The 256,118-nt window shown below is 38.0% G+C and overlaps 11 protein-coding genes, 3 long non-coding RNA genes and 2 other non-coding genes across 32 annotated transcripts; 7 read left to right on the forward strand and 9 right to left on the reverse strand.

The window, feature by feature from the left end:
• Positions 1 to 7,611: 7,611 nt before the first annotated feature.
• LOC105094218 (natural killer cells antigen CD94) lies at positions 7,612 to 12,049 on the forward strand. 4 transcript variants are annotated; one of them, XR_004134082.2, is made up of 7 exons: positions 7,612 to 7,832; positions 9,153 to 9,245; positions 9,391 to 9,453; positions 9,633 to 9,784; positions 10,557 to 10,663; positions 10,743 to 10,943; positions 11,471 to 12,049. XR_004134082.2 is itself a non-coding variant. In XM_031444100.2 (6 exons), exons 1-6 carry the CDS (start codon positions 7,826 to 7,828, stop codon positions 10,810 to 10,812), a joined length of 492 nt encoding a protein of 163 aa, XP_031299960.2. In that variant the 5' UTR covers positions 7,612 to 7,825; the 3' UTR covers positions 10,813 to 11,456. The 4 variants fall into 4 exon arrangements, 3 of the variants coding, with proteins under 3 accessions (XP_031299960.2, XP_031299959.2, XP_010984498.2); XM_031444100.2 differs by lacking the exon at positions 11,471 to 12,049 and having other exon boundaries at positions 10,743 to 11,456; XM_031444099.2 differs by lacking the exon at positions 10,743 to 10,943 and having other exon boundaries at positions 7,613 to 7,832.
• Positions 12,050 to 19,599: 7,550 nt separating this feature from the next.
• On the forward strand, positions 19,600 to 31,903 carry LOC116150360 (killer cell lectin-like receptor subfamily B member 1B allele A). The gene is made up of 7 exons (XM_031444098.2): positions 19,600 to 20,005; positions 21,524 to 21,625; positions 25,569 to 25,667; positions 26,170 to 26,241; positions 27,059 to 27,210; positions 28,120 to 28,247; positions 31,469 to 31,903. The coding sequence occupies exons 2-7, from the start codon at positions 21,526 to 21,528 to the stop codon at positions 31,593 to 31,595; spliced, it is 678 nt and encodes a 225-aa protein (XP_031299958.1). The 5' UTR covers positions 19,600 to 20,005; positions 21,524 to 21,525; the 3' UTR covers positions 31,596 to 31,903.
• TRNAA-GGC (transfer RNA alanine (anticodon GGC)) lies at positions 22,339 to 22,410 on the reverse strand. The gene has a single exon. It is a non-coding gene; the product is annotated as a tRNA-Ala (tRNA).
• Positions 31,904 to 36,617: 4,714 nt separating the features above from the next.
• KLRK1 (killer cell lectin like receptor K1) lies at positions 36,618 to 50,683 on the reverse strand. Of its 3 annotated transcripts, none has more exons than XM_010986198.3 (9): positions 50,574 to 50,683; positions 46,717 to 46,873; positions 45,556 to 45,661; positions 43,859 to 43,957; positions 40,870 to 40,962; positions 40,606 to 40,641; positions 40,086 to 40,237; positions 39,504 to 39,607; positions 36,618 to 36,917 (listed from the first exon to the last, which is right to left on the reverse strand). In XM_010986198.3, the coding sequence occupies exons 3-9, from the start codon at positions 45,596 to 45,598 to the stop codon at positions 36,800 to 36,802; spliced, it is 645 nt and encodes a 214-aa protein (XP_010984500.1). In that variant the 5' UTR covers positions 45,599 to 45,661; positions 46,717 to 46,873; positions 50,574 to 50,683; the 3' UTR covers positions 36,618 to 36,799. The 3 variants fall into 3 exon arrangements, with proteins under 3 accessions (XP_010984500.1, XP_031299955.1, XP_064335109.1); XM_031444095.2 differs by having other exon boundaries at positions 45,556 to 45,702; positions 50,574 to 50,682; XM_064479039.1 differs by having other exon boundaries at positions 45,556 to 45,702; positions 46,717 to 46,830; positions 50,574 to 50,592.
• Positions 50,684 to 59,562: 8,879 nt separating this feature from the next.
• Positions 59,563 to 75,693, reverse strand: LOC105094220 (NKG2-A/NKG2-B type II integral membrane protein). The gene is given in 14 exon segments (XM_064478790.1): positions 59,563 to 59,851; positions 60,150 to 60,250; positions 61,940 to 62,091; positions 62,661 to 62,714; positions 63,239 to 63,340; positions 63,775 to 63,885; positions 65,695 to 65,725; positions 71,034 to 71,148; positions 71,447 to 71,547; positions 73,232 to 73,383; positions 73,912 to 73,965; positions 74,436 to 74,457; positions 74,459 to 74,556; positions 74,923 to 75,693. Coding segments are annotated over 14 exon segments (1,398 nt in total). The 5' UTR covers positions 75,110 to 75,693; the 3' UTR covers positions 59,563 to 59,733.
• A 7,383-nt stretch (positions 75,694 to 83,076) lies between these two features.
• LOC105094254 (killer cell lectin-like receptor subfamily I member 1) lies at positions 83,077 to 95,615 on the reverse strand. 3 transcript variants are annotated; one of them, XM_064479040.1, is made up of 8 exons: positions 94,023 to 95,615; positions 90,582 to 90,871; positions 87,645 to 87,737; positions 87,427 to 87,525; positions 85,817 to 85,968; positions 85,374 to 85,477; positions 84,733 to 84,827; positions 83,077 to 83,924 (listed from the first exon to the last, which is right to left on the reverse strand). In XM_064479040.1, the coding sequence occupies exons 2-8, from the start codon at positions 90,796 to 90,798 to the stop codon at positions 83,896 to 83,898; spliced, it is 789 nt and encodes a 262-aa protein (XP_064335110.1). In that variant the 5' UTR covers positions 90,799 to 90,871; positions 94,023 to 95,615; the 3' UTR covers positions 83,077 to 83,895. The 3 variants fall into 3 exon arrangements, with proteins under 3 accessions (XP_064335110.1, XP_064335112.1, XP_064335111.1); XM_064479042.1 differs by having other exon boundaries at positions 87,427 to 87,495; positions 94,023 to 95,610; XM_064479041.1 differs by lacking the exon at positions 94,023 to 95,615 and adding an exon at positions 93,236 to 93,415.
• A 6,030-nt stretch (positions 95,616 to 101,645) lies between these two features.
• On the reverse strand, positions 101,646 to 126,594 carry LOC105094222 (C-type lectin domain family 12 member B). 2 transcript variants are annotated; one of them, XM_064479045.1, is made up of 11 exons: positions 126,453 to 126,594; positions 123,426 to 123,579; positions 120,572 to 120,661; positions 108,432 to 108,629; positions 107,906 to 108,025; positions 106,322 to 106,420; positions 105,340 to 105,459; positions 104,187 to 104,258; positions 103,893 to 104,044; positions 102,955 to 103,061; positions 101,646 to 102,014 (listed from the first exon to the last, which is right to left on the reverse strand). In XM_064479045.1, exons 4-11 carry the CDS (start codon positions 108,463 to 108,465, stop codon positions 101,870 to 101,872), a joined length of 849 nt encoding a protein of 282 aa, XP_064335115.1. In that variant the 5' UTR covers positions 108,466 to 108,629; positions 120,572 to 120,661; positions 123,426 to 123,579; positions 126,453 to 126,594; the 3' UTR covers positions 101,646 to 101,869. The 2 variants fall into 2 exon arrangements, with proteins under 2 accessions (XP_064335115.1, XP_064335114.1); XM_064479044.1 differs by lacking the exons at positions 120,572 to 120,661; positions 123,426 to 123,579; positions 126,453 to 126,594 and adding an exon at positions 110,056 to 110,293.
• Positions 118,227 to 128,258, forward strand: LOC135319310 (natural killer cells antigen CD94-like). Of its 3 annotated transcripts, XM_064479049.1 has the most exons (8): positions 118,227 to 118,415; positions 119,875 to 119,946; positions 120,447 to 120,542; positions 121,387 to 121,482; positions 123,539 to 123,652; positions 124,320 to 124,471; positions 126,924 to 127,030; positions 127,405 to 128,258. In XM_064479049.1, the coding sequence occupies exons 2-8, from the start codon at positions 119,877 to 119,879 to the stop codon at positions 127,505 to 127,507; spliced, it is 738 nt and encodes a 245-aa protein (XP_064335119.1). In that variant the 5' UTR covers positions 118,227 to 118,415; positions 119,875 to 119,876; the 3' UTR covers positions 127,508 to 128,258. The 3 variants fall into 3 exon arrangements, with proteins under 3 accessions (XP_064335119.1, XP_064335118.1, XP_064335120.1); XM_064479048.1 differs by lacking the exon at positions 118,227 to 118,415 and having other exon boundaries at positions 119,432 to 119,946; XM_064479050.1 differs by lacking the exons at positions 118,227 to 118,415; positions 121,387 to 121,482 and having other exon boundaries at positions 119,432 to 119,946.
• Positions 128,259 to 129,642: 1,384 nt separating this feature from the next.
• On the reverse strand, positions 129,643 to 156,864 carry LOC105094224 (killer cell lectin-like receptor 2). 2 transcript variants are annotated; one of them, XM_064479046.1, is made up of 9 exons: positions 155,221 to 156,864; positions 154,290 to 154,394; positions 152,824 to 152,992; positions 151,663 to 151,752; positions 150,010 to 150,246; positions 148,210 to 148,352; positions 146,536 to 146,639; positions 143,722 to 143,869; positions 129,643 to 129,755 (listed from the first exon to the last, which is right to left on the reverse strand). In XM_064479046.1, exons 3-8 carry the CDS (start codon positions 152,936 to 152,938, stop codon positions 143,731 to 143,733), a joined length of 828 nt encoding a protein of 275 aa, XP_064335116.1. In that variant the 5' UTR covers positions 152,939 to 152,992; positions 154,290 to 154,394; positions 155,221 to 156,864; the 3' UTR covers positions 129,643 to 129,755; positions 143,722 to 143,730. The 2 variants fall into 2 exon arrangements, with proteins under 2 accessions (XP_064335116.1, XP_064335117.1); XM_064479047.1 differs by lacking the exon at positions 155,221 to 156,864 and having other exon boundaries at positions 152,824 to 152,940; positions 154,290 to 154,718.
• On the forward strand, positions 135,234 to 139,886 carry LOC135319312 (uncharacterized). The gene is made up of 3 exons (XR_010377795.1): positions 135,234 to 135,445; positions 136,846 to 137,082; positions 138,634 to 139,886. It is a non-coding gene; the product is annotated as an uncharacterized LOC135319312 (long non-coding RNA).
• Positions 140,884 to 143,728, forward strand: LOC135319311 (uncharacterized). Its single transcript, XR_010377794.1, has 3 exons — positions 140,884 to 141,596; positions 141,772 to 141,860; positions 142,176 to 143,728. It is a non-coding gene; the product is annotated as an uncharacterized LOC135319311 (long non-coding RNA).
• A 2,724-nt stretch (positions 156,865 to 159,588) lies between the features above and the next one.
• MAGOHB (mago homolog B, exon junction complex subunit) lies at positions 159,589 to 166,534 on the reverse strand. The gene is made up of 5 exons (XM_010986203.3): positions 166,364 to 166,534; positions 164,080 to 164,138; positions 163,289 to 163,399; positions 161,376 to 161,458; positions 159,589 to 159,951 (listed from the first exon to the last, which is right to left on the reverse strand). Exons 1-5 carry the CDS (start codon positions 166,455 to 166,457, stop codon positions 159,852 to 159,854), a joined length of 447 nt encoding a protein of 148 aa, XP_010984505.1. The 5' UTR covers positions 166,458 to 166,534; the 3' UTR covers positions 159,589 to 159,851.
• A 29-nt stretch (positions 166,535 to 166,563) lies between these two features.
• LOC116150359 (uncharacterized) lies at positions 166,564 to 181,154 on the forward strand. The gene is made up of 3 exons (XR_004134078.2): positions 166,564 to 166,643; positions 176,763 to 178,932; positions 180,743 to 181,154. It is a non-coding gene; the product is annotated as an uncharacterized LOC116150359 (long non-coding RNA).
• Positions 171,014 to 205,419, reverse strand: STYK1 (serine/threonine/tyrosine kinase 1). 5 transcript variants are annotated; one of them, XM_010986215.3, is made up of 10 exons: positions 205,358 to 205,419; positions 185,244 to 185,392; positions 184,661 to 184,795; positions 181,975 to 182,241; positions 181,149 to 181,330; positions 179,375 to 179,458; positions 176,985 to 177,193; positions 175,335 to 175,375; positions 174,562 to 174,658; positions 171,014 to 173,363 (listed from the first exon to the last, which is right to left on the reverse strand). In XM_010986215.3, exons 2-10 carry the CDS (start codon positions 185,305 to 185,307, stop codon positions 173,159 to 173,161), a joined length of 1,284 nt encoding a protein of 427 aa, XP_010984517.1. In that variant the 5' UTR covers positions 185,308 to 185,392; positions 205,358 to 205,419; the 3' UTR covers positions 171,014 to 173,158. The 5 variants fall into 5 exon arrangements, with proteins under 5 accessions (XP_010984517.1, XP_010984513.1, XP_064335113.1 ...); XM_010986211.3 differs by lacking the exon at positions 205,358 to 205,419 and adding an exon at positions 205,124 to 205,166; XM_064479043.1 differs by lacking the exon at positions 205,358 to 205,419 and adding an exon at positions 204,674 to 205,082.
• Positions 205,420 to 208,801: 3,382 nt separating this feature from the next.
• YBX3 (Y-box binding protein 3) lies at positions 208,802 to 231,621 on the reverse strand. Of its 2 annotated transcripts, XM_031444088.2 has the most exons (10): positions 231,141 to 231,621; positions 227,191 to 227,254; positions 226,147 to 226,180; positions 223,657 to 223,746; positions 221,770 to 221,892; positions 218,588 to 218,791; positions 213,630 to 213,727; positions 211,865 to 212,036; positions 211,195 to 211,293; positions 208,802 to 209,376 (listed from the first exon to the last, which is right to left on the reverse strand). In XM_031444088.2, exons 1-9 carry the CDS (start codon positions 231,421 to 231,423, stop codon positions 211,228 to 211,230), a joined length of 1,134 nt encoding a protein of 377 aa, XP_031299948.2. In that variant the 5' UTR covers positions 231,424 to 231,621; the 3' UTR covers positions 208,802 to 209,376; positions 211,195 to 211,227. The 2 variants fall into 2 exon arrangements, with proteins under 2 accessions (XP_031299948.2, XP_064335121.1); XM_064479051.1 differs by lacking the exon at positions 218,588 to 218,791 and having other exon boundaries at positions 231,141 to 231,618.
• A 9,165-nt stretch (positions 231,622 to 240,786) lies between these two features.
• LOC116150415 (U6 spliceosomal RNA) lies at positions 240,787 to 240,889 on the forward strand. The gene has a single exon (XR_004134175.2). It is a non-coding gene; the product is annotated as a U6 spliceosomal RNA (small nuclear RNA).
• The last annotated feature ends 15,229 nt before the right edge of the window (positions 240,890 to 256,118 follow it).

Here is a 256,118-nt window from a genome sequence, read left to right on the forward strand (position 1 = left end):
TTAACACAGTATTCTGTCCAGAGATTCATTGAACTTGCCCAGTCTATATGTCAGCCTCTTCAGTGTCATGTGTGGGTAAGGTCACTCAGACACATTTTCAATATGGAACCGTGTGTAGAAGGGTCCAGTAAGAAGGGAAGGGATTTTAGAAAAAAAGTTTTTGAAGAAAGAATTGAGTATAATGTAATCCGTATAGTGACATGGGAGACACAAGTCTCCAACCGCTTATCCACAATCCTGAAACCAAAATATATATAAAGCAAAATGTTTTTATTAGTTTAGTTCCAAAACCTGAACTAAGCTAATTATCATTTTGTTTGTTTGTTTGTTTTATGCATTTTGCTGAGGAAATACTGATGTGCTTGGTTATAGGGTAAACCACCAAATTCCACTGGTACTGTTAATTTATATATGTATATGCACATATAAAGTACAAAATGGTGAATCTTAAAATACATTTATCCCCAAGGACTTTGGATACAAAATGAGGGACTGTATCTGTATCTTACATACCATTTAGTTTTCATTTCTGACTCTTTAAAAATTGGCGAGAAAATGTTGTATATAAAAGAACAATCTCTGATGTATTCTGCTTGAATTCTCGCTCTCTTTTGGCTCTATTGGTGTCACCTGTTTAATCACACTTAGCAAAGTCTCATGTTAACCTGGATTAGAATAACATTTTCTTATTTTTAAAAACACCTTACTATTATTTGTAAAATAAGTTTTAACTTTAGCTTGTGTTCCTTCTAAAACTGACATTTAAATACAATACAGTCATTTAGCTCTGTGCCATTTTTGCCATATTCTAGCTTTCTTTTCCCCTCATGCGAAGTGGGCGTCTTGGAAACTCTCTTCTAATCACTGTTTTGTCATGGTAATGGTTCAGGAGGAACTCAGGGAGAAGCAATTCCTTTTACAAAGTTTTATACAAGCAGGACCCCCAGTAATGCTTGTACAGTGTTCTTTAATACCTGCCCCCTTAGCAGGGTGAGGGTTGTCCTTTAGTGTCCTTGCTCATTCATTACCTCCATGGATACAAAATATTTACCTCTAAGCACTCTATCAGAAGAAAATTCACGTTAAAAAAAAAAAAGGTCTCGTGTCAAACACAACTCTGGTGTTTACAGTCTCGGTGAGACTTTATGAGTTATTTTTCTTTGTGTTTGGCTCTTTCTTCTTCCTTCCTCTGCTCTTACTGGGTAAATGCTGTTATGATTCTGAATTTAGTGCTATTTCCTGTGGTCATGATTGTCCGAACGATCATGACACAGATAGTAACAGGTAGAGCGGTACCGATCACCACATCCAGGCTTGTAAACCTCACTTTTGGTCTCCTCCTCTCCTCCTGGAGCCTTATCTTCTGTTCCTTGACCACATGAACTGTTTCAAATCTACTATCTTTTGTAGCAGCAACTTGGTTGTTGTTTTTGTTTTTTGGTTTTCAGCAGACATGCTACCCCCTCTGCCCAGCGTTCACTCACCTCCTCCCCAAGACTGCTTGGTCGCATGGAGGCTTGAGCAGGTGTTAAGTGTTATTTCAAGCAGCAGCAAGTCTGCGGTTGGAAATATTCTGTGCTCTGCAGTTCAGCTCTACACACAGAGCGCACTGAGCTGGTGGCTGGGACTGACCGAGAGGTTCGGGTCATGTCGGAATCCGGACGTCATCTCCAGTAAAGATTACTACCCTCCAAGCTTACTGTAATTAATAACCTCTGTTCTGAGAGTAGATAGATAATGTTTCCTGAGGTTTCTGAGCACTCACTAGGTATTAAATACTTTCTTTGTTTATACATTAAGCCTTTCTCAAAACATATTTCTGATAAACTGTTTAACTGAATTTTACCTTTACAGACGATGGAAATGAATCGTAAAAGGGTTCTATGACCTAGTCAAGTTTACCAGTCCAACAGGAAGAAGAATCAGATCCTTGAAGCTGCTGATTTTTGACATCTCGCATTTAGCAGGTTGAGGAAGGTGAGAGAAAAATCATCGGCTCAGGATCAATTAACAACTAAATTTCCTTGTCAACTGCATTAAAGTGAGCTCTCGTCAGGAGTTTAAAAACAAAAAAAGAAATTGGTTGCGGATACTCAATAATCTGCCTTTACTTGGTCGTCTCATTTAGCTCTGTGCCATTTTTCTAGATTCCCTGTGCCTTATTCTCATCTGATTATTCCCCCGGAAGCCACAATTTTCATGCTGCTGAGCGCTTGTTGTTGAATCTGATCTCAGTTGTTAAGAGACATTCAATTTTTTTACGAATCTCCTTGTTGCCTGATTCCATTTATATATGCATACGTTCATGAGTGAAAAAAGCAATTATTTTAAAAGTTGGCTAGGGAATGGTCCTAGGAGTTGTAGATATAAAAATAAACAAGACAGGTGAAACCCTTGTTCTCATGATGCTTTTTCTGAAAGTCCAGACAGAGATGGATAAAGCCTAGGCAGGCACTCTTTTAGAGTCAGAATTTATTAAACTTCACATTAAGTTTCCTCCCACATCCACTTTTTCTGCCCTCTTGGAACTGGGTTAGCAGAAATTCAATTTGTCACACAAAAGAGGTCATAGCAATTTCTGGGGGGTTTTTTTTGTCCCACCTGTTCTTTTTTTTTTTTTTTTTGGTTTGGTTTTGTTTTGTTTTTCATAGCAATTTCTTAATTTGAACATATATTGTCTTTTTTTTTTAATTGAAGTATAGTTGAGTTACTTTGTTTCAGGCGTACAGCAAAGTGATTCTGTTTTAAATCAAAGAGCCATTGGGAGAATAGAAGGGTATGTCTTAGATCAGTAGTTATCCAGCATTATTATTTATAAAGTACTTAGAAGAGTGCATGGCACAGAGTAAGTCTGTTGGTGTTTGTTACATAAATGCATACATGCATGAATGCAAATTACTAAGAAAATTCTCAGGCTCAACACTCATACTTCTCACCAATAAGTTGCAAAAAATACACAGATGATAACAGAGCCTTTCCCCCTTCTGTTACGTGGTACAGTAAGCGTGCAAAATATCAGAAACATTCATTCCAACAGTTCTTTTAGCAAATAGAGTCCATGTTGGTGTTTTCTGCACTGATGGGAAATAATCTCTTCTCCAGGGGTGTGTGACTTCCAGCTCCTGTGAACCTTTATCATCATCAGTAGCGATGCCGCAGACGGAAATCGACAATGAAGTTTTGATATCAGAAGTGACTGGAAATAGCCCTACAAGCAGCCACCACAGGAGACCATGTACAAGAGTGTAATGAGGCTCAGGGACTCAGTGTGTTTGAACACCTCTGATTTAGGAACACTTAAGTCCAGCTACTGTTACAGTTTTCCGTCATTGTTTCCCCTAGAGTTGCAACTGCCCACATTAATTACAACTTTTAGCCAAAGTAACTAACTTTTATTACAGAGAGACAATTTCTAGGTGAATAATTAGAAACTGTCTATTATGCAGAATCAGTTTATCAGACTAGAGGAACTCATGAGCACATATAACGCAACTTCCCAGTGTCCTACATGTCAGTTTTACATCTTCAGGTGACAAAAATAAACACATTTGTTAACAAATTTATTTTTTAAAAATATGTATGTGCCTTTCACTGTCTTCAAGCTATTTTATAACCCTCTAAGTTATAGAAAACTGATGTGATGTAAGATTTTGTTAGATTCTGGCTGTTCTCAACAATAAACTGTAACATAGTAGGATTCTCCATTTGAGTGGTTACGTCAGGAGATTATCAGAATGGCTTTGGTTCCAGTTTGTTTCAGTTTGTTAATACTTTAAAGCATAATCGATCCTTTTATAATAAGCATTATTATTTTATAAATAAACATTTATTTTAACAAAAGTAAAATCCATTTAGAGGGAGTATCAGTAACACCAAACATTAAAGTGCATTAGTGGGCCACTTTTTGTTCAAAAGAGACAGAGATGATAAATGCCTATCCTGGTCCTTGGGTTTCCTTATTACTTGATTGGTGTCCAGAGAAAAAGACTGGGTTCCAAATCCAGGCAACAACTGCAGTGGCAGAAAACAAAGTGTACTGTTCACCCTCCTGTTCCTTAGTCCTCATTCTCTTAATTCCTGTTCTCAGACTCTCATCTTGCTCTGAACCACATCTGCTTGTTGCAGAAAGAGAAATGACCATGATATTGGGAAAAAAAAAAAAAAAGCAGCAGAGCTTGTTTGAATAGATACATATAATAGTGTGCATATTTCTCCTTATCTATGTGGACAAAATGTACCAAATCCTCAAGAAGGTAACACAGAGGATTTTTAAGTCAGACTCACTAGCATCATCGGAGATATTACCCAGTGGTAAGCTTTACTAGCAATTTCAATGTGGTACAGACCAAGGGTGAGAAATCCAGGCTTTCAATGCAGCTTTCCAGGTCCTTCCTTTCTGTCTTGGGATGCACTGTAGTCCAGACTAACAGATTAACATATGAGGTCTCCAAATGATGCTGTGGCTTCATCACTTACACAAAACGAGATGCTTTGGCTATGATGCATCTCCATCTTGTACTCAGATGGTTATATAGTTTATGAGACATTTTCTAGGAAGCTACGCTTTATAAACTCATAGGTTCCAGTTCCATCTTTTTTGCTTTGTTTTGTTTTGACCGTAAACAGTTTTAGACACCCCAACACATCCTGCTAAAAGTAGTTCATGATAAGGAGCTTGACAAGCAAAACCTACCAGTGCTTGCTAGTAAGTTTGTCATTAATACGTGTTTACAAGGAAATATTACCAGGTCAGGATCCTTCTTTTTTCCTCCCTTCCCCATAAAAGGAATTTGCAGCCTTGTGCTGGCAATTTTCTTCCCATTAAGAGAATGAACATATTTTCCAAGCAGTGAGATCAAAATAAGTTTCTCATTTGGGATCAATGGAATGTATACTATTGCTATATTCGGCAACATTTTAGTATCTGGATTACTAGGCAGTGAAAAAAGCCTCACTGTTCATACCTTAAATGGATGTTAGTTTATTTTCCCCAGCAGTTTGTTCAGATTTGAATGATCTTTTAGGTACTGCAGTCATCACTTGCTTTGAGCAAAGGCAGTCGTAAATGACAGAGGAGAAAAATTGCAGTTGCCTGCAGTGGACACTAAGGGAGAGGAGATGCTGCAAAGAGAGATGCAGCTTCTGGATGCATCTTGTATAAGTGATGCTGAACATCGCAGTGGAATTTCAGTCCGGGTTCTCTCTGCACCAGGTTCTGATAGAGGTCTGAGTGAATGTTTATTTGAGAGACGTGTAGATAAATGCAGAAAAGGGAGTGTTAACACAGGAAGGGGGAGGCAGAACAAATTAAAGGTCACCTTCTTAATCCAGATACTAGAGGAGGAGAATGGAGCGTCACACTGTTGAGTGTTTCTAGGAAATGGGAATAAAGTTCAAAACTGCATCACATTCAAGTCAAGGCTGCTGGACTAGATCAAATCCTGAAATTCTTTGGTTGAGGTTCATTCAGCTGAGAATCCCCAGTACTGCTGGACCCTGATGGGGGGGGAGGGCAGGATGGCTTGCAGCAGTTCTAAGGGGGGAAACCCTGCAGACACACAGTTACAGACATTGACGGGCCACAGTTTACAAATGTTCTGAGGGGTATGGGTGAGGAAATGGTAACTTTTACTCCAAGCAGAGATAAGTAGCAGGGAAACTGGAACAAAAACAGTTCAAATGCCTTTGTACAGAAAGGAACCAATCAACCGGGGTTGACAATTCAGACAGAATTAGAGGAAGTCATTATCTGCCTTTCTGTCTATTATCTCTTGTGTGTGTGTGCACGTGTGTATTCAGTTATCTTATTTGTGACTTGAGCCTAGAGTTCCCAGACTGAGTGCATCTTTGATGGATTTTTACTTCTAAGTCAATAAACTGAGAGAAAGAGGGAGAGAGAAAGAGTGAGTGAGAGAGACAGAGAGAAAGAGAGAGAGAGAGATGTTAAGTCTCTAAGCATGGTTCTGAAAACTTAGAATAATTTCCAAAAGAAGATGGGCTGTTAGTGTTGGAAGTATAATAATAATCCTTTTAATATATTCTGCCAAAAATTTGTATCATCTCAAAACTGAAGCTAGAGATAAAATCCTAAACTCCTATTAAGACAATTTTCATCAAAAATGAGCAAAATTAGGTAGCTTTTGCTAGTTCAGTAGTGTACAACTTTAAAACTGAAAAAAATAGATTTCAGGAAGGCATAGGATTATTTACAAGTCACTTCTCTCAACTTGGATTTGCATAAAATCTGGATGGAGAATTTTCTTTTTTCTTCTTTTTTCTTGATGAAGAATGTTCATGTTTACGTTCTCCAGTGAGGATTTATATTGTAGCTGTTTAGGTGATTCAGTGAAAGCTGCCCAATGTCCCACAATGCAAATTAAAAAGATAGAAAACTTTTAACTTCACGGAAACTGAGAAAACAAATTACAATCTTTGCTTTTTTGTTTTTCTCCTTCTTCTTTTTTGGGTTGGAAAGACTGTATTTTGCAAAAAGGTTCATCTATGGTAATACTGTAATGCTTAAAAATAATATTAATAACAACAAAACTTGGGAGTCTATTTTGTGTGCGGATGAACAGTAAATTGTATTTTCAGACACTTCATCGTTGATACAATCTCTGTTCCCGACTCTTATTCTGCATATCTGCCCCACATTTGAAATACCCACTATTAAGGTCACTCTTCTGAGGACAAAATGTGTGACTTGAATTATCAGTATATTATCTGATTGAGATAACACAATAAACGATTACAATAATTAACATATTAGCAAAAATTAAGATAATCGGGCAGCTGTGTTCATGTCAAAGGACTCTAAGGGAGTGGACCACTGGAGAGTCAAGTATTGAAAGAAACTTTTAAGGCTAATGTGAATGGGGCATCGAGTGTGGGCTCAGACCAGCTGAAGGAGTTGCAGAGCACAGGTGTGTGTGTGTGTGTGTTTGTGTGTACATGTGGGCGTGTGCACTCATGGGACAGTCATGGGAAGTCCCTCTGGTTCTACCTTTTTTTAATCTTTGCTTTCCATCCCTGGGTTAATAAGACAGGATTCAGAAGCCCAGAATGAGAGATGGAAAATTCCAACCACTCTGCACTAAAGAAAATAAATGAAAATCAACAAACATACAGACACAGAGGGAAAGGCTTGACTTGAAATGTACCACGTGTGTGCCCTAGAGAAAGACTACCCGGGTTTCAAACTGAAGTGACCTTGACCAGACCTTGGTCTAGTACATAGCTTTACCTTAGTTTTTGCATCGGTGAAACTGGTATATTTATATATCTTCATTATTAAGTCATTTTCAGGAGTAAATGAGCTAATATATGCCACGTGCTTTAAACTGTGTTTAACTGGCCCAAGGGAAATAATAAACTTTTCTCATTATTAAAAAAGGAAACTTCTGTGTGGAATTTTACTATACTAAGTAAATTTGCCTTTGGTTTAGTCCTATTTCCCCTTGTTTTCCAAGTAATTGTTAAAGATGACTTTGATGTTCAAACTGTGAAGTGTAACCTCCCTCTCGCCTTCTTTTGTGCCTGTCAAAGGGTTGGCATTGCGCAAGGTGGGTGAGGACTTCCTGTGTTGCGGTTCCAGAAAAGTTTTAGAAGATAGTGATTTTACTGCTTCTTGCTCGTACTACACATCCGTGTCTCATCAACAGATGGTACAGGCACACTGAAACACACAGCTTTTCTCCTCAATTTCTTCACTCACCGCTTGTAGGTCCCTTGGGCTCCCGCTCAGCTCCGCGATGTGACACCGCACTTCCCGAACAGACGCAGGTCGCGCCTTAACCCGCATCGCGACATCGGGACAACATTCCACATGGCAGGTACGTGCAGCCCAAGTCATAAAATTAAAAAATTAAAATAACCAGGAACGACATCTCATGGCAATGCTTTAAGAAAGAGTTCAGGCAACGCTAAAAAGCGGGTCTTTTTAGGCTTCCCCTGTATCAACACTTTCTACTTTAATTTCATTTTTCTAATTCTTCATTCTGTAACTCAGGAACATTAGTGCAGATTTTCCAACAGGTTTATAGAGTGGGTTCTGAATGGGATGGCTCTGATGGGAATCTGAATTTGCCAGGAGAAAATATAAACAGCAGAATTCCAGCATGGAAATAAATATAGAATGCTAAATGTTAACAACACGATGTTTAACAGTGTTTTTTTTTTTTTTAAGTGTATCATTTGTGTTGTGACATCTCTAAACCACCCAGATTCACAGTTTGACACAGTGGACTGTTGTTAATGACAGCACTCTTTGGGAGTGTGGTAATGTTAATGCAGAATCTTCTGATATTAAATTGTTTGGGCAGAAATGCCTATAAGCAAGTAATGTTTGGTATGAGAAAATGTAATAAATGTAAAAAATGGTTTCTGTAAATAATGGTTGCTTATGTATCATAATTCAGCGTGCTGTGACATGAACCCAGGTCCCCAAGGTCCCGTACGTTGGTTGGGAAATGTCTCATCCTACCAGGACCGGCGTATGCCTGTGTCTTCTGCTCTGGGTACAGCTTCTACAAAGCCTGGTATTTCTCAAAGCAGTGAATACATTGAGATTAGCAGAAGGGCACAGTCCCACGTAGTATTATTGTGACAATGACAGAATATGTTGAATGAGATACTCTGAACAACTGGACAAACTTTCATTTGATTTCTGACCTGGACACTTAATAGCTTTCATACCTTGAGAAAGCAGCATTATCAATGGATCCTAAATTTTCTCCTCTACCTCATGGGAATCATACTCTCCATCTTGTGATTTTGTTGTTGTTGTGAAAGTAAGAATTTGCTATATAAGCTGATAAAATAGAACTTAGTGCCCGTGAAGCTCTTCTTACTACAGATATCTAAGCTTCTCCGTCAAACTAGAGAATAAATGGTAAATATATTTTATTGAGACGGAGCTGATGGAGGAGAAAAGGTGTGGATAATCTCACTGAAGAACAAAATACATCATATAAAAATGTTGGTATTCGGTGGACTTCTGAGTGGGATGTCTTCATTTCCCCACGTTTCATGGGCAAAGTGAGAGGGTCATCCAACCAAAGAACTTTTTGGATTCTCTTACTGGTTTCTGCTTTTAAGAACTTCAGCTCCTGGGTTTGTTATTCAAATTATTACCCATCTTTCTTTCTTTACAGCTTTTCAGACCACTCCATGGAGGTTGATTTCAGGGATCTTAGGAGTACTATGCCTTTTGTTGATGGCTGCTTTGGGAGTTTTGTTGAAACATTGTAAGTTTTTCTGGGCAAGGCTATATAAAGATAGAAACTATGATTAAACTACTTTATAATAATGCTTTTATTTTACTAATGTATAGTGTTTTGTTATTTCATAAACTTTTGTTTGATGAGGTCAATTTCTACTCATTTCTTACAGCATCTGCTAAACAAAACGATCAGCCAACATTCTCTCCAGGACCCTCCATAGATCTCCAGGAAGGTAGGGTCATATCTGACATTAATATCCCCTGAAATGTGATGTGTGTACTAAATTCTCAAAGAATATTTGTAGAAAAATAAATAAATAAATAACAAATGTTTTTTTAATGAGTAAATAACACTGAAAAAAAAATGAATCTCCAATGCATAAGTCATGTTTTATTTTTTTTTTTTCCTTAGGATCTGACTGCTGTTCTTGCCAAGAAAAGTGGGTTGGGTACCAGTGCAACTGTTACTTCATTTCTAATGAATTAAAAACATGGAAAGACAGTAGCAATTTTTGTGCTTCTCATAATTCCAGCCTACTTCAGATGCAAAGCAGAAATGAACTGGCATGTATTTAATTCTGATTTTCTACATTTTCTTTGACCTAGGAACATATATTATCTAAGTAAGCTGAATACTTTGATTCAAGTCTTTAATCAGATAGTAAATGAATGGTTATATTTGAACTAAAGTTCTTATACTTAAAAGTAGTCACAAAATCGACACAACATTTCTCCAAGATTTAAATTACAGGGATGTGATAGATAAAGCACAAGAAACTTTTCAGGGAGAATTCAAGGAAGCAATAATAGGTCATTATTTTTATTCAAAGAACTTTGAATTTTTAGTTCTTTAACTGAATTTATAATTCATTTGTAATTATATAGCTGTTGTTATTCTTGGTTATAATGTGGAATGAATGTGAAAAGTATTATAAAACAATTACTCAATTCTTAAGAAAAAGTGAACATTTTCTCTAGTTGCCTGCAGATGTTGCACTAAGATTTATCTCTCAAGATACTGTTGATTTGGGATCAGATTTGATTGTCGATTCCCTGTGAAGGAAGTGAACTATGAACTCTACCTCTCTTGGTAGCATTTTTCATTCCTTCAAGTAGTGAGATTTTGTGGTATTTTTTTCCTCCATAAATGAATGGGTTCAATGAATGAGAAATATGAGGCATGTGACTAACAACACCTTTTAAATTAGAAGTTAAAACCGATTTTAGTTTGTATAATTGAAAAGCTGAATCTGATACTGGGCACAGAGCTTCTTAAAACGACATTATCCCTAGAGTGGATTTAAAGTAGATTAATGTGTTTGTCTCTGTTTCCAAGCAGCACTTTCTGAGCCCCAGTTCGTACCTTTACTGGATCGGACTCTCTTACAGTGAAGAACATCGTGCCTGGCTGTGGGAGGATAATTCCACCCTCTCCAAAGATCTGTAAGTTTCTGGCAGTCAAACCTTTTCTCTGTTCTTTCTGAGTTTATCCTAGATCTGACCAGAGAATATTAATATCCAGGAACACTATGACTAAGATACCCTGCTCAAGGCATGAAAATACAGAAAAGAGAATAGATGAAACCGAATAACAACTTTAGCCCCATCCATAACACCCAAGTGTACGCCCAAGGAATGTGAAGTTAGTGTACTTGTGACTCTAGAAGAGATTTTGATATATGCCTTTTTTCCTGCCCGGGTACCAGCACTTGGACATGTACATGTAAGTACACATTCTCACACATACAGAAGCAGCCCAGGAAAAAACAACATATCCATTATTTTTCTTAATTCGGTGGAGCCCAATATTCTCAGCATCCTCCCATGTTTCAAATATTCTGGGCTTATTTTATGTGTATTTGTAACCATCCAATCTAATTCTCATTCATAAACATGGAATTGACAGCATCATACAATGACACATTTTATGCTCTGATATTTTTCCTAGCCTAGCTAATACACCTTTAAACAAAATCAAAGTCTATAAAATATCAAAACCATTAGAAACCACAGCAAAAACAAAAAAACCTGCAACCTCAATGCTACTGATTACTGAGGCAATAACTGAGTGTAACATTATACTCTGAAATCGTGAAAACTAACTTGAATGGGAAAAAAAAGATAATGACTCAATATGGTAATCTCATTCAAATGCTTTTAAAAGTTCTATCATTTAACAACAACAAAAAATCATTCTAGAACATTCTCATTTCCTTTTCCCATACATTAAAAATTTCTTCTTCATTACAGATTTCTATTATCCCACCCTGTAAATCCAAAAAGCTGCATAATCTATAACCCAAGCTACAGTGTTTTGGATGAAAACTGCAGAAGTAAATATCGTTACATCTGTAAGCAATGGCTTATTTAGTTGTTTCATGGGACAGATGGGGTTGGCAATAAAGATCCAGTATTACTTAGATAAGCAACATATTATTACTACTTACCTACTTCTGGAATCTGTAAAGTGTTTCAAAACTGTGTCTTTTCATACATTTTTCACATATTTGAAAACACTTGTTTAAAAAGTTTTTTTTATCAAGATGTAATTGACACACAACATTATATTAGTTTCAGGTGTACAACTTAACAATAACTAGACACTGTCTCATTGACATCCATCACCATACATAGTTAGAATTTTTGGTTTTACTATGTGTTTTAAAATTGATGAAACTTGTGTGCCTATCCCTGAAATTGTAAAGAGTCAAGATAAAGAATTTCATAAATGTTTAATGTATATGTTAAATATTGAATGTTATAGTTTTATGAATAGGTTCTTGTAAAATCTCTTAAAAATTTAAATAAAACTTAATTCATGCCAAATAATGCATATCAACACCATTTCAATCCTTTGTATGGCATACTAAATTGGGAAGTCCTATCCTCATTTTTTTTCTGGAAGTGAAAATCAGTTTAATGTTCTTTGTTAATTCTTTCTGGATATCTCCATGTGTTTGAACGTAGAGCTGTAAGGACCCTAAATCAGCATCCTCATATGCATCACTTGACTTCAGAGGGGAACACATTAGTGGGTCTTCTCTTGCTGCTACGGAGTTCTGCAGAAAAATTTGAAGTCTTTGGCCCAGTATGTGATTCTCAAATGATTGCTTTCATATTGTGGGAGGGGAAAGGGAATCTAAGCCCTGATCACACAAACTTACAATACTTATTTCTTCACTGCACAGATCTGTCTTGCCTTATGCTTATCCAGTAGGGGAAGGAAAGAAAAAAAAGCTGCTGTTCCATGTGCTTTAAAGTGTTTAATCTCTAATCAGTCCCAAAAAGTCTTTTCCTAAAATGTATGCATCAAATACTAAACAATTACCCTTTTTTAGGCCAGAATGGGGGACTTAGGGAGCAGCCCATTTTATTGGTGGTTTTCTGAGTGGGTCAAAGAAGGGGTGGGAACACAATGAGTTCTGATACCTGTGACCTGGATGGGACTTTCCCAACCTCACAGATTTCAAAAGCAATGAGGAAACAGAAGGTGTTAAATATGACAGATGATGCTTAATTTCAGAGAGTAATCTATGTCAAAATTGTCGTCACTGAGGGAAGAAAATTCCTGTTGCCCCCCAATTATAGCTCAGATTTTTTTTTTTTTTTTGGCTCCCATATCATTTCAGGGTATTTATGATGGAAAATGCTGGCCTGAATGAGGGACACTGGTTACCCATGGCAGAGTGTCCTTCTCACAACTGGCCCCATCATATTAGTCAAATTCAACCCAGGACCATCTGATCCATTTCATTTTTATTATTCTTCCTCCCACCCTTACCTGCATGCTGCTTTCTTTCATCCTGAGAATATCTTTGTAGCCCTTGGCATAGGAAAGATTTTTTTATATAAAGGTTTCACACAAAATATTTTTCCCCTCTGACATGACATTCCCGATATATTCTCTGGGAAGAGGTATTTATTCTTCTTTTGCTCTCATTTTTTTTTTTTTGGTATGAAATGGGCTGATGTATATGGAAGGAGTTAGCTGAGGGACTATCTCAATGTTAGATACGGAACAAAGAGAAGAAGGTGAAGAAATGTGCAAAAAACACACAAAAAAGACAAAATGATATTGCTAAAAGTCAGTTTGTTCTCTCTTAATTTCATCTTGTTACTTTGTGTTATCTGTTACCTTGAATGTATGTAATACATGTTGTGTTTCGGTGCATAGCAAATTGTGCTAAATTTAGAAAATTTAAACAAGTAGAGCCTCTATTCAGTTAAACCAAGAATCTATAAAGAGTATACTTTATAGATTATCTTGGTTAAACAATAAGGCTTCTAGGAAGCTTAAAGGCATTTTTGCTTTGCCATCTCACAGAAGATTTATGTAGAAAAGCTCAAAGAGATTTATGAGTTGTGGGGTTTGTGAATGGAGTGAACCATGGTAAGATTCATAGGGGACCCCAAAACATTTTTAAAATAATTATATCAGTAGAACCAAGGCCAACTAGAATTGGAAATGGTAGCGACAGTAAAAATGCATGTATGCATACATACATACACACATATATACATACAAACGTGCGTAGATGAGAATTTTGGCTCCCTCAATTATTTGCAAGTAGGAAGCATGCTAAAAAAATTATGAAGTCACAAACAAGTGCTACCTTTCATTAAAAAGAAAGGATTATTCAGAGGAGAGAACCAAGATCCTGGAGAGTGGATCCAAGAATTATGGAGAATCACTATTCGGTAAGAGCAGCACTGAGTCCCAATCAAGTAAGTCCCAACATTTGCTCAGCTTAATTTCAGAATTACTATAAACCAGTGACTCCTCTTTTGTGTCTCTCATTCCCTCATACCCCACACAAATATTTTGAACAAGAATGTCTACAAAGTTTATCTTTCTTTGGATGCTGGGTGCCTAAGGGGAGAAACTCTAGTATTGTTAGTTTCACATGTCTTCAAATTGAGAATAGATGTGCTCACGAAGCTAAGTTTAAGAAGCTACACCTGGCAAGTATCATCCGCATCCGTTCCTGGACCTGACAGACTTCTAGACTTTGAGCTGATGGTGTGATGGAATGAGGTTTTGAAGGAGTATATTTTGCACGTGGGAGGGGCATAAACCACTTGGGGCCAAAGTCTGGACTCTCATAGTCAGCTTCCTAGATGAATTGCTATATGTACTTTGTAAGACCATCATCTCAATTAGTATGAAGCGCATATATCACCCAAAAAGTTTCCTTTTGCGCCTTTAGAATACCTTCCTCTGCCCCTTCCCCCAAAGGTGACTGCTGTATGGCATTCTGTTATTATAGATTTACGTTTTCTACAGTTTTATATAAATAGAATTATTAGTATCTACATCTGTTGTCCTGAATCTTTCAGTCAGTGTAATTGTTTTCATATTCATTTATGTTGTTACATGAGTCACATGATTTTATTGCTGAGAATCTTCCAGCCCTTGAACAAAGTATATGTCTTGTATTCATTATTCTTAAGTTTTTCTCAGTAATGTTTATAGTTTTTAATATGCAGATTTTTAAAATATTTTTATGAGATTTCCCCCCAAGTATTCCACTGTTTTTCATTCTATTATAAATTATATTTTTAATTTCAATTTTTGGTTTTTCATTGCAAGAATATACATACAACTGATTTTGTATGAAATTGTTGATTCTAGCAGCATTTGTATCCATTCCATTAGATTTTCGGTGTAGGTGATTTTGCCATACCTTTATTGTTTCTTTTCAAAGCAAAATGCCTTTATTTCTTTGTCCTGCCTGATCACAGTGGCAAGATCCATTCAATATAAAGTTGAGTACACGTGGTCAGAGTAGACACCCATGTCTTGATCTTAATCTTAGAGCATAATGTTCATTTTAAAAAATGTTATACTTAATGTAGCTTGCGGAAAACCATCAAGAGTAGGTGTGTTTTTATCAAATGCTTTTTTTCTACCTCTGTTGGAAACAATTACACTGAGTGAAAAATTCAGGACAATAGATGTAAATACTTATATAATTCTACAACAGAACTCTAGGGTTTATTTGTCTTGCACGGTTGAGACTTTGTGCCCACTGATTAGCAACTCCGTAACCACCCCCAACCCAGACTTGGCAACCAACATTCTACTCTCTGCTTCTGTGCATGTGACTGCTTTAGACACCTCATATACATGGACTCACGCAGCATTTATGCTTCTGTGACTGGCTTATTTCACTAAGCTTAATGCCCTCAAGGTTTACCCGTGTTGTTGCAAATGGCAAGATTTAATCCTACACGACCATCTTTGCAGTCAGACTACTGGGTCCAAGACAGGCTAGACAGAAGCAGGCCCTCTGGGTAGCTCCTGGAAAAGTTGGGGCAGGGGACAGGAAGCCCACCTTTTCTCTTTCCTAGGGAGAAGCTGGGAGTTGGAGATTTTTGTTTACTTACTCTGTGCTAAGCTGAGGGGAAGGGCTGTGGGCTATGGTGACTGCCAGCCTGCCCCACTGTCACTGATCTCATTGGCCCAAGTGGCTAAATTATGCTATTAGCGCTCTGAAACAGGCTAGAGAGAAGCCAGTCCTCTGGGTAGCCCTGGAGAAGGTGGGGCATTTCCAGTAAGTCCTCCTCTTCCATCCCTAGAGAAAGCTGAGAGCTGGGAGCTTTCCCTTGATTTTTGACACTGTGCTGGTGCTAGAAATTATAGCAAAACAGTGTCTCAATTTTCCCCACTGGCTTCAAAGTGGATAGTTTTGCACTCATCTAGGATGCAGTATTCCTCAACTAGTCTCTGAATTTCTCACAAAGGGAATTTATCCACGAATTGTTGTCGAATCGGCATGTTTACAGCTGAAAGTAGGATCAAGGGCTTCTTATTTTGGCAGCTTGCTGCCATTATTCTGCTCATTTGTTTTCTTAGAAGTATAAATTAAATAATCATTTATATATTTATCATTTATATTTCCAGCCTTCAGTGATACAACACAGAAATACTAATTCTGTTGATAATGTCTATCTAAATTAGATTTGGATTGCCATCAAATGCAATTTCACTGGGTTGTAAATGTACAAAATGTTACCATGCGTTAGTGGAAGAAATTGGGACTGGATCCATCTCAGGATTGAGAGTACTTGCCATTGTAAGCAATGCCATAAAACATCTCCACGTGGTACTAACTGGGACTTCCAACGTTTTCCGATTACCTGCCCAGGCTTTCTGAACCATTGCTTTAGAGAAGCTTCTAGCTACTCTAGCAATATGAAACTATGTTGTACAATCTAATGTGATGCTCTTGGTTTTTACTTGATCCAGTAAAATTTTTACTTGGTCCAGCACTTTTTTCAGCTACTGTAAGTTACGGCTGTTTGTTAAAACACTAAATAAATAACCATGGGGCTTCAAGAAAGCAAAAGTACACATGGAGAACACAGTAACCTCAGGTTAACATTTTAGAATGCTTTTTCATTGAAAACTTAATGAAATATACAGGCTTTTACTGGTGAAGGGTAGGAAATAGATTTTAGAGTTAAGTATCTAAAAGAAAGAGTACTTTAATAAATAAACACCCTGTTTCATACTGCAGAGATGGTTGCTTGATTCCAAATGTCCCCCCAACGCTCCCCCAAATCCATAGAATCTATAAGGAAAACAAATGAAGCCACAAAGATCCATGCCCCTTCGGTATCTCCAGAGACACAGAGCGCCACACCTTCAAATTATCTATAAGCAGAGAAAAAAACTCTTAATAGAGCTTTTGCTCCAGCTGCTACTGAAGCCTATGGTTAGGCTAGTGAAATTAGTCCTTAAAATATTCTATAAAAAATCAAAAAGAGAACACAGATGAAGTACCAAGATTATCAACCTACAAAGATAAGACTGAAACAATAAATTCCAAAATACGTAACATAGGTTGGGCTTGGTAGTTCCTATCTCTGAAAAAGGTTTTGAAATGTAAGACAAGATGTGAGAAACTTGGGAGAGCATCTTTCTTCCTTTGGAGAAGCAGATAACAAAAATAGGGCAGTACCTCTTTGAGATGTAAGTGTGAAAGCAAAGGAATAATTTGGAGGGTTTGCGGATTCTGGAGAAATGAAAGAGGAAACAGTCACGCCTTTGCTCTCCCCATTTCTATATCAATACCGTCCATGAAAGGAAAACTGCAAAGCAGAGGGCAGAGCTGACAGAAGAGGGAGCTCTCTATCCAGGGACCTTGCCCATTAAATACATAAATAGGAATAGAAAGAAACAGATCACGTCTATGCAAGACTGCTTTAACAAGTCAAGAATGTGAGTAAAATGTTTTCTACCTACAAAAATTCATCCACCTCAAATGGGAAATAGCCATAAAGCTGAAGGAAACTGTAATATGATGCTGCAAATTAAATTAGAGGCCCTCACACCGTCATAAAAAGACAGAAATGGAAAGAAAAGATTGAAGTAAAACAGAGGTTGATTGAACTCAGGAAAGTCACAGAATGCTGAAAGTAAAGTGATGCACAAAGATTTTCAAGGCAAAAGCAAGCAAAAAACAAAAACAAAAACAAAAAACAGGGATTCTAAGTGAGGAGGACGATTCTGATACTACGTGAAGAAGATATATGCTTAAAGAGAATTAAGTGAGACAAAGAAAGATACTTTACAATGTTAAAAGCCAAATACTACCATGAAGATTGAATAGTTCTGCATCTATCCAGTAAATAACAGTGACTATATAATATAAAAATTATAGGGGGCGCAGGAAGAAATACATGACCGCACAGTAATAAAAGGTGACTCTAACAGGCAATTTTCAGTATAAGACAGCAAGTTTGGACAAAAATAAGTTATATTGTAGATGATATAAATAATATAGTCAGTATGGTAGATGTTTTGTATACATATTGACCACTATACACTGATACTGGAAAAATATATGTTCCTTCCAAATGCACCTGAAACATCTATAAAAATTGAATACATAAAACTCTTGAAAAAAGCAAAAATGCAAGGATACTTTCTTAACGGGATAAAGTACATACATATACGTGTGTGTGTGTGTGTGTGTGTGTGTGTGTGTGTGTGTGTGTGCGTGCGCGTGCACACACGCATTCTAAAGCCAGCACTTTATTTTGTAGAAAAATCCTTGAGGCATTCCCTTGAAGTCAGGAAAGTGGCACAGATGCCAATTATTTACACTCTTCATTAACGTTGTTCCGGTGGTGTTAGCCATATAACTAAGCTAGAAAAACAATGAATAGGAAGATTTAAAAAGCTCTGTATTTGCACATGACCTGATAGGATATACCTGAATGAGAGAATCAATGTTAAACCTAACTCAGTAATAAGTTCAGTAAGTAAGCAAGTTGTGAAATCAATACACAAAAATAAATAGCACTCATTTACATGAATAAAACTAGTTAAAGACCCAAAGGATGACCCTGTTTATAATAACGATCAATTAGATGAAATATTTGGGAATAAATTTAAGGAATATTCAAAATCCTATGAAAAAATGTAAAACACTTCTGAAAGACAAAAAATAGACTTTAAAAATGTAAAACTGCCTCCTGATTTGGGTTAGGTCCTTTTCTTAAGTTAATTTATAAATTTGAAGTGGTATCAATAAAAATCCAGTAACTCCTGGATCTGGGCAAGTTGACACCGAAGGTCGTATGGAAAAATAAATGCATAGAATGTGACTGCAAAAGTATAGCTATGAAGAAATCTTAGACCTACTAATTACTAACACACACTTCCAAAGCCTCCAGTTAAAACAGTGTAGTGGGCAAGCTAGAAGAGAATAAAAAGGCCAGAAACAGTCTCAACTAATATAGGAATTTAGATTCTGATAAAGGTGGTGTTCTCAAATCAGGGGCTTTTTAATAGATGCTGAAGTGTAGTTGACTTACAATATTGTATTAGTTCCTGGTATACCGCACCGTGATTTAGTTATACATAGAAATATATATTATTGTGGACTTTTTGATGATGGCCATTCTGACCGGTGTGAGGTGATACCTCATTGTAGCTTTGATTTGCATTTCTCAAATAATTAGTGATGTGGAGCATCTAAAAGGTTGAAATTAGATAAATACGCAGCTAGAAATCACTGGAATACAACACTTACTAATATTAAGAGAAGGCATGTCTCCAAAAAGTAATGTTATTGGTGACAGTGGTAAAGTAGTGGAGATTTTAAGGTCTAGAAGCTTAGACAAAGCTGAATTTGAATTCTTGCCTGAGTCTTGAGTATATTTGAGGCTTTGAGTAAATAATTTTATTATCAGAACCTCCATTTTTCATCTGCACATTGGGAATATCCTAACCCATGAATTGGCTCCCTCGTCTAGAGCTGGACGAGTTCATAAGCGGCATCTCAGAAGTGTCTCTAAAGAAAAGCCATTAAATGTGCAATGCAATAAAGCACATTGGAAATAATTTAAAATATCTGAAGCTACTTTCTTAATAATCAATGAGGTATTCAATTACGTCTGTGCCAATGCAAGGCTTGGGTACAACTGGCCATTAGTGCAAATTGGTACCTTGCGTAACTGAAGTAAGACTGATGAAATGCCGAATCTGGAGATGATACAGAGCTAAGCGGAGCATCAGTAAAAGAGTTTCCTGTGTGGTTGCATCCACTCTTAATCTTGACATTTGCACTCACCTATCAGAGTCTTTTATAGGACAGACAAGTGTATTCAGCCTGTGTATTTCTTTTCTTGGCTTATTTTCAGGGCTCTTGGTCCACACGAAGGACCCTCAAAATTCTTAAATTCAAGCTCTGGCGATAAGCATTAAGATCTTCTTCCTCCCGGGACACACGTACGTACTCTGCGCAAGTTCAGACGTTTTCTTCTAAAAATCAGGTATTTGTAATTTCCCAGACTTCTTCTACTTCTCAACATGTGTTTTTTAGAATTTTGAGGAAATTTAGATCGAAGGAATCTAAAGTTACAGATCCAAAGACAAAATGATATATCCACAGGCAGGTATATTTATTTTCTTCCAAATTAAATACATATAATTTTATATAATTATATATATAATTTTCAGTCACTGTGTCAACATATTTACACGTCTATGTACATCATTTGGTAGAAAAGGGAATAAAAGTATGGGTGACAGAGAGGGGAAAGAGGACAGAGAGGAAAAGAAGGGAGAAGGGATTGAATAATGGAGAGATGCTGGGAGGAAACTCAGATGAGAGGCTATAGTCTTAAAGAAGCTATTCTAATTATTATTATTTAGTGTAAGTAATTTCATTATCATCACTGTTATTATGTGATATGACACTTTATGATACCTAGAAACTTAAGTGGTGTAAAATAGAGGTTTAAAGAAAAAATGAGGAAAAAACTTCAACCGTGATAAAGCATAATTAACCTTTTCATAGGATGTGTTTTGTGACTATGAATAACTTGGGTATATTATCTTCACGCAAGAGAGTGAAAAAAAAAAAAACTTACTTGGATTCCTCTCTAATTTTTTTAAATGTTTTAATCAGGAAAAATCTTCTTCCAAATTTTTCCCAAATTTACATTTATTTAGTACACAAAACATTAGTTTTGAAGGTACATTTAACTGTTTTATGCTTCATATAGAAATCTAATAAACTATGACAGCAGTAACAGAAATTAATAAGACATATCAAGAATCTTATAATATAGTGGGACGACATTAATGAAAGCAAGATAAGAGGAAATAGATACAGAACGGTGACAAATAAAGAATAATGAGAAAAATTAGAAGAAGTGAATTATTATTGAAAAACCTGGAAGTATCATCAAAGGTGGTGGAATCTGATTTACAGATTGAATAAACTAAAATTATGACAGCAAATATAGTAGGAAAAATATACCAGACAAGGAAGAACTCGAGCGAAACATTGAGGTTGGAGAAGTGCTTAAGTTATGTTGAAAAAGAACAGGTGTATCAATGGGATTATGGGGGAAATGGAAATAGATGTAAAGGAAATGGAAATAGACTGAAAAGAGAGCAGGAGCAGGTGAAGTTGTGGAGGAATGTGAATGCCAGGCTGTAAAGATAAATTTCAGTCCACAGAATTCAGTAAAGTCATCAGATCATCTTTGGCATTTTTTTTCCACAGTAAATGATATTTATAGATTTGCAATTGTGAATAGACAGTATTAAAGCGACCAAAAGTCATACACCATACCAACTCATTAAGTAATGTTTAAAAAAATCGTATTTTTTATTTTAAAAATATTTTTGTGTTTGTAATTACATTCTAATCACTAGTTATTCAAGTTCATTCGCAGCACTATTTTATTCAACACCAATTTGACTTATTGATTCCACGATTTACATGAATCAAAAACATATTTTTCTATTCATTTGTGTGTGTGTGTGTCTCTGCCCCTCAGTAATGAGTGAAGTAGGTGTAACCTATTCTGAATTACGGCTTCAAGATTCATCTCAGCCACAGAGAAGGCGAAGACTTGAAACGTCTAAAAAAAAAGGTCAAGGTATCTAAGCTTTCTACGTCTTACCTTAAATTGTACTTAAAAATATGTGAAAGTATGCATTATCATGCTCACAGGCACACAGGTGCACACATGTAATTTAAATGTGTATCTTTTACTAAACATGGAGAATAAGCATTTTTGCGGGAAGACTGACTTTTTTCCCTATGTGGGTGCATAAGTTTAACTATGCTGTAAACATTAAATCAATGTTTTTAGAATGAGTGAAGTATTTGGGGATCGAAATATGTTGTTTACCATTTTCTGTCACTTTAAGATACCAATACTATACAATAGAATACTTGGGAAATAGGGGAGTGAGAAAATGTACAGATCATTTCATTATTCTAACACAGTCGCCATGACGTGGGGATGATTTTTCTTGATTTATATATTTGCTAGCACAGTGTGTTCAAAATGTATCTTTTTCAAGTGTCATGTTTCTGTCCTGACATACACACTCCAGTGACCTCACTTCTCTGGTATATTTGATTATGTGGAGTTTGACTTTCTTCCTGTTGTTTGAAATTTTCTTTTCTTTGTATTTTCACTGTTGCTAATTTGCATTCCTTGGATGTTTTAAATCAATACGTGGAATGCCTAGAAGTGTGCTATGTATTAATTTATTAGTTCTATTTTGTCTTATATGAAATGGATATTCATGACTTTGGCTAAAATGTATTACTGTTTTTTTCTTTTTTTTTTCTTTTTTAAATTGGAGGTCCTGGGGATTGAACCCAGGACCTCATGCATGCCAAGCATGCGCTCTACCACTGAGCTATACCCCCACCCCAGATGTATTTTTAACTAAGACCTCAATTGGTAACTTCCCAGTTTTTCAGATTGTTAATTATTATAATGTTATTTATAATATACACATTTACTATGTGTGATTCATGAAGAAGTATCTTTAAATTTTGCTGAATATGTTTTAACAGTTTTTAAAAAGCCGTTTTACACCTTACACACTCTGCCTTTTATGTGTTCAGAAATAGTTTTCCTTTTTTATTTCTGATGAACAGTTCATCTTACCTGCGTATGTGCATCTTACCAATGTAGTTTCCACTGGATTTGTATGGGAAGACGTTATGTACGATATTATTATGTGTGTGTGTGTGCACGTGTGTGTAAAGTAACATAGCTCACCACTGTTCTTGTTTTCCCGTATGTCAGAACAGAATGACTTAGTCATCATCCTGTCTTTTAAATTTATGTTTTACCTGACAATACTTCTTGGTTTTTTACTGTTATAAAGTGGTTTCATACACGGAAATCAATAACAAAAGAACTCCACAGGGTGAGTTTTGGTTTTATGCCAAGTATACAAACATAAACAGAGGGTCGTGGTGGTTAACTGGCATCTTCCAGACGCAAAGTCTGTAATTACTGGAGATCAGTCTTCAGCTGAGAAGCCCAAGGCCTTTTCTCTTCAGAAGACTCTCAACTAACTTTTCAATAAGGAGCTCGATGTTTTTCTGCTTTTTCTAATTTTAACTAAATTTCTTAAAATACATTCCTTGATATAGATCTCACTCAGGCACTTATACCTAGGGATTAACATATGTGATGGCAAATGTTTCCCTTCACATTGTGAAAATAAGTGTTTCTTTAAGCATTAGTTGAAGGCAGTTCTGGCCTGTAGCTTTCACTGCTTATCAGGTAAAGGCCAACAGTTATTCGATATGTGGTGATGTGTTCATGTCCATAAAAAAACTGGGAAAGAGTAGATTCTTAAAGGTATTATTATTCTAAACTGCTACATAATTAATACCCAAAATTATACTTTACCAAAAAGAAGAAAAAAACATGAGATATTAATTTTTCCCAAACATAAGTAAAATTTGGACTTGTGTCTTTTAAATCATGGTTACAGACACATAATTATTTGAGTGCATACAGAAAGACGTTAAAATAGTATCATGTATTATTTAAATAAACTTCCAGTTTTTTAAACAAAGTGCAGGTTTACTCTGTAGCTCTTGTTTTTACATGATAAAAAATGTTTCCTTTCCTTATTCTTCACATATTGGAGTGACTGTAGACGGTAGGAGATTCAGCCTACCTTCTTATCTTTCATTTTTACATTTACTCCCTAGTGACTTACCCAGTCTTTTGGCTGTGAATATCCATGCTAATGACTCAAAATGTATATCCTTCTTGGATCTGTCCCTTGAATCCCACACTAACTACACAGTATCCTCGTCTAAATTGTGTCTGAGATGTCAACTGGAATCTTAAACCTGAAGCCCACACTGAGCTCCTGATACTACGCCCTCAGGCGCTCTCTGACACTCTCCATCATGATTACCTAAATGTTTGGCACAGATCTGATGGCTGACGTGAAAGATGTGGAACTCAACGAGAGGAACACAGGTTGGCCACAAGACCACTCTTTTTCACTGATTCCACTTTGACACGTAGATTTGGGTAATGTTGAAGACTCAGAAGAATGCAAACTCAAGAAATTCAAGTTTAAGGAGTTTAAAAAGATTTATATGTACTGACAAACTTTGAAATAGAGGTGTGGAAGGATTGAAAGTTAAAAATCATCTGTATGATCGTAGTGACAGTCTTTTATCTGCTGCATCGGCTGTACTGACAAGTCCATGGAGGGAGTTACTCATCTCTGATTCCACGTTTTTCATTCATACTATGTTCTTTCCATTTTGTGCTTCTTATAAATTCCGCATCTCTGCTGAAGCGCCCCATACATTTATCCCATGTCCATCCTCCCCACTACATGCTTTAACCTATCAGTCATTGTTACTTCAAATTCCCTGCCTATACATGTCAGCTGATCCATTTCCTGATCCCATTTTCAGTGTTTTATCTTTTTCAAATGTATCTTGCTCAGTGTAGAGTCTATTGCTCAGGGGGGCAGATTTTCTGTCCCCTCCTCTGTGGCATCTGCCCGGTACTGGTGGATCTTGTGTGTAAGGCAGCTTCCTCTCCTCTCTCCCCCAGGGTAGGTCCTTGGAACATTTCGGGACCCTGGGCAGAAGCTGGTTTTCTGCTCCTTCTCTAGAAGCAGGTGGCTTCTACCTATTCTCAGTACGTGGTGTACCAGGCTAGATTTCTACATTTCCCCCCAGTAACAGCTGAACTCTCCCTGGAATGGGTGAGGCGGCAGGTGGTGGTAATGGTGGAGCATTTCGTACTTCCTGCCCCAACGGTAGCTTGTTTTTATTGGGGTCCTGAGGTCAGGACACCCGCCGCATCAGACAGGCTCTATGTTTGTCCCTCAAGGACCGCACTTATCTCCTTGCGCTTAGACAGGGGTCAGGGCAGGGGCGGCCCCCAGCAGATCTAGCTCTGCGCCTGCGCAAACTGCGGCCCCGCTTCACACCGCAGAAAGGCGGTCTCTCAGGCTTCCGGGGGGGCCAACAGGGAATAACTGGCAATCGAGAGTGAACTACCATTGGACTAGGGCTACAGGAGATTCTAAAGTCTCGCGATGGCCTGCTCTTAGCCTTGAAGATCTGCTGAAATTCTTCACTGCTTTACGACCGCTACTTTTCCTCCAACGCTTTGCCAAAGGTGAGGTAGAGTTTGTGTTCTGTCTTTCCAGCAAAGCAGGGCTTACCAGCTCTTTACAATTCACTTTGCCTGATCGCTTTTTAATGTTGTTTTTTTTTTTAATGGGGGTGGTAATTAGGCTTATTTACTTGCTTATTTAAACAGAGGTTCTGGGAATTGAACCCAGGACCTTGTGCATGCTAAGCATGGACCCTGCCACTAAGCTGTGCCCTCCCTGCACCTGATCGCTCGTTGAATTCAGCTGCCTCGTTCCCTCAGAATGAGCTATGATTTTGTAGATTACCTTCCCTTTCTCTGTTTTTAGGATGCGAGCTGTATTGTTGCATAGTTTGCTACACCTGAAACAGAAGGAGAACTCTGAATAAGCATTTAGAAGCTGACGCCACGGGTTTTTCATCTCTTTCTATAGATCATCCTGCTCCATCTTCTTCATGGAAATTCGTTGCAGTGTTTCTGTGGATCATCTGCCTGGGACTTCTTTTTTCTATTGGATACTTAGCCATTGAGAGTAAGTCACAATGTAAAAGAGAAGTCTGCTTTTCTTTTACTCACTTAGTGAAATCTGTTGAAGAGAATACATTGTTCTGATCAATTCAATTCCTTACAAAGTGTAACATTCTCTGCACAGAACTGAAGATAATTTGTTGGAGACACATCAAAATATTGTTCATTTTTAAGCATATCATGAATCTTATTTAATGCCTTACTATTCGTTCTCATTTTCTTTACCAGAAATGCCTTTAAAATTTATTTTCTATGAAAAACTTTCTTACCTTGTTATCAGAACAATATCTCCTTCTACGATCAATTGCCATACAAATTTATTGTTCATGTATTGTAATTTGATTTTTATGATTATAACTCTATTACATTTGAGTTCTTTGAAGCAACTGATGTTTCATTAATCATTTCTGTATTTGCAAATTCAGTACAGTGTCTTACATGTAGGAATGTGTTCAATTATTTTTTTCTTTTTGAGCTTAAAACTGACCTTTCTGAATTCTCTTCAGTGAATAAGAAGCCATTTCAACTAGAAGGATGTCCAGGAAATATCTCCTCCAACCAGGAAGCAAATAAATCAGGTAATTTTGGACGAGTCACTAAGTCATAATTTGATTTGCAAGAGAGAAGAGATAATTAACTATTTCCCTTGATAAATATAACTGGATACATTTAAGTATATATACATCAAATTTCCTTGTATGTCAAAGACTATTTCTCTTATAGTCTTATATGTATTACTTATATACTTAAAATGACGGTACTATAAAATGATGACCTAAGGTTAAATGAAGTATTTTGACAAAAAGCATCATCCTTTTTTGGATATCTATTACGTTTCATTTAAAAATTTCTTATTGTCTAATTTTTAAAGTATACAACTTAAAAAATATATATATACATATTTAGTTTTCATTGTGAAAACAAGAACATTGTATTGACAATTTTAATAGGTAGATATATTGGATATGGTTCCTGATGCATTTCTAACTTTGCGATTTAAAAGAAACTGTTTCTCAGTATGCAACATATGAGTCTTGAAGACTAAAATGTTTTCAATGAGATGAGTTCTTGATTTAAGATAAATCTAACAGAGAAAAAAATGTGACAATGAATATATATATGTTCATGTATAACTGAAAAATTGTGCTCTACACTGGAATTTGACACAACATTGTAAAATGATTATAAATCAATAAAAAATGTTAAAAAATAAATACAATGTTGCAAGGAAAAGAAAAAAATAAAAGAAATCTAACACTACATTTGAGTGCACATAGTCTATAATGTAAAAATCAAATGATGTTCTTGTTTGTGGACAGCAGATTTGCTATGTGAACCTAGGGATGTGATTTGCACTGATGGAAGTCATTCAGTTATATTCTAATTTTTTGATAGTTTGCAAATATCCTACTTGTCCCAACAACTGGCACCAGTATGGAGAAAACTGCTACCATTTCTCAAGAACTCTGCTTCCTTGGAAACAATGTCACCATCATTGCTTCCTTTCAGGGTCAAGATTTGTTAAATTGAATACTGAAGAAGAGCTGGTAAAGACAAGATTTTGTTTTGTAAATTTCAGTATCGGAAAATGTTAAGAACGACAGAAATCACTCAAGTTTTACATTCTCCTCAACTCCCTTATCTACTGCAGCCACAGAAATCTTTGCAATTTTCTAAATTTGATTGTGTACCTCATAACACCTGGGTGGCTTTCCTCAGCACTTGGGGTCAAGTACAAATAACATGTAGACAAGGTCACTTGCAATCTGGTTTCTACCTATTTCTCTGGCCTCCTTTGCTGTTAAGCACTCTCCATCACACTGTTCTAGAGAAAGTGTGCCGTGGTCTCCAGCGGTGTTGAAGCTCTTAAATTCATCACGGTCCCCCATGCTCTTTTATGCCCTGGTGCCATTTACCCATGACAAATTCTATCTCCTCCACCTCTCACCACAAACTATCTTCTCTCGGCTAATACATCCTCATTTTTAAGATTTTATCTGAGTAGATGATGCCCTCGGGAAACATTCTTGGTATACTAAAATCTGTTAAGAATCCCCTGCTAATTCTGCTCCTCTGACACTGTATTTCTTCTCCCGTAGCACGTGTCACTACTTACTACATAAGCTCAGTGAATACTGTTCTGTTTCTGCAGTGCCTAACCTGAGTGACTACAGCTTGAATACCTTTCACTCACTTTGACAATCCAAAACCTAAGAAAGTCCCTCGAATTTAATGAGTACTAAAAAATAATTGCTCAGTGAATAAATGAGTCATTAGCTATGGACATCCAGCCTGTGGCTGAAGAATTTAGGATTAATCTCTCCAGAGTCTCAATACAATGGAACAGAGAGTCCAAAGGGAAGTTTATAAATGAAATGTGCAAATTTAAACCATTATATTCCTCTTTTTCAGGGGAAGTTCTACTTTCTGACTTATTTTCCTCTCACTCTCTGCAGAATTTCATAATAAAACTGTCAAAGATGCAATGTGATCTGCAGAAAGATAAGTTTTTCATCAGTTTATACTACGACAACCAAAAACTGAAATGGGTTTGGCGAGATGGCACAGATCTTACCCTGGACAAGTAAGTCTCTTGCTGTTTTAAAATTTCAGTAAGAATATTATTATTTTCTTCCAAATCTAAATATTTAGTGAGGAGGTGGACAGGTGTTAGATTTGGTAACAAGTGTATCCATAATAGATCATACCAGGAAAAGACAGGAAAAAGACAGAAAGAAGGGAGTAAAATAGTTACTGTACTAAACTAAAAGTTTTACTTTGATGACTCACTCAGATTGCTTATTGAGACATTATCATTCTGCATGTTGTTAAAAGGTGATTGAATACGTAAACTTGCAGAAGATTATGAAGTGATACATATCAGGTCTGTCATTTTAATTTCAATATAGTTTGACTCCAAGATGTGCACATAATGAAATTTTCTTCAAGTGTACTGCTTCTCTTGGACTCGCCCAGTGGACTTCGCGTTAGTTTACTGTCATTAACAAACCTCCGCAAACAGGGTGGCTTAAAACTCCGGAAATTTATTTTCTCGCAGTTCAGGAGAGCAGAAGTTTGAAATTAAGATCCAGGTAGAGTTGGTTCTTTCTGGAAGATCCTTTCTCTTGAAGGAGCAAGCTTAATGTTTCCAGGGAGAAAATTAATTGTTACTGATGATTAAAAGCAATTTTCTTGCGCTGTGTATACTGTAGCACTTGTTTATCAAAATGCTAATGTATAAAGGAAATACGGTAAGCCACTGTGAAAATACAAGATACTCTTAACGTGCCAGAGGCCACAGAGATGCGAGCCGGCAGTCCCTGGCATCATTCAAAGATGGTCAGCCTTGCGTGTCTGCAGGTCCTGAATCCTCAGATTCAAGCAACCATGCAGACGTGGAGGGCTGGCTGTCCGAGGCCATTTTACATAAGAGATTTGAGCATCTGCGGATCTTGATATCCTCAGGGTCCTCCTTGCCTCTCCCACCTGTTACTCCGGGTACAAAAGGATGATTGTATATACCTCCAAATTCCACTACTTCTCTGCATTTCTGTGTGCCCATTGCTGTCTTATAAGGATATTCTCATTGGATTCAGGGCACAGTCCAATATGGTTTCATCATGATTCTAACCTTAATTACATCTACAAAGAATCTATTTCCAAATGAGGTCACATTTTAAGGTTCTCGGTGGACATGAATTTTAGGGAGAGTCTGCTCAACCTACTACATAACTTTCAAAAAAGATTTCTAAGCTTCAATTCAGATGATTTTACTAGACTATCTGGAAGTGGGAGGTATAAGATGGCATTCTAGAAACAAATTCCATGAAATTATAATATATAGCATAGTATTAAATCCACTGCGCTAGGATGATACACCTCAACTCAGTGTCACTAATATTTTGACCGTGGCATAGAAATTTATTCTCTGGACTTCCTCATACATCATGAAATCGAATGATCAAACAATCGAATGAAGTGGGGAAAAGAAAAAGCTTCTGACTGTTAGTGATAAAATTTGCCAAAATAAGTGGTTCAAATATTAACAATAAAATTCTTCTACTAGTAAGTTTGAAAAAGCCAAACATTCTTCTAAAGTTCCCCTGGAAATGTGATAATTATCTACCATTACTTTTATATGCAGTTAACTATCTTATCATCAGATTATATAGATGCAGTGATGGTGGAAGATTTAAAACAACGCAATAATTCTGATGCACCATACAACAAATATCCCTGTATCAGGTGCCCACATATCTACTCCGTTCTGTACTTTGTTGTGCAGTGAACACACTTATGAAACTTAGTGATAATTGTACAGCAGAAAAGAATGGATTTTGAAATGGAAATTTTAAGATGCCGCCTTGATGCGTTGTTTTTCAAGATCATGTCTTTTCAATCTCCCATTCCAATTTAAACATTCATTTCGAACACCTGTATATATAACGCACACATACACACACCCAAAAATATTACAAAAAGTGTTCATAGTGTATAAAACAGGTGAAACGTCCCATTCTGTTATTTACAAGGTGCTTGATTCACTGTGTTTACCATTTATCATTCAGGTCCATGTTTCTCACTTATGTCTGTGCTTTGTTGATATTTTCTTCTTCTAACCCAAATTGCTATTTGTTGGCCTTTTCATTGTATTTCACTTCATCTCCTACAAGCACATCCCTCTCTGATTCCGTATGAGTCCCAGTGTGATCGGGTGGATCACTCTGTATGTGAAAGCCGGTTTAACGCCGATGGTTTCCCAGTTTTAAGTTCCACAGGTTAATACAGTGAGTAACTGACAGCACAGATTCTGAAGCTAAACCTCTTGGATTTATGTCTTGGTTCTGCCGCCTGGATCATCTTAGTCTTGTTATTCAAACATTCTATGTTTCGGTTTCTGTTCCTTCATCTATAAAATGTGATGAGTGATAGAACCCACTTCATAGGGAGGTTGTGAAAAATACACGAACTGATGAATTTAAGCACGTGGAAAGTGGGTGGCACATAAGAACTCAAAAAAGGCATTCTCTTACATCCCTCTTCTTCTGTTGCTTCCTACTCCAAATCTTAACAGTAAATTAATGTCAAATAAAAATTTAAATAGAAGAACCTAATTTAAAAATATGATTTCTACTGTGAAATCTTATGAAGAAAACAGGCAAGATTTCTCCCAGTATACCCACACTTAACAGACGTGATTTTCTAACATGATTTTTGTTCAGATGAAAACTTCAGATTTACCTAGAATTTTAAGTTCTAGAATATTCACTTCTAATTTCAGCACTTCATATATTAAAGGCATGCTCTTCTTCAGGAATTATGTCACATATTTCATTAGATCTTTTCAAGTTGCTCTCATTACTCATCGACATAGTCAGATATTTTGCTCTTCTGACATGATTTCCTAGACTTACTAGTATACAGGAGTCTGATCCTTACACTGGAGCAAAGTAAGATTTTCCACGAGACAATGAATTGTTATTAATGATTAACAATAATTTTTGTACTGTATGTACAGTAGAATGCGCTTATCAAAACATCAATATATAAAGGCAATACAGTGAAGACGCAAGATACTCTGAAATTGCCTGAGTCCACAAAGATGAGAGCCAGAATTAAAGGCATCATTAGCATCACAATTCTAGATTTGATATTCGATTTTAGATAACACTTACATATTCACTGATTGTTAGAGAACTAAGAAAACAACACTTGTGCTTTTTTATAAGTATGTCAAAATATGATGGAGTTTAAAAATACAATAAAGCAATTTCAACATTTAATGGAAAGTATTTTCTCTTCTAGGCTTCCAGTTCCTGGATATGAGAATGCTCATAATAAATGTGTACACATAAAATATGGCCAGATAATTACTGAAGATTGCCAAAGTCGTGGCTATTGTATCTGTAAGAAGACCATGTATCCAGGCTAGGCAAAATACATCAGAAAGAAAAAAAGAAAAAGAACACCTGGAATTTCCTAGTGTGACGACTTCAACTACATGAAATATTTATTTAGCTAAAAGTAGATGTCATTAAACATTGAAGTCCATATGTTATTCTTTAACTTTAATTCATAATATGTAACAGGATAAATATGATTAATAACATACTAGTTACATTGGATAATACAAAGAAAATAAAGAATGTGATGGAGCATTATTGAGATGGGAGTATTAAGTAAATCCTTCCATTACTGGGTGAGTGGTATTAAATAAATCAAGTTTTCAGAAGTTCAGGTCTTCCAGTACTTTCAAAATAAATTTTGTTATTAGTTTCAAGCTTCTGTTTAGGTTTATAAAAAACACCAGTATTTCTTTGCCTCATAATGGTCATTTATGAGAGGAATGGATGGTTAGGGTAAGAAGATAAAACCACCTGATAAAATGAATTTTGAAGAAAAATTACATTTTTGATAAGATAGAAAACAATGGTTTTCAAGTGGAGATAGATAAGAGATGTTAAAACTTTGTTAGTCACAAAAGGTACAGAGTGTGAAAAGGGATAATCTTCACTGGAGGGGAGTAAACAGAATTTACTTCATTCAAAAACAAGGATGAATTTCCTGCCATTGGCCGGGCACTGAGCTTTCAGTGCTGGAGACACCCAGTTGTACAAATCAAAGAGCTGTTGTCTGCTTTCAAGGAACTTTCACACTAAAGGGGAAGACAGACATTAATAAAGTAATCACACTGATGAAGACATAATACAAATAAAATATGTTCTTAGAAACGGGGGAAAGATAGTTACTTAATTGTGACAAAGAATTTGATCTAGCCTGAGAAGTTAGGGAAGACCTTCCTGATACATTTATGGACAAATGAATAATTTTATCAACAAAAGAGGGAAGGGATCCATGAGAAAAGAGTGCCTCAGAGAGAAAAACAAACAGCAGGTAGAAGGAAGGTCAGGGTGGTTGGATCCCTGAGCTGGAATAGGAAAATGATCTAATACAATCTTAAAGGGGGAAAAAGAAACTGGAAAACACAGAGCTTTGAGAATTGTGAGAAAGATTTTGACTTCTTCAGGGTATTCTCAATCTTTAAACTCACCCAAGGTTTATATCTATTATAAGATAGACTTGAACAGGGAATTCAAATCCGTACACAATCACAAACAGGGTAGATAAAACTACCAGATGACATGGGGCCACAGACAAGAAGTATGAGCTACCTCAGGAGCACAGCCCCTCTGAAAGAAATACAGCAAAATAAAATTTCTAGTTCATACAAAAAATAATAGCACAGATTTAACAAAAATTAAAGTAGTCGTTCTAAGAAATCTTCATGGAGATAAAGGAAAATGTTGGTAACATAAAGCAGAGACTCAGCAGGCAGTTTCTGCTTCCAGATAAAATGCAGTGAATAAAAAAAGTCAAAGCAAACAAACAAAAAAGGATTCTTTAAGAAGTTTTCAACATGCATGTTTAAGGCATCAGAGATTTACGGAATGATCACAAACCCAGCTTAAATTCCAGAGCTGGGAGCCCAAGTCAGTGCCCTGCCACTTTGTTACTGTTTTTTTGGATCAAAGCTTGGCCAAGACAGAGAGCCTGTGGCTGGAGAAAGAGAAACTGAAAAGCCTTTAGTGGTCACGTGGACTACAGTGACAATCCTGGAGATGTGAAGGTCTTCACACCATCACTTTTCCCAAAGCATGTCATAGTCAAAACGCTGACAACAAAGACGAAGAGAAAATAGCAACAGTAGTCAGAGAGAGAGACACAGAGAAGCGAGACCCCAAGCAGTTAGCTTCCTAGAAATCATGGAAGGCAGACCTTGACGGTGTCTCACTTCGAAACGACAAACAAAAAGAACTACCAAAATAATAGGCTCTATCCAGTAGGAAATATCTGTCAAGGAATAAGGTAAAATGAAAGTATTTAAGGAAAATCAAACTTCGGCAATTTGTTGACAGCAGCAGGTCTGACAGTAGTGGAGGTAATAAGAAATGATGCCTCTGACATATGTGTCTACGTATACTGGTCAGATTTACTGATGTATTAGATGCAGCGTGGAAGAGAAAGAGAGTATTTAAGGATGGCTCCAGGATTTTTTGTTTGCTTATTTTAGCTTTTTATTCTGACATAATGTCACATTTACAAAAAGCCTGGAAAAATAGTACAAAATATTACTCTATATCCTTTATCCAGACTAACTGAATGTTAAAATATTGTATTTGCCCTCTCTCTCTCACATCCTTCCCCATCCTTTCTCCTCGATATATGTCTTTATGTCTAAGAAATTTGGAAGGCTATTTGTCAACATTCTATTAAAAAGTGAAGCTACTTTTTTGAGGGGTGAAATATTTGTATTGTTAATGGGCAGGCTTGTATTCACCTTGAACTACTTTAAATAAATTTTGAATGCAATACTTTTGGACTTTGCTGTCAGGCAGACTTTGGACTATGAACGAAGAAGAGAGCTCATATATAATTACAAATGCTCAGTGTGGAGTTTTTACTTTCTCCTCCTTCTGATCAGAGGTCAAGACTAGTGCAGCAGAGCCAAAACTTGACCTCTGTTCATCTTAGGTTTTTCAGGTGGGTTCATTCTAATGAAAAGATTAATAAGGAGAGAAAGTTTATTAACACATATGGTGCACATCACGTGGGAGAAACCTGAAAGGAAGTGGGGACTTTGAAGTCCAGGTTATATAGCATCTTCACAAAAAACAATACATTTGTAGAGAACTGACAGGGTTAAAAACAGTTCTAAGCTTCCCAGGGTAGCAAAGTGTGGGAAGGGAAATATATGGGAGGAAAGTAATGGAGTAAGGTTTGCAGATTCCTCTGGTGCTGTCGCTGGGCTGATAAGGGTCCGTCTATAGTAAAGGAGAGTTTATATCTTGCCTTTAGGCAGAAGGAGGTGGTGTGATCTTTTCCTGTGTTTGCTGTTTCTGTGTTTTTTGTTTTAGGTGACAAAAGGAAACCACCTATAGGTTTTCCCCCAACAGGTTTATTGAGATATGGTTGACATATAACAGTGTGTAAATTAAAGTGTATAATATGATGATTTATACACATATATTTATGAAATTAGCATACCACGATAAGGTTAGTGAACACATCCGTCACCTCACATAATCTCCACTTGTTTGTTGTGATGGTGAGAACATTTCAGATTTACTTTCTCAGCAGCTTTCAAATATACCGTCCAGTATTGTTAACTGCTACAGTCACTACGCTGTACAGTAAGTCTCCAGAATTTATTCACCTTATAATTGGAAGTTTGCACCTTGTGACCAACATCTTCCCATCTCCCCTCCCCTTGGCCCTTGGCAACCATGATTCTATTCTCTGTTTCTATGAATTCATCTTTTTCAGATGTCACATATAATAGAGATCATATAGTTTTGTCTGTGTCTGGCTTATTTCCCTTAGCATAATGCCCTCCAGGTTCATTCATGTTGTTGCAAATGGCAAGATTTATTTCCTTTTTTATAGCTGAATAATATTCCATGGTTTACATATAACATTTTCTTTATCTATTTATCTGCTGATGGTTGATGGACACTTAGATTGTATCCATGTCTTGGTTTTGTGAATAATGATGCAATGAACAGGGGGTGCAGATATATTTGAAATAATGGCTTCAAGCTTCTTCTTAATTATCTTTAGCTTAGAATAGTTTTTATGTCAAAGAGGCCTCTTTTGGGGTGACATATTCTGGTTTGTTTCACTAGCAAGGGTCCTTATTACATTTCCTGAAGTGTAGGATTTATTTATTTTTCCTTATATGAGATTGTAGCCTTTGAAGTTCCCAGTTTTAGAGAACTTTTAGGTTAGGTGACCTCTGGGCCAGGACTGTTTCCAGGACTCCATGACAACCAGCAGAAGCTAAGGTTCCCCAAGTTTATTACAAACCTTCAGGATGAAAGCTAGTTTCTGTGGCTGCTTTTCTCTTAGGATTTTCATTTTCACTGAATTCTGAGATTCTACAGAGTTTTTACCATTGTTGGTTTAACAATGTTTTCTCTAAGCCATAATATTTTATAGAACAAAATTATAAAACTTTTTTTGTTACTTTCAGTGGACCTAGTATCTTCCCTTTAGTTCCAGAAACAGAAGCATAGCCCAGTTTAAATTGCTTTTTTTCCCCAAAGCAAATGTACAGGATTTTTTGTATATTTTTTTATGACTTAAACATTTAATAATAAAATCTTCAAGCAAATGTAACAAAATGTTAAATTTTGTTCATTCTTGGGGGGTGGGTCAGTGCATACTATGTATTTACACAATAATTTAAAATCTAATATGGACCAACACATTCCTTAGCCCTTGATTGACTATGTAAAAAAGAAATAATATTCTTCATGGCATTTGATACTAATTTCCATCTACAATGCTGTTCAAGCCACTTCTTCATGCCTTTCCCCAAAACACAGAAGGCAACTGCACTTAAAATAAAATCCAAAATTATTAATAGAGTGGAGAAAGCCCCGCATCATTTAGCCTCTGCTCCTCTCTCCACCATTTCTTATCCTCCTCATCTTCTCCATCATTCTGTTTCCCCCAAACCTGCTTTCTTTAGAGTCACAGACTCTTCCAACTTCTCCACATTTGCAAATATTATTTCCCTTGCCAAGAATTCTGTTACCCTAATGTTGTGCCCAGACATTTTAGTCATTCTACACGTTTCAACTTAGATGCCTTTTTTTCTTCCTAGAAGCCTTATAGGTCCTCTACAAATTTGACTTTTTGTTTCCTGTGCTTTGTAGTAGTCAGGGCCATAGTCTTATTACACAGAGTAATTCCATTTCTGCCGAACACGTCATGTGCGATATTAAATTAGTAGTGGCGTTTTGAGATGTTGAGGGTGTCTTTGTTGATCTTTCAACTTTTACTTTGAAAATTCTCAAATACATCAAATTTAATGAACCACCATATACCCTTCTCCAAGCTTTAATTTTATATTATTTTCAAAAGTTTCAAGTTTGAAAAAAATCTAAAAGCCTTGTTAGTTTAATAGTTGTGCATATTTAATAAAATTACAATTTAAAACTTAATTCAACAATAATTTATTAAATGTATATGAAAATTAACATAACTATTGGAGGCATTTTCTTCCAAGTTTTCTTCGAGGAGAACACTCAGAGAATTTCTTTTGATTCTTTATATTTTATAAATTATAAGCTTTTATACACTCCTCTGCATGCAGATGTATGTGTTTGGATTTAGGCAATTTTCTGTATAAGCTTTAAAATTTGAGCCATAGACTGCACATGTTCCGTTCTGCATTTTAACCATTGTTAGCCTAGATTGGAGAGAAGGACAGATTATATTCACAACTTTACTAATGCATACATATAAAAATGAAACAATATTTAAATAGAGGTACTGAAGTAATACCATTTCAGGAGATTCTAAGACCATGCCTGCCCTTTCTTAATTCATAGGTATGCAAAATATAGCCAAGTCAGCTAATAAAAGTAAAAAATGCATTCTATTATAAATTATGTGTTGCTATTTTTTTATAGATTGGAAATTTGTTGATTTAGAAAGTCTGGAATCTCTTCATATATGAAGTCAAAGAAGAAATGAAAAAGAACATCAAAAGTGTCTTGAGACAAATGAAAATAAAAACAGAACATACGAAAATTTAGAGCATGCAGCAGCAGTTTTAAGAGGGAGGTTTATAGCAATAAATACAGATATTAAGAGGAAAGTTCTAAAATAAACAAATATATATACAAGAGAGTTAATAATATATATCTAATATTGTCTATATTATCTAATAATATATCTAATAAACAGCATGGTGACTATAGTTAACAATATATGTACCTGAAAGTTGCTAAGAGAGTAAATCCTAAACATTCTCAAGAAAAAAATCTGTAGTCATGTGAGGTGATGGTTGTGTTAAATAACCTTTTTTTGTGGTAATCATTACATAATATATATGTATATCAAATCATCCATTATACACCTTAAATGTACACAATGTTATATGTCAGTCACATCTTGATAAAGCTGGAAAAAATAGTACAAAGTGTGGGAAGAGAGAAATGAGAGAATACTTTTACAGGAATCCTATACTATACATGAGTGACATAATAGCAATTGATCAGTTAAAGATATGTGTAATAAAATTCAGAGCAAACTTTGAAATGAAACAAATAGTAATACCTAGTAAGCCAAGAAAATAGATAACATTTTACAATAAATTAAAATATTCTTAAAAGTCCAAAAAAGGAAAATAAGAATTAATAGCAAATTAGACAAATAAAAGATAAATAGCAAGAAAATACACTTAAACTTAACCATATAATCACACTAAATGTAAATGTTTTAAACTTCCAATTTAAAAGTGCAGAGACTGTCAGATTATGAAAAATCAGTCCAACTATATTCTGTCTACAAAACATATAAAGATATAGTATAAAGATACACATAGGTTAAAAATAAGAGAATGCAAAATTATGTGCCATATTAACACTAATCAACTGGAGTAGTAATATATATATTAAACAAAGTAGGATTTCATAGCACAAAATATCATTAGGGAGACAGAACTCATTGCCTAATGACAGAGCCATAAATTTATCAATCCTAAATATTTATGCACCTAATAATAGAACTTCAAGATACATTAGGCAAAAACTATTTAAACTGGAAGCAGAATACATAAATCCATAATTATAATCTAAGATTTCAATAACTCTCTCAATAATGGATAAAACAGAAAATCAGAAAGGAGATATATGACTTAAGCAACACTCTCAACCAACTTGACTTAATTGAAATTATAGAACACTCTACCTCAAAATGATGTAATACACATTCTGTTCAAGTGCACATAGAATATTTCCAAAGATAGACCAAGTCTTGTCCATAAAACTTATCTAAATAAATTTAAAAGGAGCCAATTCATAATAAATATGTTTTGTGATCAAAATGGAATGAAATTAGAATTAGTAACAGGAAGATCTCTGGAAAATCCCCAAATGTTAGAAACTAAATAACACAGTTCTGAGTAATTGATAGTTCAAACTAATGCAAAAAGGAATTTAGAAACTATTTTGAACTAAATTAAAATGAAAACACAGTATCTCAAAATATGTGGGGATGTTGCCAAATCATTTCAAATATTAATAGCATGGATGCTTCTGTTAGAAAAAAGGAAAGGTCTCAAATCACTATGTCAGCTTTCACCAGAAGAGACTAGGAAAAGAAAAGTCCACCCTGAGTAAGGAGATAGTAAATAAAAATAAAAATGAAATCAATAAACAGAAAATTTTAAATAAATGGTAAATAGGCACAAAAAAAGATGTCCAGTATCATTAGCCACTAGAAAAACACAAGTTAAAACCACAAGGAGATACCACTACACACCTATGATAATGACTAATATTTAAGAGGCTGACTATAACAAGTGTTGACTAGGATGTAGAGCCACTGGAACGCTCCCACACTGCTAATAGGAATGTAAAACTGCACAACCTCTTTGGATAACAGTTTGAGAGTTTCTTAAAAAGCTTAACATACATCCGTCATATGGTTCAACCATTCCACTCCTAGATATTTATGTAAGAGAAAGGAAAGCCTGTGTTCCTACAAAGACTTCCATATAAGTGCTCATTGCAAGTAGCTTTATTTGTAATAATAGTCAACAACTGGGAACTATCCAAACATCCATCAACATAATGTTACTCATTATTATTGATATTGGCTGCTCCGCTCCACTAGTTCCTAAATTTAGGCCCTAAGAGGTTTTTTGTTGAATCTGTTAGAATATGGGGATGTCCTGGCATTGCGTGAAGGAAAATGTGATAGTTGAGTGATCATAGGGGCAACTGAGGGACAAATCCACAAACAGAGACCTCCTGGCACAGAAACTTACTGATTAGCCGAGAGAATGGAACCATCTTCCCACTGCCAGGAACCATTCGCTGGAATTTGTACTAGTCCCAGCCAATGATACGACTTCACCAATTTAAAGAAGTCCTGTTTGAAACCACAAATAAAATCAATGTTTACTTTGCAGCAACATGGATGGACCTAGAAATTCTCATTCTAAGTCAGAAAGAGAAAGACAAATAACTTGTGATATGACTTACTTGTGGCATCTAAAAAGTGACACAAATGAGCTTATCTACAGAACAGAAACAAACTCATCGATGGAAAACAAATTTATGGTTACCAAAGGAGAAATGGGTGGGGGAGGGATACATTGGGAGTTTAGAATTAGCAGATAAAAACTACTATGTATAAAACAGATAAACAAAAAGGTCCTACATTATAACACAGGGAACTGTATTAATGTCTTGTAATAAACCATAACATAAAAGAATATGAAAAATAATATATGTATAACTGAATCACCCTTCTGTACACCAGAAACTAACACATTGTAAATCAACTACACTTCAATAAAAAAAATTTTTAATCTTTTTTTAAATTAAAAAAAAATCAAATACTCAACCTGGTCCTCTCTGCTATATATCTTCAAGAGACTGGAATTTTGATTCATACAAGAAGCTTGGCTCTGGTACCAGCTTTTGCTCTCATTAGAAAATTGGTAGCAGTTATTTCTGTAACATATCCAGTTTTTTGGACATGGACCACAGTAACTTCCTAGAAAGATAGACTATATCATTAATTCTGCATGTCTCAACATTATAGAAGATTTTATCTAGACAGGTTAAATATTTTTTTTATTCCAACCCCAAAATTCCAGATAACTAACTCATGACCATTCCCAATGACATATCTCTACACATTTATATATAAGTATATGTATAGAGAGAGAGAGATGCCAAAACTGTGTCCTTTGCTTTCCACAAGTACTTCCTCTTTATAAATAAGTCAATAAATCTACAATGAATTATGGATAACAACTAATCACCTTCAGTCTTTTGTTAATGCCGTTGTATACATGCCTGTACCCAGCATGTACCAATGCAGTAGTTTGTGCTTCAAAATATTAGAAAATTTTCACTTACCTGTCAGAGAATCCGGAGTTCCTTGGTTGAATAATGCTGTTAAAATAATCATAGTTATTTACAGGGTTTGTGTTGTTCGTAAGTGGTAAGTCCACGCAAAAGTGGGCTGACAAATTTCTAAACTAATAGCAAAAATGTAAGCTCAATGAAAAATAAATTCAATATTGCTGGCTTATATTTCTGCGCTTCTGAATACGAATCAAAGTAATGCATTACGATTGTTAGATGAACAATGCTGCTATTTACTTCTCTGTTACCACTTACAATTTATGATCATGGCACTGCCTAGCATTACCGTTACAAGGAAACGGATCGCCATGGCTACAGCAACGGATCTGGCAAGGGAAAATGGAGATGCTGTCAAAGAAAAAAAAAAAAAAGGAATGAGAAAGATGAGGAAAAAAGATAAAGGGTTCTGGTAGCTTCATGTTTAATACAAAAGCTAGAAGTGTTTGTTTATGGGAGGGAAGCGTGATATTCGTGCTTCTCCTTAATTATTTTTCTCAGGAAAGGTAAAAAAAGTACTTTGTAAGTTATTAAAAAATAAGAGTATAAAAATGTAATATCCCTTTCTACTCCTCTCTTTAAATTCCCTAGTCCTCCCTTAGAATAAATCACAGTTCTCATTTTTAAAACTTAAAATTTTCCATAAAGGTACAATAAGAAATATGGACAGTTCCCTCCAACTCCCTTTTTAAAACACATATTTAAGAAACAAACAAAATATTCGGTAATATTTCCATTTAAGAAAATATGCTAGTGATTATTCCATATCATGTCTTACAAAATTATCAAATTTTTATGAATATCTGTTTACACTGTGTTTCACTGGTAAATAGGCAAAAACTAATTCTTGGCAGATTTTTAATTTTTACAATACGTATTTAAATTGTTTCTTAATTTTTGTTATTAGGTACAATGGTATGACTAACATTTCATACACAATTGTGCATAATTTTTAGTACCTCCCTAGGGGAAATTTCCTAAAGGGCAGCTGCTGGGCCAGCTGGCATTTGCGTTTTAAATTTTTGAAATGATTGAAAGTTCTAGTCCAAGGAAGCTCTACCCATTTATATAGAACCAAAAATAAATTTAAAAGCCTGTTTTCTCACAACTTCATCCACACTACATATTACTCACATTTTTTAAATGTGTAAATCTGATAAGAAATATTGTTTTAAAAATTTGAACTTTGTTTTTCCTGTTATGAATAAGATTAAACATCTTTCATTGTGGTTAAATACTGTTTTTATTTTACTTCTCTGAGACTCCTGTTTATATTAAATAGCTGATTTGTTTCTTACTTTTCAGGTTAAGAATATTAGTTCATTTCTTTCCATATGTTTTGCAAATACATGTCTCAGGTACTATTTCTGTTTTAATTTTATTTATGGTAATTTTGGGGTGCTAAAATGGATAATGGTTGACTTGATCAAACTTTCCTTTACGGCATATGGTTCTTATGGCTTATGGCTTGTGATCTGAATAAAAATGCCTTCATTATTCTGAGTTTATAAACTTAAGTTATGCCCATGCTCCTTCATAATATGATATGATTTCCTTCTTTCTTTGGTTTATTTGGTGTGTGTGTTTGTGTGTGTAATAAATGATGTAGGAACTTAAATTTATAAAAAAAATTCTTCCCAAGTGGGCACTGAATTTTTCTGACATATTTGCTGAATAAATCAGTGTGTTCTCATTGATATGAAATCCTACCTTTAGCAAATAATACATTATAATTTATATTTACATTTATTCCTATATTATTTAATTCATCCCTCCATGTAAACTAGATGTAAAATTTTCTTAGTTTTATAATACACTGGAGTCTTTGATAGTGCCCACATATTGTCTTACATTTCTTTTTCAGACTATTTTCCCCATCATTACATTTCATATGTGCCTAAAGAACTTTAAACTCAGCTCTCCAGGAACCTGTCACTTAAAAAATATGGTACATTGGTTTTTCAATAGAATCACAGTAAAGGTATATGTAGAGAGATAATTTATATCTTGAAAATGTTGGCTTTTATCCTTGAATAATTTCTATTTCCATTATGCATGTCTTACTTTATGTTCATCAGTACCACTTTAAGTTAATAATTTATTTCTAGAGTTTTCAATTGAAAAGTTTATTTTTTCTGATATTTGGTTTTATAAATATGGCATTTTTCCTTTGTCACATTTTCCTTGTTTTTGTATTTAGTATGACAGTTGATTTTTATATCTGATTTCAATCAAGTCCACATTATTAGATTTCCTTATTGTTCATAGTATTTGGGGGTGAGGCTTTTGAAGATTTTTAAAAATATTTTAAATCCCATATTTTTTCAAATAATATTAATTTTGCCTTTTAATTCTAATTTCATATCATTTATTTTTTTCCTTTTCTTGGTTATTCATGTTGGTTAACAGCAGCAGAACAGTCAATATGACCCAACAGTAACGACAGTAAAAGTTCTTGTCCTTTCCTAAATACAATGAAAATGCTGCTAGCATTTACCAATAAGCATAATGACAGCTTTTGAAAATATATATATATCAAAGGCAGTATTTATATTTTAGAAGTTTTTAAAATTAAGCTCTTTTTAATTAGGAATTCATACTGATTTTGACCTGACACCTTTTCAACACTATGCATGTGATCATAAAATATTTCCCCTTTGATTATTACATATGGCACATTTTCATTCCCATAATTAATCATTGTAAAGTGATGCTATTTAATAATTTGCTTTTTAACATTTAATCAAAGTTTATAGGTGGGAGAAGCCTGTTGTTTTTCCTTCTGTGTAAACTATTTCAGGCTTTATTTTTCATGATATTCAGGCTTGATAAAGGACAGAGAACGTATCTCGTTCACCACTCAGAAACATTTCTGTGAATAGCAATCAAGGCATCTCTTTCAGACTGTTTAAGAACATAGCTGAAGGGTATTTTGTGTTTCTTTTTGCTTCTGTTTTCCATTTCTATTTACTCGTCCCTGAGGTTAGTTGCTGAGCAATCCCTTAGAAACTGCGTGTCTCAACTGTCATCGTCATGATCATTTCATCATTTTTAGGGCATGAAAAGATCCTAAACTCAACAGTTTCTGCTAAATTTTATTATATCTTCCAAGAGCATATCAGAGTTAACCTCAACACTGCTCTCCTCATGAAGGTAAAGGAAACTGCGTGCTTATCACCAAGTTGATCACAGTTTCTAAGATTCACCTCGGCATACTGAGAGGAGACAAGCAGAATACAGGACTCACAGTTTTCTCCATGTTTGCTTGTGTGTCTTCCCTTTTTCCGCCTGGCAGAAGCACCATGCTTCACCAGTTCAGGGTCATAATTATCAGATTTACTCATCTCTGGAGAAAAACAGTTCAGGCCAATATGTCATGGTCTTTCTGCCACTTGAGTCATTAATGTTTAAAACTTAAGTAGCCATTTCCATTCATAGCCTTTTTAAAGTATAACATCAAATTATTTTTCTATTACTTTGTTATTTTGACTTTCATACTTTGTAGTATAAATAAAATTATATTTATTCTATGGCAAAATATCTTTAGCAAGATCCTACGTATGATTAAAATGAGTCAATTCTTAATGTGCAATGAAATATAATGTGCAATGAAATAAAGACACTGTATCATGAGAAACTCTCAGGGGTCTAGGGAGTTAGACACATGTTTAATTCATAGAGCCACGTTTACTAAGTTAATAACTTCACAAAATGAAAGAAGAAGAAAGGAAAGAAAGAAAGGAAGAAAGGATGGAAGGAAGGAAGGAAGGAAGGAAGGAAGGAAGGAAGGAAGAAAGAAAGAAAGAAAGAAAGAAAGAAAGAAAGAAAGAAAGAAAGAAAGAAAGAAAGAAAGAAAGAAAGAAAGAGAGAGAGAAAGAAAGAAAGAAAGAAAGAAAGAAAAAGAAAAAGAAAGAAAGAAAGAAAAGAAAAGAAAAGAAGAAAGGAAGGAAGGAAGGAAGGTGGGGAGTGAAGGGGAGGGAGGATGGAAGACAGAGTATTAACTCAACCTGGTATGGCTATTTTAAAAACTGAAAGATAATAATATGCATATAGTGTTAATAATGTCAATCACATGGTTAACAGTAAATACCACTGTGTCTAACTTTCTTTAGAGTGAAGTATTTATAAAGAATAAAATAGTAAGCTCTAAAATTTTAGGATAAAGGCAAGTAAAGAATCTTGCCTCTGAACAAACAAGTGAAAAATCATTTTTTCTCTTTTTGAAATAGTATAATCATTACTGAATATGTAAGAGCTTCTTATAAATGAAAAGCTAATACAAATTATACCTTTTATACCTAAAATTAAGCCAAAACATTGTTTTAGTTTGTACATACAATATGTAATTTAATTTAAATTTCATCATCAAATGTGTGAAAAGGGTAGGTATTATTCTGTGGGTGAAGTAACTGAATCTTAGAGATGGCCAAAGTCATATTGGTTATGTAATATAATGCTACCAGCTGAGTAATATATAATATTTTAGTTTAAGAATCACTGTCAAATATATGTCACTTGATTTGAATGTCACAGAAATCCACTAAGGTAATTGTGGCATGTTTTACATCTCTATTTGATAGAAAAGGAAACTTAAGTCCAGAGAGGCTCAAAGCTAGAGACTGGTAAAGTTTGATTAAAATTCAATTCTAGCTCCAAATCTTAATGCTGCTATTATTCTAGGCTGCCTCAAGCTGTGAGATACATGACTTTGGGTGGTTAATGGAATGAACAGGGAGGAAACGTTTCAAATTTTTGACGACTTGATACAGTATTATTAAATTTAACTTGTTCAAATATAACATGAATATACTATGAATTAACATAAAACAGACATGAGTGAATCAGAGTAAGCTGCTTTACTATAACTTATATGCTTGTCTCAAATTCTAGGTATCTTGAAATTAAGCAAACAGGCGAAACTACATTCCCGCGGCAAGGACCTACCGATGCCGTGATGAGCCCAGCGATCTCGGATAGACTCCATCATATATTATGACTGCTCATCCACCGCAGAGATGAATCCAAAGTCTTCATTTTTTAGAAAGAATTTCTGAATAAAATAAAACTGGGATTTTTTTTCTGTTTCCTCTTCTGTGGTGAATTGATAAATTTAGATTAGAAAAGTGAGAATCCAGAAAATTTTCACTCATGCATATATAAAAAAGGAAAGAATAGAAATGATAATTCATATAAAGTTAAAAATCAACTTTTAAACTTTCTCTTGCTGTAAAATAGTGAACAATTATTTCAAAATGTTAAAAAAAATAATAGTTGTTTTTAATTTACCTACTTTAAGATATTTAATCAAAAATGTTTTCCATCACTCATATTGAATATTAACACATATGGGTTTTTTTTAAGTCTTATTTTATTTGGTGGTAATTGCTTTCTTTGCAAGGTAAATCTGAGTAAGATATATGAAATTTTGTTGAATGATTCTTCCTAGTATGTTTTCATTCAAGTTCTGTCCATATCATTGTCATAATTTACTATAAGTTATCATCACCATCATAATTAACAAAATTAATCCCACATTTGCTTATATAGTAACATCTTAATGTTGTCTAGCAAAGCTCCCAGGAAAAGAATCTATTTAATAAATATGCACAGTGCATAGATTTTTTTAAAAAGTTAAAGCTGTTTTATATTTGATCATGATCGTTGGAAACAATGAAAATAAATTGTTTTATTTTGCAAGTAAGGTTGTGTGTTACAGAACGTAAGCTTTCGCACAAGAGTAGAAAACTCATTAAGTGTGAGAATTTAAATTGAAATTCAGTTCTCGAATCCTCAATGTAAAGATTCGTTCTTCTAGTTTTGTTTAGAGACAAGGTTCCATCCTACAGCAACATCCTAATTTTTGATTCTTCAACAAATACATCTTATTTACCTACCATTGAGTAAAGTGAAAAAGAGTACACGTTAGAAGTAATAAAAATTCTTTGCCTGCAATGTGAATTCAAACACTTAAACAATTAGAATCACTTTATGGTGTAAATATTTTTAGACACTTTCCTGAGGTTAAAAACCTCAAGAGTTTATTTCTTGAATAATAGTGGTTAGAAACACATACTCACATACACACCAACACACACAGACACACACCTGATTGGAAAAGGACGGTCCTGATTCTTGTGGATAAGAGCCTTCTGGATAATTAGACATGTCCTGAGTTCCCAGTTTAGAACTGAACGAGAGATATCTAACCAGTTTGGATCCCTGAGAAAGGTGCAGCAAAAAATGTCATTCTTATCTCTTCTTTCTGTTGAAAAAGCACAAACCACACTGCTTCCGCCTTCTCACTACACAGAAAATTTCCTTTTTTAGTGGAATAAATGTTAGGTCCTAACATCATTTTATGACTTAAAAATGGTGAAATCAGTGATCGGAAATCTCCAAAGTTTTAAGGAACAAATGGTGGAATTATATAACCTCTTTCTAAATTTTTTTCAGAAGTGAAAATTTTGTTATAAAATATGGTTGTAAGTACTGTGTGAAAAAAGACAGAAAAAAATTTAAAAACTTCTTGGTCATCCTATGCATAGGCTTTTGTAAGCTTGAGTGGAATTAAGTATGCTTTGTCATAAAAGTTGAAACCACAGAGAGAGAGTTTTCATATATATATACTCTGACATACATGTATATGCTCACATAAATACATATATGTGTACATACATGACATTTTAATAATGAAAATATTAAGTGTATACAAAACTAAAATTCCATGATAAATCATCATATGCCTACTTTAATTCATTATTAATTTATGGCCAATAAGATTGTGTCTATGGTGTATATGGGCGCCTCAGATCTGTCTCTGCTCTTCAATAGGACTCTTTCCTCCTTCTTCCTTGGGGACATTACTTTTTGGATTTCTCTTTATTGCTCAGAACAATAGCACCAAATCTCTTGCCAGAATAGCAACATAATCAACTAATGCCCTAATGTTCTGATTTTTAGCTGCGTCTAATTTCCATTACATTTAAAAATGATAAGGAAACTGTCACAGCCAAAAAGAGTTTAAAGAGACAGAGTGACAAAATGTAACATGCTATCCTGGATGGGATAAAGGAACAGAAAAAGAACATTAGGAAAAAAGTAAAGAAATCTGAATAAAGGATGTTCTTAGGCAATAATTAGGCAATAATTTTTAGTTAGTAGGACGATTCTATAGACACTATCTATTTACTATTTACAATATGTGTGAGATAAAATTAACATAGGCAAAAGTTGATTCTGCGAAGTTTGATAAAGCTATAATAATTATAATGAAATCAGTAGGTTATTTTAAATCTTCCTGTATGGGTAACACAAAAGTCAAATAGTTTTACAGCAGAGAAATAGTAAATTTTAAGAAAGAAATCATTATAAATTACACAAACTTTTCTAAACTATAGGGAAAAAAAGAAGAGTTGCTATTTTTTTCTCTACAATGAGAATTACCTTGATGTCTAAATTAGATGAGAATGTGTTAAGATAAGAAAAGGAAAAGTCAATCTTACTTATGAAAATTATTCCAAAATCCTACAGCAGTACCAAACCAAATCGAACTACATCTATATAGTGTATAGAAGACCAAATTGAATTTATTTGAGGATTGTAATAGTAATGTTCCTTTGGAGGAAAAATTGTTAAAGGCAATTTGCTCCAAACAATAAAGAAATAGAAAAGAAAATGATTGCACCAAGATGGAATGCATATTTACTTCAACAGCTTTGAATTCAACAGCTTTGAATGATAAAAACAATCTTCAGCATATTTACCAGTATCTATATAAACGTCACTTTTAACATCAAGGCATTAGTAGTCTTTTAGAAAATCGTGAAAGCAAAGTGATCACTAATACCACTTCTTTTTGATGTTATTGTGGAGATTCTGCAGCACATTTAAGACCATCATAGAAGACTAAAAATATAAGGACTTAATTTTTTTTGCTGATGGTATATTTATCTACAAAGATAAAAAATATTTCATGACCAGTTAACAGGAGTAATACTATATGACTGAATGTAGCATTAATTTGCACAAACTATTATGTTTAAGGTCAATTATAAACAGAAACAATTTATTTTTAATATACCACTAACTTAACAACCACAACAGAAACACTGTAAGGTATTTACGTATAAATCTAACAGAAATAGACAAGATCTATGTGGAACTTACTGTATAATTTTATGGAAATATTTTCAAAAACAACTAAATTTTGATAGGACCATTGGATCTAATAAAGATATCAATTATCCTACAATATTTTAGAGATTCAATTCTGATTAATATCCCAGCTTATGCTATGTTCATTAATGCAAAATCCAAGAGTAGAACTATCACTTTTAAAGAAGAAAAGGTAAGGGGCTTGTCCTACCAGAATTAAGACCTTTGCTAAAGCTATGTTCATTACAACAAAATAACATGGTAACATAGAGAAATCAGGCAAATTGAAAGAGAGAAAAGATACAGACAAGAAAGTCATATGCATAGATGAAAAAATAAATGAGGCAGCACTGCAGAAAAAGTAGGAAATGAGTTATTATTAGGCAATTTCTGCTGTGAAATTTTTATGCCAATTTAAAAACATAAACTTGGATTTCAACTATATATACACCCTATGCAGAAGAATTAGGAACTTAAACACACAATCCCAGTGTGCATAAAAAATAAGTAAATATTGGTGTAATTTAGAAGATTGATTCAGTATACATTTTATTTATTTTCATTTATTCACTACATTGAGATAAAATATAAAGTAAGATAAAAAAAAAAATCAGCAGAGGAGGGTAAAGCTCAGTGGTAGAGCACATGCCTAGCATGCATGAGGTCCTGGGTTCAATCCCCAGGATCTCCATTAAATAAAAATAAATAAATAAATAAATCTACTCCCCCCAAAAAATAATATTTAAAAAAAAAGGAAAACTTCATACAATTTTAAGGAAAAATAAGGTTATCAAACTCAAAATTCTTAAAGATATATCAAGGAAGGAAGGAAAGCAAATTCAGTGATATGTTTCAACTTGAACAATAAACAAGTTTATTCAACACAGTTTTTGTAGTAACAACTATCTGCTGGGTGCTTTTCTAGACCTTGAGAATGTTAAACAATCTAGACAAGATTTCTCACCATCATGAAGTTTACATTTTAGTGTAGGTGATAGAAAATGGACAAGAAAGTGTGAATCAAGTTCAAGAGCAAACGAGATAACTGAATACAAAACAAGTTGAAGGAAAAAAAGAATAACGTTATCTTCTTACATTTTTATACCAATGTTCTTTCCAGATAATCAACATTTTCCATTGTCCATTTTACATAGTAAAATTAGATCTCTACATATGAAATGTAAGCTGACATTTTCTTGCAACCACATTTTTAAAAAAATATTTGGTTTATAAAAGGAAATGAATGTGGGCTTTCTATGGGGAAATCTAAATCACACTTGCTTAAAGAGTTACTTTTATGTTAGTAGCTTTAGTTTTCGCTGCAGTTAGGTGCCTCAAGTAAAAGACCAAGAAAAAGAGAAGTGAATATGGTAGAAACAGAATATCTGAATATTCTGCTCATTTCATTTAGTTCTAAGAGGAACTTACAGTCCTGTAGGAAAGTCACAAATATCTACTTAAAAGTACAGTTTCTGGAAACAGCTACCATGATGAAGTTAAGAATGGGGAGCTATGGTGTCATATGTAAAGCTCTCCCTAAATAAATTGATGGAGTGTGGAAAGGATTCTCTTTTTTTTTTTTTTTGAAAATGGGGGGAGCAAAGAGTTTTTAATTAATTAGTTAATTAATTAATTGAGGTGTAACTGCCATGTAATATTATATTAGTCTCAAATGTGTAACCTAAGGATTTGATACTTGTATATATCACAAAACGATCACCACAAAAGTCAAGTTTACATCTGTCTTTAAGGATTCTTAAAGAGGTATATTCTAAGATGAGTCAGGATGGTGAGCTTAAAAAACTTACTTGTATAAAGAGGTAGTATGTACAAGAAATTCCAATTTCTTTCTCAATGCTGAGCGTATATTCTCACCGCATCTGTCACGGTGGAGCATTTATTGAGGATTTGCTGAACAGTAGTAATGCTTCTGTCACATGAGAAATTGCAAAAGGACATGAAATAGCTTTCAGAAAACATACTTTCTAATAAATGGTATAAAACCAATATAATGAATTTATGCAGAAACAGTCATTTGATTCCAAGTACGTTTCATATAGACATATTTATCTGACCTCCTAAAACTATTGGAAAAAGAAATTTACAATGCTTTGCAAACAGCCTGTGCTCAAGTACTTGAGAATAACCACCAGCACCTCAACAAACTACTTAGAAATTATATTCGTTAAGTGAGAATAACCACCAAGGCTGAATCAACTGGCCTTCTTGGCCAGTAGGATACAGTCTGGCTTACATGGCTGAGCATGTGTTAAGTTCTTCCTGTGTACCATAAGGGGAGGAGGTGATGAGGCCACAGTGTAACTTGGTGGTGAGAAACCGTCCTCTGGGCAGGATATTTGCTTCAAGCTGTGACCCTAAAACTGAATGTGGTTGAGGGTGTTTACCAGACTGGTGCCTAGAAACGAAAGCACAAGATGTCTGGCTATGACCAAGTGAACACTTTGTAGTCTTGACTTTTCTGTAAATGTGTCTGAATTGATAAAAGACATGACAAAAGGACTCTACAACTCTCATGAGCAATGATGTAAGTAAACGGGACAGGGAGAAACAGAGCTGAGTCTGGATATACACGAGCATGTTGAGGCAGAAGTGGAAGGCTGATCAACAAAAGAGGGAAAAATCTGCAAATGTACTTGAAGAAATATTTATTCAGAACCTAAATATTCAAAACATTCAGCTAGGTATTACACACTGGGCAAGGAACATATAATGCCAACCAGTATATTGGAATAGAATGAACACAAGACAGAGATTTCATAAATCCTGAGTGTATATTTCAGGTGGAAGGGAAAAGGAACAGATGACCGTCTTGGCAACTAACCAGTATTGTTTGGCACAGTTTCCTGAGCTGTGAATGGATAAATAATTCTTGGACCCTATCTCAGTTGAAACGTTCTGTAATTCTAAAAAAAATGAGCAATTCTACCAAGATATCATTTCTTTCCCAAAGAAATATTTTTATTGGATTAACTTAGCCCATGCTAGGAGATGTCATTTTTCATTTGTTTGTTTAATATCAATCTATGTGATACAATGAAACATAAGTGTTTTCCCCTCTTGTGGTATTATCTTAGAGTCTGTGAATAAACAGCCACATAAATGGTAGCTCTTTTCAAAACGGCTCCCAAGTAAATCACATGCATGACTTACAAGTTAGATGACTTCAGATTTCGCTTAGCATCTGAGCTATTTTTCTTTGTTTGGTTGCTTGTTTGCCGTTTAACGTTACACTTCCTGCCACAGTAGTAATCTCCACATCCATCAAAAAAAGAAGGATGCTATTTACAACTTCTGCATCTTGCATCCAAATGGATTTTGTGTTCACTCCAGTATTTTAAATACCAAAGAATACTAGAATTTTGTAGATATCATGAGATTTGGACATTGCTTATCCCAGGCACCCAAGGAAATAGACCTAAGAATAAGATAGTACTTTTTCCAAGGAAAAAGACTCATTAGTTGCAGATCTAGGTAGAACCAGTCTCCCAGGTCACATTTTTTTTTAACGCACCTCTTATCAGTTGGTCAAATTCTAATTGATTTATTGTTTCTTCATTTATTCCCAGTAGATTCATTTGTGTATTTAGGAAAAAAAAATGCATTCAGTTTAAACTCTGCAATTCTTACATTACCTTCTTGGAGAGTTTGAAAATAACCACTATAAGTTTACAATGTTCCTTCGATGGAGTTAGTTAATCTCCCAGGACCCTTTTAAACTGCGTTATTTTTTTTCTCCATTATTTTCACAGGATTAAAACAACAAAGCACAACAGAATATAATAAATAAATAATTAGTAAATAATAATTACAAATAAATATAAAACTAGTAAAGTAATTGTATTTCCATGAAGACTGTTTCTTACTTATTGCTTGAGCTAGTATCAGTTAAGGACTTCTGTGCATCAAGCATATTGTTTGGTAATGGATACACATAGTTCAGTAAAGCATAAAGCACGGTCCCTACCATGTAATTGTCCATAGTCTATTTAAGGCATAGATACAAGCACATGGTTCTAAATTAATATGTAATTTATAGAAGATAGGATTACTGGGTATACTTGAAGACTGGACTATAAATGACAATTTCACAATGGATTGCCAGTATCAGCTACGAGGAAATCGCGTTAGGAAAGATGTCCTGGTTTGGGTGATTTTGGGGGGAGTGTTAGATATCAAGTTGAATGGGGCTAAAACATACCAAGAACTGAAGATGGAAATGACAGACACAGAAGAAAGAGTCAATAAAATGAATAAAGAGACCAGTATGCAGTCCTATAATGTTGATTTATTAGGTGAGGTTATGAATATCTGGAGATGGATGGAAGCTGGAACAGACTGAGATGACAAAAAGTGGGTGTGAGTGAGAAGAAAATGCTCATAATCTAAGCTGTGTTGCTTGAATACTACCAGGTAGTCAATTAAAAAACCCTTTGAGGAGTTTCAAGCAAGGATTGACAAGGTCAGATTTCCATGCTTTGGGCAGACAATTTCACCTGTTCAGAGGACAGTCAATTTGGTATTAATGGGGATAAAGAACAAGAACAATAGTTAGGGGCAGGAGAAGTCAGTCTTATTTTTACCCAAAACTGTGATGTTAGGAATGGTGAAGATGACACTAATTAGGGAGGTTACTGACATAGATGATGCCATTAAATCTGACAGGAGGTGAAGATGACAGCGGTAAGAGGGAAGGGCTAAGAAAGATGTATATCCTTCTAGATTTTACTGAATGAAATGATAATGGTGCCATTTATACAGAGGACACTAGAGTAAGCAGCTTAGGGAAAGGGGTGATGACCCTAATATACAGACAGAACGAGGTTTAAGTCCAGGGGGTACTTTTAATTGATTTCTAATTGAAAATACAAATAGACCTTATGGGACTTTGTTTTATGATTCAAAACACAAAAGCTCACTTTCTAAGTATCTTTAGTTTTAGACAGATTGTTTGAAAAATACTCTGTGGTTTACAGAATTTTCTCTTAATAAGAAATATCAAGATGAGTTAAAAAAGAAATTTTAAAAAGTGGCGTGTTCTCAAGGTTAACATAAATAATCATTATTTCACTGAAACAGTGTTCAAGTAGTAGCCCCCCAAATATGGTTAAAAAGCGGAAAGCAAAATATTTCTGTGCAATTAGATGCTATAGTTTTAGATTATTAAAGACACATGTGTTTGTATCTTTTAGTCTCAGTGCAGTGATGCAGTCAAAAGAATGCAAACCATCTGAAAAACACGTTCAAAATATGTACATTATTTCTGTTTTTTTAACACTCGGAAGTGATCAAGTGCTGGTCAATAAAAGTCCGTATCAGTTTTTCTTCTCTCTGACCTATTGCTCATTTCCTTCCTGTCTCTTTAGCTTTCTAGTTCTTTTTAATCTTCCTCACTAACCCCATTTATTTCTAATTTAGGAACTTTGGCCTTTCTTCTCCCACAGACATGAATCTTATTTGCCCAAATAGAGGGATTTTTTTTTTCAAATTTTGTCAAATGTTATCCTCTAGAGTTGTTTTCCTCTACACGCTATTAATATGTTTTATTTCTTATTTTCGTCTATTTTTACTCGTATCATTAATTCCACTTTGTTTATTTTGCTTTTTATATTTCTTAGCAGAATATAAACTATGAAATGACAGGAAGTTTGTCTTGTTCATTGATGTATCTTTGGCACATAAAATAATGTATGATACATTGTAAGTGCTCATGAAACATTAGGAATGAGTTTTATGTGTTTTTCCATCATTTATTTGCATTTATTTGACAGAAGTGTTACTGTTATATGTTATGTAGATAAATGTTTCTAGTCTTTCATTTATTGGCTCAGGCGTTTACCAGGTTGCTTACAAAGTCTTCTCTTGCTCTAAGTTTATACAAATATTCTGTAACATGTCTAAATTGCCTTATTCATATAATTTTTGTTTAAAGAATAATATGACAAACACTAGTGTACCCACTATCAAGCTTATAAAATATATTGTGAATAGATGGAAAGTTTTTATGTGCTCATTCTTAATTTAATTCTCTCTTTTCCCTTTAGAGGATCCCTATTACCTATATATTTATATCTAATAGATATGGCTATGTCTTGCATGTATTTTAAAAGCAGAAAAACAATGTGTAGTGTGCATTTTTGGAATTATTTATATTGGCTCAAATTTATATTTTTGACATTCCTCGATATTGATATATTTAATATTGTGCAATTTTATTCACTTTTCTCATAAAATATAGTCTATTCTGTGAATATAGTACAATATTTTTACCTATTTTCTTTTCTAAAAGTATTTTGGTTCTTCCTATTTTTTTCCTTTTCATTATTACTCAAAATTCTGTCTCAAATATTCTTCAATATCTTTCCTTAACCACATTTACAGGAGTGTTTCTTCTCGAGTATGTACTTACCAGCTGTTGAGTACTGGATAAAACTTCACAAGTATTGACAAATTGCTGTCCAAAGCTTTTGTATTATTTTCACTCCAAGCAGAAGTACATGACAGCTTCCATTTTTCCACACCATATCCACAAGTTGAAGTCTACAATCTTTCAATTTCTCTAACATCATGGATGCAAAATTTTCTCAGGAGGTTTTAGTTTTCCTTTCCATAAGAGTTATTTATATTTAACTTTCATAATAATATCCGTTATTTGGGTCTACTTCTCTGTGAATTGTCTCTTCACATATTTTCCTAGTTCATTGCTGCCATTTTATGAACTTACGTAAGTTCTTTATATGTTCCAGGTAGGAATCTAGTGTAACATGTATCCAGTGTAAGTTAGTAAATGTTTCCTAACCAGTGCTCTGGTGGAGGGGAAGACCTCGTTTGTAGTGTTTGCCAATTTGAGTTCTGGGAGTACACTGACTGTAATCAATTTAAATCTACGAACCTAATATCACTGAATGGAGAATTGGAAAGGGAAGAGATTTATCGTAGAACACTATCGTGTAGCATTTCCACAACTCAGACATCATGGATGCACATAACTTCATAAGCACATAGTGAATGTAGCAAAATAACTACAAGGTAACATTTTGAGTATTTATCATTTTTATTGTTACTATGATTTACAATATTTTGTTTATGTAATTGAATTTTAATAATGATTGTGTTTAACAACTTGGTCTCAAAATTCCTGAGATTTAACACTAATCTCTTTTGATCAGCTGTGAGCCTGGTCCAGCACACCATTCACTGATTGTATGATTTGTGCTAGTCTGGGTGTAACTTTCCAATTCTAATGATCTTTTATTGCCCAGAAAAATAAAGTTACCTATTTAATTAGTCCTTTATATTGTCATTTGTATCTATGATTTGGCTTTTTGGAAATATGATTATTTCACCACAGCACTGGAGCAAAAGAATATAAGATTGGATGTACTAGAGAAGATAAGAGGAGCAACCTGATTTTACCTACATTGCCCTTCCTCCAAGGTAACACAGCTTAGGGCCAAGAGAGACCTTCTCAGCCCATGATATCTTTCATGAGGAAAAGTAAAAGAATATGAGTGAGCACCTAGCTTTCTCAATTCTATGGGATGCTCCCAAAGAGGCTCATTTCTCTCTTGCCTCATCCAAATGACTAAATCATTATGTGCATAACTGGGAGTGAGAAGAGGATGAGATAGCAGCAAATAGGACTCTCAAAGGGCATTAAAGGGACGCAGATCCTATTAACTGCACCAAACACTCTATCAAGAAGTCTGCTCATGAACCGCTTAGTCACAACTGGTCCACAGACACCCTTAGAAATAACCACACTTCACCTGCAAAACACCCACACCCAGTGGTTGTCTTGCTGTGGGCACTCTCAACTGCAGCAGAGAGGGTGAGCTTTGGCAGATGGCTCATGAGCACATGCAGAAACCCAGTCTGAATCTGAAGGCCAACAAGAGACCACAAACATGAACTTTAGCATCATGTTTGTGAAAACAAAAGAAAAAGCTTTCAGCACCCAGCCTGGTGCGTTGCAAGACTGAGATAAGGTGTACAAACGTTAAAATTCTGCCACAAGAGGGAGCACAAAGTGTGGAGCAGGTGCAACCATAGAAGGTCCTAGAAAGCCTCAGAATCACTAGCAGTTTTGGTGGAAGGTAATTCTCTCCTGTTGTCAGCTAGTAGAAGGGAGAAGGTGACTGCTACTTGAAATGCAAAGACAGAAACATGTAACTTCAAGGAGCATGAAAAAATGTCACCACCAAAGGCTCACAATAATTTTCCAGCAACCAACCCCAAAGGTATGGAAATCTATGAATTAACCAATAAAAAATTAAAAATAGCTGTTTTAGGAAGCTCAGTGAGCTACACGAAAAAAAGAAAGATAATTCCACAGTGTAAGGAAGACAATATAAACAAAATAATAAAGTTAACAAAGTGATAGAAATCATAAAAAGAGCCAAACAGAATTGAAGCATACAATAAATTAAAATACAACAGAAGGCATCAACACCAGAATGGATCAAGCAGAAGAAAGAATCTGTGAAGGAGAAGACAGGACCTTTGAAATTATCTATTCAGAGGAGAAAAAAGAAAGGACAGCAACAAAAAAGTGAACAAAGCCCGCGTGACACATGGGCTGTCATCAGAAGTACCAACTTGCAGATTATTGGGGTTCCAGGAGAAGAGAGAGAAGGGGAAAGAGAGCTTACTTTTTAAAAATCATGTCTGAGAGCCGCCCAAGTCTGGTGAGAGATTTGGATATCCACATTCATGAAGCTAATATGTCATGAACCAAAATCAAAGAGATCCTCTCCGAGACACATTATCATCAAACTGTAAAAAAACAAAAATAAAAACAAAAACAAAATCAAGGACAAAGGGAAAAACTCTTAAAAACAGTGGGAGAAAAAGAAGCTAGAAACTCACAGGGGAAGCCCCAGAGGGCTGTCAGGGGTTTTCCAAGCAAAACGTTACAAGCCAAGAGAAAATGGGATGGTTAAAGTACCAAAAGTCTGTCTTGGGAAGTACTGACCACCCTAAATACATATCTTACAAACAAAACAAAGCAGAAATCCAAGCATGCATTGTAAGGAACTAAAAATAGAAAAGCTAAAGTTAAGTGAAATTGAATCCAAATGAAGTAGAAGGAAGAAAACACACAAAATCAGGACAAAGAACGGAATTACAACAGAGAGCAACAGCTGGGCCAAAGGTACTCTCACTGAAAACCTTTAATAAAATTGATAAAACCTGCTGGAAAACTTGAAAATAAACAAATCTTTTATGTCTAAATAAATAGAGAGATACCATTACAGTTTTTACAGATATTAAATAGATAAAAAGCAGTATTGATGAATACATTTTAATACCTATATAAAATAGAAAAAGTCCTAAAATGAACACTTTGCACAACAAATAGAAACTTAAGTAAACCTAACACCTATGCAAAGAAATTAAGTTCATTATGTAAATCTTCCTACAACGAAGTTCTAGAAGCTCAAATGGCATTGGTAGTGGATAATAACACTTAAAAATGTAGCAGTGCTGTTACACAAAGGTTTCTGGGTAAAAGGAAAAAAGAAAAATGCTTCCTAACACAGCCTTGATAACAATCTATCAAGCAAGTAACATAAATAAAAACTCAGTCAAAGCTTTGTGAACATGGATGAAGAACAAAAGCTTAATCTAGATATGATGTATGCACTGATTTTTTTAAGAAGGATGATACAGAAGGATCATTGTAATTTTATTTCAGAAATGCAAGATCAATTTAACATATGAAAGAAACAAAGGTAATTTACTTTGTAATCATTATAGAGAGAAAATATTTATCATTCCAATTGATGGGAAAATAATACAAATGTAACATCTATTGATTAAAAATTCATCTGAAAAATGAGAGTATGATGGGATTGCTTTCATGTGAGAAAAATATGATTAGAAAAAAACTTAAGACAACCCTCTTATTTAAGGATGAAATATTTTCCCCTAAAATGGGAAAGGATACATGTAGGACCCTTACTTTACCTTCTATTCATTGTTGGAAATGAAACCCTAACCAGTAAAAGTAAGTCAAGGAAAAAAAAATGATTGCACGTGGAAAGAAATAAAGTGTGATTATTTACATATGCAGTAACTTTTTGTATAAAAAATCTAGAAAAATACACATTTGAAATGATAAATTAATACCTAAAATCACAGAAATCATTGTCTATAAGACCAACATGTAAACATCACTGTATTATTGTCTATACCAGCAAAAATTACTAAAAATTTTAAAAGAAGGACCCCATTTACAGAAGTATGAGTGTGAAATACCCATGTGTCTTTAAGAATATAGAAAACTACAAAATGTATCAAGGAGAAATTAAAGAAAACCTAATACATGGAAGGAAAAAATATAATATTGTTTAGAAGAGTCAATATTGTGCAGATGACTATCTTTGAAGATTTCTTTAAAACTTAAATGTAGTCCCAAACGTAATTCCAGGAGTTGTTTTCTTTGAGACAGTGTTATTGAGGTATGATTAACACAGCATAAAATTTATCCACTTAAAGTATAAAATTCAGTGATTTTTTAATAGTCATTGAGTTTAGAACCACCAACACTAACAAACTCTAGAAGTTTTCATCACCCCAAAAAGAGACTTTGTACCAGTTAGCAGTAATTTTCTAATCACACCTCTCCTTGGCCATTGGTTACCATTAACCACTTTCTGCCTTCATGGGTTTGCCAACTGGATATTTTAAATAAATGGACTCACACAACATGTGATCTTTCAGAAAGGCTGAATACCATAAAAATAACATGGAACAAAAAAAGCCAGACACCAAAAGTAATGATAGCTGTACTGTTTTGTGTGTGTATATCATATTTCAATAACAGTTTCGAAAAAATATTCATCACTGGAGCAAATAGTACAATTCATTTTAAGATTTCTGCAGTCATAACATTATTTCCATTTCATGAAAGATACAGTTACCCAGCAAAATCCTAACTCACATGTGTTAATTCTCTAGCTTATGCTTACAGTTATATATATGTAGAAATTCACAGCTGTCTGATCTAACGCCACTTGGGTTTAGCATAGCACAGTTACGTTCATCAGGTGATGAGTCTGTTATGCTGTAATGGATAAAAATGCATAATTCTGTTATATCATATGAGGGCATTCCATGAAACAATAATATTTTTCATGTAACTATAATAAAAAATATTTTGAAAATGGGTAATGATGTTTTCTATACAATTTTAGTAAGAGTTTGTGGTAGTCCATTCTTTAATGTTTGTATCAACATTTCATTAACTTTCAACATCTTTCTTCTTTCTACAATGCAACTAAAACAAATGTTTTAATATTATTCTTCACATTTTTCTTTTAATATTTTTCCTCCATGAGATAGCATTATTTTTAACAACTTACTTTAGTTTGTAAGTTGAACCATTTGTCCACATCCACGGATGATCATGGCCTCGACGGAAGACTCCAATCCATGACATAATTGATAGAGATTTCAGAAATTTCTATCCCAAAATAAAGAATTGTCACATAATTATTATAAAAGCTTTTATTGTTTTTCAAAACGCAAGTAGTATATTCTTTCATAGGATCCTTAGTTTTCTGAATAAAATGAAGACTGTTACATTCTAGTCTAACACTAAAGATACATTAAAGTTGAAAATTTTATATTACCAAAAATATTAGCCAATGTCTGTACTTTTGATTTAAAATTAACTCAAACATCTATGCTTAGCAGTTTCATTGTTTTTCTTATGTTAATAAGAAAAATTCTGACTCATGTAATTTAATTGTTACTCATGTTGACAAAACTAATATAGCAAAGCTTTAAATAATTTTTTGGTAATGTGACAGTCATTTCTTCGGATACTGTGATTAAATCATTGAATTTTTCTACTGTATTTCTCAGGATTTAAGTTTTAGAAAGAAATTAAAGGATTGAAATTGAGGATAATAAGTGACATGAAAGCCAAAGGTTTGGTTTTCTGGGTCCCACACCATATTCTGTGACTTGATAAACCCCAAATTGACCTGTTTCTGTACCGGTGGAACCCAGTGTTCCGAACAAGAGGTCAGCGACTCATTTCTCTCTGCTACTCCCTGCTAAGTACAACTGTAAGCACTGGAACTAATGAGGGACCCAAGTGAAGGGGAATTCTGAAAGGAGGAAAGAGAAGGTGAAATGATTTGGGAACCCAGAACGAGGGAACAACGATTAGGGGCGTTTTATAATCCCCACCCAACAGAAGAAAGTGACCTAGACTAACTTTTCCCAACACCCCGCCCCCTCCCCCAGCTGCCGGAGGAGGCAGAGGTGACCCTTCCTCCTCTGTGCTGAGGGAAACCCTGTCCAGCAACAGCAGGCGAGCCTGACCAGGTGGCCCATCAGGACACCTGCTAAGAAGCAGCAGCCAGAGGAAGTGCTTCCCCTGCTCCCACCAAGAGACACCAGAGCTGGGGGTGGGGGTGGAGACGGGACCAGCAAAGGGGATCCCATGACTAAAAGGGCTGAGCCCAAGAAGCCTCTTTATCCCAGAGGGCATGAGGCTCCATCCCCAACCAGAGACACTGGATTGAACGGATTTTAAAACGTTATGTTTACATAATGAGCAGTGGAAATTAACAAACTACACATACATGCAATAATACGGAGGAACTGCAAAAATATAGTGTGTGTGTGAGAAGAGACAGGAACAAAAATGCATATTGTATGATTCCATGTATATGAAATTCACAAACAAGCAGAGATTCTGTAATACTAAACGTCAGGACAGCGGTTAAAAAGGAGGGAGGAGAAGTGATGAGAGAATACACAGACGCTGGGTGCTGGGGACAGGAAACTTCTTTTTCATGATCTGATGTGTATTACATGGTTCTATTCATTTTGTGATCAGTCTAAACAATCATATGTTTATTTTCCTTGATGTATGGTAAAATTTAATAGCAAAGTTTATTTTAGGGAAAAAAAAGCATTTATTGAGGCATAAGATTTCCTATGAAAAGCAAGAAATGGAAATTATTAAATGTGCATTAAAGTTGTAAACATAGAATTAATATATTATAAAGTCAAACAATGGAATATTAACAGACTTTAAAAAACTACAAATACGTACAAAACCATGAATGAATTCTACCAATATGATACTGACTGAATCAAGCCTCAAATAAAGTGTTTGAAACATTTAATATCTTACCATTTCTTCCTCATTATCTATATAAAGCAGGGTAGAGTTCTTAGATGCACAGGCCATCAAACTTTCTTTCCATGGTTTTTTTTCAGTACTAATGTAATAGCAATTGTTGGAATACGTAAACCCCTCTTTTGGACAATGACCACAATGATATGCTGAAGAAAAATTATAAAATATTATCCAAAATTTGAATTTTTAAAATTAAAAATTAATTTACATTGCACAGGTATAAACATACAAGTAAACAACATAGCTATGCACCCTCAAGGCTGGATATATAAAACAAACCACACTCATACACACACACAGAGAAGGTCAGCCTCTCATTCCCTAATTTATGTGCCCATAGAAAGCAAACCTACAAACAAAAGTATCCATTCTCTACATATCCTGAAAGTCAATAAAGGACACCACTTTTTTTGGAATAGTAAAATAATTTATAACTTACATTATCGCAGGAGGAAATTTGAACCAATTGGGGACAATGGGTATGGTGAATTCTTTTTTAAATTAGTATGTTAAATGAATTCACTCATTTTTTAATGAATATTCCTGCATATTGTTGCATATGAAGAACACTCTCCTGTAATTTATGAACATTTATTCCCTGAATTTATAATTTATGATATTCCCCTCCAAAATCTATTGTTATTTTTGTCCAGCCTAAGATAGAGACAAAAATACAAATTGTGCTAATATCAGAACTTTGACTATGATTATGTACCTTTCTGGAGCCTTGTTACTGGAGAGGAATTATTCTGCTCTGGTGTTATAATGCCTAGAAAAAATTGAAGTAATCTTTTAAAAATTAATATTGATCAAAATAAATCATAATTATTTTAATTTCTTAGTTTAAAAAGTGGTGTTGTTTAGGATTAGAATGATCTAGAATGAAATTAATTTTACCAAGAAAAATAAATAAAGTAATGAACATTAGAGGGGAGGAATAATCCCAAAATCTTAAAGGAACAGGCTTCACCACTTCTTACAGTATTTGGTTTAACCAATCTCAAGAATTAATTTATATTTCTCAGTAAGGTTTTTCAGTTTCCTAAAGCATGTCTTTGAGTTATGAAATAAGAATATATATATATATGTATATGTATGTATATGTATATATATATAAAAAATATTCTCTACAAAGTATTTATACTTTGAATAGTTTCAGAATAACCATTCCACATTTAGCCTAAATGCATATATTAAAATGAGAGTTCTAGTCCGTAATAGAATGAAATTTTAGAGGCACTGACTATCATTGAAATGAGAAGTTCCATTATAATCTTTCAAAAATGTACTTGCATGGAGTAACAGCTATCATTTTTACTATGATATACATCAAGACAAAGCAGAGGATTCCCAGGATCTCAGCAATGAGCTTCTCTGGAGGTGACGGTGACTCTGCTGGGAGAGAAATGGAAACACTGAGATAGACGTGATGGAGGCAGTAGTTTAGAAAGTTTACCTACAAGAGAACCCACATGCACAGGGAGTCATATACATAAACTTGGACCCCCAACTCGTATCTACCACTGGCATCTTTAGGAATATACCATTGCATTTTTCAGCAAGATAATGTTTCATGAATTGTTGATCAAAGACTACAAATTACAACAATGCCAGAATAAAATAAGTCCTCAAATTTCGTACTGGAATACTGTATTTCAAACTCAAGCTCCGATCCTCGCAAATAAAAAGTACATGAGCCGTTAAATGCTTTATGTTTGTGGTGGCAGTTACTGTCATTTCCTTGAGGATCCTGGGAAGCATTTTGGAAGTTTAATTCCATGTAGGTATTCTCCTGTTCAGCTATGAACTGGAAATTTTCATGCTTTCACCTTTCATTCGCTGTCTCCTTAAGTCCTTCACCAGATTCGGTGCCAAGTCGTTTTCTCTTTGGTTATCCATCTCTGCAGCTGTGTGATGTCGAGGACGGTGTTCTATGAAAACTGTATTTAAGTGGTTAATAAATGATGTATAGAATCACAAGAACCCTAGTGTAGTCAAACTGGGTGCTGTGTGAGGTAAGTAATAGCACTCATTTTGCAGTTGAACAATGTAAAAGTCTGGTTTTAATTTCCTTAAACTTCAAATGTGTTTCATGACAGAATAAGTAGTTTTTAAAATAATATTGTGTTTGATACAAACTTATCAGTTGGAACAATGAAAATTAAAAAATTAGTGAGGAATAAAGTTCACGAATAGTGATAGCCATATTAATTTAAACTCAAATTGCACAGAAACATTTTAAAACTGTTAAAATAACTGTGTTAAAATGAAAATTCATCAAACATCTATCAAAATTCATCTATCAAAACTCAACAAACTGTACACTTGAAATATGTATAGTTTACTGTACAGGAACCAATCATAATAAAGATGTTAAAAAAATGAAAATGCCATACTAGAAAAAAAAAAAGATGTATCAATTTTTATGACAACTTTAAAATTCATTAATAGTTAAAGACTGAGTGTTGTAAAGATGAGGGAAGAGTAGATTTGGCATACATAGTGATTTCTTGTACTAAATTGCTTTAATTAGTGACTTACATTCATTTATTAAAAGAGAATAAAGTGCTATCAAATGATTTTTTCATTTTATTTGGATGATTCTGGAGTTCTGAGAAATCATTAAAATTTTAAACAACTATTTTATATGTTAAAATATTACATGACACATTAAACTATCCAAACTTAACAATTAATAAAAACCAAACAATATAAAAAACAATTATAAAATTCTTATTTTACACAAGTAATTGTCAATTAATAATGGCTTAGATAGGAAACCATAAAATAATAACTAACAGTGTCAAACATTTATAGAAGAACAATGTTGGTGCAAACTTCTAGAAAGATCCTATGGCTGCCAAAGTCCATGAGGGTAGCTTTAGTTGTGTAAGCAACTGTAATAAATCAGAGAATTCAGTCTATGGGGTCTGCAGTCAGTGAGATCTAGGTTAATTCTGGCTTTGACATTTATAATGCGTCATCTTTAAAAAGTTACTTAGTGTCTAGCAACCTGGATTACTAATTTGGAATGAGAATAAAAATATGTGATATAAAACATGTAAAATATAATATTAAATTTGCCATCTTATTTTATTATTTTAATATAATTGCCGTGTTATTATTTCTGACTCATATCAGTTGGACAAACACATAATTTTTTAGGAGTCTGTATCTGTGTGGTTTTTTTTTTGGAAATCTTTTGTTCAAGCTTTTCAAAAGCATTTGATTGTTTACAACTCAATTTAAATGAGCATTTTACAGAAGCTACCACATCCTGATTTTTATTAAAAATCAACTGCTTTTATTTAATCTAGGTGAATGAAGAGTTACATTTGCCCTTCACAATTTGATGAATCCATTTTAAGAATCTGTTTTTAAAGACTGGGCTAAATAAATATAAATATAAATATAATTATATCTATATTGATTACAAAGTCCAAAATTAACTGTTCCTTGTCATGATGCTTATGAGACTTCACTTTAAATGGCATTGATTTACAAACCCAGTTACGGTATGTGTGTATGCACCTGAATAATCTCCCCAGGCAAGAATTTGAATATTTTCAGAAACCCTCCAATGTATTTCATATTTTATTGTTACTTTTTACATTGAATTATTCAAATAAAGACACCAGTGTCTCTTTGATTTGATTGTAGATCATTGTCCCTAAGTTGTACCACATCTAGCATTTGTTATTTCCCACTAAAGGAGACATGTGAATAGAAAGGAGAGAAACAGCACATACCTTCCGTAGGCTGGAGTCCTGCATCGTCAAGGGGGAGACCAGGTTACCCTTGTAAACAAACAATCTCTGTGGTCTTCACAGACTGCCCTGTGAAGGCCCGGAGGGAGGCAATAGTGGAAACAAGTCGATTTCTCATCTCTGTGTCACTTCAACAGGAAATTCTTACACTGGGGTGTTTTGAAGACAGTCTACCTCATCACATGTCTCCAGAACATAGGAGACTTTCGGCTTGTACTGTATCATTTAGTTTGTCCTTTGGCAAGTGCCTCTGAAAAATTGTTTCCATAGATAAAAGACACCGAGGGACAAAAGACTTGACCACCGTGCTGTTAACCTCCTTCCATCTCAATCACAAATGCTGAAGCTTAAGGCTTGTGAAGAGTATCTTCAATGTTTAAGTTCTACTTTTAGACAAGATTGCTAAATTTTTGCTTTACATATTTCTTTTCCTTATATTCTCATTACGTCATTTCTGTTATAAAGGAAAAAATTGGGGAAAATTAAGATATAATTCCATTAACAATAGGTATTTAAGGATACTTGTCACTAATTCTGAAGACTTGCTACATTTTTAACTTTATTGTAACTGCCATAAAGACATCAATGACCAAACGTACTTCTCACTTTCTCTGCCCTACTTCTTAAAATACCTTTAATTTTCTTATTCATAAAGAAGTTATTTAGAGTTCCCTTGATAAAAATAAATATCTCTGGAAAGGATAAAACATTAAATAATATCAAACTATATCACCAGGGCAGAGATTGAAATATTGAATATCTACTATTTATATTATTCATTGATGATCCTCCAATCATAACTTGCTGTCTGTATTTTAATAGGAATATTTGTTGTAAAGAACACGGCCCAAGTTTATGTAGTGGGAAAACAATGGTAATTTTTAAAAATTGCACTTCACAAAAAAATGGGGAGGGCAGAAAAATTAGACTTTTAAAACAAGTTAAATAACACATGAATATCAAGACATAAAACATTAAATAAATTATCAAATTTGCCTCAGATTAACATTTTTTTCAGCAGTCCTCATCTGTATCAAGAAAAGGGGGAATGTTTATCTATTGTACCTAAGAATATTCACTTTCAGTATAATCTCAGTGTAATGGAATCTAGGACATTGAATTTAGACAAACTCTTAATTTTTAGTTTTCTAAAATCTAGAAAAATGGAATTTAAATTCATAGTTATGTCCTTGTAATATAGGTTAATATCTGAACTTTCTATAACAATAGCTAATGGCTAGCTATGTGGTTATTCCTATTAATTATATTTTATTATATTTTCATAGATTAAATAAATAATCTACTCTCCTCTATTGCTCACATAATACAATTAGAGCAGGTGAAGCGTTCACTAGTGATGCCAAACAAAGTAAAATTCACTAATGTTGCCTTTTTAAACTTGAGGTACTTATACCTACTATCTCTATAGTCATACGCTTTGCTGTTTTCAATTAAATAAAGACATATATATCATGTCCTTTGTTACATGCAAAAGTATGAGTTCACCCTTCTGGCATTTAACTTGAATAAAATCTATGTTAGGATGATTCAAAGCAATGAAAGCTCAAAATAATGAGCAGTTTGAATTTACTATTTATGGTATGAATATATGTATTTGTGAGTATGTCTAATAATGACAATACCTGGTGACGTGAGAGAGAGATACGTTGGAAATCAGTAACAAGGGAAAATGTCCCTTTAATATGATGGTAGAAAGATTTCATTTTCAAGGAATCTTTTTAAATGGAGAAAATTAATTACCAACTGACTCTAACTAAAGGAAATATTTAAGGATCTTCTAAACAGGAAACCCTCATTCTAGGTGAAAACTTGGATGTGCAGAAAGGAAAGAAGAGTTGAAGAAAAGAAATTATGTGGATATATCCAAATAGATATTGAGGGGTAAATACGAATGATAAAGTTTCAAATTTTAAATACATGTATTTGTATTTGAATTCAAGGGAGCAAATATGACATAAGCAGTAAATAAAAAGTAGAGAGTCGTTAAGTCTTTTCACTGTTTGAGAAGGGGATGGAAGTACTAACTTATTAGACTTTATTGAGTCTAAGTTATGCTGAAAATGTAGGGCACTAATAAGACTATTTAAAGCATATTAAGTGAACAACTTCTTATAAAGGAAAGTTAAAAATATTTATTGTGAAGGACAAGAAACAAGGAAAACCTTAAATTCAAAGAAATGGTAGTATTCATTCCAAATTAATGATAGCTATATTATACTTTAAATTTAAATATATATACTTACATATAAATGAAATATATAAAGCATATAATTATTTTAAAATTATGTTAAATATATATGGAATAACTTTCCATTTAAATTCTAAGAACGTTTTTGCTTTTAAATATTTTAGTTAATAAGTTATGTACATAAAACAGTTATATTAATAACTACTGTTTTGATGAGACACTTTTTAAACAAAAGCATAAAGAGGAAAGTAAAAAGATGAAAAAAGATACTATGCAGCCCAAATCAGGAGCACTGTTACAGTTAGGCACCATCACTGTGTAAGGCAACGACCACAACAGAAGTGATAAGCATGTTTCACAGCGATATACTGAGTACCCAAACCACTAGCAATTTTTTTTTAATTTATATGTACTTAATAATTTCAACATGGGCTTGAGAAAAGTGCCTAAGTAAATAATCATAAATGGAGACTTAAATCTCCCTCACTGCTTATCAAGCAAGCAGATATGGAAGTAAGCTATAGAAAGATTTAAACTAGGCAATTAATCAATATATACATACCCACCTCCAACACACACCCACACATACACTCACACACCCACACATACACTCACACACCCACACGTACTCATATAGAATACACATTATATCTTTAGGTGCACAGACAAAATTTCCAAAAATACTCTATATACTCATATGGTCAATTATATTAATATAAAATACATAGAACTGTGGCATCACTGAACTGTGGTTCACTTCCAGCCAAGTTTGGCACATAAGCACTTAAAATGTGGATATTCAAATTTAAATTGTAATTAATTACAGAGAAATAAAAAATGAAGATTGGTTCTTCATTCACACTAGCCATATTCAACAGAGATTTAGAGCATTTCCAGCTTCACAGAAATTCTCTAACTATACTTTATCTCAAATAGAGGTCAATAACCCCAAATTTGAAGATCTTTATCTGGATTTAAATTCAGTAATAAATTTCTAAATAATATATGGGCCAAGAAAATAATCACAATGAAAGTTCACAATTTTTATGTGAATTAAAAGGAAAATAGAATAGCAAAAATCTGTCTTGTGGAAGATTAATTGCCTTAAATGCATATATTACAAACAAAAAGAAGAATGAAAGAAAGAAGAAATCTGAGTATGCATCATAAGACACTAAAAATGAAAAAGCAGTTGAGGTGAAATTAAATCAAAATGATCTGGATGAAGTAGAAGGAAGAAAATGAAAAACAGTACAAGATGATGACAAAGAACAAAATGACAGTAGAGAGGACAAAGGCCAAATGTATTTTCATTTGAAAGACTTAATAAAATTGATAAATGATGGCTGAAGAAAAAACTGAGAAGACACGAATCTTTTCTATCTATAATAAACATGACAATACCATTATGGTTTTCACAGATGTTAAACAGAGAATAAAGCCACATGAATATATTTTAATACCTACATGAAACAGAGAATCCCTAGGAAATACGGACTACCAAATGCAGTACAACTAGAAATCTGAATAAACCTAACATGTGTTAAAGATACTGGGATCATTGTATAAACCTCCCTCCAAAAAAAGTTCCAGAAGCTCTTAATGGCATCAGTAGTGAAAAATAACACTTTAAAATACAGCAGGACTTGTACACAGATTCTCCAAGTAGAAGGAAAAGCTGAATGCTTCCCAATAGAGCCTTGATAACAAAAACTGTCAGGTCACATAATATTAATGAACTCAGTCTAATCTCTTTGTAAACATGGATGAAGGAAAACATCTTAATTGAAATATGAAATATGCACCGATTTTTAATAGAAGGAAAATACAGAATGATTATTGTGGATTTATTTCATAAATACAAGATTGGTTTACATTTGAAAGAAACAGTTACTTCATAAACATTATTTAAAACATTTCTCATCCCATTGAAAGAAAAATAATAAAAACGTAACATCATTGACCGGCTATAAAGTCTATTAGAAAAATATGAATACTATAGAATTGGATTCATATGAGAAAGTTATGACGAAAAAAAACCTTAAAACAAACCTCATACATAAGGATGAAATACTGAAATATTTTCCCCCGAAATAGGAAAGGATACACATAGAACCTTTACTGTACCTTCTATTCAATGTTGGAAATAAAACCCTAATCTGTAAAAATAAGTCAAGAAAGAAAGCAATTGCATCAGGAGAGAAGACATAATGTGTAATTATTTATAGATGCAGTAGATATTTATATTAAAAAATCCAGAAGAATACGTATTTGAAACGACAGAATTAATACATAAAATCAGAGAAGCCATTAGAAATAAGCTCAACCTTGAAACCTCAACTGTATTTCTGTTTACAGCAGCAAAAATTATTAAAACTTTTTTAAAAGATGCTATTTACAAAAGCACGACTATGAAATACCCATATTTCTATAAGACTTCAATATTGAAAAATACAAAACACAATAGAGAGTAATTAAAGCAAACTTAATTCAAGGAAGGATAAAGTATACTATTGATTAGAAGAGTCAATATGATAAAGATGACCATCTTTACAAATTACTTTAAAAAGTAAATGCTGTCCCAATCATAATTCTAGGAGCTTTTTTTATAAACAGCTTTATTGAGGTGTAATTTATATAGCATAAAATCCATCCATTTAAAGTGTATAAATCAATGATTTTAAATATATTTACAGTTTACAACAATCACCACTATCAAAATCTAGAAAGTATTCATCAACCACAAAAAGAAACACTTCACCCATTAATAGTCACTTCCTTTTCTCACCTCCCCTTAGCCTTGGTAACCACTAATCTACTTTCTGTCTCCATGTTTGCCTGTTTTTCGTATTTCATGCAAATGAGCTCATAGAACAAATGATCTTTTAGAAAGCTTGAATGCCATAAACATATTGTTGAGCAAAAAAAGCCAAACATAAAAGTAATGATAGCTGTACTTTTTGGAGTGTATATAATAGTCCAATACTTTTTGAACAGTGTTTCATTATGAGAACAAATCATGTAACTACTTTTAAAATTTATGCAAACATAATATTATTTCCATTTCATGAAAGATACAGTTACCCAGCAAAATCCTAACTCACATGTGTTAATTCTCTAGCTTATGCTTACAGTTATATATATGTAGAAATTCACAGCTGTCTGATCTAACGCCACTTGGGTTTAGCATAGCACAGTTACGTTCATCAGGTGATGAGTCTGTTATCCTGTAATGGATAAAAATGCATAATTCTGTTATATCATATGAGGGCATTCCATGAAACAATAATATTTTTCATGTAACTATAATAAAAAATATTTTGAAAATGGGTAATGATGTTTTCTATACAATTTTAGTAAGAGTTTGTGGTAGTCCATTCTTTAATGTTTGTATCAACATTTCATTAACTTTCAACATCTTTCTTCTTTCTACAATGCAACTAAAACAAATGTTTTAATATTATTCTTCACATTTTTCTTTTAATATTTTTCCTCCATGAGATAGCATTATTTTTAACAACTTACTTTAGTTTGTAAGTTGAACCATTTGTCCACATCCACGGATGATCACGGCCTCGACGGAAGACTCCAATCCATGACATAATTGATAGAGATTTCAAAAATTTCTATGCCAAAATAAAGAATTGTCACATAATTATTATAAAAGCTTTTATTGTTTTTTAAAATGCAAGTAGTATATTCTTTCATAGGATCCTGTTTTCTGAATAAAATGAGTGTTAGATTCCAGCCTAATACTAAAGATATATTAAAGTTGAAAGTTTTAATATCACCAAAAACAATAACCAGTCTCTATACTTTTGATTTAAAATTAACTCAAACATTTATGCTTAGTAGATTCATTGTTTTTCTTATGTTAATAAGGAAAATGCTGACTCATACAACTTACTCGTTACCCATGCTGACAAAACTAATATAGCAAAGCTTTAAATAAATTTTTAGATACTGTGACAGTCATTTCTTTGGATACTGTGATCAGATCATTAAATTTTTCTACTATGGTTCTCAGAGTTTGGGTTTTAGAAGGAAATTTTAAGGGACTGAAATTGAGGATAATAAGTGACATGAAAGCCAAAGGTTTGGTTTTCTGGGTCCCACACCATATTCTGTGACTTGATAAACCCCAAATTGACCTGTTTCTGTACCGGTGGAACCCAGTGTTCCGAACAAGAGGTCAGCGACTCATTTCTCTCTGCTACTCCCTGCTAAGTACAACTGTAAGCACTGGAACTAATGAGGGACACAAGTGAAGGGGAATTCTGAAAGGAGGAAAGAGAAGGTGAAATGATTTGGGAACCCAGAACGAGGGAACAACAATTAGGGGCGTTTTATAATCCCCACCCAACAGAAGAAAGTGACCTAGACTAACTTTTCCCAACACCCCGCCCCCTCCCCCAGCTGCCGGAGGAGGCAGAGGTGACCCTTCCTCCTCTGTGCTGAGGGAAACCCTGTCCAGCAACAGCAGGCGAGCCTGACCAGGTGGCCCATCAGGACACCTGCTAAGAAGCAGCAGCCAGAGGAAGTGCTTCCCCTGCTCCCACCAAGAGACACCAGAGCTGGGGGTGGGGGTGGAGACGGGACCAGCAAAGGGGATCCCATGACTAAAAGGGCTGAGCCCAAGAAGCCTCTTTATCCCAGAGGGCATGAGGCTCCATCCCCAACCAGAGACACTGGATTGAACGGATTTTAAAACGTTATGTTTACATAATGAGCAGTGGAAATTAACAAACTACACATACATGCAATAATACGGAGGAACTGCAAAAATATAGTGTGTGTGTGAGAAGAGACAGGAACAAAAATGCATATTGTATGATTCCATGTATATGAAATTCACAAACAAGCAGAGATTCTGTAATACTAAACGTCAGGACAGTGGTTAAAAAGGAGGGAGGAGAAGTGATGAGAGAATACACAGACGCTGGGTGCTGGGGACAGGAAACTTCTTTTTCATGATCTGATGTGTATTACATGGTTCTATTCATTTTGTGATCAGTCTAAACAATCATATATTTACTTTCCTTGATGTATGGTAAAATTTAATAGCAAAGTTTATTTTAGGGAAAAAAAAGCATTTATTGAGGCATAAGATTTCCTATGAAAAGCAAGAAATGGAAATTATTAAATGTGCATTAAAGTTGTAAACATAGAATATATTATAAAGTCAAACAATGGAATATTAACAGACTTTAAAAAACTACAAATACGTACAAAAATGTGAATGAATACTACCAATATGATACTGACTGAATCAAGCCTCAAATAAAGTGTTTGAAACATTTAATATCTTACCATTTCTTCCTCATTATCTATATAAAGCAGGGTAGAGTTCTTAGACGCACAGGCCATCAAACTTTCTTTCCATGGTTTTTTTTCAGTACTAATGTAATAGCAATTGTTGGAATATGTAAATCCTTCTTTTGGACAACGACCACAGTAACATTCTGAATAAAGATTATGAATTAGTATTCAAAACAATTTAAATTTTTAAAAATTAAAAACTAATTAACATTTTGCATAGGTATAAACATATATGTATATAACATAGCTATGCACCCTCAAGGCTGGTACATATAAAACAAACCGCACTCATACAAACACTCACAGAGAAGAGTCAGTCTCTCATCCCCTAATTTATGTCTCCGTATAAAGAAAACACAAAAATATCCATTTAAAAAATACCCGTTTTTTACATGTCCTGAAAAAATCAAGAAGTGCAACCACTTTTTTAGAAAAGCACAATTATTTGTGTGTTACAGCAGGAAGAAATTGAGCCAATTGGCAACAATAGTATCGTGATCACACTGTTACATAGGGAGAAACAACTCTCCTATAATCATTATTTATGAATATTTGTTGCCTGATTTTATAATTTATGTTCTCCCCCAAAATCTATACTTATTTTCACCAGCCTAAGATAGAGACAAAATAGAAACTGTACTTATATCAGAACTTTGAATATCATTATGTACCTTTCCGGAGCCTTGTTATTGGAGAGGAGTTATTCTGCTCTGGTGTTACAGTAGCTACAAAATTAATTATGATACAAATTAATACTGATCTAAATAAATTATAATAATTTTAGTTTCTTAGCTTGAAATTTGGCTTATTGTTTAGGACTAGAAAAACCTGGAATAACGTTGATTTTACCAAGGAAAATTAATTAAGCAATGAAGATTTGCTGGAAAAAAATATTTCAAAAGCCTAAATAACAGACTTCATCATCTCTTCCAGTATTTGCTTTAACCAATCTCAAGAATTAATCTGTATTTCTCAGTAAGGTCTTTCACTCTCCTAAAGCATGTCTTTAAGTTATGAAATCAGAATATATGTATATGTACTCTTTATAATTATTCTGTGTTGTATACTTTTGACAAATTCAGAATAATCATTCCACATTTAACCTAAATGCATACATTTTAATGAGAGGTCTATTCCATGATATTATGAAGTGTTTAGAGGCACTGATGGTCATTAAAGTGAAAAGTGCCCTTACAATTTTTCAAAATCTCACTCACAAGGAGTAACAACTATCATTGTTACCACTGTGACCATCAAGACAAGGCAGATGCTTCCAAGGATTCCAGAAATGACCTTCGCTGGGTGTGATGGGGAATCTGCAGGGAGAGAAATGGAAACACCAAGAAAGGAGTGATGGAGACAGTTGTTTAGAAAGTTTACTTACAAGAGAACCCACATGCACAAGGAGTCATATATATAAACTGGGACCCCCAAATCCCTATCTGCCATTGCATTCCCAGCAAATATAACCCTATATGAGTTGTCGATAAAAGACTACAAATTACTATAATGTCAGAACAAAATCAGTCCTCCCATTTCACTGTAGAATACATTATCCAACTTCAAGTTCTGTTCCTCAAAACAGAAAATATGTGAATTTATCCCCCACTCTTTCTCCACACCTCTGCACCCCACCTGCATATTCTAGAATAGTTCCATTGTGCGACTATGAAATGTTTTACCTTTGTGGTAGTAGTTCTTTTCATTCCCTCGGAGATTCTGAGAAGCATTCTGAAGGTTTAGTTCTGCGTAGATTATTTCCTGCTCGGTTATTGAAATGGCACTTTTAGTGCCTGTATGTTTTATTTGCTGCCTCTTTGAGGATTTGGCTACATTCAGTTCTGCATAGGTTACTCCTTGGTTATTCATCTCTGCATCTGAGTGATGTCAAGGACTGCGCTCTAAGACAAGTGTACTTACCTTAAATGGTTTATGTTGGAGGAGGTGCCTAGCACAGTAAAATGGGTGGGGTGAAGAGGATTAGTCCTCACTTTGCAGTTGAAGAATCATAAGGTCTGGTTCTAAATTCCTTAGAGCTTTAAACAAATGTCTCATAGTAGAATACTTTTTCTTTTTAATTTTGCATTTGATAGCATATTATTGGTTGGAATAATGAACAGCAATAAATTAGGGAGGAATAAATGAGTTCGTGAATAATAATGCCCTCATTAATTTAAAGTCAGATTTCACAGAAATATTTTAATACCATTAGAAAGCCTGTCTTAAAAATTAAAATGCTGTATTAGAAAAAAAGAGACTCAATATATCTACGAAAATTTTGAAATCCAGTAATGGTTAAAGACTGAGTACTCTAAAGGTAGGGAAATTGTAATGTTGGCATATATAGCAATTTCCTGCACTAAATTACACTATTTGGTGACTTACATTTACTTATTAAAGGGGTTACCAAATTGTCTTTTATTTTCAGTGATTGAGGAGTTCTGAGAAAACATTAAAAATTAAAGAAATATTATATATATTGGAAAATGTTACATGACACACTAAACTTATATATAGCCTAACAATATTGAAAATAAAACAACAGAAAAAGATTAAAAACACTTATTTTAAAAAAGTAATCGATTCAGTGACTAAGATGTGAACCCATAAAGTGATAAACAAGTATAGGTCATTTGTGGAAGAACACTGTTGTTTCAAACTTCCAGAAAGATCCTGCGGATGTCAAAGTTCATAAAGGTCGTTTTAGTTGTATAAGTGATGGTAATTACTTATTTAAAAATTACTTGTAAAAATCCAGAGAACATAATTAAATAATTCAGTCAATGGCTCAGTAGTCAGAAATATCTGGAAATTAATTCCAGCTTTGAAACTTACATAATTGTGACCTTTCAAAAAATTATTTAGTATCTAGTAATCTATTTTACTACTAAAATGGAAGTAATATTATGTAAGTATAATGCATGTAACACTGAGCATTCAACCTCACACTTACAAGTTCTCAATAAATATTAGTTTTATTATTATTTTATTCACAACTTCCATGTTACTATTTCTTATTTATATCTGTTAGAGTCTGTGAAATAACTTATTAAGCAGGAGTGTCTTTAATTAGTATGGTACTTTTTTTTGCAATTTTTTTTAATCCTTTGATTATTTATAATTAAATCTAAATTAGCATTTAGAAAGCTACCTCATCCTGATTTTTATTAAAAATCAAGCTGCTCTTACTCAATCTAAGTATATGTGTGAAGAACTACATTTGGCCTACGCTATGCAATGAACTCCTTTCTAAGAATCTATTTATAAAGATTGAACAAAACATAAATTAACACATTATTACACAAAAACCCCACATTCTAGTGATTATAAAATCCCAGACTGTTCCTTGTCATGATGTTTGTGGTTTCACTTAAAATTATATTGATTTACAAACCCAAATATGCATGTGCAGATGCACTTGACTTTCTATAGACAATAATTTGAATACTTTAATAAATCTTCCAACATATTTCATATTTTATGGTTGCTTTATGACCTGAATTATTCAAATAAAAACACCAATGTTATACTTTGATTTTGTTGTATAATAATTGTTCCTCAGTTGCATCACACCTAATAATTGTTATTTCCCACCAAGTGAGGTGGGCTAGTAGAGAGACAGGAAAAGAGGGACACATACCTTCTGTTGGCCAGAAAGTCGTGCATCCTTTAGTGGGGAGTTCAGGTTACTTTCATAAAAGAGGTCTGCTATAGCTGGGTAATAAAAGGAGAAATTTAAAAACATAAATCTAGGACAAGAATAAGCAATGTCTGTGACCTTCACAGACTGCCTTGTGATGGCTAAGAGTGAAGCAAGAGTGGAAAAAGTAGATTTCTCATCAATGTGTCACTTAAGGTTTGAACAGGAAATTCTAACACCTAGGCTATTTTAAAGTCAGTTTATCTCATCACACACCTCCAGAATATAGGAGACTCTGGGCTCCAACTGAAAGGACAAATGGACCGCTAAGTATGTCATTTAGATTTTCCATTCTCAAATGCCTCTGAGAAATTGTTTTCATATTCTACAAGATATGGAGAGACAGAGATTTAACCACTCAGGCAGTTAACTTGTTTCCATCTCAATAACAAACAATGCAGATTTAGAATATCTCATTTTACTTTTAAAACTAGGTTGCTAAATCTTGGCATTTCATACATCTTTTTCTTATATCCATATTATTTCATTTCTATTGTCATGGAAAAAGTTCTAAAAGTTATATTCCTTTTAAACATGTATTTAAGAATATTTGTCACTAATTATTCTTAGGAATTAATATATTCCCAACCATACTGTACCTGGCACAAAGTCCACCATTTTCAAAATACCATCTCTATTTGTCTGCCCTGCTTCTTACATTCAGTTTTATTCTTTTCAAAGAAATAATTTAATCTGCAGATTTCTTCTAATAAAAATGATATCTCTTGAAAAGAAAAAGCATAAACAATATTGAACTATATCACCATGACAAAGGTTGAAATATTAATAACTACTCACTATATCATTCATGAGTACGTCTTCCAATTATGTCTAGTTGTCAGGGGCCTGTTGGAAAGAGTAAGTTGGCACAGAAACACTGAGTGAACTGAAGTTGAATGGGGAGTCTCATAAAAAGAAGAGTTTGAGCTGGTTCTAAAGAGGCATCCACAAATGTTCAGGAACCATGGTTTTACAGGGTGAGGAATGCAGAATTTCTCAGGAATTGCAAACCTGTTACCTGTGGCCTGGGTCATTGCCAGCAAATAATCCACAGGTTTTCTGAATTCTCATAGCCTTTCTGGGCATGTGCATCTCATGGCCATCACCCTGGACTAAGAGAAAGAAGGTCTGATAGACCTAGGATGTGGCTTATGTGACCCAGAGTTCCTGGTGTCTCTGCACACCATAGCCTTTGTTGTTTTGCTGACCCTGTCCTAGGGTTCCAGGGAAAGAAGTGAGCAAATCAACATATGTATCCAGATCTTCTGGTTTGTGGGGCCTTTTGATTTTAAAATTTTGGAAACTATTTTTTCAAAATATAAATAAAATGTCAATTCATAAAAAGAAAAAACTATCAATGGAATTGCAGTTCACTGAAATGAGGAAGTAGGAACTATAAAGAGGACCAACCAAAATTAGACAACTCAATTGCCAAAAACCTAGCTAAAGGCAATGAATAGCAGACTAAATAATGCAGAAGAACAAATAAATGATCTGGAGGATAGAATAATGAAAATTACTCAATCAGAACAGCAGACAGAAAGACTAATAAAAAAAAACATATGAGCAACATATGGGATAATACAAAACACACCAACTTACACATAATAGAGGTTCCCAAAGGAGAAGAAAGAATTTTCTTTTCTTGAAAATAGAGAAGAAGCAAAAATCTTTAGGAGATGGTAAAACACAATAGGAAAGGCAAATATATGAAAAATAGAAGATCACTCAAATAAGCCAGTATATAGATTGAAAAACAATAAAAAAAATTTATAAAAGTGATTTTAACTACAATTAACAGCAAATGCATAAACAAGAAGGTGTAAAATAGGGTGTAAAATCATAAAATTTGGGGGAGGGGAGTAAAAAATGTAGGTCTTTTAGAATGTGTTTGAATTTATATGATTATCATAAGTAGGTATCGTTATGGGTTAACATACTTGAAAACTAGGGTAACCACAAATCCAAACATATCACAGATTCACAAAAATCAAAAAGAAAGAAACTCAAGCATAATACAACAAAAAAACCATCAAACCACAAAGGAAAAATTAAAAACAAGAAGAAGAAAATAGCAAAGAAGAACAAAATCAACTAGAAAACAAGGTTTAAAATGTCAATGATTATATACTTATCAATAATTAATTTAAATCTCAGTGGACTAAATGCTCTGATCAAAAGACACAGAGTGGCAGATTGGATAAACAAGAACGTACAATATGCTGCCTGCAACAGCCCCACTTTAGGGTCAAAGACACATAGATTGAAAGTGAGAAGATGGAGAAAGATATTTCATACAAATGGAAATGACAAGAAAGCAGGGGTAACAATACTCATATGAGACAAAATAGACTTTAAAACAAAGTCCATAAAGAAAGACAAAGAAGGATACTATATAATGATAAAGGGCTCAATACAAGAAGAGAATATACACTTGTTAAATTATATGCACCCAATACAGGATTACCTAAAATATATAAAACAATACTAATAGGCATAAAGGGAGAAATTAACAGGGATACAATAATAATAGAAGACTTTAACACCTCACTGACATCAGTGGACAGATCTTCCAGACAGAAAATCAATAAGATAACAGAGATCCATAATAATATGATAGACTCGTTGGACTCAACTGATATCTACAGGACACTACATTCTACATGCATAGAATACACATTTTTTAAAAGCACATAAGGAACATTCTCTAGGATAGACCACATACTAGGACACAAAACAAGCCTCAAATTTAAAAGGATAAAAATTATTTCAAGCATCTTTTCTGACCAAAACAGTATGTAACTAGAAATCAACCACAGAAAGAAAAATGAGAAAAAAAGTTCACATGGAGACTAAACAACATGCTACTAAAAAATCAATGGGTCAACAATGAAATCAAACAGGAAATCAGAAAATACCTCAAGACAAATGACAATGAAAAGACAACCTTATAAAATCTATGGGACACAGTAAAAGCAGTTCTGAGAGGGAAATTCTTAGTGATACAAGCCTTTCTCAAAAAAAAGGGAAAAATCTCAAGTAAACAAGCTAACCTACCTAAAAGAATTAGAAGAAAAACAAACAGGACCCAAAGTCAGCAGAAGGAAGGAAGTAATAAAGATCAGAAGGGAAACAAACAAAATAGAGATGAAAAATAGCAGATCAATGAAACCAAGAACTGGTTGTTTGAAACCATAAACAAAATCAAAAACCTCTGGCCAGGCTTACCAAGAAGAAAAGAATGAGAACCGAAATAAACAAAATATTTTGAATATTTGTAGTTCTTTTGATTACAGAGCAGATAAAATTATATGTGTATGTGAGTTGGCCCCTTTTATTTTCTGCTCTGTAAATTGTTCATTCTCTACCTAATTTTCTTCTATGGTTGTTTATTTTTTCCCACTTTTTTTTCAAAGAATATTGAAAAATTTGAGAACATGTTCACAATACTAATTAAAATGTCACATGAAATATGTGACACAAGGAGGGTTCAACATATGCAAATTAATTAATGTGATGAACCATTTGTTAGTGTAAAGAAATGCAACAGATTTCTGTATGTTAATCTTGTATCTGCTACCTTGTCAATTTATTTATCAGCTCTAGTAGTTTTTGTGCAGTCTTTAGATATAGTATTATGTCATCTGTATATAATGACAGTTTTACCTCTTTCCTTCCAATTTGGATCCTTTTTATTTCTTTTTCTTGTTTGATTTCTATGACTAAGACTTACAATACTATGCTGAATAGAATTGGTGAGAGTAGGCATTACAGATTTTAGTGGAAGGCTTTCCACTTTTCACCATCAAGTATTATGCTGGCTGTGGGTGTGTCATAAATAGTTTTTATTATGTTGAAACATGTTCTCCCTGTACTCACTTTGGTGAGAGTTTTTATGTAAATGGACGTTGAATTTTATCTGATGCTTTTTCTGCATCTATTGAGATGATCATTTGGTTTTTGGCCTTTCTTTTGTTGATGTCGTGTCTCACATTGATTGATTTGTATATGTTTAACCATCCTTGTGTCCCTGGGATGAATCTGAGTTGATTGTAGTGTATGACCTTTTTTTGTGTGTTGGATTTGGCTTACTAACATTTTGTTGAGAATTTTTGCATTTATATTCGTCAAAGATACTGGCCTGTAATTTTCTTTTTGGGGAGTGTCTTAGCCTGGTTTTGGTATCAGGGTGATGGTGGCTTCACAGAATGAGTCTGAGGGTGTTTCCTCCTCTTTAATTTTTTTGGAAGAGTCTGAGGATTGGTATAAGCTCTTTGTATGTTTGGTAGAATTCCCCAGTAAAGGCATCCAGTCCTGGACTTTTGTTTGCAGGGACTTTATTACAGATTCGATTTCACTTCTAGTGATTGGTCTGTTCAAATTATCTATTTCTTCTTGATTCAGTTTTGGTGGACTGTATTTTTCTAAAACTTCTCCATTTCTTCTAGGTTGTCCAATTTTTTAGTTGTGTTATAGTATTCTTTTATGGTTTTTGTATTTTTGTAGTATCAGTTGTAATTTCTCCTCTTTCATTTCTGAGCTTATTTGTGCCCTCTCTCTTTTCTTCTTGGTGAGCCTGGCCAGAGGTTTGCCAATTTTGTTTACTCTTTCAAAAACACAACTCTTGGTTGATTGATTTTTTTTCATTTTTTAATTTGTTTTGTTTATTTTCTCCCTGATGTTTATTATTTCTTCCCTTCTGTTGACTTTAGGTTTTGTTTGGTTTCTTTTTTAAGTTTTTAAGTGATAGACTGGGCTGTTTATTTGAGATTGTTCTTGTTTTTTGAGGAAGATCTGTAGTGATATGAATTTCCCTTCTGTTACTGCTTTTGCTGCATCCCATAGATTTTATGTGGCTGTGTTTTCATTGTCTTTTGTCTCAAGGTGTTTTTTAATTCCATCTTTGATATTGTCATTGATCCTTTTTTTTTTTTTTTTTTTTTTTTAGTAGCATGTTGTTTAGTCTCCATGGAATCATTAGTTTTCTCATTTGTTTTTCTGTGGTTGATGTCTAGTTTTATTCCCATTGTGGCCAGAAAAGATGCCTGAAATAATTTCTATCCTCTAAAATTTGTTGAGGCTTGTTTTGCATCTGAGTATGTGGCCTATCCTAGAGAATGTTCCATATGCACTTGAAAAGAATGTATATTCTGGGGGGGGGGGGGTGGATGTGATGTCATAAAAATATAAATTAAGTTTAGCTGTTCTATTGTGTCATTTAGGATCTTTGTTGCCTTATTGATTTTCTGTATGGAAGATCTGTACATTGAAATTAGTGGGGTGTGAAAATCTCCTACTATTATTATATTCCCATCAATTTCTCCCTTTCTACCTGTTAGTCTTTACTTATGTATTTAAGTGCTTTTATATATAATGCATATATGTAATATTCTCTTCTTGTAATGATCCTTTATCATTAAGTAGTGTCCTTTTTATCTTTCTTTATGGCTTTCACTTTAAAGTCCTTTTTGTCTGATATGAGTATTGCTATTCCACTTTCTTTTCATTTAAATTTTCATGTCATCAATTTGTCATTTCTTTTTCCATTCCCTCACTTTCAAACTATGTGGGTCTCTTGTAGGCACCATATTGTAGGCTCTTGTTTTATTATTCAGAGAAATTAGCTGATAGCTTCATGGGGTTTAACTTGTATATGACTCTGTTTTTCTCTTGCTGCCTTTAGAATTCTCTCTTTATCCCACTGATCATAGATCATCATAACAAATATAATAAAAATGAAAAAGTTTAAAATATTGCAAGAATTGCCAAAAACTGAGAGAGACATGAAGTGAGCAAATGCTGTTGGAAAAACAGTGCCAAGAGGCTTGCTCGATGCAATGTTGTGACAAAGCTTCAATTTGAAAAAAAAAAAAAAATGAAGTATCTGCAAAGTGCAATAGAGCAAAGCACAATAAAATGAGTTGTGCCTGTACAGTCATGTTTTCTAGTGTATAAACAAGCCTATCTAACAATATCTACTTGTATTTTGGACCTTGTAGATGATATATCATGGAAATTCTGGATTTTATTATATAATCAGTGTGTCAAAGATCATGGAATGACTTGTCAGACACAAGATTGGCTTACTTACTTGAAAGAATAGAAAAAATACTTTATAGAGAGGTGTGCCCAAGATACTAGCTCCAAATGGACAGCTGCTGTATTAAAATTCCACTTAGCATTTTCCTTGTAAGAAAATGGTGAAACAAGGACAATCCAGTGGTCAATACTCCACACCGTCCATCTGTTTTTCACTGTGACGAGTGGATTTCAAGTTGATCAGAGTCTTGGCAGAATGACACAAATTAATTAGAGTAAGAAAAGAATGTGAAGATATTTGCATACTGCCCCAATTAGCAATAGAGTGAATCTACTGCAAATGAAATTCTCAATAAACAAATGGACAAGATGATCATCTTGTGGCTTTTCTCTAGCCTTTTGAACCCCATTCCACTGGACAAGGAAGCAGAGACTTGCTATAGAGGGTAGAGTTACTGATAGCAGTTTTCATGGTAATATTAGGTTGTTGAGGATAAAGAGAGCTATGCTTGGAACACTGGTGATTCATTCGGGAGCTTTCCAGGATCCACGTCTTCAGTGATAATATTCAATGAGTAACACCTGTAATACTACGGAGATAGGGTTTTGGATACAGGGGCAATAAAGCTTTGGGTCATGTTACCAGTTAACAAACCCAAATAGCAAAAATAGACATGGAGTAAGTAATTAAGAAGGACATTATAATGATCAAGTTTGGCCTCATAATCAGCTACAGCTACACAGACAGCGACTCTGCATATCATCTCCTTCCTCCCTACCTTTCACAGTTCCCTTGTGTAAGGAGGACTGTTTGTATAAGGAGTATTACAAAGTTCCAAACGGGGGCTTACTCCATACTCCATGTAGGCTGAAGGATCTTTGTGCCTTTCCTTTGTTAGACATGAGACAATGTTTATCAGTGTGAAAGGCAACAATGCATGCTACCTGCGGGAATAAAAAAGTAAAACCTGTAGGTTATTCTTGATTTGTGATCCCTCCCACCCAATCTCTTTTTCATCTCTTCCTACTCTGCTCCCCAGGCTTCCCTCTTCTGCTGTCTACCCGGTGGATCGGTCAATGGGCAGCATACAAAAAAGGAAGGCAAGTGCCAGAGCATTTGCATATTCTCATAATGCAAAGCCACCTTAGTCCATTTCAGATTACCAACAAGAAGTCAATAAAGGCTGAGTTAGGAAGAAACGTGCAAAACTGGCTCAGAGCCACTGCTGGCTAGCTTCCATGCTCCACCTCCAAGCAGTGAAAATGGCTTCCCGCTGTTGCTAGTCTTTAGTTTCTTAATCATTCTTTTCTTGAATTTTATTTATTTCTTGTTTTTCTCTTAAACCTGTCCTCACCACTGTAAATCTCTTGAACCATCTGACAAAATGCTTGTTTCATGCCAGAATCCTAACTAATACAGAAAATCTTCTTATCTTTGTATCACTATGATTTTGCAAAATACTTTAGTTCATAAAAGATGTTTGCTAACTTTACTTAATGAATCAATATTAATATGAACTGTGATAGGGAGAAGAAAACTCCCAAGAAATTTGTGGGTGGTAAACTTTCCTCCCTCCCAATACAGTTTAAATTCAAAATTTAAAGTATTCTGAGATTAGTAAAAATAATAATAATAATAATTTGTAACACTTTTATAAAAGCAACAAATAAACAAAGTATTTTGTAAATTTTTATTAATTAGGAATCAATAAAAACATGTATTAATAAAACAGCTCCTATGTATTAAACTCACAGATATAACTCTTCTCAGATGAACAGTTATTACTAAAAACATAATTTCCTTCTGCATATGCACAACTATGGTTCTCCATTTTCAGAAATTTTAATCTGTAAGAAAAAAATTAAGAAACCAAGTGTGGTTCCAAATGTAGATTAACTCAACCTTAAAATTAGCAAGAACAAAAAAAATAAGAAATAACAACAACAACAACAACAAAAACTAGTCAAGACAAGAATAAAACACCGTGAAGATTGATCGTCTTTAATTATAAAACATTAAATTTAACAGAAAATATTGGACAGTACCTAATCCTATACTGTTTAAGCAGAATTATAAGTCCACTGACAAATGGTAAGAATATGATAGAAGATCATAGGTTTATAAAGTTGCCTAAAACTATGCACAAATTTCTCCTAAGAGTCCAGTAAAGTTAAAAATGTGAAGATCCTAATGGTGAGGTTATTTAGAAAGAGCTGGCATCGTTCTCTGTTATAGCCCACAGGCTGTTCCTCAAAAAACATAATGCTTTCTTTTTTCTTGGTTTCACTTCATGCGCCTCACACAAGTAAAACACACACACACACACACACACACACACACACACATTTCCTTATACACTCAGAAAAGTTTAGTTATCAAATCACTGTACTTACAGGCTTTCGACTACTTTGGTGCCATCTTCCCATAACCAGGACATACCGGTTTTATTGATTTTGAGACCTACCCATCCTCTCATTTGAAACATTGACAGAATTTCCTACTGGGAAAAATCATAAATTAGAACTGTGGGCCTATTATAATCCACTTCTTCCTGGCTCAAGGGTTACTGATAGCAGGTCTCCCAAGGACTTGCGTACATTCATTTAGTATTCATTAGATTTTTCTCAAGACATTGTCTCATTTGTTGATGTGGTTTTCTTCTAGCATTAAACGTTCAGATAGTGAAGGTTCTCTAATTTCTCCCTAAGAAAATTGAGTCAAAGTAAGGAAACATACACTTCTAAGAACCTTCAGATTTCCCAAATTACAGCGCTACCTCCCACTGCTTTCCAACCAAACATATAGTATAACACAAAAGCAGACGTGTCTGCCTTACCAGCTCTTCATCGGTATCTATCTTTAGAAGGTGGGCATTCAGCTCTGCACAGGCAGCATGGCTGTCTGCCCAGCTTTTGGGTGTATTGTAAAGATGATAAAAACTGTTTCCAAATCCAATCCAGTGGGTTGAACAAAGATCACAGGAACATTCTAGAAAATGTAAACAAATTTGTACTTTGTACCATGAATATCTATTATTAATTACTATATCTTTGAGTTTTTTATGCAGACTGATATTTGATATAAAGCAAAACTTCATGCACTTTTTAATAATACTTCTGGGCAATTTTTACACAAATCATAGTTAATAATACTTAATGTTTAGCTCATATTTTATATTTTTCTACTTAAAATTTAATATAAAATTTTGCTATAAGGAAAATCCATTTCAAATAAGATTATTATCATTTTTGACATGATTAAAATTATATTTGCATATTTAAAAGGCTAAAAAACAGATAATCTTATGAGCACAAAAAAAATTAATGAACTATTCCAACTTTGTCTAAAATTTTTATTATGATTTTAAACATACCAACCCAGATCACACAGGGAAAGTAACTTAAATTCCAAGTGTGTCTGCCTAAGATTTTACAGAAAGGTCTTTATACTCAGCTAGAACTTGAGCTAATAGAGAGATTATTTTCTTGATATCCTCCAGCTTTACACAAGAAACTAACTTTTAACTCTCTTGCTCAAGTTAAGCAAAGGCCTCATTCTCTGTTTCTCTTGCAGCTGTTCAGTCCAGACTATATTGTTATTAAGATTGAAAATAACCCCAAATAGTGGTCACTTCACAGTCAGGATACCACTCTGGTTTCAAGCTTTCTCTCCATTTTTGGCCCCTTATGACTTCCTCTGTTTTATTGGAAACCTAGATGTTAAACTAAAATTTTAATTAGAAAAAAAATTGTATCCTTCTAGACATTTGGAGCTGGGCAGAAGGAAAATGTAAACTGGCTTCATTAACACATAAAGAGAGATGCCTGAGCTGGGAGTACCATCCATTAGATAAAAATTAGAGCAGAAACTCTACCTTTTTCTCTGCCTCTCTCTCTCTCTCTCTCTATTTTAGTGCTCAATTAATGATGGAGATTCGTATAAATTTGCAATAAGTGAAAAAAAGAATTAAAAACAAACAATTTTCTATATTATGGCCGTTGCACCTGGATGTATAATAAAAATTAATGTAAAATTTATATGCTTGTAATTTCATAAATGCTAGAGGAATCACCCCAGCAGAGAAAGCTGAAGGGAAGGCATGGCTGATGAGACACAACTCCCTTGCTTGTCGCTTGTTTTCTCTATTCTTTTGACCCCCTTCACCTCTCTCTCTCGCTCCTTCCTCAATATAATTTACATTTTTCTCTTAATAATAATTAAAGCACAAGCCCTACTTATGTGCGTAAGACTTCAGGACTTTTCACATTCTCCTACATCATCTTTCTTATTTTTCCCAGTATGAGTATTTCCTTCATAAAACACTGAACATGCAATGACATGGCATTCGTCTTTCATGATTCACTCAGACTTTTTGGATGTCAGGAAAGCAAACACTTAGACCCAAAAATCAATGTTAGAAATGGCCTGAACAGAGTAAATACTCACCACCATTTGGAGAAGATAGAGTGGGAATAGGTGAGATTTTCCCATTTTCGTCTTCTCTGCGAAAAAATTCTACGGCAAAAATCATGGTAGTAATTAGTTCTGTTTAGGATAAAATAATTAAAACAATGTAAAAATTCAGTCTTGATAGCAAAACATTGAAATGTATTATGTTGCTGACATACTGATTGTAATAACAGATTATTTGCTTAATTACTTACTATTTGCAAGCAGGATCCCAAATGTCGCCATCAAGACCACACACAAGACCCCTAGACTCCCAGCTGTCACTTGCCATGCTCTAGATTGGTGGTCTAACATTAAAGAAAACAGAAATAATGATTAAGTGTTATCATTTCCCACAAGTCACCAAATATAAAATTTAAGACCATTACGTTTCACTCTTAGAGGGCAAACATTCATTTTCTAATTCTTGAATGTGTTTATCCTGAATAAAACTGTTTCTCAGCCACATCATTGAGAACCCTAGTTTACTGGTATCCAAATTCCCTTCCTATTAGATCCTTCTTGACCTCTCTTCTTTCTTATCCTGCTGAGGCCCAGGGTATGTCACCTGAACCAACGTCACCAGCATCTTTAAGCATCCTTTGCCTAGTATTCTACAAATTATCAACTCTGAGCAATCAGAAAATATTCTCACTGCTAGTAAACTTAGAAGTGAAATATACCTAGAGAAAATAGTATTATCATGCAAATAAAAATATTAATTCCTAAATTCCATGTGAACACTAACATTCATTTGTTAGCCAGTTAAACAAGCAATATATTAGTCAAGGGGGAAAGAACAAAATACATTTTTTCTTTTCGTTGATAGTAAAAAATAATTGTGATAAATTTTATAAAGAAATAGGAGAATGTTCATCAGGTTTTACCCTACACATGAGAATGGAACATGCTTCTATCCAAAAATGAGGTTGTACTGAAGGTTGGAGGAAAGTAAGAGTTAATAACGTCTTTCAGTAAAAGGGGCATTGGTGGGAGAATGTTTTCCTTTCAGAGAGGCAGCATCTCAAAATGCTCTTAGGTGTCAGGAAGCTTGGTGCATTCACGGAACTGAAATCACAGACTAGAACTCTAACTCCATAGAATTATAGAGCAAAGGAGGGAGTGGTTATAGAGAGAGCGCCTGTGGGACTATAGGGTTATTATTTTTTTAACTTTATGAACAAGCAGACATCTTTGTAAGAACTTGTTTTAAAAAATCATGATTATTTTGCTTGAAAGATAAAGAAAGAATCGAATGATGCCTAGAGTGAAAGATGAGATAATCTGGGGAGTCTGTTTCAGTAATCTTGGCAAAAACAGATGGACTGCAACCCTAGAGAGGAGAAGCAGGTTGGACTGAACACATTACACTTCATGATGACATGTATGTGTCCAAGAGGAGAGTGAGGAGTCAAACTTTCCTTCCAGGTTTAGAGATTAAGCAATGAGGGGGCTAAGTATGAACACGTCCACTCTTCTGAGTTTTGTCCAACTTCTGCCCAAAGTCCTTTTTTGATTATTAAAAAATTATCAAAATTTTTGGATATTATATCAATTATAATTGAATCTCTATGCTGTACAGCAGAAATTGACACAACATTGTAAATTGACTATACTTAAATAAAAAAACAAAACAAAACAAAACAAGCCTCTCTGAACATCTATCCAAACCCAAGAATTTTCTCTTATTTTACCAAGGAAGTTGAGGCCATGAATTTCCTTAACTTGCCCATCCCCACACCTGTGTGTGTATATATATAGTATATATATATATAGTATATATATATAGTCATATGTTCCTACCTTATTGTCCTTGTCTTCTTTTAGCTTCAGAGGATGAGCATTTCTCTATGGCTCAGGCAAAATCTTTCACGTGTCCTATTCCCTCCATGCCACCCAGTCTCCCCTAGAACATTTATTCACTAAGGGGAAGTTTCTGTTTTTTGCCAATTTCTTCATCATTTCTTTTTATAGACTTTGTCAGATTAGTCTGTACATGATCTCTCAAGATCTAATATAATTCTCTGTCTTTCTTGGTTCAAGTGTTTCACTTTTTATTGACATTTCTCTTACTTTTTCGGAGAAAACTGTAAACATGTTTTCTGGACTCATTTTATCCCCATTACTAAATTCCTTCCAATGCCCTAACTCCTAGTTGTAGTTCAGATGCTTTGCCCCATAATCAAGCAAAAACCCCAACTGCTAAACCCAAGGAAATCATTTCCACGTATAATTTATGAGACCACTGGTCTTAATTTGACATAGTTTATTTTCTCCTTCTCTCTGGACATGTATTCACACATACCTTCCTCAGTCTTCCTCTACTCAAGTCTCATATATGGCTTTTGTCTGTGATAGACTTTTCACCCACACGTCTCTATTTGCAATCTTACCTACTCACTTAAGTCTTTCCACCCTTTTCCATCCTCTCCCTGGAGACCAGCCTTTTAAATCTAATTTCATTATGGACATTGTCCTCAGAACTAATCAAGGGACAATTCAAATGCCATGTATGATCTGACTTTTACAGGATTAAATGTGACGCTTCTTAATGGTAGATACGATGATTAATTACTCAGCCACTTAAGCTAAGAGCCTTATTATCATATTCTACTCATTTCTCAGCTTTACCTCCAATATCCAATTAATCATGAAGTCTTTTAAGCTTTACCTCCAAATTATTCTTTTTTTCCCCCATCATCTGTCTTTCCAAGAAATTCTGTTAGTTTTTTGAAGCTAGGTGGTAATTGCTTCTTCATTTTTGTAGATACTATCTCCAGAGCAGGCCCACAGTACAAATTCAAAAAAATATCTGTGGGATTGAGTTAGACTGAACTGAATTGAAGACTAACATCAATAATTATTTTTTTAACAATTTTAAAATAACACACAAAAGAAGAAACAGAATTTATGTAATAGTTCCTACAAGTATGCAATGCTGTTGGAATTTGGATCAATGCTATTTTAGAGGAAATGAACATAGTAAAGGATTATGTAAGAGACAAACTATTTCCCAATAATATTCTAAAATAATTAAATGGGGTCTGAAGACAGATAACGAGCGCCATTTGGCAGTTTTACAATGATTTTGAGAGAAATAATCTTCTAAACTCAAGAATCAAGATCTAGCAAAAATATATATAATACTGTACCTTTTCTTTTTTTCCTAAACAACCTTTCTCTGTGCTGATGGTGAGAAGATCTGGGAAATTTCAGTTCCATGTAGTTTACTTGCTGTTCACCCGATATTACATTGCTCTGGTTTGTCTCAGGTGTTTTTCGCTTCTGTGGAGATCTGGAAAATTTCGGTTCTGTGTAGATGACCTCTTGTTTGTTTGCAGTACCTTTGTTTTGCTTATTCTTTAGCATTTTTCCTGAAAAGACTTGGATTGCTTCAGCTCAACCTTGATATCTTTCCGTGTTTCTGTGTAATATCAATGTACTAGAAATGTGAAAAAGAGTTAAGGGATCATTGCATCAGATCAATGAATAACACATCCATTTTAATGTACAAGTAAACATTTAGGTACAATAGTAAAAGGGTAAAAAAGGGAGGAAATGAAAGACTGAATCTCTCTCCCAAAGTTGCAGTCCTTATTCAGAAGAAGAATTTTATTCTCCTTTAGTAAGATTATATATTTCATTCTCTCTCTGAATCAGTTTTTGAAAGGAGTAGATTAAGAACTATATCCTTTTTTCCTTCTTAGCATTCTCTGTATGGTGAATAATGTCGACAATGTGTAGACTATGGTTAAAGCATAACTACAATAGCAAAGAATTTTTTTTTACAAAAGCAAAGAATTAAGTATTTAAATTTGACATTAAAATTTTTATTTCAGATCAGGTTGACATAAAGTTTATTGTATCACTGAAATAATCCATTATTCTGTAGATTCTTTAGTAATAGTGGAAAAACTCATCTCTCTCAGGAACTGGGTAAATTCTACATTTGTAAAATAACCATGTATCTTTCAATCTGTCAGTCTACCATCCTTCTTCTACTCAAGCAGATCACATTTGCTTACATGCACAAACTCACACATGCAGAGGTAAACACACAGACACCTAAATTAATGACAATGCCAATGAACCACCAAAAATGAACAAAAGAAATAAAAAGGTATAAAATTCAAAACATTTATCAAATCTTCAATGTCATTAATAAGGACATGAAAATTAAAAGACAAAAACTTCTACCTGTGAGAACACTAGATGACAACTGACACTTTTTGAACTGGCAAATGACTGTGAATACAAATTATCAACATTTATTAAAATGCAAAATATGCAGGAGTTTTGCCATCAATTCTATTTTAAGCAATTTATCTTTCAAAATATTTTTAAAATATTCAAATTTATGCAGCACTGGTTTTTTATTTTTATTTGCGGAGTTAAATTAGAAAAACAAAAAACAAGGAATAAGTTATCAACAGAAGTGTTTACAGTTAAGGGAGTTGTTAAATAAAGTAGGATACATCAGTACCCTAGTACATCATTAACTGTTTAATGTAACAAATAATATTGATACATAAAGCAAAATAATAGATTTGTAATATGGTATAATTTCAGTGGTTCCTCGTAGGTGCAGATTTGGCAGGTTTATATTGCTTCCTATTTTTATCGAAAGTTAAAGACCATGTGTGAAAAGCTACCTTAATTGTGAAATTTTGAGTATTTAAAAATATTGAATAACAAATACTTTTTATACATTGGAACTTTTCTATGTCTATAATTACTTCCTGAAAGTAAATGTCCAAAAAACTGGGATAAAATTATCTTCAAATTAAGAAGTTTTTATATGTCCTCAAATTGTTTTCTGAAGGTTTTGACCTATTCATTTATTCACCAGCAAAAATATTTAATTTAAGTGTATATCGGTACCATAAGAATGTTGCTGTTTAAATATTTGGCACAATTGAACTATTCTTTGTACCCGAGGAGGAAGAAAAATGGCTGTTGTTTTTGAGAATAAATAGTTGAATAAGTATGTTCTAAGAAAAGTTTGAGAGTGGTGGAATCTGATGGAATATTAGTTCAAACTGAAGCATTACATAGACTTAGATCACCAATTTCATAACATATACTTGAACAAATGTCAAATAATCCAAAATGTTAATTGTAAGCCATGAGAAAACAAAATTAATAAAAGATGAAGAGAAAGTATAAGTAAATAATTATAACTTTCTCATCACACACAGACAAGGGAGAGAGGTTGAACTATAGAAATATCATTTTTATTGCTAATGTAAAGATTTTTTATCACAATCATATTAAAAGACTTTTATTTTGTCACTAACCAAAGAAATACAAACTAACGTATTAATGATATACATTTTCACCTGTAGAATCAGTAAACATTGACAAGCCAAATGCAACCACGCTGAGTTGGACGATGTGCAGGGAAATAGGCATTCATTTACTTGTAAGTACTTCTAGTTAATCTAAACCTTTCCCTTCAGGAAAGTAATTTGTCAGAATGCATCAGAATTAAATAATGAACACATCTACGGGTCCAACATTTCAAAATGATGAAAAAATGATAGATTATTTAATAAAAAGAGGCTACATAGTTGGAAAAATAAAACAACAGGAAACTTCTGAGACAAAGGAAAAACAAAAGGAATAGATGGGTTCACACTTCATGCCATTGCTTACAAAATGAGCATGTACCAGAATTATACAAAAATTATTTTTCCTAAACTATCATTCAATACATTGTGAATTGATAGTTGAAATTAACTTTTTAAAAAGCACATAATTTTTAACTTCTTGGGAGAAGGAAATAAATAGAAGCAAGCATACTCACCGACACGAAGAATAAAAATAAACTTGGTGGGAAAATCATAGCTATGAAACAATATAAAATTGCTGTAGGCTGGGATTGAAGTCATAGAATATATAATCTGGTATATAAACCATCAGAGAAGATTCTAGGTTGAAAAATACTCTAATACTTTAATGACTTATAATCTTTTGTTATTCAAAGCATGTGTGAAAAACTACAAAGGAAGTTTTCATGTGACTGCTAATTTGTAGGTTACCTCCCCCACAAAATACCCACTAGGAAGTGAAAACGTTGCTTTACTATGCCATGAACTTTGGTATTTTGAAAACCATTTCATAAATTACAGACTTCTCAATTTTAAAATGTATGAGAAAAATACTAAATTTAATGACTGCTTGATAAGAATATCCCTGTATCAAGTCTGAGGACTTAAAGGGAAAGAAAAACGAACCAGATTTCATATTTATTACAGGTTTCACGGGACAAGAACACCATGGGATACAGAGAAAAGTATACAGATTTGTCAGAATAAAATTTACATTTTTGGAAAAAAATTACATTTTTGACTTTACTGGTTAAATTATAGTAGCTAAGTAGTTGGTAACTACTCAGTGGTAGCTGACATTACCACCCATAGCATGGAGTTTACACTTTGTTTACTGTAGCATGTAGCATGGTATCACACATTCCAGTGCATTATAATAAATAGGGGCACAATTTGAACGACTTCAGGGGTCACCAGCTTGTGGGTGAAAAAGAAAATATCTTACAATAAATTTTCAAATTTGTCTCTGTTGTTAGTTTGTACCTGATAACTGAGAATCATGGTACTTCTATCATCTTCCTCAAGCCTCTCCCGCGTGTTTGAGTCTCACTAAAGTTCATTTTCCCTCTTCTCATTGTCGCTGATGTCCTCCCAGGTACCTCATAATTCGCAGCGATGAACCACAGCCCTCCGATCCATCAGCGTCCACATGCACCATCCTCTTACATGCTGGCCACTTGATTTCTCTGCCTCGCCATCTCTAAGTGACTGTTGCACTCTGCCTCAGCCAACCCCTCCCATCGGAACACTTTTGTCCTTGTCATACCTTAAATGTTTCATCTGAAAATGTCTTGTTAGAGGGGAGGATATAGCTCAGTGGTAAACTGCGTGCTTAGCATGCACGAGGTTCTGGGTTCAACCTCAGTACCTCCATTAAATCAATCAATCAATCAATCAAATTACTTCCCCCTACAAGGCACTCGCCCCAGAAAATGTCTTAGTAAGACTTCCTGACCTCTACAAACACCCTTACATTTCTAGTTTGCTCGTTTGTCTTCTTCCAACATGAAAATGCTTTTATCTTATCGGTATCCCCAGTCCTGTCTTCAATCTAACCTATCAAACTGCGTCTTCCTTCACTTTTCTTCATGCCCACCTTGATTCCGTAATGTTTCACTTCTGCCAAAACACTAACTCCCTTGAAATTTTTTTTTTGTCTCACTTGTTCAACAAAATCATTTTCCTGTGTTTGGTATTAATTACCTGTTTCTCCCTGTCAATATCTGAGAAGCCAAGTGTGTTTACAACAGGTCAGATTTGCTGGATTATAAATTCATTATCTCTAATCTGAAAATGCTTTAATGCAGCTAGGAGTCCTGGTACTCGTTTCAGAGCACTCCTCTTTCACATTCGCTGAAACTAATTTTCTCACTCTTTCTCCATACTTAGCAAATCTCTGACTCTTCCACATCCCCTCTTCTTCTCAGAAGATGACCTACATTACAGGAAAATAAAAGCTGCCAGATTATCAGACTGATCATCTCTCAGCTTTCTCCCTATATATGCAAGCCTCTTATCTGCTCACATGTTCAGCGGAGGTGCTTTTCTTCCTCTTCAATAAGGCCAAGTACAACTCTATTTGAAGCTACCCACTCCTGCCGCCCAAGAACCGGATACTATTCAACCCGTCTCTTTCCTTCTGAATATTCAGTGTTCTTTCCAGAGTATCCTTCCCACCAGCTCTCAAGGCCTGATGAATGAATGAACTTCAGGAGAAGAAACAGGAGAGAGGGGAGGGAAAGTCGAGGACAATCCTGGCACTTACTTGGGAACTGAGTTGGCACTGGAGGTAGAGAGTAGTTAACAGGTGGACATGTTTAGTCTGAGGTGCCCATCCTGAGAGTTTGGGAATTCATCCTCCTCAAACATGGAGTTTAAAATACTGAAGAACAGACTTCACACGACTAGAGCAGGCCCACCCTGCCATGTAGAAAACAAGTAAGTGGGGGCAGCCTCTGACAAAAGCTTTGATTTTGTTCTTGAATCTCTAGATAAAGATTTGAAAATCTTTTTGACTCCAGGTTGGCATCTTTTCTGTTCAGAAGATCTGCTTTTGAAAATGGAAGACAAACCTGTGTTTCTTCTTGTTTCCTGAGTCTGCCTCGAAACAAAATAAAGGCTCTAAGTTAGAATCTTTGCTAAATACATTAGTATAAATTAAGCTAATTAAATATATCAGTGCTCACACTATTTTCATATACAATTGGCCCTCTGCATCTGCAGGTTCCACATCCATAAGTTCAACCAGACACAGATAGAAAATATTTGAGAAAAAAATTCCAGAAGGTTCCAATAAGCAAAACTTGAATATGCTGCAGTGCACACTGGCAAATATTTACACAACGTGTACATTGTATTTTAAGCTATTTGCATAGCATTTATAGTGTATCAGGTATCAGAAGTAATCTAGAGATGATTTAAAGCATAGGGGGGATGTGCATAGATTATATGCAAATATGATATCATTTTATATAAGGGAGTTGTGCATCCACAGATTTTGGCATCCATGGGGGGTCCTAGAACCAATCCCCCATGGATACTGAGGGACAACTGTGTACCCTAATTTAAATCTTGCTAAAATCCCTGAAATATTTCTTGGAAAAAAAAAACCAGCAAACAGAAAATTCCAGCAAAAGCTACTTGAAATCTGTGCATTTAGATTAATATAATATGTATTTTTAGTTCTACAAATTCTGTCCTGTAACAAAATATATTCCAATAGTTAAGATTTTCTTTTTCAAATAAACATCACCAAGTAAATGTATTTCTCAGTAATAAGTCTACATCCTATTGACATCAATACAGCTCAAACTGGACCTATTTCAAGGAATTAAATCTCCCAATTACTAGATTCTAATGTAATAATTCAAAGGTATGCAAAAATCTACTCATTTATGAGCGACTAGGATGTTTTGCAATTTTATTCTCAACTTATAATGGCATATTCTATTCTTCTATATTTTTGCACTTTTTTTCATTAGTCCTTTAAAATTCTAGACTTTCCCCAGACTTCCCAAGTTCACATGCACCTAAGAATTGAAATATCAATCTTCACAATCTTGGGTCACAGGATTTTTCTAGAATTTAGCTAGATTTTTAAACTACATATTTTTTTTTTAACAACTTTGCCAGCCAGAATTTTCAGGAATTTAGACTTCTATTTTTTCTTTCTTTCTCAAAGAATCTGTAGTTCATTTTGTAACACTCACTTATGTTAAGCTAAAGGAATTTTGACAAATCTACTTCCCAAAAACAGAAAGCAAAACAATAGAGCTAAACATTAAACATAGAATTAAATACAAATATTCAGTAAAGTAGCATATATATGTGTATATATTAATCTCCCATAAACTGTATCCTTATGTATAGAAATTTCAAGTTTATAAAGTATGCTTCTTTGGTTCCTTAATTGAAATGTTAATTTAGACAAGTTATTTTTAAAACACATCACCTTCAACCAGAAAAAACAAAAGGGAGGAGGGGGATAACCATAATGTGAGTACCTGTTGACCTTGCATGTTTAATTAAACAATCAAATAGTTTTTAAGAAAACATTATTCCTCAGTGGAATAAGATATTCAATATTTGCAAGATTTGTAAACTCACTTTTAATCATTAACTCACAGTCACAGATTCAAAATTTTAACTGGCATATCCATTTCATCACACCACATTTTACATTTGTCTTACTGTCCTTGTAAGTATAATCAATGGAAATGCATTAATTCGTGGATATTAATGTTATTTCTGATAAAAAGTGGATTGAATTTTGACAGACCATACCAACATAATCCTTAAACTTTAGATTTCCCTGCACAAATGTATAAATGGATAGATTTTGCATGCTGTTACATATGAAAGGGTAGTCTTCTTTTTAACCGTATTTGTGAATATCTTTATTTGGGAGGGGCTAATTAGGTTTGTTTGGTTTTGTTTGTTTAAATGAAGGTACTGGGAGAGGAGCGCAGGAACTCCTGCGTGCTGAGCACGTACTTTACCTCTGAGCCCTACCCTCGCCCGCTGTGAACATCTTTAAATCAATCTCGCTTTCTCTGCTAGGCTCTTATGCACTCTCTTCCCCTGAAAAGCTCCTCATCTCACCTTCTTTGTATTATTTCTGTTCTCAAGAAATATGTTAAGAGCAAAAAGGCCATAGTTTCATCCAAATGGTGGCGAACACCTGCAACCCTGTTGACGTCAGGGGCGGAGCCGCACGTCCATCCCCACCGCGGGCGTGGCAGCGCGGGCGCCGGCTGGGCCTCCCCGGCGTGCGCGGACCCCTGCAGCACCCCCGCCGCACTCCCGAAGCCGCTCGCACACGCACAGCCGTTCTTCTGTTTCCTCTTCCGAGATACAAATACTCGGTTTTTATACGCTTTCAATTTTATTGGTCATATTTCACTGCTAAGTGCTTCCTGAGCATAGAAGTCACACCTCCTCTTTTTTTCAATTCTTCATAGCACCTGAAAGCCTAGAAATATTTTAGCTTTTGAAAACAGAAAGCAAAAGAGAAAAACCAATGAAACCAAAAGCTGATTTTTAAAAAAAATCAGTAAAATTTCTAAAATTCTAGTTGGGCTAACCAAGAAAAAGAGAAGACACAAATTACTAACATCAGAAATGGAAGAAACATCATTACAGATGGTGTGGAATCAGCATAAAGGTAGATAATCCATTACTGAAAGAGAATACAGAGTGCAAAAAAACAAAACAAAACAAAAAAAAACAAAAATCCTAGACTTATGGCCAACTATCTTTGGACAGAAGTTAGCTCTTTTTAATTTGGGTATGTAGCTATGTCTTCTCTTTCACTTCTGATTTTTTTTTCCCTTTGGCCAATCTGCCTACAGGTTTATTTATTTACTCATCTACATTAGCTTGCCAGCTACTATTTCCAGTTAAAATAACCATGTTTGTTTATACACTTTACAACCTCAGTGATTTTATCTCCTTACCAAAGCATTAAAACTAAATCTTGAACTACCTACCGAGTAGAAAAATAAAGACACCACTGTGACCCTATTGGTTTGGAAGTCTACTGACTAGAAGGGATGTTGAATGACTATTAGATCAACTCTCTCTCAAACTCATCTCATTCTCAAATTATTGCCCCAATCTCTCCTTTCAGAAGAACATCTTGAAAAAACAGTTATTTAGACTTCCCTTCTCCATTTTCTCACTGCCTACTTACTTTATAAGTCACTGCAATCAAACTTTTATTTCTCTACCACCCATTAAAACTGCTAAAATCGAGATCACAAGCAATATTCTTGTAGCTAAATTTAATGGACGTTCTTTAGCATTAACCGTATTTATCACTCCATCATTCTTGAAATATTTATTCCATTGGTCTCTAAGACAACATTTTTGCTCACTTTTCTTCTTTCACAGAGCAGTATAACCACACATCCTCCTGTGTCTCCACTAACCTATGTACGTAATTTCAGTATTGGTGCCGTTCAGATTTGGGGATCGATCTCCTTCTTCAGCCACTGTCTTACTCTACTAATCTTTACTAATGAAGGGAAATTGTAAGCTATATTTGGCTGACTTTGTTTTTTTTATATTATATTGTATATAAATTGTATTATACTTCCGCACCATGTCAGCAAAACAGTTACCAGGTAGCTTGCAAAATCAGATATCTAGGTGTAATCTTGACATCTTGTCATAAAGAAATGAAAGGGATATATTGTGATTATAGTGTCTTTCTTTTGGTTTCCAACTGATTGGTTGTTTTTTCCTCCTTCTTTCCAAATGTGCAAACGAACGAAATGAGGTCTATATGCTCACGACGTATTTGAAACTGCTCTCTCCTACTTTGTGCCATTTCTTGTTTTAGTAAATTGCTGCTGAGTGATTTTTGAAGGTGCTAAGGGGAATCGATTATGATTTTCTTTAATAAAAAGCTTAATATAACATTGGCTGGGACTAGAGAAAATAAATATGGAAGAGAGAATGTCTTTTGATTTAACGCTACTGATCTATAAATCAGTGTAAGTCCCTCACACTTTCTCAACTTTCCTTTTTCTGCCTTTTCCGTAGACGTTTCTGAAACAGTGAAACACCTTGGCAGGACACAGGGAAAACTGCCCTTACTTCCTATGCTGGTAATTGATTGTGTATTTATTTGCTTTCTCTTTAGTCCATAGACAGACTGAGAGGCACTGGGGTACAACGTAATTCTAAATATGCCAGAGGAAAGAACTTTACAAAAGTGCCTTTTTTCTCATTTGCTTCTATTTCATTTTAAAATATTTTTAATGTTCTCTTGATGGTAAAAAATAAAGTTTAATTGCTAAACTAATTTTATTGTGAGAATTTTTGTTCCAGCTACATTTGCTCTATGTTGATTAACATATGTCGCACTGACCGGTAGAAGTTTACAAAATAGAAAGATCTGGGCATTCTCTTCTCAATAAACCAGCTGGGTCCTGTTTTCAGAGCATATAATCAGCTGGAGAGTTCACAGATATATCAAAATTATTATATCTAAAATTTACCATTTTGAGCTTCCTCAAATCTTCCCTTTCTCTGTGTCCTCCCCTGAGTGGATCCGTCAGCCAGCTGGCTGTTCAACCATGTCACTGGACTGTGATTCTAAACACATGATTCAAATGGATGAAAAAAATCCCATTTCTTTCACCTCCTTTCATTCAGAAATTGAATGGTTACTGAGCATTCCTTTCTATGCAATGGGCAGTGTCTAGGCACCCTAGACTACACCTTGGTTCCTCCCAATTTAATTCATAACTATGTCTCTATTTGCTACCATGTACCCAAATTCCCCCTTTTTGATTACTATAATATGTTTTTTTTTTGCTAGTCTCACTGCCTTCAGCACTAAGGCCAGTACATTCACGGCCAATGGCACAGCCTCTGAAATCTTTGTACAACACAAATATGATTAAATTATTCTTCTGCTTAAAACACTTGGGTAGATTCCCACTCAGTAAAATTTAAACTCCTTACCATAACTAAACAGTATGCAGTCACGAATGGTTCTTAAATGTGTTTTAGTCTTTGCTTACCTGCTGTTCAGCTGAATTGGATTCAATTTCTTCCTTCTAGTCATTTATAGATGCTTTTCTCTCTACAGAAAGTCCTTATCCATGACATCGATTTCCACCTAATTCCAACTCAACCTTTCAGGTTCAAGTTCTTTATTCTCTTGTGAATGCTGTGCTGGGCTTGATTCCCCCTTTAGGACTACAGTACTAATTTCCACAAATGCCAAGAATGCTGACACATGACAGTTCTTCGGTCTCAGCCCAGAGACCCTGCCCTCAGTTAAAGACATCAGCTTCACCCAAGATCACTGCCCTTCCTATGGGCCACCTGCATCCCGTATCTGGGTGATACCAGAGGTATAAAGGCCCAGTCCTCACCCTCATGGGGGATTATTCTGAATGACCTTCCCAGCATCAGAAATCCCCAAGCAGCTGGCTGAATCTCAGTTGTGACTTTATCACAGCTCATTCTGTTCAGTGCAATTTTTCTTCTTTCCCACAAAGTGTTGATCCCAAGAGCACTTTTGACATAATAACCTCTGTCTCAGATTCAATTTCCCTAGGAGCCTGACTTACAACATGTATTTAAAAATGGAGACTTTTGCTATATATCGAGATATATTTCTAGATATAAAATCCACTAGGGGTCCTCTCCCGATTCGCCCTTAAATCTAAGTTGTGTTCCTTACAAGTTCCCCAAAGAAGATGTTCTTTAACTATCACTGCAGTTCTACTGCAAAACTGCAAAAGACAAGAAACAAGGAATTAAAGATGTAAGTGAAACTGATATATTGAAAATCTGCCAGGAAGACTTTTGTAAGCAACTTGAGAAATAGAAGACTTCAGCCATTTGTTTTAATTAATTTAAACTTTTTTTTTTTGCTTTTTGTTACTATTGATATTTCTTCATATTTTCTACATTTTTTGTATGTTATGTGGTAAATCATTTATCACTTACAGTTCCCAGTGTATTTGTTCTAAAGGTTTATTTCTATAGGGTCACAATTGTAAATGAATAAACAGTTTTGGAAATGTAAGAAAGACCCACAAAAACTATGCATTTATGACAAATGATATGTTTATTTTATATCATTTATATAATTCTCACAAAATCAAACAAGTTTCTGAGCTTCTAAGTTTTCCCTGCTACTCTGATATTTCACCTAGAATTCCAGACCCTCCTTCTTCCATCATGAAGTCATTTACCAGTTTCTGCCCCTAAAAAGCAGTTATGAATAATATGAAGTGACAGCAGAATAAAGGCAGGCAGATCTTGAATCTGGAATGTTACTGAGACGTGCGAACCTCATCACTTCTCCTTTAACCTTCTTTGTCTGAGTTTTCAGCACAGACAGGCTTCTCACACAGGCAGGAAGAGGACGTGCCGCAGTCGTCAGTCCCAACACTGTGCGTATTTGCGTAAGCGCATTTCCCCCAGAAAGCCACACCTGGCTTTGGTAGGCTCCTGAGAAATTTAGACAGAAGTCACTGGCCGCTCACTGCGTTTGAATTAAGGAGCATTTAATTAAGAACTTACTGAGTGAAATGTATTGTGCCTGGTGCTGTGGGGAACTCAAGGGAGTAAAGACACGCTCCCTCTTTTCAAAGGACTCACACATTTATATATTAAAAAATGAGATGGATGTGTAAGTAATGAATAAGCTTCATAAAATGTGGTAAGTATTTATAAGTAGGAGAAGATACACCCGTATAGAGAGGGAGAGAACGGTCTGGCTGGAAAATCATGGGACCCGGGGCACACACTTATGTTTCAGTCGAGATCAGCACGACAGAAACCACAGGTCTGTACAGCTGCAGTTGGAGGAGGAATGCTTTGCTTGTAAATACATTAGATATAAAGCCAGTTACGATTAGTAACAAAGTGTAGAATATATGTGTGTGTGTGTGTATATATGTCCCTGAACAGCACGGATTTGAACTTCGCACGTCCACTCACAGGTGGGTTTTTTTCAATAGTAAATACGACAGACAGGATCCGTGGCTGGTTTAATACACGGATTTGGAACTGCCTGTAGGAGGGCTGACTGTAAGTTCTAAACAGATTTTTGCCTACACGGAGGGTTGGCCCTCATTGTTCAAGGGTTAACTGTGTGTCAGGACATTTGCTTCCACTCCAATGTGTTCATTTTATTTTCATTTACAGTATCACCACTGATATAAATGCCACAGGTAGATGCTATCAAAGGGTATATGTACACTAACTATGAAATATCAAGATGACTTTATGATTTACAAAATTACCAACAGTATTATATGAAATAGCAAAGGCAAGAAATAAAGAGGTTTAAATTCTGTCCCGAGCAGTCTTCTCTGTTCCCTTAAGCTCTTTAAGCCAAAGACATTGAAAAAGGAATAAGGAACTGGATTATGTACTAGACACTTACAGGCCAGGAGAAGGGAGGGAGCCATCTTCCCACTTCCACTGATTGTCCTCCTCCTTGTAAGACAGACCAAGCCAAGTGTGATCTCCCGCAAGTAACTTCAAAATATTCTGCATGGAACCAAAATACACAAAGGTGTTAATACTAAAAGTGCACTGGAGTTAACAAATGATAGAACTTATGTCTGAAGAATCATAAAAACAAAAATCATGTAGTCTATATATGCCCACTGATAAACGAAACATTGAAAAAATATTTCAGTTCTTTAGTGTCTGTACATTTCTCAAACCAGGAATTAAATACAAAGAAGCAAAAAAAAAAAAAAAAAAGGAGATAGGTAAGGTAAGAAAATTTTACATTAAGGAGGACACCACACCAAGGTATGAATTACTTTTAGCTTATTTTATCATTTACTCAACTCTGTGCTTGCGAGATAGATCATTGCACAAAAATGAAAAAAAAAAATCCCTGCTTCTGGGGGATATGAGCCAGATAGAAGTAAACAACATACATATAAATGATACGGTATATAAGAAGGTGACAAGTGCTAAGGAAAAACTACAGCAGGGTAAGAAGGCCTAAGCATACAGAAGAGGGATCTGGGGGAACACCGATACACAGGTTTCAATTCTAAGTACGGTTGTCAGCGCAGGTCTTACTAGGGAGATGACAGCTGAACAAATCGGTGAAGTAGTTAGCCATGGTTGTATCTGGGAGAAGTCTGCATGCAGAAGCAACAGCGAATGCAAAGGTTCTGCAGTGAATGCACGCATGGTGTGTTAGGAAAGAAAGATGTGCTGACGTGGAGCATACCAGGGAAGAGGAGGGAAAAATGAAGCAGGAGAGCCCCCCTGGCTTTAGAGATGCAGGTGAGCCCTTCCTTTGACTGACGGCTGCTTTACATTTATATCCCAGAAATAAAGAATGAAACACAATCTCACCATCAATCTACTCCTTTCTGTATTTAAAAATGTAGCGTTCAACGAGGCACAAATATTAGAACACTCTAACCAAGAAACCATTTCCTCGGTTTCATGGTAGCAGTGGTCTCGGTACTGCACCCAGGGACTCGGAGGAAGTCCACATCTGTCTCCTAGAAAAGAGGGTATTTATAATTCAGAACCCACAGAACCCCAAACACAAGGTCTTACGGCTTCACATCTTTTCTCTCTTAAAAGAGTAAGACTGTTATTAAAAATGGTTGTCAACTCAGAATTTTCTCACTTCCAAATCACCTGGTTTCGTATTCAGTTCCTGTAAGGCTTTAGTGAGATATTCATTCTGGTTTTGGAGCCATTCTAGGATTTCTAGAGAGGAAAACAAGACTTAACATTAGATGAGAAGACACATCACACCTGATCTGTTACTGTTTTAAGAGTCATAATAATGATCATGATCAAGTGGCAAAACAGACAAATAATTGTAGCCCCGTTCCCTTCCCTACTTAGTTTCATCTCTGGCTGAAATACTCAGTTGCTTAGAAGTGAGACCTTTAAAATGCCCGACATAGTGATTATAGTCAAGAATACTGTATTATAAACTCAAAGTTGCTAGGAGACTAGATTTTCATTGTTCTTAACACAAAAAAGAAATGAGAATTATGTGATGTGATAAAGGCGTTAGCTAACACTACTGTAGTAATGACATTGCAATACATAACTGTATCAAACTCACGCGTTATACACCGCAAATTACACAACGCTATATGTCAATCATATCTCAATACAAAAAGAAACCAGTCTTTTTAACATGAAGAATCACTGACAAATTCGCAGATGGTTCATTTAATTTTTCATATGGATTCAATACCTCAAAGAAAAAAATCTAACATTTTAATGCAAATCCTTTGTAAAATATTTGTTTAATCATAAATATCGACTATTTTATATTATAATTTGATTAGTATAAAAGAAGCATCATGATTACTCTAGTATTAGTACTTAGAAACTATGAAAACACCATTACTTTTCAAATATCTAAGTTCTTCTATTTCCATGCTCCCTGAACATCTTGCACATACCTCCACTGCACCCCTGGAAACTTTGGTTTATTTCTGGTTTATATGTTTTCTCTAAGCCTCCCAAGGGCAGGCTTCATACTGCATTTATTATTGATCACCAGCCAAGCGGCTGGCATCTGGTATACACTGAATAAATTTGAATGATTAACTGAGTGAAGGAGCTAATTAATTAACATGAGGTTATATTTGGTAAACATGAGACTCACTCAGTTTCAGAAGATACATGAAGAACCAAAAGAGGCAAGAAGCCATCAAAACAAGCATGCTGCTGCCTGAGCTCATTACATTAAGCAACTAACCATTTTTATGGCAGCAAGAAAAACAGTCGAGCATTCTGTGAAGACAGTTTGCTCTAGCTCTAACATTACCTTTATTTTGGTCAAGAGATTCTTGAATCTGAAGGAATTTTTCCTCTTCATTTTGGAAAGACTCAATCCATTGGTTAAGGTTCTTCAACTTGCTCTCTGATTGCTGAACACTTTGAAAGTCTAGAATGAGAATTCCAGACATGTGTAAAACACATGCTCAGTTATGAAACAGTAGGTTATTAGCTTGTGAAGCTTGATTTTTATAGTATATTCTTAATAAAGCTCCCCAAAAATGTTTTAAAAACTATAAAAAGATATTTGGCTAAGTATGTTTTCATTTATCCGCTATTTTTTCTAAAGTCTATGCCTAAGTCCAAAATACCATTTTAATTCCTTATAAGATTGAATGTGTGTTTATATTAACAGGACAAGTGTCCATCTCAATTAAAACAGACAACAGCAACAAAAACCAAGTCTCAAGCAAATCTTTTGGCGTCATGACTTGATGTAATGTGAATTTCACTTACTAATCAAATTTTAGAATTTTGAGTTTCAAAATAGCTTTATCAAGGACAAACAGCTACTTTTAAATAACCAGTTGTCAATAATTTTAATAGTAATTAGAACATTCTTTAATCTAATTTAGGATGTTGGAGGCATGGAGAGTTTTTAAAAAATTGTAAAAGAAGCTACTTTTTATTTTCAATGTAAAAGTAGTTATAAATTCATTGATCTTAATTTCTTAGTAAGTTCTAATTTTTAAGATAATAATAATAATCAATCATTATTATCAATATCTTCTGCAGTAATTACAATAATATAGCCTCCCTGGAAAAAATGTGATTATTGAGAGCTCACAAGATTAAATTCATTCATATAACAAAATGTTGTGATATTTTCATGTCATTTTTTTTTTCCCTCGTCTCTGTTTAGTCTGGCAATAAAACATTTACCAAAAATTATTATCTGGAAGTGGCTTAAAGAAATATGATAATTTGACAAATAGTCTATGATTTCTTTCCCCCCTATTAATCAGACTTACACTGATAACCAAAGAATCCACACAGCATCAAAAGCAGCAGGCAGGAGACGCCCAGGATCACAGGAATTGTTCCAAACAGAGTAATGGGGAAAGGAGAAGCTAAGAAGCAGAGTGAGGAAAAGTTAGAGATAATGTAAGCTCCTGTTATTTAAAAGACGAATATCATTATTTCCCTTGTCTTATTATTCTTTAAACTGCCCTAAGTTTTCTGAAAGACAATGCCCAATGTGCAAATTACTATGAACTGTTAGACTGAATGAGGGAAAAAAACTATTTTAGAGGATGTGCAGAAAAGAATTAATGGAGCAGACCTGACTTCTGTCCTGAGAAGCCTGCTTACAAGGCTGGCCCTGGCTAGCATCTGGAAACCTAGGTTTCAGGAGGGTCGCCACAGCCATTCACTGATGAGCATGGCTTACGCTGCCTAAACTGCTTGTGCAAACAGCTTGTGCTGAACACTGACTTTCCTTATTTTGTTATATGGCAGTCAAATTCTGTCTGTGTGATTAATCCTCAATAAATAACCTGAATATTGATTCCCTAATGAGTTTCCCTGGTTGGCCATATTTGACACGTTGTCACACCTTGTTGGGGGGGCACCCCACACCTCACTCAACGTGCCTCTTCCCTTTGCTGATTATGCTTGTTACCCTCTCATTGTCATAAATCTCAGCTACAAGTACAACTGTATGCAGAGTCCTGTGAGTTCTCCCAGTGATCATTAAACCTGAGGGTGGCTCTGGGGACTTCCAGCACAGGTGAAAAATGCACACACAGGCGTTATTAAACATCCTTAAATACGAGACATAAAACTTCAGTTCAGATTACGTTATCCTCATTGATATGATCAGATGGAGAAATGCTTAATGATTTTAAATCTGTGTTCATTTGAACTTGATGACTAGTTGTATATTTCCCTCCTAAAGAATTAGAGTAAATCTTAGTGAATGTTTTAACTGAATGACATTTGGTTTTAGGTCAAACAGCATCTATAATTTATTCAGTTTCACAAAAGTAATATGCCAATTCCCCACACTCCAGAAGCTGAACCTTCTGAGACCATCATTAATAATCTTTTATTAACTGTGTGTAGAAGCCAAGAATGGGGCTAAACATCCTACCGCCCCTGGACAGTCCCCACAACAGTTACCTAGCCCAAGACGTCAGCAGTGTTGAGGTGGAAAAACCCTGCTCTATTAAATTGTTAAGTTTAATTATGATCAAAAAGAGGCAGTCATGTAATAGGGTTCTACCTTTCTTTGTCTTTTTTACACACTTGCTGAATTGTAAACCATGATCATGTTAAGGCTCTCCACTTTCTGTGAAGAAACCAGCCTAAATCTGGACAAAAGTCTTCTTTTATCCTGAAACGTGCTCCCTAGTATATGAAATTTTCAAACCTCTCTGTGAGAAGGTATGCTTTTGTTTTACTTCTGTATAGGTTTTGAAGACTTTTTAATCTATTTTCCCTAAATTTTAAAAGTTCCAAATAGTAACAACAGGAGAAAAGCAAAATCGGAAGATGTGCCTTAAGATATAAAGAGAGAGAATGTAAATGAATCAAGTCGGGCATGTATACTTTACCATGCATGTTGGTGTGCTCGGGAATAGGACTCCATTCATCCTCTGGAGCGGGAGGAGGGGGAAGGGCAAGAGGTGGTTCCAAGTCCACAATAGGGATAGCCTCTGTCTGCTGTGTGTTTTCTTTTAGCATAGAAAATGTATCATTAATTTATAACCCCATAAAGCAAATGAGATTAGAATTGAGGAGATCCATTGCTATTTTCAAAGATCACTACAAATACAAACATAGTAGCAGTAAAATCAAAGATACTCAAATCACACTTTCAGTCCTCAGCCCATCCAGCTCCCCTAAAACTATTTAAGATGGTTGATTACACTCCAGATCCAGCCAGGAAAGAGATCATTCTTTCTGTTAATTATATTTAAAAGTACTCTTTCAGGTATCTGGGAAATATCAAAGAAAATATAAGATATTTAATGCCCCTATTATAATCATAACTAGCAGTTAGCAGTTAGGATAGACAAAAATAACCAAAATTTCATTTTCATTAAAATACACAGAACACTTAGATTAAAAAAAAAATACCTGAAGGTTGTTCACAGTCTGAATCATTTGACATTATGGAGCCTTTGGGATGATTTCTTGGTCCCAGTAGTGAAGAAGATCCTATAAAGATGTTGGTAGGTGAATGGAAAGATATTTCTGCCACGATCCTCTTAGGGTTGATGAGATGTCCAGACCCAGCCTCAGGTGGGACAGCCACATACAGCTGTGTGATACTACCTTCATTTGGTAAAAACCACAGAGGAAATGTGAATCTATAACTGGATATATTTATAGTAGGTTAACAAAAATAAAGTTGCCCCACGTTAATTAAACTACATGCAACAAGCCTTTAAATATCATCTACTTTGTACAGGCAATACTCCATCACTCTGGAAATAAATTAGGAAAAGCCACTATCATAAAAAATACATAATTGTGTAATCCAGAGTGAAAATTTGTATGAGAACTGAGTATGCAGTGAAGGAAGACATAGGGATATGGAAACAAAGATTCTAGATAACCAGAGGAAGCAAAAAAACAGGAACGACACTGGAAATAACATGTGTCAATCAAAGGTGGATTTAAATAATAATGTACATAAAATGGCATTTCAAGATAGAAATCACATAATGAAACCTATGCATTCAGATAGTAACAGTTTGGCTTAGGGTTTTTTGGTGCCAAGCCCCCTCCAACTTTTTTTTCAAAGGAAATTCTATTCATAGAAATATAGTCAGATAGCCACAAACAATCTATCTTTTGCTCTTTATTGCACAAATGAGAAAAAAAAAACCTCAATTTTTATAGTAGGAAGAAATAGATATTGCACACAAACAAAAATAGACGTCCGACTTTCTCATTGGGGTTATAACCTCATAGAAAATAATGCATATTTGACCCTGGTTGAAACCACACAAGATATCTCATATACAGGCAGTGGTCACAAGTTTCCCATCCTTCTACGTCCTGTTCAAATCAAATGGTTTTACAAATAATCCTAAAAATATATCACATTTTAGCTTTTAATATATGAAATACAAGGTTAGTTGACTAAAAAGAATATTATAACATTACTGTTCACTCAAAGATCTCAGTAAAGTCAGGGATGGAGGGAGCAGAGGCCTAGTTAAAAAATATTCTACATTGATTTGTCTGCCTATATTGTAACTTATTTTTATTTTGTTTACTCTCTAACTCTAAATTTAAAACTCTGATTGCACTGCATTGGGTCAGGATTCAGGTAAGTGTAAGTGGGAAGAAGGAAAAAGTATTAATTATTAATGTACAATTGTCACTTATAATAAGCAAATGTGAAAAAATATTATATGGACATATACAGTATCCCCTTCACGGGGGCGTCCATTATATTAGAATGAAATGAACCTTTTGTACTGCAGCCTTGTAATACGATGCAACATCTTTCCACGTGGGTAGTTATATATCCAAGCATTTTAAAGGGAGAACCCTTTAAAGAATGAGCTAGAAGGAAGGTTCTACATGTTTTACTGTTTAGGAGCAAAAACCAAGCAGTAAAGCAGTGGACACTTAACAGCAGCTCATGGAAAAGGAAATGAGGAGGAACAAGAGGAAGAGAAGAAGAAAAACAACAAGAAGAAACATATATAAATGTGTTTATTTAATTCATATGAATATAGAAAATTACTTGCACGGGTGATCACAGGCAGGTGAACCACAGGACAGAAGAAAAGATTACTCATTTGCTTCATCGTGAGGCCTCATAGTCTATGCATGTATTATATTTATCACGTTTTTAAAGAAATTCTAATAGATATAGGGAAGTAAAAGCAAAGAGTGTTTCAGGATTAAAAAATTCATGTTGTAAACAAATTTTACCTTAGAGAACACTCATAACAGTATTATATCTGAGCACCAGAAATATTAGAAAAAATGTGTGTCCATAAATGAGGGATTGGTTAATTCCCTATTAATGAAATACTATACATCCAAAATAATCACTTTATTGAAATCTGCTTTATGACATAGATATACACTAAATATAGAGAAATTCACTGAATAAAGAGATTACATCAAACTAAAAAGCTTCTGCCAAGCAGGGCAAACTATGAACAAAAATGAAAAGGCAACTGCAAAATGGGAGAAAATATTTGCAACTCATATAGCTGATAAAGGGTTAATATTCTAAGATAACTCATATAACTCAATACAAAAAAAAAAAAACTGATTAAAAATTGGCCAGAGGAACTGAACAGTCATTTTTCCAAAGAAGACATACAAATGACCAACAGATACATGAAAAGGTGCTCTACATCACTAACCATCCAGGAAGTTTAAATCAAAACCGCAATGAAATAACACGTGACCACTATTAGAATGGCTATCATCAAAATGGCAAGAGAGTATAAATGCTGTCAAGCGTGTGGAGAAAAGAGAACACTTTTGCACTGTTGGTAGGAACATAAATTGATGAAGCACTATGGAAAACAGTATGGAGATTGCTCAAAAAATTAAAAATAGAACCACCCCATGATCCAGCAATCCCACTTCCGGGTATATAACCAAAGGAAATGAAACCAGGATCTTGAACAGGTATCTTTACTCTTACGTTCATTGCAGCATTGTTCATAATGAACAACATATGGAAAACAATGTAAGTGAGATACATGCTGTATATATGTATAAAATAAAGCATTTTATAATAAACATTCATACCTGTATATTCCTAAACATATAATGGAATATTATCCAGCCATGAGGGAAAAAGGAAATCCTCTTCAGGGCTTTACGTGAAATGGAATAAGCCAGACAAAGACAAATACTGCACAGCATCAGTTATGGAGAATCTCAAATAACAAGAGTCAAACTCAACAGAAACAGGAAATTAGAAAGTAATCCAATAGGTGGGTCTAAAGAGATGTCAATCAGACATGGAAATGGCCTTCCCCAAGGAGGACCACTGCACCCAAGATCGTGACCCCTTCCTGGGGGCGATTCCAGTGCCAGTGTCTCAATGTTGCTATGCTGTCTGCCCGGCTCCTTTTACTCATGTATTCAGTCGCTTTCCCACAGAGAAGTTAGGCCTGTGAAATAGAACTGAGGTTAATTCTAAAAGAGAAAATTTGCATTCAAAAAAAAAAAAAAAAAAGACACATGGGAAAGAGGAAAAAGCATATTCATGGTTCACAGCACACATTGCTAGAAGTACTTTACATATTGACAATGGTAAAAGGGCATTTGGTCTTTAGGTTTTATTTAATCTCATTATTAAGAAAAATAAGGTATAGTCAGCCATTTTTGCCCATGAAATAACCCAGAAGACAGTCAAATGCTCCTATAAATACATCAGAAAAAGGTTTTTTTTTGTGTTAATAGTAAAAGTTAACATCTGAACATAGTTTATCTGAAATTATGAAAGGAATTACTAACAAAGATTTACCAAAGTGATGATACTTTTCCTTCTGAACATACAGCACAAATACTTTTTTATCTTATAATTTTTTATTGCTACTCTTACTAGCTTTTTTAACAAATTGCTGAGATAATTTCATGGTTTACTTGAAAACTAGTACCACACAATCCTACAATTTTCACCACTTTGCAATAGAGACAAAGGGAAATAGCTTCAAAATTGCTGCCTTAGATATTAATACAGTTAAGGGTTGTCCTCTGTTACCACTCTGCTATGATCAACCAGTGTGTCTTACACTGCCATCTACCACTTGATTTTACCATGAAAAAAATGGATTCTGCTCTGCCAAATTAGTTAACTGTCATGAAGATTTTTGCAGAGGCCCATAAGACAAAAAACAAAAGTCGGGCAGATTAAAGGCCAATTAATAAACCATATCCTTGGAGAAGGAAAACCAAGTTTCATAGTTGTGGATAAAGAGAAAGTAAAGAAGAGATCACAGTGTTGCCAAAAGATCAGCCCCCCTCCCTGATGATGCAAATAACTCAGAGACCGGGTCTTGGAGCTTAGAAGAAAAGAGGCAGCTTTATTACTTTGCCAGGCAAAGGGTGAGACAGGATGGAAGGGGGCAGGGCACAGCCACTCAAGGAATGGCAGCAATTTAACACCAAAATGGTGGAAGATTCACCTCATTAGTTGGCCTTGAGGATTAAGAGGTTTGACTTCTGGCAGACCTCAAGCGTCATTATATGCTCATTGTAACAGCATGATAAATAACATTCCCGCAGGCGCCACGACAGCCCCAAGGCTAACCACAAAAGGCCAAAGAATGGGAGGTGGCCCCATCCCTGGGAATCCCAGCCCCTTCCCGGGGGCAGTTGGAATGTCCCACATGTAGGCGTGTGAAGCTACTGAGTCCATAAAACATGGCAACACCACGCCTAGTGGCCCTTTTCGCTCCCTCCTCTTTGGAGACAGCCCGCACTCTGTCTATGGAGTGTGTACCTACTTTAACCTGAGCACCCAATTCCCACACCTCTTTCTTTGCATTTCTCTTGCCTTACACTCTGTGCAGTATGTATCTCTCTAAATAAATCTACCTTTACTCAACGGTGACTCGCATTTGAATTCTTTCCTGCGCGAATCCAAGGACCCACATTTGCTGGGGCACGTCCCAGGGGCTCAACTGAGACTTGGGAGGTGGCCCTCCTCACGCCCCACATCTGTTTTCCTGCATCAAGGGGACTCACAGCAGGATAGTGCCTTCAAAACTGTGAACCCACCTTGGGGATGGGGCGGGGTGGTTATTTAGCCATAGTTCAAACAATAAAGCATTGATAATGATCAACAGAACCATTTTCTCATCAGATGACTTAGAATGGCGTCATGATGCCTCTAGGCGACCAATTCTATAGAGGCCAGCAGCTAGATCTCTTTATCTCATAAGCACTCCAGCTGTGGTCTTCTCAGTATTCAGCCTACTTTGTAAGTTTACAGTTCTGTGACCTTCTCCCTGGAGATCCACTCAAAAACCAAGCATGATCATAGCTTTCAATTACTGGGATAAAGCAGAAACAGTAAGATCAGTGGCTTTAGTTTTAACAGTGGGCCTGGGACTGTGGATAGCAACCAGTCAGTCAGGTCAGTGGACCACTTTAAGGGCAAAAATAAGAATAAGCAACCTGTTAGCCTAAATGTGGCCATTGTATTAACCTTCCTTCAACAATACCCGGATTATCAACCCTGCTGATATGTAGATAATTTTAACTGCAATTAGATGGTTGCTGGCCCCTGTGTATGACAGGAAATTTTCAAAGTGGAAAAGGAGTTATTGAAAAGAATGCTTCAGATCATCAGTTAAGTCAATTCAATGTCATCTCTTTCAACCATTTAAAATTTTAAAGTAAAACGCATTTCAAAATAACACTTCTTTTCAAATCTATTTTAATAAATTGCAAATGTACTATTAATTTTAATGTGTATGCTATATGTCATTTTTGAACACTATATTTTTAGTATAAAGTAAGATAAACGTTTTGAAAATGATATGATTAGACTGTTGTCATTGACTTTAACGTACTATTGACAAAGAAAGTTCAGCTTAAACTTTAACTTAGAATGAGCTAGATAAAAACATGTCAAGTGTATATTTGAAAAATCTGCCCTTATCATACTATAAAAATAGTACAAAAATTAATTCAAAATGGATTGTGGACCTAAATACAAAACTCAAAACTATAAAACTCTTAGAATATACCAGAGGAGAAAATCATATGGCCTTGGATTTGGTGAAGACTTTTTAGATACAAAAACAAAGGCACAATCCATGAAATCCATCAATGTTCATAACAGAATAGTTCACAGTGGTCAGAAGATGGGAACATCTTAAGGGCTCATCGACAGTTATTAATGAACATTTAAACAAGATGTAGTGTATACATGCAATTGAATATGATTCAGCCATAAAAAGAAATGATATTCTGGTACATGCTACAATGTGAATAAGCCTTGAAAACATTAAGTGAAAAAAAGCCAAAAAAAAAAAAAAAAAGATAAAAATTATATGATTCCAGTTATAGGAGATACCTGGAATAGGTAAATTCAGAGACAGAAAATAGAACAGAGGCTGCCAGGGGCTGGAAGGACAAGTGATGGGAGTTGCTGTTCAATGGGTGCCGAGTTTCTGCTTGGAATGAAGAAACAGTTCTGTAAATGGATAGTGGTGAGAGTTGTAAAGCACTGATAATGCGCTTAATGCCACTGAAGGGCACATTTCAGAACCGCGAAAATGGTGAATTTTATGTTATGATGCTTTCCACAATTAACATTTTTCACAGGAATGAGCTCTTGATGCCCACAACAGTATATAGATAAATCTTATTTGCTTTCTGGCAAATGAAAGAATACAAATTATATGATTCTCTTCAAATGGCTTTCTGAAAAAGATAACACAATGGGGAACAGAAAACAGAAATGGCCAACTACAAAGGCAGGACACAGGGAAATTTGACGGTGAAGGAACTCTTCAGTGCCCTCCTGGGGTAGCAGATACACCACCCTGCGCATTTGTCAAAGTCCATAGAACTGTGCATCACAAATGGTGAACTTTAATGCAGGCTGAAATAAACAAAAACTCATCAATCAAGATGCGAAGGTATCCCAGGAGGGAATGCAGACTGTGAGAGCAGACTCTAACTATGTCACAAATGTGTAACACCACCGCACTGAAGGAGCGGGGAAAATTTTCAGACATTCCCTCCCCAGGGGGCTGGTCTGGACTTGCTGTCTTACTTCCAAACAACAGAGCGGGGAAAGCAGAAAATACTACCTCCACGATGGGGAAACCTGGCAAACACTAAATTAACCAAGGGGTAAAGTTAAGACCACCAGTGATACCTTGTGAATAAATGTATCCCTGGTAAGATTTGATGATCAGGCTACTTTGCCTTTGTAGTAGTTTTTTTTTTTTTGTTTTTTATTTGTTTTTTGTTTTTTGTTTTTTTTCCCTGGAAAACCTGTAAGTCCAGTCTAAATATGAGGAAAACATCACAACAAAAATTAAGGGCATTTGACATGAAACCCGACCGCAAGAAAAGACTGGAAGTGTCACAGAACAGAGGAGACACAATTACTAGATGTCATGTTGTATCCTGAACTGCATTCTTGGAAAAGAAAAAAGAATATTAATTGAAAAAGTGATGAAATCCTAGTAAAATCTGGAGTTTCCTTAGTAGTAATGTATCAATGCTCAGTACTTTGGGTTTTGGCTATGGTAGTGTAAGATGACTGAATTAAGGGAAATTAGGTAGAGATTATAAGGAAAATGTTTGCAACATTTCTGTGAAACTAAAATTAGTATAAAATAGTTTTTTAAATAATATTTAATAAATACTCTTGTGTAACAACATGTAACACAGACTTAGTCATTTGAAGAAAGCAGAGGATATAAAATCTGTCAACAATTATGCAAAAGGTCATAACAAAGGCTTTTCTGTCTGCCCAATATTTTAATATTTTATTGAGTAATTATTGTCTCCTAAAACTTTGCTTTTAACTCTGCTTACATAGTGAAAAATATTTCTTTCATCAAAAAGCAAAATACTGAATACTAATAGTTGTGACGTATTAGTGTGAAGGAAAAGCCGGGCTGGGCTAACTCGTAAATCTAAGTTAATAAGTGTCAGTTTGCTGATTCCCTGCTCATGTTTTTTTTTTTTTTTTTTTGCTAGCCAGCTGGATTTTCAGAGAGACGTATCTGGCCTTGGAGTGTCAGTTGGCTGCCTCCCGGCCTCTGCTTTGGGATAATGATGCTGCTAAAGCTGTTCCATGCCTATTGGCCGAATACCCCAAGCCTGTAATTAACCCTGTAAAACCTCATGCTCACGTTTTGGAGGTGCTCAGAGCCTCGGAGCAGAAGCCCCTCCAAGCCCACCGGGGTAGTAAACCTGAGTACTCCAACCCTCCATGTGGTGCTTGTTTCTTGGCTGGCCTGTCATTTCTGTAACATTAGCTCATATTATTAAAATTATAAGTAAGACAGAAAGGAAAATAAACTTCCCATGTGTTTAGTATAAAAAGGAAGTCAGAAAATACAAACTGATTTTTAATTTTTATAATCAAAGAAAAATAGAGCATAAATAATATTTTGAAACTGTGACACCACCAAGATTATTTTTTAAAAGTAGACTTCATAGATCATAAATATTGTGTTCCCAATGCTAACATTTTCTTAACATCCTCCTCTTTTCCATAGTTTGAATTTTTTAGTTCTTTCATTTGTTTTTGTTTCTGCTTTGCTCTTGGTGCTAACTAAAGGCTAAGGCTTACATGGCATAACAGGTTCTTCAGTGTACTTTGACTTTTGGATGTTTTTGGGTTTACATGTGTGTTCTTGAAATTAAGAAAAGACAACAAAGAGTTAACAATGCCTATGAGGTTACATTATCACCTAATAATAAAAAATATGGTATCTATTTTTTATAAATTTCAAATTATTTCAGGGTTAAATGAGATAATATCTGCAAAGTGCTTGGCACAGTGCTGACATCTTGTAAAATGTTCAGTAATCTGGGTAAATTCATATTTAAAAATTGGAGAAGGTAATTTGTAAGATGAAGCATAAACACAGTAAAGACTAACAGACCCATGTAGAATATGAAAGATTACAGTTAGGGAAATCCTTAGAAAAAACAAGGCATATGTTTCACAGAGAAAATAATTATTATAGTATATCATTGGTTAAGAAAGATAAATTGCTGTAAAAAGGTATAATAGTGTAAAGAAAAATGATTAGGAAGTGGATCAGAGAATTGACTTTTTGATTAAGTGGAGAAAGTTGTGATTAGGCAAAATGGAAACATTTGATGGACTTGTAAATGTGAGACGCTAAGGCCTAACCAGATATTTTCAGAGTCTGATATTCCAATCACAGTGGTGTTGAGCGTTGCCTTTGCCAGATGGCTGTTTTAGATGAAATCTACAACAGCTGTAGAGAGCAGGACAAAAATAAGACGTGACTCTTCCAAAACCAAAAAGAACAGGTAGCCAGAACATAAATCGCATCCCGCTTTCACAGACTACATAGCATTACCTTTTTTTTTATTACACACATTCTGTCTGAAAATTTCTCAAAATTGTTTGTATATCAAAACAGGTTTTCCTTCAGCCCACAACTGAAATACATTTCTTTATCGTGACCTTCATTATTATTGAACTGTGAAAACAGATAGAGCTCTTTCGATCGTTTCCTACTGAGTTGAAACCCATATATCTCAACTGCATTGTCACTGTTTATCCATGACACCACTGGAGATGCTACATCAGACTGAATAAGGGGGAAGCGAAAATATTTCTTCTCTTTATAATTAGGTTATATACCAGAGGGGAAGGGAACCAAATAGCATCAAAGTCTGAAGTTTGTATGGAGAGAGAATATAGAGTATATTTCTGCTGGAATGAACTCAAAAACAAACTGTACAAAAACTGTTCTGGAAAACAGTGGCAAATGAATCCAGATGTATTTTAAAGAAAACATGGACTGACTGGCTCTCCACCTAACAAACCTTAAGACCTTAAAACTTTATTATTCAAAATCTCCTTCAGATAAATGTGAAGAATGATGGATACTAGTGTTCATGTGTTTTCACTTGGCTAATACTAAGGTAGTTTAGAAGATGGATTTAAGTATCTAATTAAGTACAAATTTTATATAGAACCCAAACTTTAGTCCGTTATCAGGATTATATTTAGAATCTTAGTATTTGATGGTGGTGGCTGCAGTGGTGATGATGGTCCTTTTTTTTTTTTTTTTTTTTTTTTTTTTAGTACGCAGTGTGTGGATTCTGTGCAAAATGGGCATGGCCCTTTAAATTGTTTTGCCCATTCATCTCTTCTCTTCAAAAACCACCTTTCTCTGTCACAGAAGATGCAAAAAGCCTGATGTTCAAATAGGAGCTGCTTTCTGTCTTCATGAGGAGCTGGCAAATACTGAAGCTTCTTTGGTAACAAGGGCAAATAACTTACAGAGCCCAGAAGAACTGTCCTGAGTTCCAGCTCACAGACATCTGTGCCACTCGGCCCCTGGGGTTGACGTCTATTTGGACCAGACTCCAGCAGAAACAACCGCGCTGACCAAGGTATTATATGTATAGCCGTGGCTCTCGGCGTAGCCCATTGTCACTAATGCCACCTGAGTGTGTTTACAGAGCACACAGAGTAGAGATTTTTTTTTTTAATCTAGTAAATTTAATCTTGCAGGCAAAAGAGCTAATTCATTCAGGTTTAAAAATTACTTTATAAGGTAAATTGCCTCATAATTTCTCATGGTTTACCATTAAACATAACGGATAGTTTTCTTAGCAAATATTTCAATGTATCTCTTGGATGTAACCAAGTGAGTTAATAATAGAGGTAATGTTCACATCAATGAAGGCAGGATGTGAGTAATAAAAAATTATTTAATCAGTGATCAATTTTTATGTCTATATAATACTATGTTTCTCTATTTCACACATACATCTAGAATTTTCTTATTTATGTGATATAGCTTCCATATTTCTGAGATATTCAAGACTTGGTGAAGAATTTTTTAAAGGCATTATAAATGTATTTCTGAACAATCATGTTTTCTTATGAGAAGTTATCTTGTGGGAAACTACCAAATGTTATAAATGAATGTTATGGATATTTAGAGGCCTGTGTAATTTAATCATATTATAAAAGATAAAACCAGGGAATAATTCTCTGAGAAATAAAAATATGTAAAAATTGTTTTATTTGAAGCTACACTAGCAAACTAGTGAGCAATAAAAATTTTAACCATTTTATGTTACAATTCTACTCCAGATAAATTTCTTTGATTATAAAAATCATATTCAAAACACTTGAAACAAATTAACTTTTCCAAAATTTGCAAATAAAATTAATCCTTCCAGGAGAATTGGGTGCTTTTTGCCTATGCCTTCAAGTGTTATGGGCATAATGCCACACACCCCACAGGAGAATAAGTAAAACAATTTTAGTCCTAATTGTAGGGCTTTCGTTTTTAGTACCATGTTGGAAGAGATGGCAACAATCCTTTAGGAGATTATGGTATGTAAACTGTCATCAATCAAAAAAAGAGTGGAGATAAATAGAAACAGTATCTGGAGAGCTCATGAAGGAGAAATATTAGAATGACTCATTATGTAACACTATCTCTACAGTACAAATGACTCATAAAAATTATCGTGGTATTCTTCTGGGTAGGGACAATTTTTAAGTGTAAATATTTTATAGATCATAGCAATGTTACCCTTTTAAAGTTACAGTAAATTCTGTATTTGGAGAACTTCAGGTAGATGTGAAATGACTATGCAAGCATCTAAAGAAAGGTGCTGATAACTGATAATTTTAAGAATAGGAAAGAAAATAATCTGCGGCAAAAATCTTTCTTGGAAGAAAATTATAAAAGTAAAAGCAAGAATCAGTAGTTCAATGGCACGAAATAGTGATTTCAGTGATACACAGACAATGAAATGACAGAACCTGAAAGCTTAGTTTAAAAAAAAAATTGTCCATTTATGTGTCTTACAATTGTACCTCAAAAATTTTTAGAGATGACTGAAAAATACACAACATATGCAGAAGTGCAAAACATTCCTTCCAAGAAGCAGATGCAAAAAAAAAGTGAGTATTTTTTTCTCCCAAGCCCTACTGAATCCTGACACTATTTTCTATTCCTTGTCAAATAACTTTTCTAAATAATTTTGTTATAATTTAGCAGGTGACACATTATATCTAACTCATTTTCAAGATTTTGTCTTATTTCAAAGATTTACCTGTAATTGAAATTTGCTAAGAGAGTAGAACTTAAATGTTCTTACCAAAAAAAAAAAAAAAATAAGAATAAATATGCGAGGTAATGGATGTGTTAATTAACTACTTGGGAAATCCTTTTACAATGTGTAGGTATATTAAATCACCACAATGTACACTTTTTTAAAAAAAAAAAAAGGATTTACCTGATGAACTTTGCATGGTAAGAGAACAGTTACATACATCTCTTTCATTTGGGAAAAAAAAAAATCTATTCTGTCAGCTCTCTTCACACATGTTTGTAACCTACATGCCTTCTGAGAAGTGGTGTGACTGCGAAGTTGCAACCACATCTCTGTTTTACCCTCCAGAGATGAAAGAGCAGCTAATTGACACAGAAGTGAAAACATGTACTTCCAAGCCCGATCGCAAGAAGATAACAAGAACTGAATTGCCTGAAGAAAAAGGTAAAGCGTATGTCGAGGCCCCAGCTTACCTGTCCCCTCGTCGCTTAGCCAACCACTGTTCTGAACGACTAAGTCAGCGTTCCCTGTTCCACGAGGCTGCTCACACTAGCTCTTGTAACCTAAACAAGAAAGTGGTGTTGAAAGTGAATATCCATGTGTAGTATATCCCAGATAATTAACGCAGTTTGGGTGCTGTATTCATACACTTGTAACGGAACAAGTCAAGTAAAAAAACTATTTCTTTTCAATTTGTTTGGGAACAACAGTGAATCTCCTGATGTCACTATCCACTCATTCTGTGAAGCTTAAAGAAATAATATTCGATTAATAATTTTGATACGTGCTTGGAATTATGTCTTCTAATGTTGAAGAATCGTAGTGAAGCTCCAATGAGAAAATTGTGGAGATATATATGTATACATATATATGCATAAATGTATGATATTTACAAAGTACTAAATATCTTCCATTGTGGGTCAATAAAATTGATTTATACAGATATATTTTAGAAGTATGTTTGCATTTTAAAAACCAAGTCCATGTATCTAATTTTCCCTTTGTATTCGTGAACCATTCCGATGAATTAGGGGATGATTTTGGTAGTTAGATTCAGTGGATGCCCTAAGAGATACATGGTAACAGAATAGACAGCAGAACCCAGGCATCTAACTCTCCATCCACTATTGTTTCAAATTGTTCAGTATCCCTTTCAACTTATAATTTCAAGTTGGAAGACATTCAAGGCTTAGGGTCTTGAATTTGTGGAACATCTCCCTCTGAACCCTGCTCTGTAATTCAGTCTTTTCTCTGCTGATCTCCTCAGTCTTCTGTTTTATCTGGGCAGGGTCTTCAGTTCCGTTTGCCTGGTTTCTCACCGTAGTGATTCTTGGAATACTCTGTTTCTTTCTCCTAATAACAACAGGAGTCATGGGATTCATGGGTAAGTTAAATGAGATCTGTGGCCTGAACCAAGTATCTCCTCCCTTAGCAATTACTCTTTTTATCAGTCTTCCTTTCCTGCTAGTTTCATAGCTATGATTTCCTGGGTTCTACCCAGGAAACCCTTCCACTTTCACTACTAATGTAATCACTGGGCCATTTTCCAAGTTCCTCAAAAAAAAAAAAGTTTCTGACGTCTTCTTTACTTATAAAGCCTTTATGATACTCAAGATATTTCCAGGAGAGATCATATTTGAGCTTTTGCTGATGGCTGACCATGCCGTGTCCACATCAACTTTCTCTGTCCTCTCTTATTCCTTCTCTCAATAAATAGTCAAGTCCTCTTGCAATCTCCATTCTGTAGCTCAAATTTACTTTTTTAAATTGTTTATTCTCACAAACCCCTAACACAACCCAACAGTACTTTTCTCCTGTACTATTACAATCGCCTCCTAATTTATCCTAAAGTCAACAGGCTTTCAAAATCCTATTGCAATTGCCAAATAAATGTCTCCAAATCTATCTATGATCATGTCATCAAAATACCAAGAAACTGTTCACAGTTTTTCATTCTTTACCGAACTGTTAAAATTCTCCTACATATACTTGCTTTCATAAATAATAATCTTCTTGCAACCAAATGATTTTAAGCTTTACTCCCTACATCCAAATTGGCTTCAAATTATTCTAGATCATTTGCTGTTCCCCACAGGTTCTCTTGAGTTTCTCTGCCCCAGCACATTTGTTTATGCTGTTCCCTTCATCTGTACCAGCCTCCCCAGGGGGCCTATATCTGCCTATGGAAATCATACCCACCCCTCAAGACCCATTTTATAGGACATGGACTGCTTTTCCAAATATTCCATGATATATTTTCTAATTCCCTAACCAGACATCAGTTCTCTTTCTAAACACCATTTTATGACCTTTTATAAATTTTCATCCTGCTGTTATCCCCCTTGTATCAGAGTTTCTAAACCTTAGCATTATTGACATTCTGATGGGATAAGTCTTTATTAGGGATGCTGTCCTGTGCTTTATAGACTATTTGCCAGCAACCCTGTCCTCCACTCACTAGATGATAGTAGTTATAACCAAAATCTCTCCAGATATTGCCCATGCTCCTGGAAGGTAAAATCACCCCTCGCTGAGAACCAGTGCTCTGGACCATCTTCCTTTCATACTAGACACTGCAGGTGATTCAAAAATAATCTACCAACTAACAAGTCTTTCATTAAAGGAAGTTACAATTGGTTGCTATCAGTTGAGTGTTTACATTTCTTTATGTGTATTTAAAAAAAAAACAAAACACCATGCTGTTTAACAACATGGCTGAGCCTCGGCTTCAGGCTTCCTGGTTTGCAAACCAAGCTCTTTCAATTCGTGTGTGTGTGTGTGTGTGTGTGTGTGTGTGTGTGTGTACATAATTGTCTATGTAACAGCTATATAGTACTTTCATGGAGATATAACTCTCCTACCCTTATACACAAGCCAGCTGCTGGAGTACTAACGTTGAACTCCCTTAATATGTCATGTTCTCTCCGTCTCTCTACTTTGGAGCAACGATTGCAGCAATCCAGAATTTTACTGTCCATCTATTTCAGTCTCCTGCCTCTTTCTCAGACATGGACAGAAAGCAGACTTAAGATTTACACTAACATGTGAAGTCCTGCTGACCTGTCACACTGTTCTACAACCTGCATTTAGTCAGTCAGCCCTCTCCTGAGTTCCAACAACAATTCGTGGGTATCTCTGTTGTGTCACTCATTGCATGGTACTCTAATTGCATGCGTTCCCCACTGCCATGAGTGAGTTTCTTGAGGACAGAAGCTTCATATTTTTCATCACTCTATCATCAAGGCCTACTAAGATGTTTTGTCACTAATTCATGTATTTTCAACAAGTGAGATGGAAGTATGTAAATCATAAGCAACGAAGAGGTACCTTAAAAGCACAGGAATAAAACTCCTGAACATTAGCTGACGTGTTCAATTTTAAATTGTGCCTTTAGTCCACTCCATGTTCTGTTTTCTTCAAGCTAATGATGTACGGTAAAGTTTTCCAGGGTTGTCAGGGAGGCCAATTAAAGAAGTCTCCACTGGACAACGTGAAACAAGAAGACAATTCCACAGTTAAAAACACGACTTTCAAAGAGGAGCTACTTAGCGGAGGTATGCAGATATGAAAACTGAACCCAACAAGTTTCTTCTCTGTTTCCCTCAATCACTTGAGAAATTGCTCAAAATGGATTTTCTTAGACTCAGCCAATTGTGGAGGCCAACTTTCATTCTTACGTAATCGAAAAAAAAAATCAGTCTCTCCCAGAGGTTAGAGTCTTCTGTCTGCATCATACTATATTCTTTTAAATCATCATTCCTCAAAATAATACTTTTTTTCTACGAAAAAAAAATCCTACACCTCCTTCAGCACATTCTCTAATCATTGTTGATATGCTCTGATGTCACTGTGTAGATCAGACGCTGGATTAATGCACGAAGATCAGCTCTGTCCCTACAGATTTTACTCAGTCTAGAAAGTACAAAGACGCTGTTTCCTGCTGTGAAGTTCTCTCAATAGAGATTGTGAGGGAAAATACCAGTTTTCTTAGAAACTTTTCCTAGAAAACTTTAATAAAGTTATGCACAGATTTGGAGGAATATAAATCACGTACCCTCTTCCCAGGCCAGGGTTCTTTTCAGAAAACAGAAATAATGGCCATCAGTCTCTTGAAATAAATGTTTTTAGAAGGACTAGAAAGGACTCCTGAGTCCTGAGCTCTAGAGCACTCCTCTCTCGCACACACTAAATGGTCTCCGGGGAATATCTTTTGTTTTCAAGGAAGGGAAAGCAGCATGTGTGAAACTAAATGGTCATGTTGTGGACAGAAATGTTACTATTTTGCCAATGAATCGAAGACCTTTGACAAGAGCCAAAAATTCTGCAAGAAGATGAACTCCAGGCTTCTTAAGATAGAAAATGATAAAGAACTGGTGATGTATATTTTCTGTTTGCCATCTCACACCATAATTGTGTAGCCACTAGATGTTGGCTACATCTTAATGCTTGATAATATTTGGGCATCTTAGCACAGTTTACTGCTCTAAGTTGACTCAGATCCCAAGAGTACTCATGTTAGAGTCAGAAATACAAATAGAAGTGAAATTAGAATTTCATTTCATTCATCTAATTCATCCACAATCAGAACTTCTACAGTACAACAAATGTAAAGGCAAACAGGAAGCAATCAGAAAAATATTCATCCTTAAAATGTATCATTTTATCACAGATAACTGTATTTACATATTGATAATTTCATTGAAATTTAGCTTTAGCCTCTCTGAAAAAGAATTAATTTACCTCTAACAAAATCAATAAATACAGCATCACCACTGAGCTTGAGGTAAAAGAAAAAACTCAATATCAATTTTAAATTGAAGGTCAATTAATTTCAATTCAATTCAATTTTAACTCATACTAGTTTGCAAGAAAACTGAACTATATATTCATACTTCTTATCATTATGTCTTGTTTTGAATATAGAAAAAATTTACCACTATTCTTTCAAAAATATATATCCTTACATTCCAGGTTAAGGGAAATCTTTTAATATCCTCTCATAGATTAATAGACACTAACAATTACTCAGTTTTCTGTACTAGGCCAATGATCCACATCCTTGGCTTTTAATAACTCATAAATAGCTATTAAAAATATGAACTTAAAAATCATTAAGGAAATGAAGCAAATTTGAATCCCAAAATAAGACATTTGTAGAGCCTGAATTAACTGCTTTTTACTCTAATAGAAAATGCATGCAAGGTAATGAATGTTAACTAGAATTTGGGGGTAATTATTTTGCAATACATACAAATTATGAATTATTATGTTGTACACCTGGAACTGATATAATCTTACATGTCAACTATGTCTCTAGTAAAAAAAAGAAAATTATAATGTTTGATAGGGTAAATTTTAAAATTCTGACTTTGTTTACAGACAGGTTAAAGAGCTCATGTGAAAATATAACATATTTAAAAGTAGCCAATTCCACACACAAACTACTAGAGCTGATCGAAGAATTCAGCAAGGTAGCAGGTTACAAGATTAACGTTAAAAGTAGCCAAGTAACAGAGCAAATGTGAAATCTGTCTCCAACATAAATTAATAATCACATTTTAGTGAGAAAATCCCTTATAATCTTCCTCGATAAGAACTATAGCGTTTATATGGATAATAACCAGATTTTCAGAAGTATTTATACTGCACTCTACCATCTACAATGACTATGGAAACATTAGCAAAGAGGTTAGAGGTGTTAGCCATGGAACTTCTGGCTTTTCCTATGAGTGTCTGGACCTTCACTTTGTTTATCCTCAGCCTTATTTTAGACTTGTAGATTTTTAGAACATTGTAAAATATGTCATATTCAATAACCTTACTGAGTTATCCACTGCATCTTTTGACACGAGAAATTTTAATTTGGTATCCATGGATATACAGAAGAGAGGGTTTAAGAATGAGTTTTAGAACCTAAAAGCCCTAATCTCTCATGTAACATATCTTCATCAAGAAATATAAGCATTTATGAAAACCCTGAAGTTGAATGCCAAGTTTTATATCTAAACGTATATATGTCATTTCTTTTTCTGGGTAGTGGGGTTAAGTTTTTGTTCTCTTCTCTGTGGGGAAAGAAACAAAAGAAAATAAAAACTAATGATGAAAATTAAAGCAGAATAGGAAAACAGAGTTTACAGTCAGAAACCCTCAATTTAACTCCCTTTCACACATTATTTTGTTTGACTGCATCAATTAGAACATCAGTTTCCTCACTAGGGAAGGATGAAGAGTAGGTATTAGAACTGGCTGTATTTTTCTCCCCAGCATATTGACGAACATCAAATGAGGTAATACGTGTGCATACACATTGTAAACACTAAAGTACAAGATTAGTATCAGTTACTTTTCACTTACCAAGCAATTTCCAGCCAGCTATATAAACACTTCATCTGACGGCATGGAGACTTCAAGATGCCCAATTCACAGGAAATAAACAGAGTTCCTGTGGAACAAAAATATAAAACAACATTCGTAGAAACATCACAGCTGTCACACCTGGACCCCAAAGTACAAATCAGACTTTATTCAAAATTCGCCTTTGAGCTACAGGCATAAGTTTTGAAAGTAAATTCGGAGATTTCAGGTTAAAGACTAAATAAAGCTAGTCAAACTAAGAGAGTGTTACTTTGTGTTTCACTTATTTACTATATTTAATAAAATATCAATAACTGAGGTTCCATTATTTTATACTTCGAATAAATCAGGATGAAGTTGATCTTTATGCTTTCTGTTATTCAAAACAATAAAAATATTAACAAAATCATGACTTCATTTCAGAAACATAGAAAGAATTTTTCTTATCGAATATATTCCTTTTTATTACAGAACTTCATTCAAAGTCAGCTATCCTACTTCCATTGGATTGGACTGTCCCGTAAAGGAACTGGAAGTTCCTGGACATGGGAAGACAAATCATCACCTTTTCTCAAAATGTAAGTCTCTAGAGGAGATAGTATTAATAAGTCCTATAATCACAGGTTCTGGTTTACATTTCTGAATGTCTATGGGAAAAATGCACACATTCCTATACAGGCATATATGCAGACATGTCCAGGCATATACGTGCTCCCATACATAAAGAACTTAGGTTCAGAAAATGAGTGTATGAAGAAGAGAGGGAGGTATTTCAACTTCATTCCTATAATCCTCACCAGGTACTCTTCAGGAAAAGTTGGGGCACCAAGGGACAGTTTCTTATAAGGAAAGAAAAAATATACCACCTTAACTTTGGACCAATATTTCCTATTATGTCTGCATTAGTGAATGCATATTTCACATTATTTATATACTTTTATTTTGTGTTAAGTGATTGGAAAGAGTCAGAGGTTGGAAACTGTGCAAGCTTAGCAGCAACGAGGATGGTGGCGGCTGACTGCTCCACATTCAAGCCCTACATTTGTGAGAAGTAGACTGCAGTCCTGCCCCAGGGAGAGAACTGCAGCCACAGAAGACCATGCAATAATCTCCCCTTACAAAAAGCCATGCTCTTGGAAGTCCCAGAGTCTCTCTCTCTCTCATTTCAGAATATCTTTGCTTTATTATGGGCTGTACCAATATTCCAGCCTCTGACTGAGGTACGTTGGACCCTCCACTCCTGCCCCTTTCACATGTAGACTGCCAAATCGCGCAGGAGCACGGGTTAGTGGAGTGAGAAAGTGTCAGTGCTTCTGACGAGGATTAGGAAGCAAAGTTCTGTATGCTCAATTTCTGCAACTCACACAGATTTAGTAAAATCTTGCAAACCACAGTCACTGGTCATGCACATTTTATCTGGCATGTAACGACAATAATTAAAGTCATTATTCTGTATGAATTGTGTATGCATTTCTGTTCGATTCCTTAATTTACAGGAGAAATACAGTAGGGTATACTGGAAAGAGAATAAACAGTACCTTGAATCAGACCCTTGTTTGTGACCTACACCACTAATAGCTAATGTGCTTTCTGGCAAGTCCAAACTTCTGAGTCTGTTTCCACATCAGTAGGTAGACTACCAAACTGTTCTGCAAAGTGGTTGTTCCTTTTTGCATTCCATCAACAGTGTATGACAGTTCCATTGGCTTGTATCTTTTCGAAATTTAATACTGTCAATTTTTAAACCATTTTGATAAAGGTGCAGTATAATTTAATTCTGGTTTAAATTTGTATTTCTTTAGTGAATAAATGATGTGCACCATCTTTCCTTGTTTTTTGTTAACCGCGTATCTCCTATCGTAAATATTGATTAAAATCTTTTGCCTATTTTTACTAGGTTGTTTGTTTTCTTATTATTGAGTTCTGAGAGTTCTTTCTTTATATATTTTGGATACTGACATTTTATCAGACATGTTTTATAAACAGCATCTTCCAGTCTTACCTTTTATTCTCAATGTTGCCTTTAGAAGTTTTAGAAGTTTAGATCAGCAGAAGCTTTTAATTTTATGAAGTGCAATTAATTTTTAAATTTATAGTTGATGGTTTTTGTGTTTTAAGAAATCTTTAATTAACCTGAAGTTGAAATTTTTTCTCCTATGCATTCTTCTAGAAGCTCTAAATTTACATTGAATCTTTAGTACATTTCATGCTAATTTTTGTATATGGTGCAAAGTGGGGGTTGAGTTCCTTTTTAAATTGTTTTGCATTGAGATGTCCAATTATTTCAGCACCACTTTTTGAAAACTGTACTCTTCTATTGAAATATCATGGCACTTTTGTCAGAAATCAATTGGCCAATTATGTGTGGATTTATTTCTAAACTCTCTATCCACTTTCATTGATCTGAATATCTTACCTTCTTTCATCAGTACCTTTATTGTGATTTTATATTGTCTTCAAATAATGTGAATTCTTCTTTGTTCTTCTTCAAAATTGTTTTCACACTTTTTTTTTGCTAAGAAAAAGAAAATTTCACATAATGGCCATGTTTTTATTATAAATCTATTACCCAGTAAAAGAAATCAGAGCTCCTTGGAAAAATGACTGATTCTAAGACAAAGGTAGGAAATATACAAGAGCCTGGAGATTTTTGTAATTCTATAAGGTGGGGAAACACTTAAAACCATGGGGTATGTCAAAGGGGTTGAGCAACTAAGTAAAAGAAGTCCTAGTGGCCAAAGCTGGAACAATTTGAGCAACAAAAACAACAAAAGTAGTACTGGATTATAACCCAAAATATAAAGTAAATATCCATGAGTCCATAGTAGTAGAAAATGACTGAATACTTAAACATATGGGGACATGAGACAAATCTCCTGTGCAGAATAATTCCAAATAAAGTATGGAGATGCTTCCGCCTAACGGTGGTGGGACCTAACTCATTATTCCTTAAGTGTGTACTGCATATAAATGATTCTCTTCCAAGGAAATATTTATAGACTCATATGGAAGGGGAAGAAAGAGTAACTTTAGAGTGGAAAATCTGACAAACACTACCTCAGTGAGCAAAGTTACATCAACAGTGATAAGTCATATTGTCTGTTTGTACTCTTGAGATGAAGTGATACAAATAGCACTGAGAAGAACATCAGACAAGTCTCAGTTGAGGGATATGCTAAAGTATACCTACCTAGCACTCCTCAAAACTATTGAGATCATCAACAACAAGGGGAGTCTGTAACAGCCAAGTGTAGCCTCAGGGCGCATGACAACTAAATGCAACGTGATAACCTGCATGGGATCCTGGAACACAAAAAGGACATAGGTAAAAGCTTGAGGAAACATGAATAAATTACAGATTTTAGTTAACAAACATGTGTAAATGTTGTCTTATTAATTCTATCAAATGTGCAATACTGCTGTAATAGGTATTATAGGGAACTGAATGCAGAGTGTATGGGAACCCTGTACTATCTTTGAACTTTTCTGGTAAATTTATATTGTTCTGAAAAATAAAGTGCATTTCAAAAAATTAAAATCAGGGTGTAAATTTCTACAAAATAAAAGCTTGCTGGGTTTCTGATTTTGATTGACAAATTTAGAGATCAATTTGTGGAAGAAAAGGAATCATCATACTGAGGCTTCCAATCCACGAACATGGTATATTTATCCATTCATTTGTCTTCTTTAATTTTTCTCATTAGTGTTTTATAATTTTCAGCATACAAATGGTGCACATATTTTGGTACATTTGTACTATCAACTTAATGTTTTTGATACTACTGTAAATAGTAATTTTTGTTTATCTCAATTTCCAACACCTTAACTTTAGTATATAGAAATATAATTGATTTGGACATAATGTCCTTGCATTTGAAACCATGCTAAACTTACTGATTAGTTTTAGGAGGATTTTAGGGAGACTTTGGAATTTTCCAAGCAGACATTGCATCACTTTGCAAATATAGTCTTGTTTTTCCTGTCCGATCTGTGTGACTTCTTTTCTTGCTTTATTGCACTGAAATGGCCTCCCTTATGATGGTGAACAGAAATGGTGAGAATAGATATCCTTGCCTTGTAGCCAATGTTAAGGGGAAAGTACCCACACTTTCACTGCTAAATATAGTGTTACCTGTAGGTTTTTCTTAGATGTACTATATCACGGTAAGGAAGATCTCCCTTACTATTAATTTACTAAGAGTATTGCAAAAATGATGTCAAATTGTGTAGTGCTTTGTTTGCATCTATTTAAGCTCTCATATGGCCTTTCTTCCTTAGTCAATTAGTAAGGCAAATCACATTGACCCGTTAATCCTACATATGCAGAATAACCCCAGTCCATCATGATGCATAAACTTTTGTGTAAGTTGCTCAGTCAGTGTGTCAGCATTTGCTGAGGATGTTTGTGATGTTCTGTGCATGTGGCCTGTGGTTTCTCACGTTTATCTGGTTTTGATATCCAAGTAGCAGTGACTTTACAAAACCGGTTGGAATGTGTTTTATTCTCTTCTGTCTGTTGGAAGAGGTTTTTTTTTTTTTTAAGTTTTTATCTTTATTCTTTAAATATTCGGTAGAATTCACATCTGGAATTTCCTCTGGAATGTTTTAACTGCAAATTCAGTATCTTTTCTTAGATATACAACAATTCAGGTTATCAAATTCTTTCTGTGTGTGTGTATCATGTTTTCTCAATAAATTTGTCTATGTCATGCAGGTTTTAGAATTTGTTATCAAAAAGTTCTACATAACATTCCCTTGATATCCTTTTCATGTTAATACTCTCTGTAACAATGCTGCTCTTCCATTCCTGGTATTGGTCTTTCATGTCTATTTTTTTTTCTTTTGGTCAGTCCGGCTAGAGGATCATCAATGTTACTGATCTTTTCAAAACTTATTGTTACGTTTATTATTTTTATTTCAAATTTTACTGAACTCTGTTTTTAATTTTATGATTTCCTCCCTTTACTTGATTTAGATTGTATTTCCTTTTTGTTTTCCATGTTCTTGAGGTACAAAGAAAAAAGTTTTTTAAATATAAAATGTTATACACCACCTAGAAATAATCATCGTGAATAAGTGCAGCCGTTACGGAAAGCAGTACGGAGATTCCTCAAAAGACTAAAAACAGACTTACCCTATGATCCAGCAATCCCACTCCTGGGCATATATCCAGAGGGAACCTTAATTCAAAAAGATACATGCACCCCAATGTTCATAGCAGCACTATTTATAATAGCCAAGACATGGAAACAACCTAAACGTCCATTGATAGATGACTGGATAAAGAAGTCGTGGTATATTTATACAATGGAATACTACTCAGCTATAAAAAAATTAAAATAATGCCATTTGCAGCAATATGGATGGACCTGGAGACAGTCATTCTAAGTGAAATAAGCCAGAAAGAGAAAAAAATACTGTACAATATCACTTATATGTGGAATCTAAAAATAAAGACAAACTTATTTGCAAAACAGAAACAGACTCTCAGACATAGAGAACAAACTTGTGGTTACTGGTGGGGGTGCGCGTATAAATTGGGAGTTAGAGATGTGCAGATACTAACTGATATATATAGAATAGATAAACAAGTTCATGCTGTATAGCGCAGGGAACTATATTTGATATTTATATAACTATGGTGAAAAAGAATGTGAAAACAAGTATATGTATGTTCATGTATGGCTGAAGCATTGTCCTGTACACCAGAAATTGACACAACATTGTAAACTGACTACACTTCAACAAGAAAAAAAACATACATATATATACACAAAAAAAATCTATACTTAATTAAAAAAACAATTGTCAGGTTAATTAAATAAGAAAATTAAACAATAACTAGAAGGAAGTTTAAAACAATCTTTAAGTGATTATCCATGGTAAAATTTTTCTTCTTTGTACTTTTATGTACTGTATCGATTGCTAATAAATTTAATTTTCATCCAGATGTTTTAACTATATATTATTATGCATTTAAGAATGTTGAACAAGCTCTTTTTTTAATTCCAGGTGTCATATTTGTGATCAAGTAGACACTATAGAGGAGTAGATATAATAACTGCTGAAAATTGTTAAGAAACTCCAGAAATACATTCAATAAAGGATAGCATTTTTAAAGCAAAAAAAATATGTATTTTAACTCTTGGTGATTTTGAAATAAAATAAAACTGCATTTGTACCATAGATCATTAATTCTTTATCATCTTTGATTAGAGACTAAGAGTAAAGCCCAAGACACAAACATGTAAAATCACACTTCACACATATGTTGAATTGTATATATATTTAAATGTTTAATTTGCATATACACATTCAATATATGTTTAAGTATATACTATTTTAATTTAATTAGAAAATAGTACACGGGGAGGGAAACTAATCCCTTTTTTAAAGCGGAGGCTAGTGTTGATGACAAACTGGAATTATAATGGAATGATTATAGATCAGGTGTACAGAAGTGGAGTTGAAAGCCATTGAGGATCTGGTCTCAGACACGTCCCTGCACCCCTAGGACTTGTATTTTCTCTGAACTAAACCAAACCCGAGGACACCACCAGGGGGATTTGGGACAACATCCACCAGCTGCAACCTTATGGTCTCAAGCTCCTGCCTTGTAACTTGGCAACCATTTCAGACCCCAAACAATCCTTCTTAGCAAGCACTCTCACTTCTTGCCAGCTCCAATAATAATTCCTGACAAACAACTTATGTAACTCACTGTGGCCCTGCAGTTTTTGCACTTAAAAATCTTCCTCCGTCTTGGAGTCCTGTGGGCCACAACTCAAGTGCTTCTTTTTGAATTCGTGCCTCCCAAGCTGCAGTCCTAACAAATCCCTAACAAACACCTCTTTATTTCAATCAGGTCTTGGTTTCTGAAGTTTCGGTTAACAGTGTTAACTGAAGGCACATGGGACTCAATAAATATTTGCTGAATGAAGAAAGACTACATGAATGAACTAAGGTATTTATGAGTGAATATATAAACACAGAGACACAGAGTTATAGGACAGTTACCCTGGCTGTCTTCTTGTGCTCCGAGTTTTCCCTCCCTCTCACTCACAGACTGAAAGGCACTCTTTCTTACCCAGCTTGGAACAAAGCTGACCCTAATTTGCAAAGTACTCTAGGAGACTGAAGTGGAGATGCACTTGTTGAGTGTGATGTTTTCCCCAGGCACTGGGGACAAGAAAGACAGAAAAGTGGAGTACAGAGTCAAGGGGAAGTGGGTACTAACGGAACTTTTGATCATAACAGAACGGAAAGCAGAAAGTAACCCAATTGTCCAAGACCACGAACTTTCTACTACCCGTCTTCTTTGGGCCATTTTTTATCTCAACAGTTCTGGACACTTTAAAGCTCTCCTCAAGAGAAAGCAGGAGAAACTTGGACATCCTGTGTGGGGCTGAATCACAAAAGGATAATCCTGACCCCAACCAAGATGGAACTCAGCTGAATTTCTTGTTTACCACTGGGATTCCCGTGTGAACAAGAGAAGGGGTCTTTGGCTACAGAAGAAAGGAGTGAACTTTACTGAGAGAAGAAATATACAAATCTTCATTCTGAGAGCAGATTCCATTGGGGAAGTAACATTTAATCAGAAAATATTCTCAGGAATGGAAAGGCTAATTGAGACTCTGAAGAAATGGACAGCAGTTTCTCTCGTCAGAGAACACCAGTGCCCAGGAAGGGATTCTCAGACTGGCCAAAGGGTAAAGGTAAACATAATGAACACTTGCATTGCGAAATAATTGAAAGTAAACAGGAGCAGAAGGTCTTCAAGCATGGTTCCAGGCCAGAAGCATAAGCATCGCCTGAGAACTGTTAAAAACACAAATTTGGAATCAGAATCACTGAATCAGAAACTCTGAGGTGGGGTCCAACAATCTGCATTGTCACAGGCTCTCCAGATGATACTGATGCAAACTAAAGTTTGAAATCCACGGATACTGACTTCAGAAGCAAATGAGTCACAGCTATCAAAAGTCCCTAACATTAAGCCCACGGGGAAGACAAATAAAAAGTGAGAAACTAAAAAGTTAAATAGCCAGAGGCTAACCATAGTTTGGAAGTAAGGCTGTACCTAAGTATACAATTCTTTCTTAAGCTAGACAGAAAATGGGGATGTGCTGAATCCTTTACATGGCATCCCATTACGTTTTAATAGAATAAAAACCAGGCTGCATTGCACTTTATGTTTTTGTCTGCATCCCAATTTTTTTTTTATTATTTAAAAAAAATTTTAATGGAGGTACTGGGGTTGAACCCAGGACCTCGTGCATGCTAAGCACACCCTCCACCACTGAGCTAGACCCTCACCCTTATCCCAATTTTTGATACCTGAAAAAAACCGCTTGATGCCTATACACCAAGAGCAGGCACAGTGCTGGAGAGGTTCAAGGCACAGCCTGGATAGAAATGTGGCCCTGAGCTCACGTCCCAGTGACACATGCCAACGTCTTCTTCACTTGGTGAATCTACGTTTGCATTTTTTCATGCTCATTTCTTTCCCTACCAGCATCCTCCTGGCCCACCCTCACTGGTTATCAGTTAGCTCAAGCTCAGGATGTCTCATCTGACATTGCTTTGTCAAACTATGTTCAAACCAACCCTAAAATATAATTGAATAACACATGATCAAGTTTTAGATCACCTGCTATTCGTCTATGCCAACTCAACCCTCCACCATCATAAGCGTAACTACAAGTCCATTATAAAAGACACTGCAAAATGTGCTAGGAAAATAAAACATAAAAATAGACCCAGACGCTTCCTGAGAGGTTGTCAACATATCAAGCCCAGCAGAGGAAGAAAAAGAGCTGAAGTACCTCGGGTACTTGAGCTAAAACCGCACAGGAAGTCGCAAACTGAAGGAGCTCACTCTACCGCCAGACCCAGAGTGATGTGCGTTTCACCGCGTGAGGCGGGGTGAGCCCGACAGTGGCCTCCTCTCTCTCCTCACTTTCATGCAAGGTCTGGGAATGAAAGAAAAGGTACATTTTAAAAAATATTATAGATTTGAGATCTACCTTTAAATCTGTGGCTTACTTTAAACCTGGCCTCTTGGTCATGGACTCCCCCAGGATGGTCACAAAAGGAAACATACACGTGAGGATCTGATATTGTATTAAAGTGTCTGATGATTGAACATGGACTGTTTGTTGTTTGTTGCGGTTGTGTTTTTTAGAGTATTTTTTTCCTCTCTTCAAAGATGAATAGTGTGGGCCAGTTCTTTGTTCTGTCATCTATATTTTATTGCTTACTAACTGAGGCAAACTAACATTTAGGGAAGTGCCAAGCACAGCTTTGGGGAGCTTGGGGGGGCTTCTGCTATTGTTGCTTTTCTGCATTAGCCACTTCATCTACGCCTCAGCACACTGGGCAACAGATAGTTACCCTCATTTTACAGATGAGCAAACTCAGAGTTAGAGGCATTAGGTGACTCACAACAGGGCATGTAAGTGCGTGTCTATGACCTTATGTAGTAGGTTTATGCCTACTTTACAGGCAAGAAATAAAAACTGAATTATGTGTACCTTCTCATCCCACTTTTCTGTTAATAACAGAAAACATTTTGTCAAATTCCAAAAAAAAAATTTTAAATACTGGACTTCCCACAAAATCTTTTTTTTTTAACCTTCAAGGGATATCATGCACAAAATTGAATACTGAGAGAGGGGGACAAAACGGGGGCAGGCTAGAAATTCGCCTCCAGATGGCCAGAATGAGCTCACAATGTACCAGGAAATGAACCAGGAGGGAGGAAGTGGCTAGTTCAGGTGGGCAGGTTGGGAGTTTTCTGGAGAACTGCAGGGGCGGGGGGAGGAGAGAGCCACTGAGCTCCAGCAGCATCTGCAGCCTGAATCAGTGCCATCTAAAACCCGCCGCCTGCCATCTGACACTACAAGAATGATGTCACCAGCCACTGCAGTCCCTGATCTTCAACACACCCTGAGAGGAGTTCAGGGCGGAGATCAGGAATAAGGCGCTCTGTGCTCTGGGAGAAGCTGGCAGAACAGGCCTTCAGATAGTTGGATATTTGCAGGAGACTCTAGGAGCCCAATTTCCTGCATCTTCTCATATCTAGAGAAGCACCACAGGCATTCAGGGAGACATCTGCTCCTCGGGACAAGGACAACCTTCTGCCAAAACGTGTGCTTGACTGCACGTACCCCAACCCCTTCACCAAAATCACGCGTGTGCTGACCTCCCCGCTGCTTCTTTGGAGCAGTTCCTCAGAGCTATCTGAGGGGCTGCCTCCAGGGCTGCAGTCCTCATTTGGCCCCAAATAAAACTTAAATCTCACGTTGTGCATTTTTTTTGTCGAAGTAACGCAAGATGTGCAGTTTCCTTACCTTGTTGAAAGCATTTCCATTCACCTTTCTGCTTTCAGAATGATTCTTCAGTGTCTCTCCCTCATCAGGACTGTATCTTAAATGTTCTGCAAGTGAAGGGCCGTGGACCAGACCTTCTGTTACTTAGGAAGAAAGGCCCCCCAACCTCCCTAGCACACTTTCATCTCGCCCTCGCAATCCCAGTGTTGGTAACGTCGAACAACCGAGACTTCTCTGCGGCAGTGTTCTGCACCAAAATCCACCGCGACCACGGCGGCAACACTCCATTCTCTCCGGTAGATGATGTCTCTCCTAACAGATAAGTGCTTGTAACCCCCGGATAGATAGTGCAGATACTATTTACTCATGATCATGTTTGTTCTTGGAAATCCTTAAACGATGAAAAATACATACAAAGGCTAGTATGTCACAGTCATAAATCAAATATTTGAGTTCAAACTGGGGGAACTAAGACTATCAAATGGAATAAAGAAAATGTATTACTCCACTATTAGTCTTTAGCATGAGTCTGCCGTATTACTTTACAAAATAGTCTGCTTATCCGTCTCTCTTCAACTTGGTCATATGTTCCATAAAAGCAGACACTGTGTCTTAATCACTTTTGTATAACCAACACCCAGTGCAGTGTCTGGCATATAAAATAACACTGGATAATTAATGAATACACAAACTTTTTTTTATGGTTTAACATAGTAGAGGACAAAGAATTTGAAATGATGATAATTTTTATTCCCTTGCTTTGTTGTTCTGACTTGATTTCTTCTTCTTAATAATGTATGATTTTTTTCTAGCTACTCATTGTTGAAAATTGGAGCAACAAGGAAAACATGAAGAAAAAACCTTACAATCTCTTTTTAAAATTATGTCAATGTATTTCCTTTCTATGTTTTCTACGTACATTTTGTACATGGTAGGGATCACACATTATTTTACAATCCAAATTTTTCAATTAACATTATGTCAGAAGCATTTCATATCATTGAATACATCATAAAAATTATTTTTTAATTTTTATATTTTTCAATTGTATGGTAACAGCATATATATTTAACCTATATACTTAACCCATCCCCTCTTGTTGGGTGTAAGGTTTTTCCCTGGTATTTGGCAATTCAAATAATGCTAAGGTAAAAATCTAAGTGTGGAGCATTTGGTTCATATGTATTATTTTCTGAAGATAAATCTCTAAAGTAGAATCATTAGCTCAGAAAGTACTACCATTTTTAAGACTAAGAATATAGTCTGCTAAATCTATTTACAGTAGCTAACATCCCCAGTAGCAGTTTGTGAGAATATATTTGTGACTCTATTCTTCAGAGCAAGATTTTTAAATTTAAGAGCCTCGATTGTAGAGCTTGGTTTGTGTGATGATGCCATCTGGTGGCCGTAGTACAAAATTACAAAACCAAATGTGAGAAAGAGCCTTTGAAAACTGTAGCAAACAAATTTAAAGTGGCAGCAACTATTCTAAGTTTTCAAAAAGTACTCTTGCTATTTGGATTTCTAGAAAATAAATCTTAAAAACTGTTTCAAAGCATACTTAACGCAAGCTGAGGGCCATTAAGTTAGTTTTTGTTTTGAACTTCATTTATTACACAACAGCCACTCCCAAAACTGAATTATCTTGTGAATTTTTGTATAAAATATCTGGAGTCTATTTTGAGATTCTGACAAAAACACAGCAGATAAAATCAGGGAAAGGGTTCAAACCCCAAAATTAATTGAATAATTTTGCCAAGCCTTAGCTTTCTTATCTATAAAATGGAGAGAATGGCACAAGCAATCTTCATTTCACTGTACATCACAGATACTCCATTTTTTTACAGATTGAAGGTTGGCGGCAACCCTGCAGCAAGCAAGTCTATCGGTGCCATTTTTCCAGCAGCATTTGCTCACTTCACATCTCTGTGCACATTTTGGTGATTCTCACAATACTTCAAACTTGTTCTTTATTGTCATATTTGTTATGGTGATCTGCCTGCCGTAAGTCATCTTTAATGTTACTACTGTCATTGTTTTGGGGTGCCACAAAGTGTTCCCATAGAAGACGGTGAACGTAATGGAAAAATGGGTGTCTTCTGACTACTCCATCAACCAGCCATTCCCCTCTCCTAGGGCCCCCCTATACCTTGAGACACAACAATATTGAAATTAGGCCAATTACCAATCCTCCAATGGCCTTTAAGCGTTTAAGTAAAAGGAAGTCACAAATCTCTCAGTTTAAATCAAAAGCTGGAAATGATTAAATTTAGTGACGAAGGTGTGTCAAAAGCCAAGATAAGCCAAAAGCTAGGCCTACTGCACCAAAGAGCTAGCCAAGCTGTGAGTGCAAAAGAAAAGTTCTTGAGGTTCCTGAAATTAAATGTGCACTCCAGTGGGCACATGAATGATAAGAAAACAGCCTTCTTGCTGATATGGAGAAGGTCATAGTGGTCTGGACAGAAGATCTAATCAGCCACAACATTCCCTTAGGCTTAAGCCTAACCCAGAGCAAGACCTAACTCTGCAATTCTGTGAAGACAGAGAGAAGTGGGGAAGCTGCAGAAGAAAAGTGCGAAGCCAGCGGTTTGGTTCATGAGGTTTGAGGAGAGAAGCCATCTCCATGACACAAAAGTGCCAGGTGAAGTGGCAAGTGCTGACGTAGAAGCTACAGCGAGTTACCCAGAAGATGTGGCTCAGATCATCAATGAAGGTGGCTACACTAAATGGCAGATTCTCAGTGTAGATGAAACAGCCTTACATTAGAAAAAGATGCCACGTAGAACCTTTATAGATGGAAAGAAGTCAGTGCCTGGCTTAACGTCTTCAAAGGACAAGCTGACCCTCTTGTTAGGAGCTAATGCAACTGATGACTTTATGTTGAAGCCAATACTCTTAATCATTCCAAAATTCCTTGGGCCCTTCAGACTTACACTAAATCTACTCTGCCTGTGCCCTATAAATGGAACAACAAAGCCTAGACCAGGGGACACCTGTTTACAACATGGTTTACTGAATATTTTTAGCCCACATTTGAAACCTATTGCTCAGGGGGAAAAAAAAAAAGATTCCTTTCAAAATGCTATTGCTCACTGATAACGTCCCTGGTCACCCAAGCGCTCTGATGGAGATGTCTCATGAGAGCACTGTTGTTTTCGTGCCTGCTAACACAACGGCCCATAAATCCAGGAGTAAGCTTGACTTTCAAGTCTTATTATTTAGGAAATATATTTTGTGAGGCTACAGCTGACATAGATTATGATTCCTCTGATGGATCTGAGCAAATTATAAACCTTTGGAAAGGATTCACCATTCTAGATGCCACTGAGAACATGTGTGACTCATGGGAAGAGGTCAAAATATCAACATACACAGGAATCTGAAAGAAGCTGACCTCAACCTTCATGGATGACTTTGAGGGGTTCAAGACTTTATGGGGGGAATTAACTACAGATGTGGTGGAAAGAGCAAGAGAACTAGAGTCAAAAGTGGAGCCTGAAGATGGGACTGAATTGCTGAAATCTCATGATAAAACTTTAACAGATGAGGAGTAGCTTCTTCTGGATGAGCCAAGTATGTGGTTTTCTGAGATGGAAACGACACCTGGTGAACACGCTGTGAAGACTGTCGAAATGACAACAAAGGATTCAGAATACTACATAAACTTAATTGATTAAGACAGCGGCAGGGTTTGAAAAGATTGACTCCAATTTTGAAAGAAAGTTCTACTGTGGGTAAAATGCTATCCAACAACACTGCACGCTGTAGAGAAATTCCTTGTGAAAGGAAGGGTCAACCGATGTGGCAAACTTCAGGGCTGTCTTGTTTTAAGAAATTGCCACTGCCACCCCAGCCTTCAGCAGCCACCACCCTGATCAGTCAGCAGCTATCAACACCAAGGCAAGACTGTCCACTTGTAAAAAGATTACAACCTGCTGAAGGCACAGATGATAGTTAGCATTTTTTGTGATTATTAATTAAGGCATGTACACCCTTTTTTATACATAATAATACTGTTGCACATTTAATAGACTACAGTATAAACTTAACTTTTATATGTACTGAGAAACCAAAAAAATGTGTGTGACTCACTTTATTGCAACATTCACTTTATCACGATACTCACTTGACTGTGGTGGTCTGGAGCCGAACCTGCAGCACCACCAAGGTATGCCTGAGTTACCTTACAGGGTGGTCACAATGAGAAAACGAGAAAACACACGTGTATCAGTCAGAGTCCAGCAAGGAAAGCAGAAATCTGAGTATTTAAAACAGAGGGAATTTAACTCAGGGAATTGATTACAAAGGTGACAAAGATGCTAAGAAATCACCTAGGAATCAATAAGGAAACCCAGAGTTTAACAAATACCAGGAAGTTTCAACTACCCCCTAAACTAGGGGAAAAGGAAAGAGGTGGTTTCCTGGAGTCAGGACCCCTGGCAGAAGCTAGAACCATAGATCTGTCCAGTGAGGAGTAGGAGCAGAGAAGTAGTGTCGCTGTTGCTAGAGAAGCAATCTAAAGTAGACAAGGGTTAAAGCCACCCTGGCTTCTCCTTTCTCTCACCCTCCCATTTCCTATCAGCATCTCCTCTTGACAAAACCCACCTAGAATCGGGGAGCCTGGTTTAATCGAAGACATCTTAGGCACTTTCTCACATTCTCAGCCTCAGCTTCATACGCCTCTTGGTTCTTAACCACTTGCTTTCACACTATTGCCCTTGCAGCAATCATCTGTAGGTGGGGCTGCAGTTTCCACCGTCTGAAGTCTGCAGCTGAAGAGTCTAGCTCGGAACGCCATCTGTGGACGCTGGTAAGCACCAAACCACAGGATGTGACAGCCGGGTCTGAGGAGCCGTACATACTAGAAGTGCAGGCTATTTGTTTTTGGTTGGGATAAGCTATAACAACTGGGAGACGAGAGACGGAAGGGGACTGGTATATAAATTTTCTCTTCACTTTTCCCTCCGTTGACTGTTTACGCTTAGGGTGTTCCGGTACAGCCACATTCTCCAGGGTCAAGTGACCAGTTTCGTTTCTTCATGGAGCAGTGGCCAGCTCAGTTATGGGCCGTCTTGTAAGTATTTCCCATCCTCCCTCACCTCGTTTCCCCTTTCCCTCATTTTCAGTGCCCTGGAAAGCACTGACAGCATTTAGGCTTTGCCTCAGGCTCTGTTCAGACAAGACACTGGAGAATGCAGCTTGGAGGGGTTAGCTTTCCCATAACTCAAAGCTGAGCAGGGGAGGAGCAAGGAATAGATCTGAGCCACTGACAAGCCCAGATGGGCACATTCTAACCTCAGTGCTCACTGCCATCCTTATGCTCATATTTAAATTTCATACAATAACTTCATGCTTCCACCTAATATGAGGCTCCTCACTTCTGTAATAGGTCGTGAAGCACATGGAGGAGGGACGCAGAGACTGAACATCTGTAACGGGGGATGTCCCCAGTGTGGTAACTCCTTTGCGTGCCTAGTGTGGCAAGATTACTTGATGGGTTGTTATATCAGTGCAATAGCCCAGAGATCCTAAGGTAAAGGAGGGCATAATAAAGATGGTCCAATTAAATAAAACTTGTATGTCAAGTAGGAAAGGAACAGTCGGCAGGGGCCATGACACTAGACAAGAGATCTCAACTGGTTGAGGAAAATGAGCGGTAAGAGTAGAAAGTGATAAATATCAAATGCCCAAACGTGGATGACCACATTGTGGTCCATCTGTACAAGGGAATGCTGCTCCGTAACACAAAGAATGAACCGATACGTGAAAGAACGAGGATTGATTTCAAAAACATACTGAGCAAAAACAAGCCAGATGCAAAAGAACACATGATGTATGAAGATCTGTAACAAAACAGACACAACTAATTCATGGTCACAGAAAGAACATCACCGGTTTCCTGGGACAGGGTGGGTGGCGAGAGGGAGAAAGGAGCTTCTGGACGTGATGGAAATGTTCTGTCTTGATCTGACTGAGGGGCGCATACATCTGTCTAAAGCCCACTGATCTCATGACTTTAAATGAGTGCATTTTATTGCACGAAAGCATAACTCAATATAGTTGATTTTTGAAACGTCAAGATCAAGACAGACGAAATCCTGAAGAAATTCAGCTTAAAGGAGACTAAAGAGACATCACAACTAAATGTACATAATTCTGAACAAGAAGGGAACACTGGTATAAATGGCGCTCTACAGACAGTTGAGAAAATTTGAATACGGGCTATAGATGAAAGCACAGTAGGAGCAATGCTGAATTTCCTGATTTTGACAATTGTACCATGGTTACACAAGGCAAAGTCCTTGTTCTGGTGAAATATTTAGACAAAGGGACATAATGTCCTGAATTTATCATCAAATGAATTGGCAAGGAGAGAGAGAGAACTGTAAAGTGAAGATAGAGTAAAACATAAACAAATGGTAACTACGAGTTAAGGTTCTACAAAGTTCCTTGTACTATCACTTCAACTATTCAGAAGTTTGAAAATACAGCAGAATTAGTTTTTTAATGAGAAGGAAGCATCTAGCTGGGGAGGGAGGGAAGGTAACTGTTTTTTAGTTATGAATTGTGATCTCTCAAAGCCAGGAGCTATTGACATGATTCATCCCATTGATAAAGAAAAGACCCAGGCTTTTTATCTGAGTTCTCTAATCGGTTCTGTGAGTGTCTCGGGGAAAGAGAAAGTAATTCCTTGAGGCCATTAAACAGACAGGTAACCGCTCTGCAAAGACAAAATGACTGTCTCTTCCCCAAGAAGACAGATGGTATCTGATGTTTTAAATCATAGACCAAAAGGGCATTTTCTTCCTCTTTCAGTTCATCTCTGTTTCCACAGTGGACTAAGTCCTACAGTCAAAAATATTAAGTTGTAAGTAACCACAAACTATTACAAGAAATAAACAACAGTTTTCAAAAATGACAAAATTCCATTTCACCTTTTCTTCTTAGCATTTATTGAAGCAATCAATTCTCTTCTCACAGATACAATGGGAGATATTCGAGCATGCAATATCTGATGTTCTTGTTCGGGTTAAAAACACACAATTTCCTATCCCAGAAGGAAAATTCATTACCTTCAAATTACTGTAAAAGAGAAAACAGACATGGGCAACCGTTTAATTCTGAACCTTAAAATAACGTAAACCATATTTTTTAAGTCTGTTGCCTAAGACCTGAAATACAGAAGTATTAACCATAACCTCATCACTAAAAGAATTTCTTCTGCTCTTAGCCCATTAAACAGAACAACATCTTCTTGATCGCACCCAAAATCTCCTGTTTCGTTCCACACTGGGAATTTTTGATCAGAAGGCAACACTGCTACGCTGGCATCACAATATAGCAACCTGCTTTCTTATATTAACTACTTCAATAAAAGTGAGAGATTTAAAAGGAGGAACTGAATTTTTGTGACAAGATAGTAAGGTCTTGTGTGCATAAACTTTAAGGAGAAAAAAGGAGAAGTGGAATACAGTCAGAGATGAAGTTGTTTAATTGATGTTTTTATGTGTTTTCTTTCTTTTCCTTCCCTATCCCATAGCTAACGGTTATTAACTGAAACATGAAAATTCACTGAAAAATATCTAAAGCAGGACCTTTATTTCAGCAAAGCAGTGGGTTAGGTGAGAACTATCTTCCTATTGAAAACAATTTAACATGCTGAATAAAAACAAATTTTACACCCTCTCAAATAAATTGGTAAGAACTGATAAGAAGCAGATTCATATTCAAGCTGAGGGTTAAGTAAAGGTGGGAACCTCGAAGGGGAAGTGAAACACTGAAGCCACTTTTTCCCTTAATTGATGTAGTCGGCTGAAGAATGACTTCCACCCGAGATGGGCATTCTAAATAGAAAACAAGCTACAGAGAGTTGAGACCCCAAAGGGATATATCTTCAGTCTAAATCGCCCTAGAACGGTCTTGAACCTTGGATTTCAGCAGAAGAAAAAAAGAATAATCTCACCTAACAATACAAAATCATGAACCATCCCTCATGTAATTTGCATCTGCTGCATTACTTAAGAATACCCAAATTTGCTACAGGGAAAAAGAGAAGCAAGCAGTTAAGGAAGATATATGAAACTAAGCAGCTTGTGAGGCACAGGCAGAAAGTACAAGATGTGTTAAGTACAGGTAAGTTAGTAACCTATGGCACATGTTAGGTACAGAGACAGCAAACAGGGCACACGTGTGCTGAACACAGAAAAGGAAGAAAGAACCAAATAAATACCATACACCATGTGTAACACACACGATGCTTATAGACAGTCAATGTTCATGAGGTCTCAAGTTTGCCACCCACTGGTGACACTCATTCTGGCCTTCTGCCTGAGAAACTCAAAATAAAATCCACAGCTGCTCATCAGGTTAACTGGAGAGCTGCAGCTCTGAGCAGGCTTACATGCTCATGTATCCACCCAACAGAGATAATGTGTGCACTGGCCACAAGAACTTTCAGAAGTCTGTTGGGCCCCCTTACTCAAACCTTAAGTGTGGTCCTGGAAACCTTGCACCATCGTCAGGGAAGGGTGATGCAGCAGAGCCAGGCCATTTGAGGAGTGGATAACTCAGGATTCAAGGGGTCCTTCCAACTACTGGGCCCTCATCCTAAGTGTGACAACTTACTATCCCATTCCATCCAAGTGTGAGAAGCTACCCCCTTTCTTTCCCTTTGCATAGTGCTAAGTGTCTTAAATTGATTTAATTAACTGCATGATGTGAGCATCTTATTTTGGTCCATTTGAGCCTTTCTGTTTTGTGACCCCTGAGGTTGTTCACCTGAAAGTGTATTCACAGGCTTCCCGGACATTCAGGTGATTTCATCCACAACATCTCTTACAGGTTTGCAATCCAGAACAATACTACCTGCAGGCCCAGACTTAGAATTGAAATAGCTCAGATTCGCAGTGCCCCAAGGCAGCCAGCAAAAGCGAGCTCTCCTTGAGGAAGCCACTTTCAACTCAGTCCTCCAAAGACTTCCTCAGCAGCTCAGAAGGAGAACAGAAATCACTGAACACTACAAATGAACATGGCCCCATGAACAAAAGTCAGTGGAAATAATAGGTTAGACTCACCAAACTTCAAATATTAAAATTCTCAGGTACCAAACATAAAATGAGTATGTTTAATATCTTTCAAGAAATGAAAGAAAGCTTGAAAATGTAAGTAACTAGAGAGAAGATTTGAAAATGTAAGAGAATTTCTAGAAATAAAAAATGTAACAGTTAAGATTGTTTAAAAACCAAACAGATTTAGCACATTATAACTAAATGTAAACCCAAGAACTTACAAAATACTGCGCTTAATAGAAGGAGTACAATGAGGGGAACGTGTGTGTGCATGTGTATGCTTGTACTTACATTTATCTACATTTATAAAGAATATAAACTAATAATATAAAACAGTTTCAAATGAATTTTGGGGGATATTCAAAATACTCATTTGTGGTTGTGAGAGGAATCACTATGGCTAAGTCAGAATGGTCCAATCACTTCACATCACCGTCCTTAATGGTTTTGTTTTGTGTACATTGTAACACATATTTCCGAGCATGCGTTTAGCATCATAATTTGATTATTATTACTAACTCTGTATGACACTTGCCTTCCTTTTTAACTATACTTCCCAAAACACTTTCTTAATCATTCGCCTTATTCTTACCAAAAACCTCTACTAGAAAATTGTAGATTATAGATAATCCATCCAACCTGGCACCAATATTAGACTTTGAATGCATCCCAGAAACTTACAATCCACATGTGTCACCGTCAATCCATTTCCATTTACTTTCCTCTTTATTAAATGATAATCCAATCCAGTAGGAATTTTGAGACATCTGGGATCGAAGGAAGGTCTGTAAAAGAAACAAGACATATGAGTGACTAAATTCCCACCTGCTGGATGAATGGCAATAAGGACAGGTAAAAGACTGGGCTGTTCCCACAGCCAGCAGTCTGCTACTTTCTGCATACCTCATCCTTTGGCCCTCCTTCTTGAAAAACCCCCTCTGCCCTCAATTCCTGTCTTCTCATCTTTCAGTCATTTTCTTCTAGTAGATTATTTATTTATGTAAAAACTGGCTGCCAGTCTCATAAATTATTTAAAATGTAGAAAACTTCAAAATATAAATACCTAACAAGAGGAGATTTGTTCAATAATTTTATGAAACCAGTCAAAATCATGCTTCAGAAAAATTTAAGGATAAAGAAGAATAGTCATTGCATATCCTTAAGGGAAAAAAAGAATCTTCAGAACAAATTTATTAAAATAACAAGTGTGGGAGGAGGGTGCGTGCGTTGGAAACGTCAGCTTTATAAGAGAAAGGCTTGCTACAGTTCACAGGAAGAGGAAAAAGGAAAAAGGGAAGCACTTAGAAAGATTCACTATGTCTGAAAATGTAGTATGTCAAAGTGACATAGTACATAGTGTTTGATTGTATGTCTGAATATATTTTTAAATATAGGTTTAAATTTAACTGTGTTTTACTGCAACAAACAAAAAATTATGTTATTACTTGATTTATAAATTCTTTCACATTATGATTTAAAACATCTTTCAGATATGGATATAAATTTTGTATTTTTTTTTCTAAATGATAGAGGTTTCAGACAGATTGTTGCATACATTTCTTTGTAGAAACGTGTGTGAGGATAGTTCTTATTAGTAATAAATTTAAAAGATGATTTTGATATTGTCACTGTATTTTCTCTTTTTACAATTCTTCTTGAGAGAGATACATCTTGATATAATACATACAAATATCGATTCAAGTAAACGTTACCACCGATGCAGTGAAAATCGTCATGAAGCTAATTTATAACACTGTTATCACCTTTATGATCCTCATTATTATCTACCATTTGCAGATGGGGAAAAAAAAGGCCTAGAGAGGCTAAGTAATTTACCAAAGGCCACCCAGCTAGTAAGTGGCAGAACTGGATGAGCCCAGGCAGTCTGACTTCTAACAGTAACTACTGGACGGTGCTGCCTCTGGGTTCTTGGTTGCCACCTTACAGGGAAGAATACCGCTGGCTCCAGCCTGCGGGTGACCAAAGGCTGAAGTGCTTCATCAAACGAAAGGCAGGCTTCGCTGTGAGGGGTTCTCTGGCAGAGTCCTAAGAAAAGGAGATCAAGTCCCAAACTGCATCTTCAAGGGGGTTTCCATTTTGGAAATGATAATGGTCACCGTGACACATAACATGCATTGAATGCTTAGTAAGTAGCGAGATCACATGCCTATTAGCAGGCAGGGTCTCCTGGGAGACTCTTAACTGTATGATTTTTGTTCACTCAACAGACAGAACACAAAGAATAACTGAAGGTTCCTCTATCTAAACTCCTCCATGTTCTCAGTGTTTTGGGTCCAAGAGTGAGAGACAGAGGCCAAGAGAATAAAAGCACATGTAACAAACAGAACATGATACCAGTTCTTCTGCGAAGTCTATCTTCAAAAGAGAAGAACTGTAACTTTGGCAAATCTGTTTACATCCCTTCCAGTCTCCAATTTCAGTGGTAAAGTAGTAACACTTTATTCCCCAACAGCACCAGTGAACTTTCTTGAGTTGGCCTACAATATATAAGGTGAAACATTAAACTTCTTTTCATCCAGTATTCTATTAAGCAGAGTAAGGTATTTATCAGCTCTCCATGAATAAATAAAAATCTTAATAGCTACCAATAATGATAATGTGATGTTCATAAAAAGTCTGAAACGCCAAGAGATATCTACACTCCCATATTCACTGCAGCACCGTTCACAATAGCCAAGAAATGGAAACGACCCACACATCCGTCGATGGATGAAAAAAATGTGGGATAGTCACACAATGAATATTATTCAGCCTTAAGAAGGAAATCCTGCCACATGTAACAGCATGGATCAAACTTGAGGATATTACGCTAAGTGAAATAAGCCAACAACAAAGGACAAACACTGCATGATTCCACTTATGTAAGATATGAAGAGTAATCAGACTCAGAGAAACAGAAAGTAGAAAGGTAGTTGCTGGGTAGGGTAAATGAGTTGTTATTCAATGGGTAGACAGTTTCAGTTATGCGAGGGAAATAAATTCTAGACATCTGCTGTACAACGTAGAGCCGACAGTTAACGATACTGAACTGGGCACTTAAAACCCGGTAAGAGCATACACCTCGTGTTGAGTGTTCTTACCACAAAGAAGAAGGGACTTAAGGAAACTTCTGGAGGTGATGGGTATGTCTATTGCCGTAATTGTGGATGGTCTTACAGACATATCCATATGCCCAAACTCGTCAGATTGTATGCATTAAATATGTGCAGCTTTTGCATATCAGTAATACCTCAATAAAGCTGTTTTTGAAATAATAAAAGAAAATTAATTTTTAAAAGATCCTGGAATGCCTTCTAAATAAAAGAAACATTCTTCTGTGGAAATCTTAATTTTCCTCAAACATTTTATAATATACCAAATCAAAATATTACTGATCCTTTAATTATAGACAGTACATTTCTACTAACTACCATACTTAAATCAGATTAAATACGTAAGACTGCTCTGTAAACTCTAAACCCTAAGCAAACATTTAGTTGTTGTTAACTAGGCTGATTCATTCCATCGTTACGCATGATAACAGGGTTCACTGCATTAGATTTAATATTCTTATCTCTCGGGTGTTTTTAATGCTATCATCACACAGAGCTGCACAATCATCAGCCCTACAGCACACCTTGCAGGTGTACCGCAGGGAGTATATACTGATCACACATACACCAAAATATCTGAAGTCAGTGCAGAATGGAAACACACACAGACAATTATCTTCACAACAGCATCCAAATAAAAGGCGTTGCACTCACTGTAGCCTAAGTCTATTTTTACTGACATTCTCCGTATTTCATGCCAGCAGCAAAGCTGGAGTGTCTCATTTGCCCACAGGTGCAAAATGAACCAAATTTTCCAGGGCGCTGACCTACTGTTTCACCTTCTGGGAGCAGTAGGAAGGCAAGAGCTGCCGCCGACTTTGGGGAAACCCAGGGCTCTAATGATGCAAACGTGGCTCCTAGGGTCTCAATCCCGTATTTGAAACAAGCAAACCCAAATACCCATGTGACATCCAAGGGGCACAAACTAAAAGTTGTCTAGCAGAGCGTATAACATAAGCCTGTTTCTCAGGCATCAAAGCTTTTGAGGGGGGAAGAAGTAATGAAAAATTATGTAATCTTCTATTCAAGATTTCCTCCATACCTGTATTTTGCAAACACTTTGAAGACATCTCCTTTTTCCTACAGCATTCCATCTTTTCTGTAGAGTAAGCCCAAAGAGTTTCGCCACAGAGTTTCATTTTAAGAATGCCACATTCTGCAGTTCTATTTGTCAAAAGTTGCCTAACTGAGTAGCTGTCATTTTGCAGGATGTCGTACTTTTGACTGAGGTTTCGTAGAATTTCCTCCTGGTGATGCTTTTCTTGAATATACTGAAAAACTAAAATTAAGAGCAGAGATGTAATTTTTAAAGTCCTCATAATGCTTCATTGTTGAAATTTAGGACAAGAGGAAAAGGTATCTCTTTGACGACCAACTCACTTCATTAACTTTAATTAGTAATTTGACATTTAGAAAGTTAACACCTCAACAAAGTGACCATAAAAATTGAAACATCAGATTCCTCACTATTAGCCACCTAAGTGTAGAATCAATAAAATATGATTCCTGAATAAAATTGTGGCAGTAACATCTTATCATTCAGTTCAGTTTCTTAGTAACAGTGAGTCATTTACACATCGATACCAAAGTAAACATCAGTCAGCATTCAGCCACACATCTACCGAGTAGGAAAATCTGCACTAAGAAACACGAAGAAACAGCACCATCATCGCTGGCGTAGATGGAATACACACAGAAGAAAAGAGAAGGAGACCCAAATTTGTAATTTTATCTGCGCGTAACATGTTAGTATTGTTCCCTAAAGATGTCAAGGAATGCAAATAAAAGATAAAGGTTGAAGTCAAGATCATCTAACATCCATGAGGAGAACCACTCTGTTTACTAAACCATTTCCTCACTATATACTTGGAAAAAAATCAAGAGAAAGTCTTAATTTCTCTTGAAGCGTTATTTCTCAAAGAATGTGCACCTAAGATTTACAGTGATCTAAACTTACAAGGCGGAATAGTATAGTCGTTCCCCCTTATCTGTGGTTTGACTTTCTGCGGTTTCAGTTACCATGTCAACCACAGTCAGAAAATATTAAGTGGAAAATTCCAGAAGTAAACAATTCATAAGCTTCATGTTGCATGCCATTCTGAGTATTGCGAAGAAATCCCACACCATCCCGCCTGTCCTCCCCTGGACGTGATCATTCCTTTGCGGAGTGTATCCCACCCGCCTGGGTTAGTCCCTTAGCCGGTATCAGGTGGCTGTCGAGGTACGCAGTGCGTGTATTCATCCACCCCTTATTTCACTTAATAATGGTCCCAACGCACAGGAGTAGTGATGCTGGCATCTGGCATAGTCTCTTATTGTGCCTAGATTATACATTAAACTTTAAAAACATAATATATACAGGATTCAGTGATATCTGCTATTTCAGGCACCCACTGGGGGTCCTGGAAGCACCCCTGTGGAAAAAGGGATACTGTTGTACTAAGTCCTTGTCAGAAGGAACATTACCTTGTCTCATACAGAACGAGACAGCTCATTACGGCTTCAGAGACATTGGAACAGGTAAATAAAATGAAAAGGACACTGTGATTACGTCTGGGGAAAATCCCTAAGAAAGAACCACCTGGAACATTCTGTGATCACGGCCAGGGAACAACTGATGGAACATGGCCAACATCTGCACAATTAGTGGTTACGTCTGATACTCAGACTCGAAGGGTATACTTCAATTACTCACTCTTTGTCCCCAACACTATGACTGCCATCAGCAGAAATAGACAGAAGATCCCCAGAATCACTGCAAAGCGAGGCCAGCACACTGAAGACTCTTCAAATAAAGAAGGAAGAAAATGATCACTAGGGATAGGGCCTGGCCCTCTACTAACCTTAACCTGGACACCATCTGAAACACAATCTTCTGTAAACATTTTACAAAAATATATCATACAAAGTGTTTTAATTTTCATTCTAGAAATTACAGTTTTCTAGTTTAAACTTCTGACTGACATTCACCAATTTTAGAAACCCTACACCCAAGAACAGTCCTGTGGGATTTTAAAAATGCATCCTTTTCAAAAGCACAGGTGCCAATGAACACAATACACACTGATGAGCATCCACATCGACCTCTGTGCTCCTTGCTGTGATCACAACTGATCATGAAGAGAAAGGAAAAGGCAGTCAATATTCTTGAGAAACTGGTAGCCAATTGTGGATACTCTGAAGCTGCAAATGTGACTGGGGCACATTCTTAAAAGAACTTCCTAGAAATCAACTTTTTCTTCTTTTTCATCAATTTTTTTCCCTCTAGTAATGCTAGATTTATCCTCCTACTTTTGAGGTCCTCAGTATCCGCAAGTTACACCTCTGACTGACACTACATTAAAACAGTAAAAACTATTCTCAATTTAGAGTTTGCTGCGATATTTGAGGTAGAGAGAGAGAATGGAAAAATCTCTCCCCTTTTGATCTGAACATTTTTGCTTCTTCATTGCTGTGAAGTTTTGGTAAATATTTAAGACGTCTAAAACAGCTTTTGTCTGAATAAAGGCAGTGTTCCTAATGCTTATTTTTCATTTCTTAAATCTTCTGTAAGACTTTTACTTCTCTAGGAAATGCAATGTTTTCTTGAGACTCTAGTCTGTCCTTTACTTTTAAAGGCCTCATGAATTTTTCTAGACCAAATTTGAATGAAAACATTCTATCACCTTCTCAAATTTAAAAAGAAAATTCATTAATTTCTCCATTCTCACAAATATTTTTTTAAAAGACCATTAAATACCACTATGGTTTAGTCTGACCAGCTGAGGACCTGAAGAACAGGTAGGAACTTTTTTCAAACATCAATAGTCTGACAAACCATGAGAGGCAGGTGAATCTAGATGCTTAAAACGTGTACCTTTTCCATCAGTCTTGCGAGCGATTTCAGCACCACAAGGCCTTAATCTATTTTGTGACTGTGAAGGCGGCTGAAGAATTCTCACGGTGGAATAAGTTACTTCCTGATCGCTCATCTCTAGAGTAAAAAGTGATGTATGTTTTGCATTAAAATTTTGCAACAAAATGATCTGTCCAAAAAAAAAGAAATTAAAATGTCAGTCTACGGAAACATACCAGGATTAAGGCAGATGTGTGTATGTCTGTGTGTGGATGTGTGTTTGTTAACTCCTTCAAGTGCCTAAAGTACACAGACTGAGCCTAATTTATATAAGACATGAAAAACTTTCAATATTTCTGTGAAAGTCATTTACATTCCTAGTAATTATGGCCATGACTATTAGAAAATATGGAAAGAATATTTTTAAAAATCAACCAATAGATTAAGTAGGCTAGGTCCTATGCAGTTGAGCTCAAAATGTTCAACATATGCATAAAATGTTAGGCCAAGTGGTACCATTTCAAATTACGGAGACACTTTTTAAAACTTTTATGTTTTTAAGATTCTGAAAAAATTTAAATACCTTGGTTTAAAACAAATATATATGTGTATATATATATATTTTTTTTCAGATCTACATATAAATAGTAAAAAGTTCTTACAAGGGTTAGAATAGTAATTCAATGTCAGTTTGAGATCATTATTTCTTGGCCCACATAGATACATTGTGTAGTTCTTTTCAACTATAACACGATGCTACCACATTGTTTCCCAAAGTATATCCCATACACCATCTACAAATCTACAATTTTAGAAATAATCTTCCAGTTGCCAGAGAAGCCAACTTTATTTTGTGAAAATAAAATTTGTCAATAGGCAGTCTTTAGTTAATATGCATAAAGGATTCAATCTATTAATAGACAGCAATATAGGAAGAAATTATTAAATAGTAGATATTTAAAATTTACCTTGCTTCTTATATTAATCAGCTTGAAAAGATGATATCCAAGAAGCAGGAAATACAGAAAATAAATTGCACATGTAACTATAGTCTTCAAAAAAATTTTTTTTAATTTCTGAAAGTTTCTAAACTTGATTATTCACATTATTCCTAATTTCCTAAGGAAAATAAGCCATTTCTACTATAGAACCCTTTAAGATTGATAAGATAATATACAAATCATTAGACTCAAATAAAAAGTAATAACCCAGACCTCTTCTTTGATAACTCAAAGCAAAAATCACAGCATATTTTAAAAAAGAAAACTTTCCGTGAATGCTGAACTAGTTTTCACATCCCTTGGAGTTAAGGCAGTTCTAACCCAATTAACAAAGAATGCTCTTCTCCCCACCCCATATTCACGCCAAGTCATTTATAATGAATTGCTATATTCCTAGAATCTTTTTTCCCCTAGAATCTTTTCTTTGTAAGTAGGATTAATAGGACATTTGGTATAAAGATCTGAGGGAGCAAAAGCAGATGTTACCTGTGTCTGTGCCGGGCAGTGATGCAGGTGGAGAAATCTAACCCAAAAATGAGAAGAGAGAAGTTGGCCTTTCCAATTCCAGATCGCTTGGATGTGCGAGGGGCTCTGAGACAGAAGACAGAAATGAACAGTGTCTGAATGATACTCCAACTCAAAATCTTCTGCCCCTCCTCTTGACCAAAGTGATGAAAGGAAATTATGTGATAAAAGCTGGTGCTGACGGGAAAGGAAGGATGGTCATGAGCTCTATCTTCCCTCATTTCAACTAACCAGCCCCTGCGGTGAAGAGAGCATTCAGAATCTACATTTGAGGACTGAGAAGATAAATGAACACAGCTTTGGCGAAAAGAAGTAAGATCTTTAACAAAAACTAGCATACTTAAAAGAAACCACTAGTAAAAACAAACGATTAAAATGTATACGCTTAAATACACAGACATATACACAAGAAATATTATGACTAAATTCTTTACCTCAAAATAGCCTGTCAGAAACTTTCTCGTATATATTGCTATTTGGAAAAAAAATTTTTTCCATTTGTGTTTATTGCAAATAAATATATTATAGAATTTATTTTGAAACATCTGTTAAGATGGTTCCACTATAAAATTTTGGTATATATTCTTCTCGCTTTTTATCTGTATGTTTACTATCAAAATTCATTCTGTACACAACGGTTTTGATCTACTATTTTCTAATAAATGTTTTCATTTAAAATGTTACTTTAAAAACTATATAGTTATTACCCACATGGGTTATACCATAATTTATTTAGGCAATCCCCTACTGTTGGACATTTAGGCTCTTTCCAATTTTTTACAAATATAAAAAATATTTGGCCTGTACTTTTGAATATTTCCTTAGGAAAATTGTTTAAATAAGAAATTATTGGTCCAGGGGTATATACATTAAAGACTTTGATGCATATTACCAAATGCTCTCCAGAAAAGTTGTTCTCGTTTATACAGCACTAGTTGAGCAGGAAAATGTTCACATTTGATTATTTTTCAAGAAGAGAAACTGGTGAATGCTTCCTCTACTTGAGTTTTGTCCACGAATCTCCACTTCATGAAGACCTATATCCTTCCAGTTAAAAGAAACTCATTTCGCTAAGTCTGTTTCTATGAGCCAGACCCCGCCAGAACACCCTCCGATCTCACACTGAGGTTCACGATCATCTGATACAGGCCTTGCCAGTCTCCAGGCGCACAGTTCTATGAGACCAATTTCATTGCTCTTCAAATCAGGCGATCGCGGTTAACATGGATTGTCGGGGAAGAGGAGTGAGGTAGGGAACACAAGGGGAAGTTGATCACACGGAGAAGAATGCACCCTATTTCACCAGCCTCTCGCCAAATTCCTTGCTTGTTCTCTCCGTCCCTTACCAACCTCTACCCTCAACGAAGCCATCATCCTGCAGAAGGCGCCCCCACTCTTCACCTCCCACCCCTCCTCCTGACTACTTTACAAACGCAGTCTACTCAATGTTCTGACCACCAGGACCCCTCTAGGCTGTGCTGTTGTTTGGTCCCCCAGCTGCCCTACTTCTGTCCCCCAACGCAATCCTTAATCTCTGAGTCAACACCGAGTCCGTCACTTGTCATGGGGCACAGCCAGTCAGCTGAATGACCTCCCGGGCACTGACTGAATTCAATCGTATGAGCAAAGTTGCATGGGTGGAGTCTGGATATTTCAGGAATATTTCCTGCTGGACATTTTCTTCTCTCTTTACCCTCATCGTGGATTGCCTTTGTCAATCTCAAAACAGAGAAAGATTGCTAGCACTCGATTCCAATGCCAGGTATGAAGGCATGAATGAATGAATGAGTGGAGTTCTGCTGAGAGGGAATGGAGCCGTAGTGAATGTTCTCAAGAGGTGGCAGAGAGATGCCATCGTTTGTTGGAGGACCCCTGAGTGTACAATCATACCGAAACCTCCCAACGCTGGCAGCTATCTATCATCCTCATCTGACAAATGAAGACACTGATGTTAAGAGGTTAACTGACTCACCAAAGGACGCCTTACTGCTCATCCTTGACCCATGTTTAAAATCAAGCCTGACTGAATACACTGAGCACAGATGGACTTTGGATCTGAACTTTTAAGAAACCTCTTGCCACCAAGCCCAATTCTAGAACCAGGCAGATCTGGCTTGAAATACCAGCCCTCACTTCTGTGTGTGACTTAGGCAAGTCACTTCATTTCTCTGACAGTAAAATAGTGATATTTGCCTCCCGAGATTATAGGGTCTACAAAGTGCTAACCAGACTTGGCAACTACAGAACAGGCACTGATTAAACATTAAATATCATCATTTGAGGTCCAACATTCAAATCCTTTCTAGCTGTAAAAATTTGAACACATCACTCCAAATCTTCAAGCCTCAGTTTCCTCACATGTTCCTCACTTCATAGACCTGGAAGAATTCAATTAGATTGGCACTGGGATATCTCAGACTTCAAAAAGAAGGAAATGTCATTTTTTTCCTCTCTCCAAGAGTTCTATAAATAGTGCAAGAGTCAGGACTGTGATCCAGAAATGCACTGCACTAAGTTCTCTGTTTTCACATGTCAGGTTTGGGGTGCTGATGCTTGGAAGAAAGGGGGTGTGGGGGGGGGTTGGTGGGGGGAGGGGAACAACACAATTTGGGAGCTGGGAAACATGTGGCAACATACCGCTACCTCTAGAAAAATACATCCTGTAACCTCAGATCTGGCTATTTTATACCTTACTGCCCCACAGACATTGGTGATGTTGAACCGTTCTTGTGTGATTTTACATCCTTAGAGCTGGTGAGGTGGGTAGTTCTCCTGATGGAAGAACAGGTACAGAACACTTTTTCACACTTACACAGTCGTGCTTCCGCTACATAAACTCCATACTGTGAGTACCACGTCCGTCCCGTTCATCGGTGTAACTTCAACACATAGAGGAGATATGATGCCTACATGGAAAGTTAAGAGGAACTGACTACAAAATATAGGTTTTTCATAATTTTTCATAGTTTTGTAGGAAGAATGAGATTAGTAATTGGAAAGTCACATTGTATAGCTGTTCCCTCAAAGCTCTAGTTTCTTTTTATTACTAAGCTCTGATTTCTGGAAAAGGCAAATTCCTTCTTAAATAAGACACCCAGCATCAGAAGGTAACAGCAGTAACTTCAGACAGGACTGATTAAACTCCCAGCATTGCCCTTTGATCAAAGAGGCACAAAATCGGAGGCACTAAACTTCATCTATTGCAACCCCTAGTTAAAAACAGAAAGATGAAAACTCTGAAGACTGTTTTGAATGCTCTTGTATATTGTCTTCCAAATTCATTTTTGTGCAAAAACACATAACATGTACACCACATGGACACACATGGCATTCACTTATTTACTTCTTGGCTGCTTTGCTATAAGTATAAAGCCTTTCTTCATTTAGAAAACCACAGGTTTGACCCATCCCTTCCTGACAACAGTGACTGTCAGCTAGGAGCTTAGCACACAGCTTCTGGTCACACCTTCTGGTCACACCTTCAGACTTTCCAGCCACACCTTCCAACCTCAATGGCTTATCATTTCACAGCAGCAAGCTGGTCTTCCTGACCCAGCCGGAAGTGAGGGCTTCAGGCACAACCACCAGCTCCCAGGGAGATGGTGTGCATCACTCTCTTGGGAGGACTAACCTCACCTGGCCAGGTTCCCACTTCCATGGTTATTTGTCCAAATGTCTAACCTTTATGCCATTGAGCGATATTAAATTTCCTGGCTCTTACAATAAAAACTCTAAAGACCTTTTGTTTGAAGTTTCCTGTTTCCCTAATTAGCTACTTCATTTGTCCTTCTTATCTTTACAATAAAATCTACTCTAATGCTCTAGAGTTAAAATCCTCTATCTTGTCCCAACTGGCCTCTAGCAGTCAAATAAATAGTCACCTTTCATAAAACTTTTAATTATATCACGGTTTTATCCTGCACATCCATCAGGGTCTACAGCTTGAACAGAAATGCTCATTTTCACATAAAAGACCTGAAGGTGATGACAGCACAGTCGTGCACAACGGAGATCAGGAGGTTGGATGACTTTTCAAGGCAAACCAGAAGGGGCTGGCCACACGTTTCAATGCAGCGTAAAGGACCAGAAGGCACTCTATGGTCAACAAGCTGCCAAGCCAGGCTCTGGAGCAACACTGTCCAGAAGGCAGCCACAAACCTCGCCTGGCCATCTAAACCTAACAAAAATCAAGTAACACTAAAAAACATAACCTATCGGCACCAGTCACACCAGGTATTCCGCCTGTAAGTGAAAAATCCACAACAGGACATCATTTACTGCAGGACTCATTACCGCAAAAGGAAAATACTACAGAATTTAGGTTGGCATGCAGGTATTTATTTTACAATTCTTTCAACAGTTTTTTGTGTTTGAAATTTTTCATAATAATATGTTGGGAAAATATTTTTCATTAAATAGGACTATAAATTCAGCTAAATTAACCACATCTCAAGTACTCAGAAGCCACATGTAGTAGCTAGCAGCTACCCCACTGGACTGCAGACACAGCACACTTCTATTATCTCACAGTTTACGGGACAAAGCTGCTCTAGTCTAGCTGCTCAGGCCCCCTGGCAAGCCTCCAGTCACTAATCCTCCCACACTAAGGCCCTGAGTTAGGTGGATGATGACTAGCAGGATGCATATTTTTAAAGAGTGAGGGTTCAGGTGGAAAAGTAACAGAATACCAGGGCACGGTTACCAACAAAAGAAGTAATAAAAGACCAAGTCTGTTAGAAAGAGGTTGAAGGAATTGGAAATATGAGTGGGACCTGTGTTCATTAGGAGTTAGGATATAAATACACACGTGTGTGTGTGTGTTTAAGTCTAAACTTTAATTTTTAGAGCTGAGAATTCATTTATTTCCCACAAATACACAACACACACACACATATATAGTGAAACAGAAAATAAGGAAATAATAGATGTGCCTAACGGGACACTGACTTCACCTTTGCCACCTTGAGGAAATCACTGCTTATACCAAAACATTTCAATGTGAATAACCGGAGAGGTTTGTGATAAATGTAAAAAATTCAAAACCTTCTGTAAACTATTTCTATAAGCACCAAAAAATTAAATCCCATCAGGTGTGGTAGAAAAAAGGGAAGACCTACAATTACCTTTAAACGGGTGGGGATCTGGCTCCGTGGCTCTACCTGAAAGAACCTCTGTCAGAGGCCGCACCGACTACAACTGTTACTGTCTTTAAAGTGAAGCAGAGATACATCCTCCTGGAAAAAAAAAAGCACTGTCCATGCAGGCTTTGATATGTTTTATTGGACTAAAATTTCAACACAAGGTGACTTTTATTTACAGAATTTACTGTGTGTGGGACTGTCTGACCCATTTGGATCCAGGTGAAGACAACCACTAAGCCTGCTTATGCAGTTTCTTATTTTCAGTTTGCACATTAAAAAAAGTTCACTTCATATTCATAAAAACCCCAATATTATAAACGACAAACCCTCCCTCACCCATCCCTTAATTAAATATAAAAACAGCTTCCAAAAAGCATACAGTTTAGATTGGTTTAATCTTGAAATGTAATCCAATGAGACTAAAAACTAAACATTTCAGGTCCTGCACCAAATAGTAAAATACTCGAAGGCCTTCAGGATCCCTAAAATTTAAAAAGACAGAAATTACTTTTTGGTTCCTAGAATGAAACAACAGAGTAATATAAATTAATCCCTAACACAACACAAAAACCAAAAACTAAATTATTAAGTTGAAGGAATTCAGGAGAGAGGATCTGCTGATAACTAAAATGCACACACTAAATAATTCCCATCCCTAGCTTTTCTGTGAAAAAAAAAAAAAAAACCCTAAATTTTTTCATCAGTATTCATTTCACATTTAAAGTGTTTATTTCCTGCGTAAAAATGTTATCATTACAAAAGTGTATAAAGCAAATAAAATTATAAAGATAGAAAAAAACCTCAATACTATATAATGAAATAACTAATTATTTTAGTATTTCTCTAATTTTTAAAAAATTATTAAAATCATTCTCTGTGGCCTTTTAAACACTACTTTTTCCACTACATTAAAAAAAATTCACAAATAAATTTTAATTAATTTAACAATTCTCTTCTTGTTAGATATTTGGATTTTTTTCCAATTATAAATAAGGTTTCAATGACCAGCTTTATCAATAATAAAACTTTTTCATTATTTCAGAATATTCCCCCAGAACACATTGACACTCAGAAATGAAATTAGCTGGAAAAGATGAATGAAAAGTATTAACAGCTTTTCATGCAAATTATCAAATCGCTTCCCAAAAATCACCGTATCAATTTACAATTCCAGTAGGGTATGAATGCCACATCCTCACGATCTATGGGTAAACAGATGTTATCGCATAAAAGTATCTGGTCACTCTTCACGGACACAGCCTTTTGGATCCAATAGTTATTATGCATTCTTTCCTTTCTCCGTTCCCCTAGTAAACATGTATAAACCATCTATTGTATGCCAGGCATAGGGCTAACTTTGGAGATACAGCAAGGTTCTCATGGAGCTTATGTTGAAACCAGTAAACAAGTAAGTTATTCCAATTTAGGGTGAGAGGAAAAAGACACTACAGGAACATTTTGAGGGAAAAGAGTAGAAGGAAATAATTGGAGGCAGAGGGATTTTTCAGACAACGGTACACGGTACAGAGACACAGAGCCTGGGAAGACATAGGCAGCTAAAGCCTTCGCAAGCTATACTGGGTTTTTTCCATTTTTTTCAAGTATTAAACCCAAGATGGAGAATGATGTGATACAGGTCTAATAAAGGTGATAAATCCAATAAGGATTTCTTTTAAATTTTGCCACACCGTGTGAAGAGGAAGATTTTTTCGCCAATCAGTAAAATATACTGCTAACTTCTTTGATAACAAATCTTCACTAATATAAAAATCAGGATTACACATACATAAATAAACTGATATGGGACGCCATTAAAAAAATCTTACCAAACTTGCTATAGTTCTAATATGAGCCTCTCTAATAAATTATGCCAATTCAGTCAAAATACTTTAATATACATACTCACTTCGACTGATTAACATCAATAAGAGAACCAATTTTTGATGTAGTAAAAGAAATGTGTTCATCTCCAATTACAATTTCAAGCTCCTGAAAAAAATAAACAGAAATGTAGTTAATACAAAAACCCATCCCAGAGACATCTGTATTCTTGCTACCAAGAGGTCTCACTTTTAGCTGCAAGTTTTTTAGCTGTCACAGGGTAGGAGAAAAAAAAGAAAGAAAGAAACTTGATCTATTAGATATAAACTTTGTCTGTAAAATAAAAACCTCATCAACTGCTCAGGAGTCCCCAATATTAGGATGAATCCAGAACAGCTTTCCAGGGATCTCGTAAAGAAGACACCATCAAATGAATGATATACTTACGAGTGACACAGAAATGTTTCTTATAATGTCAGTAAAAACTAACAATATGGGTATAAGCTTATGTTTAATATAATAAATACAAACACATTGACCCTTTCTACCAGGCTCTACAAATAAGCTGCATAATAGTAATAACAGCATCACTTTAGCACCTACTGTGTGTCAGGCCCTGGGCCAGGGACTTTACAAACATTGTCTGTAATCCCTAAAATTAGGCCAATAAGCCTACCCTTATCAGGTCAGTTTTACTGGCCTAATTTTACAAATGTGAAATTCAAAACTCATAAAGCAGAGGGAAAAAAAACTGTTGATATTTACAGCCACTAGTAAGTGACAGTACTAATATTTGAATCCTGGACTGTAAGGTTGAAAGATTCATATTCCTCTGACTTCACAAAACAATTAAAATTAAGGACTAGTAACACAAATACAAGATGTTTCTAGTGTGTCAAAGTTACAGTATAATTTTCTCCCCATATTTTACCTGCAAATCTAAAACAAAAAATTAAGAGGCTATGTCTATTGTGATTTTTCAGTTTAAATTAACAGATGCCACAGAATACACTCTTAGCTATGTATTCATCAGAAGACCTAATTATGCAGTTTATGGCACGCATAAAATGGAGAATTAACTTGATTTTAATGCACAGTGTATACATGGATAAAACAAATTGAGATCTAAATTTACTTCTTAAAAGTGTTTACAGTGCATAAAATAGTGTTCACTATTACCTTTGCTTTCCTAAAGAATGTTCTTTAAGCAGAAGTGTTAAGTTACTGCTACAGAGCGTCAGCGTGTTAGATTTCTCCACATTTTCTTCTAGTCAAAGAACCTGTTACACAGTACAATCCTCGGGAACACACAAACTTGAAATTCAGTGCTTCTTCCTCCTGGGGTCACAGCTCATTTCTCCAAGAGCTGAAATGATGCAATTCAGAAATCAAACTGTCTTTCTACAGAGTGAAATTAGGCCTCAGTGTTTGTCAGCTGCCTTTTGAGAAACAACTTTTCTGAAGGAAATGTGAAAGGGGAAAGCAACTGTCAGTCTGAACAAAAATGCTAATCAAATCCCTCTCTGGGGCATAAAGATGCAAATAAGAATTCTGAAAGTTATACATCTAGAGAAAGTGAATTTTACATGGTCAGTGAAAATCCTTATTCTCAAATTTAACAAACACTTATATTTTTGTCTAACTATTTTTATTTATTATTTATTAAGAATTTATTGTTGCTAACAAAAGTAACAAACCTACAGTAGAAATGATTCATAACAGTGTGAAAACATCCTAAGTTTCGCTGGGGGTGGCTGTAGAGAAGACTGCTCAGAACGACATCCAAACTGAGAGCTGTGTGCTGACTCCTCTCCTACCAGGAGACGGCACAGAATGTGAGGCACAGTGAAATAAAAATAAAAGAGTATTTACTGGGTGTCTCCTAAATGGAAAAATCAAGACTCAGTGAGGCTCTATTCTAAATAAATAGAGAGAAACATAACAATGATACTGAAAATGGTTAGTATTCATGCATTTAGAGAATCACCAAACACAAACCTGCCGGCCAACCCTGTCAGGGGGAGGCCACAAAGCATCATCTTCTTTTGTAATTTCACTGTCATCGATAATTCTCTTCAGTTCTTCCATTACACTCTTGTGTACGTAAGCCTGAAAATAAGTTATAAAAATCTCAGTGTGTCTATTTCTCCCTACAACTCACAAGGAAATAATAAAACGAAGTTACAAACCCTGAGTATTCAAACAGAGTATCAAAGAAAAATTTAATTCTGATTCTAAAAGTACAAGATGGGAGAGAATCATTCATCCTTTTTATGATTTTTCTTCACTGTCTTGTCCCTTCCTTTAACATTTATTTTTCCCTCTTCACATCACTAGCACCCTTTTAAAACTTATATTCTACCTTTGTGCCACGGGATTCAACTATCTCCAAGTGCTAAACTCAAAACCTACAAGGTGAACAGAGACAAATACAAACACACAGCACAGTTAGTGCTTTGAACTTTTTCTTATACCTAATTTTTGAGCTGTTCATTTAAAATTCATACTATGTTTAAATCATGATGATCAATTAGTGTTAAATAGTGAATAGAGTAAAAAGACAAAGTTAATTATAAAATGAATTAAATGATAAGCTCGATTGTGGGATTACAACTTAATATACTCAGATTGCTTCTTTTGTTGTTACAGATGCTTCAGTTAAGAGTCCCTTTTCAATCTATAAATCAGCTTCTTTACAGCCCTAGGTGTACTTTAAACATGTAAATTAGAACACAGACATGAGAAAAATGGGCTTAATGTAAAAAATTAGACATTTGAAAAGAACTTACCTCCTTTCTGATCATGACATCATTTTTGTAATTGCTGTTGTTGGCATATCTAAGTTTTCCTGTAGGGAGTGGAAAAAAATTCAATCTATAACAGCAAAAACTGCTAAAGAAATAAAGAAAGAAATGACATCGTAAGCAATTTTGAAGGTAAAAGCCATTTGATACTACTACTTTATTAATATTTTCTCCCTCCTAGCTTAAGGTCAGTGCTGACATGTAGACACACAAACATTAGCTGATAAGTTGGCTAAAGCTGAAGCTAGTCAATTTTTAAATATTCCATGCTTTCAAGATAATTTCATATAATGGGGGGGGGGCAGTCATTTTCAAGGCCCATTCCCTTAAGCTATGTCATGAATTGACAGGGAATCTGAAAAAACAACTAACATTTCTTCTAAAGTTTACATTATATGTCTTATTGGTGTTAAGTGATTTACCCAGAGCACTTAATCTAATCTGTAAGACAACCCTAAAATGTAGCTTTTATTCTCTCACCTAGTCATAGATGAGAAAACAGAGTTCAGTCAGTTGTCCGGGGTCACACAAGATTCAGATCTAGATCTACCTTCTTCCAATACTCATGCTTTCCCTGCTACTCTAAAATGTTCCCTTTTAATTATCTTCCTTCAAATTAATGCGTGTACGTATTACAGCAATGCTAGTATTTTTAAATTGTGATTAAGAAGCATATAAACTACGTGCTGCTTCTGGATTAAAAACTGGCCAGTTTGTTAAGAGGATCTACATTTAATTCTGAAGTATTCTCATGCGTGCTTCTCCTCATGGCTAGTCAGTTGCCCAGGTACAGATGTCATGTGATCTTGAACCTCTAACACGGCAGGTTACCCTAGTGAGATGAACCCCTGAGGAATCGCTGTATTTGGGATTCATTATTACTGACAGAAGTCCATGGAATGGTGTGGTGGCAGATGAGAACCATTGTTCTGGAATGAAATTAGACTACTTAATTTATGTGACTGGCCAAAAGTGATACAGATAAGCTGAAAGCTGTTCACAGGCATAAGCACTAAAAATAGGATCACATTAAAAAAAGAACTGAGGGAGAATTCAAGCAAATTTGGTTTCTTAGCGAAATTTAGAAAACATTTGGGGAGAACTACGGAGATCAAGGTGATCAAGGTTTCTGAATAACTGCAGGGCTGTAGTTACCTTGAGCTCTACCTAAAATGTCAGGTAATTTTCCCTTTCCCTAATATTAATGTGATTCTCCTCTAATTCTTCTTTCATGCCTTCACAGAACTTTGTCCAAAGCATGAACACAGCACTTAATATCCTATACCACCGTATGGTTAGTTTCATGTCTATTTTACCCAAGATACAACTCCTTGAGGGGAAATAAACAGTCTTATGCATTCCTGTACCCTCAATTTTTGTATTTACATGGTGTCCAGCACACAGTATGCACTTAAAAAAGAAAAGTCTATGTAGTTGGACTGTCCTTGTTACAGTAAGAGTTCAATATACAGTAACACAATCTAAAGAGAATCAGAGCTGACAAGGGACAGAATCTGCACATTCCTTGGGCAGCAGGCAGTTTCACCTCATTCTCTGCTCAGGCAGCTCTCGGCAGTCTGACTCTTTTTTTCCCTTAGAAACCAAGAAAAGATCTACTCTCATTTCAAGACTCATCTCAACCGTCACCTTCTCAGAAAAAAAAAAATTTCCTTACTGTCTCATGTAACCACTCCCCTTTTTCATAGTCTTAATGCATCGTAGAGGGAACAACTGTTTTTAAGTAATCAAAACACATCATTACCAAACATTCATTTTTCTACACGTAGGGCTCCCCCCTTCAGAGCAGGCCTCATTTGTTTTTTCTAGACATGTTGCCTTACATACAGGGAATGAATAAAACGGATGAATGGGTAGCTCGAAAGTCACAGTTCACCGTAAGACTTTAAGCATCCATCTGACCACCGCGTGGTGGGAATGTTCCTTAACACGTTCAAGTACTAGGACGATAAACTAGATGTAGATGGCCTTAAAGGTCCCTGCGGGTGAGCGGACTCTTTACCGTAGGACCAACTTTAGTGTCTGGCAGGATTGGCTCCTCTGAATTAACTTACACGGAATAATTCTCTATTATTCACAAAACCAATGCATATGCCTCCTACACTCCCAAGCGCCTCAGCGCCGCTGTACAGTCGCGAGCCCACGGAGGCTCGCCCACCCGCCGCCGCCTCCTCCGCGGCCTCTCGGCCCCGCTTCTCCCCGACTCAGCACCGCGCTAACTTGCGACGCCCGCGGCCGCCCCTCCGCTCACCGTCCGGCCGAAACTCGAACTCCAGAAACTCGTGTCCAAACTTGCCCTTGTGCCCTACGTAGTAGCGTAGGTAGAAATCGCTGGCCATTGCCATCTTTGCCGCCGAAAAGCCCGCGGACGGCCTGCCCAACGTGCCGCGGGCGCCTAGCAGTGACGTCAGCCGCCCAGGATTAATACGTCACTGCGTGCGCGCCCTTTCCGCCTCTCGGGCGACGTCTCGCGTGAGCGGCCCGGAGGCGCCGGAGGAGGGCGGCAACGACGTGAACTTTGCTTTGTTGGGGTAGGAAGCGTGTTATTTCCAAAATTATAGTAGGAAGGCACAGAAGTGTGAAAATATGAAAGCATTTGTTATGCGCCTAGAACTAAAGTTTGCACGTCGCTCTGACTTTTCGGGTCTCTAATGCGCGCGGCATCCTGTGAGGGGGGTGTGGCTCCACTGCGCTTTGATTAGGGGAATAAATAAAGATAAAGCCAGAACCTGAGGGGCAGATCTGGAATGCAGCCCTCCCCCCTGCTAAATTCTTAACTCGGGCCCTTCCCCATCGGACAATGGTTGCATCTGGAAGCCGATAGTAATAGAGACAAAGTAGGAAGAATTCCATCAAGCTGGAGGTCCGAAATTTTTAAAAGACACGTTGAAACTGAACATCTCTGACAGTCGTGGTAAAAAGGGTTCCTTTGATAGTAAAACTTGCTTCATTCAGTAAGGGTTACTTTTTTTTGTATATATATTTTTATTGAACTATAGTCAGTTTACAATGTGTCGATTTCTGGTGTGCAGCACTGTGCTTCAGTCATACATGAACATAGGTATACTCAGGGTTACTCTTCAGTGGCCTCTGGGGTTTTGGCAATTTGACTTAAGATCAAATGGTTTAGCCCACGTTTCTTAACCAGACAGAATTAAATTGGGGAAGTGAAGAAATGCTCCTCTGGGATGAGTTTTGAAGGATGGGGAAAGACAAGGGAAACTTTACTCAAAGCCTGTTTTTTCAAATGGTTTTGATCACTTTTCTTTTACCAACACACAGGATAATCCCGGCTGTTAGATGACTTTTCACCTTCAGTGGGATTTAGTAGAAAGAGGGGCAGTCAGAAGACCAGGGATTCATTTCCATTACTTACTCTGCCTAACCTTGGTTAAGGAGCTATCTCTAAGCCTGCTTATTCACCAACCAAATGTACTGCAGTCAGCTTGCCAAGCACACAGAGTTGTTGAGGATCAAATGAGATACTGCATATAAAATAAGGTTTAAAATTTATAAAACATTATATAATGAGTTATAACAGGTATTTCCTATGTGCCAGAAATGGTTGGGCACTGGTAATAAAAAAAAAAGTCCTTTGCACTTGTAGTCTAGAAGACAAACATGTAGACACTTATTAGCCCAAGGAAGCAAATGCTATAAGAAAGATTTTTTTTTTTTAATTCTGATAATACAGCAGAGAAAACAGGTCCCTTTACTGGGGGAGGGGGAAGTTGAAGAAAGTGACCCGGGGTTGGGGGGGGGGGGGGGCTTGGGACAAGGTGTGCTATTTGAATTGGACCTTGTTGAATAAGTTCAGTTTGTGTTCAGAAAGGTGGAAAAGCAAACAGCCTGAGCGAAGGCACAGTGGTATAAAAATGCCTAACTTGGGAAAGCCAAGAAGTTCAGTATAGTTAGGACATAAGGTTCATGGAAGTGGAAAAACCAGAAAGGCAAACTGGGCAGGTTGTGTGGAGTCTGGACTAGCAATTGTATACCTGTCAATGTAGAAATCTGAATTAACCATTGTATAAATATGAATATAGAAAAATTATTCAGTCCCCACTGTAGGCTGCCATTATGGAAGATACACAAGAAACATAAAGCACCGTCCCTTGCCACTAGAGCGACTAACCTTTCCAGTTTGTCTGGGACTGAGGAGTTTCCCAGGATGTGGGACTTTCTGTTTTAAAACCTGGAAAGTCCCAGGCAAACTGGGATGAGTCAGTCACTGAACTTACCACAAAAATAACCCACAGAGCAAGGAGGGTGTAGCTCAGTGGTAGAGTGCATGCTTAGTAGGCAGGAGGTCCTGGGTTCAATCCCCAGTACCTCCATTAAAATAAATAAATAAGTAAACCTAATTACCCCCCCACCCACACACAAAAGTAACAATAACCCACAGAAACTTGACCACAATATTCCATGGTATCTCTGAAAATATAGATAGTGATCCATATAGTTTGTTTTTTGATGGGAGCTTCATTCGGTCTTTGGATTTCCTAATGCAGTTCCTTCAGATTGTTGGCACGTGTCCCAGTGTTCATCTTCATCCTTCCCTAACTCGAGCTGCAGATACCAGGACTGGGACTGTGTAAGCAAAGCCTATGGATGCATAGTGTTAAGATCTCTATCTGTAGCCAGTTACTGTTTTTATCCCCTAAAAAGACTGAGCTCAAGACTAATCCTCTTTAATTCTGTTTTTAAGATGAAATGTGAAAATATACTTACTTTACTTACTTAATCCTTCCTACATTTAGCAAAAAAAAAAAAAAAAAAAAAAAAAAAAAAGCCAGAATGTCTATCTCTTGCTTCACGGTAAGGGTTGGAACAGGATAAAGCATTTGCGTATTGCGGTCTTCTCAGATGTTATACACCAGAGCTGTGGAAATGTTCCAAATGGCTGGTGAGCACTTGACATGTGGTTAGTGAGCCTGGAACTGAATTTTTTCTTTTTAATGTTATTTAATTTGTGTTAATTAAATTAACATTTAAATAGCCACATGTGTCTAGTGGCTACCGTTGTTGGACAATGACATTATGTAAGAACGATTTCATATACTTTTATGTGGGCTGGAAATAGTGAAAATATTTTTGGAACATTGAGAAATCTCAGTCTCAGTGGCTCTCGGCTTCAAACCAGGGCATATTTCCACAGTTGATTTATGAAAATAAATGGGCTGTTTAACTGAAGCCACATAAAAGAACCATTTCTGCCTTTGCTAATGCAATGTATCTGTGGTTAGCTTTAAAAAAACCCTTGTGAAATAATTAAGAAATAAACATTTTATTTTCCAACTCCAGCTGAAAGCAAAGCTTAATGATTTAATCAAATACACAATATTCATTGATAAAATAATGATTTTTCCCACTAGTGTTTTCAAGTTTGTTGCTTTCGGCTTCATGGTGATGAACCAAGTCAGAGGACTATGGTCAGAGATGATTATTTCTTACAAATGTTAATTTACCCTTTTAAAATGTTTTGATTTTTCCTGCATCTAATCTCTTCCTTTGATCTCTTGTCTGCTCTGTCCTCACCCCTCTTTTGCCCCACTATTTAAAATTATCAAACTATTCCTACTTACAATTTTTGGAAACATGTTCTGACTTTCCTGTGATAAACACTAGAGAGGATATTTGTGGGTTTCATTTGCTTTCTTTATTTTATCAGTAGCTTTTGAGTAGTTTTGATTTTGTATTTACAGAACAAAAGCTGTGAGGGCTATTTCATTCCATTAAATTGATCAGAGTCACAAATCAAGAATATTATATGGTCTAAAACAATATTCTAAGGTAATTTAAATGTTTTGAAATGTCAGAATGACTATGGTGCATTTCAGTCTTTATTCTATCCACCCACCTTTCTCTCCTCTCTTTTGTAATAGACCTCTCTACTTTAATCATGTGTCTTTTTAACCATCCAGTGGATAAGAGAACCACCATTCATGCAGAAACACCAAACCTTTCACACCATTGTTTCTCAGATATGTTTATACGTGGTGAGCACTTGAAACTATTGCTAGATTATTATGACGTGATGATATATTCAATTCCATTATTTAGACTAATATTTTTTCAGCCTATGACAATATTCTATGCTTCTAACACATAGCATAACCACTAACTCTTATTTCCCAAACAAGTAAAACCAGTCTGCTAAATCAGGCATAATAGGCTGTTCTCCCGGTCTTCCATTGTATATGTATTCATTTCTTTAAATGAGTCACGGTAAAACAAAACTGTTGTTACAGCAAGGTTAAGATTTAGAGGATTCAGTTCATTAACTTACTTTTTCTTTTAAAATAGTGGGAAAAAGCATCATTATTCAATTTTAATAACAAAATACTTAAATCTAGTGTCGTGCATGAACATGATTTGAAAATAGTTCAGACTATTCTAAGTTCAATTACATTGTGAAGTTTCAGTTAGACATGGTATCCAGGTGAGGATTTGCTCAGTTCCTAACTATGTTGGAAATTTTTTTTAAAGAATAAAGCATAAATTGAAGAAGAAAAAAAAAGACTGAAGGAGGAGGGAATCCAAAAAATCAAAAATCCTAACCCAGATTCAAAATGATTAAATGGTAAAGTTTCATTCCTATCATTAGGAAATACCTGGTTTGGCCAGTAAGTCAAAGATGGCAGAAATATAAACCCCCTTTTAGAAAAAGCCTGGCCAAGTGAAGAAAAGACCCAGTTTTCTTGGAAGAAACAATTACTGTGTCCCGTTTTCCAGACCTATATCCAGAAAATACAAATATGATTCAAAATAGCAATTGTCTGCCTCTTTGCCTCCTCCCAAAACAAACATTAACATACAGCGTGAAAGGGCGATGCTGCATCTCGTTAGGAGCAGCTCTCCTACCTCCCTCTGCCCCCATCCTCCTTGCAGCTCCTCCAAGTGCTTTTTTTCTTGCCTCTGAGTTTTCATATACACAGTCCTTCTGGAAAGCTCTTCTTACGGGCAGGCTTATTTACCCATCCCTAAGGGCTCAGTTTAAATACCACTTCTTCAGGGAGGTCCCCACCTGATGCTCCCTTCTACTGTCCTATACTTTCTCTTCAGAGGACTCACCACAATCTGTAGTTAACACGTACCCATCCAAATACGTATATAACGTCTCTCGTAATCCAAAGCTCTCTGTTTCTTTTATCTGAAGAAACTGTAAATCCAAAGCTCTGTAGTCCAGACTGTAATCCAGAGCTGTTCTCTTATCCAACACCTAGCACAGTGTCTGGCACAGTTGGCCTTAACACTCAATTCTTTGAAAACAGTTGAATGAATAAATAAATATTTTGAAAATTTGACTTAAGTGAACAGCTGAAAAGCAACCGCGAGATTCCATAGGACTTTATCGTTTTGTGCCGAGCCACTCGACCCCCCTTCTCTCTGCTGCTACTCACCACCCGTTCAGATCCTGACTAGTCGCTGTGGTATTGCTACAGGTGCAAGAATCATTATTCAGTTGGCTGACTCATCATGACTCCATCAGGATTCTAACTTCTGCAAACTTTTCAGCTGCCAGTCATCTTTCCCACAGCAGCCTTAGGCGTCACTTCTAGAGTATCTAAAGCATTCTTTAAAATCACAGGTCACATGTTCAACTGAATTGTCATCATCATCATACTTTCAGTGTTTTGGTGTAGTAGGAGGTGACTCATCATCCAGACCTCACACGAAAATAATGCCGTCATCGTTTTAGTCACGTGGCATTTGTACCACACTCATCTTTAAGCGTGTCCCGCTTTGTAGTGTGACTGACAGACCCGGGTTCTCTTCTTGGCCACAGTCGATGTTAAACGAAAAAGATATGAAAAATTCTAGGATAGGAAGAGGGGCAGTAAGGAGATTAACATTTATTGAGCACACAATATATACCAGATACTGTACAAATGCATACTCTCATTCAGTCCTCACAACAACCTTGTGAGGGGGGTGTTACCCCTGCAGAACACGTGAGGAATCCCTTTTCTGACAATGTAGATTGCCTCTTGAATTTTTCTATTGACATTAATTTCCATTTGTTTACTTTTGTCTTCCATATTGTAGAGATTTTGGCAACTGTATAACCAGAAAAGCTTATTTTCACTTAATAAATACTAATTTAATGAAACAAGGTTCACAGTACATCATCGGAAGGAAGCTACCGTCCTTCCATCTCAGATTACATCCTTTCCTAGCCCTTGTTAAAGACAGTCTGATCTCCTAAGCACTCTTGCTTGGTTTCCATATTTCCCATATTAAATACATACACAGTATATTCATCACCGACCTGTCTCTTTGGGCTCAATCTCCCTTGTCTCATGGACCAGGAAGCCAGCCTGATGAACATTAAGAACATGTTGAATGTTCTTAATCATGAAATGATTCCTCCAGCTTCTGGTTAAAAGAAGTACCAACAGTGTTTACCTGTATCAGAATTAGATCAAAGGGGATCATATTTCTCCTATCTGTACCCCAGGGGAGACTCGGAGCTTCCTTCATGGGTCTCCTCCAGCCCTGCATGGGGGAATGAGACTGAAGACTTGTCGTTCCTCCATCTTCTCTCTAACGGATGCCCTTGGTCCACATCTATACTCCTGAGCAAACAGAACCTACATTTTTCTTCTCATCAACTTCTTTATCGGCTTTCTGTTCCCTCATATGATTCCAATGTTCTGGACCTTATAATTGCCTAGATAGAAGCACGTTTCAGGAGGAAACCAGCCTGTGGCGGGAGGATTATCTGTGCCATGCTAAGACAAACACTGCAGATTTCTAAAACCTCCCTTGCAATGACACAGTCCACCCCATCTGCCCTGTGTCTTCAGACCTGAACAGCAGAAATTTAACAGAGAAATGAAATTATATTTCTCAGTCTCAAGGATTCTACGGCGTGTGCAGCCTTATCTACCATCATTTCAGGTTTCTAGGGAAATATGTGGGAGAAAATCCAGGATCCATGTCCATTTCTCCCTTTATGTCCCACTAGAAAGTCTATTCTCTGTTCTTGGAGGAATTGGTTCCAAGAGTTTCTGATCGCCCAGAAATGTGTGTTGCCGCAGGATCATCAGAGGATGCTGTAGGTGTAGGAGAGACTCTCCACGCTGATGCCAGCCACGGCTGCATACAGTTCCGGCACCACCAGCTCTGGTACTTGCAGCACAGCCTTGTCATTTGCTGTCCGAGCGGCAGTTTCCAGGCGTGAGCGTAGCTCTTCAAGTGACGGGCGGCTGTCCTCGCTCCAACGCCAGCAGGACTTCATGATACCATACCTGAAAGGGAAACGAGTGAAACAGACTTCCTTGACGAGGCGAGTCTGAAAGTCATGTCTCCTCTCCTAACAGACCTTAACAAAAAACACCCTACAGTTCTTTGATCTGTGTCACAGCACGCTTCGCGTGCTATATGTACATCGTGCATAAAACTATCTGCCCCATGCACGTAAGCATGTACATCTTATTCTTAATCGTGCATAGCACATTCAGTCAAATCATTTCCAGCCAACATGCATATCATAACCCTTAGATCGCGAGCTTAATCACCAAGCCGCGTGAAACCCATCAACCCGCTCGGCAGGTGTCCCTCTTCTCGCTCCGGGCCCAGATATGCCTGCCATATTCTCAGAGGATAATATTCTTTCTCATCCTCCTAAGTGTGTTAATGTCATCTTCTCAACAGGGCAACAGGAATGACTAAAGATTTCTTAAGCTACAATCAGAATGACAGAGCAGGCTTTTTTTTCCCATTGCCAAAAACTCTTTCAGAAATTAAGTGTTTTCATCTTTAGATATTAGTAACTTGCAGTATTCCAGACCATTGCTGTAACACATCTACCAGTAACAGCTCCGCTGCAGCAGGAAAAATAAGAAGTTATGGAATAATACGATTCACACTAATTTCAGATAATGTAATTAGATGCCCCTTCCATTAATTCAGGTCCTGTCCCTCCTGTGTTATTTAGCTTCTCCAGGAAACTGCTTTAATCTAGATAAAAGTATTTATCACCTGTAGTCTGTCTTTTCTTCAGTCCAGTTTATAGAGAATATATAACATGGTCTGTTTTCAAAGACGTTTCGTCAAGTCAAGACAGCTCTAGTAGAACTGAGGTTGGCAGGCTCTGAGACTGACATTTAAACATAAAACACTGCTGTACTTGGATTTGGTTTGGTCTGGTTTTAAAGCTTCCAGAGGAACTAAGTTTTATCAGTTTTAGAAAACTTAAATTTCTAATATAGTAGCCAGTGGTTGCCTCAATATTGTGTCTGTGTTTATATGTGTGTATACACGTACATATATGTGATGTGCATATATGTGAGCGGATGTGTTTTACTGCATAGATTTGGATTAAGGCTGTACATTAGCACATAGTGACTGCTGGGGCTCACCTGAGCCATGTCGGAAAGGGTGTGATTGATGAGGAGCAAAAAGAATTTGAAATGAGAGAAGAGTCGGCCTTTAAAAGACACTCACATGGTGTGTGTGCAGCTACTAGGTCTCTTCATTATCTTCCCTCTTTGGAGATATGGCAGGATGCTGGTAGGAGGGACTTCGGGGTATGGAGGCGCCCCTGTAGGGATGGAAGGAATGAGAGTAGCAAGAAAACCTCAGCATCCTCTCGAACATGACCTGTAACTAACACTGCCCTCCACCCCTGGGGGCTAATTGCCTGCAAAATGCAGAGCCATAGGAAAAATAATAGCTATAATTTAGTTGCTCCCTGGTGACCAAGTAAGGAAGGCTATAGCTTTAGAGAATTTAGGGGGGAAAGAAAGGTGTTTGGAAGGGAACTGATAATTTAGGAGAATGCTGAGTCTTTAGGAAAGTAACAAAATAAAGCAAAGTAAGAAAGAAGATCCACTGTCTGCTTCCCAAACGTGAGAAGGTGCTGTAGTTTCTCAATCAAATGGATGAATAAGTCTAAAGGCCGTATTTTTATATTTTTGCAAGATTACTCTTAGACTCATCCTTGGATTTTAAAACATCTCTTGGAATTGGTAAAGTCTTGGGGAAAAGAAAGAGAAGGAAAGCAAAAGAGAGTTAAAAAGAAGGGCGAGGGGAGAGGGACAGAGAGTCACAACTTCACAAGACTCCCTTACAAATCAGGCTTGGGTTCCACATCAGCCCAGCTGGACTCCCAGGGACTGTACTGAAAGCCCCTCTCACAGCACCTGTCATCCACCACCCAAGTGAACGCCCTTGCCTGTCTCTAAACAGGTGCACACGGCTTTGGGGATCCTCCTTACCTAGAGTCACCATCTCATAGAGCAGGAGCCCAAAGGACCAGCTGTAAAAGCAACAAAGCCATTCACTTAATTGCTCTTTCTGCCTTTCGTAAGGAGAGCTCACTTAAATATCAGAGACCTTCAGTAAGAACTGCATCGTAAGGCAGTGAAGGGGGAATCGAGGGATGATACAATAAGCAGAGTCGTAGAGCCATTACAAAGTGTTTCTCTCCAGTGCCCTCGGAGCCTAATCTCTTTGAGAACTGGATGTATGTCTCCGTTCTTCCATATTCCACAGTAACATGTTTACTGTTATTTGCCAGATTGCATGAATGTTCATGCAAACATGCAAACAGATTCACCCAAACATACAGAAATTCCCCTCTGTCTTTTTCATCCTTTCCATTTCTTCCTGCTGAAATTCCAGCCTTTATTCTTAGCACAAGGCTAAGCAAGTTTTATTGTTGATCTAGGAAACCTAGGAAAAACATTAACAGAGCAAGATTTATACATAATTGGCATAGGTATTTGCCTGAGCCATATGATTTGAGAGATGTACATTTCAGTATTCTGTAATATCCCCAATAAATAAGCAGTATTTCCCAGTTAAGCTTGTTACTCCCAGACCTCTACTGAAAAGCTGTCAGTGACGCAGCAGTGGAATAAAGAAGCAGTCTCCTAATTGACTCACCACGTTAACTGATGTTCCAAGTTTCCTCTGCGGCATAGAACATTCAAGTTATGTAACAGATTAAGTGAGATATTCTGCATTACGTCTATGTGCTTCTCCAAGCAGCTGAGTGTCGTGGTTACCAAAAGTCAATTGTGATTCTTTACAATCCTGTTTATGCCAATCATACGTGTAACTGTAATCATGTAATCAATTAAATACCACGTAAGCTGATTAAATATAAATGCTGAAAAGTATTAGCTCCCTGGAAACTAGCTTGAATGCTTTGAAAAAATTCTATAAAACTAAGCTGCAAAAAGAAAATGCTGTCAAATGGTGTGACTGAGACGACTGTAGAAAACTGGGGAAAAAATTAACAATAAAGGTCTACAGTCAAATTACATCCCAGTTGTTTTCAAGTTTCTCACCCAGAATCATCCCAAACTGAAATTCAAAAATAATTCATTATGCATGCTGTTTGTACAAGAAACACAAAATGTAACTTCATTTAGCATAGCAGGTCTATCCCCCTGGCCCTCCTCCAAATGATGGATAAATATCCATTCATCTGTTTTAAATTAAAATAAATATATATATTTATATTTATTTTATATATATATAAATATATATATATAAATATAGTCTTTTAGTTTAACAATTTCTAGTTTAAATTTTGATGAAGCAGACCTACCTCTTTCAGATAAAACAAACTCTGAGGTTAAGTTCTCAGGTATTGACTTGAATAATCTTTTCATTTTTCTTTTTTCCCTCCTACTTAGAGCTTCTGGTCTAATACAGAGGGAATACTTCAAAGGGCACTGACAAGGACCGCAGCCAGATGCCCTGGCATGTAATGCACATTTTCGCTTGCGCATTTGTCTGACTTCTGAGCAGAGATGGCGTGTGTAGACAGAACTGACAACAGACCCAGGCGTGTTCAGGGATTGGAGGACACCCAGGTCAAGAGAGGAAGAAACCCAGAGGGCAGGAACAAACCGTACACGTCTCCCTTGATGCCGGCTGCTCTCAGCAGAAGCCGCTCCGGGGCAAGCCACTTGAGAGGTACCGAGCCAGTAGAGGAGATGGCCCCTCGGGAGTGGATTTCATAAGCCAGGCCCAGGCCACAGAGCTTAGCGGTGAGATCGCACTGGATCAGGACGTTCCTGGCTGCCACATCCCCATGGAACAGATGCTTCTCCTGGAGAAATTCCTGTCCACGTAAGATCAAAGATGGGTCAGCTGTCTGAGGTCACGGCTTGGGTCACAGATAAAGAGAAGCAGTCCCAGGGATCCTCGAAAAGAGGACATTTTCCACTCTGCACAAGTCTCATTAATGACGACATATCACTTCCAATTATTTATCATGAATCAGACATTTTTGCATTGTGTTTAGGATCACCAAACTGAACAGATAATCCAAGTCATATTAGTACTGAGTTTGCAAAGTGTAATCCCCAACTCTGCATCAAGCCCTGACCTTGGCCTGATTCCACGTTCCTCTCAGCTAAGACCCAGCTACATGATGGGAAGGGGAGCAGGTTGCCAGTGTCTAGCAGCAGCCCCCAAACAAGGCCATATACAGAGCACAGAGCAAAACTGAGTGGCATAATAATAAATTTACATAGAGTTTTAACATAGTTTCATTTTGTCCCTAAAATAACTTGATGAGGCAAGTTAGGGAAGTAACTTTTAGATAAATCTAAATGATTATGCAAAGCTACACAGTTACCAAGAGGTGGTGACCACAGTCAGCTGTTCTAATTCACAGGCAGAACTACAAACTCTGCTAACACTTTTCAGGCCAGGCTGCACATCAGAATTGCCCAAGAGCTTAATAAATTCATAAGATGTAAGATGTTCACCCAGGGTGTACTTAACCAAAATCTAGGAGGAGGGACCTAGGAATCTATATTTTTAAGAAGTATCAAAGTGGTCCCTGCACAGCCAGTAAGGCACCTGAGAATCACTGTACGTGGATGACACCGACGTGCTGAAATCATTTCCCCAACAACCGAGCTATTCCAGGCACACAGAGAAGCTGAAAACCCACCCGTGATGGAAGAGCTAGAGCCTCGGGTCTGAGACGATGAAACAAGCGCGGTGTGAAAAAACAAAAGGCTGAAGTTGGAGATTTCCCATCGGTGACAGTGAAGCGAACAGTGGCTAGCAGGGTTTGGGGTTGGGTTGGGTTTGGTTTTGGTTTGTTTTGTTTGTTTTGGTCTCTGGTGAGCTCTTAGAACAAAGAAATTATATGGTAATGAGAAGAATTAAGGAATGTACTGATCCTGAATTGTTAAAAGTAAGGGAAATAGCATGTTATAACTGGTAGCCTAGGGCTCTGAGGAACACGCCTGTGTGATCCCTCGGAACATCCCCGCAATGACGGTTCAGGATGCAAGGCAGACTCTATCCTGACACCCTGCCTTTATCAAGAAAACATACCAGTTAGGCCCTCCAAACACCACCGTGAACATTTATCTGTGTGCTGTGCCCTCTCCTCTGCCCCATGAGAACTTCAGCCGGAGCCTTCTCTCACCTCACTGCCTCTTCTTCCCTAGGCCTTCCCTGGGTCCGTGCAGAGCTCTGGTATACTTCGCACCTCGAAGTGGCAAGGAGTATCAAAGCCTTAAAGCAGTGGCTTCACAGAGCCCTGATTTTCTGTAACAAATGCTGATTCTAAACACAATTATCTAAATAATCTCATAGAGATAGTCATCTAAATTTGTAATTCAGTAAAGGTAATTTTTTCTCTTAAACCTTGAGTTCTTTCTCTTCCCTGTTTATTTACGTTAGTTTAAAATCAAGAAACGGTCACGTTGTCGCCCCTTCCCTTCCTCGTCTTCCACTTGTTCCCTGTTCTTTTTCAGGTATGTGCATTTCCTATCACATATGGTATCAAAGCAAGTCTCCAACCGCACATGTTCTGAACTCGTATTTCTTGTTTTTCAGGTATAAATTATAAACTTCCTTCTTCTGTAGCCTTTCACCCATTCAGTTTCTCCCCATGTCTTCTCTCACTTTGCTTCCCTTTTCCCTCGTACATCTGTTAATATTAGTATAAATCGGGAAGTGGACTTATAGCTCTTGGCCCTGGCTTTTGACCTGTAAGACTGAGAAACCTTTTAAAACCCTTCCTGTTCCTTCTAAAAACCCCAAATTGACTGCTCTCTGCCTAGAATTACCAATCCTGAATTCTGTTATCTAAACAATTTCATAAAGAAAGAACTGAAAACAATTTATCAGGGCTTGAGTTTCTGCCCACCAACTTTCATCTGACTTTATAACATATACCCCATTGAGGAATAGAAACATGAGAAATATGACATCAAATGCCAGGCACAGGACACACAGAAGAATCCCTGCCACCTGTTGTCATCTTCCCCAGCCTTACCAAAGCCAAGAGAACCTGCTTCCCAATGTGATATATTTGTTTTTCTGTGAGGTCATAGAGAAGGCCATCCATGGTCATCACGTCCTAAAGAGATAGAGAAAAAGGCGTCACATCAAATGACATGAAGAGATTTGAAAGAAAAAACGGGCGGAGACATTCTTAAATGCAGTTATCAAGACTTAAAAAAAGAAAAATACATAAACATACAGACTATAAGATTGAACAAGAGACTGCTGTGAGAGATTCTCCAGTATGCAGACAAAGACAGTGATTTATTGGAGCAGGGAAACAATAAAGAATGTAGATGGATAGCAGAATGAAGGAAGAACAGAATAGCAGATGAGAAAAAGGTTTATATAAAACTAGCCATCAGGTAAAGCAGCAGTTTTCCTGACGCGGAGTATGTGTGTGTGTTAGAGATTAATTAAGCACATTAACTCAACACATCTTGATTGAATGCCTACTAGGTGCCAGATTCCATCTCAGGAACTCAATACAAAAGTGAGTAAAATAAATGTCTGCTGCCTCCTGGAGCTTGTAGGGTGGCAGACACTCAGGAATCAGAACCAAATAATCATACATAAATACGTACCTATAAGTGCCATGAAAGAAACGCAAAAGAGCATATGATGCTGGAGGAAAGAGAGCCGATTCTGCTGGAGGAGTAAGGAAAGCTCTTGCGGAGATCTGAAGCGTGAGTGGACACAGAGGAGGGAAGGGAGAAGTCAGGTGTGATGAGAAAGGCACACAAAAACGATCTGAAATCGACAAGCATGTAGTTTGAAAAACAGAAGCTGGTGAGGTTAGAGACAGACCATGTGACAGATGGATAACCTCTGAAAAAGGTTCCAAATCTCATGATGTGCACACTGTCTTATTGGCACTGCTGGATGGAAGAGGTCAACAGCGTCCTCTCTCCACATACATTTAGTAACACGGCAGTCAGCATGCTGGGGAGGCGCGATTAATACTGAACTCTGTTCATCAGCAAGCGAGGCGCTAACTAGGAAAACAGCACTTCAAAAAGGGGGATGGATAGAGAAGTGGGGAAAGTGTAAGGAAAGCGACTTGCACTGTAGCCCGGAGATTTCTGCACGTCTTCGTTTTTAAAAATGTGGATTGGAGATGCAAAAACTTGCAGGCTGAATTTCTTCTCACCTCAGCCCTGGCACACTAGGGTGATGTTACAGAAAGACAGACACACCTAACACTAACAACAATGAAATTATCACTAACAGTAGTTACGCTGTTATGCAATTATCGTTACAACAGCTACCATTTTGACTGCTTACATTTGAGTACCAGTCACTATGTTTTTACAAACATAATGTCTGAAGTTTAGTAATTATTATTACTCCTACTTTACAGATTCAGAAGACTCAGGCTCGGAGAAGTGGCTTGCCCTGAGTCACACAGCTAGTAGGAGATGGAGCCGATCGTCCACTTCTTTACCTCTGCACTGCGCAGTGTGGAACCTGTGAGCCACGGGTGGCTATCTGAACATATATTATTCAAAATTAAATTAAATTGAAACTTCAGCTTCTTAGTCATATCAGCCACATTTCAAGGATTCCACGGCCACCTGTGATTAGTGGCTACCATATGAGACAGAGCAGATATTCTATCAATATAAAAAATTCTATTGGATGGTGATAATCACTCTGTTATGCTATCATAATATCTCTCTATTTTGCCGTCTTTCAGGCTAATTGATGTGTGAACAGCTTATCAGCCAGGTAAGGCCTTTCCTTCCTTACACCCTCCTACTGCTCACCCGGCGACAGGTCCAGAGAAAGCTGAGCAGGTCCCCTGGGGCCACGTCCTCCAGCACCATGTAGAGCGGCAGCTTTTCTGTGCAGCAGCCTTCCAGCTGTACCAGGTTCTTGTGCTTCCCCAGGTACTGATAGAATTGGATTCGGCCTAAGAAATCCTGCACGTCTTGGAGCCCGGCTGGCTCTGTGGAGGACAGAAGAGCCACGGGGAGTGAGCAGTCAGAGTATCACCAGTAAAATGGGAGGTGTGAGGCAGCAAGCAACCTCAGGTGACAAATTTCAGGGTGTCACAGGGGAGTGATTGTAGACAAAAAGCAAGTAGAAAGAGAGTCAATTAGAAGATCATCTTCAGTGTCGCTGATCTTTTGTCAAAGATAACAGAAACATAGGGCTTCCTCTGCCTAAATAGACAAGTGTTCTGTTCACATTAAAATATTTTTACTGTCTATGCTTTTTGAGGAATATTCTTGCTATTCCTATCCTTGTCCTCTTTTATGTATCCATCATTACTGGTCCAGATCATGAGTATCGGCAAAAAAAAAAAAAAAAAAAAAAGGAAAAAAAAGAAAAATACGGTATCAGCCAATATGCAAAAATCAGTTCTAACAGCTTGATAGCTAGGAAACTGTTAGCTAGGAAAAGACCGGAAGAAGAACATTTCCATCACGAGTTTTATTTTCTGCTCCCAGTTCTGATTCTGAGCCCAACTGTCATCACAACCATCTGCTGATTAACGTCTCAATGTCTGCAAAGCCTGTTAGCATTCACTGTTGTGGGCGCACAGTAAAAATGTTAAAAGGAAAGAAAGTCCAACACTTGTCCTTTTACCTTTTAAAGCCTTGAGGACAACACTCTTGGCCTTAGCAGGGTCCCCAGTATATATCTTGGTCCGATAGATGGCCCCATAACTACCATTGTGGATTTGCTCCGGGTTTTCAGAGAGTTGCTCCCGGGGCACCTGCAGCTTAGCCAGGGCACGTGTGGAAGTTTGTAGAAGGCTTTCCACCGATGTCTCCTTAAGTGGTACAAACACACTTCCTCCATGTCCTGCTGCTTCCTGGCTTACACCTCTAGAAGATGGCACATGGGCAATGCCTAGAACAAAGAAGTGACACTAACCAGCTTTGCTCTAGCCCAGGGACTCCAGGAAGGCAGCACCTGGAGTAACCCCGCAAGGAAGCCCGTTAGCAATCTTCTCTCTGGCTGATGTGAAGATACGTTCTGGTGCTTCTCTATGAGCCAGCATCAGTACAAACCTTGTGAAACTTTTATAATAATCCCATTACTTCTAAGACAACTCAAGTGGACCTCTGGAAACTGGTAGTGACATTCCTTTCAGTCTTCCCGAGGATTTGGAATGAGTATAGTATGGAGATATTCATACTATATCAAACCACAGACACCAAAAGTTACTGGTGGTAACTGCCAGTGGGGACGATCATTTAAGTCAATCAAATGGCTTCCAAAGATGCGGGGAGGGGTGGTATGGATAACTACTCAACTCTAAGCCATGGTTATTCTTCCCTCAAGTTGTCCCCAAGGTCAAATTAATCTGTATTTCCTAGCGTCTCAGTCAAAAAAAGTCTTCTGGTACTTTCCCCCATTCTAAGCCGACTTTTCTCCATTGGAAAAGAGACATTTGTTCTTTTCATTATATCTCCATTCATTCATTAACTCATTTATTCAACAAAGACCACCTCCTACGTGCCAGGCACTATTCTAGGTGATGGGAATAAGGCAAAGATTCTTATGACACTTACTTGCCAGATAATAATATACCAGGTGAGGAGTGTTATGGAGGAAAAGAGGGGGATTATCACATCAGTGATGCAATTGTGTGCTGGAAGGTGAGGAAAGGCCTTTCTGATGAGACCAGTTTTGAGAAATACCTGGAAGCAAGGAGAGAGCAAACCATACTGGTATCAGGATGAGCATTATTGACAAAGTGAACACGGAGTGCAAAAGTACTGAGGAAGGCGCTCACTTGGCATGTTTGAGGAAGAGTAATGAAATCAGTGCCCCTGGAACCAAGTGGGATAATTGGCGGGTTACAGGAGATGAGGCCAGAGAGGGCCCAGATCATGTAGGGTCATTGAAAGAATGTTGTCTTTTTCATTCTAAGATGGGAAGCTACTGGAGGGTTTCAAGCAGAGAGTTAACAGGACTGACTGACACCTTAAAAGAATCATTCTGGGGTGGGTGGGGGGAGGGTCTAGCTCAGAGGCACAGTGGATGCCTAGCATAAAAGGAAAAAGCGATAGGGGCAGAAGCAGGGAAGCCAGCTAGGATTACAATTATCTGTGAGAGGTGAGAATGGCTTGAGTCTATTTTGAAGGCAGAGTTAACAGGATTTGCTAATGGTCTGGATATGGAGTGTGAGAGAAAGAGGAGTCAAGGACACCTTCAAGGTTTTAGACTGAACACAGGGAGCGGGGCTTGCCATTTACTGAGATAAGGAAGGCCACTGGGGGAGGGCATTGTGAGGGGATTTCAGGACCTTTGTTCAACACATAATACATCTTAGATGTGTACTAGGTCACAACTGCAAAGTAGGTGGTTTAGTATGAGAATCTGGAATTCAAGGGGACTATAATCAGAAGGAAGAAAGTATTTGAATCCGTTAAGACTGAAAATTAGATCAGTTAGGTAGTGACTGCAGATTTAGAACAAACGTAGAAAGTACTTGAAGAAGGAGGAAGTGCAAAATCATTTCAAATGCTTTTGAGAGGTTATGAAGACTCAACCTAGCTGTCGCTGGTAATCTTGGAAAGAGTTGTTCGGGTGAACTGGTCGGGGAGAAGCCTTGTTTTAGTAAGTTCAAAAGAGAACGTGATAGGCAGAAGCAGTGAGAGGGAGTTAAGGCAACTTCTTTGAGAAGTTTTCTGTAAGAGTGAATGATAAGAAAATTGGGATACAGTTTAGAGAAGGAGTAAGGATCAGCCACTACGGAGTTTCATGTCACTGTCAGGATATGTTTCTCCTTCTTTTGTCCCTGAGTTTCATGTATGAGCGGATGCCCTTTAATTATATGCTCAGCGGTACTCCAGAACAGTGTGTTATCATCGCCTACCTAATGCTTCAAAGACTATTATGAAGGCTATCCCTTTTCGTCATAAATTCCAGAAGCACAGAACAGGGTTGGACTGTATTACAGAGTAAAATGTCATCCTTCAAAGCTCAATGTTACAGAGCCTTGGGTGTCACCCAATAGGTCTTCCTCCCTAATCCTTAGACACTCACATGGCCAAAGATTTGTACAGTAGGACAAAGAAGACAGAAGCAGGTTACATGAGGCCTCTATTGCCTACTCTTCTTTCAGCTAACAAGCATATATTTAATTTTTACTCATGACTCCCTAGAGAAAAGTTCACCCCCTCTCAACTCCATAGGAGGAGACCCATATCCCCTACCTCACTGCAGGGACCTCTAGACCTGGGCTCACTGAGGCATAGGTCTTATCTTCTGTCACCTTTATCTGCCCCAAGCCACTGCCCAGTTCCAGTGTGAACTTTACCTCGGCGTCCAGGAGGCTGTTGTTGGGCTCTTTGTTCTCTGATAAAAAGCCACAGGATGACCCCAAGGAGGATGAGGAAGATGCCAACCAGGAGGGTTGGGATGATGATGATTTCATACTGCTGCTCCCGGACAACTAGGCAGGAAGTCAAGCAAGAAGAGAAGAGGCTGAAGGAGCAGGCTAACCTGATGGCCACAGCACTCCCCTGCCCACCAGTCCTAGCTCACCCTACGTGACACGATCGTCTCTTGCTTCTGGCCCCTCTACTTTCATTCAGTGCAACCACAAGTGGAATCAGCTCCTTGATCTGAAACCCCAGTGACCCTGTTTCTTAGCCCATCAAGGATGCTCTGTGCCTCTTCTCTCATTTTTCCTACTGAGAAGAAGGACGAAGCCCATCTGGCTGTACGGTTGCCACTCACCCCCACTTCAAAGACAGTGGCCTCTAGTGCCAATTCCTGTCATCACCACCGTCATCGTTTCTGTCAGAAATCAAACGATCTTCCTTGCAGAATCTCTTCCGATCTTAATCTCCGTCGCCCTGAAATCCGAGGACAGACATCTCTAGCATATCTCTACTTACTACACAGCTTGTCACTGAGACTGCATTCCAGCAGTGTCCGTGTCATGCCCCTCTCGTCTCCCATCGCCGCGCAGCTGTCCACTTCAGCACTTGACCCACAGAGAATGCCCAGAGCACAGCAGAGAATAATTCCCAAGGACCGAGTCGTTCTGAAAAAAGCGAACACACACAGAATTTTAAACCACCTCTGCAGATCACTAGTTACTAGGTACACAGCTACTTGGAACTCTCTAAGCCACCAGCTCATCTCCAGCCATCCACCTGCTATTCAGACTGGAAGAACTTGTTTTTTCCTGCCATTTTTTTCTTTTATATGGTTAACACAGTGCTGATCTGGTCTTACCTTTTCATGCCATTGTTTCTCAAATTATTTTAAAGGCTCCCCTCCTACCCTAGACTCCTGCTCCAGTGGTCAAGTTCATGAACGGTGCACAATTGTGGTCCATGGGTTTTGTGAGAAAGAGTTATCCTTGTTATAGTCCTTAAGCAAGTCTGATTTTCTTTTTCTATGTATCACCCATTTTTTAAAACAAAACACTTTATTCCATTTTTATACAAAGCTAAGTCAGACAATGAATAGTTGGCAGATCTCAAGCGAGATGAATTATACATTTGCTTTCTTTCTCTGAAACGTCCTCTCCCCACTGCATTCTCACTACCAATCAACAGATAGCATAGAAACTATTTAATTCTACAGCTCTCAGCGCTCCAAGGAGCCTTCCCTGCCCATCATATATAGACAGATGCAGACACTCATTCTTACCAATGTATAGATTAAAACAAGTGTCTGTACTAAGCCATCTTCTCTTTCTCTCTTTTTTAAACAAAAAGGAAATCTACTTATTTGATTCAAAAATAAAAATATAAAATGGCATACCCACCCCAAAAGATAAAAATCTGCCTCCCACCTCCTTCTTCTCCATCTATCCAGTTCCCAGTTCTCCTCCAAGCAGACTATAGTTACTAGTTTCGTGTTTACCTGGCCAGAGATTCTTTATGTTCATCGCTTTCAACTCTATATAATCAGCACGTGTTTCTATATAATTCTGTATAATTAGCATATTCCCAAAAACCTGATTCTTTCTTTTTGAAGAGAACTGGTGGTTACCACTCTTCCATATTTGCACAAACTTTACTTTGCCCTTGGTTAGCCTGATTCTGTGGCCCGCAAAACCAACTTCTTCAATTCTCATTGATCAGAAACAAAATATTGTAATTTTCTACTGTCTAGGTAACTGTAAATATGTGCTCTAGTTTTGTAGTGATTTGATAACAAGGTCAAATTTTAAAAAATCGTAATTGTAGCTTATATGATATTATGCTATATTGTACATGTGTGACATTAGCCATATTATGCTGCCTTCTGCTACATGTTGTGCTTTCTTACTGATACGAAGAACCACGATGATCTGTATTGAAGCAGTGTCTCAGTGCCTGAAACACACATGTGAAGGAACCTCCCAGCCAGCTGAGCCTTCTCTTCACCATTCCTGGAGCTCTGTGAGCTCATCTGAGGGGCTGAGAGTTAAACAGTTCCCTTAGAACTCAGAGGACAGGCAGGTGGCTGGTTGACAGAAGCCCAAATAAACAGAGGAGTAGCGAGAAGGAGGAACATTGCAGAGAGAGAGGGAAATTCTTATCTGTGGGATTGCACAGAGCAAGGGATCTATGCAGTCAGTGAATAATAAGATCACAAAGTCCATCTCATCTATTTTGTAAGTCAAAAGGGCAAGGTGGACGTTCCCGCAATTCCACAAGACCACACGAAAGGGAAAGTGCTCATAAAAGGGCAGGAAGCAACATGCCTTGAGAAGGTGGAGCAAAGGAGAAGGTCTTAAAACATGAGCTCAGCCAGAAGAGTTTTAACGTAATTTGAAAATGTGTCCCTGCCATTGTCATTCTTGTTTTTCTTCCCTCTTGCTTCCTTTACGGTGCATGATCAGACGTAATTATTTTCATTCAGGGAGCAGCCAGTTTAATGGGCTTGGCTACCTGGGAGTCTCTTCTGTGACATAATCTCCTACCACAGCACAAGAGGGAGAGCCATTCAGCAGCCAGCTCCGACTCGTGAGCTCTGCCCAGAAACCAAACTACACACCCGCTGGTACAAACTGGAACGTGAAATGGGAAGCCCTGTGCACATGTCCCCACGTAGAGCTGCTCAGGGTGGCCACATCCAATGACACCACATGTGTAAACATAACCACACCCAGGGACCCAAACCCAAGCTTATCCTCCCACCCCGATACCACACTTACTCCGCAGCACCCACTGCTGGACGCAGCATGACCTTCTATTGCATTTCCTAAACAAGGTTCTCACCATTTGGCTATAGGCACCTATAAGATACCAAACAAGTCGAGAATTTTTAAGGAATACATGCCAGGTGTACCCATCTGTCCGTGAAAGCCACACAGAGCTCACCAAAGCACTGAGATCACAAAATTCTTATATTCACTTGTAACAACGATATTCCTCTCTACATTTTTTTCTTTGCCATTAATGTTCAATTACCACGTGTCTGGGCCTCCCGTTCTGTGTCAAGCTAAGAAAAGGCATGTCTAGATGCCAGAACCTTCTGGGATGACCCTTCCTATGGGCTGGATTCTAACCCATCTATTAGAAGAATATTCCTGTCCAACATTTCTGTACAATATGACCCATACTCTGTCCCCTTTGATTATATCTCGCTGTGTTAAAAGAAAAAAAAAATACATTGGCTTCTGCTTCTTCTCTTAAGAGGAAACCCTTAAGTATATAAAACACTAGTCTACATGCCTTTTGCTTTCATGCTATTGTTTCTCAGATTATTTTTAAAGGCTCCCCGCCTACCTGAGACTCCTGCTCCGGGGCTCAAGTAAATGTTCACAGCACCTGTCTGAACAATTGTGGTCCATGGGTTATGTGGGAAAAGTCTACATCCTGTATTATAGTCTAATTTTCTTTTACTGTGTTTGACTTATTTTCTAAACAAAACATTTATTTTCATTTGGATACAAAGCTAATTCAGACAAGGAATGAACAGTTGGGGCAGATTTCAAGTCCTCTCTTTAGTGCCACGTATTACTAGGTGCAGGGCACTGAGATCAAAGGTCCAGTGAAGTGGTGAAATTGTTAATTCCGATAACTCTGGCGGCTGGAAAATAGGTACATAGTTTGCCTATAGTTTACACACACCCACAGTGCCAAGTCTCAGCCAGAAGGGCTCTAATTAAAGCAATATTATTGCCTCATTTGTGGCTGTCATTCCTTATTTTTCCTCTTCTCAGTTGGTTCTGACTTTAGCATCTTAAAAAGTTGAGTTCCCCTCTTGAAATGAGGACCTAGACTGATAAATCTCACTACAAAGACAGAGATTCAAATAGAAAGAGAACGAAAGTAAAATGGGAAGCAAAATCCACCCCAAATTTTTGCAAGACTATAGCCTGGAGACCATGGAAGTTAATGACCATAGCTAGAACCGAGCTAAATATTAACTCTCCCAACTCTGACACATATCTACAAGGAAAGTACAATGCCATACTGCATTTTTGCATCTGTTTTAATTACACAAAGAAAGAGTTCTTTTTCAACAACAACAGAACTCCCACTAGTGACAGTTCGGTTTGGTCAGCACAATAATGGCCCTGACATAATCAGCAATTTTCTCATGAGCATCCAGAAGAGATTCTTACCAAAATTTATCAACAAATAGAACTGTAAAAATTAGATGCGTTCTCCTGTACTCTGCCTCTATGTTGTGAGAAATTTCTTGATCGACTCTATGACATCTGGTCCCAGTTCCATAAGGTGTGATTAAATCTGTCGTGCCAGCCTCATCCTCAACCTTACCACCTGCCTGTCAACACAAGCTGATCTGCCAGCGATGTTCTCTTATACAGGCAAGTGACCCGCTTGCCTAGACGGGCACCGCGCTGGGTTGAGGGTGTCCTTAGTAGCTGTGGGCTACGGGGCAGAGGAAGAGAAAATATATGGAGAGGGTCCCTGAGTCGGAGACAGTCTGCCTTCTCCCTCAGTCACTCAGCCTTCCCTCTGCTTCCGCCATCACCCCTACCTCTGAGCTGTCCAGCCCCCAAAAGTCACTTAATGGAGTGACCATGTTAAGTTGGAAGCAAGATAGAGAGGAACTGCTCAGATCCAGAGGATTCCAGTTACCTATCTGCAACATTCTGAAAATGAGCGCCCTTTCACACACAGGAGGACACTGAGGTTCAGAGGAATTCAGTTCTGAATTAGCCAGAGGAAAAAAAAGAAGAAAAAAAAAAGCAAGTAAATGGCCAAAAAAGTTTCAAACTCCAGTCTTTTGATTTCAAAACCAATTTTCCTGAAACGACTTCACCACTCATGTGCACCTGTCACTCAAATGGACAAGAAACATGGTGTCAAGAAGGAATTATGTCAGAATCCAAAGAATCATGGAAACCATATGCTGAAACCGAATTTCACCAACAACTATACCATAAATCGGAAAGGACAGGTGAGAAGAATCTGCCTGCTTGTTCTCTAAGGTCGTTCAGGGGCATGTCTGCACGTCTGTCTTCACACTGCATCCTGAAAATAAGTGTCGAATCAGAAACGGTTTCCCGTACTCACCAGATTATGGAATCCTGGACCATTTTCTTAGTTTGTTCATGTTCCTGGAGCTGAGCCCAATTCTATTTCAAGGGAAAGGGCCTGGTTTCCAGGATTAGCAACCTTCCACTGCGAGCCTGAGGGCCAGGAAGGGGCCAGAACTCCCAGGGCCAGAGCTCCGGACTAATAATTAGGGTTGCTCTGCTGGATGTCAGTGCCTCGGGCTCCACCTCTCCCCGAAGCGCACTCATGAGTGGACAAAAGTGAATGGGAGGGCTCACTGACGAGGCGGCCCTCTAAACCCAGGGAATCAGACTGATGTAGGTAACTCGCCGCCCACACAGGGATTATAATCTGCTGGTGCAGAAGAGGCGGAGAGGAGAGGTGGTTCCCCAGAGAGCATCCCTTCCTCCCGCTCTTCTCAGATACGGGAGACAGGGATGGTCCTCACCCTCAGCCTCCTCCACCTTCCTAGGCACCCGGGCCTTGAAGTGCTTTTTGAACCATAAAAAGGAGAGGCTCTCAGCCTGTTGCCTGGGAGTCCTGACCCTGTTGAAACAAAAGCTTTTGTCAAGACAGAGCCTGTCAGCTTTTCTTGCTTAATTTTACCTGTCGGCAGGAGTTCCTGAAACGCACGTGATGTACAGTAATGGTGAGGAAGCCTAAACTGTATCTCGGCTCCTCCCCAGAAGCCTGCTCTGTTAGAGGAGCAAAGGGAGGGAGGGCAGGGCGGCCAGGCGCCGGGACGCCGCAGCGGGAGGGCCCCGCTCACAGCCCCGCAGGCAGCTTCAGGCCTTACACGGCACTGCAGACAAGAACGCACTTCGTGCCCTTTGAGGTATCCCACCAATTCAAGACATGGTATTTTGACTATAAGTATTACCCTGTTTATCATGTTCCCGATTCTATAACCCTCCATCCACCACGTTCCAACCTCAAAAGCCTGGAAATAACATATCTTAAATTAGATCCTCTCCTGGCTGGCTACTTCCTCTTCGTGGGATTACCAAACAACAGTCTCCCAAGCCCAGAATAAAGACCACTGACAAGAGGGCAAAGCCAAGAACACACAACCACCGCTGCCTCTACACAGAGCAGCCTCTGATCCATCTGTGTCTCCTCTCGCCTACCTGATGGACACACGGAAGACGCCGGTCCCTGCTGCTGGGGTGTCTCAACTGCTGTCAGTCACATTGCATTTCTGGGGATCAGTCCCCCTCTTTGCTATTCACCCTGCTCGGCTTTTTCTTCCAAGGGAGGGGACTCCTGGTACTTTAAAAATCTTTTGGCATTTCCCCCCCAAAAGCCAGGAGATCTATTTTCGTGTCTTGCCACACCGCCTCCAGCCTTCTCGAGCACACAGCCCTCTGCAGAGAGGAGGGTCCCCGCTGAGCAGAGCAGAAGGAAGACAGCCCACAAAAGACTGTGGGAACCCACGCACGGGCACGCGCACGCGCACACGCACGCACACCTGCTCCTTCTCTGATAAAGGAGTCCCTGGCCCAGGCAGGCAGAGCGACAAATGCACTCACTGCACAATCAGGAAATCAGCTAGTGTTGTGTTACACAGGGTGTGTCCTTGTAAGGAGCCTATACATAGAAAGCAAATAACCCCTTGGCAGGATGCAAAAGGCACCTCTGGGACACACATCACCACCTCACTCAGCACAGCCAGGAGCCAGCAGCAGGAGTGGGTCAGCGTGCTTCTGAGCTGAGGGGTCTGGGAGTCCGGGGACGAGGGAGCAGCACCGACCTGGTGCTGTGACAACAGAGTCAGAGGTCTGAGGTTCTAGCTCGGGTTTGGTAGATGCGTCACCCAGCGTTCAGAGGCATATGACCTGACCTCGCCGTTCCTTCTCGTCCTAAGGGACCAGACGCCTCTTTCTCTCCAGAGGGCCGTGAAGGAGTACAGAGGGCAGCAGGAAGTGAATCACACCAGAAAAAGGGGCAGGCAACCAAGAAGTCCCCACAACCGGTTATTCCACCTCTCAAATCCCGAAGGCTCCCTTGGACCCGCATCTTCCTTCCCACATCACGGCAGCCCCAGAACCTCGCAAGTTTTCATTCCTGTCCCTCCCCTGCCTGTAATTTCCCACGGGGTAATGGTAAGAGAAGGAGCTTTGGAGGACGGCTTCTGTTTGCATCTCAGTTCTACTACATCATGGCTGCGTGTACATTATCCTTACTTTTTGAGCCTCTGTTTTTCCATCTGTACAGTGGAGACAAAAATGCCTACCTTCCAAGGGATCATTTATGTTAAAGACCTCAGGCACATTAGACAATCCGCGTGTGTTAGTCTCTCTCCTCCTCCCTGCCTTCTTCACCTGCCCTCCGGGTTGGGAGGTAGTCACAGAGCTGTGCCAGTCAGGTAAGCATATATTAACCGAAAATAGCAAAACAAAAGACCCATCATCATACTTATAATACCTGTGGATCTAAGTGTATGTAGTTCTGTGTTTGAAGAGGAAGTTAAAATAATCATAAAGTGAATGTGGGTTTTAAAAGTCTTTATATACCCCTCTAGGTGTGATTTGATAGCCCAAGTATTACACCAGCTAGGAGGTGTCTGAATTTGACCATCATGTTGAAGAAGGGGTATTTAAACACGATGGATCAAAGAGCATAATGCTGTGAACAAAGGCATGAAAACAGACAGAATGCTAGATAGTGATATATTAATTAATGAATTGATGAGTTAATGAATTAACCTCTGTCCCTAAATTTCTCAACTCCTTCTCGCTGGTTCCATCGATACCACCTTTCTGCTGACTGTCTTTGCCCAGTTCCTGAACCCACCTTGACAGAGGCTCACTAGTGGCCAGTAGTCCCAGCTCCCCTCTCTCCTGGCCACCCTGAGAGGACATAATCTCACTCCACTTTCAGAAGGCGGGTCCGGTGACTCATGCTTCAGATCCAGGCCCTCTCAGATCTGGAGTCCCGTCCTGAATGTCTCATGGGTGGGTAGGGCCTTATGGTCCTGCCTTAATCAGCCCGCTGTCCTGAGCTTAGAACTTTGCTCTGTACTCTGGTTGCTGAGCTTCCGAGATAGGAGGGAAGGGGGAAGACAGCAATTAACACGCAAATGGTGGGGAAGATTCAACCCCCAGGAGGCCTTGAGGATTAAGATGGCAGGAGATTTGACTTCTAGTAGACCTTGAGCTTCATTATATGCTCACTGTAACATATTAGCATGATAAATGACATGCCTACAGGCGCCATGACAGGCCCAAGGCTAGCCACAAAAGGTCAAAGGGTGGGCCGTGGCCCCAGTTCCTCCGAATCCCAGTCCCTTCCCCAGGGCAGTTGGAATGGTCCTCCCACTTGTTAGCATATGAAGCTACCGAGCCCATAAAAACTGGCAACACCACTCCTCGTGGCCACCTCTCTCACTCCCTCCTCTTCAAAGGCGGCTGCACTCTGTCTGTGGAGTGTGTGCCTGCTTCTACTTCAACCTGAGCACCCAACCCCCACACCCTGTGGCCTCTCTTGCTTTCTGAAACAGCCTACACTCTATGCAGTATGTATCTCTCTCAATAAATCTCCCTTTACGCAACTGGGGCTGGCTCTTGAATACTTTCCTGCATGAAGCCAAGGACCCACGCTTGGTGGGACATGTCCCAGGGGCTCAACCGAGACCTGGGACACAGCCCTCCTCACGCCCCACGTCTGTTTTTCCTGCATCAGTTCTGCTACAAATGGGAAGAAGACCATCCCCCAGATCAACACCCCTGCCGGCCTAGCGTCTGAATAATGACCACCCCCCCCCCAGCTCTGCTTCACGTGTAAGCACACAGCCCTGCACCTCTTGCCCCCGTGTTCTGCTCACACCACTAAAAACCCAGGTTTTTTGTCTACATTTGACTCCATAACCAAACTGCCCACCTTTACCTACCGCCCACCTCTACAGCCTAGTTCGTCTCACATCTCTCTCTCAGACGACTGGTCGGAAAGCTGATGAGAGGTAAGAGGGAAAAGTCACCGGCGGATACAGGCAAAATGGAGGTCACTCTTGGCCACAGAAAGAGTAGTTTCAGAGCAGCAGCAGAGTCAGAGTGGTGTGGCTCAGGGAATAAACAGAAAGTGAGGATGTGGAGAAGATGTGTTTGGGGAGCTTTTCTGAGATGTTTAGCTGTGAATGAGAGGACTAAGGTGAGGAGCTCAGGGACCGCTCTTCAAGTTGATTTGTTTGGAAACTTAGGGCTCCAGCAAATGAGGACGGGAACTAGCAACATCCCAGCATGGAGTTAAAAATAACACAAATCAATATTTGAGCTGAGGGCGGGGGCAGGTTCTAGGCCTGAATACACGACAAAGCCTGAGACAGACAGACACACACACACACAACCATAGACACTCACACACACAATGACACTGAAAAACAGGCAGACAGATTAATAGAACACGTAAATATCCCAGAAATAAATCACATGTTTAGAAATTTAATATAAAGAAGTCAGCATTTTAAAAAAAAAAAAGAAGATTCTCAAACTGAGCTGCACATTAGAATCTCTTACGGAGCTTTTTAAAAAATACCAATGCTGGGGTTCACCCCCAGCCCCAGAAGAGAACATGGTGATTATGAACCCTACAGATTATGGTTTCATCCATCAGCACTGAAAAGAGGGAATGCTTCCCAGGAGAGACCAAAATATAGCTGGTGCGGAGAACTGCCAAGCTCCATTATGCATAATATGCATATTATGGTTTACTCATTTGGCAAAAAAAAATTTAGATCTTTGCTTCATCCCTATGCAAAAATAAATTTTACTTGGGAAAATGACTGTAGGTTTTAAGAAACATAAAAAATCACAGTATAAGTTAAAATGGATTGGCAAAGACTTGCTATGTTACAAAGAAAAGATTTCTTCCAATAGGAAAAAAAAAAATCACAAAGCGAGATCAACCAATCAAGCAAAGAATAAAAACACAGAAATTTTATAGCAATAAATGAAGATAATTAAGATGTCAATAAATAACCATGGAAAGTTAAAAACAGAAGAAAACTAATTCACCAAACCAAAATGCGTAACAAATATGGAAGCACAAGGGAGGAAGATTAAAGATGTTCAGCTTAACTAGAAATTAAGTCATACTATTACCTACTTAATTAAATATTAAAAGAAAAACAAGGTGCAATTTTTTTGCCTATCCACTTAAGGAAAATTAAAAAATGAAAGCGAGAACTTTGATGCACTAAAGAGCCCAGTTAAAAAAGCTCACTCTTACACTTTGACAGGGTGTCTAAATTTCAATATTTAAGGAAACAAATTTGGCAATATGTAAACAACGAGCCTTAATGACACTCATAATCTCGACCAACTAATTTCTCTCCCAGGAGTCAATTATAAGATTTTTTTATAAGATTTTTTTTAATGGAAGATGATTCTGAACACACAAAAACATTTTTATTGTACTGTTATCTATTTCTCTTGAAAGCAAAAATACACATTTACTTCAAAATATCCCAGGACTTGAAGAAAGAAAGTGGGTGGAGATATAAATGAAACAAGATTGGCCATGTGTTGAAAATTGTTGAATTTGGGTGATTAACACATGCATAGTCATCCTCCCATCCAAACCTTTTTTTTTTTTTCTGTTTTTGTATAGATATGAAATTTTCTACAATTAAAAAAAAAGATAGAAAAAAATTTAAATTTTTATCAAAAAGAGTGTGATGGTTAATTTTATATGTCAATTTGGCTAGGCCATACCAAGATATTTGGTCAAACATTATTCTAGAGGTTTCTGTGAAGAAATTTATTTCATTGAGAATGGCTGGCTGTTTAATATCTTAAACCAGTCACAAAGCAGCCCAGCAGCGGGCCCCACCTCAGCCACCTGCCTTTGTCCTTCACGTCCCTGCCCTGAGCTTGCGGGCATGAGAAAGGTGCTCTGCTTTCAGATGCTTTTTTTCCTTTTTTCTATCTTCCACAATAAAGGCCAAAAACGGCATGCTCCTACACTTCAGCTCGCTTTCAGTTTTTATTACAAGTCTCAGAAGTACAGCCCCGTGCATTTCTGAAACCCAGCAGACTCCTTTCTGCTATTAATTAGTTATGTGCTCTTCAGCAAATTGTGTAATGGCTTCTAAACCTCATTTTTTCACATCTGTTATAGTAAATAATCTGGGGGTCTGTTAAGCTGTTGTTCACGCATTTCAGAGAACTTCAGGCCAGCTCTATCATTGCCCCATCATGTATGGCTCACAGTTCTCCTCTGATACGTCACTGCTACAAATCTTTAGGGAGACAAAGGTTAATGCAGCTAAAAAGGTGATAAGAGATTCACTTTGGAGAAAAATCTGATATCAAATGAATTTTAAATACTGCTATTTCTGTATCAGCATGGATATAGAATGTATCCAGTATAATGAGACATACACTTACACGTATAGTTATATTATGAAGTATAATTAATTTTCACTTTGGCTTCCGCTGCCTTCTGCCCTGGAATTTGTCATATTTTCCTCACCTAGAGTCTTTCTCAATAGAAAGTTCTAGAAGAAATGTACAGTGAGAGGGAAGAATTTGCTCCTAATACAGGCAAAAGAGTTGTGTGATGTAAGTTATGATCCTGGGTCAGCAAGATCTTGTGCGTGACCTTAAGCAAGCCAGTCAGAGGGTTGTATGTAAATCATCGAGAAATAGTATCTCAAGAGTAAACATACAAGGCATTATAATTATTTATTGATATCCAAAGGAGAATATCCAAGAAAGCAAAACTATGATGAAACCAAGTATATATAACATATTTACATAGGAGAAAGAAAATTCAGGAGGGTGAAACCAGAGGAAAGGTAGACAATGAAGTTTTTCTCTACCCATTTAAGTAAGGAATTTAATACCTTATATCATTCCCTCAAAATGAGTAAGCCATCCAGTCCTTCGAGCAGAGTCTCTAATTGCTGTCAACACATACAAATCTACGGAAAAGTCAACAGCTGTACGCACACCCTTCCAAAGATGCAGAAAGCAGTTTAAAGCAAAGGCATTCGAACATTGCCTTAAACATCTGCCACCCTCCTGGGTTCCTCATTTGTCCTGGGACATGAACTTTAAGGGTTTGTTTGATCTTACTTTTGGAAATGGAAGAGCAACAAAGATCCCAACAAAAACGGAACAAGAGAATGAAGATCGTGAAGTTAGTGTCTAAATTCCAGAGGCGAACCGTCAGAATTTTTGCCTGACATTTATTTAAACTGAACAACAAAAATATATTAAGTGCTTTCCACCATTCCTTGCTCGGGTTTCCTCTTCTATTTGTCTCTCCTAACATAGTTTTGGACCTTTCTCCAGGACCCAGGCAAGAAGACTAAATTCAGTATTTGTATCCTTGGACTCACATTCTCTCTCCCTCGTTTTCAACTAAACCCAGACTCTTTCCATGAGAGAGCATGGAGCAGAGTTCAGACAATAAACCCAGTGAAATAATCCACATTGGACCCCACCCTTAACTGATATTGATGCTCAGCACAACTTCCTTGATACCAGTTTTTGCTTGCTAGTTCGTTTTATGGCGTAGAGTTACAATGGTAAACACTTATATAGTGCTCACTCACCATGTGTTAGGCACCGTTCTAAGCGCTTTACATATGGATGAAGAAACCGTGTCACAGAGAGGTTAAGTAACCTGCTCTAGATCACACAGCTAATAAGTAGGGATTTGGAGCTCCAACCCAGGTCTTGTGGCTTTAAAATCTGTTCTTGCATTGTACTATTCTGCCTCCCTAGCAGATTCTCAAAAATCCTTTTTTCTTTTTTTCGTAATCAGAATTATCTTTACTATTGCTTTTGGGTTTGTTTTATTTGAATGAGCTACAATTCATATACCACAAAATGCACCCTTTTAAAGTGTACAATTCAGTGGTTTTTTATTCACAAAGTTGTGCAACCATCACTGGTATCTAATTTTAGAATATTTTCATCGCTCCCCCCCTCAAAAAAAAACCCTGAATCAATAGCAGTCACTCTCCAATGCCCACCTCCCCGCCCCAAGCCCCGGGGCATTGCTCATCTATTTTCTGTCTTTATGGGTTTGCCTATTTAGGATGCTTCACATAAATGGAATCATACACTTTGTCACCCTCTATGGCTGGCTTCTTTCACTTAGCAAGTTGTCAGGTTTCATTCATTGTATTAGTCAGGGTTCTCTGGAGAAACAGAACCCATAGGATATATGTAGAAAGACATATGTAAAAGGAGATTTATTTATTACAGGAATTGGCTCACAAGGAGCTGGAGGTTGAGAAGTCCCACCACCCGCCGTCTGCATGAGGGAGAACCGGGAAATCTGGTGCTATCACCCCGTCTGAGGCTGCCGGCCTGGAAGTCGGGGTCCGCTGGTACAAGGCCCAGAGTCTGAAGTCCGGACTCCCCTTATTCCTTATGCCAATAACCCAGGGTCTTAATTACTGTAGCTTTGGAGTAAGTTTTAAAATTATTAACTAGGAGTCCTACAACTTTTTCTCTTTCTGAAGATTGTTCGGGATATTCTAAATCCCTTGTGTTCCTTCCTATGTGAATTTTAGAATCTGCTTGGCCACCTAGAATTCCGGGAGAGATTTCATTGACGACGTCCATCGACTTGGGGAGTACTACCCTCTTAACGGTATTAGGTCCTCCTACTTCCCACAGGGTGTCTTTCCATTTACTAAGCTCTTCTTCCATTTCTTTTAGTGATATCTTGTAGTTTTCCGTGTATAAGTCTCATTTGTTGCTGACGATAACATTGACAGTTCCACGGCCTCTAAAGGTTACATCAGACTTTGTGTACGATTTGATGACACCACAGAGCGTTCTGTCTCTGAGAAAATCAGTTCCAGAACAGGGTGGACAGTCCACGCCTCCTAAAGGCTGGTCAGACGTGCCCTATAAGGTAATACAAGCTCACGACTGGTCTTTCTCACATCTGGATAAGAACACAGACTATGTGGCTCCGCGTTCGGTAGCTCCCAGCATCAGAACCCCCTATATTTTCTTTGACAGTCCTGAGTTGGTCTGAATTTCTTAGGTTGCCATGAACGGGTGGGACTAGAGAGGACATCCAAAGAGTAATGTCTCTAAACTCCTATCAGCATAAATGTTTCTATATTGCAAACCTACACACACACACACACAAAATTACTGCTCCCTGGGCACACAAAGTAGGTTTGATCGAGGTTTAAATAAAAGCCACAAAGATACAGCCCCCAATATCACTGTTAAATCCCACAATTCAGGTCTGGAGATACGGGGTTTCCCGTCTAGCACAGAGTTCTAGCTCAGGTCTCAGCGAACTTTCTGTGGGCGATTTATCTCACTCACTATCTGAATCTCCATAAACCCACAGCCTGTGGCCTTGCTGATACACTGTCAAATCTTTATTGCTCATCTGTTTGTAGATAACCTAAGCTTATACTTCTATTTTTAAGTCCATTTGCCTCTGTTTCCCAGTCAACATTAACTTGGTGAATTAGAAATAACCGATTTCAGCATCAGCCCAAGAAGAGCAGAGCTGGAAAGCTAAAGGTGGAGGTGGCGAAAGGGAGGTGATTTATAGACAATTGTACATTCACCTTTGGTTTATCTGCATTTCTTTCTTCCCAGTTGTGCAAAGTGGGAATGTTCTTTAAAGTTATCTTCACTTTTATAACAGAAAGCCCCTTCAGAATAATCCATGGCTATTTTAACAACTTCATATCACATGTGGAAACTAAGATCTAAGTGAAAGCATGACTTGCCAAGGGTCAGAAAATCAATTAGATCTAATCAGACGTGGGGGATTAGATCTAATCAGACGTGGGACCGTTGATCATGAATCCGTTATCAGACCATCCTAAGAGTGGAACGTGGGTGAGGACAAGAAAGACAGGGAGCGAAATCAAGGTCACTTGGTGTTATGGGAGCTCTTTGGGCCTCAAGAGAGGATGCAAACATAGCAGGTTCAACCCTCAGTGTCAAAAAGCCGTTCTCCTCGCGCGCTGTGCATGAGGAAACCAGCACTGTACCATCTGTGCCAGCGCAGTCACACCCGCCCACTCTTTAAACTATAAAAACAGCAACCATGCCTTCCGATTCTCATTCTGCTTTACAAGGACACCGTGAGATGCCGCCCAAACTCCACAAACGCCATAAAACTCTAAACAGGGACCACCAGACGAGCCCCTTGAAAGCAACAACCAAAAAATAAAAACCCTTACCTCCATAACTTTCTGATGGTGGAGAAACTGAGGTACAGAATTTAAGAGTGTTCCAACAGCTAATTAGCTCTTAGGCTAAGACCTGTATCATGCATCCTGATTGTCCATCGGGTGCTCTCTCACTACAGTTTTCCACCTTCAGAAGGCAGACTGGATATGGGGTCTCTGTTTATTAGGTTAAGTTTGGGGGCGGGGGGTGAGGACAAGGAGGAAGATCCCTAGGTCTTAGCATTCATAGTGTGCCCAGACTTTCCTAGTTTCTCCTGCCTGCCGGGCCTTTGGGCTGACAGGTGCCTGGATGGACCTCGGCGCGTCTGTCACAGACACCTTCAAGGCTGAAAAGACTTCACATTCCAGCTGTGCTTTCCCTGCTGCCACTGCAGGGCTTCAGGATTATTCTACTGAACAATCTGCTTATTTCTTCCTCCACCGAAACTCCTTTTGGCTCACACTCAGACACAACTCAAGGAAACCCAAGGAACACCAAAGGGGTCAGGCCCTGAGACCTGCGGAGAAGAGACCACAGAGGTAGGGGGCAGGGCAGCTTCAGACCAGACAGGCTGGAGCTGTGGAATCTACCTATAGATCTGATGGAAAATGAGGCAGTCAAGAGAGATCTTCAGCATCCCCTCAGCTCCCCTCCCCCTTCCTTGAGCCACAGGCCAGGCTTGTCACTTCTTCTGCTCAGATAAACAGGTTCTTTCCTGCTTCTGTAGCATCTGACTAGCCAGAAGCAGTACCAGCTCTGGGCGCAGGCTGCGAGGCGTCCCACGGCGCTTAGGCAAAGGTCGGCAGGAGCCTTCCTTGTCGGGGCAAAGCTAACCCATCCAACTTAAAAGGAACTTTGCAGAAGTTTATCCTAATGACGCAAACTAGGGGTGGCTTTGACGTACAGTTGGTCCTGACAGCTCCTTATTGTCAGGGGAAAAAAAAGTGCTTAGGATCATCCTCTCTGAACTCCAAATGATCCTCTTTGGCAACTATTTTTCATCCTTAATGATATCTCCTGGAGTTGTTCAATGCAACAGCCCACATTTACCCAACAACACAGTACATTTGGTTAAATCATTCAAAATTGATAATAAGATGAAAGGTAATCATTTTGAAGCTTTTTCCAGGAAGCTAACTGGCTTAAAATATGAGTATTATATATGTATTACTGAGATTTTTTTCCCTATGGCTACAATGTACACTTTGAAACACATTTTTTTCTTAAACTTTAGCATCTGCTACAAACTCTTGTTAGTAGAATTCTAACATAGCCTAGAATTTTATACATATAATAATTCTAAGTTAGACCAATGTTCTAGAAGCATCTCCATATTTCTATGTATTTTGTTACCTGACAACTTTAACAACCACTGTTAAGTATATAAAATGGGGTACTTTACTATGACCGAAGCTGTAAGTAGTTAACAGCTGTAAAAGAAAAATTTAAAACACATTTCCCTTTCATTTATCATTTTTGCCAGTAATTTATACCTGAGAATTCTAAAAGTGTAGGTCTAAAAAATTTAATCACTATTTTCAAGTTGCTATGATCATGCTGTTGTTAAGAACTGGCTGTATTGAGGTGGTGTGACCACGAGGGTGGAGTAAAAGAGCCTGAGCTCACCTCCTCCCATGGGCACACCAAAATTACAACTATTTACAGAGCAACTATCGATGAGAATGACCTGAAGTCAAGAAGGAAAGATTTTTTTTCACCTCTAAAGATACAAAGAAGGAACCACAATGAGATGGGCAGGAGGAGCAGAGAACGGCGTAGTCAAGACCCACAACCCTGCATGGGCAGCCCACAAACTGGAGGGTGATAACAACTGCACAGGGTCTCGCCAAGGAGTGCAATTCCAAGCCCCACCCTGGGCTCCCAAGCTTGGGGTTCCTGCACCAGGAAGACTGGCCCCCAGAATGTCTGGCTTTGAAGGCCAGTAGGATTTGCACAGGGAGAGCTGGAAGGCTGTAAGAAAAAAAGGCTCACTCTTAAAAGGCGCACACAAATCTCACATGCTCCAAGACCCAGCGCAGAGGCAGTCATTTGAAAGGGGCCTCAGTTAGACTCATGTACTGATCTTGCAGAGCCTCCCCAAAAGGCAGCGGGGATTCCCTCTGGGGATATAATGCTGGCAGTGGTCACTGTGGGGCGCTTGTGCCACCGCAAGGACACTGGTGCTGGCTAAGAAGCATTTTGGAACCCCCCACTAGCTTATTAGCACCAGGGGCTCGCCTGCCCACTGGCTGATCATCAGCAGTCTGGGGACTCCACGGGCCAAGCAACCAGCCACATGGGGTCACAGCCCCGCCCACCCAACAGCAAGCTGGCACCAGCCCTGGGACTTCCCCACCCCCAAGCTCCAAAGCCGCCACCCTAGGACCCAGCCACAACAACCAGTGGACCCGCATCCTCCAAACGAGGCAGGATCTGGCAGCCAAATGGGCTAGGGCAAGACCCACCTACCAGCTCACCCACAGTAGTCAGTTCACCACAACAGAAGGTCCCATGAGCCCACACAGGGGCACCCTTAAAGCATTTAACTCTAGTGAGCAGAGTTAAATGGCTCTTATATAAGCCACTTCTCCAAGATCAGAAAATGTAACCAAACTACCTAATACATATAAATAAAAACAGAGAATTAGGCAAAATAAGGTGACAGAGGTATACGTTCCGAATGAAGGAACAAGGTGAAAACCCAGAACTAAGGGAAATGGATATAAGCAATATATCCAAAAAAGAGTTCAGGGTGAAGATCATATGCTCAATGAACTAGGAGAGGAATGCATAGACACAGTGAGAATTTCAGTAAAGAGTTAGAAAATATAAAGAGGAACCAAACAGAACTGAAGTATGCAATAACTAAAATAAAAAATACACTAGAAGGAATCAATAGTAAATTAAGTGATACAGAGGAATGGATCAGCAAACTAGAAGACAGAGTAGATTGGAGGGTAATAGCTCAGTGGTAGAGCACATGCTTAGCATGCACGAGGTCCTGGGTTCAATCCCCAGTACCTCTATTTAAAAAACATTTTTTTAAGAATTAAAAAAAAAAAAAAGAAAGAAAGCAGAGTAGTGGAAATCACCCAAGCTGAACAGAAAACAGAAAAATAATTTTAACAAAATAAAGTTAGCTTAAAAGACCTTTGGAAAACATCAAGTGTACTAACATTCACATTATAGGGGTCCCAGAAAGGGAAAAGAGAGAGAAAGGGGCAGGTAACTTACTAAAAAAAATAACAGCTGATAACGTCCATAAATGGGGTTGGGGGGGGAGGCAGGCATCCAGGTTTAGGAATCACAGAGAGTCTCAAACAAGATAAACCCAAAAAGAGTCACACCATGACACATTATATAATAAAAATGGCAGAAATTAAAGAGAGAATCATAAAAGCAGCAAGGGAAAAGCAATTATCATGTACAAGGGAACTCCTGTTAGACTATCACCTAAATTTTGAACAGGAACTTTGCAGACCAGGTGGGAGTGGCATAACATATTTAAAATAGTGAAAGGAAAAAACCTATAACCAAGAATACTCTTCCTGGCAAGACCGTCATTCAGTTCTGAAAAAGAGATATTTATAGACAAACAAAAGCTATAAGAATTTAGCATCACTGAACCAGCTTTTCAAGAAATTGTAAAAAAGACTTCTTTAAGCAGAAAAGAAAGAACCACAACTAGAAAATGAAAATGATGAAAGGAAAAATCTCATTGGTAAAGGCAAATATACAGTGAAGATAACAGATCAACCACTTATAAAGCCAGTAGGAAGTTTAAAAGATGAAATTAGTAAAAGCATCTATATCCACAATACATAGTTAAGTCATATACAAAACAAAAAGACATAAAATATGGTGTAAATAACATTCAACATGTGTTGGGGAGAGATGATAAATGCAGGGTTGTTAGAATGCATTTAAACTTGTTATCATCAACTTTAAAAAATCATGTAAAGTTGTTATGTGTAAACTTCATGGTAACCACAAAACAAAAACCTAAAATAGATACACACACACACACACACACACAAAGAAATCCAAATATAATACTAAAGATAGTCATCAAAATTACAGAGGAATATATATTCACACACACACAATGGAATATTACTCAGCCATAACAAAGAATAAAATTCTGCCATTTGCAGCAACATGGATGGACCTAGAGAATATTATGCATAGTGAAATAAGTCAGACAGAAAGACAAACACTGTATTCATACTTATTTGTGGAATCTAAAAAATAAATGTATACAGCAAAACAGACTCACAGATATAGAAAACAAACTAGTGGTTACCAGTGGGGACAGGGAAGGGGGAGGGGCAAGATAGGGGTAGAGGATTGAAAGATACAAACTACTTTGTATAAAATAGATAAGCGATAAGGATATATTGTACAACACAGGAAATTATAGCCACTATTTTGTAATAACTTTTAATAGAGTAAAATCTATAAAAATGCTGAATCACTGTGTTGTACACTTGAAACTAATATAACACTGTAAAGCAACTATACTTCAATAAAGAAGCAAAAAAAAAAAAAAGAGAAGACAAATTAAGAAAACCGAAATTCCATGAACAAAGAACAGCTTATCTCACTAAAATTTTTAAGCATGGTTACAGATATTATCTCATTTAGATATGACAACAGCCCTGTGAGGTAATTACATTGTTAATTATACTTAACAGATAAGGACGCTGAAGCAGAGAGCAGTGAGCCCAGGGCCACACATCTGAGCGTCTGTAGCGTCCTGTGACAAGTAATTCCTGTCTTTGCTTGTTTCTGTCCCCCTCTCTGATTGCCTCTTCTCCAGGAACACACACAGACTGCTCATCCTTTAGCTTTCCGGCTGCCTCTCTTCTTGCCAGAATTGCTGAGGCAAGTTTAGTCTTTCTTAAGGAAAAAAAAAAAAAAAAAAGCCAAAACCTACAAGACGCTTGTTCCAAAGAAATAACAGATTCGCAGATTTCATTCACCTGGTGATCGTTTTTGTTCACAAAAAATAGAAACCGCCACTCACAACCATCTCGCATCCGGCCACCTCTCTCTGTTTCTTCCCAAATGTCTAAGTCCACCCCTAGCTGCATCACTGCAATCCCCCTCCCACCCTTCATGCCCCCAAACCCCTTTCACTACCGTGTCCCTCCTCCGGTCACTCTGTATTTCAGATGAAACCGGCCCAGCCAGGTAAAGGGAGGAAGAAAAAAAAAAAAAAAAAAAGCCGTTTTGGCAGGGCAGGTTGTACCTGCCTAAAGGAAATGCTTTTCAGTCCCTCCTTCCCACTGTGGGGCGTGGCTGCCGGCGAAGGATGGAGTTCGAGCGGGCTCCCACAAAGGAAAGTCTGTGGGCGCTGAGGTTTCCGGGACTCACCACACATGAGCCAGCGGGAAACCTCTGCCGAAACTGTAAAAGCTGGACTTGCTGCTGATCAACTTGTTCATTTCCTTCTCTAGCGATTGCTAGACGGGTATGAAGGGGCCGCGCGTCCCGGTGCCGATGCCGTCATGATGAAGCGCAGCAGCGCCACCTCTCGTGCGACCCAACCACAGCTGCCGTCATCAGTGCGCAAAACGGTCAGAATTTGACGTCTAGCTCCAGGGACAATGGCAATTCCAAGCCTTTGCTGGGCGCACCAGAGAATATGACCACTGCTATGACATGAGGGAAGTGATATGGAATGAGTGAAAATAAGAATCCAGGGAGCAGGTAATGAATCATTCATATATGCTTTTAAAACAATCTGTGTGCTGGGCTCTCTTCTAGAGATACAGTGATGGACACGGTAGTTATGTTACGTGCCCATATGGAATTTACAGTCATAAGAAACACCAAAGAAAATACACCATTGGGAGAATTCCAAATCAGATATAAACACCTAATGCAAATTCTATTAAAGGCATATAGGTCATAGGCTGAATGGATGAGCAGCGTGCCCAGCATTGAGTGCACACCGAGCAGAAATGGACATCGTCAGAACAGAAACAATTTGGGTGCCATGTAACGTGGCGTATTTAGAGAGTGAGCTACTTCAGTTCTCTAGAGTCTGCGCTATTGGTATTTTTATCTCCTTTGGAGCTCTTTAAAATAGGATGAACTATACTGAATGCCACTGAATCGTACATTTAAGAATGGCTCATGGTTAATCTTACATTATATGAATTCTACCTCAATTTATAAAAAAGAAAGGATAAAAATCTCATCAGTCAATTGTTCTTCTCATGTTTTATATCATAATTGATAAATAAAAGCCAAAGGAACTGATCTGATTTTCATATTATGTAATCTCCTTACTCTACGTCCCCAAGAACCCTGAACTCCTTGAAGTCATAGACTGTGGCTTACTTATTATAGCAGTTACTGCAGGACCCTAGCATATTGCTAGATACCCAATCTGATATAGAAACTTGTTTAAAAATCTAGTTATTGTAAAGAGCTGTTATAGTCACAGAATTTATAACCTCTAGGATCTAGAAATTTAGATAGATACATAGATACATAGACAGACAGACAGATAGAATGAAGATAAATTCAAAATTTTGTCCTCCAATTTTAATGAACAATTCAAATAAATGATTTTTAAGATTTATGAGATAGAGAAAACTCTAGAAATAACAATGCTCCGACACAGAAACACCTACATATGTACCGGATAGAGAATCCTAGTTAAACAGAAGATATAAACAGGATGTCTACATGTGTGACTGTTCCCACACGTATATGCACAAGTAAGGTGACTAGATACCCCTTACTTCTCTTTTCTCTCCAAGTGTTCATTCCCTTATCACTTCAGCTACCTCTGTCTCAAACTTCTGGCCCTCTGACTCATTTTCAGTAATGCTTTAGTCCACCCATCCCTGCCGGGTTATTTCTACCTCATCGTTAATTCAATCGGCACATTTATTGACTGTCCATTTTCTGCTGTGCCCATGTTAAGTACTGAACGGTGGGAAGTCACACTGAAATAAACACTAGGGGCCTCTTCATTCTGTTGTTTGGTCCACATACACCTCTACCAGATCCTACTCTCCTCTAAATTCCTACAACAGCCACCCATTCGTGTGTTATTTAGTATATTCTGTCCTGTTGGATTCTACAACTCTGAGTAGGAATTCCAGCTTGAAGACTGGTGGGGTGGCCACTCCTAAAATCTATTGACGTGAGGCATGGAGAAATCCCTGGGAAATTATTCATTGTAAGGAAAGAGTCAGGGCAAGAAGGCTTTGCCCAATGACAAGAATAGACTGATGTTCAGCTTTGTGTCTGTCTCTTTATAAAGTCCTTCAGCTGAGGGCTTATAGCTGAGTCCTAGGGAAAGGAGGCTGTAAAAGCAGAACTGGTTGAGTTATTTCTCAAAACAGAAAAATGAAACAAAACAAAACAAAACAAAAAAATCTATAATAGACCTTGGGTAACACTGCTTTGGAATTGTTTCAAAAGAATTTAACACTAAGGCGAGGCAGATAGATTCTTCCAACTTAACTGAAAACAACCCAACTTCACCATAAGAGGGCAGGAGGGTGCCACCAGCGGAAGACATTCACACACCCCAGAGGCTTCCTGGAGGAGGTTTGCAGGGCACCGGGGAACAGAAGCTGTTGACGAAGCTGTGGACAGAGGCAGTGATAGAGTCCCTGCCGCAATGCCCGCCACCTAAACGGGGCGTCTCGGGCATTCTCAGTAAAGGACACTGCCCACTAAAAATTGTCGCTCCCCATCTGACACTACAAGAACGAAGTCACCAGCCACTGAAGTCCCTGACCTGCAACACACCCTGAGATGGGAGATTTATTTCATGCTTTTTTTATACCTTTGAATATTTTTGCCTTGTGCATATTACCAATTTTGACTTTTCTAAACTTGCAAAGCAATACAGCTCTTGAATAACCCATTTTCTCCAGCTGGCCACATCTCAAACCGGCCAAGTACGGTCCCACCCGAGAGCGACTGCACCTGCTCCCTCTGCCTGGAATGTTCTTCTCTCCAGATATTCAAATGGTATTGATCCCTCACCATAGGACAACATTTATATATTTCCTTATCACATAGGAGAGACACCTTCCCCCCATTTAAAATAAACATACCTCACACAATTATGCCAATCTCCACCCTTTGCCATGTTTTGTTCTTCTTTATGCATCTACTGCCATCTGACACTACATGTCACATGTGTTTACATATCTGTTGATTCTCTCATTCACTCCCTAAGACACAGCTCAGGGGGACCGGGGTCTTTTGTTGGTTTGTGCCTCTAGAGTGGCACTGGGCACAAACCAAGGCTCCACATGCACTTGAGCTGAGGAATAAATCTGCAAGGTGCGGTGGGTCTGAGAAGTAACCACACAGAACTCACACACCCTGCAGAGCTGCTCAGCCTGGGACCCAGCTAACCCCTGGGGGAAGGAATCTGAAGTGCGTTTGAAACGAGGCCCCCTTTCTCTGTTCTGAAAGACACACGTAGACAAGCCCGGCACTGCAGTTGGTGTTGAAAACCTCCGCGGGTACCAGTTCAGGGATGTCGGCGCTGCTAACTCCTCCGCTGAAGGAGGCTGATCACCTGCGTGCCACCAGTCCCCTCAACGAAGACGACTCCAGAGACGCGGAGCAGCAAGCCCAGCACGCCTCCTGCCGGGCGCAGCCCTGAGCTGGTGCCAAGAAGAACTCCCTTCCCTAAGGTCTCAGCTTGAACGCCCGCGCCTATCACACAGCACAGCACCACCTGGACATTTGGCTGTGCGCTTGCTGTTCAGTGAATGGGGCGAGGAAAAAAGACGAAGCACATGCTGAGGTCGGAAAACATACTTCAGTTATACATCCTTTCCTTTTAAGGGTAAAAATTTTATTTTTGAGGAACTTTAGACTGCACATTTTCAAAGAGAGTCACATCAGAAAGCAAAATGTTACCCTCCCCTCATCCTAGAAATAAATAAGAAGGGCATAAAATTTCTTTTTAAATCACGACACTTGGAAGTTTAGCACCAGCATCCAAAATGAACAAAAAAGGAAAAAAAGCATTTACTATATATTTCAGATTTCTTTGGTTGGGGGGGGGTCTCCCCATGTGGTATTAATAATTCCTCTTTCAATTCATATTACCAAAACAGTAAAAACCAGAAAAAATAATAATAAACCGAGTGGTTGCTGAAAGCGGGGAGGTCACTCTCTTGCTCTGTGCAGGCATTCCCAGGGTCTCAGCTTGCTGGAGACACCGGCTGACGCTTTCCTTGTGTAGCTGTTTGTCTTGTCAAGAACAATAGTAAACATTCTAATGTCCACATCTTGGTTACTAGTCTTCCACTTTATTGCTTGGACGTTTCTTTGGTGTTGGTAAGGTCGTGGTCTGTTTTTTGCTTAGTCTTATTTTTTGAATGGTCATTAATTTCTTAGGTCACCTGGAAAAAATTCAAATCGAAATTATAAAGAGTGGCACGATGACCAAGAGTTAAAGCATAAAAAGGCAAAAAATACAAAACAATTATGTAATTCAAAAAGCAGTATTTCAAAAGCTCTAAACAAAATCTACATGTGTATCTTTTATAGATTTGCAAACTAAAACATTAATTTAATGGAAACCTTTAAATATTTTTAAAAACCAGAACAGTCAGGACATAATAGTAAAAATTCTGTAAAATTATATAAAAGAAAATTACCATCATGAAGCCTTTTCAAATAAATGACACTATAGCATTGATGATTCTTCATAAGCATTTTAATGGCTGTGCAGTATCTCCTCATATGGATATACCACAATATTAACCACTTCTCCAATATTAAGACTATAAATAGTAGAAATATGTTTCCTGTATTTTGGATCATTTATTTCCTTAGAGAAAATACCTGGAAATAATGTTACTAAATAAAAGGTTATGACCAAATAACTGACACATAATTCTGTCAGTAAATGCAAGCAAGTCTGAATATGGAATTTATTTCTATCATAAACTTTCCATGCTACCCAGAGATAAAACAGAATATTCTCAGCATAGCAAATGGTCACCAGTGAAAGGCTAATTTAAATCCCAAATCTCTGCGTATAAAAGCAGACGGCATTTATAAAGTAGAAACTTACGGGGAGGGTATAGCTCAAGTGGTAGAGCGCACGACTAGCATGCACGAGGTCTCTGGGTTCAATCCCCAGTGCCTCCTCTAAAAATAAATAAATAAATCTAATTACCTCCCTCCCACTAAATAAATAATTAAATAAAAAATTTTTTAAAGTAGAAACTTAATAATGATCGCAAAACTTTATGAAATCTTAATTTTTGGAAAAATAACACTGAGACTATGAACTTTACAACATCTTTTTTAACTAACAGCTAATTCTTTATTTACTTAATGGAAAGGGCAACAATTAAGAAATAGTGAAAAATTAAAGTCTCAGGACTTACTGGATGAAAAAACTAGAATGAAGCCAACTATGGCTTCTAAATTCTTTTAAGACTGGCTCCATAACTGAGTCAGTCTTTCTAGTATATGTCTACCTGTATAAATGCAATTTCCAAGATCTTTAACAAGAAGATAGAAAAAAGCAGGAAGCAACAATGAACAAAATCAAGCTGGCTTTTACGGAGCGGCCATCCTTCCCCACGCCCTGCTTAAGTACATCGTATGCAGCACCGCACTAGATCCGTGCAGCGACCGCAGTGGGCAAGTCTGGCGAGCAACCTCATCCTACGGGCAGCATACATTCCTGAGGCCGAGGATGAAGCAACTGCTGGCGACCACTCAGGACACGAGCAGATCCTGCACTGCACACGTAAACCCGGCTCTCACGCGCCACATGCAGTGTCTCAAAATAAATGGTGGTGGCTATCAAAGGGAAAGGGGAAGGGAAAACCACTCTGGTTTATTCTACAGATCACAGTCCTGTTCCTCAAATGAGGCCTTTAAATGGTCAAACTGGCCACTAGGTGTCACAAAGGTAAAACTTTTCAAAAGTTTTCTTAAGTGGTATTAATAGTTAACAACTGTCTATCTAGAAAAAAGAAGTTGACTCTCCTTAACCCTGTCTGCGTGTTTATGCCCCTAAAACTTAGCAAAAGCAGGTCAGTCTCAGGGAGGCTGACCGCCAACACCACCACCGAAACCGCTCTTTCTCCAGAATCCTGATGGAGACGAGAGGTTGGCCCAGATGCATCTCAGAACCAGTGTCGGCCGGTCGGCGCAACTGTCGAGAATGCAGCGCTGTGTGAAAGGCACAGCGCTCCTACCTGCAGGTGGTGAGGTGCCTGGGGAGCCTGCTGTCACTCAGCACTGCTCTGCTCGGTGGCCGGAGCGGGGTTCTCAGATGGCGCGTCGCCTGCCTTGGTCTAAAACACACAACAAAACCACAACCCAGAAACAAATCAATTCAGATGGAGGTGGAAGGTCCAAGGCTAAAATCTCAAAAGTTGGAATCTTCCTGCCTGTGAAGGTAAAGCACTGTGCAAAATCTTAACGATGCTAAAGTATGCGTCAAAAATTAGAACCAGAGAAAAATGGCCTCTAAATGGCGATGAAGCCCCACTACTCCCCTGAACAAAAAGCTGTAAAAAATTATACAGTTGCTTTCAACACATGCTGAGAGGTTGAGAGGCTCTCTGTAAATGCTGTCCTTTGTCCAGAGAGCCCTGAATGCTTCAGCTCTGAGTCCCCACTAGTACAGCTAATTAGTTGAATTTAAATATTTGATTTGTGTTATGTGCAGGGCATCCCCTCCACCACATACATATACATGGATCTTAAGCAAAATGTTAACTATATATAAAAATATTATATATATTATATGTATCTGAAGTCTCAGTTTTCAGATTACAAAACCACTCTCAGAAGGGATACTGAAGTTTGACATGGTTAAGGATGCTCTGGCCGCCTCCCCTCCGGCTGGCTGGCTTCTCGCACCTCTTTGCCATCTTGTGCAGGAGCGTTGGGAGGGCGGGGGCGGCGCCGATAGTTATAGGGGCGCCGGTATCCACGGCGAGCAGACGGCTGGTTGGGACCACTGGCAGCTTGTTGATTCTCTTTATCTTCAGTCTCTCCAACAACCGGGGCGGGTCGTGGGCGAGGAGGGCCCCTGGAGCAGGGAACACGAGAGAACAGAGGACACGTGCAATGGGACGGGGTCCTTGAGAACATGAGGTTTTATTCTCAAAGGTTACTAAGTCAAGGGATTGGGACTCACTGCTAGAATTAGACACAGACTAATGCGGCAAAGGGAACAAGGTGTAAAAAAAACTGCTTTTCCATTATTTTCCCCCTTCACCCGGACACCTGTTTGTGGTGAACAAACGTATGCTGAACACAGCAAGGTCCTGGCAGGCCCTCTGGCAGGCACTGAGGATGGGAAGATTAAGAAAGAAAATGGCCTGGTCTCTGCCCTCCGAGGACCGTGTGTCGGGGAGACTCAGGGGGCTGAACATGGGGAGAAAACTAGCATCACTCACTTTGCGCCAAAGCCTGTGCTGGGATGCTTTCGTGTTAAATATTTAATTCAATTTCAGCGCTAATTCTGTGAGTTAAGATTTGTAGAGAGAAAACCAGGAAGTTTAGAGAGGATAAGTATTTGGCTGAAATATACTGGATTACTGCTTTTATAGGTCAAAAAAGGTCAAATATCACTTCCCCAGGTCCCACAGCTCGGGACTCACAGAGCTGGGATTCGTGTATGCTACCGTCTTTTTTCTGTTTTCATTAAGACATTTCTATGAAGCCTCTTCTATTTGCAAAATCCTAATAAATCATTAGAAGGATTACATCTAAAACTGAAATGAATCTTACGAGAAAAAAAGACGCAGAGTGGTACAAATCCTCTCCCAGAACCATACACTCACTCTCCTCTCAATAAACCCTCGCTGCCAAACCCTGAGGTGGTATGAATGAAGCTCTATTTTTTTTACTTACATCAAGGGTAGGGTGAGGAAACAGGAAGGCTTATATAATATAAAAAGCTTAAAAGAACTTAGGGAGTCTAGCCCAATTCAGTCGTCACAAGGGATAAAGCAGAAATAAAATAACACTCCCTTACTAACACTAAGATCGCTGGTAGTAACAATAAGCAATATTTACTGAGGGCTTTCTAGACCAGGCACCGTACTGATTATCGTAAATGCCTTAGTGCATTGAACCCTATTGACAACTGTAGAATATTGCTTATAAACCTGGGGACTAAGTCTAAGAGGATTCTAGAAACTTGCCTAAGTAATTGTAGGGTGGGAATTTAAATACAGACCAAATTTCATCTGTATCCTGATTTAGACATCTGTATCCTGTATTAGACTGCCTCGGCTATCAGAGTATTCAGTGTCCCAAATACTCCCTGGCACTCAATTCTTCCTCCGTTTGTAGCACTACCCATCAATTAATTTCTGTTTGTCTCATTAAGTATAAGAAAAATTAAGCATTAATTTATATCATGTGAAACAAATAATGCTTTTGGTTATATCATGTGAAACAAATAATGCTTCTCTAATTGTTAAGTAGGGGGAAACGTCACACAGCCATCTAAAATAAAACACCCCAGAGTCCAACCCCAAACCTGGACGTAAGGTTAAAGCAGCCACATCTTCAGTCACATAGTAGACCCACAAAGCTGACCCACAACTTCCATCTCCATCCCACTGTCACTCCCAAGTCCTTCAGCCAGTCGCCGTCAGTAGGAAACACATACCTACGGAACCTCGGGCGGTAAGTCGGATTCCGATGGACTGGTCCCTGAAGTTGTGCTCCGTCTGGGACTCCATCCTTTATCTCCCCAATCTCACCAGCCTAGAAGGGGGCAAGGAGAGTGTCACACTACAGGACAGAAGAGATTCGGCACACAGCTGCGTTCAGAATTTTTCTTTTAAAGGAAAAAAATAGAAGGTTTCATCACAAAGCTGGGAACCCTCAATTCGAACAGGGAGCTACGCACTGATCGGGTCTTTGTGAAAGACAGGATTGAAGGAAAGATTCTTTCCCACTGGGCAGTATTTTGCCTGATCCCAGTGCACCTAATTCTATTTTAAAATATTAAACACTTTGAAGTGTTCCATTCATCTCTTGAAAGAGAACCTCTATTCTAAAAGGACAAGGAATGACATTCTCACTGGAGCAATGAGCATCTCTTCAATCTTTTCCAACTCAGGCCCACCAATCCTGCAGACAGGGTGTCCCCTCAACAGGGTGACGCCTTCTCCACTCAGAGGTTCTCCCGCGCCTCCAAACCACAACTTCACCAGATTTCTTCCTTTCACTATTTTTTCCCTTTTATCTGTTTCATTCTTTACTTAAGTAAAACATTTAAAAAAAAATAAAATAAAACGTACTTCCTTGAGAAATTTATTTTAAGCTGGGGGGGTAAAATTAATTCACTGCAGAACTTCCAAGAGAAGAAAGAACGAAAAAACTAACAAAAAATCCGAACAGCAATCTCTCAAATTCTTACAATACAGCCACATCTCAACCTTTTTTTTTCCCCTCAAAATGAATATTCCTTCCTTCTCCGTACTTCACTAAGAAAAGAGAAGCAATCAGAGAAGAATTTCCATGTTAACTATCAAATCTACCAACTTGCCGGCCTTTGTTTTCCTTCTCTCATGACACTGATTAAGCGGTCCACGCTCAAAGCCAAAGCCGACCACCTCTCTCGCCTACCTGAGCCTTCAGCTCCGCCCCCTTCACTGGACATTGGTTCCCTTCTCCCCGCCATCATCTCCATCCAGGCATAGAAATGAGCTGAAATAGCACCCATCTTCTCCAGCTTTTTTCTTTAAATAATCACAAACTTACAGGAGACTTGGAAGTATAGGATCTAGTCCTCAGACCCCATTCAGGCTTGCCACTTGTCCCCAAAATGCCCTTCACAGCAACGAGACTCATGGAGAACCACACCTTGGACTAAGCTGTCTCTCCACCTGGAACAGTCCTTCGGTCTCCACCTGGCTTTCGTGACCCTGGCACTTTTAAAGGCTACAAGGCCAGTTTATTTGTAAAATACCCCTCAGTTCTGGTTGTTTGGTGTTTCCTCGTGGTTTAGTTTATGCACCTTTGGAAGGGAAGCCACAAGAGTGGCACTGAGTCCCTCTCACTGCGCCCTGTCCCACGGCGCCTGGTTTCACTTCCCACCATTACGGACAACACTGACCTTGAGATGGAGTTAAGGCTCCTTGCTGTGAGTTTCCTCCTTCCCCCCCTTTGTAATTTATGCAGATTTTGTGAAGAAGTACGTTCAAAGTCTGTAAATATCTCATTTCCCCTCAAATTCAGTATCTGTATTTCTTTCTCTCTGCAAAGATCGCATGGTTCTCTGTTTTATTCCACGAGAGAAAGTCTGTTACTCTCATTACTGGCCGGTGGGAGCCCGTTCACGCTGGCTCGGGCCCCTCTGACCCGGCTCCAGCACTCTCTGAGCACTTCCGTGCTTCCTGGCACAACAAGATGTTCCAGGCTCATATTGTGCTTTCTCTGGCCTGGCTCTGAAATCAGCTGTTTCTCCAGAGGAGCTTCTTTTTATTGGGGAATGGTATCTATAAATGAAAAACTGGAGGCCAGGCATGCTTAATGCTATTAAGGTGTCATTGACTTCACGCCATTTTGGGAGACAGAAAATAAGGAGCACACAACACACACACAAACACACACACACGCACAAACACCTGAGTTATACGCATATAAATGGATGGGTGTGTGTGTGTGTGTGTGTGTGTGTGTGTGTGTGTGGCATATTTGATCTGGCCATCTAATGGCTTCAGAAGTAAGCTGTTGGTGAGGGAAAGGGTAAGGGAGACCAGGAGTGAATTCATTCAATGTAAAAACAAAATCAAATCAAACAGAACCCTCGCCCTGACCCACACCCTCCCCCAGCCCCTGCCCCATCTCCCTGAGCTCCCTCACAGACATACACGTTAAACCACTTCTCCCACCACAGAAACCTCCTCAAAGGGGAAATGTGATACCCCTTCCTCCTCAGTATGCTGCCTCCTTCCTGCTCTTCCTTGAATTCATTCTAATCAGACTTCTGTCCTCACCACACCACTAACCTCCAAGTACCAAAGCTACACATCAAGTCTCAGCCTCACTCCCTCCACTGACCCACAGCACTTAATACAGCACCCACTCCCTTCTGGAATTACGTTCCCCTGCCCACTCCCTTTCTCGAGTCCTCTGCTAGACTCCTCCCCTCCCAAATCCAATCCTGAAACGTCGGGGTGCCCCAGACCTCAGTCCCGGGCTCTGTTTCACTTGTTCGACAGTGCCTCTCACCTGCACCATGCCCCTGGGTGTGTTTTGATGACTCCACAAGTGGCTCACAGCCTGGTCTCCCCCACTTGGGGCTCCCCTCGGCCCTCGCCCTTGTACGTGCCCTTCCCTCTGCCTCTCATGCCCTTCCAGCATGTGAGTGCCTCGCTCCGTCGCTCCTTTTAGGTCTCGCCCCAAATCCAACCCCAGGACTTTGTCAGCCACCTTATCTGAAACCACACCTTCTTAGCCAAGCCACTTTCTACCTCTTGACTGTTTTATTTTTCTGCCCACTTAATATCTCCGCTCGGAGGCAACACTGCCTGTGTGAAGATGGCCTCCAGATGACTCCTGCCTCTCCCCTTAAACCCGATCTCTCGTCACAAAGGCTTCCTTCATTCCTCACACCACACACTCACTCCATCAGAAAGGCTGTCACTTCTGTGTTTGAAACGCTTCCTAAATCTGACCTTATCACACCTCCACTGTGGCGGCTCTAATCCACGCCACGGTCGTCTCTCCACAGGGAAATCCTTAGAGCGGGTCGGCCGACTCCTCCTGCCGACTCCTCCAACAGTCCGATGAGTTCTCAATTACGTTACCTGCCTTAGCAGGTCAGTAGTTCTTTTCGTGGTCTGCCGGGCTCACTTCAGCTGCTCTAGGATGTCACCTTCACCTCACCTCCTAGCCCTCTCCTCTTCACTCCTACCATCCCAGCACACGAGCTGCCCTTTGGTTCTCAGAACGAGCAAAGCTGCTGCTTCTTCGGGAACTTTGATTCACACACACACAGAAACAGCAATTAAACATACAAAGGATGAGGGGTCACCAGAATACTAGACTGGGAAGAGACTGAAACACACAGAGTAAGTTTAAATCAAGCTCTGCCCCTTTTCGCCCATGTGACCTTAGGTAAAAGTGGCTACTTTTTTTTAACTGCTCAAACCTTTTCATCTGTAACGACGACAAAAATACAGAAACCACTGCCAACTTCCTAAAGCTGCAGGGAAAGCTGAAGAAGAACTGATGTCAAACATCTGTCCTTGGTGGATGCCAAACGACGTTGCTCCCTTTCCTCCGTCAGATAATCCTTCTCTCAAAGACTACAAATATTTCAACTATGAAATGGGTAAGAATTTAAACCTAAGTTAAAACAACTGAGTGCAATGATCAGAAAAAACAGACATTTTCAAAATCAGTTTTCACCCTGCCTCTGGAAATGATGCCCTGCACGGCACTCAACACTCCCTGCGCTCTGAACCTTCAACCCCTCACGTGAGATACACTGCATTTCCAACAGTTTGGAAAAGAATCATCATATTCTCAAAAAAGTACAGCACATACGTATACGCGAAACAGCAAGGATTATTTCAGGAAGGCACTACTAACGCCCTAAAAATAAATGTGTATTACATCTCCCTGACTCCTCCTGCCCTCACTTCCTAGAAGCCTGGAGTCTGCCCTAAAGAAACCCACTACGCCTCAGGCACCCAGTCTCTCCATGTATGCAGGGCTCCTGTTATTTTTAGCACATTTGTCAGGGACAGCTGCTGCAGAGGAGAAGGGCAGAAAACAAGAAGCAACGCGGAAGGAACACAGCCGTGCATGGCAGGCCAGGAGAAGGGGAGCAGAGAACAGACTGAACACAATGTTCAGTCAAAACACTTAGTGGAAAAACAAAAAACAGAAACCAAGGACATTAAGAGGAAAAAGCTGTGGCCAGTAGTAAAGAAAGCGACGTCCTATCCCAAGATGTCCAGGTTTCCTGGGAACTGCGAAATTGGTAAAAGGCTTGTTAATGGCAGGTCAAGCTCACAACAGCTCTATCAATAATTTGCAGTGAAAAAAGAGAAATCAATCAATAATCAATCCTATGTTAGCTTCTCTTAAAAATCGATACTCTCTCATCTCAATTAAGGCCTTTATAGCTGTTATCTCTCCTGGGGGCCTCATGCCAGCCTCTGCCTTTGATTTGCTCATCACAACCCCACGGAGGAGGCAATTATCCCCATTTAAAGGATGGACAAGTGACTCTCAGAAGCTCACAGGTAATAAGCAGCAGAGACAAGATTCACATCCAGGCCTGCCTGGCTTCAGAGCTGAGCTCTGACACACACTGTCTGTCTCCACTGCATGTCTTTTATTCTTCCACAAGCTAGAAGCCATGCCCTACCCACCGGCGTCCCCAGTGACAGGCAAGGCTCCTGGGGTCACACCTTTAGAAGTGTTACTAGAATGATCATTCTGCAAAAGCAGACTGGAGGCCTTGCCCCCGCTCTGGGAGCATTGGGAAGCCACAAGCAAGGTTTTATTTCCGGCAGCTGGTGTTGGAGGAGGAGGAGGAAGAGGATGCAGAGGAAGGATGGAGGGGTGAGGACTGCTGAAGAGAGGTCCCAGGTGCAATGTTACCTGCATTCTGCTGGGATGGGGAAAGGCCCGGGAGCGGCGGTCAGAGGTCTGTCCCACGTGGTAAGGCGGGAACCGCCGCCGGTACTGAGGGCGATACTGGGGGCGGCGCAGCTGACTCCGGGCGCCAGGGAACTGCCCGTCAGTGGCAGGGGGGTCAAATCCTTCACTGCTGCCGCTCCCTTCCTCCTCCTCCTCCCCAGCGTACTAGCAAAGCAAAGAAACAGAGGTTCAGAAGGAGTTTCAGCAAGGAAAGAACCAAAGAATACCATTTAGGGTGAATATCACCGAAAGAAAAACAATTTCCCCCAAAGGAACAATTCTACTATACAGGCAAAAATGCATTTAACCCAGATTATCAGGTGACTTCCTGGGATAAACGATTTTAAGATTAAAGTAGATCTGTGCAGATAAAATACCAAGAAGCAGAAAAGCAAGTGCCATCACTCTGTAACGCATTTGGTAAGCATTCAATAATTACAATCGGTGAGTTATCAGTTGATCAACCACCCAAAAAACATCTACAAGGTTTATAATATTTACCTCCACCAAATGTGTCTCCATCAACATTTGCCATCCACTGGGGCAAAGTCAAGGAAAATATATTTCTTGGCGGCTGGTGCTACCAACAGGTTGGTCCAAAGTGGTTTGCCTCCTGGAGCAGTTCTCAAAGTGTGGACAGGGTCTCTGAAACCCTTCCCAAGGCGTTATCATAGTGCTAGTAAGGTACTGTCTGTCTGCCCCTTCCCCTCTCTGAGTGTTGAGGGGGCGGTGTTGCCCAGAAGCTAGAGTGACTCGTGGTCTCTCGGCAGCCCGAATGCAGAAGGGCTGTGGGAACCCAGCTGTCTTCTACTAAACCAGACATCAGAGATTTGCAAAATATAAAGCAACACCACTCTTCTCACTCAATTTAAAAATCTGGTTTTCATTAAAAAAAAAAAGTTACTTATATTTATATGTAATGAGTTTATTTTAAATAAATTAAATGTTTTAAATTTCTGCCTTAATTTCTAATGCATTAAATATTAAGATATAAAACCACACAAATAAAAGCTCTGGGATCCCATATTTAAGCACAAATGGGTCCAAAAATCAAAAGGTTTGAGAACCACTGACTTATGTCATGGTTCTCCTTGTATGTTTAGGAATAGTTTTAACTGCACTTTAACAGATAGTAGTAAGTAATAGATACAGACAGTTTCTAAATATAGTCCTTATTAACAAAGCAAATTATTGACTCATTTTATATTTTTTCCTATATTTAAACTACCATATCACATACTAATGTTTTATATAAAAAATATGTAAGCAAACAGCTAAACACCCCTCAAAGAAATTTTTACTTTGATTCTTACTTTAAAGAGGAATTGCAACGACACAGGCAGGCTTAAGGGAAGTAACTGATTTTTTTAAATGAAAAAAAATAAAATGCCTGCTTTTGAGGGTGAGGCCATTTACGGTTCAGAACCCTCCAGAGCCAAGCCCACATGGGCAACTAAACTCCCAAAGAGGAAAAACTTCGATTTTAGCCTCAACTGGTCTAATTTCAGAAAAACCAGGCCCTTCTACACTTTCTGAAACTGGTATCCGATACAGTCCGCAACGACGTAAAGACACGTCAGCACAGAAAACGCCGACCAAACTATCCAAGTGAGACTCAGTAAAGCGCTTTCTCTGTAGGTTTTTCTGTGTCTTTTGAGCTGCGTAGAGCCAAACCCTTCATCAGGAGTTCCACTTTACAGAGCAAGAGTAATGGCACCACCACTGCCAAGCAGGCTCTTGACAGACACTCAACAAGCCGCTGGGACTTAGAGGCATCAGAGCAGGAAATCTTCCCTTATGTTTACATTCAGAATTTTGCCAATTTTATTTCTAAGTATTTTTCACCTGCATGACTTTAGAAATTTCCAGCTGAGGAGGAAAGTCTTTAAAGAGAAAATTGGCACTAAAGGTTTTCTACCACTTTTACTTCTAAATTAGCCTAGAAATAAAAAAAAAAACTAAAACTTGAGCTCCGTGAATCTGGTGAACTTGAGTTAGCAGTAAACTCTATGGTAGTGCAATCTTACCACCCCCTACACAGCTTATTATTAAAAATTAAATACAAAAAGCAAAACATAGGTAAGAAAAATATATAAAGAGAAAAACAATATGCCATGAGGCATCTGACAAAAACCAATGTGGGCTGCATTCGAAGATGGCAGAATAAAGAGAGGAAGCACTCAGGGCAACAGAGATACGAAGCTATCAATGTGTAGAGATAAATCATTCGCAGTCTGCAAATACTTTCTTCTGGTGAGATTTTTTCAAAAGTATTCCTTGGATAATATACATAGCCCCATATATTATACATAGATAATATACACTGGGCTTACAAAGTGTCCTCAGTTTTATTCTATAGCACAAACCTCAGGTACTAATTCTAGAAATGTCCAGAAATGACTCAAATCTAACAGGTTCCCCGTGACCACAGATGAATGGGATTCTTCTGGGTGCCTTGAGAATGCTTTAAACTGAGCCTCCTCAGAAAACTCTGGCCAGACAAGGTTGTAAACCCTTCCACCTGGATTGGTACCAATCTAAAGAACTAAAAATCTGGAGAACCACTTATTGCCTCTTTGCTTTGAAATAATGGGAAATGCTATGCTAAATAAAACAGCCACAAAACTGAGGCAAATTACTGACTATTTCTATGGCCCACACTGTTTATTGCTTATTCCTCAGCTATTCCCCCTTCCTCTTTGCCAACCAAAGGCTGATTTTCTTAGAAGTTAACGGTACCAGCGCCAAGGGATGAAAAACAGGTTTAAGCCAATCACAGAAATCCCATTCCTCGGTCCCAGTGAGTGACTAGGTTCCAGCCAGACAAGAGAGCCACATGAAGAGAAAGCCTTTTGGACAACCTTGGCACAGCCCACCTTAATTAAGCCTTCTTGTTACGGGATAATTATATGTCTGCTACTTGCAGCCAAATACACAGAAACTGATACAACTTCTGAATGGTGAGTTTCCACTAGGACCAGTGGCTACAGATCAATTCTGGACACTAAAAATTTCCCATCAAAAAAAAAAAAAAATCATTGTGTCTCCAGGAGAAGATACAGCATTTTTCTGCTCCAAGTATCTACACTTAATTTTAGCTGTGAAGACATCTTCAGTCAACATTAGGCTGGGGGACCACGTACATTGCGGGGCGGCCCCCGGCGGCGGCCGTAGTAGCCACGGCGGTACCGGCGCCGGTCAGCAGCGTAGCGGCTCCCTTCCACGGGCACTCCATCCGGGCCAGTCACGTTGGCTGCTTCTGCCCCCTGAGAAAGAAAACAGAGGCGGCCTCAAAATTAAAAAGAAGCCAACCTAACTACCAACAAAGCCCCCGTAGACCGCCAGAGTTACAGACTGCCAGAATGTACCAGAAACTCTGATCATGACCTCAAAAACACATCCACGTTTTCCAGGGTTAGCAAAATGCTTGCTGTCCTGATTTAAATGTACACAGCTGGTCTGCTTCCACAGCCTGAACCGTGCCTTCTTGTTTGGTTCAAGAGCAGGACTCGCCTCTTTAAAGAACAAACTGGTAAATATAAGGAAACTGTAAGTGCAGAAACGCTAGACTGGGAAGAATACTCCTCAGGAAAATAACTGAGATACTGTTATCTTCCTAGAGAAGGTTGCAGCCCACGTGTTACTCTCCGAGGCACTAAGAGAATCCGCTGGTGGGCTTCCATGGCTCTGTCCAGCATCAAGTTATCATGAGGGAAACTTCTCCCATCTCAGCAGCAGCAGGAACGAAGGGTCCTTGACTGAGCTTCCACATACATATGGTCTCCACAAATGTGGTCACTCTTTAAACCTTCTTCTTATCCTTGAAACAGACTTGGCATTCTTATTCTCATATGGACAAATGGATCAAATGGTTCAAAAATATAATTCTGACAAAGGAGATTCAAAAGAGTGTATTACACACTCTACATCAATTTGTATAACCTTAAATTCTGAAAATACACAGAGGTAAAATTAACCTAGCAGAACAAAATTTTAAGAGCTGGATGGGACATCAGAGATCACTAACGGCCAGCATTTGCTGGTAAATGATTTCAAATTCCATGAGATTTGCAAGATACCTGGGGGATCACATTGGTAAAGAAGTCATTTAAATTTCTATATTAGATGAAACAAAGTGTTTTTCTTTTAAAATAGAAAATAGTTTGAGAGCTGCTAAGAACATGGGCTGTGGAGTGGTGCGTATGTGAAAAGAGCGCACGGGAGGTGACTAACCATTCACTCAGCTTGTAACTCAGCTGAGACGGCTGGTAATCTGCCAAGGCAGCTCCACCATAGACAGTTTTAAAATGTTTTTGTCCCTCTTTAACATCATTTTACTGACCTCTATAATAGACCGCTGATTGAACACAAAGATTAAAGGACACTGCTAATATTGGAATTAAATATGTAACAGCATAAAAAAAAATTCTGCAGATGCACATCAAGATGATCCATTGGCCCCTTGGGTTTTCTTCATCTGAACACAGTTGTCATACAGGCCACAGGCGCCTCTGGCTTTCCAAAAGCCAAGCCAAAGAGAAAACACAATGATTATATTTGATTTGAATCTTCTTTTACTGTGACTAAAACACTATTTACTGTGTATTATTTGGGCAGAAGAGCTTGCAAATCACAGCCTAAAATCTTTAGTCTTAGAAAAAGAAATCTTTGGCACCAAAGCAGCTTTTATCTATTTTAACACTATAAAACCATTTAATTTTAATCTATACTTGAATATACACTTGGTGCCAAAATAAAATATGCCATGTTAAATCTTGAGAAATTAGCTTTTCCTTCCATAATGAAATAGGGTTCATCATTTATTAAAATAGAAATTAAATGTCCTTTTATATTATATCAAACAAAGCATACGATGCCATTCAATAATCAGAAATGTTTTTACTTGAGTCCCTTCTTTCTGTCATTCAAAAACTCCAAAGCACTGTCAATTCATTAAGGGCTGAGAGACCATTTACTCTGCGAGAAGGCCGTACCAGCACCCTGGGCACCCAACCACCGCCTCCTCTCACCTTCTCTCCTTCGACCACATCAAACTCTACAGTTTCTCCATCTCCTACACTGCGCAGGTATTTCCGTGGGTTATTCTTCTTGATGGCGGTCTGTCAAGAGAATAGAAAATTCCAGATTAAGTATATGCCCAAACTGGCCACAGATTTCATCACCTTCAAGTTTCCCAGTTATACTGAAGAAACTGTTGCTCTAATATTACTTTTTAAAATTATTCTCCCAACAAACCTGGATCTCCAAAACCACAACAAAAACAAATCAAAAAAGCACTATAAACCTACGTTCCACATTACTTTCTTGATTCATGCTATCCTTCAAAATCCATCTTGATAGGTGGATTAACCAGTGCGCAGTCACAGCCTGACACCTGGCTGCGATGCTGGGTAGATTACTTCCCCCGCACTACTAAGTGTCTAAGATTCACACTTTATCTTCATGAGGGGAGGGCGGGGAGGATGCTTTCATGAAATCTTACACGCAGAAACACACAAATACATTCTAGGGCAGAGATTTCATAGATAAGAGAAACTGCTAACCTCAAAAGAAGTTTTAAAAATGTCAAGGGGATAAATATTTCTGATAAAATATACAAAATTACCTCAACATTAACATTAACTTTAACATTACAATCTTCCCCCTCCCATGTTATGGCTGAGGGAACCATCCGGAGGCTAGTAAGTGATTTATCTGAGATCACAAAAGACAGCTTGGGGAAGACAGCGGGGAGGAGGAGGGAAGGGGGGGCATGTATACCCCTGTGCTCTTATCTATATGCTAGTTACTCAAAATTTTCCCATCTCACCATTCACATGTCACCTCATCCCTACACAGTCCCTGATAACACACTGAAAAGTTAATGAAAATGCTCTCCTGCACTGAACACCTGCACCTAAATATCTGCTTGTGAAACAGGCCCGTTTTTTTCAATCAATGGAAAGAAGAGAATGACTCCTGCAAATAAAATTTTCCATTTCTTTAGCTGGTATCTCTAAATAGTTAAAGGGGCCTCTGAGTTTCTTTGGAACTAGGTCAACCTTATTTTATAAAGCGATTAGGCATGTGTAATCCAGCCCTTCCCTTACTCTGAGTAGGAGGGAGGGGGAAAAAAAAAAAAGAATGAACCAATAGGGCAGAGACCTCACCCACAGAGGAAAAAGGCAGTTCAGGACAGGATATACGCGCAGGCAGCCTGAACACTCAACCATTCCAAAAACAGCCCCTCCCTGCCGGCTCGCTCCCTTTTTCCTGTCAAACTGGGCGAGCCTCGGCACACCGAGGTGACTCACTGCACAGCCTCCCTCCCGGGGCTGGAATCAGGTCACAACTCACAGGCAGATGAAGCTGGCCATGGGTACAGAGACTCCTTTCACTCCAGCCGTCCCCAAAACGCCGAGTTCTTACCCCAAAAGGCCTACTAGCCTCTAGGTGTTATAAGCAACACTTTCTTTCAGTCTGTTATGACTAAAAGTCACTGTGTCTGGACAAAATAACCTACTCCAGCGACCGAGGTACAACTGAAATGTCACTCATAGAAACCACAACGGGAGAGTCTATCCTTCCATATCACTATCTCCAGGAACCAGACTCCACCCCGGTACACACGTGGTCCTAAACAGAAGGAAACACACACACACACAGCCAGCCAGCTGCTGGCCAGCCTGCAGGTGAGTGTGCCGGTGCTGGTACCTGCCTCTGCGTCTCCTTGTCGTTACAGACTAAGAACTACACACACGTGAGACAATTCACTGAAACCTAACACACGGAACGAACAGAGAGCACACCTACTCCTTTCAACCTATTTTGTAAAGCCAAGTCCAGCACACATAATGTCCTATTAGAACAACATCCTAGGCTAATACGGTGAAGAAAGACTGAGGTTCCTATAGCAGAGAAGCCCACGTTTTCCAGATTTTACCAATTTGCTACATTTCCTTTGAATCTAGGGGAATGTGGGCCTTTTTGCCCCGCCCACATGCTAACCCAGCCTGGTTTCAGCAGCAGTGAGGACCAGCGTGGGAATCAGGAGCTTTCTCCAGTCTTAGGTACACACACCCTAACCATCGGCTTTGCTGTGCTGCGCTATTCACTTCAAGTTCCAGCTGCTCCAACAGGGAACCCTTCACCAATGCCCGCCCAGGCCGAAGAGGACGGGTCCCAGTCAAACACTATGGAGGAACCACAAAGGCAGGAGAATAGGATGCTGACATGGAGACCCAAGGGCTTTTGCTAAAGCTTTAAAATTCAGAAAGTGGTCTGACTAGTACTTCCTTAAACTACAAAAATAAAAACTGTGTGAAAACAGTACGATGGGACAGAGGAGCTTATGTGCTAATCTTCAAAAGTGGAACTGAGCACTCTTGCCAAAAGAAAACCCCAGAAAGAGCTGGAGTAGAGCAGCAGTGTGCAGGACCTCACCTTGGGAAGGGGACGACAGCACATTACAGAAGCCCCTCCCCTCAAAGAGCAAACGTCACATTTATTCTCCCACTTACCTGATGGACAAATACATCTTCTTTGGTGTCATTTCTATTGGAAGATAAAAAGTTCACAATTAAAGATACTAGGTATGTGAACAAACGTAAAAGAACAGATGTTTTGTGAGTTTGGATTCCCAGACCTCAAAACACAACATGTTTGTTTATCCTTGAAACTTAATTCAGATGCCTCAAAGAATCCTCATTAAAAACTTCTAAACCCTCAAGATACCCACCCTACTCCAGGTGACCCCAGTGCTTCGAAACAGGCATACAGATTCAACAGCCAGAAACATCCCTTTCCTCTCAGCTCTTCCTAAATCACATGCTGTGTAACCAGAGCCCCAGATTCCCCTCCCAGCAAAGCAAAGCAAAGCAAGATGGTTAAAAGGACAGGGCACAGCTGTGAACGAGGCTCTCCTTACACTGAAACCTAAAACAGCTCCACCCTCGTCCTAATCGCCCCAACGCACCCACCAAAATATGCAAGGAAGAAACTAGAGGAATTTTTTTAAAGGGGGGGGGCATGGGCAGGGGAGTAAAGAAAATGAGGATATCATGTGGAAACATTATGACACCCCCAGCAGCTCACAGTTGTGTTCTCATTCCTATATGGCTGGAAGTTACCATGGCTTCAAGAAAACACTACGGTTTCCACACAGGACTTGGACCAGACCTGGGTTACAGATCCAGCTCAATTACTCATTAGTCGTGAGACCTTAGGAAAGTTGCTTAAGCAGTCTGAGACTCCACTTCTCCGTCTGTGACACCGTGGATACCGACTCAGTCATCCCCCGGCCCTTCCCATTTCTGATTTAATCCTCCCCCCACCACCTCTTGTCTTTTCATGGCCAGACTGTGTAAAATACGTTATTAATTTATCAGTGTTTTAGAAATGTATTTAATTAATATTTTCTGATCAGCTTAGAAATGAGAATATTTACAGTGCTCAGAAATCTTAAAACTTAACACCAGCCATCAATAAAGGATGGGAAGAGACACCAACAGCAGGTGCCACAACATAAGTACACATTGAAAACACGCAGAGATACACACACCTACCGATTTATAAATCCATATCCATTTCTGACGTTGAACCATTTGACAGTGCCAAGGACTTTGGTGGCTAAAATAGGATTAAGCAGATAAATTAGTATCTGACCTACAAAGAGATACAGCTCATACCACTAAGGTCTTGATAGCATTATTTAAAGCCTAAACATACCTGAGGAAACCATTAAAAGCTTAACTCCAAAGTATATTGGGAAGGAAAATGGAGCAAGTGAAGATGTCACAGGGAAAAACTTTTCAGAAGACTAAACCTTTCTTCCCTGTTAAACTTTTCAGTAAAGTCCTAAGATCAGGAATGGGCATAAGTCTATATAACTCTGCAAGAGGCAAAATTGAGAAACACCATTCAAGGAAAAACAAAACAAAAAATGCTCTTTAAAGTTTTGTTTGTTTGTTTTGTATATTTTTTTAAATTGACGTATAGTCAGTTTACAATGTCGTGTCAATTTCTGGTGTACAGCATAATGCTTCAGTCATACATATACATACATATATTCGTTTTCCTCTTTAAAGTTTTAACACAGAAAATTTTTCTGAGCACAAAGGAAAGTTCACAATGCAAGAGACTGCAGACACACAAAGTATGTACCAATGACCTGACACATAACTTTCACACTCTCAAATAGTGGGCAAACTTTAAACAGTGAAATAGTAGCTCCTTGTTAGTAGCTAATCTACAAAGACCTGAAGAAACTTGTCTCAGTGCCAGACGGGGCCTATCAGGGAGTCAAGAGTAATAATAGAAGTGATGCGGTCTCAGCCCAGTTCTGTCCTTACCACCCTGAGACATGATGTAACAGGCCTTTTCAAAGCAGTGATGAATTTGGGATTCTGTTTCATTGTTTACCCTACTCTCCACAGCTGGTGGGAATCAAACAGCATTTTCTTAATAACATCCCTCTCTTTACCTTGATGATTGTCTGTACTTTGTGTCGTGAGTACATTTCTGCACAACACTAGATTTCAATACATTTAAGAGAAGGAATCCAAACAAACAGTATGGCCATATAACTTGTACTCGCAGATTCATATCTATTTCAGCCACTTATGATTTTAGATGACTCCTTTGAATCGACTGTGAATAGCAAATCCAGTACTTCTAGGACATGCCTATGTCTAAGCTCAGGACATGCATAAAGCAATGATCAAGACTCAGTGAAACAGGAACAATAGGGAACTTTGAAAAAGAAAAAAAAATGCTTAGCAGAGAATGGAAGTAACAATTAACATTAATCCAAGCTGCCTCTCTATGAGATACAAAGTTTTTAATTTCCAAGGATAAACAATAAGGATTCAGTTTTTAAATTCAAGACTAAAACAGTAATTAGGACTGGTTTTGCTGTGGGAGGGGTTAGTTCTGAGTTTGGTAGACTGATATGCTTGGGGAAGTATTTTAGCTCTCTTTGTAAAAAGAGGGGGAAAAAACATCTTCCTGCCTTCAGAGTCACTCTGCCCACCACTGACTGAGCAACCTCCAGACCTAATTCCAAGTAAGGAAGATCTTTCCAATGAAGAGATTAAACCCTTAAAATCTTCAGTTTTAGGCCATTCTAATAACAGCAGCAAGGCAAAGAAGAAAAAAAATTCTGTATTTTAAATCCAAACGTACACATATGACTGTTTTTGATAAATTACATGCTTTTAAATCACACATTATTTCAAATCATATGCTTTTTGTCTCTCCTTTCATTTGCCCCACAATTAATGACCCAGAAGAACATAAGGAAAATGCAAAGCTAGGAACTCCTTTGATTCATTTTCATACAGTTAATGTCCCTAGGCACTGTCAAAGGCATGATCTTCGTTAGAAAAGCAACAGTACTCGGGAGAAAGATCAAAGTGATTTCCAAGTATCACTTCCATCTAGGCTGCAGGTTACTTTTACTCCCAGTGTAGTTTTAAAAAGTTTCCTAATTCCACAAACATTCCCAACCACTTCATAAGGCCAAATGCATCCATGCACCCTTCTTGCCTTAAAACCATAAACTCACTTCACATCCACGGAGGGGGACATGGGGGCAGAGGAAGAATGTCAAGCTTCTATGATGTTCATTAGAAGGGAAATTTTCTTTCGGGAGGTGGACTCTTTCCCCAGCCTGTGGCTAAGCACTCAAGTTCAAGACCGTTTGTAAAATCGAGAATGGGAGAATCCCAAACTGGAATTCCATTTCAGTCGCTTTGTCCCTGGCACATTTCAGGCACCCATGTGTTTGCTTGGCTAAGGAAAAGGAGATGGCAGAACACACTGGACAGAGACAGTGTTGAAATGTCAGGTAGAAGGCTGTCTGTCATTTGAAGAGCTGGAGTGACAGTGGAAAGGTCAAAGACCTCCATACTCATCACCAGGGATGTTAGAGGCTTACGAGCAGTTGGTGGTTGAGGAAGTTAATTTATCTGTTTCCTTCATCTTTAAAGATTTCTGTTTCAGCTTAAAATTTGAGAAGATTAGTCAGACCCAGAAGGATACAAGAATCAAGTGAAAAACTGCAAAATTTCTTTACAGGAAAATAAGTTATCATTAAGAATATATCTTAATACTGCTTTGGATAAGCCAAGGCTGTCTCTCTGACATTCTGCACGGAAGTGTTCCAAGAAACACTTGTTGGAAACAGTATCACAATGCAACACCGAGGAGATACAAGCAACTTTTAGTCCGGTGAACTGAGGCTGTTTCGTTTCTTAACCTACACAAGTTACATCGAACATGTTGACAGTAACTAAGTAAAATTTAGCCCTTGAAAAACATGAAAACAGGCCCCTTAAGGCAGGAAACATTAGATGACACTTTTCTTTCTTCACATTACTCCCCCAGTTTTCTTCCTAGAAAATTGGTCAGGCAAGACTCAGAGTCATCAAACAAATCCCACCCAAAATAGTGAGAATTTCTCTAAAGCATCCTACACGCTCTCTTAACTCTCCTGTTTAAAAAAGAGTGAATGAAAAAACAAACACTCACCTTTTAGAGACCTGATTCCCCACCCACCTGCTTTATGAGCCCGTTTGGGCCTCACACAGGGCGTCACTTAAGGAGAGAACGCGCCAAAATACATGACAAAACCAACAATGACCACAGGACACCCTTTGTAATGCTCTGCCCCACCCCGGACCTGAACATCTCATCTTCCCATTTCCTTTCTTAAGTTACCAGTCCCAAGATAACGATGCTGTGAACTAACGTCATATCCACACTTCCGAGGAAGTTTTTTCAGCTGCTGCACGAAAAGCTTTCCCACAATCCAGGAAGAAGACAACGTGTAGCAATTGGTAAACACTGAAAGGTTCTCTGCAGCAGCGGGCTCAGAGAGGGCGGAGGACGCGGGACCCAGAGCCAAGTTTCCCGGAGAGGATTGCAACACCTCTCTGCCGGCATGTGGCCGTCAGCAGCATGGCCTGGTTCCCGTGCCCCTGTGGGAAGGGCGTCAGGGACAGACACCTGAGCCTTCCCGGCAAGAAGCTTTTCCAACTTCCCCTCCCGGTCTCCGAGCGCCTTCCTCTCCCCCGAAAGAAATGCTCTCCCCGATCCTAAGCGAGGACCCCTAAGTTCCCGTCCGACATATGTACCTGTCCCATCCCTCCATCCACATGCATCCCAACCCTGGGTCCTTCCTCGCGACTGCCGCTCCTTCCCCCTTCGCATCCGGGCCTGCTTCGCCGCGGGAGCGTGCGACAGTGCCCGTCTCGGGGACCCAAGACCCCAGCTTGCGGGTCCTGGACCAGGAGGGCGCACTCGGGGGGCGGGAGCGCAGGGCGTCGCGCGCTCACCTGGCAGCGCCAGCGGGACAGGCGGAGCCCGGGCACCGGCGCCCGGGACCCGACGTCCCCGGGGACGCGACGCTGTCCGCTCTCCCGTCGGGTGGGGGAGGCGGCCGGAGCTGCCCACACGTGCTCGGCGGCCGCCCGCCCCGCCCGGGGCAGCCCCCACGCTCCCGGGCCTGACTCACCGAGAACTTTCTTCTCCGCGTCTTCACTGCCGGCGGCGGCCGAAGAGGCGGGGGCCGCGGTGCCCGGGGCTGCGGGGGCCGCGTCCCCCGCTGGGTTTCCCGCGACCAGGGCGGCGGGCGCCGGGGCCGCGCCGCCGCCCGCGGGGCTCTTGGGCGCGGGGTCCTGGGGGGCCGCGGCGGCCGCCTCCGCCGGAGCCTGCGGGAGGGTGGTGGTCGCGGTGGTGGTGGTCGCGGTGGTGGTGGTGGTGGTGGTGGTGGTGGTGGCCTCGCCCGCCTCGCTCATGCCGCCTCCTCCGCGCTCACTCGGGCACCTCGCTGGCGGTTGGTCGGCGGTTAGCGCGGCTGCTGGTCGCGGCGGCCGGGGCTCGCTCTCGGGGAGGCCGGTGCGGATCTCGCGGCGCGGGCGGCGGAGGCGGCTCGAGCTCTCGGGCTGCGCGCTCGCTCTTGGGCTCCTCGCTCGATCTTACTGCCCCAAAAATGGCCCCGCACAAGTTTTTCTAGGCGGCGCACCGGCCCGGGAGGGAAGAGGGTGGGGAGAGTTGGCTCCGGAGTTGGGCATCGACTTCATTAGCATTTAAAGGCACCCGGTGCCTTTCCGCCCACCGGTCAGGCCGGGATGGAGCGCAGGGGCCGAGCGGCCGCCAGAGGAAAGCAAGGGTGGATCTGAGCTTGGCGGGGTGTCTGGAGTTCTCTGCCGAGCCCGCGCGGCCGTCCCTTTGTTGGAGCCGGGCAGCGGGGCGCTCCTGCCTCCCCACATCTTCTCGGAGAGGCAGACTCGGGCGTCCAGATGACCTGGCGCTCCTCCCTCCCAAACGCTGGTTTTTAAATCCTTTCCAGTTATTCAGTCAACTTTTATGAAGCACCAGAAACTATTTCTGCTACAGCAATGAACTGGAATAATCAAATCTGAAGGCGGTTTGGCTCCTTACTCCGGAGAGATGATTTACGGATCATTTCGTCTCTCAGCCACAGGTGAGGAGACTGAAGTCCAAACCTCCGAGAATTAATATAAATATCCGAGTTTACAGCAGATTAACGGCAACAAGTGAGCTGTTCAGATGCATAAACTACTACTACACTTCTTTAAAAATGAGTAAATCCACACCCCACCTCCTGTTCTAATTACCTCTGCCAGCTGGTGAGAGCCTCCGCAACTGAGCCCTCTTGGCCTCAGCGAGGAGAGGTACAGACAAACAGATCACCCAGTAAACGTTATTCCCAGTTGGAAGAGCCCACGTGGCCTTTAGAGAATGGACAGGATTATGCTAGGCACCTAGCCAGAGGGACTCAAGAACTGAGATACAGGATATTCGGTGTTCTTTGCCTCCAGGGTCTAGACAGAGTGTAGGTATGCACTCCAGCGCTGCTCTTAATTAACCGAGTTGACTTGAACTAGGCGTTCAATGTCCCAGAGTCAGTTTCCTCCTTTATGAGCGTCTCTCAAAGGCACCCTGGAAGGTAGATGGGATTACCATATGTAACTCCAGTATCTGGGTCCAACAAAAGCTCCCTTTTTTCATCCCCTGTTCCCCCAAACCATTTACCTATTACTTCCCGCTGGAATTACATGTCATGTGGCTACATCAGGAGGGTAGCTAGCAAGTGTAATTCACCACTGTATCTCCACTGGTAAGCACGGGATCTAGCATAGAGCTGTAACATAGTAAATGTTTGCTAAATGAAAACAAACCAAAAGACCAACATTTTCCAAACTCAATTACTTCTCAACACGTTTATTATCGATGATTATAAAACTACTCTGTCTTATCACTTTCTTACTTTATCCATGAAAAAATACAAATTCAAAAAGAAATTCTTAGGAGAAATAGCAAAATATGGACTATTTGGCTTTTCCATGTAACTCACCTACATTTTTAAAATTGCAAATTTGTAAATGTTAGATTCCTATTTTGGATTGACTTCAGTATGGACCATATGGCAATATTGTCTATATTTGGGTGTATTTTTTTTAAATGCTGATCTGATTCTAAGCATGATTAAATTATTTCTTAATTTTTAAACAGTATAGTATTAATTAAAATTAAATTATATGCGTGATTTATACTGGTGAGGACTGGCCATTGACTTTCTTATCTGGCAGAGTGATTATTGCTATGCAGAATTGGGTTTGCAAGAAAAAAAAATGAGAGGGCTCGAACTCCTCAAATTCCAATTTAATAGTGAATCCTTAAAAAAAAAATATATATATATATATGTATGTATGTATGTATATACACACACATATTCACACACACACACAGAGTCTTCACCCTTTGAAAATAATTCTTAACAGGTGTGGTCTCCAACCTCTGGAAGACCCTAAAATAATTACAGATGCATCCTGAGATTTCCTAGAATTTTGTGCTGGAATGGCTCCCAAAACTACTCCTCATTTTCATCCCAAAAAAGCAGTGAGCAGCTGGGAGTTCTTGGTTCTGTGCTAAATAAATGTAGAGAGAATTAATTAGAATAAACAATGATCTATGTTCTTTTAATAATCATAACTGGAGCGCAGCTATGATACAGAGGCACACAAAGTCTTCCATTTCTTCACTCATTAATTCACATGCTCACTCGTTAGTTCTTGTTTACTAAACACACACTCTGCATGTGCCAAGTGCTACATTATGAGTATCCAAAGCTGATCAAAATGGAGCTTGCTGTAAGGTTTTTTTTTTTTTATGGGATGTTAAATCATTTTTCCCCTATCATTTCTACTGTAAGAAAATGTCGTTTCTTAAATTTGAGCTCAAAGTGGAACAATAATGAAAAAGAATCATAATCTAATTGTTGACAACAATCATTTTTAAGCTATGACTGGTTTGGTCATGAAAACAAAAGCCGCTCTGTTGCGAGTATGAAGGGAGTCAGAGCTTGCACAACTGTTGGAAGGGCTGGGGCGGGGAGAGAGTCCCGGAGCTCCACCGACGACCTCAGACTCCAGCCCCCCCAACCTGGTGGTTCTCAAGAGCTTTCCTAAAGCCACTAGAGTCCCGGAGGCTCCCAACCATTAGGGCTAGAGCGAGGTTTTGTGACACATAAAGTTTACACAATTTAGAGAGCTCTCTTTAAGATAAAATAAATGAATTTATGAATACAAAGTCACAAGCCACCTCCAGAGTCTTAGAAAGGGTCCATGCAAGAAAGGAGCCCTGAAGTTTAAACTTCATTAACTTCGCTGTGAGTCTGCCCACGCCAGCTCTCTCAGCAGCCACATGGATGCTGGATGTCCTCAACAAGTTTATCTAGAAGCAGCTTTGAAGCTCTATCTGCCCATGTGTCTTCCTGTAACTGACTGGGAAAAAATGGTGTCCTCTTCTGCCTTCTAAATCATGAACTAGTGCCTCTCATTGACAGTTTCCAACCTGGAACCACACAGGGAAGGAGATTCTAGGAAATGTAGTTCCTGCGTTCCAGGGGAATAAAGATGCTGCTGAGTTGAGAAGAGACTATGCTGCATACACCCCAAGGTAGACAATGCAACTAACTCACTGAGGAGTTTAAGGAGAGTTTAAACTATTCAAGGCACTAAAGCTTAAAGTATGGGAGCATTGACATACGTGCCTATCATCTGAAACCAGAAAACAGTGAAGTATTAATCTACACCTGATTGATTCTAAAACAACACAGAAAGGAAATGGTTGGTTTGGAATAAAAAATAGAAAAGTAAGAAAGCAAACGTTTTTCACAGTCATCAACAATGTTCATGGGAGAAGGTACCCTGAGTGTGTCTCTCATTCACTAATAATGCATTCAATGCATTTATGGATTATTCACATGAGGTGCTAAGGATAACATGCAAATCAAGACCAGAATAGCCCTGTCTTCAAGGAACTTATGGTCTAGACCAGCACTGTCCAATTGAAATATAATTTGAGCCTCAAATATGAACCACATATGTAATTTTAAAATTTCTGGCAACAACAGCACATAAAAAGACACAAGTGATATTAATTTTAATGCATTTTACTTAACCCAGTATGTCCAAAATATATATTATCATTTCAACATTTAATCGATATAAAAATTACTAATGATCTATTTCACAGTCTTTTTTTTTTTGGTACTGTCTTCAAACTCTGATGTGTATTTTAAATTCATAGCACGTCTCAGTTTGAACTTGCCACATACAAAGTGCTCGATGTGTTTTTTTATATTCTTATTCATTCATTGTAGGTTATTACAAGACATTAAATGTAATTCCCTGTGCTATGCAGTAGGACTTCACTGTTTCTTTATTTTATATATAGTAGTTTGTATCTGCTAATCCCAAATTCCTAAAAAAATAAAGTGCTCAGTGTGGCTAGTGGCAACCCTGTTGCCACTGGAAGAGTTATACACATCTCCTGGACAATCAGAAATTTAGCCTGAACAATTCTCAAGAAACCCATTGTGAAAAACAGCCTGGCCCTGCAATCTGGACTGCTCATCAGTCTGCAGTGACCCACCAGGATAATACTGCCTATCACACTCACCCAAGCTTCCTTCTGACATGTAATACCCGAAGATTTTACATGAACAATAATTCTGAATAGCTGTATGATGACAATAAGTTCTAGAGCACGCAAATTAATTTACAACATCCATTCCATGCCATCACTGCCTTTGCAGACATGCACTCTTCTTCTTTAACTTTAATATATATTGGCATATCAAAGCAAAGATGTATTCTGAGCTTTCTTCCTTTTCATTAAAAGAACTAGGAGCAGGGTGCGAGACTGACTGTGACTTAACCCTCTCCTGTGGGAAACTGGATTTAGGATTTAGAAAATGTTGCACTTCTAGATCTGAGATTATTGAGAGGGGAGAAGGACTTACTGAGAACTTCAAAAAGCAGGTTTTAAAAAATATGATTATTTCAGCATATCTTGATTTTATATAAAAGTTCCAGCTTTTAAAAGACTTTGTAGTGTTGGTTTTGCTTCTGTTGGGTTTTTTTCTGAACTATTTAGATAAATTCCTAATTTTCTCTAAAGACTAGCAGATTGGCATCCTTTTGGTTGAAGAACTTGGAGAGATTCTCTGATAGATAAATAAGAACTGGAAATAAATCTTAGATATTATCCATTTCAACCCCATTCATTTTACAAATGAGGCTCAGAGAGATTAACCAACTTTCTCAAACTCATTCATCTCTTTCATGGCAAAGCTAAAGCCCAAGCCCAAGTCTCCTTACACTCAATCCAGGGCTCTTCGAACTGTACAATCCTGGCTGAAAGAATCCCCGTGTTCTGGCATGGAGTCTCGTGGTGTTTCAACTCTCCACTCTGATTAAGTACATAATAATTGAATCTGGTAAAACGTAAGAAACATGCAGGGAAACGTGTAAACACTCTGAACTCACCTCCAGAAGAGAGTGAACCGAGCAAGGCCCTCTGGACGCTAAAAAATGTTCACATCTTCCCAATTAAGAGCCCTGGATAGGAAACCAAGCAGCTGTGTGCGATTTTATTTTAGAGTCTTTTGGAACTAACTCTCTGAAACCATTAGTAAAGTAGAGTCTCCTCTTCCTGAAGAAACTTCCTCAGTCTCTTTCTGCAGATCACTTCTCTTTTTTTCCTGTCTCATCTGCCTCTCTATTTATTTTCATCTTCTCCATTACTTCCCTTAATGTCCTCACTTGTTTAGGAATTAAATCTCATGGGATAGCTAGTCTAAATTCTTGTCTAGAAGATCTAATGTCTGTGTTTCCTGGTGGATATGATAATTCTGGGAAATAAATCCAGCAAAAGACAAAAGGAAAGCTTCCAATAGATCTCTTCCAATTCTTCTCCTCTCCTCTTTAATCTGAACTCATCAGGCTTTTGTTTTATCTCTATTAACATCCCCAACTACTTCTTGTAACGATCCATTAAGTACGCATTTTTGGGGGTAGACATCTGTTTAATTTGATTTTTGTACTCCTCCAACATGGGAACTTTAGGGTAGAAATTGAGAATGAGAAAATTGGGGAGGGTAAAGAAGAAACTAGCTCCTAACAAAATTGCAAGAGAGAAAGATTAGTCAAGTCCCATCAGAATTTTGATTTCCGTGTAAGGGCATAACGTGGGAGAAAAAAAGTATTTATGCAAAAAATTACAATAAAGTAGCAATATTTGCAAGTGTAGATCTGTGTGTATTTATTTTGATATTATGAACTAAGTATACACAAGGAGAGTAATATCTATTTCTTCCAAGTATTTAGGTCTCTAGAAATCTTGTGAGAAATCGATTTCTAGTCCTCTTTCTTTTCTTCTGCCTTTGCCCGAATCCTTTACATCCATCCCTATTGGTCCTGGCCTTTTAATAACATGTTGGATGTTGAAGAGCAGAGTTTGAGCAAAAATAAGTATTATAATAGGATTCCTGTAACCTTACTAGGTTGCATTGTACTGCAATTTGCAGAAACACATCCACCTAATACTCGTTTGGGTTAAGGCATGAAATATATTTTCAAAAATAGTTTTAGTAAAATAATCTTTGTTTAATTTGTACTCTTGTTAAGGCAATTTACAGTAATTTTCAACATCTTGACTCTCAAGCCAATTTTTTTCCTCCTCTTTGGCTCCTTAAGCCATTTCAAGTGAAAAGGGGTAATAAACAAGAGTGATTTCATTGGCAGAGATGGAACAATTTTAGAGTTTTTAAACATAGAAGTGGAACTTTTATAGTTTAAGCTATACCACGATAGGATTCCCCACAGTGAGAGTTTACATGGATGGAAAATGATGAAAACTAGGAGTTGTAAAGTATCAACAGGGGAAATTTAAGTTTGGGTGGGCTAATTTTTAAAAATAAGACTGTAATAAACAAGTGGAGTGGTTTTATTTGTTTTTTGAGAAGATTGCTTTGTTTTGATGGTGATTGGGGTGATGATTTTTTTGTGTATGTATGTATGTATTATTATACATATTTTTTACCATTGTAAAAAATAAACCCACCAAGCTAAAAAATCATGTCTTCGGGACAGCGGACAATATCAAGAAGTATGCTGTGGTAAAGACCTATGTTACACTGTTCGGCTGTAGCTACTCCAGTTCTCCTGTATCTCAGTTTCATGAGTTTCTATACAAATTCCAGGTCCACAATCTATAACTATAATGAAATGAAACATTGTCCTAAAGCTGAAGTGTGGAACCTGACATTTAAAAAGACCCAGAAGACATGTCAGGCCCTAAGAAAATAGAAGAATGTCATTTTTCTTTGAATTCACTAGTGTACAATAGTATAGCTGGCCAGCTATTTCATTATCTTTAACAAGAGTAAGCTGAAAGATCCCAAGTTTAGTTATTCCAAGAGGGATCTCAGTTTAATGACATCTAACTATGAGATGATGAGAAATTCAATCATGTGACAAACGACTTTGAGGTGTCCCTGATTGGAAGGGTTCTAAAGTCAACCTTGGTGGACGGGAGTTTGTGGATATAGCCTTGACTTACTGTGAAATGCTCTGGGGGACGTGTATTTTATTACCTGGACTTGCCAGGAGCAGGAGTCTGCTCTCTACTCCAGCACTCAACTCCTCTTTGTAGCTTAGGAAATACGATTTCCTATGGCTGTTCAACAGGTATAACTGGGCACGCTGTAGCCTTAGTTTCTGACCTCAATGAATTCTGGTCCCTCAAGATTAGCTGGCACTTTCCTGACCTCTATTCTGGCTGAAACTCTTAAGTAAGCCATACATACCTACAGAAATAGGCCAGGGTGTTGTTTGAAGTGGAAGTCTGTTAAGAAAATGCTGGACTGGGATTACGGATGCCTCTTCCTCCAGATGGAGACCAAACTCATATTGAGACTAAGTTCTGTAGTCAGAGAATCCGGCCTATCCCCATCTCAGACAAAAACTGGAAAGAAGAGAGAATGAATTGGGATATTTATTTCAAAGGATCCCGTATGGGTGGACTGGGTCCCTTTACTGAAGACAGCAGATCCTGTCTGGTGGCCCTTCTTTATGGTTATTCTGCCTGGGTTGGGTTCTGGCAACCATTTCTTCTCCTTGCCCTCTCAGTCTTAAGGTCTTTGGAAGCATCCTCATTTTTATCCCCTGGCGGTGGGGGAAGGAACGGGGCACTGCACCATTCCTAGTTCATTTCCTTTAATCGTATCATACCTTTTATATATATCTTTGTTAAATCCTCCTCAATTAATTACCTTTTATCATGCCATCTTTTTCTTGCCAGGACCCTGACGAATGCATTGTGTGGATTTATTTTTTTCACATCAGGGAATGTGAATTTATAACCCTTATAAGATATGCCATTTTTTTCTGGAATTACCAAAAGTCCTTGTGTGGTCCATATCAGAGTTATGGGTAGATTACAACTCCTAGCACTGAAATAAAATCATTGAGTTTTTTGACACTGAAAGTCCCACATCCTGGGAAATGACTCTGTCCCCAGCAAATAGGATGATTGACCAACCTAGTTATGACTCTCATGTAGAGTTGGGTGTGCACCCTCAGAAGTCCCTAGTGATTTGTGTCTAGCAGGCTATGATAAGAAAGAATTTGAAAATTACTACGTAATTATTTCTACGTATGAGATTGTACAAAAGGAGTCAAAGGAAATTAGTATAAATGCCACCCTGCTCAACAGTTGTTTCAAGAAAACTTTTTAGTGGGGCACAGATACAAAAAATTCATTTCAGCATGAATTGTTAAAAATTAAACTACTTCTTGGAGATGGAGATGTTGTCAGAATCCAAGATACAAGGTAAAAACTATTCTCCAAACCTGGACAGGCCATCAGAGGCATGGTTTAACGTGTTGGAACAGATGATAGAGCTAGGAAAAGGTATTTAGCTTATGATGGAAATGATTGCCAGACAGTGAGAGGGTTTTTAGGAGATGCAGTTTCCATCCCAAGAGAAAAGACAGTTCTGTCTTGGATACTACTAACATTGAGATGACAGAAGCTAAGGAAAAGAACATGATCTACAGGATGCCTGAGGAGGTCACCCTGAGGAGGCCACGAGTGCTCTCAAGTCAAATATTTTAGTGGCTGTGGTTGTAGGTATTTAAGAGCTGGTTCCAGGGGCTTAAATCCAGAGAATATGGTAGGTAAACCTCCTAAGTGTTGCCAGAAAGGTAAGGAAAGTTGACTGTATTCACAGTGAGGTTAGAGATTTTTTTTTTTTTTCTTTTTACCAAGGAACCTCCCCTAAGAGCCTGGGGAAGAGAGGAAATGACTCACTTAGCACAGGTGTGGGCAGGGGCAAAGATGAGCATCCTTCCCAGAGCAAAGCTGAACCTGACTGAACTCAACCCGTTCCCAAGCTTCTCCCATATAGGGAAGCTGTAGAAAAAGGAGAGAAGAAGAAGTTATTTCCTTCCATAACAGGGAGGTGGAGTTCAGGAAGATGGGTCCCATTTCATCCATGGGCCCAAACTGTGCGAGAGAGTAGATGGGGAGTTAACATGGCAGATAAAATACCTGAACACCAGCTACTTTTCAAAGTTGGAGGTAACTAGGGGCAGATATCCTTCTTGAATTCTCCCTGAGAGAACCAACTTCTGTAATGAGTGAAACTTGGTGCTTCCACCAAATTGTCATCGACTTTAACCTGCCGTCAATATGGGGGCAAGAGGCACCCACTTGAAAAAGGCTGGACCCCATAGTGAAACTAACATTGACCAGGATCTTTGCTGTTAAGAATGGAGGTCTGGGCCTCACTTCAGCAGTGCATATACTAAAATTGGAACAATACAGAGAAGATTAGCATGGCCCCTATGCAAGGATGACACACAAATTTGTGAAGTGTTCCATATTTTTATGCAATGTATGGCACAGGGAATATAACCAATAATATTATAATAACTTCGTATGGTACATAATCTGTAAAAATATTTAATCACTGTAGTGTACATCTGAAACTAATACAATGTTGTATGTCAGCTATACTTCAATTAAAAAAAAATGGATGTCTGAAGCCATATTTCCTGGATTTCTACTTTAGAAGCTGTGGGACATATTTGTAGGAGAGCCGTTTACAGTTTAGGGCATACAATCACCCTTCTTTTAGCATGCTTTTGAGGAAGATTGACATTCCATGGTTGACAATGCCACGAGCGCTTGTGATGAAAAAGCTAAAGTGTGCTTTGAATTTCCTAAGGGAACACCCATGAGGCTATTCTCATCTCAGTAGAGGCCTCGTTCAATTGGTACCTCTTTTGCTTGACTCACAGCCCCCTAACTCCACCCTTGAGTGACCTGCTTTCTGTGCCTATGAATCAAATAGCATTAGCTCTACAGAGTCTGCTCAGAAAATGAGTTACCAGTTGTTACCAGGTAATTTTTCTTTACTGGAGAACTTTTTGTGCTTTGTTTGGTGAATAGTTTTTAGGAAGTCATAAGTAAATTGGAATTTGGAAAGAGAAGGAGGCACAGTCTAAGGCTTCACCAGGTAATGGATGAAGGTCAAGGATGGATAAAGGACAAGGGCCGATATACCACCTTCTCACTCTTCCCCCAAACACGGATGGATGTGAGCAGGTGAGAGGTGAAGGAAGAAGGTGGTACTTCTAAGGATAAAGGATGGTGTCTCTAAGGCTGAAGAGTCTTGGCTAAAGATTTGACTTCAGTTGAACAACTCACATCACTTCCCAGCAATAGACCCTACATTTCTGCCTGAAGCCCTTATTAAATTAATTAAACACAGAGACCATTAGACTGAAGTGGCTTTAATGCCTTAGTAACCTATGTAAGCAAACCAAAACCGAAGCCTGTAACGCCTCAAGGTTGAGAAATTAAGACCTAGGCGTAACCAATCACAAACAGCCAATGAGGGTTTCCCAAATAATGCAACCCCTAAAGCTATGGCCAATCAATTTTCTTGCTTTGTTTCCATGTCTTCTCTGTAGAAGTCTTTCCACCCAGCCCCGTGGGTGGAACACTCTTGACCATTTCTGGTTTGGCATTGACTAATTTGAATCAAGTGTTGTTCAGAGTCTTAAAATGTTTAGTATGCCTCACTTTATCTTTTCTGATGTCAGTTGTGATGTCCAAAGGAGACCCTCACTTCACCCACCAGTAGCCCTTGGGAGCAAAGAGCGATAAGCAGACCTGGGTACCAGCTGAGCGCCCTGCACTCACTGCTTTCTCTCCGGGTCTGGAGGTTGCGGGTAGGTCTCTCTCAGATGTGTGAGCTCTGCAGCTTTTGCATCATAAGCTCTCAGATTTTATTTGAGTATTTCTTTTACCGGACTGGGTCTGGAGTTGGGCTACATACATCTTAAATCAGAGTGGGTCCAATATGAGGCCTCGAGTTAATTAAAAAACAAAAATTTGAAGAGGGGGGAAAAAAGAGAAAAAGGATTTCTTCAAGTCCAAAGAATCTGAGACTCCTCCATCTGGGACTCTGGCTGACTATATGAATAAAATTATGGGCCCAGAAGTTGTGTTTGTTTGAACAAGTAGGTTAACTTTATGAAAGATAATCTTGAATTACAGTGGCCACAGTGGAAAACTTTCAACCCTAGATAAGCTTATCCATTATGAGGTAGGTGCCCTAGAGAAAAAGGAGTCACAGCTAAGACCTCACAAGGGCAGAAGGAAAATTATTTTTCCTCCTCTACAGTTTCTGGTCACCCAGAAGGGACCTGCTGGGAAACCCACTCACTCTGGAGCCTGCCTCATATTGTCTTTATTAGGTCTTTGATTACTTGGGAGAACTGAGTCTTCTCAATATTAAGAAGAGCTAAATTTTGTTTATAACTATGTAACCTTCCGTATTTGCCTTTAAAATCTTTTATTGTTACTTTTGCTAGATAGATAATTAAGCATTATTTCATAATGACCTGTGATCCTATTTAATCAAATGGTCAAACCTCTTGATATTTTTTACAGCTTCCCAAATCAAATCTAAATGGAGTCTGTTAGACCTCAAACTAACTTTGAGATTTCCCAGCGGGCCCCTGGAAATTCTCAAAGAATTTGTCTCTCACATTACAAAGGAGATGCTAAATGAATTAGGTTTGTTTGGCATATTAATTTACATGCAAAGCATTGTCAAATCGGAAGTGATAATGAGCCTTCTTAATTGTATGTATATGGATATAAGTTACTAATGTAAGTATTCCAGAAATTGAAGTGCATAGAAATTTATCAATACCTTCATTGTCTGATTGTCTTCAATTGTTGTATGCCACAGAAATAACTGAATTTCCTTGCCAAATGAACTCTTATCAGATCTTGAACCAGGGTCATTTAAAAAGGCTTTGGTCATTGAGAGACAGTTATTGTTTTACACGGATGCTTTTGCAGAAGTGCTCCATCTTCAGAGAGAGTCATGGGAAAGACTCAGACAAGTACTCTGTAATGCAAGTTTCTGATACTTTCTGATCATACCACAGAACTGTATAAGAATTTTCAGAACTTTAATGGAAAAACTGGATTCAAGCAGAACAAGAATTAATAACATGGGATTGCATGAACTGATGAGGATGATCATAAATTTTAATGCCTTTATGTTTGAAACATTGCTGGCTCTTTGATGTTCTGGCTTTCCAGGCTTAAGGAAACCCTTCTCTCTTTTCTTTTAAACTGTCTTTTACTTACAGCAATTTGGTAAATTATACCTTTGTAAACAGAATTGAAGTATTAACTTTTTCTCCCTACCTGATCCCTCCAGAATTTGGATTATCTTTGATAGGAATGATGGTGACAGTAGAGAGAAAAATCATGTTTCAGTGAAAAACTACAGCACAACCTTGTGGGAATTAAATTCTAGTCTTGTTCATTGTCTCTGAGGCTTTGTAAACTGGACTGGATCCTGAATTCTTCCAGTTTCCTCAAACATCTGGCTACAACTCTCCAAACTAGTGTTTCCAATTTTCTCCCACCCTTCTGACTTGGATTCACTAAGAACAAAGACTGCCCTTGAAACTGTTTGGAAGGTCACTACCTAGTCAGAGGCCAAGCTTCAGGGCCTTGAACCGTGGGTCCACATCTCTCAGTTAAAAAGGACTCCTCCAGACTCTTGGAACTACATGCTACCTGGAGAGCTAAAACCAAAATCGACTAGAAAGTTTCCTGCCCAGAAACAGACGACATCTTGAGGTGGACATTTCCCCCAAATCACAGATCAGGATCCTCATCTCCAATATGAAAACTTTATTCCTTTTGCCTTTTCTATACTTTCTTTGTCTCACTATGAATGCATGGGAAGACAATGCTTTCTAACGCTGGCGACCATCCTGGAATCTACTGCTAAGGCCAGAGCTATACAGCAATCCCCAGGCTTTCTTTCTAAAGTGGAGATCAATTTATATCACGAGTGACTAATGATTTAATCAAGCATACCTATGTAATGAAGTCTTAAAAAAAAAAAAAACCCAAACAATAGGGTTTGGAGAGCCTCTGGTTTGGTGGACAAGGATGTCAGGAGGGTGATGCACCCCAGACTCTAAGAGGACATATGATCCTCTGCTCAGAACTCCAGCTTTTTGCCTCTTGTATTTCTTCATCAGGCTGGTCATTCCTATTTTTCAATATCCTTTGTAATAAATTGGTAATCTAGTAAGTAAACTCTTTTCCTGATTCCTGTAAGCCACTCTAGCAAATGAATCAACCCCAAGGAGGGGGTCATGGGAAGCTCAGATCTATAGCCAATGGGTCAGAAGCACAGGTTGGCATCTGAAGTGTGTGTGTATGGGGCGGAGGGGGGCAGTCTTTTAGGACTGTGGGATCTGACACTATCTCTAGGTAGATAGGGTCAGAACTGAGTTAAATTGTAAGACACCCAGCTGGTGCTGAAGAGTTGGTTGGTTGATGTGTGAAAAAAAACCACACATCTGGTTTCAGAAGTGAAATCTTCTGTGAGTAGACAGAAAACAGGAAAAATTTTTCCTCTATGATTACACATACCTCCAGGCAGTGATTTTTCTGACAGTTCTTATCTTTGAAACATCTCTCATTCAAACTTTAAAAAAATTTTTTTTTCTAATGCTTTGAAGAGAACAATGGAATAAAAGTAAATTTTCTTTATAGAAATGTGAAGGCGAATAGTGGGAAGGGGGAGAGCAACGTATTAAAATATAACATGAAATTACATGTATTTTTCCAGTCTGGTTAGATAAGAGGTTGGATTTTACTTAATCTTAGTTAAAGAAAGTAATTATTTTAAGACAATTCTTAAATATCTGCGTTTGTGAAGATTTGTGTCCTCATGTTATTATTTCCTCAAAACCTTCTTGAAACCACAGAAATTCTCTAACAGGTAGAGATGTCTGGGTAACAGTTAATCTATCTTCAGCATTCCTCCAGCAGTGCACTGTGGAACTAATTCCAGGAGTTTATCTGTACACCCAGCCAGTGGATCACAAGAAGATCCCTTCCCTCCCTCCTCCTTGGGCCAGCTCAGGCCTTCTCCCCGGGTCAGCCCCATAGGAGGGCACCTGCCACCTCCGTCCCGGGCAGCACACATCCAAGGCCAGAGCTCAGGCCTGCAGACTGGGATGGTGCCTCCTCTACCTCAGGGGCATGGGAGCTCGGGAAGGGACTTTAAAAGAAAAAAAAAAAAAAAAGAAAGGAAAAAAAGCAAAGTCTTTGGCAGTTTCCATCCACCCACTCACATCCTCGAAGGCTGCAAGATTTTGCTGATCTGGGTTCACTGGGAACGTTTCCTTGCCAGCCGGGGCCAAGACCCAGGCCTGCTGAGAGCAGAGGCCATCCAGGTTCCCAGGCTGCCACCACCCCGGGGCCTAGTCTTACAGAGGCTGCAGACAGCTGGGACTGCCACCATCAAGAAGCCCCTTTTGGGGGCCTGAACTCCTTTGCCAGCGTGGATTCCTCATGTCAGGACTGCATAACTAAAGCAGCTGAAGGTTTTTTTTTTTTATAGTTTTTTTCCCGAAAATGATTTGTAGTTGGGGGCGCAGCTCTTCGCCCTGATATGTGTGCTCTACAATAAAAACCAAATCTAGTATATTTGAAAAAAAAAAAAAGTCCAAAAATCATTAGTTCAGAGGCCAAACGTCATCAGGGCAAATTCATTACTACTATTGGAATTATAATTCCCCACATTTCTCTTTCTTATATTAGTTTCTTAGATGTACTTAAGAAGCAGCGTTAGGGATGTCCACCTTGTCAAGGCCACGACACGCTACCTCCAGAGTAACCCAAAGAAATCTTCACTTTCTAATTTTTTCATTTGATTAAAAGAACAGTAAGAGGGAAAACATGTACTACGTATGTTAAAAAGTTTAAACAGTAAAAAATAAGTTAAAATGTCCCTTTTAAAGCCTTTCCCTGTATATCCCACTCACCAGAGAGGACCATCCTTAACAGCTTGTTTTACACAATTAAGTTCAGTAATAAATTATAAACCATTGAAAAATTAGAAGTTCATGAGTGATACTGGTAAGGAAGTGGGGAGAAGGGAAGGTTGCTACTTAACAACAAAATGCTGAGGGCTGACTGGTGGCCGTGGGGCACGGGCTGGGGTCGTAAATCGGCCTTTTGGAGCCATCACAGATTGGATCGGGTGGGGTTTATCGATGGACACCACAGGGAGGGGGAAATGTTAATGAACTGCAGGACATTTCCGTGGACTTAAAGTATCTCCCCACGGATCATTTATTAGTTGGAAGAGAAAACATAGTAACGATATCGTGGAGAATGAACTATATGGTGACCAAGTGACCAGAACACCACCAATGAGGGACGGATGAACATCTCGTGTCTCCAGATAAGGTTGCCTGTGATCGCCCCTGAGACCTGCTGCGTAGTATTCCGGCTGCAAGGGCACACTTTGAATCTAAAAGTCAGGAAAAATCAGACAAACCCAAATTGAGGATCCTTTTATTAAAAAGAGGGGGGACTATATTCTTCAAAAATGCCAATGTTATAAAAGACAAAGAAAAACTGTCGAAATACTCCAGATTAAAGGAGGCTGAAGAGACATGACAATGAAACACAGTCCTGGATTGCTTTTATGTGCTGGATGAGACCCAAAAAAGGCTTAAAAAGACATTGTTGGTTTGATTCACAACATTGGAATTCAGATAATAGATTAGACAAAAATATTATACCAATGTTAGATGTACTGAAGTTGATAACTGTACTGTGGTTATGTAACAGATTACTGTGATTCTTAGGAAACACACACTGAAAAGTTTAGGGGTAAAAGGCCATGATTTATATAATTTACCCTCAAATGGTTCAGGAAAAAGAGAGAGAGAATAATAAAGCAAATGGAATAAAATGTTAACAAGTGAATCTGAGTAAAAGGTATGTGGATTATTTTTGCACTATTCCTATAGTTGCAACTTTTCTGGGTGTTTGAAATTGTAGATAATTTCAGAATTGTAGATAATTGTAGAAATTATAGATTAAAAAAAGTTAAAATATTTTTTAAAACAAGCTTTTTATCCTCTTTGGCTTTTTACATGTTTACAATGTTTGTATGTGTCCACCATACATTCAAACACACTTTTCTGTCATTACAAATCAAATTTAGCTTTTAAAATTTATTAATCAATTGCTATGGAAAAACCACAGAGTTAGGCACCAAAGAGGTGTTCTCAATGGTGCACGAAGAAATTGAAGTCCTTGAAGCAGACAGCGTGGCATCTTTGTAATTAATTATGATTGTCATGGTCTCGGGACAGGTGGGGAAGGGATCAAAACAAGAGTGATGGAGAGAAGAGTATCGTGTGAATATCTTACCCTGTCTCAGCATCCAAATTAAAATATACAGCACATTAAAGACAATAAGTATGCGCCATTACACACTTTCCATGTAGGTCACTTATCCATCTTAATATATGGCAGGGTAATCTGTGTTACATGTAATCTATTATATATAATCTGGGTAACAGCTAACATATTGTGGCGATTTAATAAAATTCCAAGATCACTAAGAAAATATAACATTATTTTATTACTTCCTGCTGGTCAGTTACCAGGATCATGACCAAAAGGCAAAAGAGATTCTAGTTATAAGACAGACTTTGCTATTGATTGTCAGCCCCGCAGAAAATAACCTGCAAATGGACGCCTCTTCTTCCAGTCTGTAAGAAGCCATGACAATGCTGACCCATTTCTCAGCATTGCTCTGAGGAGTAGCTTGTAAAAGAGTGCAAAAGACTTCAATAACTTGGGAGTGCCTCATAAAACTGAGTTAATAATGACAGGGCCTCTCTGCTCCACACCAGCACTGGAGGCTTTGAATGTCAAGGGTGGAGTGAAGGGGTGTTGTGAAGACCCGCCTGCCAGAAGCAATCAAGAGCTTTATGTTATATTGTTTGTGCACATTGTGACAGTGAAGATGTAAGTTACTGTTATTGTTTGGGGACATAATTCCCGGAGCAATGTACTATGTACCTAAGCAGAATCAAATAGAACAATGAAACAAAAATTCAAAACAGCTACAGCTACCGCTACCGAAAGGTTGGTGATCACATAGCTCAAGAAGCTTGTTTCAGAAGCTTACCTACCTCTCCAGTCAAGTCTGTTTGCCCTCACTCACCTCAGTGGTAGGAGGAAGGAAAAAAATGTAAAGGAATCTGCAGAGCTTGACTCTGAATGCTTTCTCTGCTCCTTTAATCATTCTTCCCCTCTCCCAGCCCCTGGTCCGCCTTCAGCAACACCAACTAGCATCTCTTTACTCTTGCCTGACATGTAGACAGAAGGCTGCGTGTCACCCATGAGAACTAATTTGAGTTATTCATACTAAAAGCTTCTCCTACTATAAAATGTCTGCCCCGCTAGACTGAGATTCTACCAAATAGAAATTCGTACATTTCAATTAGGTAGTTCTGGCAAAAGCTGCATATTCGTGCAAACTTCAGTTGATTGGTAATGGCTGCCTAGACTTCCTTGTTGAGAGGGACTCCGAAGTAAGGGCTCATCTGAGCTCAGCGCGGAGGAGTGGTGTCTATCACGAGTGGGTCAGTAAGGGGCTTGTTCCTGGGTCAGATCTGACATTGTAGGCAAATGTATTGCCTCCTCTGGAAATCTTTTTATTCATGTGCTATCATGTCTCCGTGCACTTTTACAGACTGTTTCATCTCTCTGGAATACCCTTTCTCCTTCTACATAGCTCAGAACTTCCATTTTTCCTTGAAGACTGTGTTCAACCTTTACTTTGCCTGTGAAGCCTTCCCTAGCCTCTCCAGGCATCTTCGGAGATCACCAGACTGGGAGCCTCTGGAAATCTGGCTGCTAGTCTTCCTGACCGCCCCGGCTCTGTGGCACCAGCAGAGTGTCTGACCAGAAGCAGGTGCCAAAAGAAGGATGAATAAGTAAATGTCTACTCTCAGGAAAAGCCGCAGTCCAGTAGGGGGAGGAGGAAACGGAGTGTGTTTGATACAGAAAGCTGAGCATGAAAACAACAATTAAAAAAATGACCTGAAGTGTTGTGGGGATTAGGAGGCTAAGAAAAAATTGGGGAATAAGGGGAAGAATCATGAAGAAAGTGACTTTTGAGTGACACCTTTCCATATTTTCCTGGGAAGGATGGCAGGTCCCATTGTTCAGGTTTCTACTGCCTCATGACGGAAGAGCAGCGGAGGATAAAAATGCCCTCCAAAGGCATTTTTATCATTTATATTATTGACAATACAATGCTAACTAGTTTATGCCATAAAACAGACTCTTTTGTACTGAATAGTCAGAGAGGATGCACAACTACATTGTAGAAGTTCAGGGTCAGATTCCCACCCCCTCCCCATCCCCAGGAGCAGATCTCAGAGCAGAAAGACTAAAGGATTATTCAACAATGTAGGGAAAAGATAGAGGCTAGATTGTGAAAAATAAAGTTTCCCTAATTAGGTCCGCCAACAAAGTCTTGACGAATTAAGATATAAAAACAGTGACCATTACTCAGAGAGAGGAAAGCCAAGGGCAAGGCATAGGAAATCAACTAAATGAGGAAGTCATTCTGGTGTAAGAACCTCTGGTTCATAACTGCAGCCAGGAAACTTGGGAGAAGCATGATAAGGGGGACTAGAAAACTCATCTTTGTAGAAAGGCAAGCATTTGGCCTCAAACTGTTGTGGGTTTGACTCTGAATTTGTGCCTAAGTGACCTTGGAATTCTGTTTTCTTGTTTGCAAAATGGGAATGATGATGGTTATGATGATGATGACTGTTGGGGTTCACGGTGGGCCAATGTTATGGGCAGTAAAAGAATTTACCAGAGACAAAGAAAGGTTTAAGAGCAAAGAAAAGTTTAATAGATACGTTGCTATAGGCAACAGCAGGCCACACAGAGAGGTGACTGTGAGCGCTGGGGTGAATGTGCAGGGTCTTTTACTGAGGAAGGGGCTGTGAACACAAAGGGATGGAGAACAGATTTTTGATTGACTTTGACTGAGGTAAGGGGCTTTGATGTATGGCAGGGTAGGTGGATTTATGACTGATAAGGAGGAAAGCATGGGCTGAGACAAGTCACCCTGAGCTATTGTGAGGTTAGCCATCTCCCAGGGCTCTTAATTCTGCCAGGGCAAACACACACCAGAAAAGGATGTACTTTATCTTCTGAAGAAGAGCAGGTGGATACTTAGGGGCTGGAAGTTTGGGAGTCACGGGGCCTCACAGGCACCAGCTGGCACTGCAATGACAATTCTAGGGCCCTTATGAAGATTTAAAAAGCTAATGCACCTAGTGGAGTGCCTTGCACGTAACAGGACTCTTAATATACGGCGGCTATTATTTTGAATGCCTACTACGTGCCAGACCTTTTAATGTATGTTATCTGATAGTGTTCTCAACATCACTTTAAATAAGTATTATGAAAGCCAATATTCTTGGCTTTCCAAGATTCTTGGGAAATGGCAGACCTGGGCCTTAAACTCTGGATGGCCTGACAACAAAATCTGTAATGATTCTGTTATACCATGATCCTTCACAAACATGTGACACGCTGGACACATATTTCTTTGCTTTTTATTTTGCCTGGTACTAGCCTGACTACAGCCTTTGTGCTTTCACTCATCTCTGAGAGGATATGAGAAGTCATCTGTGAATGTATCTATACATTTAACTTCCCCACCCACCGTTATCCCCATCTGTGATTGGGATAAACTAGAACCCTGAGAAGTAAAGCCAGTGATCGTATGTAGCTGCTTTTTTGTTTGCTTATGGTTTTTGGTACTTTGGGTTGTGTTTGGTATAACTCTGCATGAACCCAGAAAAATGTTAGTTAGAGACAGTTCTGTCCTGAGATTACAGTGAGAGTTCTTAAAGTTCTCAAAGCTTCTTGACATCAGTCTTGGCAATAATTTTTTTGGATCTGACACTAAAAGCAAAGGCAAAAATATACCAGTGGCACACATTGTAACTGACTATACTTCAATTAAAAAAAAAAGTGGGACTATATCAAACTGATAAGTTTCTGCACAGCAAAAGAAATCAATAAAATGAAAAGACACCCAATGGAATGAGAGAAAACAGTAGAAAAGTGGTTGACAGGGGCTGAGAACAAGGGAAATAGGGAGAGGGTGGCAACAGGGTACAAACTTTCAGCTATAACTGAATAAGGTCTGAGGATCCAGTGTATATCATGATGACCACAGTAGTAACACCTGTATCGTATAGCTGAAATTTGCGAAGGGAGTAGAACTCACATGTTCTCATACATGCACGCACACACACACACCCACACACACAAACGTGTGAGGAAGAAAGAATAAATGGAAGGAAGGAAGGGAGGGAGGGAGGGAGAAATGGTACTGTCCTGAGGACAGAGCAGGAGGTTTCAAAGAGCAATCCCTAAACCAGCAACACCACCCCCATCTGGGAACTTTTAAAAATGCAAATTACAAATGATCAGACCCTAGCCAGGCCTAAAGAAGCAGAAACTGGAGGAGGAGGGGCAGGTAGCAGTCCTTGTTTCAACAAGATCTCCAGGCAATTCTGAAGTGCACTACAGCTTGAAAGTCGCTGATGCAGGGTATAAACAGCATGTAATTTAGTTTTTGATAGAAGCTCGCATTTGTAACGCATTGGTAACTTTTACATTTCTCTTTTGCTAAACAGAATAAATGTTGGTTGTTAACAACTTAATGATGTCTCTTAAAAAATTTTTTTTTCCACTGACTTGGTTCTAATCAGGAAGTTAAATATCCTCGCTAGGTCTGCTCTATTATTTAAGAATCATTTTCCAGGAAAGATGTGTTTGTTGTAAACAACAACCTTACTTTCAATGACCCCAACTTTAGTCAGAAGTCTTTCTGTATGTCAAATTTAAATCAGACTTTTGTCATTTTAAGTGTATTTCTACTCGATCTATCATCAAAGCATTTTAATTTTTATAATTCATTTTAAAATTGGTAGGCTGAAGCATAGCTATTGTAAGTGTAAATCCAGAATTTTCTCATTTTGGTCTAACTTTAAATATTCTGCAAAATTATCCAAGTCTATGTCCCAAATTATGGCTTGACAGTTATCACCACTAGCAAGGGAGAAATGGAGAAATGCCAATGGGTTTAGTATTTCATCCTGATATTCTTTCAAATTCCCCAGAAAGGTATTCAGCCAGTGGTAACACACATTTTCTAGGGTGGCTGCCTGGCTTAGCACATCCTTCTCAGATAAGCATCATCCTTGTCTGTGCTCAGTTACTCTATGGCCACAGCCAGACCAAGCTGGATTCTTTCTCTCAGAGGTTAGGGATCTGGATTCAAAGACGTGGGCAGTCCCTGCTAGCCTCCGGAGCTGAGGGTGTGTGAATTCAAGAGCTGTGAGGTCTAGAGAAAAAGAGAAAGCCAGTTAACAGAAAGAGGCAAGAGCCCCGACATGCTGGGAAAACCGTGGGCTAAAGAACGTGGAGAGAGAGAAAGAATGAGTGTGAGCAATTGGCCTTAATTCCTAACGGTTTTATGGTTCCTGAGTGGGAGAGTCCCTGAGTCGACTGTGCGTGTCTAATAACTTTGTCATGAGGTCTGTTTTTAGATGGATGGTTCATGTCTTCTCTATGTGCGCTGGCTGTTATTCCCTTGATTGGAGGATGGCTGGTGTTATGGTGACCCCACACTTGCCCTGGTTGTTGAGCGGGGGCCTCATCTTTGCTCTGTGGTTGTCACAGCCCAGACAGGGGCGGGGTCTGCTCCCCTGTTCATTCTAGTCTTGCCTATCACCTAAAGAAAGTTCTTGTCTTTGGATTCTTTGAAATGCACCTTTATTCCATTGAAAAATCATCCTTTCACCAAGTTTGAAATTCTGTTCTTTCTAACTCAAAGGGCCTTGATGAAGATGACAGCCAATGAAAAAAATGTTCCTGCCCCACTTAAGTGGCAGGAAAGAAATATGAGTGACTCTGAAATAAATCCTAAAATTGAAGTCGCTTTAGTGATCAAAACACTACTTAATAGTGCCCCCTGCTAAAACGGAATCAAATCTTTTAAGTGTCCCTTCAGTTAGAAAGAAAAGAGGGAACATCTCATTTTTGTATCAGTGAGGAGGGTGGTGAGGAAGAAAGGTCGCTTTGTGTCAATCAAATTCGTTTTCCTCAGCACTCCCAGCAAATGTGATGAATCGACCGTGGACTTTGACGGGAGACACAAAATGTTGAATTCTGGCTGGATCACTTACTATCTCTGCTACCGTACGTAAGTTACTTTATTTCTCTCTTCCTAGTTTCTTATGTAAAATGAGGATGGGGATGGTAAAGTTTCCTTTGCTGGACAGGAAGGACTGTGGAGGGTCCAGAGCACAGCGGTTCTCCCGGGGAGCCGTCATCTCCGGCCGTCCTGCTGTGTGTGCAGCCTTTGTTCTCCCAGCTTCTCTGGCCTCGCTGACATCATAAAAGCGGGGGAAGAGCTCTGTGTGAACTTTAGCCATTGAAGAAGCCTGTGCCTTACAATTCAGCTGTGAATTTACTTTCAACTCAGTGTTACCGCCACCTTGTGGATTTCTTGGGTAATGAAACTCAGTCTGAGCCATTAAAAGGGGGATTAGGGTTACTTTAGAAAATCTCAGTTGTCAGTGTGAGTGCCTTCTGAGCGTTGGAGGGGGGAAAGCACACTTATTCCATGATGGTTTGCAGAGATGAAGGCAGTGCTGGAGCATGAATGAGATCGTTAATTAATCTGCCCTCCTCCGTGGACACCCCTCCCTTCCCACCTAATTTTCAAATATTAAAGCTGAAACACAAATAATTCGAATTTCACGGCTGAGCAGTGGTAAATCTAGGAAGAGAATTTGGGGTCTCTTCACTTCCAACCAAATATACTTCCCACTTACACAGCTGGATAACAGAGGCTTGTTTTAACAACTAGCCGATGGGTTTTGTTTTTTCCAGTATTTACTTATTTTATAGGCAGTCGTTAATTGATCAATTAATTAATTTCCCTTGTAACATTGTACTTACATGTGCTTCTGCTCTCTCCTAGTCTGTTTCCTGGGTGCGGCCAGTTTCCCTCCTTTAGAAGTATTCTCTTGCCATTATTTCTGTGGAAGTACTGGGTGATAGTTCAAGAGTCTGCCCCTACTTGCTGAAGAATTTCCACATTTGTGTATTCTTCCTGCTTCCTCAAAGATCCCTCCACTTCTCTGGTACCACGCAAACCCGACTTCTTCTAGGCACAATTCAAGTTCCACCTACTTCCGAGCCTTGCAGGCTGCAGTGGCCTAACGCCGCATCTTTCAGAGCTCATAACACTGACTTATATGTTATTTTAACATGTGCATTATTATTGTTTTAGCTCGACTATGATCTCTTTGAAAGCAAAGATGTCTTCTTTGCATTGCTAGGAGCACCTGAATTCCCAGCATATACATGACTAATATGTATTTTTGGAACCATCATGGGTGTCCTGCTTTCATTTCCCCTTTCTCTCAAGTTTTCATCTTTCCAAGCAAGCAGAAAAAAAAAAAAAAAGTAGCAGATGATTGCTTTTTGTTTCCACTGGTTTTTACTTGTGGTAACCCAGTTCCTCACTCGTGCACATGCGTGCTGTGCGTGGTGTGTGTGTGTGTGTGTGTGTGTGTGTGTGTGATTTCTCACGGAACTCTTCGGTTCTGAGCATTTTTATCTATGGATATTCTCTAGGATCTGTGTTCAAGTTACTTTCTTCCACAGAGGTTTTCTTCTTTGCTTCTTAGAGGCAACTGACGCTAAGGCTTCAAAACAAATTCTTGCGGGTTGCGGTTTGGAGGACTAAAGGTAGCAAGCGTGTGTGAAGGCTGACTTTGGTTATGAATTCTCAATGGAGATTATTTTCCCTCCCTCCATCCCCTCATTTCCAAGGTTGAAACCTATAGTAAATCTGCTGTTCCTTTTTCTGAGGAGGGGAGTTTTTTGGGTTTTGTTGGGTTTTCATTTGTTTGTTTGCAGTTCGCTCTGACAGTGAGAGTGCAGCCTTCTTGTATTCCAGGTGCACGTATGCGTGGAGGGTTGGTTTCCATTAGTCTCCAACTTGACTGATGATTTCACCAGTGAACTGGAGTGAGTACTTGGTTTTGTGCCGGTCCTTTTTTCTCATGGGCTATAAATTGGAAGCTCAAGATTCTCCTGGTTGGACAGATCCCCTCAGGTCAGACCCTAATTTCAGGCTTTACTTCCTACCATGGAGCATTGCTTTCACTTTATTTTGTTAAATCTCTGAGCATTTCCTTTGATTTTTGCTAGCTCAGCAATGCACTGAAAAAGATTTTTTTCATGTCGTATCTAGAATTCTTAGTTTTTGAAGTGGGAGGGTTGTTCTTAACATACCGTGCTGATCACTTGATCTCTTAGATATATTTGAAGATTGATTTGCAAATTTCACAGAACAATTCTGGTATGACTTTGGATTAAGATTTCATTGAATTTATAGAGGAATTAAGGAAGATTTAATATCTTTACCGCATTTATTCTTCCCATTTCCAGTTATTGCATCTTCATTTGTGTTCTTCAGTAACATTCATGATTTTCTTTTAAACCTCTTACACTGAGGTTTTGTGAATGGTTTTTTAAACTGGCATTTTCTATAGGTCAGTGCTGTATAAAAGAGTCAGATTTACATAATATTTACGATGTGCCAGGCATTATTTAAATCCTTCAGTAGTGGGGTGATTAT

The sequence above is a fragment of the Camelus dromedarius genome, chromosome 25 (assembly GCF_036321535.1).
Source record: "Camelus dromedarius isolate mCamDro1 chromosome 25, mCamDro1.pat, whole genome shotgun sequence".
NCBI classification, from domain to species: domain Eukaryota; kingdom Metazoa; phylum Chordata; class Mammalia; order Artiodactyla; family Camelidae; genus Camelus; species Camelus dromedarius.

What these genes read in the sequence shown, in the direction of transcription:
- LOC105094218 (XM_031444099.2), top strand. An exon ending in CTCCATAGATCTCCAGGAAG is followed by an intron (nt 9,454 to 9,632) that starts GTAGGGTCATAT and finishes TTTTTTCCTTAG; the next exon opens with GATCTGACTGCTGTTCTTGC. An exon ending in TCCACCCTCTCCAAAGATCT is followed by an intron (nt 10,664 to 11,470) that starts GTAAGTTTCTGG and finishes TCTTCATTACAG; the next exon opens with ATTTCTATTATCCCACCCTG.
- LOC116150360 (XM_031444098.2), top strand. Translation starts at nt 21,526, where the DNA reads ATGAGTGAAGTAGGTGTAACCTATTCTGAATTACGGCTTCAAGATTCA. An exon ending in TGGATACTTAGCCATTGAGA is followed by an intron (nt 25,668 to 26,169) that starts GTAAGTCACAAT and finishes AATTCTCTTCAG; the next exon opens with TGAATAAGAAGCCATTTCAA. An exon ending in ACAGATCTTACCCTGGACAA is followed by an intron (nt 28,248 to 31,468) that starts GTAAGTCTCTTG and finishes TTTCTCTTCTAG; the next exon opens with GCTTCCAGTTCCTGGATATG.
- KLRK1 (XM_010986198.3), bottom strand. Translation starts at nt 45,598, where the DNA reads ATGATGGAGTCTATCCGAGATCGCTGGGCTCATCACGGCATCG. An exon ending in CTGGGCTCATCACGGCATCG is followed by an intron (nt 43,958 to 45,555) that starts GTAGGTCCTTGC and finishes GTTTTTCTCCAG; the next exon opens with AGATGAGTAAATCTGATAAT. An exon ending in AAGCAAACATGGAGAAAACT is followed by an intron (nt 40,963 to 43,858) that starts GTGAGTCCTGTA and finishes TTTCTTTGACAG; the next exon opens with CATCTCCATTTTCCCTTGCC.
- LOC105094254 (XM_064479040.1), bottom strand. Translation starts at nt 90,798, where the DNA reads ATGCTAAAGAATAAGCAAAACAAAGGTACTGCAAACAAACAAGAGGTC. An exon ending in TGGGATCCTGCTTGCAAATA is followed by an intron (nt 87,526 to 87,644) that starts GTAAGTAATTAA and finishes TATCCTAAACAG; the next exon opens with AACTAATTACTACCATGATT. An exon ending in ATCTGAGAAGAGTTATATCT is followed by an intron (nt 83,925 to 84,732) that starts GTGAGTTTAATA and finishes TTATTCCCGCAG; the next exon opens with GTAGCATGCATTGTTGCCTT.
- LOC105094222 (XM_064479044.1), bottom strand. Translation starts at nt 110,119, where the DNA reads ATGAAGCAAATGAGTAATCTTTTCTTCTGTCCTGTGGTTCACCTGCCT. An exon ending in GCCTGTGATCACCCGTGCAA is followed by an intron (nt 108,630 to 110,055) that starts GTAATTTTCTAT and finishes TACCAAATGAAG; the next exon opens with GTAGTATCACACAGCTGTAT. An exon ending in GGAACTGAATACGAAACCAG is followed by an intron (nt 104,045 to 104,186) that starts GTGATTTGGAAG and finishes CCTCTTTTCTAG; the next exon opens with GAGACAGATGTGGACTTCCT.
- LOC135319310 (XM_064479048.1), top strand. Translation starts at nt 119,841, where the DNA reads ATGTGTCTTACAATTGTACCTCAAAAATTTTTAGAGATGACTGAAAAA. An exon ending in GAAGCAGATGCAAAAAAAAA is followed by an intron (nt 119,947 to 120,446) that starts GTGAGTATTTTT and finishes TTTACCCTCCAG; the next exon opens with AGATGAAAGAGCAGCTAATT. An exon ending in AGAGGAGCTACTTAGCGGAG is followed by an intron (nt 123,653 to 124,319) that starts GTATGCAGATAT and finishes TTTGTTTTCAAG; the next exon opens with GAAGGGAAAGCAGCATGTGT.
- LOC105094224 (XM_064479046.1), bottom strand. Translation starts at nt 152,938, where the DNA reads ATGAGCGATCAGGAAGTAACTTATTCCACCGTGAGAATTCTTCAGCCG. An exon ending in AAAGTGTTTGCAAAATACAG is followed by an intron (nt 148,353 to 150,009) that starts GTATGGAGGAAA and finishes TATATATTGTAG; the next exon opens with GCCAACTCAAGAAAGTTCAC. An exon ending in TAGACTTCGCAGAAGAACTG is followed by an intron (nt 146,640 to 148,209) that starts GTATCATGTTCT and finishes TTTCTTTTACAG; the next exon opens with ACCTTCCTTCGATCCCAGAT.
- MAGOHB (XM_010986203.3), bottom strand. Translation starts at nt 166,457, where the DNA reads ATGGCAATGGCCAGCGATTTCTACCTACGCTACTACGTAGGGCACAAG. An exon ending in GTTCGAGTTTCGGCCGGACG is followed by an intron (nt 164,139 to 166,363) that starts GTGAGCGGAGGG and finishes CACTCCCTACAG; the next exon opens with GAAAACTTAGATATGCCAAC. An exon ending in CTGACAGGGTTGGCCGGCAG is followed by an intron (nt 161,459 to 163,288) that starts GTTTGTGTTTGG and finishes TATTTTTTTCAG; the next exon opens with GAGCTTGAAATTGTAATTGG.
- STYK1 (XM_064479043.1), bottom strand. Translation starts at nt 205,074, where the DNA reads ATGCAGCTAGGGGTGGACTTAGACATTTGGGAAGAAACAGAGAGAGGT. An exon ending in TCTCAGTGACAAGCTGTGTA is followed by an intron (nt 184,796 to 185,243) that starts GTAAGTAGAGAT and finishes CTTCCTGCCTAG; the next exon opens with TTGTCCGGGAGCAGCAGTAT. An exon ending in ACAGCCTCCTGGACGCCGAG is followed by an intron (nt 182,242 to 184,660) that starts GTAAAGTTCACA and finishes TCTTTGTTCTAG; the next exon opens with GCATTGCCCATGTGCCATCT.
- YBX3 (XM_031444088.2), bottom strand. Translation starts at nt 231,423, where the DNA reads ATGAGCGAGGCGGGCGAGGCCACCACCACCACCACCACCACCACCACC. An exon ending in AAGATGTATTTGTCCATCAG is followed by an intron (nt 223,747 to 226,146) that starts GTAAGTGGGAGA and finishes TTCTCTTGACAG; the next exon opens with ACCGCCATCAAGAAGAATAA. An exon ending in CCCATCCCAGCAGAATGCAG is followed by an intron (nt 213,728 to 218,587) that starts GTAACATTGCAC and finishes GCCCCCTTCTAG; the next exon opens with GCTGGTGAGATTGGGGAGAT.